General features: G+C 44.6%; 2 protein-coding genes across 12 annotated transcripts; one reads left to right on the top strand and one right to left on the bottom strand.

Moving 5' to 3' along the window:
• Positions 1–62,914: 62,914 nt before the first annotated feature.
• Positions 62,915–209,676, top strand: CHL1 (cell adhesion molecule L1 like). Of its 11 annotated transcripts, none has more exons than XM_071550207.1 (28): positions 62,915–63,007; positions 96,020–96,100; positions 147,169–147,357; positions 149,246–149,351; positions 151,077–151,267; positions 159,276–159,398; positions 160,415–160,585; positions 162,677–162,724; positions 164,630–164,750; positions 168,249–168,433; positions 173,950–174,081; positions 174,651–174,788; positions 175,459–175,570; positions 176,486–176,652; positions 178,339–178,504; positions 181,055–181,179; positions 184,562–184,663; positions 184,862–185,059; positions 186,649–186,719; positions 189,332–189,554; positions 191,529–191,644; positions 191,812–192,016; positions 192,232–192,354; positions 194,960–195,139; positions 201,035–201,196; positions 201,845–201,976; positions 203,047–203,119; positions 204,970–209,676. In XM_071550207.1, exons 3-28 carry the CDS (start codon positions 147,267–147,269, stop codon positions 205,184–205,186), a joined length of 3,678 nt encoding a protein of 1,225 aa, XP_071406308.1. In that variant the 5' UTR covers positions 62,915–63,007; positions 96,020–96,100; positions 147,169–147,266; the 3' UTR covers positions 205,187–209,676. The 11 variants fall into 11 exon arrangements, with proteins under 11 accessions (XP_071406308.1, XP_071406311.1, XP_071406310.1 ...); XM_071550210.1 differs by having other exon boundaries at positions 62,925–63,007; positions 147,166–147,357; XM_071550209.1 differs by lacking the exon at positions 62,915–63,007 and adding an exon at positions 90,722–90,871.
• On the bottom strand, positions 89,920–90,762 carry LOC139669197 (proteoglycan 4-like). The gene has a single exon (XM_071549645.1). It carries the CDS (start codon positions 90,760–90,762, stop codon positions 89,920–89,922), a length of 843 nt encoding a protein of 280 aa, XP_071405746.1.
• Positions 209,677–212,500: the final 2,824 nt, after the last annotated feature.

Genomic DNA, 212,500 nt, shown 5'->3' with positions numbered 1-212,500 from the left:
TTCAATTCTATTGAATCATGTTAATGACATAGAAACATTTTATGTCCTTAAACGCTCTAAAATATTCCAGATTTTAGTTAGAGCTCAAACTTCTGTTAACTTCCTGCTTCATCTTGTGCCCTCCTAAAACCCACAAAGCTTTGATGGTCTGTACAGCTGCACCATCACAGATGGGTGAATATACAAAAGATGTTGGAACTGCAAGTTCATGAAGCAAAAACTTGCTCCACAAGAAGGCACAGAACAGTGGGTCCCCTTCAGATCTAAAATCCTGTGGTTGCAGCCTGGAAATGCCAGTGGTGGGATGAGTTTAGTCAAGTGGGGTCACTTTGTACTGCTGGAGGATGAGTCACGTTGTTCAGGAAGAGAGCAAAAGGTCAGGGGGGAAAAAAACCCTATTCCAAGTGCTTAGTCATTTTGTGTTATTTCTGAGAGCAAAGACATTCTGTGCTGGTTTTGTAGGCATTGTATGAACATCAAACACACTCACCAAAGGCCAGAATCGATGAAAACACAAAGGTAAAGAACTCGGGTGGGGACCTGGCAGGGAAAGTCTCTTCCTTTTAAAACCACATTTCTATGGCTGAGCTTTGCTATGACTTTTAACTGAACAGAATGAGAAAGGAAAGCCAAACATATGAATAGGCCAGGGCAGAATTGCAGGGGGGGCTGCTGTAGTTTTTTGAGAGATTTCTCTTTGCAGCAGTGGAGGAACCTACATTGGTGGGTGGGGGAGATTAATTCAGACCCTCGTGGCTGCCTGAGGAAGGGTTCAGTAAGAGGCTGAAGGTGGGAAAAAGGAGAAAGGAAAAGAAATTAATGTGAGGGTTTGTCCCCAGACTTCCATCCTTTGGTGTGTCTCCATATCAGAGAGATCTTACATGTTCAACATGAAAAGTCTTGACAATTTGGATAATCCATTTGCCCCAAGTTCTGTACCATCCAAAGGAGATTTCCCTCTCCTGTGGCATCCAGCAATGCTCAACTCTGCAGTTACACCTTGTCCAAAGCTGGTTTTCCAGCCTGCTCCTGCTAATAGTCAATAGAGGAGGCCAAGGACTTGGATTTGGGAAAATGCCTCATGGAAAATTCTTATTTAGGCACTTGTGCCTGTCTCTTCTCTTTGGGCTGTAGCTGCTAAAAATAACAAGGCAGAAAACTAATGCCATAATACATTAATGAAGTTTTTTAGCTTGCCTAGAGAGCTCAACCAGGGAATAAATTTTCACATTTGACTTCTGATAAAATTATAGGTTGGGGCTTCATAACAGCTTTGCTCCCAGCTCTTGTTACATCAGGAATTACCTGCTGATGCAACTTGGCAACTTTGGGCAGAGCTGTGGGAGCTGATGGAGCTTGGACAAGGGAAACACCCAAAATGTAGACTTTGATACTCAAATACTGACAGATAAACAGCGTTAGGTTGGTTTAATAATTCCTGCTGGAAACTGGGGTGTTCTGCTGCTTTAAATACAACCTGAGGGTGTTTGATGCCTTCAATAATCAGATATTTTTGAGTGTGGGGCCTTATGGAGATGTCAGAACTGGCTGTAGGTATGTCCTGGCTCCAAGGCTTCGGAAGCTTCAGGAGTGATGGTGGATAATTTAAAGGAATATTTGCAATTGCTGCCATTTTATTGTGTTTTATGTCACCACAGCAACAAATTCCAGTGTGACTGCAGAGAAAGCAGCAATGGAGTAGCTCAGAGTAACATCTCCTAAGAAAGATCAGGGAAATGAAGAAACAACTGCTTCCCAATTTTTTTCTGCATCCCGACATGATGTGAAAATTCATAATTTCCCTGCATAGGAATCTAATTAATCAGTGCATTTGAATTGCAGTGGCAGCAGCTACTAAAGCAGGTTCCAGGATTAATTTTTTCCAGCTCTGAAATTCAAACAGCCTTTCTCTTTAATTGTGTTACATATTTCAGCACTCGTAGTGCTGGATTTAAATGGAAACTGGATTATTTAATTATTCAAGTTAATTAAGGTGGCTAATTAAATGCTGCAACTAATGTATTATGTATTTTACATTTTACTTCCATTAAAAGTGATTTTTAAGTACTAACTAAATAGATTATTTTAGACTCCAAATCAGCTTTTCCAACTTTTTTTTCCCCCTGAATTGCCTTATTCCCCACCCTCCAGTACTTCCAACTTTGAAACAAGAATCAGAAAAGGCATTTATGGAAACCACTGTAAAATCACAAGTTTGTAGTTACTTATTTCAGTAACAGTGTTGTAATTTGGTATTTATATGGTGTTTTAGTTCCACCCTTTCCAGATGCCTAATCCACAGTAATTTACCCATATTTTCTAGTTCCTCCCATAATCATATTTTTGTATGCTACTGATTTCTGTTATGGAGGTTAACAGGGGGTTGTTGCTGTTTGATTTTGCTTTTTTTTTTACTTCAGTCTCTGCTTTCAGAGTAGGACAGTGGCAGTGATTGTGTTGGACAGGGCTTGGAGCAACCTGAGCCAGTGGAAGGTGTCCCTGCCCATGGCAGGGGGTGGAACCAGGTGGTTTTGAAGGTCCCTATGAACCCAAACCATTCTGGGCTTCAGAGCAGAGCAATTACCTGACTTTTCTTATTGATAAGATTTTGGGAGTGTTACAGCCCCTCTCTGAGAAAGGAATGGTTCATGTCTAGCCCAAGCCTAAACCATTCTTAGCTCAAAACATAAAGGAGTTACCTCTGTACAAATCTTTTCTCTGTACAAATATTGCTTAATATTATTTAAAATGAAGAAATTGGGGGGAAAGGTTTTACTGTTGAAGGATTTGGGCTCTTTTTCCTTTTCTGTAACACAGAATCACGCAATGGTTTGGGTTGGAAGGGTCCTTAAAGCCCATCCAGTCCACTCCTGCCATGGGCAGGGACACTTCCCACCAGCCCAGGTTGCTCCAATGGAACCCAACCTGGCCTTGGACACTCCCAGGGCTGGGGCAGCCACAGCTCCTCTGGGCACCTGTGCCAGGGCCTGCCCACCCTCCCAGAACTGTCATTGTTGGGTCCAGGCAAGTAAACAAATGGAAAGATGAGATGTGCTTTTCATGTAGTACTATTTTTATTCCCCACCACTAAAGCAGATGTTCTTTTTGATGATGTCATGGTGAGATGTTTGTCAATAAGGAGCTGGAGAATTGTCTCCCAGAGCGTGAGCAGTGTCAGCACAGGGACAGGGACCGTGTGTTTCTGTGCATGTTGTTGGTTCAGGGCAACATCAGAGTGAGTGAGTGTGAAATCCCCGTGACAAAGTGACGGTTCAGTGCAATCACATCCCCTTGGGAACCACGTGGAGCTCTGGCCTCATCTGCTTCTTGTCACCTTTTCTCCTCCTCAGCTGTTTTAGCAAGGCACAGGCTGATGAGGTGAAGTTCCAGAGAGGCTCCTGCATCTGGCTGCCCTCTGGCACTTGCTAACAACTAGTTAAGGGTCCAGGAACTTCCAGCCAGGCTCCAGGTCTCCATGGCTACCAGAGGCTCAAGTTGTTTTCCAGAAATAGTGCAAAAGTGGAATGTTAAAGTATTGCAAAGGCACCTTGTGTTGTGTCTCACATGCAGGACGGTGAAATCCCTCACTACAGAAATTAGCCTTTATAAAAAAACTCTGATGAAAACACGGTAGGATCAAAGTTAGGCTGGGATGGGGGAGAGTTTTGCACCAAATCAGGAGCACTCCCTGGGGCTGGTGGTGTAGCATCACCGTCTCCTGATGTTTTCTCCCAGGATTTCTCTGCTTTATGACAACTGTTGGATTTCCATACTGACCATTTTACGACTGCCAGTAAACTGGTCTTTGGCACAAGGAATTCAGGAGCTATTTTGGGAAGAACATAGGAAGCTGGGTGCTTTCACAGAAGGCCTCTTTGTAGATGCTGGCAGACAGGTCTCAGTGTCCCCCAGCTCTCCCTGCTCCCAGTGAGGATGTTTGCTCTGCATTGTCCAGCCATCACCCCCCTGGCTGGCAGAAGCCCTGGTGACAGTATGGTCCCTATCCAAGTTTTAAAGCTGGAAAGTGAGGCTGGTCTCTTGTGCATGAATTGGGTTTCTGTTTGAATTTTGGCCCTCTGAGAGGTTGGCTGCTCATTTTGCTAAAGCAAACCCGGAATACTAAACAGGTAATTAATTTATGTTCTTTGCCAGGAGTCAAAAGGCAGCGCTCACCAGGCACTGAAGAACAGTGATGATTTTCATGAAACTGAGCATTTAAAAAATATATAACTCATATATTACTATCATTTGTATGCAAATGACATGGGCAAGTATCACTGATGTTCACATTTTATTTTACTTGTGCCTGAGCTTTCCTACTCGCTTCCTTAAAATGCTCTTTGTGGGTGTAGTTGTGCTTGTTAAAGAGCTACAAAGCACTTTAATGAGCTTGGGGTGTCTGGATCACTTGTACTGGAGCAGTTTCTTGCTTGCAAGTGGAAGGGAATGAGCCAAGCAGGATTAGGAGAAGGCACTGCCTTCAAGGATGTGATGAGACCTGTGTGTTTTCCTACCAGCAACAGCAGAAAGATGAACCAAGTCATTCTAGATTGCCCCCCAAATCCCCCTTGTGATCTAATTTTGACTATTTGGTCTTGGCTGTATTTTTCTGTTGGAAATCTGTTGAAGGAGAAGAGAGAGAAAAGGGTCTCTGGTCAAGCAGCTCTTTGGAGAACAGCTCCTGGTCCCTGTGGGGCTGCTCAGAAGGTCATGAAAGAAGGTGTAGCATTGCCAGTTAACAATACAGAGACATCTTAAAGAGAAGGCTTTCCAGGCAGGCTGGGAAGGAGGAGAATCCCTTGGGAATACTTGAACTACATGAGGGGGGACATCTCAGGCTGACTCAGGCCAGTGCTTTGAGCTGAGAAGTTATTTGCTATTCCAAGCAAAAGAGTGAAGAGGTTCATATGAAGACAAATGACCTTGTTACATGGCCAGAGTTTGTAAATTAAGGATTCCAGTCCTCTGAAATGGTAAATTAAAGACCCCAGGCTGAGGGAGGAGTTCTTGTCCAACAGCACATTGAAAAGGTAATTAGGTGATTTCATGGAGAGGAGCTGATTCCTCCCTCAACTGTTTATTCCAATAAAGTACCCCAAACATCTGCTGGCTTCTCACCGTCTGAGCTGCTATAAATCCACCAGGCATGTGAGATTTAAAAGGATAAAAGAGATTTAGAAGTCCTAGATCTGCATGTGCCCAAATTTCTGTAATATTTCTGACAAGACAAAACCTCTTGGAAGCACAAATCATCCAAGAGAGCCTGTAAAATAAGCAGTTTTTAGAGAAAAAGTCAAAACTAAGAGAAGTCATACTCATTTTGCTTCTTAATTTGGACCACAGGCTGCTGTTTCTTGAGGATGTGTTTCCATGTGCTTAACATTTGCTGTGGTTTTGACATTCTCTAAGTGTAGGAGAGTATTTTTAGGATTGCCTTTTTACCAAAAAAAAATACTTTGGCTGTAGTAGACATCTGTAGGCTCCCTGGCAAAATCTCCAGCCAAAAAAGAAGGCAAAGGAGATGCTACAAAGCAGCAAGAATCCAACCCAACGTGTTCAGGAAGTACAGCAGGACTGAAGCCAAACCCAGCTTGTCTCCCAACATTTTAAAGCACTAAATGTCGAGAGAACTTGGCAGCTGTCAATAGAAAGTGTTTTCTATTTCACATTGGTCATTCTCTGAGCTGTATGTGCACTAAATTATTTATTAATTTGCCTTAATAAAAAGGAAAATGTCTTAAAACCCCCCTCAATATCTGATGGAATATATAAACTGAATTATGCCCTGTATTGATCTGCTCTTGTGTATATATACTGATTTCCAGTCACTTAAAATGTATATAATTGACTATATAAGTGCCAAGCACGTTCCTGGAAGGCAGATTAATGATCTGATGAAGTGATCAAGCACTTAGTGGCTTTTGGCTGATAAATCATTTCAGCTCCTTCAGACGTACAGCATTTAATTATGGTCATTGAAACCACTGTTGACTGTTGGGCCATTTTATAAACTAAAGCAATCAAAGCATTAACTGGAATGAGTAGCAGAAAGTTTTTGTATCCACAGCCTTTTAGTTCCTGGTAAATTGGGACAAATTTGTCCTTTTGGAGCAGTTTCAAATTTTACACAGGACTTCATTTTTTATTTAGCCATTGGTTTTAGATGGTTCCTAAACATTCTACCTATTTTTCTGCATACAGAGCAGCCTTCCTGTGGCAGCTTTCGGTAAAAATATTCAGGAAGTTGTGGAATCACAATCCCTGGAATTGGTCAAAAAAGACATGTAGCTGTGGCATTGGGGACATGATTTAGTGTTGGGTTCATGGCTGGACTTGATGATCTTAGAGGATTTTCCAACCTTAAGGATTCAATGACATGAGGAGTGGGATAAATATATCCTGGTCTCACTGGAGCAGCTGGAAGGAATGGCTTCCTCAGGGAGCTGCAGCTGTGCAGGGATCCCACAGCAGATCTCCTGGAAGGGCAACTAAACCACTTGTCTGTCCACTCAGGTACAAATTTTGGAGTATATTTTCCTTCTATGAACTGAGAAACCTTGCAGTGGAACCACTAAACTAATAGTTTTTAGCCCAGAAACACTAATTTATACTCAAAGCCCTGAGTAAAATTCTTTTCTTCCTGCTGGAAATCACTTTTATCTTCAGAGAAGAGCAGAGCTGGCAGCAGGTTTGGATCTTTCCCAGGGAGAACCTGCCTGTGCTGGAGATAGAAAATCCTCCTTCCTGACTGATTTTTGCATCCAGAGTTGGTAAAAATTGCCCACCTGCTTAATTTCACTCCTTTCTAAGCTCTGCCTTGTAAGAACTTGCAAAGGGGTTTGGAGGAATGACAGAGATTTATTCCAGCAGTCTAAACCAAACAGGCTCTTTTTCTTGGTATTGTCTTAATGTGAATTAGATTAAATATGGCTGGTGGAGAGGAGTCAGAGGCAGCTTGGGATGCTCCTGTTGTTTCAGAGCAGCACCTCTTGCAACACCACCTGCCCACCCTCCCAGTGCTTTATTTGGCTGGTCTGACCAACCTTTGCTCCATGAATCTGCTATTCAGTTATTGGATGGGGTTTGGAGCAACCTGATCTAGTGGGAGGTGTCCCTGCCCAGGGCAGGGGGTTGGGGCTATGTGGTCTTTAGGGTCTCTTCAAATCCAAACTATCATGGAATTCTCTCCTTTTCTGTTTTATGGAAGGAAAACCAGAGGAATTGCTGAGGGCAAGTGAAGCTTTTCCACCCCCAAACTGCCCTGGTGCTGCTGAATCCCCTTTGAAGGAAGGAAAAGTTACATAATTCTCCTGGCATTTTGGGGAGGGTTGTTTGTTTTCATGGAGTAACCAAGATGCCAGTGGGAGGCTTTTTCCACTGACTTCATTCCCTGTCAGAGCAGGGCTAGGAGACTCTCCTCCCTCAGTCAAGGACTTCCTGATGGCTCCTGATATCTCTGTACAGTCCGTGCCAGGGGCTGTCGGTGCCCGAGGACCCTTTGTCCCTGTGCAGTGGCCTCGGGTGACCCACAGTTTGGGCTGTCCCTCAGTGTCACACAGAGGCAGAAGATGGGCTGTTCCTCCACCATCCCTCAGTGTCTCTGCCCATTGGCAGAGAATCTGCTTATTGAGCTCCTCTCCACAGGCAACGAGGGAATACAAACACTGAGTTTCTGCAGTGAGTCTTCCAGCCATCCACTAATTATACAAGACTTAATTTCCTATTTTCATATTATTTTCTAAGTGGATAAATATAAATATATACTCACAAATAAGCAAAAGAGGCAGTGCCACCAAGAGCTCTTTAGGCTTAAGAGTGTAAAGCTGCTGGAGGTTGAGGAGGGAGGTTGGTGTTGGGGAGGGGTCTTACACATTAAATTATGGGTTTCTTTTGCTGAATATGGTTTTATGTCACCTACACCAGAAATGTGCATTTAGCACTTCAGTCCTGGGGATATCAACCTTATTTTTGCCCTTTTTTGGGTCCACACAGAGACACCTTTCTGTGCATGCTGAGCTGAAGTCCATGTGCTGAACTAAAGATTACAAATTACAATTGAACATTTGATGAAGGGGAGGAAAAACAATCTCAGCCATTGGGTTGGACTGAAATAAAGAAGCCCAGCTAGGAATGAGGGGCTCTGCCTCCTTTTATGTTGCTTAGGGTCGGTCTTTCATGGCTGCTCTCAAATGGACTCTGAATTCCTGCTGGAAAACAGGGGGAGGAGCTGGAAAAGAGCGTGACTTTTGCTAAAATGTCATTGCAAGCTGTTAGTGGAGCAGGACGGAGGAAAACAACGCCGTGGTGTGCGAGGCACTGCGATGTCTTTGTTCTGTGCCAGGGCAGCTCCCGGAGCCCGAGTGGCATCCCAGCCCTGCTGCAGTGACATTTGTAAATGAGAACACGGCCAGGGCCCTGCTTTGGCCAGCAGAAAATGCTCTTTTTAAGGGTGGGGGAAAAAAAAAAAAGTCTGGTTTAATGAAAAAGGGGAATCAGTTCAGGAGGAAAAAATAAGAAAGGTTTAAGAAGCAAAATAGAATTTAGAAAAGAGCTCAGAGCACGGTGCCAAAAAGGGAGAGTCATTGTACAGGAGAAAGGGTCCTGAAGGGACAGGGAGAGGGGAAACAGCTTCGGGAAGGGCACAGAGGCTTAGAAAGCTAAAATGAAAACAAAAGGCCAAGGGGGAACATTCAAATGGATATAAGGAAGAATGAATGGCTGCGAGGCATTTGAAGAATGCCAGTTCCAGTGTCTGAACTGAGGATCTTTTTTAATTTGTTTGTTATGAATTTTCTCCTATGTTCTGTTTTGCTGTTTGGTACGAGACTCTTCTGTGGAAAATACAACCCCCATTTCAGGGAGCTGACACAATTCCCTCGGATTTCATGGATCTGTAACACTGCTTAATGTCTCCTTTCATTTCTCTGAGGAAGTGACAGATTGACTGGGGGTATCTTTGACCCCCTGCTTGTGCACGAGGTCACTCTGTGCTGTAACAAGTGCAGACTGTAAAAGGTATAAGGAAATTCTAAAAAATGCAATTTGGAGACCAAGAGGAGCAGTTGCCCCATCCCAGGCAAACCCACCTCAGCAGCTGCTCAGGACTGGGAGCAGAGCTGGGCTGCCACCTTTGTTTTTCCCTTTCCACCTCTTGCTGCTTCTTGCCTAATGAGGCACCAGCTATTTGTGAGCACGAAACTGCTCAGGCAGAGCTTGAAGTCTGCTGAGAACTGACTCCTTTACATAAGGATTGGCAGCAGGGCATGGAAAAGGCTGTAGAGGAATGCCAGCACATCCATCCTGGAGGCCAGGGTAAAACTAACCCATTAGAAACAGCCCCTGAGCGTCACTGGATTCTACCTCAAGGGGGGAGGCACCTGAGGCTTCATTTATCTCTGCTCTCAGAGGGAGTTTGCAGCTTGGTCAGCCCGTTCCTGGCAGTGGAGCGCTGCCAGATGAGGCACTGGCCCTGCAGGCACAGCAGAGAGGGACTGTTTTACTGCCTGGAAATGATGGAAAGACTCTCAGTGAAGATTTCTGCTCCAGCCATTCGTGGGTAACCCCAAATCCTTGGTCCTGCCATGCTGGTGGGCCATGACACGTTACTTTAGGGCACCCTGCATCACTTCTCCATCCTTCCAGGCACGTTGTCCCACGGTGGAGGTTGGAAATTAGGGGAGAAATGGAGTTCTTGAGGTTTTTCTGTCTTAATGGGGATTGGAAAACATTCCTTCTAACACTAAACCCTAAAACCCAAAGGCTTTGACTGTCAGTATAATTACAGCCTGCATTGATTATGAAGTTATTGCATTTTCATCATCATATGATTTGATGTTTGCTCCCAAGAGCTGAATGTGCCAATGCCCCGTGCTGGCTGAGGGTTTGTAACTCCTTCTTGCAGTTTTACTTCAGAGATTTACACATTCACCCAACAATACAATGATTTCATTAAACACAGGGTTTAAGTGAACCTCCCAACCCAAACTCATCTGCTCTGACATTAGATCCGTGCAAAAATGAGGCACACAGAAAACGGTGGATGAGATCGGGCTATTAAGAATAATTAGTACTGAATTTAATTGACAATTACTTAGCAAGAGTGATATTTGGCTTTAAAAGGCCATCTACATTTATAGTGCTGCATAGTACAATAAAAAAAAAAAGCAATCTGTTTTAGGGAGATGAGCAGAAAGCAGCGAGAAATGCAAATGCTGGGCTGGCTTTATCCACAGGCAGTGAGGGAGGGGCTGGGGGGCTGCAACACGAGGTAATCACAACTTCAGAGGGCATCTCCTGATTGTTTCTGCATCAGCACGGGCTGGATTTTAATCCTTTTGGGAAGGGAGGCGATAGCTCTTAGACTTGGTGTTATTTACATATAAAAGATTGGTCTGTTGGTGTTAACGGGCTGTGTAAGGTGATCTCTCACCCACGGGCAGGTGACTCACAGAGAAATGTGTATAAATAGACTTGGGTATTCTTTCCCCGATACTTTGTGATGCCTGTGAGTATTTCCTACGTTCTGTGTGTAGTTTAATCGCTGATGTCCTGCAATCTCCTTTGTTTGGTATCACTCCTGATCCTCACTCCCTCCAGCACTTCGCTTTCTCCCCCACTGGGCTTTCCCCTGCACTTTGTGAAGCCTTTAGATATGGGTACAAAGGAAAGGAGATAGAAACGAACAAATTAGCTAAAGAATATGTAATGGAATGAATTAAAACCCCCAGCAACATCAGGAATCAGTAACTAATGAGTAGGAAGCAGCATACAGTATGTCATTCATTTAGCCCTCTCTGAACAGGGGAGTACCAGATGGTACCCTGAGGGACTTGGATGTTCCCATCCATGCTCAGACACTACTAAAGAGGTGAGATGAGATAGATAGCACCAATCAGCCCAGCAGAAAAATGATTATGATTACATAACTAATGACCCAGGGAATTAGACAATATCAAAAATAGGAAGGATGCCAATTTGTGCTGTGACACGTCTGAGCAGCAAAAGCAATATGAGGGTGGTGGAGGAAGAGGTTTGTGGTTAAGAAAAAGAGGGGGGCTCCTCATAAAGCCTTCAAAAATATTCTGTTCGTTCTCCAGATGCTGAGAAAACTCCACTGTGGGGTATTATTGCAATATTCCTAACTAGGATGTGCACTTGCATGTTCTCTTTTTGCCATATTTAGCTCAGCTGGAAACTTGTTAGAATCTGATTTTCCTCCAGTTTTGTTAACTGTGAAGGAGCAGTAATAGGATTGAGACCTCAGCACTGCAGCTGAGGAGAAGCAGCTTGTGCTTTGTGTGTACAAGGACAGCCCGAGTGGCTCTTACCCTGCCTGGTGGCACCCAGGCAGTGCTGGGGCTCCTGCTCCTCCAGGATTCATGGAATCAGGGAATGGCTGGAGGGCTGTGTGTCAGGGAAGGGTGTCACTGGTGCCAGGACCAGGTCTTGGTCCTGAGGAAAGGATGGTGTCATGGCCCCACAGGCAACTGAAACATTCCATATTGAAATTGTCCTGGGGAAACCAATATTGGATGAAATCTACTGGGGGAAAAAAGGCTTTGTTTAACTAATCTTCCTCTCCCAGTTCTGATCTGGTTTTTCTCAATTTATTTATTTATTTTAATGTCAGAAAGAGATCCCAAACTCTTCCTATTTCTGCTCCAACATCCTGATGTCAGCCTTTCAGTGTATTCCTACCAGCTCGTCTGATTTCTGAGGCTCACTGTGGTGTAGCAGAGAGGCCTGGCTGCAAAACACCAAGCAGCCCAATATTATACAAAATGCAGCTTTTTACCATCTGCTGGAAAATATTAATGAGCCGATGATCTCATTCTGTGTTTTAGACGGGTGTCCACAACCCCAAAAATGTGACTAGAAATGACATCTTTGTTGACAGTCTCATCAGATTAATTGGACTTCAGGAGTGAGCTAATTCTCACATCAAGAGGCTGGAGAACATCCTGTCGGAGCTGTGTGAAGAACCTTGAACTCCTGTTTCTTGTGCTGTCGCCAGATCATAACGGCTTTGATGGACTGGATTAGGAAATCAATATACACACATTGACATGCTAATCCCTTCAGGGACACTCATTAAAGAACATTCAGATAAAGGGGCCGTAACAGCATGTGCAGCAAATCAAGAGCTGCAGCAGAATGGCAGATTTTGTTTGGTTTGGTTCTTTCAAGCAATTTAATATTAAAAAGTGTGTAAAACACTAAAAAAATATATGTATTAAGCTCTCAAAGCCATGAATTTTGGCCTTAAATTGAACCTAAGGCATTAAAAGCATGAGAAAGGGTGAGGTTTTGGTTGGACATACACATTAATGTGAAGAAGCTCTTGGAGTGAATGGGATCTGCTGGGTCACGAGTTCAGCCCTGTGATGTAGGAGATATCCAAGCCAAGGAATACCCTCCATAAAGTGTTCAAGTGTCATTTTAAAACTAATTAGGATTTTTCTTCTCTTGGGACTCTGTAACCTTTCCCTAATAATGGGTACAGACCGTCATCTGATTTCAGACTAATTTATTCCTGGCTAATTTATATTAATCTTTATTTTTCCCTCTTTCTGTAACTTCCAAATCTTTTCCTCTTCCTTGTTGTTCACATGGTGTGTTTACAAACGGGGGTATTTCCTCTCTAAGCAGATGGAAACTTTCCTCTCTAAGGCTGAATTGCCAAACTTGGTGAATATTGTTTCATTAAATGTCCTTTTTTGCACCTATTCCTGTAGGGTTTTTGTCTTTCTGAGCATCACTGACACAGTGACACAACTTTTTCTGTGCCTCATGTGCCATATCATTGACCAATTTCCATTCCTGACCTTGCCCAAACCTTCCAGTCTTTCTGCAAGCCAACAAATGTTTCTCCAAGGAGCCAACTGGGGACGTGGTGAAATCCTGCCAGGACAAGTGTTTTGGTGGTGCTACATTTGCCTGAGGGAAAGTGGGGAAAATTAATAATAATAATTAAAAAAAATCACTCAATATCCTGAGAAAACAGATTTATATTTTATTCTTTAGTCTTGATTTTTAATCTGTTAGAAGTTGCTGAGCCTGTAATTAAATAATGAAACTAATTTGGGTTTATACCATCGTGGAATTGGCAGCAGAAATTCAAATAATTGTTAATATTTAAACGGTTTGTAAAGAAGAATCTTCTCAGTTGTGCTATTTCAACCCCACAAAACACGCTGATTTCCCCCAAGAAATTTATATAGAAATAATAGTGTGTATTGTACTGGTGTGTTGGTTTTACTTCCTAAATTACTCACAATTGTGGGTTTTTTTAAAGTATTTCTGTGTAGAAAGACAATTCTCCCACAGCTCTCCTGAACTTCCCAAAATACTCTGATGGGGTGATTTGTAATTTTTAAAGACTATTGACCAAAATGTTCCAGTGGGGCTGCTCTTATCTCTGCTTAATGATTTATCAAGTTAATAAATTAAATTAATGGAAAAATGGCCATTAGCAGTCCCAGCTGAATGAAAAAAATTGGGATTAAAGATGTTTTTGGAATCAAACAGAAAAGAGGACAGCAAATAAGATTTGGATATATTTATTCTAGTTCTTTACCAAATCTCATGCACATGATTATTACTTAAAATACATGGGCAGCCAACAGGAGTTCTGTGGCAAAGTTGGGTTTTTTTGCTGTGTGTTGGTGGGGATTTTTTTTTTGTGTTTGTTCATCACAAAGATTTAACGACTTATTTTTCTAACTAATTAAAAAAAAATTCTCTCACTTGTTTAGAAAGAAGTCAGGCTGTCCCAACCCCCAAAATACTCAGATGTGAAGTGAAATGGGATAACAACATTGAGTTGCTCTTTGGAATTGGCTTCCATGGGCTGCACAAAATCCACTTTTCCTGAGTTTACAGGATGCAGGAAAGACAGGAGTGCTTTAAATCTCTTTTTCCCCATCATGATTCCCTGAAGTTTGCCCAAGTGAAAGGACTGCTGAGTGTCCTTTATTTCCCATACAACCCTCTTTTTCCAGTTTCCCAGCCCACTAAATCCAGAACCTGCTGTGGCCAAGGGTGACCCCCAACCCTGCACCTCTCAGGCAGGAGAGCATCACACTCATCCCTCCAGGATGCTCATTGTCCCTGTTTTGTGGCTTTATGCCACCGGTTTGGACTTCAAATAAACCTCTTAGAGCTTCTTCATCACATCTCTCCTCCCTCATCCTCAAAGGAGGCGTCCACGGCTCTGTTTAATTGATTATTTGCCGTTATCTGTTTCATCTTTCATTATTAGCAGGTGATTTCTCAGAGGTTTGTTAACAGAGATCAGCAGATCAATAGCACAGCACAGAGATGTTAATTGCTTTGTCTACAGCTACGTTAATTTTTGGTCCTCCTTGCCAATTTTGCACCTCACAGAGGCCTGAACTCTTGATTGACTCTTCAAATATGCTGCATATTTTAATTCACTTTGCTGCTGTAGATTATTCATGTCAGATTTAACCTTAACCAAAACATTGCTTAAATTTTTGGAGAAAATCTGAATTTTCTGGGCCTTTTTTGATATAACTATCAGATTGGATCTGTTGATGCTGTTTTGCATCCTGTGTTATTGAAGTGTTGGCAGAATGTTGTATAGAAAATAGATGATTCATCTTGTTCCCTTTAGTTCTGCCCACTCCATTTATGCAGGTTTCACAGAATTGCTTTGTAGGGTCAGGGCAGTTAAATCATTTTTGATGGCTGTGGAAATGATCTTAGTCTGGGTTTGAAGTGACTTATTTTAGTAAGTAGGTAGAAACTTACACTTGTTTTCAACCTGATTTAAACTAAAATAACGGAACCTTTGAAAGAGCTCTCTTGATTTGAAAATATGTAAAAACTGGGAGGTTTAGATGGGATATTGGGAAGTTCTTCACTGGGAGGGTGGGCAGGCCCTGGCACAGGTTGGGCAGAGAAGCTGTGGCTGCCCCAGCCCTGGGAGCATCCAACAAGGGACGAAGTTCAACAAGGCCAAGTGCAGGTCCTGCCCTTTGGCCACCCCAACCCCTGCAGCGCTCCAGGCTGGACACAGAGTGGCTGGAGAGCAGCCAGGCAGAGGGACCTGGGGGGACTGAGGGACAGGAAGCTCAACAGGAGCCACCAGTGTGCCCAGGTGGCCAAGAAGGCCAATGGGATCCTGGCCTGGATCCAAACTAGCGTGGCCAGCAGGCCCAGGGCAGTGACCCTTCCCCTGGACTCTGCCTTGGGGAGGCCACACCTTGAGTGTTGTGTTCAGTTCTGGGCCCCTCAGTTCAGAAAGGACATTGAGGGGCTGGAGCGGGGCCAGAGAAGAGCAACAAGGCTGGAGAAGGGACTGGAGCACAAGTGCTGTGGGGAGAGGCTGAGGGAGCTGGGGGTGTTCAGCCTGGAGAAGAGGAGGCTCAGAGGTGACCTCAGCACTGTCTGGAACTGCCTGAAGGGAAGTTCTGGCCAGCTGGGGGTTGGTCTCTTCTCCCAGGCACTCAGCAATAGGACAAGGGGGCACGATGGGCTCAAGCTCTGCCAGGGGAAGTTGAAGTTGGAGAGCAGAAAAAAATTCTTTACAGAGAGAGTGCTCAGGCATTGGAATGGGCTGCCCAGAGAGGGGGTGGATTCCCCATCCCTGGAGATTTTTAAACACAGATTGGACGTGGCACTGAGTGCCATGATCTGGTAAAGGGACTGGAGTTGGCCCAAGGGTTGGACTCGATGATCTTGGAGGTCTTTTCCAACCCAATCCATTCTATGATTCTATGATTCTAAGGCCAGGCTGGACAAACTGGTCTAGTGGAAGATGTCACTGCCCATGGCAGGGGGTGGTACAAGATGGGCTTTAAGGTCCCTTCCAGTTCAAACCATTCTAGGATTCCATAATCTTCCTGCCTGGATTATGTCTGAGTCATATTTTAAAGTATATATTAAATACAGTGCAGGTAAAGTGGGGGAGGGAAACTGCTTATAAAGTTTCTAGGAAGCTGCCATGTAAATCATAAAAGTTCACTCTTATCACTGGTAAGGAACATTCATTTATGAAAGAGATTCTTTTATTTATTTCATATTTTATAGGGAGATAGTTGTGTGTGGTGAGATAGAATAATTGGAAGAGAAAAGTAGCAGATTATTTTGGGTGCAGGTGACAGGATGACACATGATGTGGAGAAAGTTGTGTGAATATTAATGCAGAAGCAGGGAAAGGAACAGGCAAAGTTGAAGGGTGAGAGTGGAGCAAGAACAGACACGTGGGCCAGGTCAGGAGCATGGCAGCTTTCCCTGAAGAGACAGAAATGTTTGAATGTGTTGAACAGTAAGTCACTGGTGAAATCAAAGAAGAGGTGATGGAGCCACAGGAGAAGAATGTGACTGGCTTGTCAGCTCTGGGGTTATGATTAATTCTCTCTTTGTCTCTCTCTCCCCTTTCACTCCAGTTGCAAACTCAGCAGAAAGGAATTTAATTCTGGAGTAACAGAAGTGTTTTGTTTTATTAAAAAGGATGGATCAACTGATTGTAATAATCAATAATCAAATACAATTAAATAACTCTATATTGACTAGCAATATTGAAATATGGTCTCAATGCCCTTTGGGATTGTAGCTTTGATTGCTGAATGCCAACACTTTGATCTTGCCTTTTCCTGGCAAAACTGGGATCACAGAGGAAATATGAGCACAGGGAAGACTCTCTTGGTCTTGTTTAGTTTGTGATGAGTTTAACCAACTGGTTTGTCTCCATACACAACAAGAGAGAGCTTTTAAAGAGCACAAAGCCACTGCATTAGCTTTCCTTTCTCTCCCTGTTTTCACAAGCCTTGGGTTTGAATAGAAATGTGTAAATAATTGGTCAATAAAAAGGAGGAGGCTCCCACTGACAATCATGTGCAAGCTTTCAAGGTCAGAGCTGGAGAGCAACCAGAGAGATCTCTTGTGAAGTTTGATATCTATGTGCTCCAGTATTTGTCTCTCTATCCACTTTTTACTGCTGTAGGAAAATGGAAATCCTGATTTTATATATAAATATATGCATCTATATGTTTCTATCACTGTATATCTGTATACACAGGGGTTGTGTATGTGCCCACTGGAGACAGCATTGAAGGCAATGATCAGTTTGATAGACTGTGACAAAACACATATAAAACACTCCTTGTTCTTGTAAATGATAATTGTTCCTTTTTTTTTTTTATCTATCCTGAATAAATTGCACAGGCACAAAGTGTCATTAAATGCTCCTCTTTTACAACTCACCATTTTACCATGTCCGGATTTCAATATTAACATTGTATTCCTTTGTGAATTGAGCTTTTATTCATTACACTCCTTTTTAGACTAACAGTTATTATTATGCTGCTCATACTTGAGCTTCAGAGCTAATTATAGTCTTTGGCCACCTCCTTCTGGACTATGGATACTGCTATATATTAATAACACGTACCTTGCTCTCCAGCCAGCACTTATTTCACAGGGATGCTGTGATTTTGTCCTCTTACACTGACTGAAATGCCCCAGTTTGGTTTTGCATTATCATTTTGCCACACTCAACAGCATTATCTGGTAGAAATCTCTGCAAAGAGAGATCACAGCCCCTCCCTCTTCCCCTCCCTTCCCCATCTCTGGAAATCCCTTAATACAGCCATGTACTGTCAACTCACACATAATGAAAATGTCAATAGTGCTCAGATTGGAGCCGTTTAAGGTACTGAAACAGCTGTAGCTCAACACAACATAAATCTGTTGGGCAGAGGAAGGGAGAGATGCCTTGGTCACAGAGTTATTAGAAAAAATAATGATAAAACCCACCCTCAGACCTAAATTAATCATGAAACTCTTGCCAGTGTGATCACATTGCAAAAATGCAAATTTATAAACTCTGGCCCAGCAGAGTCATGTTTAGGGTCCAGAAGGACCAAAGAGAACAAGGTCTCAGTTCCTGCTCCCTGCTGATGGGATGGCAAACCTCTCAAGCCCCATTTAATTCCTCAACTATCCAGGCCAGAGTACAGCAAAGAATTGCAATTTTGTTCAACTTTCACCTTTCTCAATCCTTTGCAGGCAAGACAGAAGTTAGAGAGAGAAGCTCTAGTCCAGGTGCTAATCAGAGACAAAGTTCCAGTAAAGTACTTATGAAATGCTTAAATCAAATTATTGACCCTGTGGGTACCACTTTTCTTGCTGTGTATCCCTGAGATCAAATTATTGACCCTGTGGGTACCACTTTTCTTGCTGTGTATCCCTGAGTCATGAGCAGGAAAACCTGACCTTGTCCTTTCATTTGGCACTTGTACTTTTGGATGAGCTTCTTCAGATTTAGGTGGTTCCCAATCAAGAGACAAGGCCAACATTGGAATTTGCTTGGGAAATTCAATATCCTTTAAGCAGTGTTTGAATTTTCTTTTTATTTTTTCTTTCAGGTCTTCATAGAGCAATGTGACTAATATACACTTGCTTATTACCTGCAAATTAGTCACAAAATTACCTGAAAAATACTGTTCAATAATCAAGGGAGAAAAAGCTCCCATTAGTGAGTGACCAAAAGGTCTCCTACATCTCAACATTCAGGAGCAGGGTAGTGTTCACACAATTTTTGCAATTTAGGAATTTCAGGGAGTACAGAGAAGACTCAGAGAGTGGTGAAGTGGTTGGAAAATTTGTCTGTCAGTGGGAGACTGCAGGTGCAAAGAGAATATGAACAATTCCCCGAATCAGTCTCTGCTTTTGCCAATGAGAACCCAAATCTGGATAATCAGCAGCTTCAGAAGTTACTGTGAGATGTTTGTCAGGGGGGAAAAAAGAGTCATAGGCTTAGCAGGCAATTAACCATTTCAACAACTGAATATTTTTGTGGATTTTCACTCCCCAGCAGTTTTCTTATAGAAAATTATTCCACCTCCTGTAAGATCTGCTTTAGCTCAAGCAAGAATTCATTCAAAAGGCTCCCAGGACCAGTGAGGTAAAATGAATGAGTAGTGCAGATATCATCAAGGTTTCTAAACAACTTGTAGTCCTATATAATTTACCAGTGGTCTTGAATACAGTTCAGGTCTTTTTGAAAAGATATCCTTCAAATTCAGGAGGATCTGAATAATGCTGTGGTAAGAGGCATTGCTTGGAGGTGTTTTTACAGCACGTGTGTTTTTGCTTGACAGAACAAAGCTGTGATCAGCAAGGATCTTCTAAAACAAATATATCTCTCTCACATCTTGGCATGTCCTTAAAATGAAAAGGGAACACTAATCCCATTTTTTCCATACATTCATCATCTCCTCGCTTGCCTTGTCTGTGCATTACACTAAAATCAGGATTTTCCTCAACATTTGCTCTCTGAAATGTCTGAAATCTATAAACTGTCTGTATTCACCTTCTCAACGACTTCTTCCATGTCATATATCATATTTATTGGATGAAATTGCTGTTAATTTAAAATCCTGATAATTCTATTCAAAGACCCTGAGATCAGCTCAGTTGGTTAAAACTTGGTTGCAATAATGCCAAGGTCATGGGTTCAATCCCCTATGTGGGCCCTTGACTTAAGAGTTGGGCTCAATGATCCTTGTGGGTCCCTTCCAACTCAGAATAGTCTGGGATTCTGTGATACACTTTGTTTCCCTATATATGGCATTGGTATCCTGCAAGGATGCCCAGGAAGGACATGGGCAACCTCTCAATTAACATGAGGTAATCTTATTAATGAGCAAAAAAGGACTCAATCTGTTGTTCAAAAGATAACATCTAAAAGGGAAGTAATGCCATAAGGAAAAGTAACAGCACTGGGGATGTTCCCTTGTTTTCTAGAAATTCTCATCTCTTTGAGGAGTATTTATTGTGGACAGCAGGAAGATGAAGTGCCTGTGCCCCCCCTAGTTCAGCCCTGTGGATGGTGGATGCTCCTTGTGAGTGACACTGCTGTAAATTAGTCCTTGCCAGATGCTTTGTCTTGGGGCCTAAATTGCTGTAAACCCCATTAAGATATATTATGCACATAAAAGGGATGGAGGAGTTGCAGAATCATTGTGATAAGGGATTATGTGTTACTTGATTGTTATCCATTAAACAAAAGGAATTTCATCATCCCACTTGAATCTTGCTTTAGATGCTCGGGTTTGAATGTGTAATGAAGATTAAAGGCTGTAGCTGCAATCTGGCACTGCAATTGCTCCCCTCTTATGATATAGTTCATTAAATACTGCTTATTTCTTTGTGTTGCTCTAAAAAGGTATCAGGGAAGCCCCGAGGTACCTGCACTGGTATTTTAAATCACTCAAGGCAGCTGTTGGGGCAGGGGGTCCCTGCCCTGAGTGTGCCCCCGACCCCCAGACACCGTCCTTGTCCCTGCCATCACCCCTCCAGTGTCACACACTCTGGGCTAAGCAGCACAGAGCTGATTTATTAGCTGAGCAAAATGATGGATTTACTTTGGGATTCAGGGCTCCAGCCTGGCAGACGTTCTGTGGCTGTTTCTGCACTGGGTGCAGGCTGGGGTGGCTGGAATCACCCAGAAGTGACTGGGATTTTGGTGTTCTCCCAGAGCTGAGTCAGACAGCACTGCTGACCCTGAGTGTGTGCACCATGAAAGGGTAACCCAGCAACAATCTGACCTCAGCACATGCACCCAGTAATTTCTTTCAGTGGGGTTTGTTTATCATTGACACTGTTTTATTTTTATTTCTCTATTTGGTATGGATGGCAATAATGCCAAACTAAGTTTAAGAGTAACTTACACAATTATTTCCCAGTCTAATTACTGTGGAAATCAGCATTGTTTGCTGAAAATCCGTGCTAATTACTTCTTGTTATGTTATGCTTTGAACTTTGTTTCAGAGTTAAAACCCTCAATGAATCCAAGAGAAAACGAGCGAGTTTAACCTACCTGTGATCCGTTTACCTGAGTTTTCCTTCAATCTGTTGGTTTTCACTTGAAGATCTACCCTGTCTTTAAAACATTGGCACTGTGCTTGTTTAACTCTGAGGAATGGCCCAGGGAATTTTGCTTCATGCCACCCATTGCTGAACGTTTCACCAGACGATGCTGAGCTGCCCCCACGGTGGCTGAGCTCCCACAGGTGGTGGTGGGTGAGCACAGGAAGGTCTGGCTCTTTTCAGGCTATTTCTGCTTGAGGGAGGTCATAAACAGCTTCTGAAAGGTGACAGGCTCAAATGTAACTAGTTCTACAGACTCCTTGGTGTCATCTATTTCCTGAGAGTGGAGAGCTGCATTTCCCTGTCCCTGAAGGATGGTTGAGCTCTCCAAAGTTGTGTGAAGGTCTCTGGCTCCAGCATCTGGGACTGGGGTGCTGGTTCCCAGATAGTTCAAGGGAGAAGGGTCCAGCTTGACTAAAAGCCACATGGTCAGGCATCTGATCACATCACCCTGGCACAAGTGGTTGGTTTTCTCTCTTTTTTCCCCTCCTGAAACGACTGCTCCGGTTGGGCTGAAGTGCAGATACTGAGTTTGGTATCCTGGCTCTGCTGTGAGGTGTGTGAAGGAGATGAAATCTGCCTTTGCCTTTCTCTATGTTCACTTTTCCATGACTGAATCTTCCTTCTCTCTACATTTTTAATAGAAAAATGGTAACTCTGCCCTCCCTGGGGTAGCTGTAGAGCCAGCTCTGTGTCCCAGTGAGTCCTTGGTGTGAGTACTGATGGGATGGTCTTGTGTCACTGGAAATGGTAAGAAAATGCTATGGAAAAAATGTTGATTGAGCCACTTTGCCATCTTTTCAGGTAGAAAGCAGATAATACCTCAGGGCTTTATTGTAATTCTGTTTTTCTAACAGCAACATTCAAGGGAACATCTGCATCTCCTGCAACCCTCCTCCTTTTCAGCTCAGTCTCAGCCCTTTTTCTTTGGGGAGACAACAAGAGTGTGGGGGTTGGTTTTAATATTAATTTATAATCCCAACGTGGTTTCTTTTCAAACAGAAAATTGCTCCCTATGCTGAGTGCTGCTGATGCAGGGCTCAGAAAACAGGCTTGTGTCTTGTTTAGGCTTGGGAATTGGAAAAATTCTGAGATGTGAGGAGGGTACAGATTTTCTGATTCTTCTTGTCAGGTAAGTCCCTTAGAAGATGAGATGTCAGAGTGATTTCATGCTGTGCAATATCATGTCGTTGACAGGGTTTCTTTGGTAATAGAATTTGGGATCTTCAAAATACAGAGGCTGCTAAATCAGTCAAAGCCAGGGTTTAGGGCTTGTAATTGTGCCACTTCAATGAAGGTAGTGCTGCTGTCCAGGATACAAAGGTGTGGGACAGAATGGCCAAGGTGCTAAAAAACCTTAGAAATAAAATCTGGGTACTTTGTATTTAAACCAAGTCCATCTATAAGAAGCAGGACAAGATATTTCACTCCACCTGAATACCCAGGAGGCAAAACTAGGGGGTGCCCTTTATTTCATTTTGCTGCCTGTTAAAAATCCTCTTTTTAATACACATGTTACCTTCTTCAACTTAGTTTTGTAGGTATTTTGCTAAAATATATTTTAAGTCAGCATTTGGGTACTTTATAATAAATTCTATTTGGGTGCAAAATATGTTTCACGTCAATAGAATTTTCAAAAGGTTTGGAAATTTACTGAACATGGAGAGAAATTACATTTTTTCAAGGATTTTTCTCCCCAGTGAAGTTAATGACATTTTTACTGAAACTTTAGCAGTAAAATTTTTCATTGTTATTTTTAATTACATGTTGATAAATCCTGGAACAGTTTAGATTGGAAGGACCTTAAAGATCTTCTAGTCCACTGCCCTGCCATGGGCAGGGACATCTTCCACTGGGTCACGTTGCTTCAAGCCCCATCCAGCCTGGACTTGAACACTTCCAGGGATGGGGATTAAAAGCAAATACAAGCTGTTACTAAAGCCACTGAAAAAACTGCCAAAAAATAATTCAATTTTTTAGGGATTTTTCCTTTAAATAGTATTTTGCAAGGCTTGAGAATGAGGAGCTGAGGATATTTGTGTGTGTGCTGAGAATGCAGTGATTAGATGGAGATTCTGAATCTGGCTCCAGTTAGAAAGAGAAAAATTATGACCAAGAAGATGTTTATTTCTACCACTTTCAGGATGATGGAGTTTAGTCACCTCCTCTTACAGAATGAAAAAAGCTACTGGGAATGGGACAGGGTTTGGAATGTTACAGAGATGAAACAGTGGTGGGACTGTGGTAAATCCATGAGGTTCTTTAGCCCCACTGGGACTGGCAGAATTGCCCCTTCATGTACTTGTGGTCGATATACCTGAAGCTTCTAAACTCTGCACATCCAGACTGGATAAATCTGGATTTAGGTTTGGTCCATGGGATAAATATTTGTCAGGGATCCCCAAGGCCTCAGCCCTCTGTTTTATGCACACACAAACTCTCTCTCTATTTTCCCCACCCGTGTTTTATTTTCAGGGAATGTTGCTCAGGTTTAACCTGGAGCAGCTCTGGGGCCCTTCCCAGTGACTCATGGCCTTTCCCTGAAGGGTGGCTGCTTTTTAATTTTTTATCATGTCCTGCAGATGGTCGTGTGAGCTTTCAGGGGATGGTCCAGGTGGTCTCTTACATTCATGCAGAGCATCCACACCGAGCCAGTTATTGCCCCACACAGCACCTGGATGTGACTGTACTTATTGTTACACTCTGCAGATAAAACCATTGACATGATTTGGACCGGTTGTTTAAGCTGAAAACCTTCATGAATCCTTGAATTGGTGCTTAAATATTGATGTAGAGGGCTGAAACAGAGGCTTTTCTAGCAGATAAAATGACACTTAGGGAATGATGGCAAGTGATCTCTGCCCCTGTGTGAGCAGACAAGTGAAAGAGGGAGGTACAAAACTGAGATACAGAGCAATTCTTCTGACTTTTTAAAAACTTGGTCGACCATGGCAATAATAGGGTAGTCACAACCTCTCACACAGGATCCTGGAAGGAGGTACATGGAAAGGGGACAGAGCCTGGACAGTTCTCCCTTCAGGAGGTCTAAGAACAGGTAAGAGCAGAGCAAAGGCAGGTTTGGGTGATAAAGAAAAAACCACTAAAATACTTGTTTCCTCTTTCCTCCAAGACTGCCTGTCCTTTTCCATAATCTTTTCTGAAGGACTGCGATGGCTCCTTGTTGTGCCTCAGAGCCTTTCCAGCCCTTTGCTGGGGAGGGTTGGGGGGGTGAGAACTGAGCGAGACTGTGGTTCATTTGAGGTGCCCTCAATGGGCACTCACAATTAACAACTGAATGCATCAGTAGCTTTAAATAGCCTGACTAGGGTCATTCATGGCGACAACAAAAGGCGGCAGCCTGATTAACATTTGGAGGGGTTGAATGTTGAACTTCCTTCAGATTCCTTCGGCTCAGCTGGGGAGACTTTCTCCTTCCCACTCACACGTGTGTTTGTACCTTGGACTTGGCTCTTCAGGGGAGTGACAGGAGATCTGGCTCGGGGTGCTCAGCCCAGTGAGCCTTTGGAGTGCTTGGATTGCTTTGATTTGTTACTGACTCATAAAGCGAAACGAGGAGGAAGCAGAACATTTGGGGTGTCCCTTGCTGGGGTGGCATCACTTGGAAGGAACTGGCCCATCCGTATTCCAGCTGCTGGACTCTGGGGCACAGCATTGAACGAGCCAACAGGAATCTCCCTTTGAAAGGACTTGAAGGGTTTAATTTTGTGGAAGAATGTGGATAACAAACTTGCCCCATTGACTGGCGTCGCAATGGGTGGATTAGATGGATTTCATGTGTGACTAAATATTCATGTGTGACCAAATATTCATGTGTGAATGGTAATGGTCTGAAATCAGAATCCTGCCCAACATGTAGCTACGTCTGAGCCCTCCCTGCAAATTTGGCTTAAGCAGTAAATGCAACCATGGATAAATAAATCAACATTAAAAATGCGGTTTTTATAAGAAAGACCCTTTTAACAAGGTCTGTGAAGAATTTTGGGGATTGTGTTGCTACATTTCCTGCAGCGAAAATGTCCATGAACTGAGGCAATTTTTGAGCATCGCCATTTATTTCAAATGAATGGATTAAAAAAAGCTTCGGGAAAGCAAAAGGTGTGGGTTTAAATGCAGAACGTCAGAATTGCTGCTGTGAAATCTATAATTCAATCTTGGTTTATCATTCTAAGCAAAAGATGGATTTCTAGTAATGGATTGTCAGTTTTTAACTGCGCTGTAGCTTTTTGTAATAAGCACAAGTAGATTCTTGTCAACTCAACATGTAACACTTTTCCACATAAATATTTTTCCTTGTTATATTCAGCCCTAGTTCCTCTATTTTTTAACAAGCCACCACACTTTGTGAGGATATTTCCTTGCACCACCCAACATGAGAGGTGCTGCTCTGATGCTAAAATGCTTTGGCAATTAAAATTATCCAGTTTCAGTTGAAACATTCCTTATTTATGCAGGGCAGAAGCTTATCATAATTTATTCAGTGATTTCTCTTTCTTTTATACCTGAAGACAGACCTTGCAAGTCAGAGGTTATAACCCTGGGAAAAGAAGCCAGTAATTACACCTGCCAGCATCTCCCTCTGGCCACTGGCACAATCACCCATCAAGGATAATTGACAACTACTTAATAGGATAAGCTTCTGTTTTGTTGGGTTGGTTTTATGTGTTTTCCCTCTATTTAACAAGGGAAAGTCTATTAACTGGTGGGGTTCCACCAGGAATGTGCTCGTGGGCACACAAGGAGGGTTCTTTGAGCAACCTGAAAAGGACAAACATCTTTAAGGGGCCAGAACAGAGGAAGAAATAGATGTCTTTCATCTTCTCTTTGACATCTGAATTCCCCAATCGCTGGCTGCTGGAGCTCAGCCTGGAGCTGCCCCAAAGGAGCAGCAGCCATATGGTCTCCACCTGAGCCATGGGCTGGGCTGGGCAACAGGTTTGCTCTGGGGGCAGCTCAACAAGCCACAGCTCCAGTATTTTCCTTTAAGGTGCCAACAAAGCAGTTGCATGTGTCCAGTGGTCCCATGGTGGGCAGGGTGAGACCCCCTAACCACTGGGCTCCATATCCTGAGAGCTGACGGGTGGAGAGGAACATCCATCACCTTTTTTCCAGTAGCAGAGATCTGTTCACAGGTTGCTCAGAGCAAACAGTGCTCACTGCTCGTGGCTGTCAACGCAAAGGTGGCAAGTCCTGAGGCCAGAAAAAGGAAGAAACTCAGAGAGAGAGCTGGGCTGCCCACAGAGGTGGTGGATTCACCATCCCTAGAGATTTTTAAACACAGATTGGCCGTGGCACTGAGTGCCATGATCTGGTAAAGGGACTGGAGTTGGACCAAGGGTTGGACTCGATGATCTTGGAGGTCTTTTCCAACCCAATCCATTCTGTGATTCTATGAAATCACAGCTCAGGGCACTCCCTGGAGTGTGGGAAATCAGGATGTCCACCTGCTGACCAGGTTTGTGGTTCCCACCCCATCCCTGAGTGGTGATACTGCTCTGATGTGTGTCAGAGGAAAGACAATGGATCACAGACTATTCTGAGTTGGAAGGGACCCACAAGGATCATGGAGTCCAACTCAAGTCAATGGCCCACACAGGGGATTGAAGCCATGACCTTGACATTATTACAACCAAGTTTTAACTAACTGAGCTATTCTCAGATCTTTCACTTCCAGTGGCCAGATCCATAGCAATTTCCCTGTACTTGAGTTGACCTCTAAAGATGGATCTGAACTCAAAATTACAAGGGAAAGGGACAGGTTCCCAAGCCAGAGAGCAGCGTGTCCAATATTTGCTGATGGCCATCTCCAAAGCCACCCCTTGCTCAGCCTGGGGACCTTTTTAAGGTATTTTGCCAAATGCCTGATTACCTTCCTCTGTTTTCACTCCTCCAGTTATCTCTGGCAGCTGGCACTGCAGTGGAGCTGTTGACACCCTTCATGGACCCCCAGCTGCCTTTTTGGAGTGCAGGGTTGCTCTCTGGATCTGCTTCATGGCTCTCCAAAGCAGCACATTCCCCCTGTGTGTGTTCCCTGGGGATTCCAGCTCTGTTCCATTGCAATCTTCCCTGCACAGGTCGGTGTCTGTATCTCAAGGTGGATTGAAGTATCTGCAGGGATGTCATTAATACATATTATTTGTGTTTAAAATATGCCAACCCATTAAGTCAAATTTCCTGCTGGTTTCCTGCTGAATTTGGTTTTCAGAGCAAATCCTGTTACCTTTGAAAGAGCACAAAAATTGGGTTCTAAATAGCTCCTGTTAGAAGAAATCCAAACTATGAATAAGGATGCTTTAAACCCTTCAAACCATCTGCATGCTGCCAGCTTACCTATTGTGCCTTTAATTTAAAAGGAATGCTAAAATGAGTGCAAACACTGAAAATTATGGCTCTCTGTGGAATGCTAATCTGCAATATTTGCATATTTCTGACATTTTCAAATTCCCCAGACTCTCATTCCTCCATGTTCCCATTAGGGCTGTTGTGAGGACGTTCTGTAGTTACGAGTAAGGAAGGAAAGTTAAGAGGATCTCACCAGGGCTGCTCTGTGGGACTTGGAGAACCTCCTGCAATTTTGGGATTTGTCAGATTAAATCAGTGCTCCATTCCTGGGTGTGAAGGGAGGCTGTAAGAACCATTATTTCACCAGGAATGCAATAGTATTTCCTTTAATAATTCTCTTTGTATGTCCTGATTCACACCACCAGTGTAAAGGACACTTTTTCTACAGCCAGTTCCTAAAATGAAATACAAACATGGTTCTTTCAGGTTTGTGTATCAGCACTGGCTGTCAATATTTTGCCACTGGAATTGTATGGCCAGTCCTACCAATGACAAATAAATGAAAAGAAGGGCATCCCTCTCTTCTTCAGAGGCACTGGGAAGATCCCTCTCTCTTGAGAGGGCACTGGGAAGCCAAGGAATCAAAGGGAGAACACCTTCCTGCCCCTCATTACTGGCCAACGTGGTTTGGAGCTGGGAAGAAGAAAAATCAGGATCAGGCTGTTTATAAAACTCCTGGATAGCTTAGTCTGGAGACCACAGGGTGAGAATTTTCAGAACAACTTGAGAATTGTACTTGAGACCAGGTTTTCCACAGTTTCCTCTGCCTTAGGTGACTCGCTGGGGACAATGTTCTTTTCTAAGCATCACAAAAGTCGTGGGTTTGCCAAGAGTTTGGTGTGGACAGGTCCCTCCTAAAAAGTGGTGCCTCAGAAATGACCTCCTGAAAAACCTTTAGTCACATGCCAAAAATAATCCTTTGGATTGTGAATACCAACTTCCTAAATCCTACATCTGGTGTGTGGATAGACAAGGACCTTGGCCATTACTTGGTTGCTTGGCCTCACTCTAGAGTAGAGAACATAAATTTCCACAACTGTTTTCCTGAGGAATCCAGGATTTATCCAGGAAGGGGATTGCACACCTGTTCACCTGGGACTGTGCTTTGAGGTGTATCTCTGTAGGATGAAACTAAAACTGGTCCTGGGCCTGCTGGGAATTCTGTTCTGTGCAGGAACCTTTTGGGAGAGCAGTAAAGTGGTGCCAGGTTGTGTTTGGTTTTCAGGCTGGCCCTGCTTGGCTGAACTGAAGTATCTGGCCTAAAAAAAGAGTTTCCAAGTTGAAGTAGAAATGTTTGTATCTGCTCTGCACTCACTTTGCATGGATGCAAATGCTGACCAAAACCAGAGGCAAAACTTACTATTTGGGAACTCATTCTAAACACTAAGTCCACACTGCTCCAAAAATTCCTCATTTTAGCCATTTATTTCCACTGCAGAATAAGCAGGGACTAAAATTCTGCTGTTTGAGAAGACATTTGATTAGGCCTTATCTCCTTCATCCTCTCCACTAGTTCAGAAGGATGTGACTGGAAGCAATTAACATTTTGATGCACTTCACCACGCAATTGCCAGTCTTTATTTTCTTCCCATTAAAATCATTGGCTGAGTTTACAGCTGGCTTGGTTTTTTAATCTGGTCTTTTCTCTTCCTATTGTAATGGAATCCATTCAATTAACACTGTGTTGGGTGGAGGGGAATATCAATCACTGAGAAATGTCTGTTTGCCCATGGTTAGACATGGAGGGGGGTGGCTTTTTACTCTGTCAGGGACAAAACATTTGACATTTGATGTCACTGGAACTTAATTTTCCAGTGCAATCCAGGTGATTATTGGGCTTTATTTAGCTGTTGGTGTGGGGAACCTCTGGGTCAGGATACCTGAGTCCAAAAGAGACAGCTTGGCTTTGGGTTCCTCCTTCATTGTTTGAGTCTGTGTTGGGGTTTTTTGAGGGGATGGAGAGGTGTAGTATTTTGGAATTCTTTGTTGTTCATGGCTTTTTTTAATTTCTTTTTAATTTTATGTGGGGTTCTGGGAGGTTTTCTGTTTGTTTAATGAATCAACCTTGCTTTGTATGTCTGAAGAAGCCCAGAGAAAATGTGTTTGAATTCTGCAGTCTCCATTGTGAGTTAATGAATAGCATGAAAGAATAGCACAGAAACCAGTGAACCTGAGGTGGACTTGAACTTTCTGGACTTCTTTTGTTGTGCATTTCTTTTCATTCCCATGGAAGGCATCTTCCTGTTGGCATGAGCTCCTGCAGTCATAATAACCACCCTGAATAGGCACTGGGGAAAATCAGACTTTTGTTAACACTGGAAGCAAAAATATTCATAGAATTTGACAAGGAGAAGGAATCTTCCTTCCCAAGAGTGAGGAAACACAGGAGGGGAGTGCCAGCCCTGGGATATTCCCAGCATTAGGGCACAATTATTTAGGGATATCCCTCCCCATTGCCACCCAACAGGTCTTCTCTGGATGTCTCCACATCCCATTCTTGGCTTCCCAATCAGTTCAGGAAAGATAAAGATCATGGCAAATGTCCTCTTTTCATCTTTAATGGTTCCCTTTTGCAGAGAAAGCAGATCTGGGGGCTCAGATATTCTGGTGTGTATTCAATCAGAGGTTGGACTTGATGATTTTGGAGGTCTTTTCCAAGCTTAATGATTCCAGGATTCTACCAAAAGAGTAATACAGTAGATAGGAATAAATATACCTTGAGTCCTATTTGAAATCATGATATGAACTACTGCTTTAGTAATGATGTGAAAATTATGGGATTTTTCCCAGGGAAAAAGTAAAAAAACAGACGAACTAATTAAGAAAAACTGACATGTAACATACAGTATAAAATATATTTTGTGTTTAAAAGTCCTGTGCTAAAAAATCTCAATGCATAATTCAGAACAGTTTCACTGGTGTGGGTTTTGAGAGGAAAACATTTCAAGTGGTTCCTATTTGTAAATCTTACAAAAATCTGGGGTGAACATGAGCTGGTTTTCAGTTTTGCCATAAAATAGGAGAGCCACACTCCCATGGTGTTGAATTTTTGGTTGGAATGTTTCATTGCCAGAGGGGAAAAAGGAAACTAAACAGCCTGTTCAATTAAAATCAATGGAAATTCTCCCAGTGACTTCAATGAAACCCAGAATGGGCACAAGATCTGGGAAGATGAGTGGAAATGGTCCGTGGAGAATTTCAAGGCAGGGAGCTTTGAACTGGATGTGAAATAAAGGGGAAACCAAGAGTGATGTCTGCCAGTGGGGCTGGGATAAACCAATGTGCAAACTCTTCCTCTGATAGCACTGCAATCAGCCAGAATTCAGCCCTGAAACGTGGCAGTGGCCCAAGCCATCATCTCTCTCAGGTGGATGCTGTTTGCAGGACAATCCCTGACCTCACCAATGTCTCTTTGACTGTTATTTTCAGAATTATGCTCTGATTCACTTAGTGGAAAAATCAAAGATAAAAGGCAGGTGGGTAGGGAGATGCTGGAGCATTTACCTGCACCACAAAGCTGTGATACACCATAAACACAGCATGGAAAGAAAAGTATTTTTTAAATTTTTTCCTCACCATCACTTTGTTGTTTCTCTTTCACGTATATTACATGTTATTTTGGGGGAAGGTGAGATGGAATTTTACCTCCCTGATTTAAAAAATGCTCTGTTTTCATGTTTGTGCTTCTGCAGTGCCTGACTTTGGGAATAGCATGGATCCCTCAAGGAATTCACTAAAAGGTAACCTTAATTAATGTTCCAGCTGTATGGAAATGTGCCTGCCCCCGGCAATGGAGGGGAGTGATGCTGAATGGTGACAACATTGTCCTTCATCCCCTGAGCACAACAACTCTGCATCTTTCCTCTTCCAGCACATGGAGGGGCTGAGCCTGTCTCTTAATGTAATATGGAGCCTGTGCTTGCCAGGTAAATCCACCCCTACTGAGCATTTCCTCACTAACTGTGCTTTAGGAAAAGGCACTTAATAAATTTGCTGATGACACCAAGCTGGGAGGGAGTGTCAACCTGCTGGAAGGCAGGAGGGCTCTGCAGAGGGATCTGGAGAGACGGGCTGATTCCAATGGGATGAAGTTCAACAAGGCCAAGTGCAGGTCCTGCCCTTTGGCCACCCCAACCCCTGCAGCGCTCCAGGCTGGGCACAGAGTGGGGGAACTGAGGGACAGGAAGCTCAACAGGAGCCACCAGTGTGCCCAGGTGGCCAAGAAGGCCAAGGGGATCCTGGCCTGGATCCAAACTAGCGTGGCCAGCAGACCCAGGGCAGTGACCCTTCCCCTGGACTCTGCCTTGGGGAGGCCACACCTTGAGTGTTGTGTTCAGTTCTGGGCCCCTCAGTTCAGAAAGGACATTGAGGGGCTGGAGCGAGTCCAGAGAAGAGCAACGAGGCTGGAGAAGGGACTGGAGCACAAGTGCTGTGGGGAGAGGCTGAGGGAGCTGGGGGTGTTCAGCCTGGAGAAGAGGAGGCTCAGAGGTGACCTCAGCACTGTCTGGAACTGCCTGAAGGGAAGTTCTGGCCAGGTGGGGGTTGGTCTCTTCTCCCAGGCACTCAGCAATAGGACAAGGGGGCACGATGGGCTCAAGCTCTGCCAGGGGAAATTGAAGTTGGAGATGGGAAAAAACTTCTTTGCAGAGAGAGTGCTCAGGCATTGGAATGGGCTGCCCAGAGATGGGGTGGATTCCCCATCCCTAGAGATTTTTAAACGCAGATTGGCCGTGGCACTGAGTGCCATGATCTGGTAAAGGGACTGGAGTTGGACCAAGGGTTGGACTTGATGATCTTGGAGGTCTTTTTCAACCCAATCGATTCTATGATTCTATGAAATGCCTCTAGACCAGAAGTGACCATCAAAGGAGTCCTGATTTTCAGCAAACCCTTCAGAAAGTAACAGGTAGAATTTCAGCTAAATGAGAGCAGTTGAAATCTGCAATATGACTGCCCAGGACTGGCAGGGCAGCTCATGAGCACAGGGGAGCAGTGGCAGGGGCAGCTTGCCCAGCTGCTGGAACTGCTCTCTGCCCTCAAGGGACTTGGCAGAAAATATTGGCAGCTGGCTGCACTTTGCAATGGCAGGATTTGTCTTCACTCCCCCAAGTGATGTGCCTGTGTGGGGTGTGCATGTTGTAAAAGGAATAGAGAAAATTGTGCTTTGTCTCACAGGTGACAGTTTGGGTCATTGTCAGGGTTTTTTTGGATGGAGATTGCAATAGAAATCATGTTGCCAAAGCTCAGACTGAGTCCTTAGACATCAGGTATTTTGGAGCTGGGCTGTGACCACAGTTTGGGTTGAATGAACCCTCTGGCATCTTTTGCTGTCCTGTGGTACCATCAGCTCTTTATTTTCTCTGCTGCTGAGACATCTTCATGTGTGATGGTGCTTTTATACCTTTATTAATTTATTCCTTCATAATTTTGTTGAAATCATTTGCTGTTTTATACTTCTCTTTCTTTTTCCTTTGCCTTTCCCTCGCCTGTCTTGTGTTACAGAGTGAGCTTTGCTGCTGACTGAAGAGGGGTTGGTGCAGAATTCCCTCACCATTGGCCTGTACATTTGTGTGCGTGGTACATTTTGTGTTTTGTTTTCAACATCAGTGTTTCTGCAGCTCAAACTGTTCTAAAGGTGATGTGGGGTAGGATTTTTTCCATTCTAGATATTGTAAATCAATTCCCACACAAAGGTGGGCAACACTTCTTGCAGTCAGGACCTTGAAGGACTTTATCTAAGTTTTAATTCCATGAAACAACAGAAGTGCTGAGGAATTTGGAGATTGGGAGTGTCATATAAATATGTGCACACATGTAAATCTTTATGTTAGTAGAGACCAAAGCCTTCTTGTGGATGCAACAATTCTTTAGTAGAACTGAATTTGGGCAGCTAAATCTACCTGAACTGAATTATTTGCCATGTTGTGAAGGTGTTTTAGCACGGCTTTGTATCTCAGACATAAAAATGATGAGTTAATACCATCACCAGAATTTCATGCCTTCATGCACACGATTTAATCGACGATTTACGGTCCCATCCCAACCCTGCAGCTGCTACAGTGAGAAAACTTTCCTTCCAACCTTAGGTGGGTGTGCTGGTTTAAAGGCGAACAAGCAGGGGAAATGAACTCACCACGAGAGAGGATTATAAGTCAGACCTAAAATTTAATAATAATATTTCAATAAAAACACTGACACAAGAGGCAAAATGTTTTCAACTCACAAAAACCCAGCAGTATAACCCAGTGTCCTGGGGCACATGTTTGCCCTTGTGCTAAGACCCTTGTGGCTCCCCCAAGTCCAGAGCAAAAGGAAATGAAAAAACCTGTTGGTGCAGGTGAGGGCTGTGGTCTGGGCGAGAGCGGGGATCTCCTCCTGTCGAGGTCCTGCTGCTGCTCTGGATCCAACGAGAAGTACCTGAGGTCTTCTTACCCACCACTTATGTACCCTCAGGGAGCTCTCAGTCCCTCCCCCTGGGTGGGGACTCACACAGTGGGTGATTAACTCTGGGAGCCAGGGGGTATTGAACTGTTGATGGCCCATTAGCAGCTCCGCCCCCCTCAGGCTGGGTGTGAAGGTGCCAATGACTCCCTGGGCAGCTGCTGCTAATGGCCCATTGTCCTTGGGGAATGAATAGAGGGGGTAGAATACACAGCTTTGATCACCCCCACACAGTGTCAACTGGTCCCTCCTGCTCAACTAGGACAGTGGGTTTAGGAACTGCTCAGTGTTTCCTTATTGTAACTCACCACGGGGAATGTTTGCTCTGTGAGCAGCTGGAGAGCAGTGTGGTCACTCCATGGGGACTCAGCAGTGGCTCTTGTGTCTCCTGTGCAGGAGGGAAGGGAAGCAGGACCTCACATTCCGTGTGTGTGTCTGCAGGGATAAAGCCCTTCCCTGGGTTATTGCAAAGCCCTTACAAGAGGGGAGGGTCAGGGAGGGGCCTCACTGCAGAAAATCAGGACCATTATAACAAAATGCCTTTCAGGGCTGTGTAATGAGGAGTTTCATTCCAATGTTTGGTTCAGGGAGGTTACTCAAGTGAGTAAGAGCTTCAAGATCCATGGAGTGATAGTTAAAACAGGAACGTCTTTTTCTCAACACTGAAAATATCTTTGTAATAATAATAAAAAAATCCCCAAATATAAAATTAATAAATGCTGACACCCCCAAATTAAAAGCTACAGAATTTTGACAAATCTTTAAGCCATGCAAGGAAGTCTTCTGGAGAGAGATTCAGCATGAATGCCTTGTCAGAAAACTGATTTTTCTCAGGAAATGTGCATTGTCTTTTGAAAACAGCCTTTCCAACGTGTCTGAGATGAGTTCACCCATTAAAATTGGCAAGCTGGCATGTAATTACAATGCATGCCTTGCTTCTCAGACATGTATCACTCACTCTGCCCCAGGATTTCATTTCTCTTGGTGGAGAGGCCATCCCAAGGCAGGCACGAGGGTCCCCCCCTGGCTCACAAGTCCATGGGCTGTGCTGCTGGGATGCTTTTGGACACTCCTTTTTCAGGGCAGGATAAATACAGGTCTGGCTAATAGGGTTGTGCCTGCTCACCAACAGGAAAGAGCTACAGTGGGCACTTTCTGAAGCTGGGTGTTAAATCACAGAATTACAGAATGGTTTGGGTTGGAAGGGACTTTAAAGCCCATCCAGTGCCATCCCTGTCATGGCCAGGGACACCTCCCACCAGCCCAGGTTGTTCCAAGCCCTGTCCAACCTGGCCTGGGACACTTCCAGGGATGGGGCAGCCACCTGTGCCAGGGCCTGCCCACCCTCACAGGGAAGGATTTCTTCCTAATATCTCATCTAAATCTGCCATCTGAATATTTATGCCTTTCCTTTTTCACTGGTCATGTTTTATGGGATCATGTTCAGAATTATTGCTCCTTGTAATGAAGTTGAGACAAAGAGCTGGGTCTGGTGTGGAGAAGATCAGCCTTTCTTAGAGAGTGAACCCACTGCATGAGTTTCCTACACTTTCTTTACCCCTCAGGAAAGATCATCATAATTTTATTCAAAGTTGCTGAGAAATTTATAGCCAAACCCCCCAAACCAAACCCTCTGATTGTGCGGGGATGAGAACAGGCTGAGGATGTGCAGAACTAAACTCACATTTCACCAGTGCAACCCTTTTTGATTTGTTTAGCATGAGATTAATATGAAAACACTTTTCAAGGGGGAGGATGAGCTGGTTGCAAAGCCTGAGCATTTGGCACAGCAACAATTTGTATTGGTAGCTTCAGGCTAACTATATTTTTTCTTGACATCTTATGCTACTCAACTCGAACTATGAGATATAATTTGTTTCTGGTTCCATGGATGGAATGAAAAGTTGGTTTCCAACTGAATCCTGGGGCTTCCCAGAAGGAAGTGGTCTGGTGCAATCTTTCTCCTTTATTAGCAGATTTGAGCTGTAAAACTCTTGGTTACAAGAGGAATTACTTCAATTCCATTTTCCCTGTTATTTATTGTTAGTTCTAATGCTATTATTTGATGCATAACATTATTCTTTAGGCAGTCAGTAATTCTAGAAACCACTGCAACGTGTGAGCACGAAAATGGGAACATGCAAATTGCCCCTATCTTGGCACTCAATATGCATGTTTGAAACAAAACTCTGCTGCTTGGGAATAATCATTACTCATAGCTCTAAAATCTCCAACTGTTTAAAAGACAAAGTTCATTGAGTTAATCACAGTTTCTTGATGGCAACTCATCTTGTTGGCAAAGTCAATCTCTATGGGAAACCAAAATAGCTGAAATGTAATCAGGGGTTGCTGCAAAAAGGGGATGAAAAAGACAAAGTGATTGAAATTAGTAAATTTTTAAACTCAAGGCAAAGGCAGATTGTGCCAGTCCTGGATTCTGTGTCTTTCCTTTTGTCAAACAATTGATTTTTGTGTATTGTTTTTAAGTCAACCATACAATAGGTAATTCATCATCACTGGGAGAGATAGAAACTCAAGCAGCCTCCAAAAATAATTGAATTTTTCAGAAATTCTCTAAGGGGGTAAAAAATCCATAACAGCCATTAAATTCTGCTCTTTGTAGAAGGAATATGAAATATTACAATTATGATCAAGAAGAAAAAAACCCTCTTTAATTCCAGTTGCTGAATCCAGCAGGAATAATTCAGTGTTTTGTTATGCTCTTCTGCCGTTTCAATGGAATTTGTATGAAAAAATGTGATAACACCTATCAAAAGATGTCATTTACAATGAGAGAGGGAAAGTTATTTAGGAATTCCAGGCTGAGAAATGCAGGAGATTATGGCCTTGATCTGGAGCTGGGTTCATATCTGCACCCAAAATAGAGAACATCTTGCTGCATAAATTGGGAAGCATTTGGTGCCTGCCCTGTTATTGCATTTGTGTGGGATCTTCAGTATTGGAGCATCTCCAGATCTCCTGGAAATTGTAATTCTCGGGATCAACCCCTTCACTACAGAACTTCAAGCCATGGGGAAGAGTCATATCCATCCTGGAAAACCCATCTGCTCGTGACATTGTGGTGCAGGAATGGCACAGTGAGCACAAGCAGGACCTGGGGTGGAGATCTTTAGCAAGCAGATATTTCAAAGGCAGAACAAAGATTGTCAAGAAGCTTTCCAGAACACATGAGAGAGGTGGGACTGCTTCTTCCAGGGATTTTGTTCCTTTCCTGGTGTCTGTAGGGTTTGACTTGTTCATCATCTTCAAATTGGATCAGGATTCTTTTGTTGTGCATCAGTAAGACTTAAGGAGCACAAGCCCTATGGGGAGAGGCTGAGGGAGCTGGGGGTGTTCAGCCTGGAGAAGAGGAGGCTCAGAGGTGACCTCAGCACTGTCTGGAACTGCCTGAAGGGAAGTTCTGGCCAGGTGGGGGTTGGTCTCTTCTCCCAGGCACTCAGCAATAGGACAAGGGGGCACGATGGGCTCAAGCTCTGCCAGGGGAAATTGAAGTTGGAGATCAGAAAAAAATTCTTTCCAGAGAGAGTGCTCAGGCATTGGAATGGGCTGCCCAGAGAGGGGGTGGATTCCCCATCCCTGGAGGGTTTTAACCTGAGCTTGGCCGTGGCACTGAGTGCCATGATCTGGTAAAGGGACTGGAGTTGGCCCAAGGGTTGGACTCAATCATCTTGGAGGTCTTTTCCAACCCAATCCATTGTATGATTCTGTGATTCTAAGGTCTAAGGGTCATAAACCAAATATTTGCTGTCCAGGAGAGCCATCACAAATCCTGCAGTCCGTGCTGACAAAGAGCTCACAAGGATTAGGAGAAGGACCCATGGTTTTGAAAATGCACTTCCATTGGCATGGGTTAAATGGGAAAGTAAGTAGGTGCTGAAAAGTAAATAGATGCTGTGATAATTTATTGCAAGCTATTTTTTTTTCTGGCTCCATAATAGCATGTTGTATACTAATAGATCATCTTCGATGAAGCCAGAGCATGACAAGATGGATCATTTGTGATATTAAATGATGTTTTTCTATGTATTGTTATCCAAAGTATATTAAAAAAAGTATCAGTCAGTGTATTTTTTACAATCATTCTCGTCTGTTTAGAGCTGGCTTAGTAAATCTCCTGCATCATTAGTTCCTCCCTGACTTCAGCCTTTAGAACAGTTTACAGTTCTGAAACTATTTAGTTGTAAATTGTCATTTTACTGCTGTTTGTTAATGCAAAAGGCCATTTGGGAACAAGGGAAGGAGGTGACCATGCTGTTTAATAGGATCCATTCCCAGATTAAGTGGGAAAATGGTGTTGTTGGAGTTTCTATACAAAAATACAATTTTGTGTTGGGTTTTGAGGTGCTTCTCCTGGCTGCTGTGAGGGTTTGCTTTCTCCCACCTCTCAAAGAGGGGAGAAAACCCAAATTATGAGTGGGGCAGGGTGGTGGCATGAAGCAGGAGCCCTGCCAGGGGTGTGTCTGCCCCACACCAGGACCTGCCCCAGCTCCTGGACTGGGAGTCCCTTCTGGTGTCTGTGAGCAGGTTTCTTTGTCAGTGTGAACAGATCTTTAAAGGCAATGAATGACAGAATGGTTTGGGTTGGAAGGGACCTTAAAGGTCCTCCAGTTCCAAACCCCTGCCATGGGCAGGGAACCTTCCACTAGACCAGGTTGCTCCAACCTGGCTTTAGACACTTGCAGGGATGGGGCCAGAATATGCCAGCATATTTAATTTAATTTAAACCCAGGTTTATTTATATGGTAGCTGAAACAATATTCCTGAGTTTGATCCTGTCTTCCCAACTTGTCCTAACAGGGACTGTCAGTGCTGTTTCGGAGGGACTGTCCCAAGGGGAGGGTCCTTGGGTTGCCCTCCTTGCTACCCCCCTGGAGGAGGGGAATAGTGAGTGCCAGTAATACCATGGCTTTATGAAGTGGAAACATCTTTATTCACAAAGGTGGCGGGATCGTAAATTTTGGGCAGCATTGAGAGGGAGATGAGCAGTAACCTGAGGGCAGGAGGCACCTCCTTCCTGCAGCCACCCAACACCCAGCTGGGCTTGGGTCTAATAGAGTGAATCTCTCCTCTTTATTAAAGCTATCAGCTCTTGGTTTGGGTGTTTTCTAATTATTCAAGGACTGTCTTGCCCTTTATTTTCCTGCTGCTTCTGTCTTACAGCATGTTGTGTTTCTGAGTTGGTTAAGAGGGGTGGGATTGTCTCCCACTGAAGAATTAACTACTAGCCAGTGTCGAAAGAAGGATATAGGATTTCATGGACCAGTGAACTAATGCGATGTGAAATCCTATTTTCCCGTCTTCCTAGTGTCTACAGAATTCCAAGTTAATGTACTTTATGTTATATGGTTGCCACCTGTTTATATTATCAGTAGTTTGAATATTTAAGCATGACACACTCCATTTCCTACCAATTTGTCTGTAGTTCAAGAATGGATCCTCCCAGTGTTTCCATACTTCATTTTTTTTTCCTCTCTCCTCACTCCAAAATGAATATTGTGGCCTGGCATGACTACATTTAAATTTTCATTAAAAAATTGTATAGTTCACAGCACAGATTTAATTGATCACACTCTTACCTGGTGTAAATCAACACGGCAGCATTAATTCTAACAAGATTTCTCACCAGCTGAGGATCTGCTTCTGTGGATTTCTGTGTCTCCAAGCCCAGAAGAGCAAATCTTCAAAAAATATCTTTGAAGCTGGCTCACTTTTAACAGTTCAAAATCACATTCTGCTGTCATGTGCACATTCGAGGAACATCATAAATCTCACGGAACCAGCCCATAGTTTCAGTGCATATATTTAAATATCTGATGATCCAAGGGCCTGTGGCTGAGCACGGGTGGGTGGGTGGGAACACCCCGACTCCAAAGGGGTCCTTGGATCATTTCTGCATCTGGACTAATAAATGGCAACTGCAGTTAATGGAGAACAATGAATCTTGGAACAAAGGGGGGAAATAGCGCATCTGCCGAAGGAAAGATGTGTCGAATACTGATTAGGAGAGAGATCTGGGAGTTGTTGGAGAAAATCTCCAAAGCATTCGGCTTAATGTGCGACTGCAGTGAAAAGGGCAAGCAGAACACCGGCTTGTACTGCTGGGGGAAGGCAAAATAAATCAAAGCAGCTGCCTTTGTTACCATCAGGCATTGTTTTGACATCACCCAAAGAACTGAACTTTCTTTGCTATTGGCCACTGCAGCTTCAGAAGAATGTATTTCTGACTGGAGGGGATTTTCTGTACACTAAACTAAATTACCATCTTCTGCATTTTAAGATAACGCAGAGGAAGAAACAGAACAAAACTCAGCTCATTAAGAAGTAAAGCGTCTGCTCTGATTGGGGCAATTGTTGTCAGCAAGGAGCAGTCTACAACTTGACCTGAGGTTCTGTTTCTAAGGGGGGAAAAAATCATTTGGAAATATTACCTAAAACAGGGTGAATTCAGATTGGAAAAGAAATGTTTTGTTGGAAATCTCATTTCGTGACAATTCTAAAATGATGTGAGTTATCACTACAAAGACAGCAAATGATGGGGAAAAATGTGACTGCTGGGGAATGAAAAGCTCAGCCATAATGAGCCCGGTGCTCTTATCTGCTTATGAGCATTTGGATTTTAATTTTACATGATTCTCACACCAAAGGAGGTCTGATGTTTAATACAAAACTTAGAGCACAACCCGTGGCAGCTTTTGGGGGTCACTCTCTGTCGGAATTGCCATCGCAGTTCTGTGAATGCAGAAGTTGTGGATTCAGCCATAAATAATCACTGCTGGTTGTTGGAACCCTGGTGTGCAAAACTCTAGCTCGAATTCAGCCACAGAGGCTGTGAAATGAAACATAAAGGAGGTATTTTAAGCAACAAAAAGTTGTCGCTTCTACTTCATTCAATGGGAATATCTGAACATAACAAAGCATTTTCTTATGGCTTCAAGTGGCACCAGGGGAGGTTCAGGTTGGAGATTAGGAAAAATTTCTGAATTTCACTGAAAAGGTGATCAGGTGTTGGAACAGGCTGCCCAGGGAAGTGGTGGAATTACCATCCTTGGAAGGATTTAACAACATGTAGATGGGGTACTTGGGGACATGGTTTATGGTGGCCTTGAAAGTGCTGGGGGAACAGATGGACTTGATGACCTCAGAGGACTTTTCCAACCTTAATGATTCTGTGATTTTTATTGGATTAGAAAAAAGGTCTAGAACTTTTATCTGCTGTCCTAGTTGAGCAGGAGGGACCAGTTGACACTGTGTGGGGGTGATCAAAGCTGTGTATTCTACCCCCTCTATTCATTCCCCAAGGACAATGAGCCATTAGCAGCAGCTGCCCAGGGAGTTCATTATCACCTTCACACCCAGCCTGAGGGGGCGGAGCTGCCAATGGGCCATCAACAGTTCAACACCCCCTGGCTCCCAGAGTTAATCACCCATTGTGTGAGTCCCAGCCCAGGGGGAGGGACTGGGTGCTCCCTGAGGGTACATAAGTGGTGGGTAAGAAGACTTTGGTAACTCCTCGTTGGATCCAGAGGAGCAGCAGGACCTCGACAGGAGGAGATCACCGCTCTCACCCAGACCACAGCCCTCGCCTGCACCAACAGGTTTTTTCATTTCCTTTTCCTCTGGACTTGGGGGAGCCACAGGGGGGTCTCAGCACAAGGGCAAACAAACCCCCTTGGGTTTGTGCCCCAGGACACTGGGTTATACTGCTGGGGTTGTGTGAGTTGAAAGCAATTTCCCTTTTGTGTCAGTGTTGTTATTGTAATATTATTATTAAATTTTAGGTCTGACTTATAATCTCTCTCTTGTGGTGAGTTCATTTCCCCTGCTTGTTCGCCTTTAAACCAGCGCATCTGCTTTTCCTCTTTATACATTTGGAACTTTGAGTATCTCCAATGGGATTGTTTAAATATCACTCTGCTTTCTCCTAAACCTTCTCCATACAGAGATAAATACAGGCATGTCAGGTGCACACCCTGCTGAGCACAGTGTGCTTGTGAAGTGCTTGCAGTGGAGCTGTGACAGCTGCCCTGGCTTGCTCCCTGATCCCTGGTTAACTTCTCACACAATCCCAGGATCCCTGAGGCTGGAAAAGCCCTTCCAGCCCATGGAGCCCACCCTGTGCCCGATGCCCACCTTGTCTTGAGTGCCACGGCCAATCCTACCTTGGGCACCTCCAGATACGGGGACTCCAGACCTCCCAGAGCAGCCCCTTCCAATGCCTGGCCACCCTTTCCATGCAGGAATTCCTCCTGATGTCTCACCTGTCCCTGCCCCGGCCCAGCCTGAGTCCATTCCCTCTCCTCCTGTCCCTGTTTCCTGAAGCAGAGCCCGACCCCCTCCAGGTCCCCCCTCCTGGCAGGGACTGCAGAGCCAGAAGGTGCCCCCTGAGCCTCCTTTCCTCACTGACCATTTCCAACCAGCCCTAAACATCCTCACAGCAACTTCATATCACCAACAGAACCTTTCACCTCCCTGACTCTCCATCACACGTCTCAATTTCTAACTCAGATGTGTTATTTCTCAGTTATATTCTAATTGAAGTCAAACAACAAGAATAAATTAGAGAGGAGGGTGGTGAGCTGAGCAGTTTTCCCTTTAACAGTATTTTAATAATCAGGAGAGTCACCCATGTATAGTAATGATAAATTGCTTTGCTACAGGGGAATATAAACTTTACAAGTATAATAAATATTTCTGCTTGGCCAAGAACACTGAAATACTGGAAACTGTTTAAATATGTGCATCAAAATGAATGAAGAGGAAAAACTGGTAAGTGTTTTAAAAATAGCATATGTTTTTTGTAAATTAAATCTCAACCTGTCTTAATAGAAATAGCAATTTAGGTCATTGGTGTGCTTCAGGTCTAGCTGAAATCAAGGAGATTTTGGTGTCACACAGGTAAAAAATTGGATTTATTTCTCTTCATGTTGCTGTTATTAAGATGGGATCAAAACATTGAAGGTTATTGAAAGGAAATGTGTCTCTCTTAATTTTCTAAGCTAGAGATTTGTTTGTGTTACACTCTGTAATTCAATAAAAAAGAACAAACTATTTTTTTCATAAAAACCCTCCTTTTTTGAGACTTACAGATGTGCTCCATATCAAAGACAGCATTTGCTGGTGGTACTGAGACAGAATGAGATTTTTATAACAGCCCTGCAAAGTTGTTTTCCTACTTCCCATCAGCAACCAAGGGATGAGGGAACTTATTTTTGTGGTACTGCGAGCCAGGAACAGCTTTTCTGTATGAAAATACAGGTAATAAACCCAGGAAAATGTAACAACCTTATCAGGTGCTTTAATCCCATTTATGGTTAGTGGGAAGTTAAGAGGGACCAGAGGAAGAGCTTTGCACCACTTGAAAACTGGGGTTTCAATCTTGCCTCCAGCTTCATTCTCAGTGTTTGTGATCCCAGCCTTTCACTCACCCTGTAGAGGGCATTTTCTGGCTTTATTCAATTTTCTTTCCAAAGTTATTACATTTCTCCCCTGCTAAGAAACATCTAACTTCAGTCAGAGCATCCAGCTGCAACAGCCTGGTTTTCATCTGTCTTTTCTCCCCTTGGATATTGTCAGGCACTTCAATCTCAGCAATCCTTTATGTCAGGCATGTCTTATCCAGGCTTTCCCAATATTGTGGAGAGAGATACAGTTTTTAATATGAGTTTATTATAAATGCCTGGGCGTTCCTGCATCTCTCTGTGGATATTTCCAACATGTTTTTCTTTTTACTCACTTGTATTGATTTTTCCTGTGCATGTTTTGTTCTGCTTTGTTGATAGAAATGGTAGATGGGGGGGAAAAAGCTTTCCAATTTCTGCTTCTATTTTTATTTTTTCATTCCCTTTTGCCTTCTTTCTCTTTGCTTCTTCCCAGCTATGTCTCACCAGGAGTGACAAGGCATCACTGAAGGGTGGATGTCACCAGTATTTGCACTTCCTCTGTGAGGGACAAATGTCAGGAAAACAGGTGCAGAATAATCTTCTGACAACACCATAATCCCTATTGTGGCAGGTTTTGCAAGGTCAAACCTTAACAAAGAATGTGTATAAATTCCAAATCTAACCCTGAGAGGAGCAGCATATTCAGAGTCATTAGGACAGGAAGAGATGGAAACTTGACGTTGACCTTTTGATCTTCAACTGTAAGTTTAAAGTAAAATCTTGCTGATTATCTCCTCCAAATTTGTTTTATATTTCTTCATGTATTCTCTGATGTGTGGGTATAACTTCTGGAAGTGCAATTCCTGCCGGGAATAAGCAGCATTCTGTCTTTGCATCAAAAAAAGGGGGCATGCTGAGCTGCAGGAGGGTGTTGGGTATCACTCTGTTCTGCTTCACTACACCCTTGTCCTGACTTTTCAACTCTGCTCACTAATTTCATTCATTTATTTGTATAAACACCTTATTTTCTGAGGCACAGCATCTTTCTGACTCCTGTGTTGGTTGGGTTTCTAGCACATGTTTCAGTGTACAGGCACTGAGATCTGGGTGGCTGAAAAACCACAGCAGGTTTCTGTGCTGACTTTTATGGCCCTGCAGCCATAAAATTGTCTGTGAACATCATTGGTGGTGGTGGGTTCAAACCAGCTCCCAGTTCCTCCCTGGGCAGTCTGAGCCAGCTTTGGTGACCTGATGATTCTACCCCTTCCACCCACAGTGGTTTTTCCTGTTCCCTGCCTGGTGAGTGGTGATATTTAAGCCCAACGTTCAGCCTTAGGTGAGTTGAGGTTTAAGGTTGATTTGTGACTCTGCATCAGAATAAAGGGGATTTGCCAAGAGCACAAAATTTAGCTTTTTCTGTCAGGACAAGGCAATGATTTTCTGAAGTTCCCACCTTTCATAAAAGATAGGGAAACCCTGTGTTTCCTCTTAGACAAGCTATTGGTTTCATGGCTCAGAACACACTGGTGGAAGAGAGATGGGTCATACACTGCTCTCTCTAGAAAGGGCTGTGATGAGTTTTAGAACAGTTTTTCCACTTGAAACTTCCATTTATTGCTATTTCTGACAAAAGCAGTGCTGGCACATCATAAGCATTTCCTGATAGGGCAGTAACAGATTCCCCCAAGAAGGAATTCTGTGTTGGGGACACCTCATGTTCCTGCTGTTTGCACAGGAGAATGGTGCAGGCAGTGGGGAGTAATTAGGATTGATTTCTGCTGCCTCAGCCACACACATGGATTCTCCCCTAATTGAGAGAGATTCCACTGATGGAATTGAGCTGATTAGCCTGAACAAAGTAATGTTGCATCCACATGCATCCTGCCTTCATGTAATTATAATTGTTGGTCTTCCAAGAACAACTGAGAGCAGAACACTGGGAACTGAAGGACTCCCTCGATGTGTGGCAGGACATAGTTCCTTTCCCAAAGCCTTCCAGTCTAAAAGGAACATTAAAAGCTAAGAAGACCAAGAGGGAAAGAAGGAGGTGTCATAGTTTGCTGAGATTGACTGCACTGGGTAGAATGGGAATGTCCAGGGTCTCTGATCCTGCCTTTCCCCCATTGCTTTACAGTCAATTTCTTTTCAAACCACTGGAGTACAGGCACCTTCTGAATAATTGTTTTACAGGCTGTGTGCCTTTAAATAAAAAATAAATCTACTGGCTTGTGAAGGGGGACTGCAAGGGTGTTGATGCCTTGAATGACCCTTCCCCCCAAAAACAGGACTCTGAGCCACGTTAGTGCAGGGTAAGATAAAAAGTAAAGGTCCTTTAATATCCCAGGCCTACAGCCCACAGGAATACAGGATGACATCCATGTGTCCCAGTTCTTGTTTCCATGGCTTTTATAATAAGATCCCTCCAATCATTGCTTTACACATTTCTCAGTCCAGCCCCAGTCCCACCCCTGGTCCAACCCCTGGAATTGGGTCTGGGGTCGTCAAGACCCTCTGTCTTCATCAGCTCTTCTTCCTCAGGCACACAAAGATCTCTTGGAGTTCATCCAGTTCTGGCTTTTGGGTCACTCTGACCCGTGTTTATGTTTCATCCTGTGGGCCTTCTGATATCCTTCAGCTCTACCTTGGAAAGGAGTCTGAACAAGATTAATTAACTAAAGGAATTTGAGCTCCCTGTTCTGGGACAGGGGTAGTGATAGAAAGGCATTAAACTTAAACTGTTAGAAATATTAACCCTCTAAAAATCTACAACTGCTGTGTTCCTAAAATCTACAAAATGTGAAAATCAGAACAAAAACTCCTTTGGCATCAGTGTGAAACACTCCTGCAGGTGCATCCATCCCTGCATGATGGCACCTTGGTTGCAAAATTAGCAAACTCTCAGTGGACACATAATGGAAAGACACAAAATTTCACATTTATTTGTGATTTACTGCTTAGGAAGAGGCTAACAAATCTCCTTTTATACCCTGAAGAGTGCTGTCCTCGGTCCTGGACAGGTGAAATCCCATTGCAAACCACCATAAAGAGATTTTTTTTTTTTTATTCTTCATGATTTATTGAGGTATTTGAAAGGTTTATGGCAAAAGGAGCTCTGCCATCCCACATTTACATAAGCTCCTTATGTCAGACAATACCTTTGTTTGTTCCTGAATACACCACGTATTTTTCCTCCATGTTTAAATGTAGATTCACATTTAGGGAGGATAAAAGGGTTTGAAATTAAATGGTTCCTGAGTTAACCACAGCACCTTTTTTCAATTAGCTATGAATTCACACATTATAATAATCCCTATTTGGAGACTACTCCATGTAAATGGAAGATTAAAAGCAAGAGTGCTGAGAACAGCCTTTCTCCCCCACCCAGCTGCTGATTTATCCTCTGAATCTTTTCATGTAGCACCTTTTGACTTCCTTGGATCTGGTTCTGCCTTTACCTCCCTAACTCTCACAAACACTGCACACTGCTAATAAATTTCTGGGCACTGATTTTAAAGCAGTTGTTTCTTTTGGCAAAATGCTTCTGTCCTCACGAGCACCTGGGATTCAAAATTCAGTATGTGGAACTGGTAGAGGAAGCCAAATAATGAGCAGCTGAAGGAATGGTACATGGTTCCCTGAGGATATTTTTATTTTGTCAGTATTGTCAGGAAAATGCTCACTCTGAGTTTATTCTAAAGAGAAAAAGGAGTTTACATGCAACGCCAGTCTGTGTATCTGTTGTGGTTTAAGTCTGAGCAATAAAGACAAAAATATGTATTTGTTAGAAGACACTACTTAGTAGTCATGGCTTTGTAGAGCCCCGTGGAGGGGAATAATGCTCTGCATCATCTTGGCTTTCTCCTTTGGCAGTTTGTTTCTTTTCTGCATTCAAACAGCTTTTGTTGGTGCAGCTGTAGATTGGAGACTGTCTTTGCATCTCCTGCCTGGTGCACGTGAGGCTGCCTGTGCTGGGCAGTGAGGCACAGCCCTGTGCACAAAGCCCACCCAGCAGACACATGATACTTGTTCCAGCTGAAGAGAGATCCTCCTGGAGACTGAGGGGTGACTTTGGGTGAGGAAGACTTGAGGAAGCAGCACGAGCCTTGAGGAGGGGATGTGACCTGGAGAGAGACTTTTACCATGGGCAGATTGTGATGGGACAATGGGGAATGGTTTCAAAGTAAAAGAAGAGAGATTTAGATGAGGTGTTAGGAGGAAATCCTTCCCTGTGAGGGTGGGGAGACCTTGGCACAAGTTTCCCAGTGAAGCTCTGGCTGCCTCAACCCTGGAAGTGTCCACCAAGGCCAGGTTGGATGGGGCTTGGAGCAACCTGGGCTGGTGGGAGGTGTCCCTACCCATGGCAGGGAGTGGGAATGAGATGATCTTTAAGATCCCTTCCAGTGCCAACCATTCCATGATCCTATGTCTCTGCTCTCTTTCAGGTCTCTTGCTGACCTGCTGAGTGGTTGAACGTCCCTGGAATCTGCTGCAGATGGACAGAGGGATGTTCCTTCCATGTCCTGCAGGCAATGCTGCTGGAAAGACTCAGCTCATTTTGTGCTCTCAGGGACACAACCAGCTCTGGAATCACGAAGCCCTGCACAGAATAAAACACCCCTCCTCCTGTGCACAGCTCTGCTTTCCCAGCCATTGGTACTTTTTCTCAATATCTATTGAATGGCACCTTCATCTGTTTTAATTCCCTCTAATACTCCAAAACAGCAGCAGCTGAAACACCTATTTCTGCAATTAGTGCAATCTTGCTCCTGCATGATAATCTTTTCCCCTGGCTGCTGCCTGCTCAGAGAATTGCTCTTCCAAGAGATCTGGTCCTTCAGTTTAGTTCAGGATAACTGAGAGCAATTTAACCTCCAGGAGCAAATACTGATGGAAAAATACTTTGTGATTTCATTTTTAGATGAAGGCAGTAAGGTAGGGACAGAGAGCAGAAGACCAGATCTCCCCTTTTCTGTACTGAAATTCAAGGTCTGATCTATTATTACTGTGAAAACCAGTCTGTTCACCACAGGGGCTTGTTCTGCAGTTTGAGCCATAATGCTTTTCTTGTACATGCCGTGGTTATAGTGATGCTCTTGGCTGATCCCTCCAAACCTTTGTATCTTCTCCAGAGTGAGAGCACAGATGGAGGAAGAGCTTGTACATCCTGTAGGTAAGGACAGAAAAGTTGGCAGCATCTCATTTCTGTGAAGGAAAGGTCTTGTCTGTGTTTTGGTTTGGTTTTTTCACTGCTATCTAAACTAAAGATCTAAAGTGTGGATTGATAGATTTGGGAAGCCCCTCCAGTGGCAGCTGCCCAGACTGCAAACCACATCTCGTGTTTTTGAGACTCAAGACCAATGAGTAGGAAAGGGTTTTGCTTTTATTTACCTCAGACTGTGCAGAGCAGCACAAAACCAGCCTTCAAGAATTCAGCTTCAGATCAAAAATGTTTGTGTTGGTTAAAAACCTGGAATCACTTTGTGGTCCTCAAGATGTGGCTGTGGTGTTTCCAAAGGAAATGATACACTTGGCTATCACTGCAGCACCACTCATTGGCTGGGCAGCCTTGGCACAGTGACACATCTCATGGGTGTTCTCATGTCCCCTCTGTCCCAGCGTGTGACATTTGCTGATTTGAATCGGGAGGTGATCACAGACACATAAAAACCCACCAGTGCCTGTGTCAGTCCAACACCAGCAGACAGACCATCCTGGTGGTCCCTCTGCCGTAGAGGAACTCGTAGTGCTCTGGCACCAGGAGAGGGCACCAGAAGCCCTGACTCTATCCCAGCGTGCCCCAGGACTGGAAGAGGGGAGGAAGTTTCATTCAAAGCAACAGTTTCTCTTCTGAACATATTCCTTCACTCCCAGGTCCAGCGACACCTCACGGTCTGGCTCGGATGGAGCTTGTGTGAGCTACATTTATCTCCAGGCATTACTGAGTGACAAAGACCCACACAGAGGATGCCATCCAGGGCTGGCATTATCTGGTGCATTGATTGGCAGCTTTAGCACAGAGCTAAAGGCATCCTTGGGAGGAAGAGTGAGCTGCAGATAGTCCCATTCTTAGCACAAAGGTGTGAGGTTCGTTAGTGAAACAGCGTTGGAGAATTTCTCTTTCCTCCTGTGGAGACCGAGTGAATTGGCTTGGATGGTTTTGTTCTGTACTTAGATATTGCTGTCTGGTTTCCAGACCTGGAGCACTCTTAGGCAAAGTGTGCAGCTGAATAAATAGTGAGGGAGCAGCAGAGAGGAGCTGCTTCCATTGATGGACCGCAGAGAAGGTGGGAGAGAAAGCCCACAGAGGGATTAATCATCTCTTTTGACCTTTTTGCAATCAGACACATTTTCCTGGCCTGCTCACATGACTGAATGCATCTACCAGCTGCCTCTTGCAAGTTTGTTCTTGAAAGAAATCATTGAGTCTCTTGGAGAAAACTGCCTTGACTCAGAATGAGAACATCCACAAAGGACTGGAGGTCTGAAAAACCCGTTTGATTTGCCAAGCAAGGAACTAGAGGCATGTTATCCCAGATGAAATAACACACTTGGAACTATTATCTCCAGGCTTAGAGCATCAAGAGTTGCTGAATTATCTCAGGTGTCTGTTCAGCTTCTTCTCCAAATCATCACTGTTATCCTGGCACAGTTTTATAACTTCAGATCTTGGATGGTTGGAGAGAGCTTTGAAATCAACTGGAGAAAGAGCAGGAATCTCTTAATGAAATATGCACCACATACAATTGTCTCTGGGTGTCATCAGGTGTCTCCAAAGGCAAAACCCTTGGCATTCAGCAGGGTGATGCCTTCCAGGTGATCCCAGAAATTCCCAGCAGCTGGCTTTCCTAAGGACATTGCCATCCTAGGAATGCCTCCCTGCTGGGGCTTTGCCTTTCTGTGCTTATTTCATTTATCTGTAAAGTAACATCCACATCTTTATTCAGCTTCGAAAGTCCAGAGGGATCCCCTGTCTACCTGCCCTCCCTGCACACCCAGCATTCAGAGCCTCAGCAGCCCTTCCACAGCCTGTTTCCATAACAACAGAAGAGAGAAAAAACTGAAAACTACTTGCTAACTGTATTCAAGGCAGGTTGGTGTGGTCTCCAGAGGTTCATCAGGCCTCCTGAGCCCCCCAAGGCTTGGAGTAGACCCCAAAGATTTCCCTTTTACACTCCCAGCCCCCTTCCCCAGCTCCCAAGAGGACACTTGAATTCCTTCATTGTTGGAGCTGCAATGAGCAGCTCAGCTCTGCAGATCCACAGCACCACACGGGAGGCTGATGCCTTTCAGCTCTCTCAGAGAGTTAATTTTTATTCATTATCCCTTTGCTGTGCATCCTCTTTCACCCCTTCTCCTGAGGGTACTCATGGGTTTAACTGCCCTGTGCAGACTCCCGGGACCCCACTGGCACCCCTGCTCCCTGAACACCCAAGAGCTGTGCTTAAGGAGCACAGGAGGTGTCTGGGACGTGGCATTGATGGGGTTGTGCTCTGATCTGCCTCCCAAGGCCATGTCTCACTGACCAGTGAGCCTTTCTCCAGTGCTAAGGGCATCATAGAATCATAGAACAGAGTCCCAGAATGTTTTTGGTTGGAAGGGACCTTGAAGACATCCAGTTCCAACCCTTTGCCATGGGCAGGGACACCTCCCACTGGACCAGGTTGAAACACCTCAGAGTCATTCTCTGAGTCTTGTTCAATCTTTTCCTTGACCCCATCTCCTCCTGGTTCTTACTGGATCTTCTGGATGCTTTGGGGTTGACCCCCCCATCTCACCCTGGGGCTGTCCTGTGGTCTGTCCCGATTTCCAGCCCCATTTGGGTGTGATGGGACAGAATAATGTTGGTCCAGGCAGTGTTCCCATGGGCACACAGTCATCATCCACCCCATCCTGCTTCTATTTGACCCCTTTCCTCTACAATCCCCTTAATTTTTAACTTCTTCATTATTTTGTTCACTTCCCCTCCTGTCCCTGAGTTCCCCTCCTTTAGAGAGAACAACCCAGACCACCCACTATAATGTTAAAATACAAAAAAAATGAAACTTCAAGCTATTAAAAAGCAGTGCAAAAAGAGCCTTAGTCTACCAAACACAGCCTGATTTCCAAAATTCCCCATTATATTGTCATTGTTTGTGCTCTCATTTTCCTGACTTTTCTTTCTGACTGTTACCTCAGGAGTGAGCACACAGCCCAGGCTAACACTGAACTTGCAGTCATTACTGCAATAGAAATAAGGATAAATTATCCTGCAAGCAAAACAAATCCTGTGCAAATTGGATAGCAAAAGTTGTCTTTGCAGCTTTAATTTCAGGCAGTTTTGAGTTTCTCTCCTGGTTCAGGAGTGGCTTGTTCCCTTAATGAGGAGGGGTCTTATTCTGTTCCCATTTCTCTGTTTCTCACAGGTATCACCCCCCTGCTCATCAGCATCACTCCTGATTTATACCAGCAGGGAAAATGTACTTGTCTCTTATTCTATCATTTTTTTTATTAACTCCAGCTTGTCTTTGCCCTTTTTGGCTTCCATAACTCCAGAGGCACACGTGAGAGCACTTACCCAGTACAGGTGAAGAGGCAGCTGCCAATTAAAGCCCCGTTATTCATTGTCATTCCTACCCGAGATAGAGACAACATGTGGGAGCAATCCATCTTATCCACTCCTTGGGTCACACTCCAAGCCAATAACCTCATCAGTGTAAACACCCCTAAGCCCTCCTTATCCTCTTCATCACAGTTAAAGCCACATTTTACTTTCTCTTGCCTTTTGCTTGTTTGCATGTTGAACTGGCAACGTGGATTTCTCCATTGCTTTGCACAATTTATCACTCTGACTTTCCAGTCACCCCACAGAGGGAGTGGAAATCTACAGCTTCTCACTTTTCCTTAGAATTATCTTATTTTCTTTGGTGGACCAAAGTGGCATTTTTCTGGGAAGCATAAGTAAAGTTTCCCTTGTCATGAAGGGTAACTCAGGATAAAGATTAACTGCATATCTTGAGGGATAAATAGTTGTTATAAACCAACACCACAGGGAAAGTATTGCCTGTTACCAGTTTCCAACGAGCTAATACAGACCACAACATACTTTAAAGAGACAGCCTATTTCCTATTAAAGACTATTCCATTTTGTAGCTACATTAGTCAATGAATATGTTAGTAACCATAAGAGGTCCCCCCAGGGGTTATCTGGTACACTTGGCTTTATTACAGTGGTGTTTAAACCCAGCCTTGGCTGAGTGGTCTGTGACCACCTCCAGATCAGCTGTGCTTTAAAAGGGGCTTTGTCAGCACTGGGCTTGTCACAGTGCTCGAACCTCTCCCTGCAGAGCCACAGCCAAAAACTTGCTGCAGCCTGCTCAGTGTTTGAAGTTCAAACAGCATCTTCTGATGAGCAAATGTGAGTTAAAACACAGGAGTGCAAGTATTTCTCACTGGATTTTTTTTTCCCACAACATAAACTGTCTGAATCACTGGCAGCGTTCACACCTTCAGCCATTGCTTTGAAGATGTCAGGGATTTTTTTTTTAATTTGAAGACATGATTTTTTTTTTAAATTTTAATTTCTCTCATCTGCTCATGATAAACAGAACTCACTACTTCATTTTATAATTCACATTAAAAGTGCTCAAGTGTTTAAGGTAAGTCAGTACAGTTTTCTCTTTAAATAAACTAAAGCCAAACTACCACATAAAACCTGATTGAAAATTTCTGAGATTTTTGATCAGCACTACCAATATTTAAATTAAATAAAATATTATTTAAATTATTAAATTAAATAATATTATGAAATTAATATTTTAAAATTCATATTATGTAAATTAAAAGGCAAATAATATTAAACACTCTCTCAAAACATCTCCATTGGACATGGGGTGACCCCTCTGAGGCCATGCCAAAGTGCCAGGTGAGGGTGGCACAGTGACCCACCTATCCTGTAGTGGCTGTATTTCCATCTCCAGCCTGAGCACCACCATGAACTGGCACCTCAGCCCCCAGATCTTGCCCACTCAGTGGTGTCTCAGCTCCTTTCTGGGGGCATGGCTCGGAGCTGTGCCAGAGAGCATCAGTGACAGGCTAAATTAAATTCCGCAGCGTCCTCTCGCCCATCTGGAAACAGCAATTCAGGCTGTTTCCCATTGACCTCACAAGATTAATTGGCAGTTGATAGCCTTTATATTCTAATTTTCCACCCAAGGGCCCTGTTGTATTTCAACTGCTGTGCCTGAAGAAAGGCATTTTCATGTGGAATTAAAACTTTTATGGGTGAAAAAATTCTGATGAGGGGAAGCCCTGCCTGCTTTGGAGCCTTTTGTCTTTTCATCTCTGCTTGCTCCCACTTTGGATAGACAGGTTAGTTTATAAGGATTTCCAGTTTCAATAGTTGCTGTGAGGAGGTTTTGGCTTTACTTTTGCTGCAGCTGCATAATTGAACATCCTTCTCCTTATTTTCAGTCAGTCCAATCGCTTGGCAACAAGGGTGGAGAACAAAATCATCAATTGTCAAGAGGAAATAAGTTTATATGACTGACTATTGCAAGAAGAGAAAATATAGTCCTTTAGTCCCTTCTACAAATTAGGGGATAATTGTCCAGTTAATCCTATAACTGCAAAGATTGGAATGAGACAAACTCATGCAGAAAGAGGTAAAATTTGAAACAATTTTTTGTTTTATTTACAGTTTGAAAGAAAACAGTAAATTCTTCACTTCTTCTTCTCCCCCACCAAGAAAATCTGTAAGGCTTTTAATGTATTCCAGTGCATCCCAGTGGCACAGAGGACACTCATTCCAGCAAAGGTAAGAGAAATATAAACAGTTTGGGTGTTCACAGCTTGGACAGGGGATTAAATATGTCTTTCCAGAAACAATTCCTTTTAGGAAAGTTCCTTTGGTACATTGGTGATTACTGTCATGGTGGCAAAATGATGCCTGGCCTGCATTCCTGCCCAGAGGTTGGATGTTGGCATGGGGATCTCTCTCTCCAGTGCTGGGAGAAGGGTTGTGTGGGATTCCTCAAGGGGAATATCTGCTCTCTGTGGTCCTGGACCTTGGAGGGGGCTCTTGTTGTCAACAGTCAGTGAATACTTTGCAGAGAAATTTATAGCCAAATAAGTTGCATTGACTTCTGCTATTTTTTAATCATTATGCATCTGTGATACGAGTGCATTTAACTCCCAAATGAGGCAAGACACTCTTAAAATGTTCTTTTTGTTGTGCATTTCACTGCTTTAGCACGTTTTACAGAGTCACTGCCAGAGAAACACATCTAAGCCCAGAAAAAAAAAAAAAAAGCAGATGGCAGAAGGACTGAGAAAGCAGTTTCACCAAAGCTGAAATCTTGGAGCTGTTAGAGATGATAGAAAAGTATCCAGGATGAATTTTCAGCTGATGGAAAGTGTCCTGTCACAGTCTGATGAACTCCAAGGAGCTGGAAATCAGCTCAGCTTGGACTTCATGGCAGTTGTGTATCATTAAATCCACGTGTACCAGAGCACATCTCCATGATCCAAACACAGGTGGGTTGACAAAGGTTTTTCCCTGGTTTTGTGTCCCCTCAGTGTTGGATTTAGCCAAACTAGGATGCATGTTTGAGGTGCTGATTTCTGAAGGAGCCTGTTGCCTCTCTGAGAAAACTTTTGAAACCCTCAAATAAAATACAACTGTTGTATCAGGATTTTTTCTGCTCCATCCTAGAGCTGGAACATGCAGGAAGGAATAGGAGTGATAGAGCAGGATAAGACAGCAGAGTGTGGAACAGCTGCAGCCACTGCACAGCTGGACAGGTCTCAAAACCAGTTCCTTTGACTGACAGGACTTGGTTTAATTGTTTTCTTTGGAGGTCATCTTTGTGCATCCTTGGCTCATTCCAGAGTCCTGTTGGCCTGGACCCTGTGCTGAGTCAGCTTCTGTCCCTGCTGGGCACCAGCCAGGGCTGCAGCACAACCTTTGTGACCAACCAGCATGAATTTCTCATTTTAGACATCCCTGAGTCAATCCCTTTTTTTAGGCTAAAAAGGATTTTTAAGAAAGTTATCTAGTCTTGGGGTCCTAATGGTCCATCACAAATAATTTACCACACGTAACAACGTTTTGCCAAAGTGTTAATTAAAGGCACTGCTCAGGAAAATAGTCATTAGTTCCTGTTATACTTTGTTATTCTTTATCAGCTGGATAAAGGGGCCCTCCATTGCAAGCACCTGTTCCCTCTGGGTCCACAGACTGGGATCTAATCACCTCTTAACATTCTACCTGGTGACTTCTCCTGCTCACTGGAAGATGAACTTTCCAATGCTGCAGTTTTTTGCCTGACCTACTCTTTTTTTTAATACTTATTTTGTATCCTCTGCTCTTTCATCTACAGATTTTGTAGCCCCTCAGACAGACAAGGTTCACCCCATGGCTCTTAAATCCCTCTCAGAGCAGAGGTTCTCCACAGGGATTCAAATGCTATGACTTGAATTCCTCATTCCATGGTGTTGCTGCTCTGAGGAAGGGCCTGATTGCTCCCTGATTGCTCCCAGGTCATCCTGCACCACAGACCTCGTGTCCTCTTGGGTTTGATTTGAAAGTTTTGCAAGGATTTAGATTTTAAATTTACATGCTGAAAAAATGCTCAGTTTTGCCTGCACAGTCTACTGAAACTATTACTGTATATTCACATTCCTTAAAAGTATAATTCTGATCTTTTTGGTAATCTTTAAAGGGAGCTCTTAGTTTCATTCCTGTAAGAATGGAATTTTTGACTCATCCTCTTGCATTAGTGACAATATTTCCAGTTTTTACTGAGTGATGTTCATTTAATAAAATCTCCTGAGCTTTCATTATATATAAAAATGCATATATAGAAAAAATGTTGAAGGGTGAAACAAAAGTAGGCCTGTTTTACTGTGTTTTCCCATTGTTTTATCTGTAGTCACACTGCTAATTATTTTTCTCATTGAATATCTTGTCTGAAGGACACTGAAGAAGGATAAATCATTTATGTCCTCTCTTATGTGAGAATTTGCCATTATTTTTAAAGAAGTCTTATGCTGTTGGTCCAGCTCTTGCTTCCCTACTTGCATTAATAATTTTCTATAACTGCTCATGGCTGGACTGTGCATAAAAAATTGCTGTAATATACAGTTATTTGTATGCTGTTGTTTCCTAAGCCCTCCAGTCTCCAGATAACTTTGTCTGTCTGGTAGAATTTAAAAGCAGTCTGAGATGTAATTGGAAAATGTGTATCATAGCATGTAGTATTTAGAAGCAAATTGTCTGGGCTGAAATTGCTGATGCAGGTGACCTATTGAACAGCCTGCAACCCACCAGCCAGATTCAATTGGTAAAGGAATGCAGGGGGCACCAACTGGTTCAGCAAAAACCCATCTAGTGTTTGGGGGCTTTATGTGGCTTTTAATGTAGGTTATTGTAATAAAATCAGTTCATTATATGGACATAAAAAATGGAGGAATACAAATGACAGCATTAGCCAAGGCCAGGGTTTGTCCCTGTCTTGGAAGAGCATTGTCATTTCTTCTTCTCTCATGAAAACCAAATGAACCCCTGGGTAATCATCTTGTTCTTGTGTCTGCACAACTTGGGGGGTGGTCCCTGGGATTTCTGATTTAGCTGTGTATGTCCAGAACTGTGACTGCAAGGTGTCAAGGGTAGCTACAATAATTCTGCAAGTGTTTGTTGTTATCACAATGCAAATGGGTTTGATTCTTAGCTGGAAAATGTGCACAAACCATTTCTTTACAATATTTGATTTTATTTTTCTATGGGGGAGTTGAGATAATCAGGTTGTGTTACATCAGCGTAGGCTTTTGGCAGTGGAAATTTTATGGAAATTATGGCAGTTGACTTTGACAGAAAGAAAAGAAATTACTACAAAGCATTTTATTCAGCAGTTGCTGAGCAATAGGTCTCATGTACATCACTGGAAAAACAGGACTGTGTTCATGGATTGTCCAGGCAAGGGTTTCATTCTCCATATCCCACCTCCACACTAGTGAGGAATAAGAACAGCTGTGAGGACCTTTTGCTGATGTTTTGTCCAGTGAGTAGCAGCAATTGTTCAGAAAATAGGAAATCTTTATTCCTGGGCCTCTTTAATCTCTTCCACAAATGAATGAGATCAATGCCATTGTCCTGACGTGAGTCACGATTCCATTTCTCAAAATGCTGTGCCTTGCTCTGCCTGGGCTTTGTGCCAGTTCTGTACAGAGACCAAAGATCCATTTGCAGATAGGAGTTTTTGTCAGTGTGGCACTTGCTTTTCCTTATAAATGTCCTTGTTCCATTGTGTGGCAGAGGACTGGACAAGTGTTGCTCTGCCATTCTTGGCTGGGAGGGTGGGCAGGCCCTGGCACAGGTGCCCAGAGAAGCTGTGGCTGCTCCATCCCTGGGAGTGTCCAAGGCCAGGTTGGACAGGGCTTGGAGCAACCTGGGATAGTGGAAAGTGTCCCTGCCCATGGCAAGGGTGTAACAAGATGATCTTTAAGGTCCCTTCCAACCCAAACCATTTCATAACTCTTGGGGATGGTCCTGGGCAGGGCTGAGGGTTGGACTCGGTGATCCTTGTGGGTCCCTCCCAACTCAGCACGTTCTGATCCTGATTCTGTAATTCCAGCACAGCCTCCCTCTTTGACTTGGAGTTTTAGCTTCATCCCAGGAACTGGGGCTGGATAACTGGATAACTGGGCAGGCTACCCAAGGAGAAGGTGTCTGTGGTACAGTGACCAACAAGACCCATGTGACAGATCTCTACTTTCAGTCCATGTGTGTATTTGAAACCTGTGCTGTGGAGTTCTGCTTTGGAGTGTTGCATGTGGGAATGTCACTACTGCACAGGGCAAAAATCAACCAACCACCCACCCAAAGTAACCAAAACCCAAAGCAAACCAACCCAAATCTAAAACCTGGAATGATAAAGGTCTCACTTAACTAGCAATGACCTCAAAGATAACACGTTACAAAGTTGTCCTTACACATTCACTCAGAAAGCAGCTTTCTGGGCAAATTCTAAGATCTTTAGTGCATGTTTGAAGGAAATATTCTATGAATCATATTCTATGTGGAAGGTGTCCCTGCCCATGGCAGGGGGTTGGAGGTGGAGGACTTTTAAAGTCTCTTCCAGCCCAAACCATCCCGTGATTCTCTGAAAGAACAAGAATAGCCCATTGTGGCACCACTGGAGCTCAAGTCTTCCTTCTACAAATTCTGTAGCAAAGCTGAGGCTCAGTTTTGCCCCAGGTTGGGTCCAGTGAATCTTCAATGATTTTCTGCTTGATGAAATATGTTCTCCAGGGCTCAGTCTGTCTGTCCTGGAGCAGAGTGCAAACTTGTGTGAAGCTTTCTGGTACAGCTGGGAATTAAACCTAAATCCCCATCTCCAGGCTGAGCTCTGTTATCTCCTGCTGTGCCTGTTTTTCAAGGAAAAGAGACCACAGCTTTGTTTTTGATGGAATATATAGATCCTCCAAGCTGGCCAGAGGATAACATGAGTCATGAGCCTTCTTTGTGGATTGTTTTTCATGCTGATCTTTGACTCTGAACCCCTTTGCATCTTTCAGGTTTCACTGTGACATTCTTGCTCTTAAGTTTTGTGGAGTCGTTTGTTTCTTGGATTTGTTTCTTTTTAAACTAGACCTTGCTGCTTTCTTCCAGAAGAGCTGTAGGAAACTAACTGGAAAATAAGAAGCAAATATTTCCCTGAATTTGATCCTAAATCTATGGGTGTTTGCACAGCAGACAGGCAGCTCACTGCATTTTGGTGTCATATTTGTTATTGTGGATTAGATCAATTGTCTGGCTACAGTAGCAAACCCTCCCCTTGTAATGCATTTAGTCAGTTGTGAAATCATGTACCCAGTGGTGGGAAAACCAGAAAAACCTCCACAGCCCCTCCAAGCAATCAATTTATGTCCTGAAGCATGAGATTTGATTACCATTGTTATTATCTTAGCTTGCATAGTTACAAATGTTATTAGCAGTCATAAAATTATCCAGCCTTAAAAAAAATGAGATTAAGAACAAAAAAAAAAAAAATCCCAAAATTTCACTCCAGGTTCTTCAAAGCTTAAATTCCTGGGATTGCTCCGAGCTGCGAAAAGTGGTGGTTCCTTTAATTCATTTTAAATTTGCTGTCCTTTGATCACGTGGATTTCTCCTGTATTCTCATTAGGAAGGGATAGATGAGCATTTTCTGTAGTTTCTCTCTGGTCAAGACTCATCCAGCTTTCAGCATTTCAAAGTTAAGTGTTTCTGAGGTGTGCTCAGATCCATGTTTAATAAATCAGTAGCAGGATGTGCATCCCTCTCTCTCTCATCTGTTTTTCCCTTTATGCTTCAAATCCTTTCCTGTGAACTCAAAGTTCTAAAAACTCCAAAGTTAATGGAAATACTGTTGCAGCAGGACATCATCTCAAACCCCAAATTCTGACATGGAAAAATTGCTAATTGGCATGAAGGCAATTATTTAGCCATTTAATTTGTCCAGGACAAAAGCAGATTCCCAGAAGCTTGTCCCATTTTTGAAAAAAAAAATCAAAATCAAATTGTGGACCTTGATATTCAAATACATTCCCATTTTTGCATTTCCTACCTATTGAGAAAATTCCAGCATCTTTATTAACGAGGGGTGGTGGGAGATGTGCTGGCAATTACCAGCAAATTAATTTTCTCCAAAGAAAATCTGCCCAATCTGTTCTTTTGTCCTGAGTATTTCATGTATCTTGAATGGCATTTAATGTGCAGTTGGGAATCTTCTGAGCCTGCCATCAGACTCTGGAATTGGGTTTGAAATGGGAGGTGTGTCTTGAGGGAAGACGTGAACCAGGTAACAAGTTCCAGTTTGATCAGCACAATCACACCCTCTACTCCTTCTGATTTCTTTAGAAAACTCCTCTGATGAATATTCTGAGGGGGTTTTCTCACTCTTGCTTTGAGACAATATTATGCATTTAGCATGTATTTTAAATATGTAATCAGTACTAGCCTAGAGAGGTTTAATTAATTTTCCCAGTGTTTCTTGCAGTGTTGCTCTCCCCTTCTCACATCGAGCAGTGGGTTTGATGAAAAGGCTCCTTGATTTTTCAGCAGGAAATCCCAAAATAAAGAGCAGTTTTGTGGAGACACAGAGAGGACCGAACTGAGCTTCTCTGTCTTTATTTTTGCTCTGTGCAGACTGAAGTGCTGCGACATTTGCCCTATTTCATCACCCAGTGGAACCTGGAGCACAATGGATTATGCCTATTTACACCTTACTTAAGGCAAGCCCTATTCTCAAATAGATGTGGTTAGTGCCTTGTTTTATTATGAACATATTTTATTTTGGAAGCCTGGAGCAGTTTTTGGTAAGCTGATGTACTTTGATTTTTCCATCAATTGGCTTCCTGGAGGAAGGAAAACTTTCTGTGTGATTCTGTGTGAAACCATTCTATGGTTTCCACATTATGGGCTGAGACCTGAAAATGGGAGAAGGCCCTGGGGAAATCATGTTGACAGAGAGATCTAAAAGTCAGGCCAGCTGGGCAAGGAAATGCAAGTCTAAGTGGGGGCTGCATTTTGCAAGCCCAGGTTCCCTCTGTGCATGGCATGTCTGGGGTGGGGATGTGGAGGGGTCGGATGGGCAGCCTGGGAGGGTGACTTTGGCAGCAACCCTGCCTCGAGCACTCATTAGAGGCAATTAAATTGTTGTTTCTCTTCTTCATGTCAGAGATCAACCTGTCAACTCCTGGTCTCGCTGAGGCATCCAGGAGGAGGGCAGGAGTGGGTAGGAGTCATTGTCCCTGTTTTTCATCCTCTTGGCAATGGCAGGAGGGGCAATGCCAGCTCTCTCAGGCTTTTCCCAGCTCTGTTATCTCAGCTCCCAGACGAGCAGCTTCCCACCTTCGGCATCTCCAGTTCTTGCCAACACTCCAGTGAGTCTTCAGTCCCCTCTGGATTTGAGTGGGTCTCAGATGGCCCATTGGTGCAGAGTCCAACACCTCTGCAGCCCTGACAGGCTTGAGACATTCCCCTGCAGCTGATTCCTTGTCCATTGGCCTCCTGAGGTTCCCACTGCACTGGGACACAGGCCTGTTGCCTGGCTCTTGGTTGCTTTGGAAAGCAACGTGTGGTGAATGCAGCTTTTCAGTGTCTCTGATGAAACTGTGGGTCAGGATCTGCCCGTGAGGATTCAAAGGGAGAACTCTCACTCCCTCTGTGTGCCCTGGGCTGGGTCTTGGCTGCAAAGAAATCCAGCTGCCCAACTTCAGAGCTCTCTCAGTGACCACAGCACACCTTCCCTGCTTTGCTCCATGCATTTGGGGAGAAGTTGGGCATTTACATCGGCACAAGTTCACTTAAACACAGATTAATATGAAAATTATACCTATGAATTGCCTGCCTTTGTATGACTGCAAAAAACTGGTTTAACAGTTTGTATTTGCTTTCTTAAAAAATGTAATATTCTGTCCTTTTCCTTTCCAGTTTTTAGATTTTTTTTTCTTCTACTACCATCTTTATGATACCTTTCCTTAAATTTAATTATTCTTGTCCCAAAAGAAAGCTCAACTACCTAAATCTGCTGGAGAAAAACGTCAGTTGGGCAGTACACCAACAAATTCTGACTGCCACTGTCCACAAAATCTTCAACCCCAATGATCATAATCCCTGTGAGTGTAGCTGTGACTCGGTAGGGTGAGTTTATGGCTTAATGTCCGTGAATGTTACTTTATGATTATTGTTCATTGAATTAGGCAAAGCTCCGAGAAAAGCAAAACACCCAAAGGTCAGCAACGAGATGGAATTGACTGAGAAGTCCAAGTCCTCATGAAAATGATTATGTCTGACCTTCCCCACCTCTCTGGCTGAAGAGCTTAAGACAATGACTGGCAGATTTGTGATGACTGTCTTGACCAATCACTTAAAAATTCAGCCCGTTCCACACAGGCATCACAGGCATGACCCACACAGGCAGAGTCCAAGCTCTGGAGCACACACATGGACCTGATCTGGTTTTGTGGTCATGGAAAGCACATACAGCCAAAATTAGCAGGGGGTGTTAGCAAGACAAAAAGGAGAAAAAGGTGGATTTTCCCGAGGTTGGGATGTATGAAACACCGGGTACTGGGATGATTGGTGCATGGGGATTTAGAGGGGGAGAGCTGTGGGGCTGGAAGGGCTATCCCCGGCTGGAGTTTTCTGAATCTTCATCCTTTGCTCTAAAAAGCAATGGCACTTCTGCAGCCCAAGGAGGGTTGAGACGGAGCAGGGGTCAGTCCTTCCCCGGGCAGCGCCTCTCCCCTCCTTGACCGCATTTTAGCCACCACCATGACGAAGCGAGAGCATCCCCGGGTCTTGCCAGGGGTCAGTTCTTCGGAGCTTGGCCATTCCATTATCTCCTCCCTCCGTGGCTCTGGGTCGGCATTCGGGGTGCGGGACATCCCCCGCTGCCGGGGGCGGGCAGGGGCTCCCTTGCCTCGCTCGCTCCCTCCCTCCCTGCCCGGTTCCTGGTCGCTCCCGCCTCCCGCAGGTGCCTCCCGCAGGAGCGGCGGGCGGAGGCTCCGCCGGTGCGGACGCTTGGAGCGGGCAGGTGGGAGTGGAGCGGGGCCAGAACCGGGGCCGGGGCCGGGACCGGGGCTGGGGAGGCTCGACCCCCGGAGAGGCGGCAGCGCTTTGGGGAGTGCGGGGCTCGTTGCCATGGCTCCCTGCAAGCTCCGCCGGAGGAGATAGCGATGCCAGTCACGGAGGGACCCTCTCCCTCCTCGTGGGTGTGGAGCGGGGCTGGGTTTGGGGTGGTTGGTGCTTGCGTTGGGTTTTTTCTCCCCCACGCCCCCTCCTCCTACTTTTTTTTTTTTTAGGGGTGGAGCGATTATTTCGGAGCTGCCGGGACGGGGCTGCGGAGCCGCCGGTGCTGCGACCCTCCGTCCGCGCTGGGCTCAAGGTACAGCGGGGGCACCGGGGCGGGGGGGTCGGGGGCTGCCAGCTCCTCTTGTCCTGCCTGGGCACCGAAACCTTCTAATTATTATTGGCTTTATTTTAAAACTGCGTTTCCCCCTCCCGGCGCCGCACCCGGTGCGCGCCCTGCGGAGCAATGAGGAAGCGGAGCGGGCTCAGCCCGAGCAGGTGCCCGGGGGGGTCCCGGTCCTTGCCCTGCTCCTTCCCGCAGGGATGCTCGGGCGGGTTCCGGTCCTTCCCCCGCTCCTTCCCGCAGGGATTCTCGGGCGGGTCCCGCGGGCGGAGGAGCTGCTGCCCGGGGAAAGTTTGCGGCGGGTGCGGAGCCCTGCGGGGTCCGGGGAGGTGATGGAGGGTCCGAGGGGCACGGGGAGCTCGGCTGGGGCACGGCGGGTCAGTCTCGTGTCGCCTTTGCTGTGTTCAAGTTTGCCAGCCGGGATGTCCTGCCTCTGTGACAAACACTTGTTTCTTCTCCCTTAATGATTTTGAAGAGGATTCTGTGTGCCATTTTTTTCCTGCTATGACTAAATAATTGTAAAAGTCCCCATTTTTTTCCCTCGGGAATGCGATGTGCTCGTTTTGCGCTGCAGGAGAGCTGTGGGAATCTTTCAACCTCGGTGTGGTGTCACTGATTTGTGTTGCATGGTCAGAATATTTGGTGGTCTCAGCTTGGTTGGATTTTCATGATGCAAGAAGGTTCTATTTTCGAATAGTAAGACACAGTAAATGTACACAGACTTTTCATTTATCACTTCTATGACCAGGGATACTTTGCTTCTTATTTTGGGGCAGAAAAGGGCTAAGATATGGTGGCGTTGGGCAATGTACAGGTATGGTGTGTTGGATAAAGTACAGGTATTCAGCCATAACAGATAGAAAGTAAGTAAATGCATCCTCAGCACTACCTGGGAATAGTTTTCCTTGAAATATATTTTGCAAAATTTCACCAGAGAGTTGACAGGTGGCATTTTTGTTTTGTTGGCAAAGGTTTCTATGGTGTGACCGAGTTAAATATGTGCCCTGTGGCTCCCCCAAATACCATTCCATAAGTAATAAATAATAAATATTGTGACTTTAAATACAGCTCTGAGGAAAGGAGCAGGGGGGGGAAGAGCTGTAATCTAAATGAATACGTAATTTTTGGTCATTTGTGAACACATGTTGCCTTGTTGGAGCTGGGCATGTCATCCTTTCCCCACTGCTTCCCGTGAGCCTCTGCTTGGCTTTTCCTGGGAGGAAGAAGTATTAGAGTGCACAACTGCTGCTGGTTAACACTTCTCTGTTGCTTAAAAATAAGATATTTTCTTTGTCTTTCAAAAAAAAAAAATCAAAGGAAACAAAAGTTCTCCCCCCTCAAGGTAGTTAAAAAATTAGAAAGTTTTTTTTTAGCCACTTTCTTTGGTCCTCACTTAGGCTGAGCATCTGCTATTAGTGGAGTTTGGCTTGCAGAGGAACTACAAGACCAAATCATGTGACATTAAAATAAGATACAAAACATAAGATGCCAAGATTTGCAGAAGGTAATGGAGCTTCTTCAGAAATGTTGCCCAAAGTACGTGAAATTATCATCAAATATCTTTAGTAAAAAACACTTGTCAGCAACCAAGAAGTCGAAGATTTGCCATATGTAACACACATCTTCTAAAGGAGTTTGTTTCTAAACTCCTTCTGTTTATTGTTGATTTTTATCAAAATAGGAATGAAATGAGTTCTGAATATGAGGCTGAAATAAAGAGCCTGTACCTCAGGAATACACACTGATTGCATTTAACTCAGTGTGAGTGAGTGTGATTATTATGGGCGTTTAGTGTGTGTTACTTCGGTAATTAAACTTAATGAATGGAAATAGAACGGTTTACTTCTCCACCCCAAGAAACCCAACAGATAAGCCTTCTTTAAATGAAAGATTACATTATTCACAACGTGGGCATGGACCTCAAGTGGCTTGGATTGCAGCCACCTTATTTGCCAATAAACACGTACTTTATCACTTCTGTTTGGAGGGGGAAATGAAACAAAAAGGTATCTATTCATTACATAAAGTGATATTGTGGACAGTTGCTTCTGTGATAAGAAAGGATCTGCTCCTTTCCCAGTGGGAGAGGACAGGGACTACTTTAAACTCTACTAATTAGTTGAGTTTATCTTGCACGAGTTACAATGCTGTAGTTAGTTAATTATAGCTTTTCCCATTAGCAGTTTGTTAAGAATAATGAATTAACATATCGCACAGATCAAAAGAACGTCTACAAAGTTTATCTTAAAGGAAAGAAAGTGTTACTGTGTGTCAGGAAGTCCCCGTGGCTTTCCCAAGACACAGATTTTGTTGGAATTCCTGAACTGGTGCTTCAGAGCCTGATGAATGACTTGAATTGATCACAAACAAGTGACACTGGAGCTCTTGGTTGCTTAGCAACCCACCAAGATGCCACAATTTCTTTTGGTATATTTGTCCAGTAAAGTAGAAATTCGGTTTTGTTAAAGATCTGGGTTCTTGGCCAGCACAAAGCCCACCTTACAGCACCCTTAAATCATGTGTAATGAACATCCAGTGATGTCCAGGACAGAGTCTGGGAAGCAGTGTGGGCATGAGAACAGAGAAGGAATCTCGTTAACCGTGTTCTGCTGGAGATGTGCTCAGTGCTTTATGTTAAGTTTCTATTGCTCTTGCTCAGTTAGACTTCTGTGCAAACCCCAAAATCATTAGTGGGACAAGTAAATCCCAACAAAGAGTCATCTCCCAAGTGCTTTTGGAGCAGTTCCTCCAGATCCTGCAAAGTCTGGAGTGTGCTCCATTATGGAATGCAACATGGAATATGCTGTTTGATGGTTGTCTGAATTACATCAGGATGGTCTGGCTGGAGAGCTCTGCCAGGTTGGGCTCACAGAAGACACTGATTCCTTGGCAGAACTATTTTGTGTAAGGCAATAGGAGATTTAGTACTCAAAGAGCAGAAGGAAGAGAAGTGTCATCATGGTTATGTAGCCAAAGTGCCAGCATTGATTTTAACCAGGATGTGGCATCCTGCAGACAGTTCATAAAGGCTGAATTACACTCTGCCTGTGAACTCTTTATTGTTGCCCTTGTGTCCATGTGTTCTGGAGAGAACCTTGAGAGGGAACCTTGCAGTCATTGCATCCCACTTACTGTGTGTTTGTTTGCAGGGAGACTGTACAAACTGCATTAATCTTGGCTGAACCTAAGCCAGAATCTCTCTTTCAGGAGTTTACTTTGTGCATTTCAGCTGCTAATGGGCTTTTCATCCGTGGCCTCTGAGTGGAGCTGAAAAGGATCCTCTGCAATGTGTGTGGGTGGATCTGGAGTTCCCAGCACCCTTTCACTCTACTTATCTACACCCTTTTGAGCTCTGCTACTTGCTAATAGAGACGTGTCCCCTTCCTTCTGAAATTGGAACCAGGGAAAAGCTCTTAGGGCAGGGAGAGCTACAGGGTGTCATGGCATTTATTTTACTTAGATTGCAGTTGGCATTCTGCAAGATTTCTTCCCTGTTGATGAGAAAAAGGAATCCAGGTATTTCTCTTCTTTAAAGAGTTGAGTGTTGCTGGATTTACTGTGTATTGGACTAGAAGGTGACGTGGTAGCAGTGCCCGTAGGAACTTCAAAGGCTGCACTGAACCAAATCTCAACTTGTTGTCAGTGTTGCTGGGCTAAGATTATGGTAGTTCCTAATCTGTGTACTTGTAATTAATTGCCTTTCTAGGCTCAGACAGATTTAGGTAAAGATTAAGGTATATTTGGGCTTGTTTGGCTTTGTTGTGTGGGGGTTTTTTTTTGTTTTGTTTTCAGTGTTGTTTCTATGTAACAAAGTCAGCGCCTGAAACTCAAGGTTGTTGTATTTGGGTTTGTTTCTTTCTTTTCACAGCTACTCTCCTTGTGTCCATGTTATGCATTGATTTCTCTGAGTTCATTTGCATACCCAAATGCTGATTAGCACTTGCCAGTGCAGTGATTGCCTCTGCACTATAAACAGAGGAAGGTGCAGGGTAATATTTGGTGTCTTGAGTTTCTCCTCCCAGCGTGTCCAGACACCCCATATGAAGCACATGGAATGATGGCCATGGGGATGTGTTATTTTCTGGGATTTCAGCATTCCCTGGCAGATGTTTCCTTCTTCCTTCATTACACCTGAATGTATAAAACTCAAAAAAAAAAAAAAAAGAAAAGCAGATGGAGAGCAGTTTATCATTAAAAGTGGTGTTTCTTGTTACAGCTGAACTAGTGTTTGTTGTCTTAAATGTGATCTCCAGGTGAAAATCCAGTTCTGTATAAAGACAAGAATGATGCTGCTTTCTTCATTAGGGCTTTTCATCTTCACATTTTCTTTTGACCCTTGCTAGATGTCTCTTTTCTCCATTTATAAGGAAAATTGACAATTTCAGGTGTTCCTCTCCGATTGTTTGTTTATTCTCTCTTGTTTATCAGCAACAAGATGGACTGAAATCACAGGGAAGGTCTGTGGGAGATTGGGAAGGACAGGGATAAGCCTACTTGCATTCATCCATGTCTTTGCTTCTGTTCTCTGGCATGGAAGAAATAATGTCTGGATGCAGTTCTGAGCAGCTGGGGGAGAAGGAGCCAATGGTCCAGCCTGGGTTGTTTCTGAGAGTGCAGCTTTCGAGGAGATTTTGAACAGATGGTTCCCAGTCTGGCTGTGAGAGCTGGTGTGTCAGCCAGGCTGAGCTGCCTCAGGGACAGCCCCTTGCCAGGTTCCTCATAGGTGACCTCCAAACATCCCAAACTGAGCTTCTTGTGGTGTCTCTGTTTCGTTCTCCCTGTATTTGCACTCAAGGAGGTGACCCTTGTGTACCTGCCATGGTATTTATCCTCAGTGCAGCACCAAGGGGCCTTTGCATTGCTCTGTGAATCTCTTGGTCCTCAGCCTGGACCCCACCTGTGTTGGTGTCACCTGCCTGGTGATGTTCCTGCTGGACTCGCTTCCTCCTCCTGCTCGTGGGAGCATCAAAGGCAGCACCTGGGCTGTGCATTTCTGGTTTTGAGAGCTGGGCAAGGCTGTAGCTTTAAAGGAACCCATGTCGGGGGGTTCTGTTGGCTGGGGAGTCTCAGTGCCCTCTTGAATAGAAAGTTTAACTCCAACCAAGCCAAGTTGTGAAAGCACAAAGCTCCAGTTCCAAAGAAATCCAAGCACTTCATTGATCCGGAGCCCTACGACCTCTCAATGCAGATCAGTCAGATGACTTTAATGCTTTTACAAATCTCATTCCAAGTGTCTCCATATTTTGGGAGGCCCTAGGGATGACTCTGCAAGGCTGGCAGTCGTTATTCAGGCCAAAATTAATTGGTTAGGCAGCAATTTGCTCTAAGAGGAGTAGGGCAAAGCAAAAGCAAGCAGGATTGGGCCCCTCCACCTTTCAGTGTGTCTCCTTTGGTGACTTTTCGAGTGTGACACAGGCAATTCCCTGTCAGCCTTTCCTGCTGGCTGACACAGAAGAGGTGGCTTTGAATGCTGCCTGCTGTGCTTGGATGGCACTTGAAAGGAGAGAGGGCTGCCTTGAAGGGCTGTATTCCCACAGCTTTAGAGAACATTTGAGAAAGGCAGCGCTCAGTTCTGTCACGTGTGGTGCAGCATTAAACCCACAGAAACCTGCAGCAATGTCTCAGTAAAAAATGGCTGGTGCCAGGGCTGCATCCCCAGTGCTGGAAATAAAATTAGTCTTGATGAAAGATTGCTCTGCTTATGGGGAAAGTAAAATTATTATTCCAGGGCAGATTGTTTTCTGTTAGAAAACATCACAACAATGCTCTCAGCTAACAGTAGTGATTAACTAAATGGCTGCTTTTTTTTTTTTTTACTAGACATGTTTACAAAACACACCATTATTTTTGCCCTTTACTGAAATTAGAGAGTTAATAATAAAAGATTGTCTGAAGATTTGGAAGCATCTCCCTTGTGGCTGTCTCATCCCTAAAATCCTTCCCTCTGTGGTACTGGGGTGGTGTGTGTTGGTTCATCCAGGTCTGTGTGGATTCTTGCACCCATTCCTGTTTGCCTCATTCTGTAGGGTTTGCCTCTTCATAGGCAAAATACTCCAAACCCCAATCTCTTTGCTGATTTCAGTCAATTAATTACCTAAAAATTTGTGTTATTGCTCAAGTATTTTGCTGGATAAGGGTCCTGTGCTTCATTTTTCAGGGGTTATTATTTCATAATATTCCACCAATGACTTTGTTCTAGTAAAACTTCCTTGAGGGAATAGGTTTTAGAGGATTTCTGTTTTGACCTGCTATGTCAGGGAATATCCTGTCAGGGAATGTCCTGGTTGTTCAGTTTTCAGCTGAATAAAGTATATTTAGTTTTCATTTCATATGAATTCTGCAGAGGCATCGCTCAGAATGGTACTGATTTTGGACATCAGCATCCAAATTCCTTTGAGATAAACGTTCCCTTTGTTACATTTGAGCAGAAGAAAATACCACAGAACTGAGCTATCTGCGAGTACCAATGGAAGCTTTTATTTAATACACTTTTAGGAAAGCCTGATAAACTGTGGTGACTTTCAGGCTCAATCTTGGACACACAAACCACTGGTGAAGTCATGGCGCCACCGAAATGGATGGTCAAACTCCCACTGACCTCATCAGAGGCAGCTTTTTGTCCCAGGAGTGATGAAAATCTAATTTACAACCTGACCAGTTTGAGAAGTAGGCGTAGTGGCTCTGGTCCCTGACTGATATAAATGACTGTGGTTCAGCTGAGGGTGATTGAGTTACACTGACTTCAGCCATCTGGGCTTCTGGAGAATCATCTCCACCAGCAGTTCTGTTGGGAGCTTTGTCACGATGTGTCCTCTCAAGTGGCATATTCTTGTCTCCTGTTTTGACTGGAACCAAACAGGCAGGAAACAGCAATGAATATTCCAGTGTTGTGAGCCACACAAATGACAACTGCCGTGTGTAAGCAATAGAGTAACAGTGATTAAAGGGCTGGCCCAGCTGCACAAAGCTAAGCCATACCTGCTTCATTAAATTTACAGGGTTCCACCGAAATCCGCAGTAATTGCTCAGGTTTTACCACCTGCATGACAAATGCACCTTTCTGTTATTGACTGCGTGAGGTTTGACTTTGGCTTTCACTGAAATCTGGGATTTGGATTATCTCTGCTTAGGGTGTGGAATTGCAGCATCCCCTGCTGTGTCTCTGTGTGTGTGTGTGTGTGTGTGTGTGTGCAGCACTCCACCTGGGATTTGCCCACCCTGATTTTCAGCTAATACCTGTCCAGATGGTGCCTACCTGATGGGAAAGCTTAAACTTGCCTTTTCAGCTTCAAATTAGAACCCAGGGAATTGCTGAAAATGGGGAGCTGTTTGAGGTGTGTTATAGAACAAAGCTTCATTAAAGGTGAAGTGCAGCATGTGTGGTGGCACCAAAAGTAATCCTAGAATCACAGGGGGGTTTGGGTTGGAAAAGACCTTAAAGATGATCCAGTTCCACCCTTTGCCATGGGCAGGGACACCTTCAATCAGTCCAGTGTGCTCCAAGCTCTATCAAACCTGGCTTTGAACACTTCCAGGGCTGGGGCTGCCACAGCTTCTCTGGGCAGTTGTGTCCCTCCCTCACAGTAAAGAATTTCTTCCTAATATCTAATCTAAACCTAGTCTGTTTGAATCCATTCCCCCTTGTCTTGTCACTACATGCCCTTATAAACAGTCTCTCTCCACCTTTCCTGTAAAGCAGCTTGTTTGCTTATGCAGCCCCTGAAGGAAAGGAAGTTTCTCCCATTCACTTCCACGTGTGCAGGATCCTGCCTTTTGGAGCATCGTCCCTAATTATCCTGCCAGTGCAGCAGATTTTCCCTGTCAGCCATTCCCCCTGTCAGCCAGCACTGTGCAGGGAAAGCTCACAGAATTCCAGCTGCATAGCAAGAGGAGAATTTCATCTTCGCTGCATAAGAAATGTGCCTCAGTGTTTATTAAAAAAACCAAGCCAAACCTCAACAGGCAACAAACCTGAAGGGTTATTCACAATCTTATCATGTGTATCATGAAAAAAATTGGAATAATCTTTGTATTCAGCAGATAAGCAGCATTCTTCATACAAACCTATTCCACTGTGATCCTCCAAAATGTATGCTAAGCTTGTTTGTGCACAAAGCTCCCTGGAATGGGTGGTGGTTAGACCAAGTATTTTATCCTACCATAGGATAGGATATGGTCAGGAATGTTATGGATTTGCAGTGTTAATTATATAATGCATTCACTGAAAAAAATAATGTATGCAATGTTTGGAGGCTCAGGCAATGACAATCCATTTAACTGTTTATAGCTTTATGTGTTCTATAATCCCTGAACCCAAATGTCCCCAGAGAGGCAACGTGCCCTTAAAAATTTTAGGCCTTTAAATTAAGTGAATTTAAATGTGCTCATTTGCATATTTTTTTCTTTCTTTGTTCTGCCTGAATGAGATATTACTTCAGTAATTGAACTGTAACTTGGCTACAGGTAAATGATGTGAGACAGCTGCTGCTCCGAGTGCCCGAGCGCGTTCAGGGTGTGCTCTGATCCGGCCTTTGCTGCACACCTCGGAGAGGACACGGTGTCCAGGCCACTTAGGATCACCCAGACTGGGGCTGGGATTGAGAATTTGATTAATCTGGGATGCTAAATGTGCTTCTGGAGCGGGGAATGGAAAGGATGCCGTGGGAGGAGGAAATGGGCACCCCTGGGAAAGAACTGCTCGCTGGGGTGATGGCAGAGAGAGTCGTGGATGGGTTGGGTTGGAAGGGATGTTAAAGGCCATCTCCTTCCACAGCTTCCCCTGTTCAGGGACACCTCCCACCAGCCCAGGGTGCTCCAAGCCCCATCCAACCTGGCCTTGGACACTCCCAGGGCTGGGGCAGCCACAGCTTCTCTGGGCAACCTGTGCCAGGGCCTGCCCACTCTCACAAGGAAGAATTTCTACCCAATATCTCACCTAAATTTCCCCTCTTTCAGTTTGAACCCACCCCCCTTGTCCTATCATTACAGTTCCCTATGAAATACATAGATAGGTCTAAGCTGAGTCTCCTAAAAATCAAACTTTACAGCTAAAGCAGAACATGAAGGCTCTTGAACAGCCTTCAGGAGCAGGCTCTGCTGATGACCAGTTTGGTCTGTGTTGTTCTCAGGCACTGCATGTGGCATCTCCATGTGGGACAGGAAAACTGGGATGGGTGGGCAGCAGTGGTGGTGAGAGAGAGGTGAGACTGATCAAAGGGGTGAGGTGTCTGTTGGAAAAAGTCTTGGTTCTTATCTATGGAAAAGAGAGGGTGATGCAACACAAAAGGATGGCAAAGGGTTTTTGGCTCTACTGTCCTGTGTATCTTGGTGTTTTCTGGGAATGCTGAAGGAGCCCTTGTGCAAAGAGGGAAAGCACAAGGAGGTAGTGGATGATTGTCTGGAGAGCTTGGCACCAATCCCAGAAAAATAATGGAAAAGTTGATAGAGGAATGAATTAATACAGAGTTAAAGGCTAGAGAGACAATTAGGGCCTCTCTGATGAGGGAGCTGGTTCCTCATGGAGTTACAGGTTGGATAAATGGCTAACTGAGCTTTGTGGCAGAGTTTGTACTGCTAGATTTGGTGTCCCATGAAATTCCAGTCAAACACAAACAAACCTGACAAAGCTGGTGTGTAGGATTAGTACAATCTTGTTTCATAGCATCATGGAATGGTTTGGGTTGGAAGGGACCTTCAAGATCATCTCATTCCCACCCTGCTGTGGACAGGGAGACCTCCCACTAGCCCAGAGTGCTCCAAGCCCTGTCCAACCTGGCCTTTGTTTAATGGATTAAGACTTCACTGACAGAGCTGAGCAGGTTCATTCGTTGCAAGGTGTCTGATGGGGTGTCACAAGGACAAGCACTAGACCTGAAGCTGTTGAACATCTGAACACAAAAATGAAATGGCTGCTGCCAAATTGGGGGTGAGGCAATATGGGCAGAGTGGAAACAATAATTTATGTGGAGCAGATTGGCTGGCAAGATGCCTCTTCCTCTTTCCTCCCTAAAGTCTGTGTTTTAAGCAATGCACTGCAAGAGGTGGCCTTGAGATGAGGGTGAAGGGGTATGGAGGGGTCAGAGCAGAAAAAGAAAGGAAAATGATTTCCCAGCAGCCTGAAGGACAAACAAAATCCTTTTACAACAGGATTTTTATCCAAGTCCATGAGAATGCTGGAAAACCATGACCAGTTTTGGTGTCACCAGCTGAAAAAAAAGGGTCTGCAAAACTGAAGAGTCAAGAAAATAACCACAATATTGATTTGAAGAGTGGAGAAAAGTCCCTGCAGTGAGAGATTTCGAGAACTCAATCTGCTTAGCTCATCAAAAAGAGGATTGAGAGGGGACTTGATTACAGGGGCAAGTATTTTCATGGGGAAAACATATCCAGCTTTTTAATCAACAAGAGAAAAGAAAAATCAGATCCAATAGCTGGTAGCTGGAGCCAGACAATTTAAAATTAGACATTAAAACCACTTTTTTTCTTTAATCTGTGATTAACCACTGGACTGAACTGTGATGTGTTCAGACTGAGAGTGGATACCTCGTGTGATACAATCAAACCCAGGGTACTGGAGATGATGAGCAGGTGATGGGGAAAAGGACAACTGCCTGTGATGTACAGGAAGATACAAAGGCCTTAAAAATTGTGAACATTGAAAGGGAGATCTAAGGAAGAAGATAAGAAAAAAGGAGAAACCTACATGGGAAGCACAAAGAAGAGAAACAGAAGCACGAAAAGGACATAGAAAGGGGTTTCAACTGGAGACAGAGCTTCTGTTTCTGAGTATTGGAGCATATGTGTCAGCAAAGTGAGTTTTGGCACTGGGAACACCTTGAGTGTTGGCAGAGCTGGAGTCATCTGTTTCCCAGTCAAAACAGCAATTCTGGATTCTGTGCTTTGTTAATGATGATGAAGAAACCTCCTATTTGTGGTTTGGGCTTTTGGCACCGTTGGCTCCTTGTTCCTCTGCTGTGGGAGGAGACAGTCGTGTGTCCCTGGGCTGTGACATGATGGTCCTCCACCTTGTTGGCATCAGAGTTACACCTACAAGTTGTAAAAGAAATCATGAGCTCCACTTTTATACCACTAAACCATATTTTTGGGAAACCCAGCAGGGAAATCTTTGTGATGTCAGTTGTTTTTTGACAAGTTCTGTGTGTGTTTGTCCTCGAAATAGTTTCACCAGATCAGTGACTGTGGCTTCTTTTTTCAAGGAAGAAACAAGTGCTTAAAATGCCTGATAATGAGATAATCATTAATTTAAACATAATATTGTGGTTCTTCTGTGGGAAGTGCAGTGGTTCAGCCAAGATCTCTGTCCAAGGCCACTTTATTCCTGTTCTTTTCCTGTGGATTTTGAGTTCTAGTGGAAGTGAAATGGATGCCTCAAAGGCTGTAAATAATTTTGCTATCAGGGAAATGCTTCAGCCAGGACTGGAAATCACTTTTCCAGGAGAATTTCAGAAGCACTGTCTAACATCCTGAGCAGAGAGTATTTCTGTAATGGTTATGGGCAGAGAAATAACTCACATATGTTCTTTTTTTACAACTCCATCCCAAAGCTATTACCTGTGTTTAGCAGCATTGCCTCTATTGTTTTTGGATTTGAAGAGAGTCATTACTTCAGGATCTTTTCATGGGAAAAAAGGCAAAATGTTTCCTTTGGACTATTTAACAGAAACATAAACTCTTTGTGATCAATTAGAACATCCAATTACCTGCAGCTTTGCATGGGTTGAGTGTTTCTGCCTCGTGTGGCCACGAACACTTTGCATTGCCAGCAGCAGGAGCAGCTTTCAGTGTAGAACCTGGGCTGATTATGGTCACATTCTCCTTGGAATTAAGAAAAATGATAAATGGTAATAAACTGATTCACTGGGGGAAAAAAATATCATTCAAGAGTGTCTGCCCTACTTGTAAGAATGGACCAACTGGGCAGTGATTATTCCGAAATACTGTTGGAATATCGACCTTGGTGATCATTTCCCTTCCCAGTGGACACCTGAATAACTGTCTTTGCCTAAGGATTCCCTGGAAGCTGCTCTCAAATCAGAGCAGCACTTCAGCATTTAACTCCTGACACTGTGACATCCATTAGGAGCACAGAGAGGTAGGAATTACCCTATTCAATCCGATTAAAGAGCCAATTAGCTTGGAATCCTCTCCCTGTTAGTAACTAATACTAAATGACTCGACACCCTGGGAAATAAACTTGCAAACCACTAAAAAACCCAGGCCCAAACATTCCTCCCTCCTCCCCTGAACTCTCACTATCACAATTAAAGAGCAAAATGTCCCTGAAAGAGTTTTTAATTTTTTTTCCCCGTCTTCCCAAGCCCCTACTGCTTGGCTTTCATCCTGAAACAGGAGATCAATAACCCTTATAAATTCTTGTCCTGGCTTGGGAAAATATTATTATTAGCACTTTAAACATCTAATCATTCTCCTAATCATTTTGCCCTTTGTATCAGTAACAATCCAGTGTCAGACAGTTCACCAAGTTAATTATGGTGATTTTCTTTCCCACTTTAAACTTGGTGCCTCTTAATTCCACTGTGATCATTGAAGTGACTGTTTGACCTTATTCACCTGTTTTCATAAATACTTAAGTCTGTCACGTCCATTCCTTGAAACACTTTGGCTGTACATGAAATGCTGATCATTCTTTTCATTCCTTTCTTAAAGGGACCATTAATATTTTTCTTATTTTTGTCTTATTTAGCCCTTCCTTTTTCTTTAATTTTGGAATGCTTGTTGTCAAAGGTCAGAATATATCAGCAACATATCTGAATTATTAATAATTAGCCATAATAATTATTTTTAGTCCTTTCTAAGGCATTCTCTACAGACCCTCCCATCTCAGTTACCTCTTGAGCAGCTTGGGCTGCTGAGCAGATGTTTCCTAATGAAGTGATTTTTCTTATTCTTTTGTAGAAAGAAAACAATGCAATGAAAACCCTCATCTCCTGCAGCCTCCTGAAGGCCAGGGGCTATTTGTGAATTTAACTTCAGTTACATCAAATGAAACAAATCTTTTCTGACCCTTGAGGAAGTCTCATCTTTTAGATCTTAGGTCGCTTCTAAATATAGGGATGGGAAATGAATGTCTCCCTGGACAGATTATTCTGTCTCTGTCTCCTGCAAGGGGTTCAACAGTTCCCTTTGAATTGGGTGTCCTGCTGATCTCTGAGGATGCAGTAAATAAGGGGATTAAAAAATATATTATACTATATATATATTACTATAGATATATGTATATATTCATAAAATCATAGAATGGATTGGGTTGGAAAAGACCTCCAAGATCATCAAGTCCAACCCTTGGTCCAACTCCAGTCCCTTTACCAGATCATGGCACTCAGTGCCACGGCCAATCTGCGTTTAAAAACCTCCAGGGATGGTGAATCCACCCCCTCTCTGGGCAGCCCATTCCAATGCCTGAGCACTCTCTCTGCAAAGAATTTTTTTCTGCTCTCCAACTTCAATTTCCCCTGGCAGAGCTTGAGCCCATCGTGCCCCCTTGTCCTATTGCTGAGTGCCTGGGAGAAGAGACCAACCCCCATCTGGCCAGAACTTCCCTTCAGGCAGTTCCAGACAGTGCTGAGGTCACCTCTGAGCCTCCTCTTCTCCAGGCTGAACACCCCCAGCTCCCTCAGCCTCTCCCCACAGCACTTGTGCTCCAGTCCCTTCTCCAGCCTCGTTGCTCTTCTCTGGCCCCGCTCCAGCCCCTCAATGTCCTTTCTGAACTGAGGGGCCCAGAACTGAACACAACACTCAAGGTGTGGCCTCCCCAAGGCAGAGTCCAGGGGAAGGGTCACTGCCCTGGGCCTGCTGGCCACGCTAGTTTGGATCCAGGCCAGGATCCCCTTGGCCTTCTTGGCCACCTGGGCACACTGGTGGCTCCTGTTGAGCTTCCTGTCCCTCAGTCCCCCCAGGTCCCTCTGCCTGGCTGCTCTCCAGCCACTCTGTGCCCAGCCTGGAGCGCTGCAGGGGGTTGGGGTGGCCAAAGGGCAGGACCTGCACTTGGCCTTATTGAACTTCATCCCATTATATATTTATGGGCTTGCATAGAATTGTTTAACCATCATGGCACTTCATAGAAAATAAGATCATTTGGGAGATAAATATATATATACATCATATATTTAGTTTTGTTTCAAAACCATTTAGTGCAACAGGCAATAGCTTTTGCCTTGGGCTTTTGACTCTGATATTCCATTTATCTTCCCTGGAAATAATCACAGCACCAGCAACATCTGACGTGCCTGAAAGGGAAACAAACAAACAGAAATGAAGCAGCTCAAGATGGAGCAGATCACATTTTCACATTTCTTCCAGCAACATGAACTTTGAAACTCAGTCCTGCACACCCATGGTGTGAATGTTTGCATGATTGAACACATATAAGTGCACTTATACCTTCTATTTTTTAAATAGATATGTCTGTAATTTGTTTTTTCCCCTGTGTGGGCACATGAGAAGTGTTGGAAAGCTCAGATAATAATATTTATTTATTCCTGATATTTAGCAATTAGGTCTTGCCTCAGAGGTGATTCAGAATGCTTCTGTTTTGGGGTATTGTTTTGTTTGGGTGCTCCTCTGAGGAAGAACATCATCCTGTCTTTGCCTGCTGACACTCATTGTGGCAGATGTTATGACTCAGAGCAGACAGGAAAATTCGGATTTATATTTTCTTCTTCTTCTTTTTTTTTTTTTCATAAGTGACTTGCCCCCAGGCATGTTTTGACAGGGAGGATATAATTTCAAATTAAATGTGAATGTGGAGGTTTTCCAAAGCTACAAATTGCAGAGATTTCTCAGCATGACTCAAAGGAAAATAAAAGTCTTCCTGCTGCTGGTTGCTGTGATGGGAGGGCAGTGCTGGGGTGCAGCTCTGCTACCAAACCCCAGAGTTTATTGCCTTGGGATGAATTTGGACACACGACAGGCAGTGTCCAGCAGTGAACTGCTTTGACTTCATCCTTTAATAACCCTTTTGCTCAGTAAAACTCATAGAAGCCAACAGGCAAAAGCTGTTTTTGTCTTTCTCTCTTCAGATGGTGACTGGTTGTTTAACACCTCCTTTCCCTGCTGTGTTTGAAATGCTCAGGGCAGCTTCAGCAGCAGCAAGGAGGTGTATTTTTAGGAGGAAGAATTTGGTCTGAAAGCATCCAGAGGATGCCAGAGGAGCAGGAAGGGCTTTTTGTCTGTGCCAAGGTGTTTGCTCTTCCCTTTGAAATGGGAGAGGTGCAATGAGGAGAGGATGTTCTTCAGTTTGGTGGCATTTTGTAAACTATGTCAGCAAATCAGTGTCTGTGACTTGTATGCCCTTTGAAGGAAGAGAATTTAACATTCCAGATCTAAAGCATTTGAAAGCATTTCCTGAGTTTAAGGCAGAGCTTTTTCTTTCTGATGGAGCAAAACAAAGAGAACCCCCTGGTTCTTGCCTAAATCTCCAGATTTATGTCACATCCATAACAGGCTGAAGTTTGTGTTGTCTGGAGCTGGTACTTGTGTGGGTTCTGCCTTCCTGAGGATGTGATGCCTTCTCAGACTTCACCTTTCATCTTCTCACCATTATTCTTTTTCACCTTCTGTTCCAGCTTTTGACCTTTGTTTTTCATTTCTCTCTCTGCTTCTCCTGCTTGAGTTTTCCTCTCCCCACCACAGCTGGATCTCAGGGGATGGTTCTGCAGCCCCTGGGACTGTCCCAACCACAACATCTTGGCATTAATGTGGTGTCAGTAATAGGAGGGATGTGCTCAAGGACTTCTTCCATCAGGGTGCAGCTTCAGCTGGGCTCTGTTAATTCCCACTTCTCTTGGAAATCGTGGAAATGTGGCAATGTGGATGCAGGCAGGATCTGTCCCCGTGCCTTGGATGTGACATCTCATGGTCCCTTTGGGGAGCTCCCTCTGTGCCATGTCCACAAGGTTCTTCCTCGTGTGCTGAGAAAGCAGCACAGGAACAGAGTGAGAGCAAACTCTGCTGGCTTTAACCCCCAATAAGTCTGATGTCCTCAGGGAGAGCAGAGATTAAAGAGCCCAAATTCTCTGGGAGATTGTCACTTGGCTAATGATGATCGTAGCCTATGGCAGTCAGGGATGATATGGCTCATACTTAGCAGGGGTTGTGAACCAATTAGTGTGCTCAGCAAAATACTTGGTCCATTGGGTGCAAATGTTGGGAATATTTATAGGGCTGGCTATGGAGTCAGCTAATGAAAACTGGAGAAAGCTACTTAAGTGCCTGTCCTGGGCTCTGCAGAGGCCCTGAGATTACACAGCTGACAGATAAACAAATGTTTGCCCATGTAAATATTTGGACTCCAAGAACTCTTTCTCAGTTTCCTAGTGCTGTAAAATCAATTAGGGGTGATTAATACAGGCTGGAATCCTCTTCCCTGTGGAGGGAAGCTCAGTGGTGGCTCTCCATAGGCAATCTGCTGCAGGTTGGCTTCTTCCAGCTTTGCTTTTGGGGTGTCTCGTGGTCCAGGTGGGATGATGGCAGAGGATGGCACACAAGGTGGCCCAGGTAAACTGGCAGCAGCATGAGAATAATTCAGCATATACTGATTCATTAACTGCTTAATGCTTGAGCTCTGGGTGTTCCTGTTGCCTCCTCACCCAGTGAATCTCTGAGCTCCTGCCCTGCTGGAACACAAACCCATCACAGCTCAGCACTGGTAGCACAGCCTGGGCTGTCCCAGCACTGCTGTCCAGCCCACTGTGGTTCTGATGCAGAGTTGGGGCTTCCATGAAGTTGGAGAGGAAAGGCAGCAATTCATCTTCATTTACAGTAATTCATCTTAATTTGCAGCGTGGCTGAAAGGTTTACAAGGATTCCTTTGTTGGCTTATTTATTCCTTTGCACTTCATTTGAAATTTTCAGGAGTTTGCACCTCTATTCTGAGGCCTCACTTAGCAGGAACTCTTCTGTTAAATGGGTCAGATGGGGAGAAAAACCCACAGACTTCCCTGAAAAAGCTTTTCCAGACCTCAGAATACCCGTTGCTGACACTGGAGACACCAATGTGGTTGTACATGTTTTTACAGAGAAACAGCAAACAGAACAGCTCTTAACCCTTCTCCTGAGCTCCTGATGAAAATATTCTGCCTTGCTGTTCCCCAGCTGTTCTTTTACAGCAAGTGAGCAGTTGGAAATACAGCCATTTTGGGCTTGGGGCTGAAGGTGGTTTTCTCTACTTTATTTGAAAAAATCAAACGTTAAACTGAGGCACTTTTTGTATTTGGCAAGCTCTGCACTAGGTCTTTGCTTAAAGAAAATAAGATATTATTAAAAGCCAGGTTGCAGATTGTTCTGGCAAGCAGTCTGTGCTTTTATTATTTTTATTATTCTGTTTTTTACACTCCTTTGTGTGTAAAAGCTTTCTTATGCTGCTGCTGTTCTGGCTGTAAGTGGCTTTAAGTGCAGTGGGTTTTAGGGTACAGATGTTGTTTCTGATGGCTCTTATATATTGAAAATGACATAATGTCTTTTTTTGATCCTGAAAAGCACAATTCCTATTGGTCCTGGTAATTGTGTTAATAGTCCTTTTTATGTAGGGCTTTTCTTTTTTTTTTTTTTTCCTTTCTGTTCATATGTGTATCAGAGATGCAACACACTGGCAGTTAAATGGGGTAAAAATGGTCTTTTTGAGGGGACAGTCCAAGTCCATGGAGACTCTCCAGGGATCTCATTAAATCATTCTTTCCTTAATACAGTGTAGTGCAATATCAGCTATCAGGATCCCCACAGTGTGCTTTCCTGAAAGGTTCGTTTGCACAGAATTAATTGTTTAATTTTGCAAACAACCGGAGAAGAGTGCACATTGATTTTTATTTATTTATTTATTTCGAGTCTGATGTGTTGCTCTTGTGGATTCTGCTTCATATTTTCAGGTAGGTTTCACAATCCATCTTTGCTTCCACCACTTTGCCATAGCCCATATTACAGAAGAATCATGATTGACTCTTATCATTCTACTTTTTGTCCTTCCTTATATAAGAATTGCTGTTAATTAAAGCAATAATTTTCTGCACATTTTTTTTTTGAACAACAGCAATATTAGGATGCATGAGAAAAGCAAGCTCAGGTCATGTAAGGCTTCAGTGGTTTAGAAGCTCCAGAGACCAATCCTGAATGAGGAGAATGGATTTTCCTTTTCCTCTGAGGTCACCTGGTTTGTGTGGCACAGGAATAGCAGAGGGAAAATCAGCCTTGCACAGAACAAAGGACCAGCAAGTTGGAATCAATTGATACAGGAACAGAGAAAGATATATTTGAATAAAATCTCATGGGCTGTGATGAGAATTAGGCTTGAAAAGGACTTTAAATGTATTTAAGGGCTTCCTTTTTACAGTGAAGTTGTTGAAATATAATTTCTTCACAAACTGAAAACTTCTGTCTTACACCCATAGAATCATTTAGGTTGGAAAAGACCTTTAAGATCAATGAGTCTAATCTACAATTTGTGTTTAGCCACAGAAAAATGGAGCTGTGCAGAGGATTCTTCAGCTGGCTTTGGGCAGGATGGTGCTACAGGAGCTGCTGCTCCCAGCCAAGTGCTGCCAACTTCTGCCAGCTTGTCCCCCACTGGTGCTGCTCTCGGGGACACCTCCCCTCCCCTTACCTGCTCAGGTGGGCAAAGAGGATGGACTTTTGCTGATTGCTCCCCCCTGTGCTCCTGCAGCCTGCTGAGAGCCTTGCCCTGAGCATGGCTTGGCTCTGCAAGCCCATCCCAAAATGCAGATAGCTCTGCTGTTCACTGGCATCAGCACTGGCTGCAGGAGGTGGTGGCTGTGCCCCCAGCTGCTGTAAACTGAAGGACTTGTGTCCTGAATCCAGCACTGGGAGGGACTTTGGAGCTCATCTCATTCCAACCCCTGCCATCCAATCCTCCACTATCCCAGATTGCTCCAAGTCCTGTCCAACCTGGCTTTGGACACTACCAGGGATGGGGCAACCACAACTTCTCTGGGCACCTGTGCCAGGGCCTGCCCACCCTCATAGGTAAGAATTTCTTCCCAAACTAATTTAAACCTCCTTCAGGTTGAAGCCATTCCCCCTCGTCCTGTCACTACCTGCTTCTGTAAATAGTCTGTCTCCATCTTCCTTTCAGTTGGAAGTTCAGGCAAAGTGAGTTCTCCAGCTGGGAGTGAAAGGATGTAAAAGTCAAATACTTTGGTCAGTGTCAATGAGGGAGACTGAGGCAGTGGGAATAGGTGAGAGAAGGGACAAGTCAGGATAGTTTATTTGGAGGAGAAAAAAACCCAATAAAGCAGCAAAACCATTGCCTGTTGTAATCCAGAAAGTGTGTTAAGCTTGGATTTTATCTTTCATTTCTCATTTACATACACAGAACTCTCTCCAGGAGTAAAGCACAATTTTTTGTGTAAGAATTGTGCACTTTGGGCAATGCTGCTGTCCCTCTTGTCAGCCTGTCTAGAAGGAGAAATAGAAAGGAAGTCAGGAAAAGGTGAGATTCCTTTGCCATCTCATTAATTGCCTTTTCAGCTTCTCTCAGAGAAGTTCAGGTGCAGTAGCTATTCCAAACTGCTTTTGTAGACAGGCATTTGATCTCCCTGTTGGACACTGGAACTGAGAACTCCAGCCCAGGGGCGCAGTGTGGATCCAGCTCACCCAGCAAAGGGGATGTCTCCATCCCCCTGGCATATCCCAGGAATTGCACACCCTGCTGTGTGCACTGGGCTTGCCCAGCCCTGAGGCTGTTCTCTGCTGGGAGGCAGCTGGAAGGGACTGAGCCATGGTCCTGTGACAGGGGTTTGACAGCATGAGGAGCCTTTGAGTGCCGAGTCCCATCCTGGCAAAGCTGGTAACGTGCGTGTTATTCTCATGTCAGTTGTTATCTCAGAGTGTTGACATCATACACTAAATAACACTTAAGCAGGTCTCTTCCCATTAAAAGATGAATTCCAGACACAAATGAAGTCAATGGGGCCTTTGTCACTGACTTCAATAGGCCTCAGCTTCCTCCTCAGGACTCCATGGGAGGAAGAATAAATTGCTGCCGAAACTGTGACTGTGTCTGACATCCAGTGGGAAAGGATAATTAGCAGTCAGTCATGGAGCTGCCATCGTGGTTGTCTGATGAATAATAGAACTGAGTACAAGTGATATGTTGCTTTCCAAGTGGGTTTAGCAGATTAACATGAGTGTAGGCAGCCAGGAAATATGGCATGAAAACCAAGTGTGAGATTAGTTCTAGACGGTAGACATCAACTTTTCTGTCTGTCTGGCCTCCAAAACATACTGTGCAGTTTTATGTAAACACTGAAGTAGGAAGATGTTGGAGATCAAGAAGACAAAGTCTTGTGTAAGTAGCTTTGTGTCTTCTTTTTCTTGTTCTTGAATTGGCTTGATGTTCTTAGAAGAGCACGAGAGAGGTTTCAATGAAACCTCTTCTGCCTTTTTGCTTCTTGTTCAAAATGCATCTAGAGCTGGTGAGAGCACGAGTGGAGCTCTGTTATAAGGTGTTCAAGACCAGGCTGGATGGGCTTTGGAGTGACCTGGTCTAGTGGAAAGTGTCCCTATCCTTGTCAAAGGGTTGGAACATGAGGATCTTTGAGGGCCCTTCTGACCCAAGCCATTCTATGATGTTACAAGGATAAAGGACCACGTTTTATGGACATGTGCAGCTTCCACATATTGAGGAAACCCTGGCTTGGAAACCCTGATTTCTAACAGAAAAATGGTTAGACCAGCTGGTACAATGGACTTCTGGATGGAGCCCAAAGATAGGTGCTGGATTTATGGATCTAATCCCTCGGAGCAGAGCGAGCAACAATTAAAGCAGAAGCAAAGCAGCCCAATGTAGTTTTAATCATTTGTCTCAGTTTGTAGTTGGTCTTAGCACTGCGTGAAGCCTTGTGAGAGCATAAAGGCAGCTCTGTAAAGCCAGGGCTTTTAACTAGCCCTGTTTGTGTGTTGTGATTGGGGGAGCCATTGACTTCATCTTCTTTCATGTTCTCTCTGTTCCCCTCTGGTTTGATGTTATCGTGCAGTCGTCGGAGCTGCGCATTAAACAAGAGGCTGCTTCAATATGGGCTGATCAAAGGGCTGAGGGAACACAGGGCCATAAAGAATATATGGAGAGCTCTGGGAGAATGGAATTTAAAGGCTTTTTCAAGCTGCTTAATTCCTGCTTAGATTTCTGGTGCCACCAATAGGCAACAGTCCCTTTCTTTAAATCTTTTACTAAGGATTGACTGGCAGAATCGCTGTTTTACATGAGGTTTAAAGAGGAAAAGGCCACCCTGGAGGTCAAACCCCAGGAGATTTCCTCTAAGAGCTCATTGATTCTACTCGATTTTTGACTTGGAGAAAGACCACTCCTTCTTGGATACAAGTGCCTTAGTATGTACCAGCAGAGAATGAAGAAGCAAAAGTGTAAGGGCAGGCAAAAAAATTAGAGAAAGATGCTCTGGGGCAGACAGACAATGATCTCAGTCTTGTGTCATTCAAACTGGTGACATTATTAGCTGCTGCTCCATGGGGGAAAAAAAAAGAGAAGAAAAGTATTATTTTATCAGTCTTAGAAATGGATTATATTAAGAATTAAAGTGGGCAGAATAAAGATTTATGGCCCCATCCTCAGCCTGGGTAAACAGGCAGAGGATCTGTGCCTGTGTGGGGATGGAAGGGCTGGGCTGTAAATGTTGGGGGTCTGGCTTTCCTCACATAGAGACATGAATTCAAGGTTGCTGTGACTGCATGTGCAAGGAACTGGCTTTTTTTTTTTTATTATTATTATTTTTCCCACAAAACAAAATGAAGATGAACATGTTTTACCTCTCTAACCTCATTATAGGGTTGGCTTTGTGAGTTGCCCAGTGCTGTGGTGGTGATTAGCAAAAAAATACCCCATAAGCAAACTCTGGATTTGTGCTGTTACCCACTCCTGTGATATTTCAATCTGATTCATTAGAGAAATTAGCATTTTTATGGACTAATTAGGGGAAAATGTTGCTCGTACTCTTTCTGATATACAGAGATTTTTCACAGCTTAGAAAAGCCAACTAGGAGTGAAACATGATTTTCTCCCCCACGAAAAAAAGGAAGAAAAGCAAAATGATGACTCAAATTAACTCAGAAGACTGGGGAAATTTGAACTAAAAAAATGAAATTAAGAGAAGGTTGGATTGCTGTGTTATTGGCAGTCTGTCCAGTTTTTTGAAGTCAAAATTCCAGTTCTCTTTCAGTTATTTTGGTTCTTGAGGCTTAAAAATATTTTAAAATCTGTCAGTCAGTCACCATATTTTTTGTGACAGTTGCAAAATGCTCAGTAATGAGAATGAATAGTAATGAGTACATTATTCAGCAGCTATAAATATCAATTGATTCTGGTTGCAAGTTTATATCTTAACTTGTATTTGAGCTGGTTTTTTCTTCATCTTTTTTAAAACCAAGCTCAGGTTTTATTAGACCGTGGCTAACGAGTCTTGGTTTTCCTCACTAATGAACCACTGGCTTTTGAAGTTTAATTCTAAATATGCATGTGTGGCACTTGCTCCTGCTCTGCATTAGCCAGGAGGGGGAAAATGGGTGTTTCTGACTAAACATCTGAGGTCATCTCTCTTTTCCCTCAGAGGGTGGAATACCATTATTTTAATCAATGCAGGCATCTCCTGGTTGGATCATTATGGTTTTGATAGTGATCTTGCTTTGCAGAGAAGCAAACCCCTCATTTTGGCCTTCTGTGCAGAAGGCAAAAACCTCCATCTTGCACAGAGGGTGGAAGTTCAATTAGGCATTTTGGTGTCATGGGAAGTTGATGGTGGTTTAATTGGCTCCAGCTGACTGGCTTTTAGGCCATGATGTTCTTCACCTGCAGTTGGATGCTTCTCAAATGTGTATGGAATTTTGCACTGCATTTGAAAATGCTGCACAAAGTCAGAATAATTATTTCCAAGTGATACTTTACGAGTGAATGCACTATGGTAAGTACAAAGGAAGGAGAAAGCATTAAAATTGGAGAATAATTTAAGTTGGAAGGGACCTTTGGAGGTTGTCTGGTCCATCCTCCTGCAGAATGTAGGCATGAATTTGAAGTTAGATCAGGTTGCTCAAGGCTTTGGGTGAAAGCAGCAATTAGCCTTCTCTCTCCATGATGCACATAGTTCTCTCAGCATCTTCTCCTCAGTTATTGTGCTGCAGCCCCTTCATCATCAATATTTGCCAGTTTGTCAGTGTTTTGGAACAGAGAAACCAAAAGTGGACATTCTGTTGCAGGTGCAGCCTCACAAGTGCTGCATGAGGAGTAAGAATTACTTTCCTTGATGGGGTGGCTGTTCTGCAAATGCCACCCAGCCTGAGGTTGGCATCCACCCCCGCTGCTGCCAGCTCCTGTGCAGCCCCCAGCCTGGCTGGCTTCCCCAGAGCTGCTTTCTGCACTGTGGCTTTCCATTTGCAGAGTTTCATGCCTGCTTTGGCTGAATGTTGGAAGTTTGCTGTCAGCTGCCCTCCAGAGACACCACTGAGTGGCTGGTCCACTCTCCATCGTGGCAGGGGCTCCCCAGCTTTGGTGTCATCTGCAAACTTGCTGCTCTCATTGCCTCAGTTGCCTCAGATACTAAGGGGTTAAACAAATTTCCTTCCTGAAGATTTGTTCTGTAATCTCTGGCATTGCTGTGAGGCTCACCAGGCAGTTGGATGTTGGTGTGTGTTGCTCCTTTCTAAGCATGGTCATGGCAGTTCCCTTTTCCAGTCACCAGAGGATCCTCCAACTGCCACAACATTTCAAAGACACAAAGAGCAGCCTCAGAATGAGGTCAGTCTGTTTTCTGCACACTCAGAGACCTCACTTTGATAAGCTGATTCCTAACATAGTCCTCCTCTACTGTAGATCAGACTTCCCTACCCCACACAAAGACATCAGGACCATGGACCTGGGCAGCCTGAGAGGAGGTCTTGCCCATAAAGACTGAGGCAAAAACACCATTAAATGCCTCATCTTTCCTTTATTTCCTTTGTCAATGGTTTTGTTCACATATTCAAGAGTGGCCCACGTTTCCCCTGGGCTCTTGCTGCAGCTGTGCCTGTGGGTGAACCTTTCTCATTGGCCATGCCATCCCTTGCCAGTTTTAACTCCCCCTGGGCTTTGGCTTTCCTAATTTTTCCCCTGCAGTTTGGGCAAGGCTTCTGTAGTCCTCCTGGACAGTCCCCACTCCACCTTCTGTTCCCTTCTGTCTGTGTTTGAGCTCAGTCAGGGGTTCCATGTCCAGCCAAGTCATCCTTCTGTCACGTCTGCTCCCCTTCCCACTCCTCAGGGTGAGTCGTTCTCATGCTTTAAGGACCTTTTTCTTGAAGTTCAAGGAGCTTTCCTGTGTCTTTCTGCACCCCAGGGCAGTCATCCATGGCACCACACCTTCTGTCTCTCTGAGGAGGCCAAACTGCTCCCCTGAATTTCACCATCAATATTGTCTTTGATGTGCTCAGGAACTCTCAGTTGCTTGTGCACCACCAGTGCCATCTTTGCAGACATCAGGGTGTTTAAAGTCCCCCAGGAAGACCAAGGCCTTTGATTGTGAAAGCTGAATAAATCTTTATCCACTTCCAGTTCTTGCTTGGGTGGTAGGCAGCAAACCCCCCCAGCAGCATCCTCCTTGTTGGCTTTTCTCACAAGCATCAGCTCCCACCAAACCTATCACCTCTTTCAAGCACAGCCAAAAGTGTGAAAGTCTTGAGAAATAATTCTGACTCATTAGTCTCTTTTGAGGAATATTCTGTTTTCTGGGCATTGTTTTTAACAGCTTTTAATCCTATTCAGTGCCTATTCCAACAGGTGTATTTTTCTGATTGGACTCTAAATAATTGAGTACCTTAATAATGAGCATATCCTTAATGATCTTTCTTGATGGGGGATTGCTCATATAAAGTCTTTGTGCCTATCTATGGACAGGAGGAGTTAATAACACCCTTCAAGCCTTAAGTGCTGTCATTGAATTGATGTAGTTTTTCAGTTGCACTTTTCTCCTTGTGCTTCCAAGAGCACTGAAGTTGCAGTGCTGGAATGGCCCCTCCTGCCCTCAGCTGTCTCAGTGTTCATCCAGTGCCCTGTGCTGTTCCTTGGGCCATTAGCCTGGCACTCGGAAGTTTTATTTCTGGCTCTGCAATTATCCCTCTGCTGCAATTTCCTTATCTGAATTGGCCATAACAAAGCTCTCCTTCTCTGCAGAAGGGTTTGAGATTTCATGATGAAAAATGCTGTCTGAGGGTTCAGTGTGAACAAACATCACTTTGTGTGCATGGCTTGATTGGCTTATAAACAAGCAGAGGGTTGATGACCAAATCAAGGTTAGAATAGAGCAAATGAGATCTAATGAACAACTTCAGACTATTGACTTCATTTTTTTCCCCTTCTGTTTGAATGTCATTAACTTTTATAAGTCAATCTCTAGAGAAATTTTTAGCCTGTAAATCATTTGCCAGTTGGGTCTAGAAGTCTTTTAGTTTGCTTGTTTTGTGGCTTTGCTTGTCGTTATAGATGTCAAATAAGTTACTTATTGGTTTGTGTGATCATTATCAATCTGAACATAGAATCACATATTATGAGGTTGAGTTTCCAATTTCAGTGTTGGACAATGTCCAAGTGCACTGACAGGGCATTTCCAGGGAAAAAAGGGATCCTGAAAATTATAAATTAACAATGAACTGTCTTTCGAACAGGAAAAAATATTCCTTAATTAAAACCATACTCTAAATTAGTTGTGAAGAGAGAAGCAGAAAAAGTGATTATTTTAAAATAAATTTCCAGACCCCTGGTGTGTTATTTGCACTTGGGGCCGTGGGTTAAGTCCTGCTGATCTTTTGGAGTTCATGTATTATGGCAGCTCACACTTGATGGGCTTTTGTATTGTGGAGTGAAGAGCATCCTCAGGTAAACTTACATAATACATCGAATTTCTGAGCAGGAAACATTAGGAAATATTTTGTCAGGTGGTGTAAATAAAAGTAACTTTAAAAAATCTGCATTACTTACTTTCACTTGGAGATTATTTACAACTGCCTGTTGTGACAGGACAAGGGGGAAGGGTTTCAAAGAGAAAGAGAGGTGGTTGAGATGAAATATTGAGAAGAAATTCCTCTCTGGGAGGGTGGGCAGGCCCTGGCACAGGTGCCCAGAGAAGCTGTGGCTGCCCCAGTCCTGGCAGTGTCCAAGGCCAGGTTGGACAGGGCTTGGAGCAACCTGGGCTGGTGGGAGGTGTCCCTGCCCATGGCAGGGGGTGGGATGAGCTGGTCCTTCAAGGTCCCTTCCACCCCAAACCATTCTGGAATTCTCTGATTCTGTGATAAGATTTACTCCAAAGTGTCTGAGAATGACCACGTGTTCTGACACATGGGCGTGAACAGTTGAAAGCTCACTTATATCTGAAACCCCCCAGAATTAATTTTTCCGACTGTTTTAATTCCTGAAACCCCAGTGTTGTGATGGGAGTTCATGGTTTTCATGGAAAATGGTGGCTGTTTTTCATCTGGCGTGTAGATCCTCTCAGTGCTGCCTTCCCTATCCAGGAGAAATCCTTTGCTCAGCCCACACGCTGCTCAGTGCAAGGCTGTAACACAGCCTGGTGCATTAAAAGGTTATTAAAACCAAGTGAAAGTGCTCTCTATACCCTGGGGGCCTTAAATGCAGAATCATTCTAACTAATAGGCAGGTACTAAGTGTGCCAAATTTTACCCCAAGGTCCACATGGGGTGGTTTTGCTCCCTGACTTTTATTGACTATCAGGATTTATCACCCCAGGAGGGCAATATTGGCAGAGGTGATTCTGTGCCAGTCGCAGGTTTCCTGAAGGGACCATAACACCTGGTGTGGGCTGTAAATTCGAGCTCAACACAGGCATGCAAGTCATGCTGAACATTCATCTCATGTGATGTGTGGCAGAGCTGGGCGATGTTTGGTGTGGGCAGAGCTGGGCAGTTTTTGGTGTGGCCAGAGCCGGGCGACGTTTGGAGTGGGCAGAGCCGGGCGGTTCGTTTGGAGTGGGCAGAGCCGGGCGGTTCGTTTGGAGTGGGCAGAGCCGGGCGGTTCTTTTGGAGTGGGCAGAGCCGGGCGGTTCGTTTGGGGTGGGCAGAGCCGGGCGACGTTTGGGGTGGGCAGAGTCGGGCGGTTCTTTTGGTGTGGGCAGAGCCGGGCGAGGTTTGGAGTGGGCAGAGCCGGGCGGTTCTTTTGGTGTGGGCAGAGCCGGGCGGTTCGTTTGGGGTGGGCAGAGCCGGGCGACGTTTGGGGTGGGCAGAGTCGGGCGACGTTTGGGGTGGGCAGAGTCGGGCGACGTTTGGGGTGGGCAGAGTCGGGCGACGTTTGGGGTGGGCAGAGCCGGGGGGTTCGTTTGGAGTGGGCAGAGCCGGGCGGTTCGTTTGGAGTGGGCAGAGCCGGGCGGTTCTGTTGGAGTGGGCAGAGCCGGGCGGTTCTGTTGGAGTGGGCAGAGCCGGGCGGGTTTTGGAGTGGGCAGAGCCGGGCGAGGTTTGGAGTGGGCAGAGCCGGGCGGTTCTGTTGGAGTGGGCAGAGCCGGGCGGTTCTGTTGGAGTGGGCAGAGCCGGGGGGGATTTTTTGGTGTGGGCAGAGCCGGGCGACGTTTGGTGTGGGCAGAGCCGGGCGACGTTTGGGGTGGGCAGAGCCGGGCGGTTCTTTTGGAGTGGGCAGAGCCGGGCGATGTTTGGAGTGGGCAGAGCTGGGCGGTGTTGGTGTGAGCAGAGCTGTACATGAGACCTGGGTGATTTTGCACAGACTTTGACACTTTCCTTAAGGAAAAATGGCTCTTCTGTCCCTGAAAACCCCCAGAAGTGTCTGTGCATCTCTGGGCATCAGCCTTGGTATGTTTGTTGGATTTTCTTCAGGTAAACATTTTAACAGCTTTTAATACTATGTATCTGTATGATTAAATCCCTCACCTGAATTATGGGCTGGCAAAGTGCTGTAACATTTCTTATGCCTGAGTAATCCAGGAGCAAAATGTTGCCCAATAGACTTGATTTACAGAAATGTTCACGGCTGTTCTTTTATTGGGACAGTAAATCACAGGAATTGTTGGCTCACGTCATGTGATGGGCCCAGACAGCTATGATTAGTATTTCAAAGCTCTCTTCATATTCTGATAGTGCTTTTAATAATAAACAAACAGATATTCGAGCTACTTGTAGCATTGTATATGGAGTAATTATGAACCATCTTATTCTAAATACGAGACAGACCAGAAACACATTTCCTAGAGGGAAAACTGAAATATTGGCAAAACATGTCTACTAAAGTAGATTTTATAATTTTATTCCTGCAAAATTAATACATCCTGCTGTTGCTAAAAGGGAAATAATCATATAATTTAAGAAATGGAAAACTGTTGTGCTGACTCTTCTCAGCACAACTTCTTTGCTGGGTTCTATTCATAGTGCACTTGGGTAAAATTTCATCTAAAATGTTTGTTTCTTTACTAAAGAGGCTCTTTTCTCTCTTGCTCTTTTTTTTCTCAACCCATATTAATTTTGTGGCCCTGCTATTGATCTGAAGATATCACTGCAACCCTCCCTTTAGCACATTTGCACCGATGTGGGCCCGTGAGCTGGAAGCCCATTGACCTTTTGTTGTGACAATTTATCCATTTCATCCTGGGCTATTTTGTGCTTATTCCTTGACAAACCTCCTTCCTCCAAAACCCTTCTGCTGTTGATATGCACAAGCAGAGTTTATTCCTGACTGAAGTGAGGCTGAGACTGGTGGGAATGCTGCCAGCCTGGGGTTTGGGCTCCTTTCATGCCTTTGCCACCCACGTGCTACTGAAACAGGATCAACCTTCATGGTCTGCACTGCAGGGCAGAGTTGGGGCTCAGAAGGTTTGGTGTGCAGAGCTCAGCTCTGCAGGAGTGGGTTGGCTTCAGGAGCACCCAAAGCAGTGCCAGAGCTCTCTCCTGGGCAGCATTCCCTGCTTTTGGATCTGTGAATTCTCTTCCTGTGTGTTGTGGGGAGCTGTAGCAGGCACAATTCGAGTACCATTCAAATATTTGGTTTCTCCTTTTCAGAGTGACTCAGAGGTTTTTATTTCATCAGTTGGAGTATCTGTTAGGGAGGAATGGATGGATGAAACGTGAAGGTGACATTGCAGCAGGGACCACTCATCCTGCTTGTCTGCTCTTCCCCTGCCATCAGGAGAGGGGGAGCTGTCTGTGCCATCTGTGGCATGGCCAGAGGCAGCAGGTCATGCCAGAGCTAATCCTGGCTCAGCCTTTGCTCCTGGTGCTGCTCAGAGAGCAGGCAGCCCCCGGGGGGATTCACTCAGGGATGTCTCAGAGCCAGCTCTCTGCCCCTCATGGAACTGGGCTGCACATCACTGGCAAATTCAGTGAGGGAATAAAAGCATCACTTAGAAATCTGTCAGCTCCCTCTAAGCTTTTGGAAAATTAAAGGGGCAAAGTGACTGTGCTTGTGGCACATCAAGACAATAAAATGCCTTTGCAGAGCAGGAAGCAGCACTGGGAGACCAGACACACACACACACTTTGTCCATACCCACAAAGGAAAAAGATTGTGTTTTAATTTCTAATCTTTAATAATCCCAACAGATTTATAAGCCCAGGGCACCTAACTTTGATCCAGGCCACAAGGTTTCTAGGCCAGTCATCAGAAATCCCAGTTTGGAAGGCTGCAGATTATTCCCTTATAGTTGACAAGGCATGAAAACCCAAACAACAGGTTGAGTTTTCAGCACAGAGTTGAAGATTCTTAAGGCACACACAGTATCAGTAATTCTTTTGTGAAATAAACCTCCTGGTTGGTTTTTAAACTTCAAGGCCATTTACCTGAGCCAGGGAAGCAGGAGCTGGGGCTGGAATGAGATGGTTTTTGAGGTCCCTTCCAAGCCAAAGCATTCCATGGCTCTGCAACACCCCAAAAGCTCAGTGGGGAAAGGCTGGAGGGACCCCCTGGGCAGTGTCTGAAGCTGCAGTGGGGGCACTTGGGCACTGAAATCAGCTCTGCTCTTGCCCTGCCTTTCTGATGGGAAATATTCTCAGTGGTTTTGAGGAGCAGGGAATTCTTACTGTTTCAAATAGGCTTGAAATGAGCTGCTCTAAATTGGCTGCTCTAATAAACCCAATAAACCCAGTGCTCCACACCAGGATATTAATACTGCACACTGCATTCCCCCCCCCCCCCCCCCAAGTTTTCCAACACTTTTCACTGGAAATGTTTTTGATATAACTCCTTTCCTTCAACTTGTGAGCTCTATTTGCTCTTCCTCTGTCTGTACACTGATAACTTCAGCCCCACTGACCTTCTCTCTAGGAAATACCATTAACATTTTCTTTTAGCAAAAGTGAGTAGCCCTTCAGAAATCCTTTATCAGGTCTGGTCTTTCCTGTTATAATTTGCCTCCTGCTTTTTTTTTTTCTTTTTTTTTCTTTTTTTTTCCATGGATAGCTGTAATTTAAAGCTTACTAGATCGATAAGTCCAAGAGGCACAGCATAAATGGGAGAGGAGACAAATAGCTGGGAAAGATAGGAGACAGCTGATTAAAATGAATTCAGCTATAAAGCTTTTGAGTTACTGTTCTCTGCTGGGATTTTGGAGATAGACTAAAGAATAGGAGGAGGGGGACATACAAATCAAAATTCCCCCCTCCCTTGGAATATCTGATTAAAATAATGTTGGATTTCTATTTTTCCCCCCCCGTGTCTCTAAATAAAAAGATTTTTTTGTTTGAAGTAGAGGTTTTAATCACAAGTGAATTGGCTTAATGTAGAGATAACTGGGAGAGATGTAATGGCAGGAAGTCTAGACCTGATGTAACAGCAGCCTCTTGTCTTGGATTCTCTGCTGGGAGAACTGAACCCCTGCACATGGCCTGGTTTGCTCTGATTCCCAGCAGGAGGATTTTCCCACTCCCCTTTGCAGCCCTGAGTCTGTGTGTGGGGCTGGGTTGGGCTTTGCACTGTTTCCCAGCCCAGGCATGTCTTGCACAGCTTGGCCCAGGCTGCCAAGGCTCTGTTGGGCAGTGCCCAGCTGGCACAGGCTCCTGCAGATCAGGCAATTTGCATTTGGCATTCCAAATTGCAGTCACATTACTTTGGGGAGGTAAAGGCCCTCTGAAAGGCTGAGTGTGTTGCCAGCAGGAGAGCAAACATTTCCAAGCTAAAGCCTCAATAGAAGGCAAGAAGGATTAAGGTGCAGCTGAAAATAGAATTGAGGTTCCTAAATCACGGCAGAGCTTCAGAAAATGGTTTCTGTTCACATCAGAAACCAGAATTTAGTGACCAAGGGCTGAAATTTAAAATATATGCTCCAGTGAATTGCATTTCAGTGAAATTGCCAACTGCTCTTGGTGGGGAGGTTCCTGTAAATGTTCTCTGTGTGTCCCTGAGCACAGGAATCATCTGGAAGAATAAAGATGACAGTGACCATATTCATCTTAGACATTTCCATCTGAGTGTGCTGAGTTTGTCCACATGCACCCCAAAAGCTCAGGGGGATGTTACAATATCATCACTGTCTGGAACTGCCTGAAGGGAAGTTCTGGCCAGGTGGGGGTTGGTCTCTTCTCCCAGGCACTCAGCAATAGGACAAGGGGGCACGATGGGCTCAAGCTCTGCCAGGGGAAATTGAAGTTGGAGAGCAGAAAAAACTTCTTTGCAGAGAGAGTGCTCAGGCATTGGAATGGGCTGCCCAGAGAGGGGGTGGATTCCCCATCCCTGGAGGTTTTTCAACTGAGATTGGCTGTGGCACTGAGTGCCATGATCTGGTAAAGGGACTGGAGTTGGACCAAGGGTTGGACTTGATGATCTTGGAGGTCTTTTCCAACCCAATCCATTCTATGATTCTATAATATGAATTTCAAACACTTTGGGAAAGGAGGTTCATATGCACTTTGGAAGGGGGATTGGGTCTGTCCATGGGGAAATATATCTGTCTGCAAGTGGTGAGATGAGAGCAGATAAAGAGATTATCAAGTGGTGACAAGGGAGAAAATGGGTTTGCTGAATTCCTCTTTATCACTTCTTTTCCCTTAAGAGGCTTCACTGACTGTCTTGTCATTCTTAGGGAGAAATTGGGGAAAAAAATCACTTTTAAAGGTGACCCACCAAGGTAAAACCAGACAAAAATGGTGCCTGTGTGTTCCTTGGTGACCTGGGAGTTGGCCTGGCATGGACACTGCCTGTGTGTCCTCTCTTTTGGGAGAGATCCAAAGTCTTTCCCTTGCCTTTGCTGCTCCTCAGCACGTAGAAGAACATCCTGTGACCCACCTGTAGGAATATCAAAGTTCCAGGTCAACAGCAGAGTGTCATGTGCAGGTATTAGAGAGGCTGATACAGAAATACAACTCTTGGTCAATGTGTTTAAAACACGTGGAGTATATTGTAATAAACCATTCAAGGGATCTGTTGCCTTTTGAACACACTTTTCTTTTGTGAGCCTTTTGTATTTTTGCTTTAATTTGGAAGGGGAGTTACTGTTGACAATCATTTTGAAATGTGTTTCATGATAGGGGACTACAGGAGAGCAATAATGTAAGTGGTGGTTGATAAGGTTTATTGTTTCTGGGTTTGTGTTATCTTGTGATTCCTTTGGAAAGCTGCATCTTATCAGTTTGGTGTTATATAAACACTTAACAGCCTTTAGAAAGCTTGTAATGTAAGTAGACAAGAAAGGCAAAGAAAGGGAGGGGAGGTGGAGGTGCAGAGAAGGGACTCCTTCCAAGGTCACAAACCAGATTTAGAATAAGAATCAGGTTTTCTCCCTTCAGCCCATTTTTTTCTATTCCATGGGGTGTGTTGTTTCTGTTGTTCAAATATGGGAAAACCTGTCCTTTTTCCAGTGAAATGAAGGGCAAGGAGAATGAGATCAGTCATAAACTCAGTGATACAGAGAGAAAAAAAATAAAGCAAAGGAATTGTACTGATAAAGATGCTGGTTTTAGATAAATTCAACTTATGACACTCCATTTATCAAAGCACAAATTTGTCTTTCTCTCTAGATGCAGTAAAGGGGAGAGAACCTCTCAGATGTAAAGCTACAAACTGACCATGCATTGATGAAGAAACAGCTGCATGTACTGGTTAGAAATGCTTATTTTTTACTTAAATTAAATATTTGTGCTTTGGATGTAGATTTTGTTTACCTCCCTTTCCGAATCATTACAGTTAAAGTCATTTTGGATCCATCTGATCCCATTGCTGTCTTTAATATTCTGTCTTTAATATTCTTCCCATGAAAGCAGAAATGCATGTGTGTGTGTGTATCTGTTTGTGCATGTAGGTATGCTCTGGAATAATTCCAGGTGACTCTAATTCCCTGAAGTATGAGGACATGATTCCAAAGCCTGAAAGCTCTCTGAGGTCAGATAGAGCTTGTTTGTCAAGCAGTTGCTGGTTTTGTGTGTGCAGCCCAGCCCTAAGCCAGGCTTTATCCTGTTGTAGCAACTAATTGGTGAGGAAATTGTGATGTTACATTTTAAAATCCCTCTCAAATCTGCAAGAGAAGGTGCTGTGATTATCCTGTTCTGCTTATTTCAAGGTCAGTCCCACTGTGCTCCCCACCAGGTGGTGGTTGGAGGGACACTGAGTTACCCCCAACCCCTGAGGGGTTGGACCCACAGTGGGGGATGGATCTTGGATTTCTTTAGAGCTGGAAGAGAAATAGCAGAAGGGCAGGGCCTTAGTGGTGGATCTGCCAGCAACTGTTCAGCAGGGAAAAAAGGGGTTGGAGCCCTGCACTTATTTATGGCTTGGACTCCCCTGGGACAGTTTGTTACCAGGGACTTTTAGTGCTTGTGGACCCTTCCTGGAGTGAGATGTGCTTGGAGGAAATAATCCCACTGGCAAGGGGTTTCTATCTCTTGATTTATTTATTTAAAGTCCCATTCAGGAAAAAAACCCTCCTGTAATTCTGTTTGTGGCTGGTGAAAAGGGACTCTGTGCTACCCAGATATGCATTTCCCATTAACTTTTATTAATAGGAGCTCTAAGGCTAAAGCCTTGCCTATAATGGGAATTTTTGACACCACAACTTTCTTTCCAGCTACCATTTATTAGGATTGTCTGTATTTTGCTCGTGGCCTTGACTGCTGCAGAGAGCAGGGCTGAGAACATTGTTCTTATGTAGCTGCTGCTGGATTTCGTTTTGTGAACTTTTATGGCCTGTACAATTCAGAAAGTAGTGTGTTAAATAGTGTGTTAAATTTCTCAGCTTTTAAAAAAAATTCTTTTATTATATCCACTGATATATTGATTATTTCCTTATCCCAGTGATTGTGTCAAGCAGAAAATAAATTATTAATTTAGTTGCCCCAAGTAATCAGGCAGTGGGATTCAGATCTCCATAAAAGCTGGTTATATTTTCATTTATCTCATTGTAGTAGCAGCTCTGACCTGCAAAGCAAACTTCCTTTTCAGCTTGTAAGTCAGCTTATAAACTTTCTTTCTTTCAAGACCATCCATCTGGAAAGGTCACCATGGCTGTATTTTAGGCATGCAGGAGAGAGAACAGACTCTGCTTTTCTTGTGGGACAGTCTGTATAGTTTCTTTTAACACACCCCAAAACCCTCTCAGGTATTCCCCAAAGCCTTCTCCTCCCTCTTGTTCCCCAAAGCCTTCTCCTCCCTCTTGTTCCCCAAAACCTTCTCCTCCCTCTTGTTCCCCAAAACCTTCTCCTCCCTCTTGTTCCCCAAAACCTTCTCCTCCCTCTTGTTCCCCAAAACCTTCTCCTCCCTCTTGTTCCCCAAAACCTTCTCCTCCCTCTTGTTCCCCAAAACCTTCTCCTCCCTCTTGTTCCCCAAAACCTTCTCCTCCCTCTTATTCCCCAAAACCTTCTCCTCCCTCTTGTTCCCCAAAACCTTCTCCTCCCTCTTGTTCCCCAAAACCTTCTCCTCCCTCTTGTTCCCCAAAACCTTCTCCTCCCTCTTAGTCCCCAAAACCTTCTCCTCCCTCTTAGTCCCCAAAACCTTCTCCTCCCTCTTATTCCCCAAAACCTTCTCCTCCCTCTTATTCCCCAAAACCTTCTCCTCCCTCTTATTCCCCAAAACCTTCTCCTCCCTCTTATTCCCCAAAACCTTCTCCTCCCTCTTATTCCCCAAAACCTTCTCCTCCCTCTTATTCCCCAAAACCTTCTCCTCCCTCTTATTCCCCAAAACCTTCCCCTCCCTCTTATTCCCCAAAACCTTCCCCTCCCTCTTATTCCCCAAAACCTTCCCCTCCCTCTTATTCCCCAAAACCTTCCCCTCCCTCTTATTCCCCAAAACCTTCTCCTCCCTCTTATTCCCCAAAACCTTCTCCTCCCTCTTATTCCCCAAAACCTTCTCCTCCCTCTTATTCCCCAAAACCTTCTCCTCCCTCTTATTCCCCAAAACCTTCTCCTCCCTCTTATTCCCCAAAACCTTCTCCTCCCTCTTATTCCCCAAAACCTTCTCCTCCCTCTTAGTCCCCAAAACCTTCTCCTCCCTCTTAGTCCCCAAAACCTTCTCCTCCCTCTTAGTCCCCAAAACCTTCTCCTCCCTCTTAGTCCCCAAAATCTTCTCCTCCCTCTTAGTCCCCAAAACCTTCTCCTCCCTCTTAGTCCCCAAAACCTCCTCGTGTCCCTCTGTGAGAGCATCCCATGGGCTGAGCTTCTGGAAGTGTAGGTGTAACAAAGTTCAGGCTTGAGCAGCTTTCTGTAGAGAATCACAGATTCATTTAGGCTAGAAAAGACCTTCAAGGTCATTAAATCCAACACTGCCAAGGCCACCACCACCCCATGTCCCCAAGTGCCACATCCACATGGTTTTTAAATACCCTGACCTTCTCCCTTGGCAAGAAAGGTCACCAAGTTCTGCCTCCTCCCAACCAGCTGGAGCTTGGCTGTCTTGTCAGCAATGTGTATGTTTGGAAATGTGCTATTTTCTTCCCTTTGGTTCCCAACTTCCAGCACACCCAATTCTGTCATTAATGTGCTGTTTCCTCCCCGCCTGAAGCAGCTTCTCAGGGCAGGGGATCAGCCTGGTGACCTCCTTGCCCTGCCTGACCAGAGAATGAACCCAAAGCCTTTCAGATGGGCCTTCAGCCTGGAGTTAATCTGTGCTCCAATCTCTGCCCCACAAAGAACTGCATTGACTCACACTGGGGCTTTTTATTTAAATGCATTTCTCCTCTTTGTCAGAGAGAGGAATTGTAATTAAGATTTCATTGTGTGATGAAGTTCCTATATTTAGAGTTCATGAGTCTCACTACCTTTTAAAAGATATTTGGCAATGTGAAGGTTAGTAATCATTTTTTTTTTTCATTTAAAATTCAGGGCATGATATGGGAAGGTGTATTTATGAGGAGGGTACATCATCATGCCATTTTCTACTTGCTGAAAAGCTAAATAAGTGGTTAAGGAAGCTCCCATCCTGAGGAGAAGAAAGGGCTCATTAAAAGCATTAGCTCATATAGAACAAATTGAACTTCAGTGCCCTGCATAAAGATTATAATAACTGTAATAATAAATGAATTAATAATGCATTAAAAGAGAGTTCCTCCAGTCAGCTTGTCACACGCTTATCTTTGAAAATTGACTTCACTGAGGTGTGTCACATGGGCTAATGCCCTTAACTGATGGATTTGGGCTTTTGCCACACTCCAAAATCCACTTAAATCCGTGTTTCTGTATTTTTTACAGTTAGTTTTCTGGATATACAGGAAGCAAGCAGAGCCATTTGGTGTTGCAACCCAAGGGAGAGCTCTTTGCTAACCAAAGTGATCTCTAGTTTTGACTAGTTGGTAAATCCTGACCAGCTGGAAGGGAAAACCAAGCTGGTAATCCAGTGTTGGAGGCTGCACATCTTGGATCCAAAATTTATATTTATATGGCCTCAAACTGAGAGTAGATCTAGATGAGTTAGGAAGAAATCCCTCCCTGTGAGGGTGGGCAGGCCCTGGCACAGGTGCCCAGAGAAGCTGTGGCTGCCCCAGCCCTGGGAGTGTCCAAGGCCAGGTTGGACAAGACTTGGAGCAACCTGGGCTGGTGGGAGGTGTCCCTGCCCATGGCAGGAGTGGAATGAGGTGGTGTTTGAGATCTCCTTCAACCCAAACCATTCTGTGATTCCATCTGGAGAGTTTCTATGAAGTTGAAGGGTTTCCTCCTACTGAGTTGTGGGTTATAAATATCATGAGATTAGGATTTGGGAATAAATGATCAAGCTCAGCACCAAAACAAAGGCATCCACAGGCTTTTGGTGGAGGAAGTGTAGGTGCTCAGGCACATCTCTAGACACAGCAGAGAAGTGAGAATTTGGGGATTTCTGCTGTCTCCCCTGGGTAAAGGCTGAGTTTCTAATGGTTATTGCACTGAGGAAAAATTACAATAAAGGAATTGGGTTTTCCAGACATCATAAACCCAAGCTGGTTGTAAACTGCATCTTCAGGCACTTGGGAACCTTTGAAATGAATCCATTAGTCACTTCTGAAACCAAACCAGCTTCCCTAAACCCAGGCACTTCTGGAGATGGAGTTTACATAAGTCATGAGAGGTAAATTTTTGGAATCTTGAAATAATTGCTGCTGGAAGGGACCTGGAGAGGTTGTCTGGGTGCCTCAGTTCAGAAGAGGAATCTGTGTGTTCCAATTAGAGATTATAGGGAACACTTACCTTTACTATAGAGACATAGAATGGTTTGGTTTGGAAGGGACCTCAAGGATTGTCTCATTCCAACCCCCTGCCATGGGCAGGGACACCTTCAACTAGACCAGGTTGCTCAATATATGATGATTAGTTATCACATTGATGATGCTTCTGTGTGTCCCCATTTCCTCCTGCAAACAGGTATTTGTAGGTGTTGATTTGCATGTGCAAACCCTGAGCTTTGCCTGTGAAAGGTATGAAAGGAAATTCCTTCTGGGGTGCCTTTTTTGGGGACTAATTGAAAATTCATATCCAGTGTTTTGTTGCTTTTATTGGTTTTTCTTTAATAAAAGTCTCATTCAGCATAAAAAGGACAACATCAATGGGTTTCTTATTAGTGCTTTGCATCATGTTAATAGCAGAGCCACGAGTAAACTGTGCAGGTTTTGCAGCAGAACAAAGGAAATTAGGCAGGAATTTTAGTTGAGGAGGTGTGTGCAGGGATTGCAGTTGAGGAGGTGTGTGCAGGGATTGCAGTTGAGGAGGTGTGTGCAGGGATTGCAGTTGAGGAGGTGTGTGCAGGGATTGTATTTGAGGAGGTGTGTGCAGGGATTGCAGTTCAGGAGGTGTGTGCAGGGATTGCAGTTGAGGAGGTGTGTGCAGGGATTGCAGGTGAGGAGGTGTGTGCAGGGATTGCAGTTGAGGAGGTGTGTGCAGGGATTGCAGTTGAGGAGGTGTGTGCAGGGATTGCAGTTGAGGAGGTGTGTGCAGGGATTGCAGTTGAGGAGGTGTGTGCAGGGATTGCAGTTGAGGAGGTGTGTGCAGGGATTGCAGTTGAGGAGGTGTGTGCAGGGATTGCAGTTGAGGAGGTGTGTGCAGGGATTGCAGTTGAGGAGGTGTGTGCAGGGATTGCAGTTGAGGAGGTGTGTGCAGGGATTGCAGTTGAGGAGGTGTGTGCAGGGATTGCAGTTGAGGAGGTGTGTGCAGGGATTGCAGTTGAGGAGGTATGTGCAGGGATTGCAGTTGAGGAGGTGTGTGCAGGGATTGCAGTTCAGGAGGTGTGTGCAGTTCAGGAGGTGTGTGCAGGGATTGCAGTTGAGGAGGTGTGTGCAGGGATTGCAGTTGAGGAGGTGTGTGCAGGGATTGCAGTTGAGGAGGTGTGTGCTTTGCTGTGTTTGCTGGCACATTGTTTGGTGTGCTCAGTTTGCACAGGGATTCTTTTCTCTCCCACTGCTTTGGTTTATTTTGGTCCGTTAGTTGGTACGTGCCAGAAAAAATAGTGATACCAAACAAATGTGATGCATTAATGTAAGGAATTGTTACAGCTCTGCATCACCTGAAGTGGTCACCTGCTAAAAGCCCCAACCTGTTCTCCAGCCTTGCAAGCAATAAAAGACACAGCAGTGCTGCTGAATTTTGGAACAGAGCAGGTACCTGGTAGGAAACTGCTAAAATAGTGCTGGCCTTGGGCTGGCTGTGGCCACCAAGGGAAATGCAGCTGTCCCTGCTGAGCTGAGCTGAGCTGCTCCTCCATCCCTCTGGGACTTCTGGCTGCTGGCAGGGCCAGGAGAAGGGCCTCGATGTTGAGATGGTTCTTGAATTTCTAGTAACAAGACTGGGTTCATTAGCACTGCCATCAAATGGCTTTCAGTTGCTATCAGTCTGACTTGGATTTGAATTGATGACCTTGAGATGAAAGGCTTTTTATTCTATTACCCATCTCCTGAGCCATCAAGTCTTTAATACACCGTGTAAAATCGGTTTTCAGAGGGTATTTCTTTTATATAATATTGTCATTTGTTATTAAGGATGTCTGATTTTGGGTGCTACTGGCTATAATTGTGCATAATACTACCTCTGTTATTCCTATTATTTCAAATTTATCTGCTGGATTGCTATACACTTGTAGACACAGAGAAAATAGATTGGTAATAAACTGTAATCCAGTTTTATATAAATGAGTTAATAAAATCACATAAAAATACAAAGTTAAAATGAGTTCAGCAGCAGCAAAGCTCATGTGTTACTTCAGTGAATTGAAATACAAGACTCCAGTCTGGTGCTGAAATAAGCTTTGCTGCACAATCCTACCCAATGCAAAGTAAATTAAAAAAAATGAGTAAGAATTTGTAATAAACCATCACAATGAAGGAATTATATTATACACCACCCTTTTCCCCCTGAAAGGCTTTTCCCTGAAGATAATATGGAGAATCCAATGTACACAGGAGTGTTAGAAGTGTAACAAGGGAGCTTTTCCTCTTTGGTTTTATTTGACTGCATTTCTCAGGAAAAGATAGAATTGGGAGCACTGGGATAAAGAGGGGCCTTTAGGGACAGATTCTTTGCAAACTCTCCAATAAGGACAAGTTATTGTACATGTTTGACCTGACCTGCCAGCATTTAATATGAATTGCAATAGAAAGATAATATGAAGCTGTGCTGTGCCAAATTAAAACATTTTTTTTCCAGAGGAGATAATGTTTCTATATGATGTTATTTCTTGGGTTTTGACACTCAGAATAATAAGAGTCATAATGCAAATGTGGCACAAGATCCTGAGGGGTCAGTGAGCTCAGCCCTCTGGACCACCCTGCCTCAGGAGAGGAGGTTGTGGCAAGGTCATTTTAGAAGCTTCCAGCAAGAGGTCCCAGCAGCCTTCTTGGAGATAATGTATTAAACTGATTAACTCTCTCCATGGCTCAGAAAGCTTTTCAGAGTATCTGTCCTTAATTTTCCTCTCTGTGAATGGAGGCGGCCCCTGCTCGTGTTCACCAAGTACAACTGAGCGTGGCTTTCTTAATTACACCCTGTAACGTGCTGCAATATTGCTGCCACAGCTCATTGTCAGAGCTCTCCCTTTGCAGGGGGAGCACATCTCCTTTCCAGGGCATGTTTCCTCAATCTCCTATGAATAATTACCTTCTGTGTCCTGTGGTTAACATCTGTTAATATTTCCCCAAACACCACTTGTCTCTGGCAGACTCTCCGTGCTGACTCACGTTGAGGTTTTATCCTTTCCAGCCTCTCTGTCCTCACTCTGTTGCTGCCCATCCAAAAAAAAGCATCTTTTTAAACCTTGCCCTTGATGATTTCCAGAACAGGGAGGAGTTTGCATATCTTTTTATTGAATTATCTTTGTGATTTCAGATTTTTTTTTTATTTCAACATAATTTGGGGTGTTAGTTGTGTCCTTCAGAGTGCTGGTGGGTCCCCCACACTGCCTGTGACCTAAGTCACTCCTGACAATATGGGACCAAGTCAAGCACCTGTGGAGATAGAATCATAGAATCAATTGGGTTGGAAAAGACCTCCAAGATCATTGAGTCCAACCCTTGGTCCAACTCCAGTCCCTTTACCAGATCATGGCACTCAGTGCCACGGCCAATCTGCGTTTAAAAATCTCCAGGGATGGTGAACCACCCCCTCTCTGGGCAGCCCATTCCAATGCCTGAGCACTCTCTCTGTAAAGAATTTTTTTCTGCTCTCCAACTTAAATTTGCCCTGGCAGAGCTTGAGCCCATCGTGCCCCTTTGTCCTATTGCTGAGTGCCTGGGAGAAGAGACCAACCCCCACCTGGCCAGAACTTCCCTTCAGGGAGTTCCAGACAGTGCTGAGGTCACCTCTGAGCCTCCTCTTCTCCAGGCTGAACACCCCCAGCTCCCTCAGCCTCTCCCCACAGCACTTGTGCTCCAGTCCCTTCTCCAGCCTCGTTGCTCTTCTCTGGCCCCGCTCCAGCCCCTCAATGTCCTTTCTGAACTGAGGGGCCCAGAACTGAACACAACACTCAAGGTGTGGCCTCCCCAAGGCAGAGTCCAGGGGAAGGGTCACTGCCCTGGGCCTGCTGGCCACGCTAGTTTGGATCCAGGCCAGGATCCCCTTGGCCTTCTTGGCCACCTGGGCACACTGGTGGCTCCTGTTGAGCTTCCTGTCCCTCAGTCCCCCCAGGTCCCTCTGCCTGGCTGCTCTCCAGCCACTCTGTGCCCAGCCTGGAGCGCTGCAGGGGTTGGGGTGGCCAAAGGGCAGGACCTGACACTTGGCCTTGTTGAACTCCATCCCATTGGAATCAGCCCATGTGATGTGCTGGTGTGGCCCCTAAATGTTCTTTGAGTGTGTTTATTGTCAGGCTAAGCTCAGAAATTGGTAAATCTGCCTCGCTGTGATAGAGGAATATTTGTCTGTTCTAAAGGTATCACATCTGATTCCCTCCTGTTTTAAAACACAGGAAGACTGGGTTGACATGATTAGTTCTCCACAGAGATATCTTGGCTGTTTCTTCTCACTTGATGTTCCTCTGGGTGCTTATAATTTCATTGTTTAATCATTTGTTCCTGGGTCTTCCAGCAATCGGAAGCTACACTGTGTAGACTTCCTTTTCCCATTCCCAAAAATAGCTGTTCTGTTTGACCATCTCTCACCCTCTGGGATCTCAGCCATTCCCAGACAGTGCTAAAAAGTAATTACTGAGGTTTTAAAGAGAACTGCAGCAGAGACCTGAAGTATTTCAAAAGAAATATAATCCTTAATGGCTTACTCAGTTGTACCTTTCCCACAGAGTCTCCAACTCCCTGCTCAGCTCATGGGCCAAGCTCCTACTTAAAATGAATTATAGTGAGAGTCTGGTCACTGTAAAACATCCTTTTGTGAAGCAGGAAGTTTAAAAAGGCGTAGAAAATGCCAACCTTTTCTATGTGGAGCATGATTTTCACTTCCTTCCCTATTGGGTAAGGTACAAGTATTGCCCTTTACCTTTAAAATCCCTTTTTGCAGGCAAAGTAGGAAGAAGGGATCTTGTTATCAGAAGTAAAAGAAGTGAATGACCATCTTTATTATTAATTATGGTTAATTCAGCTACTTAAAGGTTAGAAAAACTCATTAAGATTTATATGAACTATTTCTCACTGCTTAATTAGTTTTCATTAGTTGCAACAGAAGACTTGAAGATCCATATTCCTGTTTTGCTCACCAAACCCATGGGAACCAGACAGAGCCAAGAGGCAGGAGAAGGAGTTGATGCTCTTGCAGCTTGAGCATCCAACACATGGGGGTTTGAGGGGTGGGAAGGCTTAAACTGGAAGTGTCTCCTAAGTTGGTGTGCACTGGGATTTTTAGAGGCTTAATAATGTGGTAATAGCAAAGGAGATGTCTTTGAGACATGTGGAATCTGTGCTGAATTTGGAGGAGGAGGCTGAGAGCTTCCAGGAAAAGGGCTAAGAATTTATATTATGGACACAAGAAACCAGTATAGTTCTGCTTGTCTTCAGCCTGGGAAAATGCAGAACCATTTTAATTGAAATGAGTTGAAAGAATCTGTCCTAAAATTCAAAACTTTGAGAGACTGTTCCCTCTTAAAAATACCCAAACCAAAGAGTAGAGAATTGTGTTGCAGGAGGAGAAAGTTCTCAAATGTGGATGTCCCATCCCTGAGTGTGGCTGGACAGGGTTTGGAGCAACCTGGGCTGGTGGGAGGTGTCCCTGCCCATGGCAGGGGGTGGAACAAGATGGGCTTTAATGTCCTTTCCAGCCCAAACCAGTTTATGATGCCATGAAAAGGTAAATGTGAAGGCCAATTCCCACTGTGGACAGGAAGGAAGACCAAAACTGTGGCATGAATTAAAGCCCTGGTTGCAATATTAGTTACAGATTTGGGCAGTGGGTAGGATGGTGCCATCCTCTGATGTCTGTCTGAGATAGAACAGCAGAGACCATTGGAATAATAAATAGGTGGGAATATAATAAATGTTTTAAAAAGACACAATACACCATTGTAAGATCCTCTTGAAAAATTGCAGCCTATTTTTTTATGGTTTAGTAGTTTATTCCCTTTCCCAGTCCTGCCTCCATAGACTTGAACATTTATGCATTTCATTCTGTTATGGGCAATATTCCCCTTTTCTGCAGTGCCACCTTCCAGTCAGGTGTTTCTGAGACAGATTTAATAACCAAGTGCCTTCAGTCCTGTGCTTTGGTATAAAGAAATAAGTTAAAAAGCAAAAAACAACACAGCTCCCTTCAGGAAATTGAAAGATAAATTCATTTTCTGCAAGTGACTGAGCTATGGAATTATTTTTTCTAAATGCATTATTTGACAGAATATCATAAGCACATGGTAGAAAGTGATTAACAATGTAAGAATTAATAGCCAAAAATAGATAAACAACTGTTAGGTATACAGATCTGCATCCTGTGATATAAGGAGGATTAATGAATTAATTTACCAATGGCATTTATTTTGGAAAAGTCCTGAAGCCAATTCAGATAAATGGCACTTCTCATGGGCATTGAAGTCAGTGAGGCCAAGGTAAGAGAGGCAGTTGAAGAAGAAGAATAGGGAAAAACGAAATACCAAAGAAACCAAACCAAACACCAAAACACTGAGGGGAGACCTCATTGCAGTTCCAGCTTCCTCAGGAGGGGCAGAGGAGGGGCAGGCACTGAGCTCTGCTCTGTGGGACCAGGGACAGCACCCAGGGAACGGCTGGAGCTGTGCCAGGGCAGGGACAGCACCCAGGGAAGGGCTGGAGCTGTGCCAGGGCAGGGACAGCACCCAGGGAAGGGCTGGAGCTGTGCCAGGGCAGGGACAGCACCCAGGGGACGGCTGGAGCTGTGCCAGGGCAGGGACAGCACCCAGGGAAGGACTGGAGCTGTGACAGGGCAGGGACAGCACCCAGGGGATGGCTGGAGCTGTGCCAGGGCAGGGACAGCACCCAGGGAATGGCTGGAGCTGTGCCAGGGCGGGGACAGCACCCAGGGGATGGCTGGAGCTGTGCCAGGGCGGGGACAGCACCCAGGGAAGGGCTGGAGCTGTGCCAGGGCAGGGACAGCACCCAGGGGATGGCTGGAGCTGTGCCAGGGCGGGGACAGCACCCAGGGGATGGCTGGAGCTGTGCCAGGGCGGGGACAGCACCCAGGGAAGGGCTGGAGCTGTGCCAGGGCGGGGACAGCACCCAGGGAAGGGCTGGAGCTGTGTCAGGGCAGGGACAGCACCCAGGGAACGGCTGGAGCTGTGACAGGGCAGGGAGAGCACCCAGGGAACGGCTGGAGCTGTGCCAGGGCAGGGACAGCACCCAGGGAACGGCTGGAGCTGTGCCAGGGCAGGGACAGCACCCAGGGAACGGCTGGAGCTGTGCCAGGGCAGGGACAGCACCCAGGGAATGGCTGGAGCTGTGCCAGGGCAGGGACAGCACCCAGGGAAGGGCTGGAGCTGTGCAAGGGCAGGGACAGCACCCAGGGGACGGCTGGAGCTGTACCAGGGCAGGGACAGCACCCAGGGAATGGCTGGAGCTGTACCAGGGCAGGGTCAGGTTGGATCTCAGGAAAAGGCTCTTCCCCCAGAGGGTGGTGGGCACTGACCAGGCTCCCCAGGGCAGTGGGCACAGCCCCAAGGCTGCCAGAGCTCCAGAACGGTTTGGATGATGCTCTGGGGCTCAGGGTGTGACTCCTGGGAATGGGGCTGTGCAGGGCTGAGGGTTGGACTTGATGGTCCTTGTGGGTCCCTCCCAGCTCAGCACATTCTGTGGTTCTGTGACATGAGTTTTTCTTTTCTAATTACGTAAAATACGAAGTTAATAAAAACTATGAAGATTATCAAACTAGGAATTGAAATTACCATTTTCTCTGAGTATAGTTTGTAGCAACCAGACAGATTTGGACAATTGCACAGAGAGATGTGATTTGTGAACCAAATCATCAACATTGCCAGGGTTTTATCTTGAGGTAACAGTAGCTCAGTCTTCATTTGATGAGGAATCGCCTTATTTTGTGACAGACTGAAACCCAGTTCTGACTCCCTGATCCATCCTGGGTGGGATCGACCAAAGTGATGTTTCTCCAGAAAGGAGCAAACCCACCCTGTATCCTCCACCTGGTGCAGCATCCCGGGCCCTGGCGAGGTGCCAGCTCTCCTTGGCATCAGCCCTCCATCTCCCTGCCCAAACCACACGTGCTCTGTGCGGGGCTGTGTCTCTCCCATCCACATGTGCTCAGGGAAACGTTTGCAGGAGTTGCTGTTTGTCTGGGGGAGCTGCTCCTTTCTCCTCAGTTGTTTTATGGATGCACAGGATGGGCTGGATGGATTCCTGCTTCCCATGCCACACGTGTGCACTGTATAGACTTAAAAATTACACCCTGGCAAACCAAATCAACCACATGGCAGCAGGAGAAGCCTTGCAAGTCCTTGCAACTCCAATTTCTAAAAGCTGATATCTCGTTGCCTGACAGGGACGTGACAAATTACTTGGGGATTTTCTTTAAATGCTGCTCTGCTATTGACATGTTTCCTCCAAACCCATCCTGTCGTGCCACATCATAAATTGTTGCAGTGGAAGTTATTCCTCTGTAGCTCTAAGATAGATCATTGCTCAGTTGTACTGACAGGTTTTTTAATCTGTTTATTTGGCTGTACCATCTTCCTTGGCTGGCTGGAAATAGGATTCCCAAGCAGGCAGATATCTCTTGGAGAGATCTCCCTCTGCATATTCCCTCACTACCACCTTTGAAAAGAATCATTTTCTTCTGAACATTTCCCTGCCAAGCTTAGCATTTTCTATCCTGCCAAAACCAAAATTGCTGATCATGTCTGAATATGGCAAAGGAGGGAGAAGAGTTATTACTGGGTGGGCTAATGCACCTTTTCCTGTGGCTGCTCCTCTGAGGGTGAGCACAGGGCACTGACTGTGCAGTGCCTGCAATAATGTGGATGGAATTTTTTATCAATAACTTGCAGAAAGGGCACAGCCAGTAGCTGACACATGAGTTCATTACAAGGGAGTTATTTCCATATATACATTTAGGAAGAGTCAGCCCTAAGTGCTGTTGCCTCATTAAATTCAAGAACTTGGATACTGTTATCACTCTCCTGGATTTAATGTGTTTGCTTTTTTTTTCCAAAGGGTTGTTTTCCTATAATCTCCTGCATTGCACCTGACAGATGCTCAGTAGATCTCTGTGTCTGCTCCAGGCTGGAGGTCTGAGGTGTGAGAGTGTAGATCAGGAGACCTCTGTGTCTGCTCCAGGCTGGAGCTCTGAGGTGTGAGGGTGTAGATCAGGAGACCTCTGTGTCTGCTCCGGGCTGGAGCTCTGAGGTGTGAGGGTGAAGGTCAGGAGATCTCTGTGTCTGCTCAGGGCTGGAGCTCTGAGGTGTGAGGGTGTAGATCAGGAGATCTCTGTGTCTGCTCAGGGCTGGAGCTCTGAGGTGTGAGGATGTAGAGCTGCTGCCCAAGCAACCTTTCCCTGTTTTTGGGAGAGGCTGCAGTGCAGCACCCACTGCTTGTGTGCTGGTCCCTGCCAGTTGGCATTGGCTGGAGCTCTAAGGTGTGAGGGTGAAGGTCAGAAGATCTCTGTGTCTGCTCAGGGCTGGAGCTCTGAGGTGTGAGGGTGTAGATCAGGAGACCTCTGTGTCTGCTCAGGGCTGGAGCTCTGAGGTGTGAGAGCGATCAGATCTCTCTGTCTGCTCAGGGTTGGAGCTCTGAGGTGTGAGGGTGTAGATCAGATCTCTGTGTCTGCTCAGGGCTGGAGCTTTAAGATGTGAGGGTGAAGGTCAGGAGATCTCTGTGTCTGCTCAGGGCTGGAGCTCTGAGGTGTGAGGATGTAGAGCTGCTGCCCAAGCAACCTTTCCCTGTTTTTGGGAGAGGCTGCAGTGCAGCACCCACTGCTTGTGTGCTGGTCCCTGCCAGTTGGCATTGGCTGGAGCTCTAAGGTGTGAGGGTGAAGGTCAGAAGATCTCTGTGTCTGCTCAGGGCTGGAGCTCTGAGGTGTTAGGGTGTAGATCAGGAGACCTCCGTGTCTGCTCAGAGCTGGAGCTCTGAGGTGTGAAGGTGTAGATCAGGAGACCTGTGTCTGCTCAGGGCTGGAGCTCTGAGGTGTGAGGGTGAAGGTCAGGAGATCTCTGTGTCTGCTCAGGGCTGGAGGTCTGAGGTGTGAGGGTGAAGGTCAGGAGATCTCTGTGTCTGCTCAGGGCTGGAGCTCTGAGGTGTGAGGGTGTAGATCAGATCTCCTGTGTCTGCTCAGGGCTGGAGCTCTGAGGTATGAGGGTGAAGGTCAGGAGATCTGTGTCTGCTCAGGGCTGGAGCTCTGAGGTGTGAAGGTGTAGATCAGGAGATCTCTGTGCTCCAGGCTGGAGCTCTGAGGTGTGAGGGTGTAGATCAGGAGATCTCTGTGTCTGCTCAGAGCTGGAGCTCTGAGGTGTGAGGGTGTAGATCAGGAGATCTCTGTGTCTGCTCAGAGCTGGAGCTCTGAGGTGTGAGGGTGTAGATCAGGAGATCTCTGTGTCTGCTCAGAGCTGGAGCTCTGAGGTGTGAGGGTGTAGATCAGGAGATCTCTGTGCTCCAGGCTGGAGCTCTGAGGTGTGAGGGTGAAGGTCAGGAGATCTCTGTGTCTGCTCAGGGCTGGAGCTCTGAGGTGTGAGGGTGAAGGTCAGGAGATCTGTGTCTGCTCAGGGCTGGAGCTCTGAGGTGTGAGGGTGTAGAGCTGCTGCCCAAGCAACCTTTACCTGTTTTTGGGAGAGGCTGAAGTGCAGCACCCCCTGTTTGTGTGCTGGTCCCTGCCAGTTGGCATTGGCTGGAGCTCCTGTTGGTTCTGTCGTCACACCACAAGCTCTGCCTGGGAGGGGAGGGTGAGCAGGACACCCACTAACAAGGCACTTGTGGTTGTCTCCTCCGTGTGCCACGCTGGGACACAAAGGGACACTGTGTGAGCTCCCAGGCCCTCATTTGGGAATTAATGAGCAAATGGCAGGGTGCAGACGTGAGGGCTATGAAACCTCTTCCCCTGGGCAAGGAGTGCTTTCCCACTCAGGGCTTGTGCTTAATGATGTAGTTCCAGATTTGAGGGAGTCTTTGTTGCTGTGCAGTGGTTCTGGGCAAACTATTTTTAAGGAAGGGAAAGATATTTTCAAGGATGCTTCATGCCTGTGTTAGAGAATTGTATATTTTTCTTAATTATTTCATGAAATCCTGCAGATTAATGATGCAAAAGGGCTTTTTGGTCATCTGTGGAGCTGCTGTGTCCCTACAGGGCAGTTGTTTTCATTAACCAACTTGGCTTTACATTTCTACAATGCAGATTTATGTAACAAACTTCATAATAACCCCAGAGCACAAAATAACAGGGAAAGTAATCCACTCCAGGTAATTAAAATCGAGCCTTTCTTATAAAACAAGATATTCTGTAACCTGTGAACCCCAAAGCCTGTGTGGGTTTCCTCCTGCCTTGCCTTCCCAATCACTGCACGTGCATGTTGAGCCTTTCCCAGCAGGCAGGAGATACTGTTGGGTTACTCCCAGCCTGTCTTCAGCACAGCCTGCCTGAGTGTCCAGTAAATACAGTGAGATTTTCCCCTCACCTGCTCTCAAACAGAATTTGCAACCTCCTTTTTCTCAGTGGAGGTACCACTTTGAGGTTCTTCCCCTCGAAACTGCAATGGAGGGGTTTGGATAGATGGGAGAGGCTGCACAAGTGGAAAGAGCCTCATTTCCTCAGTAAGCTGTGCCAGAAAATTGGATTTTTTTCTGTTTGCCAAAAGAAATTCTCAGGAAACCAGTCCATTTCAACATTCTAAGCTTTCTCCCCCAAATAAAGATGCACAGTGTTTGCCAATCCCTGCTCACTACACAGGATTTCCATCTCTCTGAAAGGCTTGTGCTGGAGTTTTGACATGAAAGGATGGTGAGTGGATTCCTGGGCAGTGGGAGATGCATTCAGGGTGCCCCAGCACTCCTGGGGTGCTGATGGCCTGTGCCCAGGGCTGGTGGGTGAGGATGGGGCCAGTCCCCACTGGTGGGGGGCAATGCAGGAGAGCAGGAGGCTGCTGGAAGGAGCTGGAGCAGAGCTGGGGGCTACTGGGGATAGAGTTTGGATAGTTGAGTGTTTTTCAGAAAACTCCAAAATCCCAGCCTGGCATTGAATGAATTATAATTTACTCCCCTCATGTTCTCAGGGTGATAATTTTTAACTCAGCATTTCCCAAAGAAGTGGCTTTCCCAAAGATTTCCATATTTTAGCCTTTAGTCAAGGCAATCATGGAACACCAAAACAATGATATTCAGAGAACACTTGCAAAACCTTTTGCTTGTTCCTTGCTTTGGAACCAAGAACAGCTCTTGATGCAACTCATTATTAAATGCTTTCTTGAGCCAATGGGCCTGAATACAAACATTTGTCTCCCTCAGAACTGTTAATGGTTTTGACATATTTTTTGATGTTCCCATCATGAGCTGGAACATTTGGCCTCTTGGGAGTTGCTGCCAATGTCCAGCAACTTGATTTTTAATTCTTGTAATAAGTATTAAAGATCAGGGAGAAAAGGTTGCTTGGTATCAGGATTAATTTGAGCCTCAGTTTCTCTTCACAGTTTTCTGTTCCAAGTCCTTCTCACTCTTACAAAACAGGTGTCCTGTCATTGAGTGTCGTGGCTGATGGGAAGGTGCTCCCTGGATCCCACAGGACTCAGTGGGTCCAGATTCTGGTGATGGGGGGGGGATGACTGTGCCATGAGGCATCAAAAGAATGTTGTGCCATCATTTGGTGAAGAAAACATCATGGAAAGGATCATGTGTTAAAGGAGTTGCATTTAATGATGATTTTTTTCTGTGTATATGTGAAAGAGCAAGAGAGTGTTTTACTGTAGTGTGGTAGAACTGAGATTTTCAGTCATAAAATATCGAATTAATACCAGCAATTCATCTTCTTACTGTGATTTAAGTGTCCTTTACAGATCATATATGTATGGTTATAGATAGCAAGAAGACCTACTGTATTCTACATGTTCAGACAGTGAGTTCTGAGATCCAAAGCTGATCCTTGGGTAACCCCCTGACCCTTGGGTTCCATTGAGGTGTTAATTGTGTGGACATTCAGGAATATTATTTTGCTATTAATCTCCTCAGACTTCCACGAGTAGCCATCAAACCTCATTCCATTGACTGACAAGTAATTGGAACATAAGGAATTACTTTAATTAATGACTATGAATTGTTAATTTTGGACTGTTTCTATGCAGGTGGTTGTCCAGTTCCCTGCTGATTTGTCCAAATTCTTGACCTGGATGCATTAGATATTATTTCCTTGTTTTACAGCAAGGCATAAGACCAAATCTCTTTTCCTCCTATTTCCTTTTAGATGAACCATCAGCTTTCTGTGACTCAGCTGAGTGTATTTTTTGTCTGTCAGGCTGCCACTTTCACCCATCTGCTGCCCATTCCTCTTGGGAAAGAGGGATAAAAATACTTGCAGGCAGTTGCAGAGAGGCAGCAGTTGGGGATGTGGCAGAGGCAGGTGCACTGTGACGTCCACCAGAGAACTCAGAATGATCAAAACTCATCTGCTTTTTGAAAATGGAATTGAAAAGAAAAGGTGCCACATCTCAGAAATTGGTAGAGATGAATCCTGAGATGCCTCTGGTTGTGTCTGGAACACGGATTTGCAGCCTGGATGTGTTCAGGGTGGAAAAAATGAATGTGTGGAAGGGTTTCATGATGACTGAAGAGAAATTCTATTAGAGGCCATCATAGCCTTGGGTGTACTTGTTGGAAATGATCATAATGAGGTTTTTTTAATTGCTTACACACAGAGTTTCAAGGTACTTTCAGGAATTTTAGTGTTTAAAACTTATTGATAGGCCAACTGCCCCCATTTGAAGCTCCTCTTAAGAGAATCCCTCCCCTAGAAAGAATGAAAATGTTGGTGAAAGGATGTTGGCAATTGCAAAAAAAATCCCAGAAAAACCCAACAAATAAAAAGCATTGAAATAGTTTGAGCTTGTTCTGACAGAGACAGAAATGAGCTGAGTTTAGAAACTAATTTTAAAAGTATTTAAAATTTCATTTTCTCAGCTGTAATGGAAGCCAAGTTCAGCTGAACTTCTTTTAAAAGAGGAGTTCATTGAAATAGGGCAGAAGGACAAACTCAGATATTTTAAGATCAGGCTTTGGAAGTACCACATGGGGAAAAATATAGTGCTAAATGCTTTTCCCTTGATAAATGTGCTTCTGCTGCCACATGATCCATATTTCCAGCTCCGGGATGTATCACCCTGCAAATTGCAACACCAAGAATTAAGAAATCTGCCTTGAAAAAGTGCCAGCAAAATTCCTTAAAAGGATCCCAGGAAAGATGACTCACTGCTTAAATGGCCACTCGTTGCATCTGCAGAACATTTCAGGTTAACTCCTTGGGACTAGTCATGATTCCCTGTGGGAGCTGCTCTGGGATGCAGCGGCAGCAGCGCAGCCCATGGGCCAGGTCCTGCTGAGCAGGGAGGGCACAAGGGGGCAAGAGGGGCACCAGAGCCCCCCTGAGCAGTGAGGAGGAGGAGAAACACCCCCCCTTCAGAAGGTTTGTGATTATTGAGTGGATTAAAGGCAGGTTTTGGTGTTGGATGGCTGGTTGGTGGCACCGAAAGGGGCAGATGGCAAGGATTGTCTTGCAGTTGATGGTGAGCGAGGCAGGGCTTGGATGTCAAGGTGGGTCAGACCCTCTGGGACAGTGTTTGTGATGTGTTCATGCCTGGGCTGAGTTGAGGGTTTTGTATCTGTGTCTGTCTCTTCATCTTCTGTTGGTCTCTCTGCAGTTCTGTATCACAGAGCCATTTTTATTGCACATCTTGGTATAAAATCAGGATTTTTTCCCGGATGGTCAATATATGAATTCCTGTTTTAGCCCATTTGTTTTGTCAGGGTTTTGTTGTTGCTGTTGTTGTGGGGTTTGTGGTTTGGTTTTTTTTTCCTTTTATCTCTCTGAACAAACCTGCTTTCTCAGTGTCTCAGCTGTGTCTGATGTCCCCTCACAGCCCACCAGTGGGGCAGAGCTGAAGTGACAAACCTTGATCTAATGCAGAGCTGAGACATCTGAGCTTATTCTCAAGTGACTGGTGCTTTTTGCTTCTTCAAATACATCTAAAATAACCTTTACTGGAACAATTCCTTTTAACAATCCTGTTTTCCTGGGTCATAGAGAAATTTGGGGTTTTGCCAGTTGTTTTCTGAATAAATACACCAGATTTCCTTACAAAATGCATTTCTGATGCATTTCAGTTTTGAGGAACTTAAATTCAGTTTCTCTGTAGGAACCTTCCAGTGAGCACTGATTTCCCCTGATGAAAAGCAGGTTCTCTTTAACACTGGTTAGATTTTTAGATTATCCCACCACAGCCATTGCAACCTTGGACATTCCCAGCTGGCACGAGGAGGAAAAGTCACCAGGGCTGTGCAGGCTCTCCCAGCTAATGAGCTCCATGTTGGGCTGCTGTGGGATGTGCCAGGTTTTGCTTGGCAGCTTTTGTTTTTTGGCTCTTTCTGAGTGGAAGCAGCTTCTTTCTGTCCTTTTAATAAATGGGGCCAGCTGCACATCGAGGCAGTGTCCTTCCAGGTTTGGAAGATTTATCAAAACTGTGCTGTAGCCTCTTGCAATTCCTCCCAAACTCTGCTGAAGCCACCAGGAATCTCTTCCTAATTTTCATGTTGCCTTAGTGGTTGTTCTACCTTTGACTCTGCACCGACAGTAAGTAAATGTCAATTATCCTTTCAGACAGAGGTGCTTGCGGAGATAGAAGTTGCTGATTTTCATTAGGAATTGTAGCTACAGGACAAGGGGGAATGGCTTGAAATGGAGAGAGAGTGGGTTTAGATGGGATGGTAGGAAGGAATTTCTCCCTGGAAGGGTGGGCAGGCCCTGGCACAGGTGCCCAGAGAAGCTGTGGCTGCCCCAGCCCTGGGAGTGTCCAAGGCCAGGTTGGACAGGGCTTGGAGCAACCTGGGCTGGTGGGAGGTGTCCCTGCCCATGGCAGGGGGTGGCACTGGGTGGTCTTCAAGGTCCCTTCCAACCCAAACCACTCGATGGTTCTGTACCAGACTTAATGGTACTCTCTTCTAGATAGTTTCCATGAAAGCTTAGAATAAAGGAACTCAAATAAAATATATGTATTTTATTCCTATTACTGGAAAATTCTCATGTTAACAAGATTATGTGGAACAAGTAGAGAGGAGAAGGATGGAAGGGGGAGGATTCTTTTGCTCTTATATTTTTTTTTTTGTTTTTCTTTAAATTTAAAGTCACAGCTTTGCCAAAGCTGGAAGGGACACCTGAATTTTCAATTCCTTTACTTTTCTGGTTTGACAGCTGCATTTTTTTACCACTCCATGTTATTGGGGAAGTTTGCTCTTCCTCCTCACCCCAAGCTGGAGCTTTGCTCTTCCTCCTCACTCCAGATTGGAGCTTTGCTCTTCCTCCTCACTCCAGACTGGAGCTTTGCTCTTCCTCCTCACCCCGGACTGGAGCTTTGCTCTTCCTCCTCACCCCAAGCTGGAGCTTTGCTCTTCCTCCTCACCCCAAGCTGGAGCTTTGCTCTTCCTCCTCACCCCAAGCTGGAGCTTTGCTCTTCTTCCTCACCCCAGACTGGAGCTTTGCTCTTCCTCCTCACCCCAAGCTGGAGCTTTGCTCTTCCTCCTCACTCCAAGCTGGAGCTTTGCTCTTCCTCCTCACTCCAAGCTGGAGCTTTGCTCTTCCTCCTCACCCCAAGCTGGAGCTTTGCTCTTCCTCCTCACCCCAAGCTGGAGCTTTGCTCTTCCTCCTCACCCCAAGCTGGAGCTTTGCTCTTCCTCCTCACCCCAAGCTGAAGCTTTGCTCTTCCTCCTCACTCCAGACTGGAGCTTTGCTCTTCCTCCTCACTCCAAGCTGGAGCTTTGCTCTTCCTCCTCACTCCAGACTGGAGCTTTGCTCTTCCTCCTCACTCCAGACTGGAGCTTTGCTCTTCCTCCTCACCCCAAGCTGGAGCTTTGCTCTTCCTCCTCACTCCAAACTGGAGCTTTGCTCTTCCTCCTCACCCCAGACTGGAGCTTTGCTCTTCCTCCTCACCCCAAGCTGGAGCTTTGCTCTTCCTCCTCACCCCAAGCTGGAGCTTTGCTCTTCCTCCTCACCCCGGACTGGAGCTTTGCTCTTCCTCCTCACTCCGGACTGGAGCTTTGCTCTTCCTCCTCACCCCAAGCTGGAGCTTTGCTCTTCCTCCTCACTCCAGGCTGGAGCTTGCTCTTCCTCCTCACCCCGGACTGGAGCTTTGCTCTTCCTCCTCACCCCAAGCTGGAGCTTTGCTCTTCCTCCTCACTCCAAGCTGGAGCTTTGCTCTTCCTCCTCACCCCAAGCTGGAGCTTTGCTCTTCCTCCTCACCCCAAGCTGAAGCTTTGCTTTTCCTCCTCACTCCAGACTGGAGCTTTGCTCTTCCTCCTCACTCCAAGCTGGAGCTTTGCTCTTCCTCCTCACCCCAGACTGGAGCTTTGCTCTTCCTCCTCACCCCAGACTGGAGCTTTGCTCTTCCTCCTCACTCCAGACTGGAGCTTTGCTCTTCCTCCTCACTCCAGACTGGAGCTTTGCTCTTCCTCCTCACTCCAGACTGGAGCTTTGCTCTTCCTCCTCACCCCAGACTGGAGTTTTGCTCTTCCTCTTCACCCCAAGCTGGAGCTTTGCTCTTCCTCCTCACCCCAAGCTGGAGCTTTGCTCTTCCTCCTCACTCCAGACTGGAGCTTTGCTCTTCCTCCTCACCTCAAGCTGGAGCTTTGCTCTTCCTCCTCACCCCAAGCTGGAGCTTTGCTCTTCCTCCTCACCCCAAGCTGGAGCTTTGCTCTTCCTCCTCACTCCAGACTGGAGCTTTGCTCTTCCTCCTCACCCCAAGCTGGAGCTTTGCTCTTCCTCCTCACCCCAAGCTGGAGCTTTGCTCTTCCTCCTCACCCCAAGCTGGAGCTTTGCTCTTCCTCCTCACTCCAGACTGGAGCTTTGCTCTTCCTCCTCACTCCAGACTGGAGCTTTGCTCTTCCTCCTCACTCCAGACTGGAGCTTTGCTCTTCCTCCTCACTCCAGACTGGAGCTTTGCTCTTCCTCCTCACCCCAAGCTGGAGCTTTGCTCTTCCTCCTCACCCCAAGCTGGAGCTTTGCTCTTCCTCCTCAGCCCAAGCTGGAGCTTTGCTCTTCCTCCTCAGCCCAAGCTGGAGCTTTGCTCTTCCTCCTCACCCCAAGCTGGAGCTTTGCTCTTCCTCCTCACTCCAGACTGGAGCTTCGCTCTTCCTCCTCACTCCAGACTGGAGCTTTGCTCTTCCTCCTCACCCCAAGCTGGAGCTTTGCTCCACTGGCCCTTCCCAGCCCATATAGGCACTGGTGGTCTTGTCTTTCTGGGGTGGCTCTGGCTCTGCAGCAGCTCCAGAGCATCTCTGCCTTACAATTCCTTTATAATCCTTTATGGCTCCTCTTTAGGCAGGGGAATTGCACAACATAACACGAGCAACACTAATTATTTGGGCTCTGTCACTGCACGACTGCTGATGAATAATGCAGATCCTACTCTGCTGCTGGATGCACTTGTTGGGTTTTTTGCCTTTTTTCCCCTCATCATCTGCCTTGAAGTGTTGTGACATTGGGTGACACAGATAGACCTGAGTTCTGTAATTAAGTTTTATTTTAATGATCTTGGAAAATATTCCGTTTTGCACATTCTCATGGTTGAAAAGTGGCTTAATGAGTCTCCCAGCCTTCCTGTCTGCTCAGTGCTCTGCTGACATTTCTCCATAGGAATAACAGGATTCAGCAGGATCAAACTTCAGAATGCCCCACGCTGGCATATTTAGGGATTCATATTAATGAAGATACTTTTGTGCATTAGATCAGTGAATTCTCCCCATTTATCAGCCTAAGCAAACAACTCCAATGAGGGGGGAATTTCAGTGACCATGAATCTGCCTTTTCTAATAGAATTCACCTTATTTTCCGTGAGTATTGGTGTGATTGGGATTTTTTACACAACTGCTTGCAGAAAACAAGCTTTAAACCTCCTTTTTCAGGCTTCTGCAGTTGCAGAAAATGATATTTGGGGAAGACAGTGCCTGAAATCACGGGTTCCTCACCCCCTCTCTGTGCACTCTGCCCAGAGTCGATGGAGTAAGTTCAGGAAAAGCTCTGATTAGGTGGGATCTTCTCAGTTTTCCCCTAGTATTCCAGCAGAGCTGCTGGCTGCTTTGCTGAAGAAAAGTCACTGATGTGTGCTGGGTGAGGAATTTGTGTATATTCAGCTCGTCTGTCTGAGCTGACACCGAGTTCAGAGAGCTGTGTCCATAATATGTCCAAAGGGTTATTTTTAGAGTGCATTTGATCCCCTTTAGGCACAGAAACCTCTGAATTTAACAGTCCATTTTTCCCTCCCACCCCCTCCCTCTTTCCCCCCCCCGTGGCTCTTTAATATTAAAATGCTGCATCTTTTGGTAGGAAAGTCAGCAGGGAAGCTCCTGCTGCAGAGGAGGGATGGATGTTCATTATCAGCAGTGCAGGATTCCCAACCCTTCCCACGAGCATCATCTCTGAAGGCTCTGTGGCTTCCCTGTGTCTTCTCAGAGGGTTTGGGGCTCTCTGTGGCTCTGCACAGGCCCCACAAGTTGATCCTCCTGAGAAAGATGCCCCAGATTTGCTCTGACAGCATGGAAAGCTTTGCCTAATATTCAGAGTTTAGTCCTGTAAAAGGAGGATATGCTGATTTCCCAGAAGGAAAAATTTGAAGGATGCTCCTGCACTCCAGAAGGGTAATTTCATTCCAACTAGACTTGGAAGTAAATCTGAATATATATTTTTTGAAATCCAGTTCTATCAGAGTGCTTGGGAGTAGAAATGGCACATTTCCAACCATAGTTGTCTTCTTCAGTTGCAGTTGGAAAGGCTGTGGAAAAGGACTAGGAAAAAAATTGGCTGTTTGATGGTTCTTCCTACAGAAGAGTCCCTTGAAATTTAGCAATTCCACTTCCTAAAGCCAAGAGTAATTCAGAAGTGATGTTAGTTACAGGAAAAACCAAGTTGGTGTTTCCAGAAAATAAGTGAACTCCAGACATATTTATTAGCTGGGTGGCTTGAATTCAAAGATCTTCAAATGAGAATAAAAGTGTCCAGTTTTCCCAGAAGAAACATTTATAACAGGAAGAAATAGTTTGAAAAATTTAATTTTTTAGCCTGAGGCCAAACAGAGCTTTTCCATATAAATGACTCAGATGGATTCTGTGTGTAGAATGATAGAAGAATCTGCTCTGGAGCTTTAGTCAACACTATCACGTTATGATTTTTAGGTGTATAATTAAAATCATGAAGTATTTACCCAGTGTGAGTACTCACATTGCAGGGATTTGTTATCAAATTGGACATGGGGCTTAATTCAGATTAAATTCAGAAACTTTGTGGTGGGGAATTACTCAGTACTTGATGCCTTGTAAGCAGAGGAAGGACATGAGAAGAGGAAGAGGAAATAAACATCCCATTTGTAGAGACAATGACACACTTATTTTTCTTTTAATTAACAATAAAAGTCTATGTCTGTTAATAGAAACCAGTCTGCAAATCCATTGAAAACCAGAGAGTTTGCAACTGGAAGGATTAAACTCCAACCAGAGTCCTGTGGAAGCTGAGCTTTGGAGCTGGTTATTGTGAGACTCAGCCTAAGTGTGAAATATTAATTAGGCTACTTGTATATTATGAAATAAGGGTGGTTTAGTGTTAAGAAATGAAATTGAACCGGATTTAGGAGAAACATTTCAAATTATTTTGTGCAATAGGCTAAAGCAAATATTGACTCCCTAGCACATGAATGCAAATACATTAAATTATTGGGATTAGGGGCCAGTTTGGTCTGCAGAGAATCCAAAGCAGGAAGCTTTAACCTTGTCACTAGTCATCCTTGCCTCTGGGGCTGGGGCACCACTGGCATTCTCCAGGGCACTCTTTGGTCCAATTAGTCCATAATCTCTCCTAATGTGCTCTCTGGAGGGTCCTGGGACTGAATGCTCTTGATAACAGTCTATGCAAAGTAGGTCTGCACTTGCAGGTCCTGTGGTGTGATAGCTGAGTGAGGTAGAGCAGGGGAGCTGCAGGGAAACCCTGAGCAGCTGAACCCAGGGCAGTAAAACTGTTCTCCTCTGCCCTTAGCCCTGTGCCCCCAGGCTGGGTCATCCCAGCTGGAGGGCAGTGACTCGGGGGGTTCTCCAGGGGCAGGGCACTTTGTGGAAGAAGGAAAAGCATGGAAAGGGTAAGAAATAGTGGGGGGTTTGGCTCCTCGTGGCAGGGAGAGCTTGGAGAAGCCTGTGAGGGGGTGGAGAGGTGGGAGCTGTGCCATGGAGGTGGGACTGAGCTGGGCACTGGTGCCATCAGTGGGACCTCATCGTGTCTGTTAGACCATTTCTAACAGAGACACCTTCTACGAGAGTGTGTAGTGGCAGCACAAGGGGCAGTGGCTTCCCACTGAAAGAGAGGAGGTCCAGACTGGATATTGGGAAGGAATTCCACCCTGTGAGGGTGGGCAGGCTCTGGCACAGGTGCCAGAGAAGCTCTGGCTGCCCCATCCCTGGGAGTGTCCCAGGTCAGGTTGGACAGGGCTTGGAGCACCCTGGGCTGGTGGGAGGTATCCCTGCCCATGGCAAGTGTGGCACTGGATAGTGCCTTCCAATCCAAACCATTCTGTGATTCTGTGTGGGGAAAGAGGAGGAAGGAATTGTGGCAGAAGCTCTGTTTTTGTCACTGACACTGATTCCTCTAGAGAGGAAAATTCTGGAATTTGTCTCAGTTGTGCTTCAATACACATGCTTTTGGTCTCCTGCCAGTCATCTCCAGACCAGAGTCATGGCTGGAGCAGCTCTGTAGTTGCTAAGTCCCTGCAATTCCCTGTTTTTTACAGGAGCAGGGAGTGTCAGGAACCCAAGTGACAGTCATTTTCACCTGGATCTTGGTCTCCTGGTGTCATTTCATCTGCACTGGGCAGCCCACAGAGCATGGAAGCTGTGCAGGAGCAGATGGTTTTCCCTGTCAGGTCTTCCAAAGTGTAGAGTTCCACTCATTTCACCTTGCTCAATACCCTGGACACTTTTTTACTCATATTACTTGGGTTTTGCACACTTCAATTCATCATTTTTATAGGATCAAAGGTGCTGTCAATTCTTCTGTTAAACCTCTGTGTCACATTTATGAACTGGTACAGAGACAGTTTAAGAATCCTTTTGTTTGGATTTAAAAGCCTGAATTTCCTGGTAAATTTGGAAAAAAAATACACCCCAAAAAAGGGCTTAAATAGTACTTTAAAGCTGTGATTAAATGTATTGTTATCAGAATAGACCTGTGTGGCCCATGGGGAGTCCAGGGAATATATTTATTGTAGACTTGTCCCATCCTGAGAATCTTCTGATATGAATAGAGCAGGTGTCCAAAAGATGGAAGAAGTTTGGACACAAAAAAGTTCAGTAGGATCATATGTAAAGTCTGTCCCAGCTGGAATGTGAATTTCTGCCTCCTGTCCAAGACCATCTCCTTAGTTAAAGACACCACAATGATTTGGAGAAGAGGAGGACTGCAGTGCCAAGGTCTGATTTGAGATTTGTGATCCACATCAGCCCTTTCTGAGCTCAGGTTCTGCCCTCACAGACATTTTATAAAGTGCAGGGAAGTGCTGGTTTTATGTATGAGGCTGGCACAGTCAAAACACAGCCTGGCATGGACCTCAGCTGCCCACTCCTGCCTGCCCTTCCCATGGAGAGCCTTGGGTTTGCTCCAGCAATTTTCCTAGAGCACTGTGTATGTCACTAAGAATCACTGGCCTAATTTCTTCTTTTATTATGGATGACAAAATAAAACATTAATAGGTTTTTTAATACGAACTGGAAGTTAAATATTCATAATTTCTTATTACTTCAATGTCACTGAGCCTTTGATATGCTGTAACTCCAGCAGCTTCTCCCCCCTCTCTGCTTTTCATTCAGGGCTGTGAAGGTTGTCTGGGTGTTGCTTCTGGCCCGTTGACTCCTCAGCAGCTCCAAGCTGTGGGACTGTCATCATCTGTCCTGAGGGATGGATTCTCAGATGCATCATGAGTGTTATCTGACTTCTGGTGGGAGCTTTGGCTTTGGGCTAAACTTCTTCCTAAAGCTGGACTAGGCATCAATAACTGTTTCCTTCAGGATCACAGAATGGTTTGGGTTGGAAGGGATCCTGTTATTCCTACTCCTGCCATGGGCAGGAACACCTTCCCCTGGTTGTGCCAAGTCCCATCCAACCTGGCTTGTGTTTCCAGTGTGGGATATATACAAGAGTGGCCATGACAGATGGGAAGGAGAAGGACTGGGCCATCCATGAGCCACAGGAATTTGCTGCAGGGAGTTGTGGCAGCAGGGGAGCAGCCAGGGGAATGTCATGTCCAACACTCAGAGCAGCCAAGACAGGAGGGACAGCTTTGCAGTTTCTTTCTTAGAACTGTTTATATCCTCTCTTTCACCTTCACAGCCCCCTTGTGTGTCTGGATGCTCATCTTTTTCATTTGTCCTTCCAAGCCAACTTTCATGTAGCTTTCTATCCTAAATTTTCCACTTCAGATTTATTTTTTTTCTGATATGGTTTGGGTTGGAAGGGAGATGAAAGTTAATCCAGTGCCACCCCCTGCCATTGGCAGGGACACCTCCCACCAGCCCAGGTTGCTCCAAGCCCTGTCCAACCTGGCCTGGGACACTCCCAGGGATGGGGCAGCCACAGCTTCTCTGGGCACCTGTGCCAGGGCCTGTCCACCCTCCCAGGAAGGAATTCCTTCCCAAAATCCAATCCAAAGCTGCTGTCCTTCGTTTTGAAGCCATTTCCCCCTTGTCCCATCTCTCATAAATAGTCACATTTGTTTCCAAGTGACTGTGCTGCAAACACTGACTGCCCATTGTCCCTAATACTGAGGATGGTCCATAAAAATGGCATTTGAATGCCACATGCATTTTTGTGGCAAGTTTCCTCAGAAAATGTATCTGAAATCTTCTTTGTGTCTTGTCTTACTCTGAGTCCAGCCCTAACCAAACCCCTCTACTTAACACCAAGATGCCACAACCAGTAGTTGTTGCAACCCCCTGAGGGTGTGGGTTTGATTCTGCTGAGGAAGATAAACAGCAATGTGAAAATAAGCATTGAAAATGGAGTTTTAAGATGAGGAAAAGGTATAAAGCTTATTAAGTATAATCATTAAATATCAATAATGGTAAGTGGGTCTGTAATTATAGTTTCTTGTCATACAAGTTACATCCTGTGGCTCTGGGCAATTCCAAGTTATAAATTCCTCACGTGCAGGTTAAAGAGAATTCTTTATCAGAGACATGATCTTCCCTGAAAGAAAATGCACAGTGTGCTTTCTGTGTGATGAAATATTGTGCACAAGTATTTAATTTAGAATTTAATTTTAAATTTAATTTAGAAGCAAACTGTCAGGTTTGTGCAAAGGCAGATCTGCAAGGCACAGACACTCACCTGGTGAGGTGGTGGTTGTTCTCTGAGGGACTGGAGTTTGTGTGGAGTAGTTTGGGAGCAGTAAATTAAGGCTGAACTAGTGATACAACCTCAGAATGAAAGACCTTTTCATGTCACACAAGCAATTTTCATTTCATGCAAACAGACTTCTGAGGAAATCCACATTTCTGCCCCAAATGCTGATTTCCTTCTCCTGGGTGTTGAATTTACTCCCAGGAGAAGAGCCATGGGTGAATTCAGTGTGTGGGAAAGAGCTGGAGTAGCAACAGTCCCAGGGAGAAACTCCAGCACTTGATGAAAAAATAATACAATCAATTAATAGATAATCGAGTGTTAATAATTGAAATGAACTTGGGGATGAGTTTGGTTAATATTTAAAGATTATTCTGATAGATTGAAGTTAATCACAGTTATCTATCAGGAGGGATACTGGGAAGGAATTCAAGTGTGTCTCATGATACAGTGGGTTTCTGCAACCCCAGTTCCACATCAGCTCATGTTTTGTGGTTCAAAAAGGTTCAGTGTATTTCCTCTGGGTTATCTTCATTTTTACAGGTGTTCAGGGAAAAGAACCTCAATGTCTGCAATGAAATACATTCAAAAAGTTGCTGTTTGTTTGGTTTAGATTATTTAAAGGGTGTTTTTGAGGGGTATTCAGGAAGAATTGCTTTTCTATTCCTGAAATCCCTGCCTTTGGCCATGACCACAGATTTGGGGTCCTTGCCCTGATTGTTGGTGAAGTGTCAGGTGTCTCTGGTGCAATTCTGATCCATGGAATGGATGGAATACTCTCCGTGTTTGTGTCAGGGTTCCCCAGACTGGCTGTGACACTTGAATTCTTCAATGAAAGAAAAACAAGTCTGCATGAATTTGTTCCTTCAGGTGTAGGAAGAGAATTCTTGAAAGAGAGAGTTCTCCTGCTGAATTTGCAAAGTGCTGACTCTTGATTATTCCAGCTATTTCTCCCAAGGTTCTGCAGCACATGCCCATTTTAAATTAGTTTCCTTGCAGTATTTCAGTTCTAGAAATTGCTTCGCTGCAAAAATCTGGATGATTGAAATTTTGTTATGTATTTTATTCATAAAATCTGATTGCAGATGTTTGAATTCCTTACTCGGCTGTATTTTTGCTAAGGGCAAAGAACTACTTTGGAAAATTTAATATGTACCTGGACAGCAAAGGAAGCAGAGCACAAACTGCACAAAATGATCATGGAATAAGGAGTAAAGAAGGAAATATTTTTATTTTTTATTATGGACTCACACACACATTAATTTTCCAGACAATTTTAACTTGATAGATTCATAGCAGTAAGTGCATTTCAGTCTTTGAACGTGACACCTCTCCAGGTCCTCCAAAAATCCTGTTTGTGTTGTCCTTATCACCTTTCCCAGTTCACCTTTCAATTCTAAATGCAGTAATTTATTGGTACCATTTTAAATTCCAATAGTTGGTGCTTTTATTCAGTGAGTCTGGAAGAAGGGCTGGGATAAAAATTTGGACTCATCAGGGAATCCAGAGATTTTCTTTCACTGAATTGGGAAGAGCACTGCACTCTCTCTTGGCATTCCTCTTGAAGATGCTTCTATGAAGAGGTGGTTGGAATAATTTGGGAATGAGGAGTGTGGCCAAGTGGGTAAGGGATCTGAATATCTGGGAAAAAAATCCTTTATGAAATGGCACCCAGCTTTAGAATCATAGAATCAATTGGGTTGGAAAAGACCTCCAAGATCATCAAGTCCAACCCTTGGTCCAACTCCAGTCCCTTTACCAGATCATGGCACTCAGTGCCACGGTCAATCTGCGTTTAAAAACCTCCAGGGATGGGGAATCCACCCCCTCTCTGGGCAGCCCATTCCAATCCCTGAGCACTCTCTCTGCAAAGAATTTCTTTCTCATCTCCAACTTCAATTTCCCCTGGCAGAGCTTGAGCCCATCGTGCCCCCTTGTCCTATTGCTGAGTGCCTGGGAGAAGAGACCAACCCCCACCTGGCCAGAACTTCCCTTCAGGCAGTTCCAGACAGTGCTGAGGTCACCTCTGAGCCTCCTCTTCTCCAGGCTGAACACCCCCAGCTCCCTCAGCCTCTCCCCACAGCACTTGTGCTCCAGTCCCTTCTCCAGCCTCGTTGCTCTTCTCTGGACTCGCTCCAGCCCCTCAATGTCCTTTCTGAACTGAGGGGCCCAGAACTGAACACAACACTCAAGGTGTGGCCTCACCAACGCAGGGCTTGTTTTCTTTGTTTTCTCTCCTGACCTCCTTTAATTTGGTTTTAATTACTTTTTTATTGTTGGGGGAGTGTGTGGGAATGGAGATGAGAGTTTAACAGACAATAAACTGTATAATGACAGTGATTAACATTCACACAAAGTAACTCAGGATGGGCAAGTCTAATAAACTCTTCCCTCAGTGGATGTGCTCCCTCAGTGCTGGGGGGAAGACACAAACCACACAAAGTCAGCCAAAAACCTGCTCTGGGATTTTCAAATGCCCCTTGGAGACCAGGCTCTCAGATTGCTTCTGGTAGTAATGGGAGCAGAGCATCCAAATCCCCTGAAACCTCGGTCTCAGTCATGTCAGAAGCCTGCAGGACTTGGTGTCCTGGTGGGAACAGTCTCCGCAGGGATTGGGGACTTTGTGCCCCTGTTCTGGGCTTCAGAGTTTGGGGCTGTGAGTCCCAGGGTTTTAATGAGCTGTGCTGAGGAAAAGCCCTAAAACTGTGAGTGAAATAGAAAGTGGGGAATGTTTCCTGTGCTTTGAGAAGGCACTGGGGAGCTGGATGGGATCTCATGTGTACACAGCTCGTCCTGTGCTGGCCATGTCACAGCTCACACAGAAGTCACCTCTGATCTGTCTGTTCTTTGCATGTCATCTGTCAGAGCTGCTCTGTCTGCTGGCCATCGATGTCCTTTTGGACACTTTGGGTTACACACCATCACTGCTGCACCATGAGCAGTGTCACAGAAACAATGAAAGAGGCAGGCCCACCCTGTTTCTTAATTATTATATTATTCTTATCTATAAATAATTTCATTTTCACTCTGTAAGTGATTTTCCCCCCCCTCTCAAAACAGGTTCCTATTTGTTTTCTTTTTTCCTTTTCTTGTTGTTACTGTAACGGGCTGTCTCAGCTTAACAGCCATCAGAAGCTTGGTTTGATGAGGCTGCTATGAAACATTTAAAGCTTTAAATTATAAACTCAGAGGGAGGAAATCAGTGATGCATGATTAGTTGAAAGTTTTAAGTGTAATAGTCGTATTTTTCATAGGCATGTACAAAAATGGCTTATGTCAACTGTAATGTGATTTTTAATACATATTAATAGACTGTGTTGCAGTGTAGAGGGCTTGTACACCTTTTGGCAGATGGCTGTGGTATTAGAGTGTGCACAGGATAAATCAGGCATTTAGGGAAAGAAAACAATGCAGGAGTGATAAGGTCGTCTGTGCTCAGAGCTGCAGTTCCAGTGCATTGCTCCTGCAAGCAAAAAGATTAGAGGCAGGATTAAATGTGCCAGTGAAATTAAATAAACTAATAGATAAATTCCTGTGTCAGAAAGGAGCTGGCTGATGTTACAGCTTGTTCATGTCCCCAGCTGTGTCTCCCATCTTTTAGCTCCTGTATTTTTAGAGGTCAGATGATGCAAAGCCAAGGCTGTGGCTCAGCTCTCCCTTGGAATGGAATGAGCAGCATCTCCCTCATGGAGCCCATGGATGTGTGGTTTAGGCTGGGGTTTCAGGAGCAGCTCTGCTGTGAGGAAAGGCTGAGAAAATCAGGATTGTTCAGCCTGGAGTAGAGAAGGCTTTGAGGTGACCTCATTGTAGCCTTGCAGTGCCAAAAGGAGATCCAAGAGAGATGAAGAGAGACTATTCACAAGAGTATGGAGTGACCAGACAAGGAAGAGCAATGACTTCAGACTGACATAGAGTAGGTTTAGATGGGATATTGGGAAGAAATCCAAGGGTGGGCAGGCCCTGGCACAGGGTGCCCAGAGAAGCTGTGGCTGCCCCATCCCTGGAAGTGTCCAAGGCCATGTTGGACAAGACTTGGAGCAACCTGGGCTGGTGGGGAGGTGTCCCTGCCCATGGCAGGGGGTGGAACAAGGTGGTCTTCATGGTTCCTTTCAACCCAAACACTCTGGTTCTATGTGGAAAGGAGTAAATAGTCTCTCTGGAAACTGATGTGAGATGTGAGAGGAGTTGATGGCTGAGCATTGTCTCTTTTTTTTGTGCTGTTCAGAAAACAGAATTAGCCGGTGATGAATCTGTGATTTCTGTAAGTCTGTTACACTTTTCAGGTAGTGGCCTGACAAATGATCCAGATTTTGTAGGAAATCACTTTAGCAAATGCTAAAGGGCACTCATGTCTGAGCAGCTGCTTGGGCAATTTATTGCTGTGCTCCAATACCCAATGGAGCCGATGGGCTGTAATCGCCCTGGCTGGTAACCCTGGCATGGCCAGAGCGCTCCAGATCTTCATTTCCTTCCCTGGCAATCTGCTGAGCCATTCTCATTCCCTCAGTTTTCAACATGAGAGGCAGTAGCTTTTGGCTCATGTTTTATCAAAATGATTGTCAGGGTGCTTGACGAGCTTTGTGGCAGCCTGGGCGCTTTGGGAACATATTGTGTGCAGCATCTCCCTGCTGCTGGCTGGGCACGCTGCTCTGCTCACAGGCAGACTGCACTCCCTGCCTGCCTGAGCCTTGCAGCATTCCAACCTTCCCAGATACCCATTTGGAATTAGGAATTACCATCAGTGCATCCTGTTAGTCCCTTTGAACAGTTGTTCTGTGGTGAAGGACAAGTGGAAATGAATTCGGGCACGAATCGCAAGGTGTGAGAAAACTGCCTCTTTTCCCCGGTTAGGGTCGTGTTTTCTCTTGAAAAGAAAATGCAGGAAAATTGTGTTTCAGCCTTTGGAAAGGAGGTGGTGGCTGATGGCAGTGCACAATGACTGCCTGACAGGTTGGCACCACCACGTCCTGTCAGAGCTGCTGGAGACGGAGCCGAGTCCTTTGCTTGGAGATGTGGCAATTGCAGATCAAGTGCTATATAATTTACTGAGCTGCTTGTTAATTCTATGATGTTATGAAATCTCCTGGGCATATAATTACTGCAAATGTTTACTTGACTTTTCCACATAGCTCGACATTATACTCTGTGAGTTTGTACCTCACTAAAATCACGGCCCAGCTGTAAAACTCAATGGTTAGGCAGGAAAATATTAAAAAAGCACGGATGAGACTAAAGGCATTTTAAAAAGGCTTTCTACGCCTTGGAATTACAAACATCCACCTCATCTCCTGCTGATTGCACACTTTGTAATAGCTATTGTTTCCATGGCTGGGGTTTAATTTCCCTCAGTACATTGGCAGGGCTGGGGAGCTCAGTATCAACCCTCCCAGCAAGGCTGGGGCAGGGGCAGCCCTGATTGACAGAGACTTTAAGCCTTTTTGTGGTTCAGGATTAGCAAAACATTGCCAGGCAGACCTGTTGGAGCGGGTAATACATGGGATCTTGGCACCCGTGGGTGGGTCTGGCACCTGGAGGGAAGCTGGGGTGGGTTTGGGAACAGGTTGGTGTCACTCCTCCCTGCAGGGGACACTTGGGACACTTCAGCCCCTGAGCTCTGCAGAGCCTGGAGGAAAGGGATTATGAGTTTTCTGAGGAAACTCAAAGGTGCCTCCTAACTGTTCATGGCTAAATTGCTGCTGAGAGGCTTTTCAATGCCCCTGGGGAGGCTCAGAGTGCAGGAGTGAGTTTGAGGTGAATATTTTGGGCTTTAGGGGTCACCTCCCACTGCCTGACAGGTGCTGACCTGGCAGCCTAAGCAGGTGTTGGGTCAGGCTCAGCCTGCTCTGCACTGGGGCATGTTCTGTACCACCAGTCCCATCTAGACAGCAGTCACAGGATCCCTGAGGCTGGCAAAACCCTCGCAGCCCATGGAGCCCACCCTGTGCCCGATGCCCACCTTGGCAAAGCCCTCCCAGCCCATGGAGCCCACTCTGTGCCTGATGCTAACCTTGGCAAAGCCCTCCCAGCCCATGGAGCCCACCCTGTGCCTGATGCCCACCTTGGCGATGCCCACCTTGGCAATTCCCTCCCAGCCCATGGAGCCCACCCTGTGCCCGATGCTCACTTTGGCAAAGCCCTGCCAGCACATGGAGCCCACCCTGTGCCCGATACCCACCTTGGCAAAGCTCTCCCAGCCCCTGGAGCCCACCCTGTGCCCGATGCCCACCTTGGCAAAGCTCTCCCAGCCCCTGGAGCCCACCCTGTGCCTGATGCTCACCTTGGCAAAGCCCTCCCAGCCCATGGAGCCCACCCTGTGCCCATTGCCCACCTTGTCCCCCAGCCCGGAGCACTCAGTGCCACAGCCAGTCCTTCCTTGGACACCTCCAGGGCTGAGCACTCCAAACCTCCCTGGGCAGCCCATTCCAGCACTTTTCCATGGGGTTTAAAGACAGGTGAGCCACACTTTGCACCAGTTTGAATGCCTTCTGGAGTCCTGGAGTGTCCCTTTGGATAGGGAGGAGTGGTGTTACACAAGAACCCCTTCCTGGGGTGTTTTCTCCTGGCTTGCAGCTTTCTGGTAGCAGCCCTGGAGCTGATTTTGCAGCTGTGAGAGCCACTCCCAGACGCCTGGGATGCCCAAACTTGTCCTGGATTATAGAAGCTTAAAGTATTTGTTGAAAACACTGATTTCTTTGAGTGTGAAAGTGGTATTCCTTGAGCCCAACAAGTTTGTGTGAGCCCTTTTAAACTTTAGCCAAGCTAAGAATGAAAGCAACTTTCACTCTAATAAAGCCAAAGTTGCAAAATTAGAAATGCTGCTACAAAAGAAAAGCAGACGAAATTTGGAAACAGAAACTTCATGTGTACCTGGATTAGCAGCTGCTGAAGGTGTTACTCCAAGTGAGGTGTGACTCTGAGGTTCTCACCTATTCCCATCCTGGATACAACAGAGCCAATATAGTGTGAAAAAAACCCCCAATGTGTTCATTAGACTCAGTTTGATAGTGGAGGTAGAAAAGGGAAACAGAAATTTAAATGCTCTTTCGAGCCAAGAGGTTTCAACTGCTGGGACAGACACCTGTGGTCACCCTCCACTCTGAAATGAGAAAGCAGCAAGGGCTGAGGATTCCTTGGGAGGGTGGTGTGGCACTTTATTAACATGTCTCAGACTCTCCCTGATTTCTCCACTGCTTTGAAGGACCTGTGTGTGTTGTCAGTTTGGATTTACCTGCCTGGCACCCAGGAGAGTGCCAACAACCTCAGTTCACTGATGAATGATCTGAGGAAAGCAGAGGGTCTTGGGATAGGGATCTTTTTTGTTTCCTTCAGGAAATACACTGAATTGCACTTATTTGGTAGCATTTATAAACCATGTAAATCACATCAATAAATCCCCCCCAGAAAGGTTTCCTGAGGTAAGTAACAGAGAGTGGCCCCAGCCCTGCTTTGCTTCACCAGTTGCTTCTGCCAGCTGGCAAGACAGGGAGGTGTTCTGGTGCATGAGTGGCTGTGACAGACTTCCTGTAGAAACAGAAGATCAGATTTATATTTGTTTCTTGTCACTGAAGCTGTTGTCAGTCAGGAGCATCTATTCCAGCCTCAAAGGATGCAGCCTGGTGTAGATTAGAGTGAGGGCTGAGTCTTGTGCTGGTGCACTGATGCGACAGAATAGCTTGTACAGTCTTGTCTGTCTTAAACTATTTGATTTATATATATAAATATATATATATAAATTGCTTAGTGATTCTAGTCTTTCCTTTTGAAATAAATCCCCACTGTGTCTCTCAGCCTGGGGAGTTCAGGCAGGTTTGAGGCACTCTGTGGAATGCAGGTTTTGCTGCTGCTCTCTTTGCTCCCCACAGACTGCCACTGCCATTGCTGTCTCCAGTTCCCTGCTTGGGGCTTTGAGACCAGTCTCTCTTTCATCTCTTCCCCAGGGAATTGCTGTTCCAGCCTCCCAGATTCTTCCAAGTGCCTGCACTGCCTGTCTCTGCACAGCACTGATCCCTCACTCATCTGCATTCCCTGCGAATTTCCCTGAGCCATCCCTCTCCAGGGGCTGTTCCCTCGCTCATCCACCTCCAGCAGCAGCTGCTCCAGGGCCCCATGGAGCTGTACCAGCCTTCTTTGGTGGCTGCTCTAATTTTCCTGATGTACTCCTCCTGCTGCCTCTTTTCCCCTGAAACCTCTCTCTCCATCTCCATTTCACATTCCAGGTCCTGTGTTCCTCTGTGCTGCTTCACCTCTTCAGCCTCACACAATCATGGAATGGTTTGGTTTGGAAGGGACCTTAAAGCTCAGCCACCATCCTGCCATGGGCAGGGACACCTTCCACTAGCCCAGGGGGCTCCAACCTGGCCTTGGGCATTTCCAGGGCTGGGGCAGCCACAGCTTCCCTGGGCATCCTGTGCCAGGGCCTGCCCACTCTCCCAGGGAACCCTCAGCCTTTGCTGCTTTCTCATGTCTGCACAGAGAGGGACCACAAAAACCTGTTGAAACATCTTGACTCAAAAAAACATTTTTTTTTTGTTCTCTTTACCTGTTCTACCTCTGCTGTCAAACTGAGTCTAATGAAGAGGGTTGGGGTGCTTTGCCCACTTAAGGTGGCTCTGCTGTTTTCAGGAGTAGGTGAGATTCTCAGAGCCACACCTAGACCAGGTAAAGATGAGTCAAGACACACGTTTGCTTTGTGAGATGTTAGTTGGAAAGGAGCTTTTCCCCAAGAAAGTCAAGCCTTTACTGGTATTTTTCAACCCAGTTGCCTTTAATGCCTTTCCCAGGGTTACCTGCTGGGAGGAACAGAGTGAACAATTCTGTGAACAGGTTTGGTAGAGTAAACCCAAAGTCTTGCTGGTCCTGTTGGGAAATACCATAAAATACCCCAGAGACATTGCTGGTCCTGGCTGCTGACAAGCAAAAAACTCAAAGAGAAAGAAATGTGTAAGAAACCTGTTTGAAATTCATTATTTCTCAAGAATTCTCTTGTTCACATTGTGATACTCATCTCAGTTTCCATCCTCTATGCAAACCTGCTTAGTGTGTGTTGTCATATCACTTACCTGATCTACTCTTCAGTTATTGGTGGGAGAGAAGGAAGAGAAGGAAAAAAAATTACCCAAATCCCTTTATGAAGTTCTCTGCCAATTTACTATGCCATAAAAGAGATATGCCATAGTTATTACCACAGTCTAATTATGTAAATGACATAATTTAATAATCATTATTAAATCCCAGCAAGCCTTATTTCTTCTCCTTATTGTTGATGGTTGTCCTTGATAGCAAGTGTCACGATGCATATCATCATATTAATTTTTGGGGGGGTTTCACACCCTGGCAGGGGTTGGAGTGCAGGAGGCTGCTCAGCAGCCCTGTTATCTCTGCAAGAACAAATGTTGTCCACAAGGATGGCAGGGAGGGGAGAGAAAACTCTCCCAGCAGCAAATATTTAATTAAAAAGTGCTGCTTGGCCCAACCAGTCATGGCAGCAGCTGCTTAAACAGAGATCTGTCCTTTAAATAACTTCAGCCAAATAAAGGGAGGAAAAGGAGAGTGGAGGGAAAAGCTCAAAGGGCATGTGATGTAATTGCAGCAGTGGGTTTCATTTTTACTTTGCCATGTCTCCAGGAGCCATTAACTTCTTCTCTACCTGTTTGAAACTTGGTATGCTTCAAGATCTGGGAGTTTTCCACTGTTGTGAAAAAGGAGAAAGGAAAGTGTCAGTAAAGCCAAGAGCTCATCTGCCACCTCCTGCTACCTGTATTTAGGTGTACAAGGTCTAACAAAGAAGGCTCCTGTTGGCTCTTCTGCCCTGCAGAATAAAACAGAGTTTGGTTGGCACAGGATTAGTTCTTTTCAAGCATTCACTGACTAAATTACAGGTGGGTGTGTGGCTCCCACTACAGCAGTGTTGCCCTGGTGCCCCCATGCCAGGGAGCTGCCCCAGCTGTGGGCAGCTCTCTGTATTTAATGCCAGGCTCCCTTTGCACCTTCTTGATCTGCCACGTTGTGTCCTGGACCTGAAAAGGATTCCTGTTACTCATTTAACTGGAAATGTTATTTATAACAACAGAGTCAGGTTTTTCAGGGAACACCCAAGAGCATCCACCAGGCTGCCAGGTGCAGTTTAGCTCAATATGTGAGATAACAATTAGAGGGCAATAAAATGGATTTATCCACGTGACCTGCCACAAATGGGATGAAAACAACATGATCAACAGTATTTATAAGTTCAGGTGATTTTTTTTTTCTGCTTAAGAAAAAGGTAGAGGAACAGATGTGATGTTACAGAAGCCCTGTACAAAGTCTGTATTACAGAGAGAGCTTTATCCCAACGTGCATGTCATTGATTAGTGTGACACTTCTGCAGCAAAAGTCAGCCTTGTTCTGGAGGACACGATGTGATGGACAGAATGGGCAATGAAGGCCGTGATTCTGCCTGGTTGACATTCAGCATAAGGATTCTCCTTTCAGTTTTGCATAACCTGAACAGATTTTAATAATTCAAGCAGAATTTGCCACTCCCGATTCACATTTGCTGTACTTCAAATTTAGTTTTATTTACTTTCATTTCCAGCAAGGTGGAGTTGAGGTTTTTTGCAAAAAAAAAAAAAAAAAAGAAAAAAAAAAGGGAAGATATGATGGGTTTGTGCTCAGTGCTCATAAAGTCACAGCACAGGGAACCAGCAGCATCTCCAGCTTTGGAAACAAGGACTGACTATTTGGTGGTGGGGTTTAGGTGAGTGTGTTTTGCTGTTGCCATGGAAAGCAGAACACCAAAGGTAAAGAGAAAGGAAAAGTGCTGATCTAAATTACCCTCATGCAGCTTGTGGGCACTGCCTCTGAATTGTTTCTAAACCTTCTTGTCTGGCCTGGGGAGACACTTCCCCAACCCCCCACTGGCTGAGGGAATGGACTTGGATTTGCCCAATTGCCTTGATAACATTTTTCTCCAGGACCTTAAGAAATAGGTGTGTTTTTGAAAGCTTTTAGACTCTTTGGATAGTGTGTTTTGCTGCAAGTGTTTCTTCCTCATTGTTCTTTGCTCATCCACCTTGTTGGAGTCAAATTGCAACTCTAAAGATCAGCTGTGCCCTAAAATGCACCCTGTGTGTTTGTGCTCTGTGTGATGAAACATCTTCTGTGATCACCTGAAAATAATGCAGTCACTGACAACTGCCTTTCTGCAGCTTGCTGGTAGTGAAAGACATGATGAATGTGGATCCAGAGGAGAGAAAAGCAGAATTACAAAGTTTCCCCTTTCCTTCCCAGCTACAGTAGATACATTCCATATATTGCCAGCTGTCTTCAGTGCCTCTGATGGATGTTTTGATTCAGTGCCCTGAAAAAAAAGGTATTAATGGAGAAAAGCAACTGTTGCAGCCAGAAAATCGTTGGGATTTGGAGCTTTTTGAATGATGCTTTTCTCCTACAAGGGTAAAACTACCTGAGTGAGGGCAGAAAACAGCTGCTGTGCTCACCAATAAATCCTCACCTTATCAGCAACATCCCTGAAAGCCTGGGCACAAAATATTTTCATTAATAGGATCTATTGGAACAAAATGATGACCTGATAAATTGCAGCATTATGGTCCTTGGAAGAACGTCTTGGGCACTTCCAGTATGATTATAAACTCTTTCCTCCCTGGAGATCCTGACAAAAACTTGTCCCATCAGTTTCTCATGAGCCTCTGCTGGGATTGTCCAAAATACTGGTGAAGAAAGTCCCACCAGTGTGGGCTGGGCTTCTGAATATGTGGTTTTCCTGAAGCTTATTGGGGGTTTTATTTAACTGTGAACATCTTTGTGGAAAAAGGAAAGGATTGTGGATTCCAGGTAAACACAAGGAAAGTAGGAAATGCAGGATAAGGAGGAAATATCCCTGTGTCTCTAATGCTGTCCTGTTTGCTCTGGTGCTTGGATTTCCTGATGCACAAACTGGGCCAAATCCTGCAATTACTGCCCCAAATCAGTTCCTCTGGGAAACTGTAAATCCCATGGATACTCCTGTGGAATCAAACCACAATTCCCAAACTGAGAGGAGTTGTTCCCCATCCAGGCAGAGCATGTCAGGATATCAGAGTGGTGTGGATGGTGTTTAACTTGTACCCTTTAATGCTTTCCTGCAGTGTCTGTGGTGAAATCACTGCATTTCACTTGATTTTTGTTGTTTTTAAAAGTAATCCTTGGTATCTCTGGTAACATGGAAAATGTTGGAAGCTTGATGGCATTGATTTATTGGGAAAAACAAGCCCAGGGAGATCCTCCACAAGGCTGAAAGAGCTAATTCCTCTTATTGCACTGAAGAAGGAGAAATGAGAGGAAGGCAGAAAATACCCTGACTGGTTGCTGTGAATCTCTCCGTGGTCACGAGCCACTGACTGCAATTTAAATTAGGAACACTCAGGGTCCCAATGACTTCCCCTGGCTTGTGGTGCCCTTGTGCTGAGATGCACTGACAAAATGGTAGTGGGGGTTTGCTTCAGTTGGGATGCTAATTTTTCTTGGGTTTTAAGATTTTGGGTGTGAAGCTCGCTGGGATTTTTGGAATCTCGAGAATACACTGAGCATCCCCTGAGCCCACAAGGCAGAGGAGCCCTGTGAGTGCTCATGTTGGATGAAGCAGTGAGCTCAGATTTAGGATTTTAGGTATGTGACAGCATTGCCAGTGTTGTACATTGTGGATGAGCTCACCTGCCTGTGCCACAGCAGGAACAGGTGATGCTTAGTCGTTCAAGTGGGAGTAAAGGCTGTTTTCTGATGTTTATAGGGGTAATTCACTTGCAGTTAAACATCTTTTTTTCCCCCTGTTCATATTGTCACCTCGTTTCCAGCACAGGGAACTCTGGAGTAAAGATAAACCCATGATGAGACAATCACTGGAGCCCTCCCTGCCCTGCAGTGGTTTCTGTAGTTGAGGGATGGTTTTCCTGGCTCAGAGATTTCTCCTGTACCACCAGGAGCACCCTGCACTCTCCAGAGGAGCCCATGAGAGTCTGGGGGTGTCAATGTTCCCTCTCCTTTCCTACTTGGTGGAGTGCAGGATTCCTGCAGTGGCAGATTCCCGAGGAGCCCTCGGGTGTGCACTCAGAGCACGTTCTGTGCTGTTCTCCAGGAGCTTTCTGCTGACTGAACAATGGCATTAACCCTCAGGCCTGTGAGCAGCTCTGCCTGGCACAGAATCATTCAGGCTGGAAAACACCTCTAAGATCATCAAGTCTAACTGGTCCCCCCCACCCCTGCCAAGCCCAGCACTAACCCATGTTCCCCAGTGTCACATCTTCATAGCTTTTAAATCTTTTTAGGGCTGGACAACCCTTTCAGTGAAGAAATTTTCCATAATATCCACCCTGTCCCTGCCCTGGCCCAGCTTGGGACTGTTCCCTGTCCTCCTGTTTCTGTTCCCTGAAGCAAAGCTCAACCTTCACCTGGATCCATCAGGGAGTTGCAGAGAGCCAGAAGGTCCCCCCTGAGCCTCCTTTTCTCCAGGCTGAGCCCCCCCCCAGCTCCTTCAGCCCCTCCTGCTGTTCCAACATCCCTGCCCACACTGCCAAGTTCCCAGGGCTCTGCCTGGCTTGGTGTGTGCCCAGGGATGGAGCTGGAATGGCTCAAATGCCGGGTTGCAGGAGAGGCTCTCATGGTGAGGCAGGGCTGCTGCGAGGAGCTGTTGCTTCACCCTAACTCATGTTTGTTTGCATTAACATGAGAAAGCTCATGATTTTCCCATGATTTTGTGCTTTGAAAGAGGGAGAATGAGTGTACCAAAGAAGTGAGTGCCTCTGCCACAAATCCATTTTGGAATGAGGAGAACATGCATCGCCTCCACGGCAGAGCTGTCACCAACAGTCTCCTCTGAGCACAAACTGCAACCTGCCCTTTCCTTTGTGCTGCCACGTGCTCGTCCCCACTCAGCCACTTGCTGAGTCCTGTGCTTTCTGCTTCATGCTTGACCTGTGAGCTGAAATGCTAATGGCTGTTGAAAATTTCAATTAATCTAAAGCTGGTTGCAGCCACAACTGTGCAGGAGATGTAACATCTCAAGGAAAGCCTCAGACAACAGTTGAATTTGGAACAGGCTGCTGTGCTTTCAGGTGGATGTGCAAAGCTCAGGGTTGGGCTGGTTTGTTACCAGTGGTGCTCACTGGGTGTTTGCAGGTCACAGCATTCCTCTGCTCCAGTGTTATCTCCTGGATTAATCCCTCTGATTTCCTTGGTTAGCAAAAAAAGGAATGAATGCATGACCATGCCTTGAAGTGAAGGAGATAAAACAGACACACGTGGGGGGATTAGGCTGCTCTTACATCTGTAAATGTGCATTTATAAACCTGATTTTGTGGTGACTTTTACAAGAATTATGCAGAGTGCCCTTCATAGTGAAATGAAGGAACGTAGTGTAAAGTTTCAGCACGGTATTTTTAATTCCTCTTCAACTCTAAATACCTTAAAAACTAGTTAATTAAAGACTTGTAGATTTTTCAGAAGTCTGCAAAACATTTACACGAGTAATTTATGCTGCAGGATGTGGTAGATACACCTCAAATACACCATATGAATCCAGATTTTCCCCTGAAAGAGAGGTTGCTGCCACGGTAGAGCTGGAAGAAGGATAGAATAAGATGAATGTGAAGATATGGATTGGTTCCCACTCAATAAAAGACTAAATTTGTGTCTAGAGACCTAAACTCATCTGTCACAGGAGCTGCTGTGGTGGCTCAGAGTTGCTGCCCAGTTAACCCAGTCCAGAAGTTATATAAAAATTAAAAAAAAAAAAGGGAAAAATAGCTGTACCTGCAGTGAGGATGGGCAGGGCAGCAGGAACTGAGGCCAAACTGGGCACTGAGTTCCCCCACCCCATACACATGCTCTGGTTAAGCTGGTGCTTGAAAGGGCTCAGTTGGGCAATGGGGTTGGAAAGGAGGGATACAGGGAATTGCACAGTCAGAAGGAAGGATCTGTAGGGAGCTGGGAAGAGCCAGTAAGATCATTAAACAGCAAGTTTAACACTGTACATATTGAGGGATTAATTAACTGGGGTGATGGAGGTCAAATATGTCATCAATGAAGTAAAAAGAAGAAATTTCTTCTATTTGTGGAACAGAGGCCCATTGGGAACTATTGTGGACTAAAGGTTGGGTGCAACAGTGGCTCAGAAAGTCTCCAGGCAGCTGGAGGAGGATGGGAGAGTGTCTGTGCCAGGAGAGGAGTCTCCTGCCCACCCTCTGATGCCTGTCCATGCCTGTCCCATCAGGAGAGCTGAGCCAGAGCCATTCTGGGGTCACCTGGTGTCCTGATTAAGCTCTTTTGTTCTCTTTTAAATCAACACAGAGGTTTGTATTTACTCACATATTTAAGAACATCCCTAATGGTGGGATTGGCTGCAGGGCACTCAGGTTTATGTGTTCTAATGGTACAAAGAACCACCAGGAAGGTTCTCTCAATTTCCTCCTAAGTGCTGTGTCAATAATGTTATAACTAAAGTTTAATGAGCTTTTCATCATCAGTAATACCATCCACAGGTTTGTTTCACTGGTTATGAAGAGGCTAAACCAGGTATTGATTTCCATGCTGGATTTTCTTGTGGCTTTTTATTACAAGTGCTGCTCAGGGGCATTTTGGGATTCCAGCAGAGTGGACCTGATAATCCCATGGCAAACATGGTCTCCTCCTCATCTTTGCAGGGCAGGTTCCTGTTGTGAATATCCACAGTTGCAAAAGTGAGCTTTGTTTTCAACAGTTGTGTAACTTGAATGAAGTTGGTGGTTTTTTGAATGTTTCAGGTCTACAGATTTTCACAGGAAGCAAATACAGAAGTGGGGAGTTTAAGTTTAGAAATGAATCTCTGGTGGGCTCAGGCAGTTCCAGTTAACACTGGATGGATTGAGCAGAAAGACCAAAATGGGTATAGAAAAAATTCATCCCTGTGAGGGTGGGCAGGCCCTGGCACAGGTACCCAGAGAAGCTGTGGCTGCCCCAGCCCTGGGAGTGTCCAAGGCCAGGCTGGACAAGGCTTGGAGCACCCTGGGCTGGTGGGAGGTGTCCCTACCCATGGCAGGGAATAGAACTGGGTGATCTTTAGGTCCCTTCCAATCCAAACCATTCTGTGATTCTAAATTAATTATTAAGTTTAAATATCTTGTGTTGCCAAAAATATTGCTGTTTTTAAAAACCAAACCCATACCCCCAAGTCTTTCTGACTTGAAAGGAGCCATCCAAGGGAGCGCTTCAGATGGCACAAGCAAAAGGAAAAAAAAAGGAATAAAATATATTCAGATAATCCAATTGGCAGGAATCATCTTGGTGAAATGACAATAGAGAATCCATTTATTTATATTCTTAGGAAAAGCTGAAGATCTCACAGTCTCTGGCATCAAGCCCCTCGAGATCCTGGGCAGAAGGCTCATGTTGGCAGAGAGCTTCCAACAAGCAGATCACTTGTACTGATCTCACCCCCATTTCTCCAGTTTTCCATCACTGTATGTGTGGAAAAGCCATGCAAGGTTTGTGGTTTGGTAGAAAACTGTGTCACCTTCCAGAGGTCTGAAACAAATGCAATCAGATCTGTCAGGTGCTGGGCCATTCTGTGGGCAGGGTGATGACCAGGGGAAGGCACTAACCAAGACCTGGCAAGTTGAGCTCCCAAATTCCTTTATTTCTTAGAACCTCATCCCAGGGAAATGAATTCTAATACACTATTTATTGAAGTGAATGTTTTATTGCTGCTTGTGCTACATTGGACAGCCTGGTGTGCATATTTCTTTATTAATTATATTCATTCTGTCAGATTTTTAGAGTGGTTTTGTGGTTTGGGAAAAGTGAAAGACTGATGGATTACAAAATTAGGAAGGAATAATAGTTGCAATCATATTTGGAACACATAAATCCTGTGAAATAATGCTGAAGTTGTTTAACTACACTGAAAACTTTTACTTTAGATGTGCTGTCCAATAAGGGTTTATGAAGTCCTTGGCAAGATAAATAATACATGAACTTTTTTTCACTAAACCTCCTGAGAGTGGAACTGCATTTAAAAAATATCTCCATCCCTGCTCTGCGCTACTGTGTATTTGGAATCACTTTGCCACGGAAGGAAGAACAGCTTTCTGATTTGGATGATTATTTTAATCACCTCCAGCATTTGCATCATGGGCTGCTTTTTAACGAACTGACAACATCCCAAAATAGGTGATTGGGATAGAGTCAAGTGAAGGTTATCAGCTCCCTGCTACCAACACTGGGATGTCAAAAAGCTTGTAGGGGGAGGCTGTGTGTAACATCAACACCTGAACTTGTCTTTTCCAGCCTTAGTGATTCCCTGTGCTATCATTAAATAGCCAAATTTTTATTTCTCCTATCAGAAAGCAATTTTTTTTCCAGAGTTTTTTTTTCTGTTATTCTACAACTCTGACCACACAGAAGGCTGTAATTTCTAATTACAAAAGGCTTTTTATTTAGCAATCCTGCAACATACATTTCACTGAGCAATCAAACCTGGTTTTGGCTACTACAAAACTTAGCCCAGAGCTGGACCAGTGTTAAGCTGTGGGAATCCACTCCTTTATTGAATATTTGTGCTGTACAGGACTTAAACACGGACCAATTCTCACATTTTTGAAGAGGGAACCAACAGCTGAGGTAGATCCCATGTTTAACAGTGCAATGCAGTTCCTCTTGGAAGCAGCAGACCAATAAACTGGGAATTTTGGCTGTCATCCTGCTGCCATTTATGAGTAATTTTAATGTAGTAATTACACATCGGGAAAATTGTTCGCCAGGTTGATGAGATAAATGGAAATTCAATTTTTTTTTTCTTGTTTGGTTGTCCAATATTTTTATTATGTCCTTCTGGAAGGAAGGGGATATAATAAAAGAATCTGGAACTGCATTACTCCTTGGAAATCCTGATATTTTGAAAGATTTGCTCAGTGTAAGTTAAAGGCAGCTCATTAAACAAACAAATGAGCTGTCCTTAGAGCAATCAGTATTTACTATTAACTGAACAGCACAGTAAATAATGAATTGCAGGTAAGGAACTACAGATAAGTATTTGCAGTGAATTGAAATTACTTGACTCAGGCCTGAGGCAGAGGAAAGCAAATAGAAAGATAGAAATGGAGGGAGGAGAGGGAGGGAAAAAGGGAGGGGAGGGATTGTGAATGTACCATTTGTTGCAGTGAAACCTGTTCCTTCCTTGTGTAGAAGGAAGGTTTTCTTTGGCAATCTGGTGCTTCCCTCCCTGGTCCAAGGGATGCTGCAGCCAACCCCTTGTGAGAATAAAGGAGGATGTGGAATTTCTGGGAAAAGTGGGAAGAGAAGGCTTTGGGAAGACCTCATAGCCCTGCAGTACATGAAGGGGGCTCACAGGAAGGTTGGAGAGGGACTTTTCAGAAGGGCATGTAGTGACAGGACAAGGGGGAATGGCTTCACACTGACAGAGGGCAGGGTTGGATGGGATATTGGGAAGGAATTCTCCCCTATGAGTGTGGAGATGCCCTGGCACAGGTGCCCAGAGAAGCTGGGGCTGCCCCATCCTGGGAGTGTCTAAGGCCAGGTTGGATGGGTCTTGGAGCAAACTGGGCTGGTGGGAGGTGTCCCTGCCCATGGCAGGGGGTGGAACAAGATGGGCTTTAAGGCCCCTTTCAACCTCAAACCATGCAATGATTTTATGAAAAGCAAGAAGCTCTGGTTCTGCCCCAGCCCTCTGCCTCAGAGAACAGGGCTGGTGTTTGTACCATGGCAGGATTTTGCAAGGTGCTCTCTGGCACCTCCCCACCCCCAAGGAGAGAGCTGTGCTTTGGCACCAGCGAGACCGAAACCTGCCCTCAGCTGCCAGCTGCCTGCACAGCTCCCTCATTTATTTCTCCAAATTACTTCAGCAACTAAATTGTTCATTTGCTGGGAACTGGCACAAGATGAGAACTTTTGGGTTGGAGTTTAATCATCATAGAAGTGAAAGATGGTGCTGCCTTAAGTTTGGGTATGTTGTCTGTGTCTGAAGCTAGGAGGGATGGGCAGTCTGAAGGATGTCTGATATGGCTCATTTAGGAAGGGACTTGGGGTTGTTTGGGTGCTGGAGATGAGAGGGGAGGCTGGTGGTTTACTCAAGGACTCTGCAGTTTCAGCTGAGCTTGGTGGGACAGCCAAGGGTGTGGCAGCCATCCTAAACCAACACCTACAGCTTGGCAGCCCTGTCTGTAGTCACTTCAGACAAGGTTAACACCTTGGCACAGGTCTCTGCTGGGAGGATGTGTCTCACCTGACCATCTGCTGAGGAGCAACATTGTCCAGAACAGGGTGCAGAGGAGACCAGTGGAGTGGGGCACATTAGGGGAGAGGTGCAGAAAGTGTTGGCATTCCATAATATTTGCTGTCACAGCCCAGATAACACCTCTGCTACTCCTTTAGGGATAACACCCATGGAATAGGAACAGGAGGCTCATCCTGCTGGACAGGTGGCACTGGGTAAACTCCACCACAAAGACATTGTTGCTTAATTCGTGTCACACCAGGATTGCACCTTAGGGAAGCCACCCCAGAACACATAGGAGGTAAAACACAGCACAGAGAGATTTCCAAGGGCCCTGTGGAAGTGTCTGCTGGCTGTGCCCAATCCAGCAGCACCGGTGCCCCTGTGCTGGCTGCTGCCCAAGGCTGGTGCTGTGGCCCTGCATTAGTATTCCAGCCAGGGAGAGCAGTGAGGTGCTAGACAGGCCGACTAATTACAGCAGCCTGCAGAGGCAAGTCGTGCTGTAGCACAGGATGAAGGATATCCTCTTGTTTGGAATGTTTCTGCTTTGCTCTGTCACTCTATTAAAAAAAAAAAGAAAAAAAAATTGAGGTTGTGAGCTAATGGGTTTGGTTAAGGAATTGAGCTGTGCTCCTGGTTCTTTTCTTGAATTTAATGGGAATCTGTACAATGCTTTGGAACACTGATTTAAAAAGGAACTTGCTGCTGCTCAGTCTGTGACCTCAGCAGGCTGCACAGCTCCTGTAATCCCTTCTCCCCTGCCTCTGGTTGGCATCCTGACCTGGCTGCTCCAGTCCCCAGAGCTGTCACAGCAGATGGGGGACAGGAGGATTTTGCTGCCACGGATGTACCATCTGCAGGCAGCAACACTGGTCAGATTTTTATGAGCCTAAATTGCAATTCTGTGTCCAGAGGGTTTGCTGTCAGAGCATCTGCTTTGCTGTGGCTGTCACAGATCTGGAGCTGAGTGTCTGCCAGGAGCAGGTGAGGGAGGGTGGCAGAGCCCTGTCCTGCGGTGACAGCAGCCATCAGGTGGGGCTGCTGTGTGTCCCCTGGGCCCCCAGGCTGTCACACAGCCCAGCCTTCAGCAGGCTGAGCCTTGGAAAGGTCTGTGGCTCACAGGTTAGAGCCAGGAGAACTCCAACTCTGGGAAATACTGACTGCCATGGAACACCCTGTGCTGGTGTTGCCTGAATCTGCCTGATCTGCACCCAGGCAGGGCCCAGGGAGGGCAGCAGAGCCAGAGGGTCCCTGTCCCCTCCCATGGCCCCTCTGCACATCATCCCCCCCTGTGAAAGAGCACTAAGCAGATTAGTCAGCTCCTTCCATCAGCAAACACTCCCTGCCTAAGATACTTAGAAGACATCTGGTTTTTAGCCTCATTTCTAAACAAATGAGGCTTATGTGATTATGGTGTCTGTGGCCTGCCCCTCGTTGGCCAATTTCAACCTTCACCCAAGGATTTTGGCCTCAATGACCAAACTTCAGGTAGTCTTCCTGAGCTGCTGACCATGTGAGCAGGAATTATCCTGGAGGAAGTGCCACAGCACAACCTGTTGCTCAGTTCCAAGAGCTGAAGTGAGAGGGAGCATGTTGGGTAAAGGGCAATCCCTGCTTTGTGCCTGTGGTTTGTGGAGGGGCAGCAAACCAGCTGTCAGGAGAGAGCCCTGTGTGTGTGGGAGCTCTGGGGCTCAGCTCTGTCCCTGCCCCAGCTGGGCTGGGCAAGGACGGGCACCCACAGGTTCCACCTCCTGGTGTCCCCAGTGCCAACTGCTCTCAGTGATCCCGGGATTGCCTTTCTGATCCCTGGATTAAGGGGGTGGGATGTGCAAAGATACAAGAGCCGTGTGCCAGCCAGGCTTAGTCTGGCAATGGATTGCCAAGGTCGTGGAGTTCTGCCTGGGAATTTGGTGGCTGGAGGCAGAGCTTGCTATGCCATGTGGGGCAGAGTGTTGGGGGTCTGTCCTTTGCTCCAGCATGGGAAAGTTGTCTTCAAACTGCTCTTGTGGAATTATCTTGGCAAATGAGGTCTAAATTCTCCTGAGAGTGGTGTCCCTTCAGCACTGTGTGATAGATACAAAGCACAGCTTTGGTTGTTATCTGAGCTACCAGCAGTGCAGCTGAGAAGTGAAATCCTCCATGCACACACATTTGTAGAATCACAGAATCCCAGGATGGTTTGGGTTGGAAGGGACCTTAAAGCTCATCCCATTCCACACCCTGCCATGAGCAGGGACACCTCCCTCCAGCCCAGGTCACTCCAAGCCCTGTCCAACCTGGCCTGGGACACTCCCAGGGCTGGGGCAGCCCCAGCTTCTCTGGGAACCTGTGTCAGGGCCTGCCCACCCTCCCAGGGAGGGATTCCTTCCTACTGTCTGATCTACACCAGCCTTTTGCTCCTCTGTGAATTACACTTAAATGCTCATTAGCACTGGATATGTCTCCTTTTAGCAGCTCTAAAACATTTTGCCTTGTAATGAAGAACCCCAGCATGGATAATGGAATGAGTAAAACTTACATATAGTAATTCTGGGATTGTGGAGGAAAAACAAATGTTTCATGTTCTGGTCCTTATTAATGCACTAAATGAGATTGTGTCCTTTTTTGTAAGCATAAAGGAAAGATAAAAGACAGAAAAGATTTATGAACAAGGTCATTAGTGTACCAAATTTCTCTCATTAGATCTTTTAAATGACTTTCCAACTTACACAACTCTCATTAGAAAAATTTATGAACTGGAATGATTACAAATACACTGCAGTTTAAACCATCCCTACTTCTAATTGTATAACAAAAAAAAATTAATTATACTTCTGTGCTATAATAGAGTTGTACTTTTGTATGTGTATTTTTTTGTTAGAGATGTAGTAGGGATTGTTCCTGAAACCAAAGGATGGGGGGAGAGGAAAGAAAATTGAACCACTTAGTGCAATTTGCAGTTTGGCTGAAGCATTTTTTTAATGTATAACTTTGTTAGAACCAAGTTGATTTTGTGGGTTAATATTGTTGTTCTTGTCCTCAGCAGATTCCCCTTTCACATCCCCGTGTCTGATTTGAAGTGACAGTGAGAGGAAGCACAAGGTATCCCTCATCCTGCCTGGACTCCTTGTTTACAGAAGAGTGATGGAGATGCTCTTAAGCACAAAAGGCATCACCATATGCCTGTTTTTCTCTGCATTGAGTTTGGCAGCAGCTACTGAAATACCATTATCAGGTGAGTTGTAGCTATTTGCTGTACATTTTCCTGCTTTGTTTGGTATCCCTTTTTTTCCTTTTAAACTTTTCCCCGAAGAAAAAACATTAAATCCTCCTTTCCAGTTGTACCATTTTAAATTTAATCCTGCCACAACTTGGCCTTTGGGAAATTCAGGTGTGATAAAAAAAAAGTAAGCTGCTCTGTTTGGACCTGTTTAAATGTAGCAGTGAACTTGTCTCATAACATGTATCTTGTGTTTGCCTTCCAACACACAGCTTAGCTCCGAGGGTTTGGGTTTATCCTTCCCATAAATTCCTCATTTGGGCTCTGAATCTCCCTGCAGCTTGTTTGATGTACATAAATCCTTCCTTTCTTGTCTTGCAACCTGCTATTCCAGCCTGGAAAAGGAGCAGGTGTGTGGCTCAGGGAGGATGTTGGTCCTCAGGGAGGTGTTTTGTACCCCATGTACCCCCCAGGGGGCACCTCCTGTGTCCCTCTCTGGCTGTGGTGCATTCAAACTGCCTGTTTGACACGGATCATGTGCTTCCAGGACACGTGTAAAATATGGGATGAGGCTCAGAGGGAGCAATCCAAGGAGAGCCAGTGGCCCCCACTGCCTGGAGAACAGCCCAGACCTCCCCAGCTTTGCATTTTCCAAACATAAATGAACCGAGAGGATTGAAAACTACAGTTGGGTGGGGAGTTTTGGGGGTAAATAACCCCAATAAAGCAAAACTCAACAGCATTGAGGTTTATCAGTTATGGTGGGGGTAAATAAATAAATAAACCTAAGGGGGAAGCCGTGTAGGCTCTTGGCAGGGTTTTGAGTGATGTGGGCTCAGAGTAGGACATGAGCCAGTTTTGGGGCATCCTGTGGGGCTGCTGTGAGCTCTCAGCACTCTGGAGCTGCCAACAGCCCTGGCTGCACAGGGCAAGGCATCCAGGCAGGGCTGGAGGATGGGTTTTAAAAACTATCCAAATTTACATTGAAAAATAGAGGAGTTTTTTTTCAGGAAGGTTCTTCAGTGGCTCCTTTTGTTTCAATGAAACTGTAAAGTGCAGGATAAACATCCTGGGCCTCCACTGCTTTTACATACCTACATGAGGGAACCACCTAAACTTTAATTTGGTTTCATTTTTTTAGTAAAAGTTGTTACTTCTGATTGGTGGTGCTGATGGACTTAGAAGTGTTCAGCTTTGAGAGCACGTGATATGACAAGAAGACAGCACATTTTGCTCCAGCTTTGAGCTTTCTGGACTCAAAACAGCAAGCAAAGAGTGTGTTAATTCTCTTGCTGGCTGTTTATCACAATGGGATGATCCATTCTCTCCAGCTTCTCTGCTGCAGGCAGTGTTACCCCTTGTGTGGCTCTGTTACACAGGCCACTTTAATTCCCTCAAAAAAAAGAAAAAAAAGTTAGTGCAACATCATTGTGTGACCCTGGAGGGGGTATTAAGTCATCCTTGCTGTCCATGGATTTCTTGGCAATTTTATCCAGGATGGAGACAGAGGTTTGCTGCTTCTCGTGGGTGAATGTGTGTCTGGATTAAAAAGCCAGTTATTGCCTTCACCCATGAACACCTTTCCCAGTGCACAACCCCGTGGTTTGGTTGTAGCTTTGGCAGGTCCCAGCTCTCCTGTGCCCTGGCCAGGCTGGCATGGGAGTGTGAGCAGGTGATGCCCGTGGGCTGGACACAACCTGTGCTGCCACTTCTGTGGCACTGAGCAGTGCCAGTGGTTGCTTTGGGGAGCAGAGCTTTGTCCATGCCAGGGAAAGGATGAGCATCTTTTCTTGAAGGCCAGGCTCCCTTTTTGCAGGGCCATCCTGCCGTTGCCCCTTTGGAAGGAGGGACCTGAGGACACTCAGCTGTGCTTTGTTTTAACCTGATGCCTCTTTGTGCTCAGTTTTGCAGCTTCCAACCATCACGGAGCAATCCCACACACAGGTTGCCTACCCCTTTGATGAGGAGTTCACCATTAGATGTGAGGCCAGAGGGAACCCTCAGCCCAGGTGAGTAGAGCTGGCAGGAGCAGCAGGGGCTGAGTTTGCTTTCACCCTTTGCCAGGCACTGTTCTGGCTGGGAGGGGCTTGGGCACAGTTACCTGCTCATCATCATGGGTGAGGTTTGGGTCTGCACTTTGGCCACTCAGCTTTTGTTGCTCCATCATTTTCCCTCACTCTGTGAATAGGTATCAACATGTTTTTTCTTGCTGGGGGATGTTTCATTTCTCAGGCACATGCTGAGTTCATCCCATGATGTAAAAGACCTGTCTGGGCTGTGCTGCAAAGATGGGATGTGTGTAATAATAATAATAATAATAATCACAGGGGCCAGACTGTTCTTCTGCCTTTTTCACAGCCACTCTAAAAACACCAAACACATTAAACTGTGTTTTCAGACACCACATTTGCATCTTATCAGATACCTTGTCTGTACCTGACATCATCAGGGCCACAGCGATGTTACAAGTAGACACATAAGGAGTTATTCAAATAAATATCCAAAGATAAGCTTTATGTGTTTTGCACCAGTGTAGAAAAGAGAAAGATTTTTAATGAAAATGTGATTAACAAGAATGTGATAATACCACAGTAAAACCTCCTCCTGAGGCTTTCCACACTGAATGGACTAAATTAAGAGCTGGTTTGCATGTCATTTTTACTCTTTAATCTTTCTTTTCTCCTTTTTCTGCAATACAATTTAAACTTTAAAAGGGAATTTTTTACTTTATATCAAGATTACTTGATCATTTTGAATTGGGCTCTGAATGGGTATTTGTAGCATGATCACAAATTCCCTTTGTTTCACAGATTGTCAGTGCATCAATGAGAAGTTTTCTGGTCTGTTTAAATGATGTGCTGGTGCCTGGTAGGTGATGGGAAACCAAATTCCCTCCACACTGCAGTAAGGCAGCTTGGCCAAAACTGGAGAAATGCTAAAACATACAGTTTTGTTGACATTAATTTATTCTCTTGAAACAATACTCTCAAAAAAAAAAAAAGGTATATCTTTCAATAAATGCATGTTATACTGTAATGTCCAACTGTCAGATCTTGAAACAATACTCTTAAAAAAAAGGTGTATCTTTCCATAAATGCATGTTATACTGTAATGTCCAACTGTCAGATCTTGAAACAATACTCTTAAAAAAAAAGGTGTATCTTTCCATAAATGCATGTTATACTGTAATGTCCAACTGTCAGATCTCGAGTCAGTGTAGCCAGAATTTCATCTATCTGAGAATTCCAGACTCAGGACCTGTGACAAACATGACAGCATTCAGCAAAATTACACCCCAGTAGCACTGAAACTACATGAGATTCTGTGGCCAGGAGATGCTCAGTGGAAGCATCTCAGTTTCTTCTGGGTTCAAGCATGGGAGATGGTGAGGAGAGCCCTCATCAGCCTTTGCCAGTCCAAAACACCAACTCTTCTACAACCTCCAGCCCCTGTCAATGGGCAGCTCTGCCTTTCACAGACAGTCCCTCTCTGTTGCTGTCCTTGCCTCAAGCTCTGGATTCCTATTTCATGTCCCAGCTGGTGATCCAAGAGCAAAGTGTCCCAAAGGGGAGATGTGTTAGAGCAGCACAGTGGTCATTTTGTCATTCCATTCTCTCTGACACCAAGTTTGCCCTTTGATTTTGATAACACAATTGGATCCATATTTACCCCTGGTTTAGTCCCCCAGTGCTGTTGTGGGGCTTGTCCTTTGTAACACTCGTGTTATTTTTCAGCTTTAACTGGACCAAGGATGGAAAACCATTTGATTTGTTGTCTGACCCGAGGGTGGTCACATCCAACAACTCGGGGACTTTTGTGATTCAGAACCGTGGCCTGATCAGCAATTTCCAAGGGAAATATCGTTGCTTTGCATCCAACATCCTGGGAACTGCCATGTCAGAAGAGATCGAGCTCATTGTCCCAAGTAAGGGCTTTGACTTTCCTTTTGGGTTGAATTTATTATTGTTGTTAAGATGAGAACTGTGTTTCTTCAAATCAAAGGAGGTGGTGTAGGGTAAAACATGAACTGTTGGCTCTTCAGTGAATATTCAAAGGCAGAACTCTTATTTGCTCACTGGAACTGTTGAATTTAATTCCTGGTTTTGAGGACAGAAAGCCAATCTGGATGCAGGATTTCAGACAAGACCCCTGGACTATCAACTCCCAAGTGCAGATGCTGACACTCCTTGCCAACTGAGTACAGATGAAACTGGGTAGATCAAGTATATGCATCCCCAGATACATTATTTTGAAAAGAAAAAATTATTTACTTTTGCTTTTTGAGCATTTTCAGCCCCACTTTTCCTCTAGAGGGTGAGTTAGTGGGAAAATTAGTATAAACTCTTTTAATACCCATCTCAGGAGAGCTGAAAGCTCAACAACAGAAAATGATTGTTTGCTTTGACTTGGCTTTTTAAATGCCTTTATAAAGATCTTGCTTTGCCTTTGCCATAAAACCCATAAGAATTCTTTTCTGATTTGTGTTTGCTTACAACCACTTCTTGTTCTTGTGAGGCTGCCACTTCTAATACTTTTTCTGTAAGAAGAAAGCTTGAATATTGATGAGAGTTGTAGTCTGGTAAATTCTCCAACTAATCTGGGCAGAGACAACTTGTTTTTGAGGTGATGCCAGAACATCATGAAAATACAGAAATCAAAATATTTGGGGGCATAAAGCAAATAGCAGAAAATACGACAGAGCAGGCAGGACAGTTATTGAAAGGCATTAACTGTTCATGAAAGATAAAAATGCTGAGATAGCCCATGAAATAGTGTTAGAATTATATATAAAATGTAGTGGGCAATAAAGGATTAGCAAGTCATTGTCACAATTGGTTTGAGTCAGATCACTTTGGGAAAATGTTGGAAAAGGCATTTTGTGAGTTTGGGGAAACACCTGAGTTAAATTTGGAGGGACCTCTCTAATATTGGATAATTTTATTTGATAAAAAATGAGAAATTGTGTGGTGCTTTTGCTTTCCAAACATTTCTTGGAAGGCAAATGCTGTTAAGAGTCATAAGACTGTGATATTTCAGCTCAGCAACCACCACTGAGTGCCCAGACAGGACGTCGTTGCTCCCTTTGGATTCAAAGCAGGGCAGGGGGTTCAGATGACTTCTTTTGAGCAAAAAATCTCAAAGTCATTACATTTCAGAGAGGTTGAGGACCTCAGTGTCATGTTTCAGTGAAGGGATGTCACCTCCAGCAGCAGAATATTCTGATATTCCATTGCTACTGAACATAAAAAGATGCTTAAAATGAAAAACAAGGAATTGATGTCTGTATTGGGGATTATTGAACCTCCACTCAGAGTAGGTGATTTTGCTTTTAATGAAAAATTGGCTATACTGGAGATATTAAGTACACTGAGAGTAGTTACCAACAAATTCATTGAGAGGTTACAAACGTGGTTGGTATCAAGTGCAAGAGGAATTTTAGTGCTAATATATGCCAAGTCCTAAACCCAGAAAATAAATACATGGCACAGATAATCTATTAGAGGGATTTATCCAACTCCCATCTCTTAAAGCACATTTACTGTTATTATTGCTCTTCTGCCATCAGTTTTTTCATTTGATGGTGCAATGTGGGTGCTGCCAATAAAATCAGCATTCAGAGAAGAATAGAAGGCACATTTGATTTTCTAAAATGCTGGATGGTCCAAACTGTGCCCGAGTGAAAGAGCTGCTGGTGCCCAGATCCTCCATAAATCAGAAACTCGCTGGCACAAGGGCTGGGCATAAATTCCCTCTGTTCAGCCCAGGCTTTGAGGCACAGCCTGGGCCATGTGAGATCACCCCCTGCATTCACCAGGGGGATGCAGAGGTGGCAGAGCTGTGCCAGCTGCATTCAAGTCAGATGTAAAGCTGCTTGGCAAGTCACTGTGCCAGTGAAGGGGAGAAACCCCAGCGTGGCAGAGTGGGCCACTTGCTTTCATAAATTACATTTGCACTGCAGAATTCTGGGTCTGTGAGGTTGCTGCTGGAAAGGAGAACAAAAGACTGTTTACTCACAGTGGTTATTGCAGCAAAGCAATAGGAATGTCAGCAGAAATGATCATTAAATCTCACCTCCATAATGAACAGACCCCACCTCCCCTGTCCAGGCTGACACTGAGGAGAGGGGGAACAATGTGCTCTGAGCAGCTCGAGGTGTTTGCAGACTAACCAGGGACAGAGTGTTACAGCAGGAAAAGGAATTGAAATGCTGAGAACACAGACTTCAGCTCCCCTCCTCCTGGACTGCAGGAATCTGTTGCTTGAGTTAAAAGCAGGCCCAATGCCAGAGAAGAAGAAGTAAAGTTTAAACTTCTTTAATTAACTGTGGTGTGAAAGGCTCTTCATGGTAGATTGAGTTAAGATTTATGCTCAGGATTTCTAAAGCTGCTGCTCCAAAAGCCCAGAGATCTGAGGATGGAAATATGGGCAGAACATAAAATTGTCCAGTGGCAGGCTGTGCTTTGCCAATGATAACAGTTCTGAAATTCCCAAGGAAAGCCAAACCTGTGTCACTATTCACAAATCTGATTTCTGTGAAATCAGTAAAAGATACTGAGCTGATACTGAAACAGGAGGTCTCAGCACCCCACTTTGTGCTTGGAGTAGCCCTTATGGAAGAGAAAACAAAAGAGAGGAACTCAGGGAGACTTTGCAGGTGATGGGAATAAAATTTAACCCTCTTATGTCCTAAACCCACATCCTGTAACTCTGAGGACTTCACTGACCATCTGAATCATTCGGTTCACTCTGTTGTGAACCATCATTTTGGAAGGGGTGATAGAGAGGTTTACACAGAAAAAAGAAATCACTGATTCCCTCTCACATCTTTGGGAGAAAGTGGACTGACAGCCACAGTCTTCTGGCAACCAGACTTTGGTAACTTTTTCAATTGAATGCAACTATTAAAAAGTCCATAAATAAGCAGGATCATATTTCATAAACAGTTCAAAGGCTGCAATGAAAATTACAGATTTAACTACTGCTCCTGTGGATCAGAATATCAATTGAGGCACAGAGAGGAGCTCTGGAAGCTTCCCAAGCTGCACTCAGTGCCCTTGTGATTGAGGGCTGTTAAGTCATGTCTGAGATTCTTTGATGTGTTGGGCTGTTTGCTGCACAAGATACAGATCTGTATGAAAAATCACAATTAACTACTAATTAAAGCGTCCAAGGAACTGGAAACTTCCAGGATATCAAAATTTCTTGTCTGGTTCTGCTTTCTCTCACTTTTACATCCTTTAAGAGTTCATTTGCAAGGAAGAAAATAAAAATATCCATGTTGGGTCAGGCTAAGCATCTTTCTATGCCAGTAACATCCACAGAGAAGGTTATGAAAACAGACCTGATGAATAGTGATGCTTTTTTACTGTAGTTTTACAATATATTTGCTAGTGTTGATTTACCATCATGAACTGACTCCCATTTTGTATCAGATGCTGATAGAAACGAGACACAGGAATCCCAAGGATAAGTTACCTGGAGAAATACTTTTCCTTCAGGCCAAGTTCTCAACACTTTACCCACAATCATGTAAAAGAACAGAGTGAATGGGCTCCACTTTTGTATAAACTGGGATAATTGACACAGTTCTAGTGGGAAGTCACTGGATTCAGCAGCAGGACAAAAACTAAGCTGTGGGACAAAGTGACACCTGAGTAAATCTGGAGCAGTGCTGGGCACTGGGGAGCCAGCTCAGGTTGCTGCATTTCTGCTTTCATGCTGCTCAACTCAAATGCAGATTTTACATTGCATTGCATCACTTTCCCTCCTTGCTTTTGGGTGAGATGATGTATTGTCTGAACAGGTAAGAAGGAGGAGAGAGGGAAACAGGCTCCTGTCTGAGTTTTCTCCCAGCCCCCCTGCTTTGCCTGGTCTCAAGCTCAGCTCAGTCCTTACCCTTTGAGTCACCCCAGGGATTAAGCAGAGCCTGGCTCCTGGCAGAGATGACTCTGGGCACTGATAATCTCCCATTTCCACGGTTCACACACTGTCAAAGCACTTCAAGTCTGGGGTTTGAGTGCTGTTCAGCACTTGTCAGGAATAAATACTTGGGCAGCAAAGCCTTTCCCAGCAAAACATACTTGGGCAGTGAAGCCTTTCCCAAGTATTTTGAGAGTTTTAGATGTCATGGAGGGGTTTTAGGAGATGTGCCCAGATCAGAAGGGCAGGTTTTCCTCTTGCCCATGGCTGTTTCACACGTGCCATGTGATTGTGGGTGTGGTGAGGGTCCTGCTGGCACTGGGAGACTCTCAGAGTCATTGAATAAAGTTGGGAAGCAGCACTGGGAGCTGTGCTGGATTCCCTGGCCTCTCTCATTCCATCTGAGTGTGGGGAATTGCATGGAGCATTGAGGTGGGAGTTTTCATGGGGTGGCTGCAAAGACATTAATTGGCTGGAATTTTCCATGTCCATGTCCATGTCCATGTGCACTGAGAACTCTGTGCAGCATCAAACACTTTCATGGCACATTTAATCTTGTGTGATGCATTTGAGCTTAATTGAGCTGTGACAGTTCCTGTGATCAGCCACAAATCAGGAGTGATTGATTCTGGAATATCCCCTAATTAGAACATGGAAACACTGCAAAAAAAATCCAAAATATTGCCCATATAGACATACAAAAGAGTGATATTCTAAAGCCAAAGTCTAATGTGACAGTAGCTCCTTAGTTTTAATAAATCAGAATTCAGAGCAGGTATTTTTCTAGTCTTTGAGGCCACAAGAAAATACTCTTGTCAGAAGATTTGACTTAGGAATTTATCATGAAATTGAGTTTTCCTCTCTTGCAAAGCTTCAAGGATTCAAACCACTCAAAGTTATGCATCATGAGAGGGGAAATCAAAGTTTTTCAAGGTTTTTTGTGGTGAACTAAGTAAAAAAAAAAAAAAAAAAAAGCAGGGAGGAACCCCAAAGCCTCAGTCCCCTGTGGTGCAAGTCCTGTTGGAGGTGGAGGACATTTGGGGTCAAACTGCTGCTCCCCCAGTGAAGTCCAGATGCCAAATCTGAGCCACACGTTGGAGATGAATGTCTGTGCTGCCAGTTAATGACACTGAGACCGTGACTTTTCACTGTCTCCTGGTGGGACTCTGTATTTTTGTATAATTCTGTAATTACTGGCTACAGAAATTCACTGAGAAGACCAGTGGTTATGGCACCCAACTGGGATAGTGCAGACCCAGATTTAGATGTGCTAAATGAGGCAAAAAATGAGTTTGAAGAAGTTTGCAATGTCCTAGATGAGTGACCCCACTACTAATCTATTTGCTGGTCTCTGCTTTAGTCAGAAATCCCTTATCTTTCACCTCATCCAGCTTACTTGAGGTTTTGTTGAGAGTGATGTGGTTTGGGGGAATAAATAAGCTTTAGATCAACAAATTGGTTTTTTCCTCCTGGAAAATACTCAGTCAGCAGATGTATTTTCCAGGGCTCGGAGAATGTAGGTTACTGAAGGTGCTGGAGATAAATATGTAGTTGTTTTCTTTTACCTGAAATTTCACCTACAGGTTGGGTGATGCTCATTAGCTTCGTTTTGCCTCTCCTAAGAATTCATAACCTATTAATAATCCTCCTGGAGATAAAATCTTTGCACAATCTGCATTCAGGCAATCAGCACTGTAGTGATTGCTTCTTTTTATGTTTACCAGTGCTGTGGAGTATGAAGTGTCCTCAGAGTCCTGTCCCTGCATTTCTCCCCCTCCTCCTCAGCTGTGCCTCGTGCTCTGTGATGTTGCAGATTCCCTGCCTGCACCACTGAGGTCACAGGTTGTTTAGTCCCTGTCAGAGCTCTCTGTCATAACTTGAACACCAGGCTGGTGATCTTTCCTGTGCCAGTTTGACTCTGCCCAACCAGGACATTTTCATGCCTTTGCTGTTTAATTGCTGTTCATTTTGCTGCTTAGTGCAGTTTCCTGAGCTCAAACTTCTGCCAGTTTGAACTTGCCTGAAGTGAAAGCAGGAGATGGCATTAGCTCTGAAACTCCTTAGCTGAATTCCTTTAAGGAGTGGTTCCATTTTGCAGGCTGGTTTCTCTGGGCTGATCTCTGAGCTGCAGCCTCCCAGTGCTTGGTGTGGGGTGGGCTCCAGCCCAGCTCTGCCCCCCATCTTCTCACCTGCTCTTGGCTTGAGTTTCGGGCTGCTGAGGTTGCCCAAGCACAGTCTGTTGGCATCAGTGCTGATGATCTGGGGGACTAAACATCAACTAACCAATATTTAAGCCCAGTTAGTGCAGCCCTTGTGCCCTCCTGTGCAATCTTTGTGCCAAGCCTGTCTCTGCATCCTGAGCTTGCAGAGCAAACCTGCAGGTTTGCAGGTCTGATGGTTCCCACCCCAATGGGATGAGGAGGCAGCACAGGCTTTGGTCCAGTCTCCTGTTCCATCTGAGTCTGGAGATGGGTAAGAACTGGGACAGCCCCAGGCATGAGGTGGAAGAGCTGCCTGCTGTGTGTCCTCACCTGCAGTGACTTGCAGTGGCTTCTTGGGAACCACCTTCCCAGAACATTCCACACTCCCAGGCTGGGTTCCAGTGTCCTGGGAGCAGCTGGGGACCCATCAGTGCCCAGCCCTCTGTGCCAGGCTGGGGGATCTATCAGTGCCCAGCCCTCTGTGCCAGGCTGGGGGATCTATGCGTGCCCATCCCTCTGTGCCAGGCTTGGGGATCTATCAGTGCCCAGCCCTCTGTGCCAGGCTTGAGGACCCATCAGTGCCCAGCCCTCTGTGCCGGGCTTGGGGAGCCAACAGTGCCCAGCCCTCTGTGCCAGGCTTGGGGACCCATCACTGCCCAGCCCTCTGTGCCAGGCTGGGGGTTCTATCTGTGCCCAGCCCTCTGTGCCAGGCTTGGGGACCCATCAGTGCCCAGCCCTCTGTGCCAGGCTTGGGGATCTATCAGTGCCCAGCCCTCTGTGCCAGGCTGAGGGTTCTATCTGTGCCCAGCCCTCTGTGCCAGGCTTGGGGACCCATCAGTGCCCAGCCCTCTGTGCCAGGCTGGGGGATCTATCAGTGCCCAGCCCTCTGTGCCAGGCTGGGGGATCTATGCGTGCCCATCCCTCTGTGCCAGGCTTGGGGACCCATCAGTGCCTAGCCCTCTGTGCCAGGCTTGGGGACCCATCAGTGCCCAGCCCTCTGTGCCAGGCTGGGGGTTCTATCTGTGCCCAGCCCTCTGTGCCAGGCTTGGGGACCCATCAGTGCCCAGCCCTCTGTGCCAGGCTTGGGGATCTATCTGTGCTCAGCCCTCTGTGCCAGGCTTGGAGACCCAACAGTGCCCAGCCCTCTGTGCCAGGCTTGGGGACCCATCAGTGCCCAGCCCTCTGTGCCAGGCTGAGGGTTCTATCTGTGCCCAGCCCTCTGTGCCAGGCTTGGGGACCCATCAGTGCCCAGCCCTCTGTGCCAGGCTTGGGGATCCATCAGTGCCCAGCCCTCTGTGCCAGGCTTGGGGACCCATCAGTGCCCAGCCCTCTGTGCCAGGCTTGGGGATCTATCTGTGCCCAGCCCTCTGTGCCAGGCTTGGGGACCCATCACTGCCCAGCCCTCTGTGCCAGGCTTGTCCTCAGGCTGGGGTTCTCTGTGGCTTTGAGTTGTCCCTTTCAGACAATGCAAACAAAGGAGCTGTAGAAAGAGTTTGAAAATAAATGTGTTAAAGTAAAGCCTAAGCAAAGCCCACGGACATCCCAAACAAGTGTTAAACATCCCCATTCAGTGCCTGGTCTGGGCACTTGGTGAATGAAGGGATTTCTCCTCTGAGCATTCCTGGCTGCAGGGCTTTCCTCCTCTGAGGAGCTGTTACTCTGCACCACTTCGTAAATAAGAATGGTAACTAAAGACAGGAAACCAAAGAATGATGTTATGGTAAGTATTTTATTAAAAACTGTATTAAGCGAGAAACAAAAAGCAAAATTTCAAAAGGTGTCAACAAATGAGGAACTTCTCTTTTTGTGCAGGTGTACCAAAGTTCCCCAAAGAAAAAATCGAGCCTCTGGATGTGGAGCATGGAGATTCTGTGATTTTGCACTGCAACCCCCCCAAAGGCATCCCACCTTTGCATATCTACTGGATGAATATTGGTAAGGAAACCATTTTGGCTCAATTCATGCATTAGTCTCCCAGAGCAGTTTCATTACAGATTCATAATTGATGATAATTGTGCAAGTGCTTGGGAGAAATATCTGGATAGTGAAGAATGAGGAGTGGAGATTTGGTTTTACAGGACACAAAGTTAAATTGTAGAGTGGATTGACACAAGTTATCAAATATGAGCTATCAGAAAGCTTATATATCAGTAAATAAGGATTCCTGCTTTTACAGGAGAGGAGATATCATGTGTCAATATATTATTTCTGTTTTCCTCTTCTCGTAAACTAATGGTTGATTTATGAAACGAAAGGAAAAATAATCTGTCAGATCTGTATAATTAGTTTCTTGTGTGTTCCTGTCCAGCTATTTTGCAGTACTTGTGTTCTGCAGGAATTACTGGCTCTTGGGAGGCAAAGGAACTCGGCTTGTCTCCATGTCATGAAGGGTTTTTTGGGCTGCTGCCCAAGTGGCTGCAGAGACAGGGTGCCAGATTACAGGTCTGATCCTTTAAGGCAGCCCCTCTCCTCCTGCCATGCCTGTTTAGCACAGCCCTGCGTTAGGCTGGATCAGCACTGAGGCAGAACAGCAACCTGAGCTCCTACAAACATGCCCTGCTCTGATCTGTAGTTACACAAGAGCAAACTGCTTGGGAGAGTGGCTGAGGAACCCTCTGCCAGTGCTGACCTCCATGTCACCATTCAAAACCTTTGTGCTGGGGAGAGATGCTGAAAATTTGCTTTTAGCTGAGCAGAAAATTCATCCTGAGTATTTTTTATTACCAGTTTATTTTTCACCTGTGTCATAAATAGGCATAGGTTGTGACAGAAAAATATTTCTTATAATTGTGTATCAGATATTAGTGAATAACCCATTGCTCATGCTGCGTTTTCTGCCTCTTTTGCCTCCCCATCTGTTCTGTGGCTGCCCTGGAAGGAGGCACAGGAGAGGGGAGCTCTGCTGAAGCAGCTCAGCATCCTGACCACTCACACTTGTTTTCCCCTGCCAGATTTGCAGCACATCCCCCAGGATGAGAGGGTCTCTGTCAGCCTGCAGGGGGACCTGTACTTTGCCAACGTGGAGGAGAGCGACAGCCGCAGCGACTACTGTTGCTTCGCAGCCTTCCCCATGCTCAGGACCATCGTGCAGAAGATGCCCATGACGCTCAAGGTCTCCCGTTGTAAGTCTGGGCAGGAGCAGCTGCTTCTTGCCTGGGGCTTTTTGAGCTCCCCAGGCAGCACTGAAGAGCTTCTCTCCCAAGAAAGGACGTGTTACTGAGCTTATTTCCTGCCTTGTTCACCTTATTCTAAACTCCACTGAGAAAAGGTTTTCACAGCTGTCGGACCCCAAACTGTCCCCTTCTTGCTCCTGTTGTCCCCACAGTGAAAGCCAGTGGTGCATTAGGGAAATCTGCTTCACTTGCAGTGCAACAGGTCTCTGACAGGTGGGACTTCACTGGGATTTGAGAACTTCATGTGGCCACCTCCTCTTTGGGCACAGTCCTGCTTTTGCCTGGCTGTACCAGTGTGGTTGGGGATGATGCTTTCCAGGCTGCCTTCAATAGCAGTGGTCACACAAGAGGCATTTTCCATTGGCTTAATGAAATGTTGTGTAGGGAGCATCACATTTGCATTTATTTGTTTTTTATTTTATTTTTACATCTCTGCTTTCCTGTAGACTCCAAGGGTTTCGTGATGTTCTCAGGTCCTGCCCTGCCCCTGAGTCTCAGTGGGGTGTGCAGGGATTGCTCTTCCCTAAAATCACAGAATCATTCAGGCTGGAAAACACCTTTAAGATCATCAAGCCCAGCAGTAACCCATGTCCCCAAGTGTCACATCTTCACAGCTTTTAAATCCTTTTAGGGCTGGACAACCCTTTCAATGAAGAAATTTTCCATAATATCCACCCTGTGCCTGCCCTGGCCCAGCTTGGGACTGTTCCCTGTCCTCCTGTTCCTGTTCCCTGAAGCAAAGCTCAACCTTCACCTGGATCCATCAGGGAGTTGCAGAGAGCCAGAAGGTCTCCCCTGAGCCTCCTTTTCTCCAGGCTGAGCCCCCCCCCCAGCTCCTTCAGTCCCTCCTGCTGCTCCAACCCCTTCCCCAGCTCCATCACACGTGTCCATTTTTGGGTGTCAAACCCCTCATTCCAGCTGTGTAAATCCCTGGCTCTACAAGCTGTGCATCAACAGTGTAAGAACCAGAGGAAAAAACACCACAAATACCTAAAGAAAAAAAAAATAAATCGAAGCAGCCTTTTAGGGCACAATCCCAGCTGTGCTAAGTCAGCAAAGCCTGACAGAAGGCAGTGGAGCTAAGGCAGCTTAAAGCAGCTGGAGGCCCATCCTGCTCTGCCTGAAGCCCTTCTGGCTGGAGGAGTTTGTGGTATCACTTGTGCCCCTTGCTGGGGCTGCCTGTCCCCTTAATAGCAGTTCTCTGTTTCACTGATCCTTCTGACCTTTCAGGCTTATGCAGCCCAAAAGCCAAGGAGATTTTTTCCTTCTTGAATGAAACCCACATATTAAATATGTGATTTTGAGAGTTTTCTTGTTGGGATAAAAAGATAAAGGATTAAGAGTGGCTTTGTGTGTTGTAATTCTTGCTTAAAGCATATCTTGGGATAATAATGGTGAGAAAAATATCCCAAGGAAATCTTGCTCTCCATGGGTTTTTTAGTGGGTCCAGTCCCCACATGTGCACACACAGATTAGAGGAAAATGAGATGGGTTTTCACCCTGAAAGTGGTCCAAAAAACCCACCTTGTCATCAAATCCACGAGATTTGGTCCAGGCAAAAATGTGAGGCTTAAATGGAAGGGTTTTGTAAACTCACCTTGATATTGCCCACCCTACTCTGTGCCAAGTCCCTGCTGAGGGACTGTATTAAAAAAAAAAATATTTTATATATATATATATATATATATATAAAATTAAGCAATAAGAAACAAGAGAACAGATAAATTTAATAACACTTCTTATGCTTAGGACTTAGTGATTTTTTTTATTACCCTGCACAGCAAGGATGAACTGCTGATTACATCACCCATGGAGTATTTTGCAGAATAACACCTCTCTTTGAAGAATTTTCATTATATTTTCAAAAATTCCTTGCTCATCTGTTGCTTTCTTTTATGTTTTTCTTTATTTCTTTTATGGCAGAAGCTGGGGGGGGGGGTTGGGGAGGGGCATGATTTTGTTTTGGTTGATTTATTGTTTCTTTGGATTCTGTCTCAACCCTGCATGTTTGTGTTTGGTTGTCACTTTTATTTATTTCAGTAAAGCATGCTAATGACTCAGGCTCACCTAACGCTGCTGTTACTAAGGGTGAGTTGAATGCATCTGTTCTTCAGCCTTTAAACTGAGAATCCACCAGCTGAGAGCAAATGGGAGCTGATTAAAAAAAAAATAATAAAATACCACAAAAGCCTTTTGATTGTGATGGGATGGATTTAAGTGGTCCATGGAGGACAATTTGCTCATCTTGTTGTTGGTTTTTTTTTTGACAGAAATCTGAAGGGTTTTTTAGCAAAAAGGTATTTTTTTAGTTGAGAAAGGAGCATTCACACCCCAGAACACGATGGGAGCCAGGAGTGTGTTAGCTCAGAGTAGCAGCCAGAGCTGGATGCTGCAGGAGTTTTTCTGGCAGTTAAGAGGACTGTGGGATTAGGTAGCCACGGTTTGACACCATGAATTCATGTCCAAAGGGTCACCCTGGGGCTGCACAACTGCAGGGGGAGCTCAAGGTGTGCATTTACAGAGTTTTGGGGTGCTCTGGGGTACTGTCCCCACGGTCACACATCTCCTTGCAGGTGGGAGGTGGTTCTCCCTGTCTGTCCCTTGCCCTGAGTGTTACTCCCCATAGGAAAGGGCTACAGCAAAGCACTTCTCATCCTGGGGATTCCCAGCTTCCATTGCTTTCTGTTCCCTTTTCTGTGGAAATAGAGCCTGGAAATGTCCTGCTGAGCTTTGTGCAGGCAGTGTGGATAAGCCAGAAGGCAGCCTGTGGCTATTACTGCAGTTCTCCACCCAATTTTATTTACAAAGTGTAAAAATGAGAGTGTTGGATTTTGTCTGTAGCTCTTGACTCTTCATTTCTTTGGCTGAATTGCTATTGAGAGTCTGTTTTTATTTTTTAAATGCCCAATTTGAACCCCCAGAAAGAGCTTTACTGGACAAGCACTGAGAAGGAGATTCAATTTGAGTGTTTTGGGATGGACAGCTCAGAGCACTCCTCAGGCCTTTGTCCATGCAGGCTGAGCTTTCTGAGCAGAGCAGGCAGGTCCTGTGGGGTGTGACAGGCACTCCAAACTCAGCTTTTCCCTTGGGGGGATGTCTGAACTCCTGCTGGGAAGGGGCACTGCCTGCCTTTGGAAGCAGGAGGTGGAGGCAGATGGGAAATGTGTGAGCATATCCAGAGGCACCAAAGGGTTCTGCTGCAGCTCAGGGCACTTGTGACACAGATTTGTAGAGATGCAAAGCAAGGAGAGGAAAAAAGGACAAATTAGAGAATGGTTCAGAGAGATATATGTGGGCTTTTACCAAACCATCCATAACTGGCTATTTTTTAAGAACTAGGACCATTTGGGGACTTATTCATTACTGTGCTAATTGTTATGAGAGTGATGGCTGGGCAGGCATTGAACTCTCTGTGTATTCCATCATGAAACCCTCGTTTGGCAGCCTGGAACAAATGGGCTGCTGAAATCAAATACAAGTCAATCTTGTTTCATTATTTTAACAGTCCTTACAAATTTGTATCTCCATTACTGTAGATTTAATAATTGCAGCAAGAAGGACAATTCTGTGGGTTGTTCAGGACAGGAAATATGGGGATTCATCTGAGATTTAACAGGTAACAGAGTCAGTGCAGGAGAAAGGTGGTGAGAAAGATGGTGTGGACCTGAAGCTCAGCAATTGAGAGGACCAGTGTACCCAGATTGCCTGAGGTGTATGATAGGAAGGGCCAGTGCTTGGAAAACAGGACACAAAACTGCAGGAAAAGGGGTTTCACCAGCACTGCTGCCTGTTGATATGGCTGTACTTGTCTTCTGCCTCTCATCAGGAGAAATAAAAGTGTCCTGGATTAGCCTCAAACTGTATAAATAAAAAAAGAAACACACAAATCGATGTCTGAAACCTTCTGACAGCAGTGATGTTTGTGGCATTATTGAAGGATAAGCAAAAGCTCCATGCTTTCATATCTAACTTTTATTTTATTTTATCTTGCAGCAAATTTTATCAAGGAGAGAAAACCCAAACTGCTGATCCCTCCTGAATCTGCTGGCAGTAGCTCATCAGTCACTGTCATCAAGGGAGGTGTCCTGCTCCTCGAGTGCATTGCTGAAGGGCTGTGAGTAATGCACAAAGCTGCACAACTTAATCACCTTTGGAAACAGAAATGAGCAGAGAAAAAGATGCATTGCAAATTAGACATCAGTTTGAAATTGAATTTCTAGGCAGAGTTGCTTGTGAAGTTGGTGTGCCTCTTGTAAAGCAGCACAGAGTGCTTGCATCACTGGTTAGTGCTGTAGCTTAGAAACAAGTAATTAAAATCATATCATGGCAAGTATTGATTCTTTTTTACACTTAAAACCCCTATTATTGAACTGTTGAGATGTTCAGAAACTAAATAACATCAGCATCAACTTCTCTTCTTTGGCTTACAACCTGTAGGGTTTCTTTTCTGGTTGCGTCAATTCAGTTTTGGTTCAAGGCTCAAAAATGTTTCTGCTTTTCCCACGTGCAAGATCTCAGGGTTTTAAAAGCAAAGTTCTTGAGTGATGTAATGCAAGACATCCTTTAGGGAATGGGTTGCCAATGAGTGAAACCTGTGGTCCATCTCAGGCAGCTGCAGCAGGAGATGTTGGCTCAGGTGGACACGTGAACCTCCCTGCTTGCTGTGCTCCATTTCCCAGCATCCAGAATTCCCAGAATAAGGCTGTTCTCTCCATGGTGTTCTCTCAGATGATGGGATGTCAAGGAGCAAAGGCCCTGACTGTGTAGAAATACAGGGAACTGGAATCAGCCCTATCAGTTTGATCCTCCTAAAACCAACAGGAATAGGCAAACCTCAGGTTTAGTCCCAGTCCCATGTTCTGTGCTTGGGACTTTCCTGGGTGTTCTGTGGTACTTTGTGCTGCACAGATATCTCAGACTTGTTCTTGCTCTCAGCATTTGGAAAAGCATTCAGAAAGCTGCCCAGGGGGTAGTTGTGGATCCAGGTGTATGAAGGATGGAGGAATATGTGGATGAGGAGATGTTCACTGTAAAATATATCACGGAATCACGGAATGATCTGGGGGGGAAAAGACCTTGTAGATCATTTAGTTCCACCCCCTGCCATGGGCAGGGATGCCTTGCACCAGCCCAAGGTGCTCCAAGCCCCATCCAACTTGGCCTTGGACACTTCTAAGGATGGGGCAGCCACAGCTTCTCTGGACACCCTGTGCCAGGGTGTGCCCACCCTCCCAGGGAAGGATTTCTTCCCAATATCCCATCTAAACCTCCTGTCTTTCAGTTTGAAGCCATTCCCCCTGGTCCTGTCTCTCCAGAACCTTGTAAATAGTCCCTCTCCACCTTCTTGTTGGCTCCCTTCAGGTGTTAATATAGGGAAGGATTAAAATAGATGGTGTGTGATGGGAAATCAGGACAATTTTGTTCCCTATTGTAAATAACAGAGGACAAAATGAGGGGAAGGGAAGGGAATGGCTGAATAAATGGTCAGTGCCACCCTCCCAGCTCAGCTGTGACTGCCTCTCTCAGAGCTGTCCCTGCAGCTCTAACTCACACAGACAGAGCCCCCACTTTGCTCTCAGCCCTGTTTTCCCTTATTTCCCACGTGCCTGTCAGTGCAATAGTGGAGTTGGCAGCAGAGAAACAGCTGAAGTGGAAACCTCTGCACCCACCAAACCCACAGTGAAGGCACAGTCCCTTCTGGTTTGTTTGTGGCAGAGCTTTGTGTTGAGCAGAGCTCTAAATCCCCATCTCCTCGTGCTGCCCAGCACAGGCAGACTCTGCTTGCCCCAGAAAGAATTCTTATCAAAGGCTCTGCAATTATATCCCCACTATAAAATTCAAACTCAGGATATTTATCTGCCTGAACAATCATGTTTAGGGCATTCTGTTTTTCCATGTGAGCCTGAAAGGGCATTGCCCCTTTAGGCTGGCACAATCCTGCCTCTGCAGTTGGTTGGCATTCCTGGAAGAAGGTGAATTACTTGTCTCTGTTGGATTCACTCAAGTGTCTGTAGTGAGTTTTGGTTCCCTCTTGCAACACTTTCTTGTCTAATTCACTCCCCATCAAGCTAATTCACCAACCTCCCCAAGTCCACAGCTATGACCTTATGGGTTTTCAAGGTAGTGAGTGGGCACATCACCTTGGAAATACTCAAATATGAATTTCAGGTGCAAGAATTAATATCATGTACAAAAAAAGAAAGCCAGAAAAGCCTGTTTAATCAGGAAAAGGTAAAAAAAACACCTTTCTTTCACTCAAAAATTTCCAGGAAACTCTTTTAAAACCATTTTTACAAAGAAAAACGTGGAGGGTTTTGACGTAGATACATTTGAAAGAATACAAAGTACTTCTTAGTCTCATCACCAAACACAAATTTTCCTTGAAATTCTTCAAAAATGCAACATTTAGAGAAAAATAAATAGTGGTTTTATTTGCTAAAACTCCCATTTTCAGCAGAAAAAGGATCAACTCTGCCTCTGTCTCTGCCAATCCATCCCACCAAATATCCCCAAGCCACGGAAGAAGAGACATCGAGCCAGATTTCAAGTCACTGCGATCAGGGGCAGCCAACTGCAGAAAAAGGGAATTTAATACCTTTCCAATCTGTCATTTTTTGAAGAGTTTCATTCTGAGCCATGCCAGGGCCAGGGGGCATTGCCTCACTGCAGCCCCGAGGTGACACCGAGCCTGGCTTGGCACAAGAGTGGCACGAAGACTCTTGCAGGAAATAATGGGCTGTTTGCAGGGCTGTGCTCGTGGAAATCGGTGATTCCTGGCTTTGTGCAGCTCGTGCCAGGGCATGCTGCCACAGGAGCAGATGGGCACAGGAGGAGGCAGAGATGGCACCGTGTCCGTGGGCGGTGTTGGGGCCACAGAGCCCAGCTGGGAACGTGCAGACTCGTCTGTTCCCGTTCCTGTGTCGCTGCCACCCCCTCTGTGCGGTGCAAAGAGCACTTCAGCCTCCTCCAGTGGTCAGCCAACAGGCAGGCAGGGAGTGAAGACACTAATGAAGTCTTTACCTCCTTGTGTGTCCTCAGGTGCCCTTTTGGAGCAGGATGGCATGAGCTCTGGTCCCTCTCTCACAGTCTGTGCCAACTCCCACACAGGGAATGCAGCCTCCTGCTTTGCCCTGGTGAAGAACTCCCTCCCAGGGATTCTCCAACTCAAGAAGCTGCACAGATTAGTTGCAGTCTATAATATAACCCTTGGTTAGCCCCAGAGTTTGGAAAGGGCTCTAAATCCACTGACAAACCAGGCACTCAGTAACAGGACAAGGGGGCACGATGGGCTCAAGCTCTGCCAGGGGAAATTGAAGTTGGAGATCAGAAAAAAATTCTTTGCAGAGAGAGTGCTCAGGGATTGGAATGGGCTGCCCAGAGAGGGGGTGGATTCCCCATCCCTGGAGGTTTCTCAGCTGAGCTTGGCCGTGGCACTGAGTGCCATGATCTGGTAAAGGGACTGGAGTTGGACCAAGGGTTGGACTTGATGATCTTGGAGGTCTTTTCCAACCCAATCCATTCTGTGATTCTGTGAAACCACAGGTGTGAAGTCCATCAGCTCTATAATGTACCTAGCACAGAACTAAAAATCTTCTCTTTTTTCTTTTTCTAGTCCAACTCCTCATCTAAACTGGGTGAAGATCGTGGGAAACATGCCCAAGGACAGAGCAAAAACAGAGAACTTTGAGAAGAGGCTGAAGATTGAGGACGTGACAGCAGCTGATGAGGGGATGTACCAGTGCACAGCGAGCAACCCCATGGGCACGACGAGGCACGAGTTCCACGTCCACGTGGAAGGTGCTGAGTACACTCTGCTAACCTTGGTTTGGAACAGAGGGCTGGTGAAAGGGAAGGGAAAAAGGACCTTTGCTACTATAACTCAAAGTAATGTGGGAGTTCAACCAACATTATATAATTTATGCTACCCAAGGACCTGTCTACTTAGATCTGGGAAGGTTGCAGAAAGCAGCACTTCTAAAAAAATTATATATATATATAAATATAAATAATGCATTTTTTTAACCTGAACCATGAAGGCCCTACAAAGTGGTGAACAGCAGTACAAATACAAGAGGAGATTCAATACTCTAAAGATGTGAGTTAGTCAAGCAGAGATATTGATGAAATGTCTTGGATTAAACTGAATGTCAGACAAAAAGATCTAATTATCCCACTTGCCCTTAAAGGCTGTGAAAATGGCTCTGCTGGGCTGGATCAGAGCTCCATTTAGCTCAATTCCCTTTCTTTGGACTCCACCAAGAGTGAGTTCCTAGGCAGGATTGTGGAACTGCAGTGAGCAGATATGGGACCACCTCTCTTCTCCTTCCTGTGCTCCATTGCTGTGATTTTTGTATAGGGACAACCTGAGCTTTGAGTGCTTTCTATAATCCCATACAAATGTGTAAGACAAAGACAACTTTTCTTTGTACTAATTGTTAAAGGAATCACAGGATCATTTAAGTTGGAAAACAGCCCTGAGATTGAGTCCCAACTTGTGAGCAATCACCACCTTATCAACAGTTTTAAAAAATTGAAATATGACCTTTTTTGTCATCCCACTGCATATCCAAGGCCTGTTCCCAGCCCAGCCTGCATGTTTGGAAGGATGACCAATAGTAGGAGCATTCATAAGTAATTTTGGGGTTACACTTGTGCTTGTGTGTGGGGTGGTGAATCCCTGGGCATGAGCACACACAGGTCTGGTGGCTGATCAGGTGAGTTTGGGCTGCTTGTGCTTGTGCAAAACAGAGAACCTGCTGTGCTAGTGCCATGTTTGCTCTTCATTTATTTATGTTGCTCAGGAAGGTGGTGGATTAACAAAGGCAGCCAAGGTACCTTCATCCCAGGCATTCTGCAGAGTGCAGATGGAGGTGTGTGGCTTCATCCTCCCTTCTCCTCCCCACACCCTGAAAGGTGTGAGCCCTTCACACAAGGCAGGTGTAGATGCTCTTTCCCAGAAACCAAGCAGAGCTCTGAGGAGACTTAGAAAAGTCAAGCAAGACCTGCAGAACCTTCCCTGCCACTGCAGCTCTGCCATAAACAGCTACAGAATGAAAATCCTAAGGCACAGCTGAAAAAAAACCTCCCTGAAAACATTTTCCTGATGAGAAATGTTCCAGCCTCTGCTCTGCAGAGTTGAAAAACGAAATAAATCACAGGCAGTATTATCTGTCAGAGTCTGCCAACTGCTTCATTCTCATCTGGGCTTCTTCTCACCCCCTGGTCACAAGGAGTGCTGATGGGAGCAAAGGCACTTTGAGCTCCTGCTCTCTGTTTACTCATCAACTGAGGCAAAGCCTCTTCTCCCAGTGTGTGATGAACCATCCTCATTGCATCAGCACAGCCTTGTGCCTTGCAATCTCCCTGCCCTCCCTGGAAGTGTGGCAGAGGGGGGTGCCAGGGCATGGCAAGCCTTCAGCTGCCATGGAGGGGAAGTGCTGACTCCCAGAAATCATTCCAGATGGTTTGAAGCATCTCTGCTGTAGCTGAATATTTTAGCAATCTGGCTGTGATTTTCTGGCTGTAAAAATTGATTCCTTCAAAGGAATTGCAGGAGCTGCAAAAACTAAAACACCAGAGAAATAACATTAATTTAGAAGTTTAGGATATTGACCCCCATCTCCTCCAGTCTCTAGAAGAAGGAAAACTTTCTGGAAATTTTTACTAGCAAATAAGTACTTAAAAAAATTAAAAGAAGGAAATAATCCCACTCCATTGCTGTCAAATTAATTTTCCATGATGATTACTGTCAGCTCCTGGAATTCTACCCATTAGGAGTCACCTCACATCCAGGGCATCAAGGTAAAAATGAGCCCAAACACTGATGTCTTCTACAACTTCTGAGCAGCAAATGTCCCTGTCATTAATCAGAGTTGGGTACAGTCATCACTCTTGCAGGGACTCCTGTGAGCAACTCAAGGGCAGATCCTGAGCTCTGGAATTGAGCATTAATTCCTGGTGGCTTCAGGGAGGCTGTGCTGACATAGGATTTCCTCTCACCTGACAGGCTCCTCTCAAGAAAATTAAAGATGGGAGAAAAATTATCTGTTTTTAACCCCCAACCATCCTCAGTCTGGTGCTGGTGTGGAAATCAGGATTTACTGCCATGGTTTTTGTTCTTTCTGGTATTTAAGGATCTCAAACCAATACCCCATCCTTCTAAATACCAGTTTTAATGATATTTGCAAGCAGGCCACTTACTAATCCTACTGAGTCTGAGGGCAAAGATTCAGGTAATTATTAACCAAGGATATGAAAATATTCAGCAAACAAATTGCTTGACTGTTTGACCATTTTAATCTCTCTTTGCAAGGGAAGGTGTAGCCTGGAACATCAGAGCAGGAATCCCACATTGCTGTTATTAAAATGAGAGAGATTTATTTTAAAAAAGAAATAACAAAGCAAGCCCACAAATTGTTTTGACTTCAAATCTTTATTTGGTTGTTGTTTATAGTCCACCAAACCCAACAGCAAATGTGCATAAACCCTCAAACTCTTGTAGTATCGTAAATATCTGATCTAATATCACCTTGATCTTGATTGAGGCTCCTCGATGGTGTTTAACAGAAATAATTAGTGCAATATAATGATTAGTTTTAGTAATGATGGAATAGCTAAGGGCCTTTGCAGTTATGTCTTGTAATGCTTTTAGTACTCAGCTAGAGGACAATAAAATTAGTCTGGCAGAAAAGGCAAAAATCACCCTGGAAAGTATAAAGAAATTATTGTTGTAAGAAGAACTACTGAGAACTGGTAAGGCTGTGCCTGATGAAAGGAATTTTACATCATGGACTTCATCAAGCTTGGGGTTAACCAAGGCAGTTCAGGAGAAAGCAGCAAGGGTGGTCACAGAACCCACAATCATGGCCTTTGAGAAAAAAAAAATAGATATATTTAATTTAGGAAAAAATAAATCTGAGGAATGCAGAAGAACATTCAGATGAATAGAAGTTTCTTCATCAGGTTTCCTGGAGATGGTGTAAGATACAATAATGTTAAACTGCAGCCAGACAGATGTTGGGCAGATGTTCCAAGTTGGTTCTAGTGACAGGGAAAAGCACAGTGATGCCACAGCACGGGAGGCTGAGGGGAAGGTTTGGGTCCTTTTTGGGTGGTTTAGGTGTAGATGACCCTGCTCTGTTGCAGGAGGATGGATGATATGCCCATTTAAATCTCTTTCCTTTTTGGACATGTCAGCATTTCCCATAAGGATGTAAATCTCTGAATCAGGAGGCTCACATTGATATCTCTTACCAAGAAGATGCAGTGAAATATTTCCCACTCTCTGTTTCTCATAGAGATTAACTCTTTCACTATCCAACCACTGGATTATTTTTGTAGTTGCTAAAAATATTTGTATACTTTGTTATACTTTGTATACTTGTAAGTAGTAGAGTGTTTGTGCAAAGGAAAGAAGTTCTTCAGCCCTTCTGTGAAATTCCATTTCATACTTGGCAAGATCTCATTGCCTCTGACTTCACAGCTGCCTCAGCTCCTTGGGCACCCACAGCAATTCCCATGCTGAGAAAGGAGGGCAGTGGCACTTCCAGAGTGCATGCACAGGTGGAAGTAGGAAGGGATCCATCAGGTGGTTTCTGTTCAGGCTTGGTGTCCCCTCCTCCAAAACAAGGAAATATCCTGTCTCAAGTACTGACTTTGTGGCAGATTTAGAGAAAAAAATTCCAAAGCAACAATTTAATCAGGACTGCTACAAACCTTTCCACCTCCATGCCTTTAACCTGTCTCTTTCTGATGAAACCATGATGTATGTGAGAGACAGAAGGAAAAAGATCTGCAAGACTAAAATTTTCTGCTGTTTTGCAGAGTTTTTTTCCCGCAGCCAAATACCAGGAAACACAACAAGTGTGGTCGTGTCACTGTGGGAGAGGAACTAGCAGTGCATGAGGAAGGTGGGACAAGAAATCTGTCCTGTTGGAAGGAAGTGGGAAGATCTTATCATTTTAGATGAACTTCAGTGTCTGGAGTTGTATTTCAGTCTTGATATGCTGATGAACAATGTCTCTTATGGGTGCTCTCCTGGGGAGGTGCTGGACTGGGTGTGGAAGTGCCTCGCACTCCAGAGGTGGTTTTTTTAATATCTGTGTGAACATGAGCAAAGGTGCTTTGTTTTAACATCTCACACTGATAACATCTGGAGATGTATTACCAGGCAACAGCTCTGTTAATCTTCCAAGTGCTGTATGAGCATTAACTAATGACTCCTTCTCACCTGTTTGAAATGGGGAAAGAGGCCCAGCGACCTGCCCAGCACATGCTGAAGAGCTCTGGTATTAAAATCTGCAAGTTTCTTGCTTTTCAGGAGGAAATAATGATGAATTCAAGGCTGTGTTTTGGACTGAGGATAGGCAGGCTCAGGGATCTCCATTCAGTTAGTAGAGAAGGATGCCTTTATCAAAGAGTGCTCTTTTTCTGCTTCTCTGGTTCCTTCCCTCCCTTCTGGAGGTGTTTTTAGGTTTGGGGACCTGATACTCGTGGGCTGCTCTGCAGAGGGGAGGCTTTCCCAGAGCTCCCCAGTTTGCCTGGCAGTGCTGGCAAAGGGGAGCACAGGGAATGCAGCAGCAGCAGCAGCACAGGACTGCTCCTCTACCACCACCCCGTGGACAACCTTTCTGCACCCAAAACCTCTCATCCCCACTGTGAGGGAACGTTTCTTCATTCCTAAATATGCTGAGGATCAGCCTCGGATCCGTGCAGGAGGGAAAACCACAATATTGAAGTGACAATGCATTTATGGATCAGCCTCTGATGAGTGCAGGAGGGAAAATCAGAATATTGAAGTCACAATGCGTTTCCTTGGCACAGGTGGAGGAGCAGCTGGAGGTGCTGAACCCTCTAGTGTAGCTCCTGGGCAAGGCAGTGGCAGCCTCTTGGTCATTCCTAGCGACGGGAATTTGAGCTGGGTGGAAATTTGCATCTTGTCCGAGTTGCTGGAATAGTCTCACCTCATTTCTCAGAGCACAGTCTCATGTCTGCGGGTCCTCATGGAAATTCCATCCAGGTTTCCCTCCCTCTCCAGCCTCTCACCTCCCATTTGCATTTGTTTTCCACTTGGATAAGCACTGTCTGGTTCTACCCTCTCGCTGACACTCACAAAGCCTGAAGGACAGAACCGATATGTGCTGATGCTAATTTTTACCTTTCCTGACACGGGTTTGCAGGGAATTGCGGGATGGGCTGCAAGGAGCCGGCTGGGAAGTGTTGGCAGCGTTTGCCACCTCCTGGAGGAGCTGGGCAATAGCAGAGCCAGGCGTGTGTGGCTGGGACACTGATGCCTGTCCTGTCCCTCTTTGCAGAGCCTCCTCAGTGGCTGAAGAAGCCCGAAGGTGGCGTGTACAGCGTGGGGACCAACCTGGTGCTGCTGTGCGAAGCCATTGGCAACCCAGAGCCGAGTATCCGCTGGAAACTCAACGGGATGCCCATTGACAGTACGTGCCAGGGCCAGTGTTCTCCCTCCCTCTGGGGCTGGCTGGGTGGGATGTGCCTGTGTGGCACCCACGAATGGTGTCTGGTTTGACAATTATTTAGCTACTAATTAGTATTTACTCACTTAATGAAACTAATATTTAAATGTGAACTTGAAGAGGGCAGGGGTGGGTGCTGCATGGTGTGGAGTGTGAGGTGCTGCCTCTGCCTCAGCCCATAATCTTGTGGGGATCTGGGACAGCTTTTGTTCCTTGAGGGCTCCTCAACTTTGTCCTTCTGAACGAGCCCAAGTGGCTGTGGGGAACAGGCCCTCCACCCTTGAGGGAGCAGAATTATTAATATAATTTTAAAATGTCTGTGTGGGGTTTTTACTGCAAATTGGGGGTTTGGAGCACTTTCTTCAGGCCACAGGACTGGTGGCAAAGGGAGTGCTCTGCAACTCGCCCTCCAGCTGTTGAAGAAGGTCCTGGTTGGATCCTCAAGATATGCTTTGCTTTTGGCTTTCAAGCTCAGATTGGGAACTCCACAGTCATGTTTTTTCCAGTTCCTGACATAATCTGGCTTTTTCCAGGCAGGACCTTCAGAGGGAGGATCTCAACCAGGGAGATCAGCCTGACCAACCTGCAGCTGCAGGACAGCGCCGTGTTCCAGTGCGAGGCCACCAACAAGCACGGCACCATCCTGGCGAGTGCCAACGTCAACGTCCTCAGTGAGTGCCCCCAGCCTTCCCTCTGCATGGCAGGAGGTCTGACAACCCCAGTGTCCCAGTCTCAGGATGAGAATGGCTTGTAACTTTGTCATAGTTCCTTACACTGGCCCCAGATTTTAAGAAATACTTTACCCAAGTTAATGTAACAAGTCTTACCATGGGCAATATTATATGCTTAGCACAGGCACTCCTGAACTTTGATTTGTTCTTTATTTTAAAAACATGGCTGGGCTCCAAAGTTCTTGAATTTAAATGTGCTAAAACCACTGGGGGATGAACTGTGACCACAACTCTATTTTTGAATTATTAAGTATATTGTTAATCTTTAATTTCAGTTGTGATGCTCAGTCTGTTCTTTGAAGAAAGGGAGTGATGGGAATTTATTTAATAAAAATTGCATCTCTAAAGGAAGCAGAACTGGGTCTATTTTGTCTCCTGGAGCACAGTGATGTTTCAATTTCTGCCATGACCAGCAGTCAACCACTGTTAGCTTGGTCAGTGAAGCTTTTGAGGGCTCAGATGCTCAGTGCAACTGGTTCCAAAAGGTGGGGAAATTCCCAGTAAATGCCTCAGCTTTTAACCTTTGCTGGAAAAGGGGATAATGCAGGGACAGTATTTATATTCTCAGTTCTGAAGGGCAGTGCTGCTCACTTTGCTTTCTCTTCTGCAGATATTGCTCCCTTAATCCTCACCTCAGATGGGGAAAACTATGCCACGGTCGTGGGCCACAGTGCCTTCCTGCACTGTGACATTTTTGCCTCTCCTGTAGCAGATGTCAGATGGTAAGACACTGGGAAGTGATATTTTCATGTCAAAAAAGTTCAGACAGGCTCCTCAAGGACTGAAAAATCTGCTAGTTATTATTTCTGCAGGGTTAAGATCAGAATTTTGTAACAAAACTGTATCTAAATGTTCTGTGTTTAAATGTGCTTTGAAAAATCTTCTGATTATTTCTCTGGAGTTAAAATTAGTAATTGTTAACAAAACTGTATAAATGCTCTGTGTTTAAATGCTTTTTTCAAGCACTCTGAAGAACTGGTTTCTACAAAAAGGCTCATGAAAGTCCTCAATACTTGTGTGAAACAAGTGCTGGGATATTCATTAAGCCAAGCCACGCTGTAACAACCAAACCCTGCTACTAATCCTTGGTTTAATGTTGTCAACTTTTTAAGTTTGGACACACTGAGGTGGATACACAGTGACTTCCAGGGCATGTTTACTTGGACAGGTTTGCACAGGGTTGGAATTCCCAGGATTGTCACAGCACTTGGCAGGTGCAGTAAATCTGCAGGAGGCAGCTGTAGATCAAAGGCAGAGTAGTTTAAAGACCTTTTTAGATGTTCCCGGTGTGGTTTTGGTTTGTAGGATGGTTGTCATGGAATCATAGAGTGGTTTGGGCTGGAAGGGACCCTAAAAATCATCTCTTTCCACACCCTGCCATGGGCAGGGACACCTCCCACCAGCCCAGGTGGCTCCAAACCCTGTCCAACCTGCCCTTGGACACTCCAGGGCTGGGGCAGCCACAGCTTCTCTGGGCACCTGTGCCAGGGCCTGCCCACCCTCCCAGGGAAGGATTTCTTCCTAATAAATAAACTAAACCCTGAGACCCAAAACTCCCACATGCCCTGAAAGAACTCCACAAACTGAGAGTTGCTGCAGCCCTGGAAATAAGGCAGAGCTGTTGTTCTCCTGCTCAGGACCAAGGACGAAAGCATCGAGCCCCTCTCAGCGTTCCGCTACGAGTTAAACCAGAATGGCACCCTGGAGATCAAGCACACCAACAAGGAGGACTCAGGATCTTATGCCTGCTGGGCTGAAAACTCTGTTGGGAAAAGTGCAATCACTGCCAATCTGGATATAAGAGGTAAGGCCTCACTTGGGAGCAGAAAAACCTTCCACAAATGCTAAGGTTTCATGTTTACAAATGTTCAGTGAATATGTAATTAGTAAATAGTCAGTCCAGGATACAGGGTTTGGTGGTTGGTTTTTTTTTGTCCATAAAGCTGTAAATTATTAGATCACTATGACCTGGAATTGTCACAGGTCTCATGTATATGTAGCCTTTGATATTGTCCCCAATTTTCTGTTAGATCTCTCCATGCTCATACAAGATGATCACTTTCTTCTTGACACTTGCAGCAGGTTAAGCCACCAAAAGTTGCAGTTTTCATCCCAGATCCATTAACTGCATTATATTGAAAGGATTTTTCCCCTCCTTCTTGCCACTGGTTTTGTTTCACTCAGAGCAGGTTCTTGCCTGTCCCTTGGGAGCCCAAAGCCCTCCCTGTGCTCATGGACTTGGTGGGGTCCTCTCTGAGCCAGACAGGGCTCCTGCTTCTCCATCAGCCTTGGGCTTCCTCCTTCCCTAAAGCTGCTTCCCACCTGTTGGTCCAAAGGAACATCCCAACCTGGATTAATTCCACAGCAGACACCAAGTGTGTTGCAGCAGGATGAGTTGGGGGTGCTGCTCTTTTAAGGACTTTGACTGGGCTGTTGCCTGTTGGTTGATAAATATCTGTATATAAAGCAAAAAAATGACTGAAATGTGTTTATTTATATCCACACCTTGTGCTCCAGTTCTGTTTTAAGGGGTTTATGTGGTAGGTTGGCAGCAAAGAGCTTCTGTTGAGCACACAGGCTGCATTTAGTGGGTTTGACACAAATTTAGTTAGGATTTATGGCTTACCATTAAAAAACCCCCTTAAATACTCAATTAGCAAAGTCCTCCAAAGGACTCTGCAATGCAGGTTTGCTGTGACAAACCTGAGGACAAAAACCCACTCTCTTTGTGTCCTATTTCCACCCACTCCCTTGGCTTTGTCAGTTTTCCAGTGTTAATAAACATGAAAATGCACAATGAAATTCTCACAGAGCAACATTTCCCTGCAAAAATAAATTCAGCTAAGTGCCTTCTCCTTACTTATTCATCTCTTCCTGCATTTGGATTACAGTCAATTAAAAGAACAAACTTGATTGCAATAATTTTTTCTCACTTGACTTTAATAAGCTTGTAATTTTTCTTGGATCATTGCCAAAGCTTATTTCAAATGGCAATTAGACATAAAAATCATATTCAAGCCTTTTTTTTTTTTATCATCCATTTCATGGCAGTCTGTTAACAAGGATTTTCACCTGTGACTTTTGTGTTTGGTTTTCTGTTTGTTTTTGTTTTTTTTTTTTTTCCTGGAGCTCTTTGGTTTGGAGTGAACTGAAAAAGAAATATTTCAAGGTAAAAAATATCTCAAACTAAAAGTATTTCGAGGTAAAAAATATTTCAAGCTAAAAATATTTCAAGCTGAAAATATTTCAAGCTGAAAATATTTCAAGCTAAAAAAAAAACATTTCAAGCTCAAAAATTGAATCCTGGCAAGTATCTCTTTGAAAACAAACCATCCTTCCCCTGAAATGTTTGTATATGTAACAAAAAGAAAAAAAAAAGAGCCATGATTGTTGCTCCTAAGGTTGATTTTTATATATGAAGTGAGTGCTGAAAATTTGATGTAATGGTCTCTCTCTCCCCTAATCAAAGTGTTTTTCTGTGATCAATCAGATGCTACAAAACTTGCTGTTACTCCGAAGAACCCCCAAGTGCTGAAATCACACTCAATTTTATTGAAATGTCAGGCTGAGTATGATTCCCACTTGAAACACAGTTTTAAATTATCCTGGAGGAAAGATGGAGATGAGCTGCCAGTCAACAGAACCGAGAGTGGCAGGTGAGTGGGGAGGAGACAGAGCTGGGACAGGAGTTTCACTAAAGATGAGCCTTAATAGCTTGAAATGCAAATTTGGGTCTGCAAGAATTCTTCATGGGATGTGTGAATAGATCTGCATTTTATAGATAAATAAATATAAATGCAACTGTGAGAAGTTTGAGCCATGGGTGGTAAATGTTTGGGGGTTTTATTTACTCTCTCACCCTCACAGCAGAATATAATAATATATATTTGTATTTATATATAGCATATATAATATATACATAATTTGGGGTTTTATTTACTCTCTCACCCTCTCAGCAGAATATAATAATATATATTTGTATTTATATATAGCATATATAATATATAAATAATTTGGGGTTTTATTTACTCTCTCACCCTCACAGCAGAATATAATAATATATATTTGTATTTATATATAGCATATATAATATATAAATAATTTGGGGTTTTATTTCCTCTCTCACCCTCACAGCAGAATATAATAATATATATTTGTATTTATATATAGCATATATAATATATAAATAATTTGGGGTTTTATTTACTCTCTCACCCTCACAACAGAATATAATAATATATATTTGTATTTATATATAGCATATATAATATATAAATAATTTGGGGTTTTATTTACTCTCTCACCCTCACAACAGAATATAATAATATATATTTGTATTTATATATAACATATATAATATATAAATAATTTGGGGTTTTATTTACTCTCTCACCCTCACAGCAGAATATAATAATATATATTTGTATTTATATATGGCATATATAATATATAAATAATTTGGGGTTTTATTTACTCTCTCACCCTCACAGCAGAATATAATAATATATATTTGTATTTATATATAGCATATATAATATATAAATAATTTGGGGTTTTATTTACTCTCTCACCCTCACAACAGAATATAATAATATATATTTGTATTTATATGTAGCATATATAATATATAAATAATTTGGGGTTTTATTTACTCTCACCCTCACAACAGAATATAATAATATATATTTGTATTTATATATAGCATATATAATATATAAATAATTCGGGGTTTTATTTACTCTCTCATCCTCACAACAGAGTATAATAATATATATTTGTATTTATATATAGCATATATAATATATAAATAATTTGGGGTTTTATTTACTCTCTCACCCTCACAGCAGAATATAATAATATATATTTGTATTTATATATAGCATATATAATATATAAATAATTTGGGGTTTTATTTACTCTCTCACCCTCACAGCAGAATATAATAATATATATTTGTATTTATCTATAGCATATATAATATATAAATAATTTGGGGTTTTATTTACTCTCTCACCCTCACAGCAGAATATAATAATATATATTTGTATTTATATATAGCATATATAATATATAAATAATTTGGGGTTTTATTTACTCTCTCACCCTCTCAGCAGAATATAATAATATATATTTGTATTTATATATAGCATATATAATATATAAATAATTTGGGGTTTTATTTACTCTCTCACCCTCACAGCAGAATATAATAATATATATTTGTATTTATATATAGCATATATAATATATAAATAAACATATATATGTATATGTATAAATAATATGAACATTGGTTCAACCCAAAGAGCCCCAATGCAGTCAACTGGGAGGTTGTTTCTCATCTTCAGTGTAATTATTATTTTTCTTTGTTTTACACCTGTTTGGCCAAAGCAAAGTCCTTGTAATGTTGAAGTAGATGGAAAACAGATTTCTGGGATTCTGCCTAAAATCCTACATGTTAAAAGCAGTGAGGTTTGCCTGTATATGAGTGTAGGACTTGGAAGTCCAGGCTGAATTTTTCCCCTATTTCTTGTGTTTCCATTGACCTCAAGGGGATGGAGCTCAGCCCTTATTCCGTGGGAGGGGGTCTCACAGTGGTTAATCAGATGTCTTCATTAATTGCCACAGAAGAGAGATGGTTTCCTGCATCCTGCAGTGCTGGAGAGGCTGAAGATCCTGCTGAGCCCACGTAGGGTGGGGAGGGAGTGCCAGGCAAATTCCATGTCTGCCACAGGGCCCATGTGCCTGGATTAATGCCCACTTCCCCTGGGCACTGGACATCACACAAGCGGGTTGGGAATGCTCAGTTTTCCCCAACCCTTTCCAAAATTCCAACATAAAGCCCCTGCATTTGCCTCATTAATGACGTGCCAGAAGCCTCTGATTCAGACACTCATCCCGTGCATGTCAATGGCGTTCCTTTCAGACCAGGGTTGACACACCAACTTCCAGCCACAGAGGCCAAAATGCTGCAAAACACCAACAATAGTCCCCAGCACAGTTTCTAAAACAACTGCAATTATGTTTTAAAGCATTGCCTGTTGTGCAATTATGTCATTCAAAATGTCCTGTTACCGAGTTTTTTTGGGAACAATTTTTCAGACGTGTCTGTTTTATTTCTGTTACAGATTCTTCTCATCCTTTCTTTTTTCTTTCTTTTTTCTTTTGTTTTTTGTTTGTTTGGTTGCTTGGTTTTTTTCCTGTAGGATAATTCTGGACAGGGACACACTGTTCCTCTCCAGTGTGATGCTGGAGGATCAAGGAGTTTACACGTGTGTGGCCAGCACTTCCCTGGATTCTACCACAGCTGAGACGCAGCTGATCGTTCTGGGTAAGAGCTGATTCTCCTGCTGTTCCCACAGCTCCAAATGCCATTGCAGCACTCCTGCTTTCTCCTTTCTCCTGTCCAATTCAGTTACAGAGCCTCAGGAACCCAATTTCACATCCTCTCACTCCTTATCCCAACTGTGCTGTCCCTGTTTCTCCAGGAATGTCGATGCTGACACAAACTTTTCAGCTCTAAGATGAGGCAGCATTTTTTTCCCACTTCAGGAGTCCCCACAGAGCTGTAGGAGCTGCTCAGGTTGGAAGGTGTAACAGCATATTAAGAATGGCTGTGCTGCTGCTTTGAAACCCTTGCTAAGTCCTTCACCTCATGTCGCAGGTCTGGCCTCGCTGTTGCCAACCCTGGACTGGCCCCCCCTTTCCCCTCCCAGAACCTTCCCAGCAAAGGAAAGGGAAAAAAAACCCAGAAAAGACACACACTCTAAAGAAACTGAACTGAATAAAAGGAATAAATTATATTTACTAACATTTACAAACCACACTGTATACACAACACACAGGATCCCACCCCCCAGGGGAGAGGGGAAGGGAGAAAAGGGGATTGATTAGCTGGAAAATTGGGAAGACACCAACCCAACCTAAAGAAACTGAATGAATCAAAACAAACACAATTAAAAACCTCAAGGAAAGGGAACGAGAATGAAACAATCTCACCCAGGACAGGAGAACCACCAGGGACCGGAGGGACCAGACTCCAACCACCTCCCTCCAGCTCCTCTGCCAAGGACAGGGAAGACAGCAACAGAAAACCACTCCCCCCCTGCTACCTGGAAGACACGTGTGGAATACTTGTAACTTCCTTAGATACAGTGGTTACTGAGGAAGCCATGGGTCACACCATTACACCTCACTTTGCAGGAGATTTCCACCAGAATTGAACAATTTTTTGAAGGACATAAGGCCAGTGTTTGGCTGTCCAGCTCCTTTGAAGATCAGTGCAAGTTAAGCTCTTAAAAGGACTAATTATCTCTGTGAATCTGGGCATAAATTATTGTCCAGTGGCAAAGAGCAAGTCCACAGGAGAGAAAAGCCTTGACCCACTGGGTCTGAAGCTTGACCTGCTGTGAGCATCCTTCCAACCTGTATCCCTTGCTGAAGCAGCACCTGGAATTCAGGGGGTGAACCTGTGGAATGATGTGTAGCCCATTGCACATGGACCCCTAAGGCATCACCCAGCAACTTAAATTTTATGGACAGTTTTGCATCATTTTATTGGGGTTAATTTTTGCTTCATTTGACACGTTTAGTTATTTCTGGCAGCAAGAAATAAGTCAGTCTGACCTTCAGGATGTTTTTGCACTTGAGAGGCGTGATATTTTTCAGTAAATAGTAAATTAAGAGGGTGCTGTGCACATTATTTATGGTCCTGTATAATTCAAAATGTTTGTAGGCTATTCGTTACATTACTTATGAAAATTTCATAAAGCACTTTATTCCTTTTTAAAAAGGTGGTTTGGGGAAGAAGAGAAAGAGTTTTGTGCTCTTTTCTCCTTGTTTATTGTATATAAGAAAGGTCTTGCTGAGTTTACAATATCTGTTATTTTCCAAATGAAAAATTCAAGTTTCTTTGCAATGAAGACTTGTGAGATGACTAAAGGACTAAATATGGCACAGTTGGAGACACCAGAATATGGGCAACTAAGAGCAAAAGAAATATTGTTTAAATATTTCTAAATATTTGTTGTATATTTAATGAACAGGTAGAGGACTGAGTACCTTTAAGATGCACCATCAGCATCTTTAAATTAATATACTGAATTTTAAATGGACATGCTCCAAGAACAGAACAGCAAAATTCCTGGAGATCAAATTTTGCTTTCCTGATTTTTCCATGTACTACAGAAACTGGGGCAAGAAATGCAAAGAAAAGGAAAACAAATAAACAAACAAAAAAAACCCCCAAATTTAAAGCTTTTGCTTTCTGATGTACCCTGAGATAAACATGGAATCACAGAGTTGTTTAGATTGAAAAAGCCCTCTAAGACCTTTGAACCCAGATGTTGAGCCAGCACTGCCAAGGCCACCATTAAACCATGTCCACAAGTGCCACAACTACACATCTTTTGCAGACCACCAGAGGTGGTGACTCCAGCACCTTTTAAAACAAGAAAACACAATTTTGTTGTTTAAAAAATTCAGTACAAACACCCTGAATTTCTTTCACAATGACAGAGACAGTCTGGGGTTGAAATAACTTGTTTTCCTGTAAGAAATGACATTGTCAGCCAAACATTTAGTTGAGAATTAGGAGGGGGGAGGTCAAAGACCTGAAGTTGTGCAACCACATTTCCTTGGCCTGCACATTTTTGAGGTGTTGAAACACCAGCCCTGGTTAAGGGGGGAGTGTGTGTGTGACTTTGGGAGGGTCAGGGGTGACCACCAGCCCCCAGCAGGACAAATGACTGTTTCACATCAGGCCCCACAACATTCCAGTCACCAAACTAATCCAATACAATCAAAGTGAGCTCTGGTACCAGAGCCTGGGGCTTCCATAGCCTCTAAATTGCCCCCAGGAGGTCCAAGTGCAGTCATCACACCCACCACCACCACCTCTGCCTCTGATATATTCTCTAGACAGCATCAGTTGAACTGGCAGGTAATTAATTTTCTTGTTTCCTATTAATACAGGTCCCCATGGCTGGAATAATGATTGTTACCCCTTCACTCATCCTCTAAAAGGCCAAGTTCAATAACTGTCAGAGCTGAGTCATCTTCTCCCACTCTGGTTTGCACCAGAGGAGATCCAAGTGATGCTGATACAATTTCCTGCTAAGAGCAGTGTCAATGTCTTTAATGATTAAATAGATCTTGGTGTTGGTTTGAAAAGAAAACTCTTGATGCAAGCAGAGTAATGAGAGTAGATGGAAATGAATGAGAGGAATATTCTGTTTATAAGGGAAAAGTCAGGACCAGAATCACAGAATATGCTGAGTTGGAAGGGACCTACAGGGGTCATCCAGTCCAACCCTTAGCCCTGCACAGGACCATCCCCAAGAGTCACACCCTGTGCCCCAGAGCATCATCCAAACACTCCTGGAGCTCTGGTAGCCCTGGGGCTGTCCCCACTGCCCTGGGGAGCCTGGTCAGTGCCCACCACCCTCTGGGGGAAGACCCTTTTCTTATGTCCAACCTAACCCTCCTCTGACACAACTCGAGGCCATTCCATCAAGTTCTGAAAACTCAGCTTGGTTGTCTGTAACAAAAAGGATTTTCCAAAGCAATTCCCACTTCCCTCGTTTTGTCCATTTTGAAATCAAAAGCTGTTTTACCACCATCTTCACTGAACTTGCTGTTCCAGCCCTTTGGAAAACACTTGGACAAACAGAAGCAGCTTGCTGTGCTCCTGACACTCCTTCACTGTTTCTCAGATGTTCCTGACCCACCAGAAGACCTTCAGCTCTCGGACAAGCAGAACCGAAGCGTTCGACTCTCCTGGACAGCTGGGTCCAGCCATAACAGCCCTGTGAATGGTATGGAGGACTCTTGGGCATCCTCTTGTGCTGTTCCTCACCCTGGCACATCCTGGCAGATGGGAGGAACAAACCCTGCCCACAGCCACGCTTAATCCCTTTGACTATGATTGTTGTAAGTCATTGTAAGATGTTTCTAAGCTTTTAAAATGAGCTCTGCCGTTTTTTCCTTCTGTTTTTGTTCCTTTTCCTGCCCAGAGTCCATTATAGAGTTTGAAGAGAACTGGTGGGAGCCTGGCAGGTGGCAGGAGCTCACCAGAGTGCCCGGGGATGCCACCACAGCCCTGCTGTCCCTGTCCCCATTCGTGAACTACCAGTTCCGTGTGGTGTCCGTGAACGCCGTGGGCAGGAGCAAACCCAGCCAACCCTCCCTGCGCTTCTCCACACCTCCAGCTGGTAAAACACGGGCTCTGGGTGGAGGGAGACACCCACAGGTCTCCCCAGAAATGGGTGGAATGAAACACCCACAAGTCCCCCAGAAATGCCAAGGCACTGGAAAGAATCCAAGGTTTATTCCGAAGTTGAGAACACTAAAAGTTTAAAAGGAAAATCTGGACCTCTTGTTCCTTTCAGGGCTTTTTCTCCTCTCTGTCCTCCCCCAGCCCTCTGTGGGCCATGGACATCTTGTAACATGTCTATGAGCATTATATCCCTCCTCACAGTCCCAAGAGAGGGAGGCTGCAGCTTTCTCTGGAGTGCAGAAGGAAAAGGAAGAATTACCCAACTATTTTTCGAGGCAATTACTCTAAGGCAGGAAAGTCTTCCTAAACAAAACAAGTTCTGACTCCTCGTTACAAACTCTTCCCAAAAGGGTGTCTATTCTTATGGTAGTTTAATGAATATTGCCATTTTTACTGTTTTCTGGGAAAACTGTGCCCACCTAAAGAAATCAAGGCCACTTGTGCTGCTCTCACTGCTCAGTGACAGCCCAAAGGATTATTAAAAGTAGGAAGTGTGGTGGGAAACACCCACAGCTGGTTAACCGGCCTGAAATAACCCTCAGCATTTCTGAGGGGCAGGTGACCACTTTAATTAAGTTTATTAATGAAAGCAGCACTTTTTTTTTTTGAGAAATAAACTCAGCTTATGAGAAGTCATTGTCAAACATCTTCTACTATTTTATAAATTAATATTAATTAGATGGGACCCATGCTGGGATGAGTTCTTCAGTGATTGGTAGAAACAGAGGAACCCAGCAGTTGCACATTAAATGGCCAGGCATAGTTTCAAGCATTTGGTGTGTACTTAGAACAAATCTAAATTTTAATGACCCAACTTGCTGTGCTACATAAAATTCCAGAGGATGCCAAAGGGAAGAGTCCAGGCTTGCTGTGTTTTTCCTGCTTCTGGCACTCCACTCTGCTGGTTTTCCACCTTTAAAGCCCTTTTGACAGCCCTTCATGGACAAGCAGGTGCTGGAGAGGAGCTGAGTTTACAGGGAGCCTTTCAGCAGCACTGAGCTTGTCAAAAACCTCCATTCACAGAGCATTTCACTGTGGCAGAAAATATCTTTCTGAAAGTCATTTTAGAGGCCAACGTTCAGCAGAGCATTTGCATTCCTTGGCATTTTGCTCTCTTTTTTTTTTTTAACCCAGTTTACTTCAATTTCAGGTCCTTCTTCAGCTTTTCAGCTGTGTGTGTGTCCCACTAATGTTGCACCTTCTGTTTGCTGTCCCCACAGGGAGAGGAGTCTCTCCCTGATAATCCCCCTTCATCTGGTGCTTTCAAATCCAAAAGTCACAGTTCCATGTCAGCTGTGGCTCAGTCCAACAGGGGCCCTTAGGAATCCAAACTGCACACGCAGCTTGTTTTGGTCACATCAGCTTTGCTGATCCAAGTAATTAATCTCATGTGTGGTTTTTGTTTAGGTGTCTTTCACTCAGAGAGCCATAAGAAATGGTTTTGGATGCTTGTTTTGCATTTAAATGCAAAATGTGAATAAAGCCAGGATGTGCAAATTAACTTTGCCCCCTGTGTGGTTCCAGCTCCAGACAAGAACCCAGAAAACATCCGAGTTGAAGCTTCTAAACCGAATGAGATGGTGATGAAATGGGAGGTAAGAGCAATGAAGCTGAAAATTCTACAATTCTGTACAAAGCTTCTGTCTTCAAACATCAGTTTCTAAAGCAGCAAGGAATTGCTCATGCTGTTTTTCTTGTTGGATTATAATTACATTTAAAAAAAAGTAACAAATCTTGACTTTATCTCCCCTTCTCCTCCCCCTGTTTCTAGGAAATAATAGCAAATTCTATAGGTAGGATCCTTTGTTCTTCTGAAGTCCAAGGTAAATGTGACTTAAATATGTTCTGGATTTTCTCCCCCAGTATCAGTTTTGTTTCAGAAGACAGTTTTTATGTCTGATTTCACAGGATATTAAAAAAAAATATGGAAATCCTCTAAAGCACAGTGAGAATTTCCCAAAATTTGCTTATCTGTGCTTGTACACAAGGAAGTGCTTTAAATAATTGTGGTCTTACCCTGCTCTGCAGGAGGAGCAGCCAGTGCCAGGGAGGGGATGGAGGACTTGTGGCCTCTGCCCTTCCAGCCTGGAGGTTAAAAAATGCCACAGATCACTTATCCAAGAGAAAGAGCTTGAATTTTTACACCATGAACTGAAAGATTGTGGATAAGGCTCCAAATCATATCATGTGCATCCAAGGAGTTGTGTAAAAGTCTTGAGGAAGGCTTCCAATCTTCAGATTTCCTGGTTTTAAGCTTAAAGCTTCTGTGCCAGCAGTTGGGAGAGTTGCTTATTCCTTCATTAGCACAGATTTCCACCACTGAGGAAGGAAGCCTGTTTTTGTTGTGGCTGGAATTGCACACAATTTACATGAGATTTGCTTTGCAATCTGCTGCTCACAGCAAAGAACAATAAACGTTTCCTCAGTGTGAACTCATGGTTTAGGTTGTAATTAAATTAAACAGGTGGTGGCCCCATTTGAATGGGATTTTGGGAGTGTGGCACACCCAGGGTCAGGGAAGACAGTCCTGCCTCTCAGAAAAGGTGGAACTTGATGATCTTGGAGGTTTTTCCCAACTTTAATGCTTCAGAGTGATAATACTCAGTCATTTCACTGGGAAATGCTGGTATGGCATGAGCAGAACCAAGCTCTGTTCCTCACTGGGAAGCCCTTAAATCACTGCTCAGACCAGGCAAAAGTGGAAGTGAAAGCTGAGACTGAAGGCAGAGAATGGGATGGAAAGGCTTTGGTAAATCTTGTTGAATCATTAAAATGCTGTAAACAGGATATTCATTTATTTATGGCATTTCCTGTGTGCTTTTCAGAGGAACTGCTGGGCACTGAACATGCTATTTCTGACAGACAAAAACTGCAAAATGATGTTAATCTGCCTATTTTGGATTAAGAGACCAGCTGAGCATTAGTGACTGGATTTTCAGCCAAGGATTTGCAGCATTAAGAGAGATCAAAACAGGAGTCAAGCAGTGCTCCAATTTAAACGAGAAGTTATTTTTTTAGTAGGATTTTTTTACTTCTTCAGCTCCTCTTGCAAATGCCATTCCCTGAGATCTTTGCCATGGAGGTGATTCTCACAGTGAGGCCTCTTAGAAACTGCCCAGTCTACCAACTACTTTGCCAAAGGTCCTCATGCCCTCAGAGCAGAGCAGTGGGAATTGCTGCAGAACCCCCAGATTTAGGTCCCCCCATGTATGAGAAGCATCACTCTCTGCTGGAAGTGGATGCCATTTCATTTCAGATCTCTGTGTGCAGCTTGGATATTAATTATTACATATTTCTGTCTACCAGCTGTTGTATATTTAATATTAACAATCTATAGTTTAAATATTATTAAAAAAGGTACATGTTGGGAAACATCTGCAGCTGGTTTAGGGGACTGAAATAACCCTCAGCATTTTTGGTGGGGCAGGTGACCACTTTAATTAAGTTTATTAATGAAAGTAGCACATTTTCAGAGAAATGAACTCAACTAGAGAACGTCTCATGACAAGCCATTGTTATACTTCCCCTAATATCTTATAAATTAATGTTAATTAGATGGGAACCCTACTGGGATGAATTCCTCAGCTGATTGTAAAAACGGAGTAGCCCAGCAGTTGCACATTAAATGGCCAGGCATAGTTGCAAGCATTTGGTGTGCACTTAGAACAGATCTAAATTTTAATGACCCAACTTGCTGTGCTACATAAAATCCTGAGATAAAAATGCAGATTTTATCTTTGCTAGAAGGCACACTCAGCCTTGTGCCAAAACATGCAATTTAGTTGTCCTAAAGCCGTGTGGTTTTACATCACACAAGGAAACCTGTGGCAAAACAGAACCTGATGCATGTAGGATGCAGAAATATGTCTGGTAACTATCTGGTTTTAATCCAACTGCTTCTCTACCTCTCACCCAAGTCAATGTAATGACTTCTCTTGAAGTCATGACATTGAGAAGTCATGACATTGAGAAGTCATGACATTGAGAAATCATGACATTGAGAAGTCATGACATTGAGAAGTCATGACATTGAGAGGTCATGACATTGAGAGGTCATGACACTGTTCTCCGAGTCATCTTCCAATGAGCATGACAGCGAAAAGTTAAAGCTTTCTTGTATCTCCTTTTTGCAACACCCTTCCCAGAACTGCTCCCCCCTCCCCTCAGCTGCAACAAAGGCAGACAAGGTCTCCTTTCCCTTTTCCAGCCGCTGAAGCCCCTGGAGACGAACGGGCCGGGGCTGGAGTACCGTGTGAGCTGGAGGCAGCGCGGGCTGGGCACCGACTGGAGCGAGGAGACGGTGGGGAGACACTCCCTGACCGTGAGGAACACGCCCACCTTCGTGCCCTACGAGATCAAGGTGCAGGCGGTCAACAACCTTGGCTCCGGCCCCGAGCCCAACGTCACCATCGGCTACTCCGGAGAGGACTGTGAGTGGGGGAGGCTGGCACGGGAGGATGGGCTGCATGGGGATCCCGGGCATGCAGAATGGGCAGATGTGGAGGGATGGCTCAGGCAGCTCTGCATGGGGATCCCGGGCATGCAGAATGGGCACATGTGGAGAGATGGATCAGGAAGATGCTCTGCATGGGGATTCCTGGGATGCAGAATGGGCAGATGTGGAGGTATGGGTCAGGAAGATGCTCTGCATGGGGATTCCTGGGATGCAGAATGGGCAGATGTGGAGGGACAGGTCAGGAAGATGCTCTGCATGGGGATTCCTGGGATGCAAAATGGGCAGATATGGAAGGATGGGTCAGGAAGATGCTTTGCATGGGGATTCCTGAGATGCAGAATGGGCACGTGTGAAGGGATAGGTCAGGAAGATGCTCTGCATGGGGATTCCTGGCATGCAGAATGGGCAGATGTGGAGGGATGGATCAGGAAGATGCTCTGCATTGGGGATTCCTGGGATGCAGAATGGGCAGATGTGGAGGAATTGGTCAGGAAGATGCTCTGCATGGGGATTCCTGGGATGCAGAATTGGCAGATGTGGAGGGATGGATCAGGAAGATGCTCTGCATGGGGATTCCTGGGATGCAGAATGGGCAGATATGGAGTGATGGGTCAGGAAGATGCTCTGCATGGGGGATTCCTGGGATGCAGAATGGGCAGATATGGAGGGAGGGGTCAGGCATTTCTGCATGGGGGATTCCTGGGATGCAGAATGGGCAGATGTGGAGTGATTGGTCAGGAAGATGCTCTGCATGGGGATTCCTGGGATGCAGAATGGGCAGTTATGGAGTGAGAGGTTGGGCAGCTCCTGGGCAGAGCTGCTGCAGTGCCAGTGCCCAGCATGAGGGGCTCCATGAGACACAGGCACGCTGGTGCTGAGTGCCTGGATGGTGGTTTGCTGGAGCATGAGGGGGGTTTGGAAAGGTCACTTGTGCTTTCATTAATCTCAGTTGCTGGGTTAATGTGGATCCTTGTTTGAAGGCCACACTCCATAAGAAGTCTATGAAATGTAGCAGTCGTGTTGTACGTGGTGGGAAAAAAATCTTGAGGTTCTCCAAGGCTTGACCTGCCAGTTTAATGCTGTCAGAAGGGAAATACTCTGGGAATTAGGTACAAACTCTCAGACACTACATGTTGTAAGTGAATTTACAGGTCATGCTGGGTGTTACCTTGTTCATGAGTCCTTGAAGAATGTGTTGTCTTCTCCACCCTGGGTTTCTGTCCAGGGTTTTCCATGACTCCCAGGTGGCACATCCACCCTGTGTTTCACCAGCAGAACATTCCAGTGCTGGGAATAGACCTGGTGCTGTTCAGAGAGGAAAATTCCCAGTGCACACCCAGAGGTGGGAACAGGAAGGTTTGGTGATGCAGAAGAGGAGGTGAATAGCAATAGCAGGGAGAAAGAAGCTCCACAGTATGTTTGTTTTCTGTGTTTGTGATGAGTCTTATTTTATATCTATCAGTGGAAAATCTTCCTTACAATTCAGTTTTCAATGGATCAAGGCCTACTTTTTTTGGCACTGTAATAGCTCTCTGGGTTGTTCAGTGATTAAAATCCTACTGTTTAATGAGCTTAGCTGTAAAATGAAATTGATTATAAAAAAAACTTTATGATTGCTTTTCTGAGTGCTGTGTTAATCATTTTTTTATTCTTCTCACTGCTGTAAGCATTGTTTGAAACAGGAAATCATAAATACTGGTGTAGAAATTCATATGTCCCAGTGCAACTGTATTCCAACCCTCAGCAGAAAACCTTGATATGGAAAAATAATATTTATTGGCCCATTTCTCCCACTGCATACAGGTGGAATGGCTGTTTTCTTGCCTGCAGTAAGATTGCATGAACTGCCAGAGTTTGAGCTGGAAAGCCAAGCCCTGGAGCTGTGAACAGTGTGAATTTGGGCTGCTGCTGGAAGTGTGTTTAATACCTGATGCTTTTGTTTTCCCAGTCCCAGATGCTGCTCCTTCGGGCGTGTCGGTGGATGTGGTGAACAGCACAGTGGTCAAGGCCTTCTGGTTAGGAATACCAAGGGACAGAGTTCGTGGACACTTGAGAGGCTATAAGGTTAAAAGTTTCTCTTTAAATATTTGTATATAGTTGAATAAACTACTAAATGAATCCCAGATCAAGGATAAGTTGCAATCTCTCATTTTTGGCAAGGTGAGAGAAGTCATTAGCATGTTCAACCCCATACAACATGATTTGTTATGGAAATCCCAATCTTCATGCAGGTCAGTTGGTGGAAAACCAAGAGCCTGCTGGATGGAAAGAGGCACCACCCAGAGAAACACTTCCTAACGTTTGTGGGAGACAGGAAGGACGGGATGATCCCGGGGCTGGATCCCTTCAGTGAATTCCGCTTGACTGTCCTGGCCTACAACTCCAGAGGGGATGGCCCCGAAAGCTCCTCCGTGGTGTTTGAAACCCCAGAAGGAGGTAAGAAGAGAGTTTGGGATAGGGGGACATAAACTGAGATCAGCCTTGGAACAAGGTGAGTTGATTTCCTTATTTAAAGTAATTTTAAATCTCCATTATTCATAAACCCCTTCACTGGGTGTAGGGGTAGAGCTGACCTGTGTCCCCATTTAACAAGCATGTGCAGGGACAGACCTGTTCCATCCTCTCTGAAAGCTTCTCCCTGTGCCTTCCAGTCCCTGAACAGCCACGTTTCCTGAGGATCCTGAACTTTGACGAGGACTCTGTCACCCTGTCGTGGGGACTTCCCAAGAAAGCCAACGGCCACCTGACCAGCTACATTTTGCAGTATCAGATAAGTATGTGCTTGGTGTCCTTGGAGCTCAGAAGTGGAGGAGAAGCACAGCTGTGATGTGCACACAGGCTGCTAGAGGGCAGGCTGCAATCAGCTTCCAGGCCTGAAGGGTTTCCAGGCACTTTTCCCATGGAAGCTCTCACTGCTGCCATGCCCTGTCCCACACTTAGAGGCTGATTCAATTATTTCATGTTGGCAAATTATACTTAATGTAGCAAATTAAAAAAAAAAAACAAACAGAAATTGTAGGTATATTTTATTGAAGTGAAACTCATTAAATGCAAAATAATTTGTAATGAGAGCACTTTATAAAGCCACATTTATACAGATCTGCACATGATGCAGAGCTTCTCCCCCCATGAGGTGCCTCAGCAGAAAGATAAAAACCACCTGAGTCATGTTAATGAGTAATCACTGGGAAAAACCAAGTTCCAGTGATGTTTCTTTCGTTCTTGCCTTTGAAAGAACTTAGAGCAGACAGCCTCAGGCAGGACCCAATATAAGTGCCATAACAGCAACTCTGTGGTTTGCTGACAATTCAGGGTATTTTATGTGTTCATTCAGGATTAGATTGTGCCCTATATACAAAAAAATCCAAACCCTAAACAAATCAAACCCCGTGTACTTTTCCTTAAACTCAGCTGATAGCAGAAGTGCCCAGTTGCCTTTGCAAACCCAAGGCTGGATCTTCCCTTTGTTTTTGATGACTATGGACAGAGCGTGGACCTGTTAATTTATAGAATCCCAGGATGGGGCAGGTTGAAGGGACCACAGTGGGTCAGCTGGTGCCACCTCCCTGCTCCAGCAGAGCCATCTCAGAGCACATGGCACAGGATTGTGTCCAGACAGTCCTGGAATATCTCCAGTGAAGGAAACTCCACACTCTCTCTGCTCTCCATTGCAGTGCTCAGTCATCCACACAATGAAATTCTTCCTTGTCCTATTGCTTGGTACCACCGAGCAGAGTCTGCTCCATCCTCCTGACACCCTCCCTTCAGATATTTATGTGTTTTTACAAGATCTTCTCTCAGTTTTCTCCCAGCCCCTCCTCCAGCTGCTCTCTGTGCCAAGGCAGAATGCAGCACAGCAGAACAACCATCCACTGACTTGCTTGTAAAAGTTTGCAGATGTTTGGAAGCAAAGCAAGAAGCAATTCATATATATTTAATGATCTGGAGACAGTAATTTTTACCTCCCACTCAGGATGTGCATATCTGGAATCAGAAAGCTTTTTAAGAACAGTAATAGCTCAGTGAGAAGTTGGGAGATTGACATGTAGGATATAAATCCCATTTAAACCCCTGGCAGGAAGGTGAGATGCTTATTCAGGATTTATCCTTCCCACTCCCTGCAGTGCCTCCCTCACAGGAGTGTTCATGGCACGTTTCTTGCTGGAAACCAGCACAGCATCACATCACAGAGGGAGGGATTGTCCTGCTCTCCTCTGCCCTGGGGTGGCTTCACCAGGAATATTGGGGTAGATTTGGGCAGTGCAATATAAGAAAGACATGAAGCCATCAGAGGATGTCCAAAGGGAGAGCAAGGAAGGTGGTTCAGGGCCTTGAGGGGCAGCGTGTGAGGACACTGAGGGCACTTGGTGTGTTCAGCTGGAGAAGAGACTGAGGGGAGACCTCAGTGCAGATACAACTTCCTCGGGAGGGGCAGAGGAGGGGCAGTCACTGATCTCAGCTCTGTGGGACCAGGGACAGCACCCAGGGAATGGCTGGAGCTGTGTCAGGGCAGCGACAGCACCCAGGGAAGGGCTGGAGCTGTGCCAGGGCAGGGACAGCACCCAGGGAATGGCTGGAGCTGTGCTAGGGCAGGGAGAGCACCCAGGGAAGGGCTGGAGCTGTGCCAGGGCAGGGACAGCACCCAGGGAATGGCTGGAGCTGTGTCAGGGCAGGGACAGCACCCAGGGAATGGCTGGAGCTGTGCCAGGGCAGGGTCAGGTTGGATCTCAAGTAAGGTCCTTCCCCCGGAGGGTGGTGGGCACTGACCAGACTCCCCAGGGCAGTGGGCACAGCCCCAAGGCTGCCAGAGCTCCAGGAGGGTTTGGATGATCCTCTGGGACACAGGGTGTGGCTCTTGGGGAGGGTCCTGTACAGAGTTGAGGGTTGATCTCGATGATCCTTGTGGGTTCCTTCCAACCCAGCATGATCTGGATACAGCACAAGTCCTGTGAGAAGCAGCTGAGGGAGTTGGGGTGGCTCAGCCTGCAGAGGAGAAGGCTCAGGGGGGACCTTCTCACTCTCCACAACTCCCTGACAGGAGGGTGTAGCCAGGTGGGGGTCAGGCTCTTCTCCCAGGGAACCAGCAGCAGGACAAGAGAACACACTCTTGAGCTGTGCCAGGAGAGGTTTAGGTTGAACATCAGGAGGAAATTCTTTACACAGGGAGTGATTGGGCTTTGGAATGGGATGCCCAGGGAGGTGGTAGAGCCACAATCCCTGGAGGTGCTTAAGAAGAGACTGGACATGGCACTCAGTGCTTTGCTCTGGTTGACAAGGTGGTGTTGGGTCAAAGGCTGGACTGGATGACCTCAGAGGTCTTTTCCAACCCTGTTCATTCTGTGCTTCTGTGGCTCTGACCCAACTGCTCTTCCCTTGCAGTCAACGAGACACACGAGGTGGGCCCCTTGAGCGACGTCAGCGTCACCAACCACTCCACGCTCAGCTGGAGGCTCTCGGGGCTCAGCCCCAGCACCAAGTACAAGTTCTACGTGAAGGCCTGCACAGCCAAGGGCTGTGGGAAGCCCATCACAGAGGAGGGGCTCACCATGGCTCAAGGGAGTAAGTTCACAGGCAATATGTTTTTATGTGGGGAAGCTCTAACCATAATGGGAAAATCTATTGAGAATATTCCAGGCTTGACATTTCCTTCGTAATTAGAGGGAATAAATTGGTTTTTCTTTCCATGAGAACAATCAATGAAGTTTTTAATGTGGCCACGCAGCTCTTCAGAAAAGCAGAGCTCATCTGTTTCATTTTCCTGTACAGTCTTGTTTCTGTTCCCACCAATCAACTCTTTAAGCCTTCCTAGAATGAGTGAATTGCATTTAGTCACGAACAGAAAATTGGAGATGCAGATAATCTGTTCTCAGTAATAGCATAAAACCAGATTCTGCCCTTGCATAAAGATGAGGGAGTTCCAGCCACACTGGGGTCAGCTGTTTGACATGGAAAATCCAGATGAACACAAAGTTCACTGCAGTGTATTACAGCCATTATTTATTATTATTTTATCAGAGACTGGGAGTGAACACTTGTGTGCCACTTACACCCTATCCTGAAACACTGATGTTCAGTGATGTAAAGGAGAATGGCAGGTGCTCTGTGGTAGCTCATCTTCCCCATTCAGCTGAAATAGAGTCTGATGTGCTGTGCTCAGCAAGTGTGGGAGCTCCACAACACCGAGGAGCAGGTCCTTGCTGTTAATCAGAAACCATTGCTGGGCACCTACCACGGGGAGGGAGCAAGAGAATGTGATAAGCAAAGGAGTCCTGGCTTCATCATTTTCAGCAAAGGTAACAGTCTGGAGCAATGTGGATATAAAATAGAATAATGGTCCTTGTTGCACAATGTCCTGTTGGACTTCTAAGTTACAGAATTCTTTTCAGTTATTGATAAAACAGTTGAAAAGTACTTCAAAGTCATCACGTCTGAGTTAAGCATCCAGTTGTGAACTGCTATGTGTTTTCTCAAGTAGTAAAACTCCTTCTCAGCTGTCTTGTGGCCTCCAATCTCACTGTAGCATTTTAATACTAACAATCCATCAGAATATTCATAGGAGTAACTATTAATCACCATTATTTAAAACCTACTCTTCATTAAGGAAATGAAAAGATTTTTTCCCCCAAGCTAAAAATAAACCATTTCCCCTCATAAGGTGCCTTTTGTGGCCCTCAATGGGCAGCCAGGATGATGAGTTTTGACCACTGGGAAGTCTGTAACTTCTTGGAATAACTTTGTCAGGTTGTCTGAGATGCATCCCTAACTGATGTGCTTAAAAGGATGAGAATGTTGCCATTTCTTTTGTGCTCATTCTCTTCTTTCCTCAGACTTTATTCCAGCAGTGGCAACAACTGATTCTTGTTGCTCTTGGAACAAAGGAGAGTAATTAATAAGAGCTGCAAGGGTCCAGTTCTGTGATTTATGTGTGCCCCTTGGTGGTTCTCAAGCCACCCTAAATGAGGGCACTGCATCTGTCACTGAGATGCCATTAGAGTTCTGGGTCATTATTTGCTATTTTTCAAGTAAACATGATATGCTGGAAAAAAAAACTCCCTCTTTTGAGTGACCTTCTTGGGGTTTTAAGCTGCGGTGTGGAAAGCGAGGCCATTGCCCAAAATTAAAACAATCTCTCTTCTTGCAGAAAGGGAGTGATTTCAGAAGTCAAAGTTTATCATTCAAAATGACCCACAGAAATGACAGATATAAAACGTGCTGCCTTCTGAAATGAAACTCTGTGATAGAGCACTTTGGGTTTTGATTCAGAGGTTCTATATCCACTCTGTTCCAGTTTAATAATAAACCCATAAAGCTCTAGTTGTTCATTTTAAGGCTTTGAATAACTTCCCCTGCTGTAATACAGCCCTTGCCATGGGTATTTCAGAATTTCCCAGTACATTCTGCCAGCACAGTGGAGATGTTGAGGTGGAAGCTCTGGGTTCATTCACATTTTATTATCAATATGCTTGATCTGCATCTCTGCTGCTGCTTTCATTTATTTGGAGTTATCCCTGTTATTATAGTCTGGAATCAGAAATAAAAATGGATCTCTTCTTTTAAATATGTCCATATGTGGGTATGGATGTGGCACCACTGAAAACAAGGCTGTGCAGGGCAAATTGCTTTGCTTTAAATGACAATTTTTCCAGGCTGTAATTTATGTGCAGCCCATTTCCTGGTGGTGAATTTGCAGTAACACAAGTGACTGAATTTAGTAAGAATACTTTATAACAATTACATAAATATAATTCCCTGTGCAGGTAAATGGGTGGAGTCATAGCATCATTTAGGCTGGAGAAGTATTTTAAGTGATGGGGAAGGTCCACCCCATCCTCACATCTCTGTTTCTTCATAAAAGTTCTTATTTTATGACAGACCTTAAACGTGGCCAAAGTAACTCATCAGTGAAACCCTGATGGGCAACCCAAGGTCTTTATCACTTTTTGATAAAACATTGTGGACAATCTGGGCAAAAGGACCCTTGCATTGTACTGCAAAATAATTTATTTTTTGTGCTTTCATCTTAGGTTCATTCCACAGCAGAAAGTGTGGTGTTATTAGAAAATGAGTTTTCTCTCTGTCTTTACATTTCCATTATTTCTTAAATTACCTGCAAACTAATTAATGAATTAATCCCTGAAAATGCTGATTTCCCAAGGAACATTTAGCCCTCAGAAACAAACCAGAAAATAATGTTCTTACCTAACTAGAAAAAAAAATTTATTATATCAGCCCTCCTTTAACACAAAGCTGCTTTTCATCTTGTTACCAGTGTTTCTGGAGGATTAGTGAGCATGTATTACATGTTAGAATTATCACTGTGTGTCCAGAAATTCAAGCATTAATGGAAAAATTCAGTCAGAGGAAAACTTCCAATTGCAGCTTTATTTTCCAGACAAGCCAAGAAATAGAAGTTCCCCACTTTCATTATATTTCAATGGCAATTGGCACACAACTCCCAAAGGCTTTTTGAAAATCTTACCCAGAGGTTACAACTTTCCTCTTCCATTTATTACCATTTGTAATAAATGTGGTGTGAGTTCTGTTTTGCCATGGGCACAGTGAAAAAGGAATAATACAAAGTAACCACTGGTGATGGTACCAGCAAACCTTATTTGCTCACAATGAAGAGAACCCAATGAAATCTTGGCGAAAATGTCTTAAATCTTTCTCAATAGACTTTATGTACAACAGGCTCACTAATCTCTAGAGTTTAAAATAACCCCAATTTAGCATGAATTGCCTCTTGTACTAAAAAAGCCCAGAAGATGAAGGATACTTGGGATGCAAATTTATATATTTTTATAACCAAGAGAAAATGATTGAAAGTTCATCTGTGCATTTATTGCAGCAGATTTATTTAGACAGGTATGGTTACAAATAAAGATATTGCCCACAATTAATATTTAGCTGTTAGACTTCCAGCTTTTCTATCCAAGTATGTTTTCTAACAGATATACCAACTTTTGGAGAACCAGCACTCTTGGAAATCTTTAGGGGTGATTTCTATTGTATTTCCCTTTAAACCATAAGCTTCTGTAAAAAAAATGTGTGTTCTGTTGTTCTCATAAATCTTGAAGCCCAGCAGGAATATTGTAAAATTGCAGTTCAGTGTTTAATGTTCATGCAAGTCCCCTGGTATGGCTGATAAATAGTGGGGGGAGATGAAAAGTGCTGTGGATATGCCTTTATTACTAATGCTCCTTCTCCCTTCTTGTAGATTAAAACCCCAACCCAACTGCTTTCAATTTTCTGCAGGTCATTCCTGCAGCTCTTTGGCCTTTCAGGATGTGGAGCTTTTCCTTATCTGTGTATTTTTCAGGATCCTACACTGCTTTTTCTATTCCAACCACCAAACCTGCCCCAATTAGCAAATCTTCTCCTCTCTGGGTCGTATATTGAGTGTTTAACACAGAGCAGAAAGAAATGGCATGGAGAGAAACCTCATAATCACTCACCACTTGACTCCTCTTCTGAGTTTTAAAGGGAAAAAAAAATCAGTGTTTTGGGATAGGTGATGGTGAACAGCCTGGAGATCCTTTGGTAACTCCCCAGTCCCAGCTCAGGCTGGGCTCAAACCCTCCTGCCAGCCCTGGGCTGCTCCTGTGCCAGGGCAGTGGCACAGCTGAAGGATCTGACAGAGCTGAGCAACAACTGGACAGAAAAAAGGGTATTTTCCTGCCATATCAGCTCCCCTTTCTGCTTCTATAAAGAGCAGATCATTCAGAAGGAAGAGGCTGGAACAAGATGGAGATAAATAGGGAGACAGGGCCTGGTTAAGCTGGTTTAGGAACAACACAACAAAGCCCAGCTGTGGGTTACCAGTGAGCTCCAGGTTTTTAGCACTTTGCTTCCCAGGGATTCAGGAGAAATGCTTCCTGAGGAGGCTGGTGGTGTGCACACCTGTGGGTGTCATGTCACACATGAGTGTTTTATGGTATTTAATAGACATTGGGTTGAAGGTTCATGTTCATTCTTGTTACTTTATGGGTACTATTTCCACTAAATGCATTTTTCTGACGCTTTGATTTTGGAGCATGTAATTAAAATATACCTGTGGTATCATGTTGCTTAATTTGCAGTTTGATTAACAATTATAGCTTGGTTTCACATACTTCGTTTAGCCAAAATTACCGATAGATGGATTAATTTATGCTAATGAGCTGTGCTTCAGTATCAGCAGCATTTCAGCTGTCTGTGTTCTCTCTGGGTCCCAATGGGCTACTAATTTAACTGCTTATTGTAATACATGTAGAGCTGCCTTGGAAAACTTATCTTGAACTGCTGCTTTGACTGTGCTTGGGTTTGTCTTAATCTCTTTGGTTTTTTCTCCCTTCAGCTCTCAACTCAGCCTTAATCTCCAGCAGCTTCTTGCTTTGCTTGTTCACTAGTTGAAGTATTAATGAGTATTGTTTTACTGCCAGCGCTAATTGGCCAAGTAGTTTTCAAGTTACACTGTGTGCCCCATCCTTAGTTTAGACCACTTTGGATGAAACAGGCAAATTGGGAGAGTGAGAACAATAAAAGAGTTATTTCATCAAGGGCAGCCCCTCCCAGACTCTGTCCTGCTATCAAGGACAGGGGCACGCCCATGTTGTACCTCTTGGTTGACTAAAGAGATCCCTCCATGTCACACAAATTCTGAATTTGCTGATCTGAACAGGCTCTTCATGTCCAGGCATTGTGTCCTTTTGTTTTCTGCCCTCCACAAATGCCATTTGAAAAAGCTGATTTAATACCCCCCCCAGCCTGAAGGCAGACAGAGGTTACAGTGGGTGTTGTGCAAGTAACAAGGCTCTAAAATTAATGCTCTTGCGATTCCCCTTCTCTTAATCAGATATTAAACTCATCAGGAACATTTCAATGCCTCACTATCAATTCCAAGCAGAACTCCAGTTCTATCAAAACTAGTGCTCTGTGCAGGCATTGTGGAGTTAAAAAGGACACAGAAAACCACTGTCAGGAGAGAACTGAGTACAAATCCTGATGTTATTTCCTTCTGTGAGGCACAGAAGAATCCATATCCAGATAACAAGCTGCCTGTGCTTCCCTGCTGAGTTCAGTTCAATGGGAGAAGCATCAACCCCCAGATTATCTTCACACAGCGAACCCGTTTGCAAGTTGTAATTTTTTTAAGCACGCATTAGTTAAAGCAGATCCATAATCCCCCATCAATATTAACTTCCATCCTGGGAGATGTAGCAGCCCCTACATAAAACACCAGGATTATTTCAGTCAGCTGTTCACTTCATCTGATGGGATATTACAAATCAAACAGGGGAGGGTGGTTGGGTTTTTTTTTTTTCCTTTGGAAAAATCAGATTGCCTGCTGACAAATGTTCCAAATCCTGTCGTGTCATATTTTGTGTGTGCTTTGCCTTGTTTGTAAGTGCATTCCACAGGCCTTTTGTGGGATGACTCCGTTGACAGTGTGACCTGACTCTGCACATTCCGTAGGTAAAGGCACCGGCAGGAGTTCAGACGCAGTAAAGCCCACCCAAAAGTTCCACCCCGTTGAGGCACTGGGGCCTGGCACTGAGTACACAGTTCGACTAGTGACTAAGAACTGGGTTGATAACAATAGCATTTTTGAAGATGTAATTGAGACCAGGGGGAGAGGTGAGCCAAGAAACCCTTCGAGGGGTTAAACACTTCCTTTGAATGTGACTCCGTGTTGAGGTTCCACCTGACGTTGTGCAGTGAAAGTGTCCCAAAAGCACCGTCCTGCTCTGTGGTTTGTGAAGTCGACCCTTGCAGTTGAATCTCACGGGAGCACAAACACACCTGAGGTTCTCAGCTAAGTCCTGGGCATGACTTGAGGCACTGGAACAATCCCAAGCCTTTCCTGTGTGATTTCCAAAGGGCAGTGCTGTGCCATAATCCATTTCAAGTGGCCACTCTGGTGATTTGCGTGTACTGGGGGCACTTTTAACTCTCTCTCTTTTGCCAAACTGCTTTTGCATGAGAGGCTTAACAACTCTCTGCTCAGCTTTCCTGTGTGGTGTTAATCCTGTGAGTCAACTGCTCTCTCAGAATCCCCTTGCCAAGATGTCTGTGTTGTGCCTTGTAGAGTCTGTGTTCCCCTTGAGTCCAAAAGTGCCACGCTCTGAACGTATTTCTGTCTTGCATTTAAGTTGAATAAGTAGTGATGGACTGGTTCAATTAGGATCCAGCCCAGAGCATGGGATATATTCATGTTATTGCAGGGTGATGCCCTTTTCCTCTGATTAATTTGCTTCCCTTTTGCTCCTCTTCCATCTCCCCAAGCCTACGCTGGCATTTACGATGGCATCTCCACCCAGGGGTGGTTCATTGGCCTGATGTGTGCCATAGCTCTGCTCACCCTCCTGCTCCTCACTATTTGCTTTGTCAGAAGAAATAAAGGAGGAAAATATTCAGGTAAATGGATTTATCATCCTTTTGCTGTTTCCACATGGTAATAACAAACATCCTTCAGACTTTTCTCTCTGGGGGCAGCAAAGCCTCAAGCACAAACATCCAATTAGGATTTGTGGCTTTTGATAAATATCCACAGAGTGGATTTTAATGAGTACAAGTGAAACTGTTCTCTCTGGGTGAGCCAGTGCTGTGTGCTGGTCACAGAGCTGACTAAGGCCTTTGATAGCACTCCTTGAATCTTCCAGCACCTAATCCAGCCAAAGATCCTTGTTGGCAGAGCTCCTGCTGTCTTCCCACCTGGTAACTGCTGCTTCACACACTGACAGGGCTTCCACAGCAAGCCAAACTCTTAAAAACAGAATATTTTGCTAAAAGCAGCTCAATAATTTTTAAAGAACTGGGTAAAAAGTTAATTCTAAATGTTGCAGTGTGGTTGCCCAGAGAGGTGGTGGATTCCCCATCTCTGGAAGTGTCCAAGACCAGCTTGGACAGGGCTTGGAGCAACCTGGACTGGTGGAAGGTGTCCCTGCCCATGGCAGGGAGTGGCACTGAATGGGTTTTAAGGTCCTTCCAAGCCAAACCATTCCATGATTCTGTGATTTAACCCCATCCCTGGAAGTGTCCAAGGCCAGGTTGGACAGGGTTTGGAGCACCCTAGACTATGAAAGGTGTCCCTGCCCCTGGCAGGGAGTGGCACTGAATGTGTTTTAAGGTCCTTCCAAGCCAAACCATTCCACCATTCTGTGATTTAACCCCATCCCTGGAAGTGTCCAAGGCCAGGTTGGACAGGGTTTGGAGCACCCTGGGCTATGAAAGGTGTCCCTACCCATGGCAGGGGGTGGCACTGGATGGTCTTTGAGGTCCCTTCCAACCCAAACCATTCCAGGATTTTAGAAATATTTTCTAGCTTTTAAAAAATTTGGGAATGTCCCCAAAACAGTTGGTTGTGTCCAGGCAGCTCCAGGTGAGGCTGCAAACAAGGACAGGTGGTTTTCCCAGTGCAGCTGGGGAAGGAAAAAGTCCACATTGGAACACGACACACAGATCTGTCCTTTATTTTATTTGCACAGTGAAAGAAAAAGAAGATTTGCATCCAGATCCCGAAGCTCAATCAATAAAAGATGAAATCTTTGGGGAATATAGGTAAATAGGACCTGCTGTCACAAGCATTTGTGTCTGGGGGGGGTTGTTTGCATCCAAATGCCATCGTTGTTCGGGACATTTTTCTGGCATGCAATTAATGCTGTTTGTCATTTTTAAAGCAAATCTCACAGGAGTGGGGAAGAGTAGGAATATGAAGGTAAATCCACTTCAGTCCCTCCAGGCTGGGATATCAGGAAATGTTGATGAATCAATCGTTATTTTTCCCTTTTATTTTTTTTAAATTAACATTGTATGAATAATGTAAATATATATGATCCTTTGGGTTCCTGCTGTAACGCCCATTGAAAGGATAGAATGAATTCTGTGCCTTCAGTGGGTTTCTGTCCCAGCCAGACCCAAATCATGTAATGTGGGGAATGGTCACTTTGGGGGAAGAAAACAAAGAAAAGTTGGAAATGTGGTAAAAAATATCCAAACCTCACTGCAGAAATCTCTGTAGGAGACTTGAAATAACTACTTTGGCTGCTTTAAAATAACTAAAACTAAGGGTAATATGTAATTGTGGTGTGGAGGAAAATACATCATTACAAGAACCATGCTGGAAAACTGCTGTTCACTGGCCTTAAGGGCAGAAAATTGCTGTTGAAATCCCACTTATATATACTACATTATTTGTACTGGGACTGGGCTTTTTTTTTTTTTCTGCATAATTTCATCTTTATTTAATTTTTAATGCTTTCTAATGGGACAAATATTTAGAAAGGTAAGAAAGTCCTGAGGTTAATAACTCTGATCCCCCTTCTCTCCCTCTAAAATCCAAACTTGTCTTTTTTTAGAAATAGAAATGCCACGTGCAGAAAAGCAGCAAATATTTTTATGTCTTGGTTTTACACATATTGAGTCTATCCTGAAGAAATGAAGTTCAGGATCATTTCTCTGTCCTTCCTTAGGTGACATTGCCAAGGTTTTGATGCTGAGTTGGCATCAGCAAGGGCTGTAATTGAGTAATTATGTACCTTGTTCAGGACCCTAATTTAGTTTTTTTTTTATTTAATCATTTAATCTGTGCTCCCAGTCCCCCCAGTGTGGTGTTCAGGCAGGAGAAATGAGGCTGCTCTGGTTCTTCTGGGGGGCCAGTAGGAGGAATGGCCAGTGGAACTTCCCTTCCCCCCCCAGTTTTGATACTGGCTCTGTCCTTTATCATGGAATTTTCGTTGAAAATTGAATTTTCATCTGCACATGAGCAGCTACAACATTGATTCTGGTTTTGATTTTCCCTGTTCCTCCACTTTAGCACAGAGAAAGTTCCTCAGTTGCAGTGAGATAAAATAACAGCAGAAATAAAAGGAGAAAACACCTTTATTAGTAATTTAAAATCCAGCAGATGCTCACGAAGCAGTGAGATAAAACCACCAGCTGATGCCTCATCAGTTCTAAAGGGAAGTTAAATAAATAGGCCCTGAATATTGCCCATGCTTTTGTAAATTGAAAATACCTCTCTGGAAGGTGCCCAAGCCTTGACCTCAACCCTGATCACTGAAACTGAGCCCTGAAATCCTTTCCAGCATCTCCTTTTCTTTCCCATCCTATTCTTCTTCCTGCCCAAGGCAAAAAGGGGCAAAATCATAACCACATGGGTAGTTTTTATTAATACCTGCCCTTTTAACCAATTAATTTGGTCACTAATGATGAAGTCCTGTGTGGGGGAGCTCAGCTGGGTGGGCACCACCTGTCTGAGAAGCACCAGAGCAGCACCCGCAGGGGACAGATCCTTCTCCAGGCACCACCACATGGACCTTTCTCCCTCTTTCTTCCCTCCTGCTGCTTCCTTTCCCATTCCCCAAGAGCATTTTGCAGGTTTTTTGGCAGGGCCTCGCTTTGTTTTGTAGTGACAGCGATGAGAAGCCGCTGAAAGGCAGCCTGCGCTCGCTGCACGGGGACACCAAAGCCACGGGCAGCGCTGAGAGTCTGGTAGATTATGGAGAAGGGGAGCATGGCATGTTCAATGAAGATGGGTCATTCATTGGAGCTTACTCTGGAGCTAAGGAAAAAGGATCAGTGGACAGCACTGGCAGTTCCACGGCAACTTTTCCTCTCCACGCCTGAAACGTTATCGGGAGCGATCGGTGTTTAATTGTGATATTTATATTGATTAGCACTCCACGGGTTGCCGGTTGAGCCAGTCAGGACCAACTTGACTTCCAGGTAAATGCAAACAACGAGTCGCTGCCACTAAAAGATGATTTTTTCCATCTTAATTTGAGGTGTTTTCTTCTAAAGAAAAGAAAAGCAAGTCATTATTTGCTATAAAAAATGTGTTGGTGTCACCAGACCAGAATTTCCCGGTGGTACCTTTGTATCCCTGTTAACAAACTCCCTGTGTTTCTTAGGTTTGGAATATGTTTCTCTGTACAGATATTTTTTTTTTTTCCTGTATGGCTGTTGTCACTTTGTACATACATTTATTTGCAGAATTCCCACACGCACCGTGGCCTTGGTTATAACCTGGAGGTTGTAACACAAGAAAATCCAATAAAAATAGCAGGTTACTCTGCAAAGTGGCACCAAGATCCTACTGGGAAAAATGCTAATTTAAAATACCGGAGAAATATATTCTATATATTGTATAATATTTCCTAAAGAATTAAACTCCTTTGTGTTTGGTACTCTAAAAATTCTTTTAGTGGTTACAGCTGACTTGAATTACCAATCCTTAGAGATGCAGTTTTATCCCCAGGAAAATGTGGGTGAAGCTGCTGCCCAGTAGCTGGCACTGTTTCCTTAAAGAAGTTAAGCTGCAGCATCTTTCCTGTGGCAAGGCAAAACAGGGTTCCCATCCATCATCACTCAAAAAGTGGTTTAATTTCTTCTCCCCAGTCTCTGCAAGCTGCATTTCGAAGCAAAATCCTCGTTGTCTGTCTCATTATCTGTATATTTGTGAGCTAGCAAACATTTCCTGCGGACGTTGTACATATGATATTAATATTGAGACAAGTAAAGAGCAGCCTTGGTTTCTTTTAAATGAGCCATGTTGCTAGCATGGGTCTGTCTAGCTGTGTAGGATGAATAGAATTGCTTCTCAGTATGAGTTTGGGCCAGCAAAACTAGTTTTCAGAAGGAGTTTTGTGTATTCCAGTCATCCCAATCTCACACTTCTCCAGTATCACCTAAACTAGACCTACCTGACTTTTGAGAGATCATTTATTTTCAAGCTCTTCGCTGTTAAATAGACAAAGAGAAAATATTATGGTAGAGTTTCTGTTCTATTTTGTGGACTGAACGCTGGTTTAAATCTGGCTCTTCCTTTGCCTCTCCAACACTAATTCAGCAAAGCTGTACAGCACATTTTCTTGGTCTTTTTTTTTGTAATGGAATCTCCTAAATCTCTTTAATAGCATTTGTATTTTTGAATCTGCTAATTTGAGTGGAGTTATCTGTGTGGCTTCATTTCCTGCACTGACAAACGACTGTCACTTCCATTATACTCCTTTTTAACAGTTACTGCAGGAGGAATGGATCCTATAAAAGCTCTTTGGCATCCTGAGAGTAATTAGGCAAATATCCCCCAATGGCTCCTTCCTGGGCTCCAGGATTTCAGTGGAAGGAAGAGAGGAAGCAGGAATTACCCACATGGTTCTGAGTTTCCAGTAAGGGGCTGCAATCAAGCCCAGTTAGTTGGCCACGGAAATGCAAGTTGTTCCCAGAGGAAAGGCTGTGGATCCCACACAGCTGCCCTTGGGCTGGGGCTGCTCCCACAGCCTTTGGTGCTCGATGCTTCTGCATCTCTCTGCCTCTTTTTTTGTTTCACTGTAGCTTTTAGGGGCCTTCCATGTAACCTGTGCTGGGGAAAACCAACCCCCAAACAGCCATCCTGAACCCCCAGCTCAGGTTGCAGAAAATGATGAGTGAAAACCTGCCCTAAATCAAACCCCACTGCATCAGTGACCCAAATCATTCACTTTTTATAATTTATAAAGTTTTATTTTCTGTATTTCACTCAGTGCAAAGATGGAGAATTTCATTTTGGAAAAAACCCCAAATCTTTCTGTATAAAAGAAAGGAGGGCACAATTGGAGACACGTGAAAATTGGCATCTTGTCAACAGAGACATTTCCCGGCAGCGTCTTTATCTGCTGACTCGTGTCTGCTGCAGCCCAACCAGATGCAATCTAAGCACTGATTAGGCTTGTGACAATCCTTGCTGTCAGCTTTGGGCTGCTTTTAATGTATTTCCTTTAGGAATCAGACCCTGAGATCAGCTCAGTTGGTTAAAACTTGGTTGCATAATGCCAAGGTCGTGGGTTCGATCCCCTATGTGGGCCATTGACTGAAGAGTTGGACTCGATGATCTTTGTGGGTCCCTTCCAACTCTGAATAGTCTGTGATCTCTGTGATCATCTGCACTGATCAAGGGTCTTTGAAACAGAAGCAAAATTAGGGACTAAAATTGGGGTGGGTTCCCCGAAATCCTCCCTGAGCCCTCTGGGCTGGGCCAGGCTGGGATGGCAAATCCTCCCCCATTTCCTTGTGCTTTGGATCTCTGCACATAAACCAGATTCCTCTTCCCACCAAATCCCTCTGTTAAACAGATACACATTTCAAATTGTATCAGTGAGTGTCAAATCCTGGGATAATGACTATGAATCCCCTTTCAAAAGTAAATTAACGGAGCAAAGCGAGGTTTTCCTGAGGAGTTTTTTGTCATTGCCAGGAATTGGGCTGAATTTTTCCCTATAAATGTTGCAGGTGACAGGAATTGTGGCCATGTAGCTCAATAAAAAGCATCTCCAACTTTACTGCACATCATAGAATCGTGGAATATTGTGAGGTGGAATGGCCCTATAAAATCATCCAAGTCCAGCCACAAAAATCCCACCATGGCCTGAAATCCTGAATTAAATCATTAAATCTTTCCTGTGGGTTTGGTTTTTATGTTTTTTTCCCCTCTGTTTATTAAAATTAGCTGATGGAAATCTATGGTGATTTCATTCATTAATACCCAGCAGGGAATTCCAGCCTGCCTGCTGGGAAGAGGGAATCCAGCTGTGGGAGCAGAAGGAGCTGGAAGGGAATTATGGATTATCCCATGCCATGGCTGGGCTCTGGTTCCATCTGGATTTGTCCCACTTTGTTTCAGCACAAGTGGGAGAAGGGAGGTGAAACTTTCAGATTTGATATCTGTCAGCCCAGGATTAGGTTCCAAGCAGCAGGGAGGAGGCATTTCCATGGCCCCACCCATCCAGGTTTGGGATTGGAATGAAACCAGGGATGGGTGTTGCTCAAATAGTTGTGCAGTTTTGACTGTGCAGAAGGTTAAACAAGTTAAATCAGCTCTTCTTGAAGAATGGGAAAAAAATCTTTATCCAAATAAACTGTTGGATTCATGGAGCAGCATGAAAGATTTGGGATTCCAGAACTCATTTTTTCTTTAATTAATATATATATAATGTAATTACACCATCAAGAACTTGTAGAATGGCCCCACCTTTCTTTTTTTGGCAAAATTTGGGGATCCAGTCTCCAGAAATCCTCCATTCTCTGCAGTTCAGCAGGAAAACTGTACAGGATATCAAAGCCCTGCTGGGGCTGGACCTTTAGGAAGAGCAGAATTAGGAATCAAATCCTAAAATGACTTTCCCTTCTGAATAAAATCTTGTGATCATGTATAAAAAAGTTTTGAAACTATTCTTTGTAGCTCACATCTTAAATGGATCTAATTGGAGTATCATTTAAGGATTGATGTTTGTTGGTGTTACACACATTTTAATGAGTAGCTCTTTTCCTGGTAACTCCTTCCATTGACTGAGGGGATCAATCCAGTGCATGAGAGGTTTTAATAAAAGTTTCCAACCACATGTTACTTCTGAGATGAAAACAATCACTAGCACAGTAATTCTATATAAAATACGGGGTTTTTTTATACAGTAATTCCACGTTTTGTAAACAAAATGAGAATAGCATTCACTGATCCTGGAGCTCTGAAAGGGAAACCTCATTTTTTATAGTCATTATTTTGCAGGCGAGAGGTATATTTAGATTATTTTAACTTTAAAAGCAGATATCAAGGAAGGAAATTCTTCATGGAGAATTCCCTTTGGATCAAGGCCTCAGCTGCACCTCTGCCAACGTGCAGGATTTCAAAATAAAACTGTACCAAGTGTTGGAGTGGCAGGCCATGTTTACATTGCAGCTCCTCATCTCTCCTGGGAAACTCTCTGCACTGATTTGTTCTGTTTTCAGGCAGGACCCCTGGGTGGGTTTGAGCCAAAGCACACTGTCTTGTTTCTTTTTTTTTTTTTTTTTTTAATTATTATTCTTATTATTATTCTTACTTTCGACGAGATACTTTGTAATTTCACGAGGGGGAAAAAATAAAAGGAGAAAGGTCAGAGCAAAATGTGGTGTCGCCGTCACGAGGTTACTTTTCTGGAGCTAAATAAATGTTCGTGAGCATTGGTTGAAGTTTAGAGGACTGTGTTGTTCTGTAGTTGCTGTTTGTACCACGCAGGTGTGCACGTGTGGTTTGGAAAGAGATTTTCATTTGACATGGAATACAACTTTGCTAATAAAAGTTTGACTTGATGTAAACTTCAAAAGCCTCGGGTGTAGTCGGCGAGTTTCTCTTTTATTTTGCTTTGGGTTTATGTCACTTTTTTTTTGCTGGGAATCTGATTTAATTTGCACCCAGTACTCTGTGGTGGGTTTTTTTTTGGTTGAGCTGCCCCTGGCTTTCACTGTTGGACACCACAGTGGATACAACCCCAAGGCAGGATGACCCTGAGCCTCAAACACCCCAAATTCCACGGTTGGATCACCTCCTGGACCAAACTCTCACCAGCATCTCTTACAAGCTTTATCCTGTTAACAGCCCAGAACCTCCAGCTGTGACACATGAAATACCCACAAAAATAACAATATCCAGCATTAAAATACATTTAGCAATGAGATGGAAGACAAAACTCTGCTTTGAGTTCTGAGCTGATCCAGTTAACATGTGGTAAAATACCCCGTGAACATCAGCAGGGGGAATTTCTGCTCCTCTTCATTAAAGATCACCAGAAAATTGGCACTGTTACAGACATTAATAATATTATTTATTTTATAAACACCCAGGCATGGAGGAACCCACTAATGCTCATTTATTTCTTATCCCTTAATTAGAGGAAACTACACTTATGTTTTAAGTCTGAAATATTTATAAATATTCAGTACAAAATACAATTGTGCTTTAAGTCTGAAATATATAAATATATATATGCATAACAAACTATGCTTAAAGGCTGAAATCTATCTATATATTCATTGAAAACTACCCTTGTGCTTTAAGTCTGAAATATTTATAAATATTCAGTGCAAAATACAATTGTGCTTTAAGTCTGAAATATATAAATATATATATGCATTACAAACTATGCTTAAAGGCTGAAATCTCTCTATATATTCATTAAAAGCTCCACTTGTGCTTTAAGTCTGAAATCTCTATATATTAATTACAAAATACACTTGTGCTGAAAGGCTGAAAAAAAAAATATATATATATATAAATAAATTACAAAATACACTTTTGCTTAAAGGCTGAAATCTCTATATATTAATTACAAAATACACTTGTGCTTAAAGGCTGATATATATATATATATATATTAATTACAAAATACACTTGTACTTAAAGACTGAAATATATATATATCTATATATCTATATATATATATTAATTACAAAATACACTTGTACTTAAAGACTGAAATATATATATATCTATATATCTATATATATATATATTAATTACAAAATACACTTGTGCTTAAAGGCTGAAATGTATATATGTATATATATATATATATATAAATTACAAAATATGCTTTTGCTTAAAGGCTGAAATCTCTATATATTAATTACAAAATACACTTGTGCTTAAAGGCTGAAATATATATATATAAAAATTACAAAATACACTTTTTGCTTAAAGGCTGATATATATACATATATATATATATATATATATATATATAAATTAATTACAAAATACACTTTTGCTTAAAGGCTGAAATATATATATATATTAATTACATAATACACTTGTGCTTAAGGGCTGAAATCTCTGTGTATTCCTTACACAGAAACATGACAATTGTGCTTTGTTGGACAAGGACAAGGGGAGAAGAGCAAAACACCTGCCAAGGAAAATATGAAAAGTGCAAAATACCTTCGTTTGGTATTGAAATGGTCATCCTGTCCCTCCCCTCCCCACAATATTCAGTGTTTTGTGATGTCTTCAGTTCTAACCTGCCTGTCCCTGGAGAAGGTTGGGCATGTGAAGCACCCAGAGACCCCCACCTGTAACTGAGACATTCAACTGAGGGCTCATTAGGAGCCAGCAGATAAATCCATGGCAGCTGATGTTGTAAAATCAATCTATTTTTTAATGTGTTTATCAGCAATCTGAAAGACATAATTGATGCTGAGCATGAGGCAAATTGCTCACCCACAGAATAACCCCTGGATTGCCACCCTGAGGTGGTTTCTGTGCTGTTTGAAGGGTATTTCACTCTTTTTTTTTTTTAATTTTTTTTTCCATGTGTTTTAACTACTTCACTTTGGCAGGAAGGTTTCAGGAGTTTTTAAATGTTTTTTTTTTGAGTTTGTTTCTTTTTTTTTCACCTGCCAGAAGTGCTGGAAACATTGAGTGGGAATGCAGAACAGGGCAGGACTGTGCTCACTGGCACTCACCTTTCAGCGAGGCATCAAGAGCATCCCCAGGAGGGTTTTTTTTTATTGGTATTCATATTCTGGAATAAGGAGATTTACACTTTTCTCAATAGCATAATGGAGAGGGAAAAGTCTTAACAATCAAGTGCTTCACTGGAGGGAGAATGAAGATTCTGCTGCCACCCTGAGGTGTGTGGGCTGCAGATCCCAGCTCAGCCCAGCCCACAGAAGGTGAAGGATGAAATATGAGACTGATGTATTTTTAGTTGGTATTTTGCTTTTAATACACAGTTGGCATTATTAGAAGTGCTTTGGGGGCAGAGCTTTCCTCCTGATGTTCAAACATTTCATTCTGCTCTCCAGTCTTAGATGAAATGTCATCACTTGTGAACTTTTCCCATCTGTTAATAAGCCTGAAATGCAGAGGAGTTACTCAAGTCACCCAGAGGGAATTACCAGCACTTTCATTCCTTGGGAATGTCTGAGCTCTTCAGGTTTCCAAGCCTCATTGAACAAGACTTGTGTGCTGCTTTTGCCCTGCCTGAAGCCCCTGATGTGGCTAAACCTGCCCAGAAGAGCCGTCCCACCCCAGCACTGCCTCCAGAAATGGCCATTTCTGAAAAAAAAAACCACTCTGCATTTCACTTCTTTTTTTTTTCTGCAGGTTTTGTACTTCTAAGCTGCATCTCAAGCCCAGGCTGAAGTTTGCAG

This window comes from Pithys albifrons, chromosome 3 (genome assembly GCF_047495875.1).
Source record: "Pithys albifrons albifrons isolate INPA30051 chromosome 3, PitAlb_v1, whole genome shotgun sequence".
Taxonomy (NCBI): Eukaryota; Metazoa; Chordata; class Aves; order Passeriformes; family Thamnophilidae; genus Pithys; species Pithys albifrons.
The sequence above is the reverse complement of the archived record's forward strand: the minus strand, read 5'-3'. Positions and strand labels throughout refer to the sequence as shown.

Coding starts and splice junctions, on each gene's coding strand:
- LOC139669197 (XM_071549645.1), bottom strand. CDS start 90,762: ATGTACAGCTCTGCTCACACCAACACCGCCCAGCTCTGCCCACTCCAA.
- CHL1 (XM_071550207.1), top strand. CDS start 147,267: ATGGAGATGCTCTTAAGCACAAAAGGCATCACCATATGCCTGTTTTTC. Junction 147,358..149,245: donor TACTGAAATACCATTATCAG/GTGAGTTGTAGC, acceptor CTTTGTGCTCAG/TTTTGCAGCTTCCAACCATC. Junction 176,653..178,338: donor TGCCAATCTGGATATAAGAG/GTAAGGCCTCAC, acceptor GTGATCAATCAG/ATGCTACAAAACTTGCTGTT.